Source organism: Gopherus flavomarginatus, chromosome 1 (assembly GCF_025201925.1).
Source record: "Gopherus flavomarginatus isolate rGopFla2 chromosome 1, rGopFla2.mat.asm, whole genome shotgun sequence".
Taxonomy (NCBI): Eukaryota; Metazoa; Chordata; order Testudines; family Testudinidae; genus Gopherus; species Gopherus flavomarginatus.
In genome coordinates this window covers 230,290,780-230,569,038 of record NC_066617.1, presented here as the reverse complement: position 1 = coordinate 230,569,038, position 278,259 = coordinate 230,290,780, and the positions used below count along the sequence as shown (strand labels likewise).

The following is a 278,259-nucleotide window of genomic DNA, read 5'->3' as shown; positions in this document are numbered from 1 at the left end:
AGATAAGTTTTCAGAGAACACTTCTACCTAATGCTGCAGCCAAGAATATGTAGTTTTAGATTGAGTTCATTTTTTATTCTTCACTCTTCACTGAAACAGTAACCTTTGAAAATCATTAAGCTTTAAGTAACTTGAACAGTTCAGCATTTCTGTTAATCTGTGACAACCTTTGCTCTTTTAAAACTTAAGAAATGCAAAAGAGGTTATGGAGACTTTCACCTTTAAATCAGTTATATGAATTGAGTAGATAGTGACTGAAAGTTCTCGCATCATTCAGTCACTATCTATTCACCTTTTGGACCCAAGTTAAGGTTTGTCTAGTGCCAAGTTGACTAGTCCTAGTCTATTGTTACATAACCCATCATCCAATGGCCATCTTATCAGAAGTTTGTGACTGTATATTACCATTCAGGTATAATTTGCAAATGCAAATTTGCATTTATACTGCATGTGCTCAGACCTACTCTCATAAATGGCATTTCAGTTTCCAGTATTGTCAGTCAGGATCTTTGCAAGCACACTAATTTTTAAAGGAAAGTAGCCTACAAAAAGAGAGTCGAATGGGAGGTAAAAGAATAGCTTTTCCTGCTGGAGATATGATTTCCAGTGAAATATTTATGGTAGTTTTCTCATCCTAGTTCAAATTTGTGCACTTCAGAGTACTATGAAGTGTGGCATGACAGGTAGATGGCCTTTGCACACAAGGCCTATGACTGACTGTGGAAAATGATAGTATCTGTTCTCATTATGCCTGCCTCAACCTTCCTCACTAGCACTAATCCTTCACATGTGTTGTTACCAAGACATTTTTTTTTCATATAGTAATTATGCTGGTCCTTACCACTGGCATTAACAAAAAGTAGAGTGCCAGAATTGTAAAAATCACTGCAGTTGAAAATATTTTTTAATCTGTTTATTGTCTGAGGAAAATTCTGTTGCTGGAATGGTCTCTTCAGACTCCTACTGCACTGGTAAGTACTAATCTGTTTCTGGCACCCTAACACAATGCAGTTGGTCTTATGGTTAAGCTTTTACTTTAATAAAAATAAAGGCAGGCTAGCCAGCACCAACTGTAGGGGAGAGGGCTTCCTTTTCCAACCCCCCTCCGTAGTTCAGAGTTGAATTGGTTTTTCCCTCCCCTTCAGAAAGAACCTGTTCATTTTTATTATGGTTTGGGGAGAGTGCAAGAAATATTCTTAATTGTTGTGTACTTGTTAACATAGTGCCAGGGCCAATTTAATGGAATCTAGGCCCTTGGCACACCACAAAATGAGGGTTTCCCAGGGCTCTGTCCCACACTTGAAGTGGCAGCAGAAAATGGAGGAAGGACTTCCTGTTCCAGAGAAGGGCCAGCAGCATAAGGCCACTTGGAGCATCGAAATTCAGAACCAGCTGGGGAAGAGGCCTATTTTTCCATCAATATACAACTGCATATGTACAAGTTCTCCATATACTGGTAAAAGAACTAGACCCCTTTGTTTGAAAGAAAGTTGATATTAAGTTGAGTCACGATTATATGATTTTTATGACGATCTAGAACACTTTTTATAAGCCTTTAAATTAGCCATTAAGGCTAGCAAATAACTTTCTTATGGACCCAAGCCTTAACATTACTGAAAGCAATTCAAAGCTTATTGACTTACTCTCAGTGAAGATCATCTTTACAAGTGTAAAGTAGCTGGGGAGGGAAAATCTGGTGGCTAGAGCACCTGACTGGATGTGGGATTTCTCTTCCTAGCTCAGTTAGAAGTTATTTACCCTCTCTGTATTTGAGTCTCCTCATCTGTTAAATAGGGATAATACTTCCCTATTCCATGAGTAAGGAGTGATGTTTAATATATTGCTATAAGCCTGAGATGCTTTATAGAAGGGCACAGTAGTAATATAAACATTGGTAAATATTAACATACAAACTGTGTTCCATTCCTGTGGCAGGGAAACTGTTGCCTGTCCTACACTGAAGAGGAGAGGGTCAGGACCTTTGGATCCTTTCTGCCTCCCATAGGCCTTCTCACCTAGCCACAAGTGAGAACTTGTTTTGTATCTTTACCTCTGCTGCTATCACACGACAGAAACCTGTCCCTTTATTGTCTCACAGATCTGATCATGCTTTTTCCTCTCTCCTCCACAATAGTGTCCCTATAACACGTTCAGATACCGTAGGATTTTATCCCATGCTTCTAAGTAGATGCTACCCTATACGAATAACTTCTACAAAGATAAGCTGCCACCCTGTATTGGATGTTACGTCCTTTAGTAACATAATATGATTTTGTGTAGTATGAATAGGGTAAGTCATATCTCCCTGTGAAACAGCATTGTTTGTATTTTCAAGGCCTGTGCAGGCATTTGTCAGTTAAAAAAAAAAAAAATGTTGTAACCCCCTCCACACTGGCCACCTGAGGTGGGAAATTGATGACTGTTTCAAAGAATGCATGTTTGCCTCTTCGCACAACGTATTATCTATCATCTGTCCATGGTTTCTTCCCATTAATCATTCATCTAGCCCTCTTGAAAGTAGAGTTGAATCATAGGGGCACAAAGCAACAGAGAAGGGGATTGTTTGATCGAGATGAGAGCAGCCTTTTAATCTTGCTATATACACTGAAGTGTCATTCCCAGAAAAATTGCCCTGCATAGCCTCATCCTTGTGATAGATGTCATAGTTTTTTCTCTATGAAAATCAGGTCACCCTAACCACAAACACTGCAGTGGGATGTGGTGACTCTTAGAAGTATTTTTCTTACATGTCGCAAACCAAACAGCAGAGTTGGCTAATTCTTAGTTTTCAAAGTGATGCTCTAGAGCAGGGGTCCCCAACGCAGTGCCCGCGGGCGGGCATCTAAATGTGCCCACGTCCTGGTCGACGGTTGAGCATCCGCCGAAATGCTGCCGAATTTCTGCAGCATTTCAGCGGCAACGCCTCTCGATGACGCTGCTTGCCGCTGACAAGCAACGTCACCAAGAGGCATTGTCGCAGAAATTCAGCAGCATTTTGACGGGTGTTCAACCGGCGCCACAGTCCTTTGTCTGGCGCCCGCCAGATGAAAAGGTTGGGAACCACTGCTCTAGAACAAGAGCAAATAAAATACTTAAATGAGAGTTAATACACACAAATACAGGGCAAAAAAAGAGGGGCATACGAATGGGGCATAATTTCCCACCAATAATTAAATCTTTATATTTGGTCTTGAGCTTCTTGCTGAAGTCTTTTCTACCTTACTTGAAACTCCTGCATCTCTTAGGCCAGAGCACTCTATTGGTACTAGAACTGCCATTCTGCAGAGCAGGAATTGTAGCATCCTCAATTCACCACAGCTCACCTAAACAAGCAGTAATGTCTGCTTGTAGGCAGAAGGTAAGTCAGACGTTCATTCTTAGCTGGGGCCCCTGTTACGTTCCCTCATTTGTCCTACTTGTAAAGTTGTATTACCTTAACTAAAGGTGTGATGTTGCACTGATTTAAAGTGCTGCAACTTTACGTGGGCACTTAAAGTGATGTAAATTGGGTTTATGGCAGAGCAGATACAAAGACAAACTAAACTGCTTTACACCAATTTTAGTGATGTAAGTTTCCATAGCCTTAGGCTATGTCTACACTACAGATTAGGTAGGTATATGTTATGTTGCTCAGAGAAGTAAATAAGCCATGCCCTGAGTGAGATAAATTACACTGACCTAAGCACCAGTGTGGACAGCACGATGTCAGCATAGCTACAGCTTGCAGGGGTTGGTGTAATTAAGCTGATGGGAGAGTTCTCCCATCAGCTTAGAGCAGTGGCTCTCGAGCAGGGCTACATATATCCCTTAGGGTACACAGAGGTCTTCCATGGGGTACATCAATTCAGCCAGATAGTTGCCTAGTTTTACAATGGCTAAGCACTAGCAAAGTCAGTATAAGCTAAAATTTCATACCATGACTGGTTCAAACTGCTCTGTATAGTATAGACTGAAATGCAAGTATATATTCCAATTGATTTACCTTATAATATGAAAAAGTGAGAACAAGAGCAGTTTTTCAGTAAGTGTGCTGTGCCCCTTTTGTATTTTAATGTCTTATTTTGTAAGCAAACAGTCTTTAGGTGAGGTGAAACTTGGGGGTACCTAACACCAGACTCCTGAAAAGGCTACATAGCCTAGAAAGGTTGAGAGCCCCTGCCTAAGAGCATCTAGGCTAGCAGCGCTACCCCGGCATAGCTGCTGTGCTTGTAAGCACTGTAGTGTAGTCAGAGTCAAAGTTGCAGTGGTTCACAAATGCTTCTGTCAACTTCTGTGCCATCACGTGATGCAGGGGTATACCGGTGGTGGTCCTCCGACAAACAGCGTCTGTTGCTGGCGGCTGTGTCTATACGCTGTGTTATAGTGCTATAGCTGTACCCGCATCGTCCACCAATGGCCTAAATCCCGGCGGTGTAGTTTTAATTAAAAGTTTTATCACTTTGGCTATAGGTCGGCCCCGTTTCTCTACTTCAGGAACAAATATCAGGTTTCACCGGTAACCGTGCCTCCTGACCCGCCCGTCAGGGCACCTGCAGTTTCCCCTCGCTTTCCAGCACTCGGTGAGCGCCAAGAAAAGAAGTGTTGCTGCTGCTTGGCCAGGCGGCCATGTGCCCCAGGCGCAGCCGCTTCTCTGGCCTTGGGCGCAAGGGCGGTCGCCGGCTTGGCGCGGCCCGCAGCCCTCACACGCCTTGGGCAAGGATCCCCCTCTCCGGCCGACCCGCGCCTATAAGGGTCCCTGGGGCCCCTGCACAGTCACCTCCAGCGCCGCGGGTTCGCGGGCCGGTTTCACATCGCTGAGCTCCACGGCCTGAGCGCGCGCCGCTCTCCCGCCCCTTCGTGGCGGCGTTGCCATAGCGCTGCGGACCCCACCTCGGGGGGCTGCATCTCTCGCTCCAGGAAGTTCTGCCGCCAGAGTCGCACGCAGACTACACCGCCCACTGTCCCGCGCGGGTGGGAGGGGGAATTGCACGACAGCTCCCAGCATGCTCTGCTCCTGCTGATCCAAAGTGAGAGTCTGATGGGACTGGCGAGCTGCGTCATCCGCACAGCATGCTGGGAATAGCAGTCTGCATCTCCGGGCTGGCGGGAGGCGCGCTGAGGGTCCCCGACCGCCCGGGTCCCTGGTGGAAAAAGTGTACATCACGTGACTGGGAGAGCTGCGCGGTGATTGGCTGCGGGGGGGGGGGCCGGCACAAGCGCTTCCGGTGTGTCTGGTTCGGACGGCGACGACGGGCTGCTTGTTTGGATGCTGCCGTCACATCATGGCGACGCGCGGAGCCGAACCAGCGCGCGGCGGGGGCAGTAGCAACAGCACTGTAGGGTCCGGACGGAGCCGGCGTCATAGCCTGGGGCACCGGGAGGAGGCGGCGGTGGCGGCAGCGCGGGGCAGCCCTGAGGTAACGGCCCGGCGCGCGCGTTGTCGGGCTCTCCCCACTAGCTGGCGCGTCCACCGCCGCACGCGGCGCCGCGCGCCCGGAGAGTGGCTGGTGCGGGCGGCTCTGGCGTGCGAGGCAGCGCCTCAGCCCCAGCCTCGCGATGGGCTCCGCTCCCGGGGGGGGCAACTGCCCCCAGCCCACGGCTCGAGCCCGGCCGGGCCGGGGGCCAGTCCGCGGCCAGAGCCTCCCGGGCACAGCCTCGGAGATCCCGGCTCCCGCGGTGGGTGGGTGGGTGGGAGGGAGGGAGCGCGGGAGCTGCGCGTGTGACGGGGAAGGGGGTTGGCTGCGGCGGGCTCTGCAGTGGCTCCCGGGGGGCTGCGGCACGACCCAGAGCGCGCTCCGCACGCGCTACAGGCCTCCCAGGCCACCTGCCTGGCTGGGGTCCCGCTCGTAGGGCTCCGCGCCTGGCACCCCAGAGAGCCCGTGGGCCTGTCGCTTCAGGCTGGTCAGTTCGTGGCACTTACCCCTGGGGTGATGCGTCCCCGTCCCCCCGCACCCGCGCTGTCCTGGGGAATAGCTGGGCAAGCTTTAATAGGAGCTAATATTGGCATCTAATGGATCACGTGGTCGTTTCAGCAAGGGGTGGATAGGGGCTGTATATGTATTGTAGTTGTAGAATACTTGTTACAGGGTAGGATGACCTTTGCCCATTTCTCATTTTTGTACTATTTGTTTTAATTTTCTCAATATAGTAGTAGAACTGATCCAGTATAGAATGCTCCTAACCCTGCCAGTCTTGCTTGTGTGAGTAGTCCCATTGAAGTGCATGAGTAAAGGTGGTGTTGCCTGATCCTATTTTTGTTTGTACAGGGAAAGTGGACATTTTTTATATAATATGAATCAAAGGTAATGTTAATAGTTTAATTTTCCATATCTTCTAAACCAAAAAAGGCAACATTCTTAATAAAATCTTACTAAGAGTGGTATTATAGCTCAGTGGATTTACAGTAGTCCTTGTTTCTATTTCTTGCAAGAAAGCCATAATATTTCTCTTGTGTGGACTTATAAAAACACACTTGTTTGTGGACAGCACTCTATCCTTACAGTACTCTATCTTAAAATGTGCCCTGATGCCATTTGTATATATGCTATTGAGTGTAATACACCGTTACCTTGTTATAATGCCACCCAATATAACACAAATTTGGATATAATGCGGTAAAGCAGTGCTCTGAGGGGGGGGTTGCGTACTTGGGTGGATCAAAGCAAGTTCAGTATAACACGGTTTCACCTATAACGGGGTAAGATGTTTTTGTGTCTCAAAGACAGCGTTATATCGAGGTAGAGGTGTACAGCTGTTGATATAGGTATATTCTCACTACTTTTCTGCTCCAGTATCTCATGTCATAGTCATATAGGTTTTCTAGTGTCTGTCATGGCATGTTACCTGTAGTAGGAAAGGTAACTTTCCAAGGTGCAAAGTTTTCTGTTTTGGCCAATGGAAAGTCCTCAAGAGGCAGTGAAACTATTCCTTGCAAGAATCACAAGCCATTCTTTCTGTAACATCCTGGTTTCTACTACCCCAGTGAACGCTGTCTCTTATAGTTACCTTTATTTTTAAATAGTGCCCCTTACCAAAGCATTCAGAATGTTAATAACAATTTTTAAAAGCAACTTGCATAATAATATTTCCTTCCTCTTAAAATAAGAGCATACAGCCAAACAAAGGAATCAAATTTGATTAAAGAACTGAAAGGTAGAGCAAGAGATATTGGGCAAATAGTAGTTTTAAACAACAGTTGGAAAGCAAAACAAATGGGGAAAAATTTGATACAATCTTTTTTGTGTAAATAAGGCCTCAAACTTTTTTTTAAAATAGGCTGTCACTTTTTTACATTAGAAACTCAGATCTTGTCTACCCTGTCTTTGAGAGAGATACTGTGGATGACCGGAGAACTAGTAGGATTTTAGTATTAAGGAAGTGAAATCTGATTGAGGGAAAGTGAGTCACAGTTTAAAACTGTTTTTGTTTGTTTGTTTTTTTGAACACCTGTCACAGGCATTTGAGTTAAACAGAAGATTGGTTTGTTAAACATTCAACACTTTGTTTTTAATTCAGTTAAAGTCTGAGAGAGTTCCAGTTGAAGCTCTCCGGGTCCTCCAGAGAAATCTTCTGCAAACATTTGATATTGGTGATATTTGTAATGTAAAAACTGTGAGAACAGTGGAGTGTGGGGAAGAGAGTAGGAAGAACTACCTTTCAGGTCTTTATGCAACATAAAGAAGCAATTTAGCACACCTCCTTTTTGCAAATCATGGTTGAAGGTGTTTTTAAGAGTGAATAAAAATTAGATGGATTTCAGTTTCAGCTGAGTTTCGTACCGCAAGGCACATCAAAGGAAAAAAAAAACAAACCTACTATTTAGTAGGCTTTCAAGGAATAGTATGATCCTTAAACCCAAGAGGTGTGTGAGTGTACGTACTTGTCTGAACAAGGCTCAAGAAGCAGGCCTTGAATGTGGCCAAGATCATCAGCACTGGTTTTTAAAGGAGTACTGTAAACTTAAATTTGTCTCAAAACAAACTTCTGCAAAGATCAAAAGAAATGTCTAGTTAAAAGAAAATCAGTTGAAAACTGTTCTTAACTTTCTCCTGCGGTGTTGGAAACCCAAACCTTGCAAAGAACCTGAAAGGGAAACTATCATTGATATTCATTGTCAAACCTGACACATGCACAAAGTAAATACTATAGAGAGCATAGAATGGAATTTTAAAATTTCACATTTAATAATTGAAGAAAGTAGTAAAAGGACCAATGTATTTATGTTGTATCTTTTTTTTTTTAAGTTCAGTGTTGCATGCTATCACAATCAGTCACGTCATAGTCTGTGTTGGTTTTCTTAAAAAATTGTGCATAATAATGTGATCATACCATTGAGCCTTGAGCTGCTGCAAGCAATAGAGCAGCCCTAATGAGAGCATTCTGAAAAGAGCTACAATAAACTAATGTCACAAGGACATTAGTTGATGTTGTAATATCACATGATGAAGAAACACCTGTCATAAATGCCCAACTTAATTTTTATGATATCTGACCCATGACTTTTTATGGAAAAGTTACAGTCAATATTGCCAAAATGATTGTGGAACTAGGTGACTCCTGCAGGAATATGTACTATGCAACTAAGTCTTTCTGGGTGTGTCCACAATAGGAAAAATTGTTTTTTATCATATATTTAAAATCCTAGTGTGGGCAAGGCATAGTTTTCACATGTTATCAGGGTGAGGTAAACATGAGAGAGGAAGGGATGGCAAGGGTTTACTGCAACCATCTAACGAGTGAAAACTATGAACTGTCTTGTCCACACTAGGATTTTAATGCATTAGCTGACACGTGATAAAAACACCTTTTTTTCCTAGTGAGGACAAGGCTCTTGTATAGTCATAAAGTAATGCAAGTGTGGCAGGATTAAAGACAGGATTGTCAAATGAGCAAAATAAGTCAAACATTCCTTCAAAGGAGCGGCTGAACTAATATGGTACGCTTGTCTTTTGACTGGTGTATCAGCATAAAGGTATCCAGAAGTGATTCTGTATACCTTGAACAGTACCAGAGGTTCAGTCTTTGGCACATACTTCAAACTCTTCTGTGATGATAAATAGTAACCATCACAGCTCACTGACTCCTATTTTCCAGATGTGATACTACCTCACTTTTGGACATGGACATCTTGAGTAAGTTCCAGTTTGGGTCCTGGCCTTTCCTCTGGGGTTGAGACTGCATTTGTCAGGTTTTGATAAGTTAGTCTCCTAGGTTTTGAGAGCAGTTGCAGAGGAACTATCAATCTCTTTTGGTTATCAAAGCACCAGGTTGTCTGTGTTTTGTGCAACCCCTCAGGCTCCTTCCCCAAAAAGACTTGGTTTGAGAGGGTATGGTAATTGCAAGCGCTTGACTGTGAAGAGAGATTTTTTGAGATGTGTGATGGTAGCTAGTGTCTCAGTATTTTGGGGCAATCTGTGATGTTAAACTAAATGCAAAGATACAGGTAGGTCCTGACTAAACTATAACTTTTAAGTATGTTGTTATAATCTGGTCAGATAAGCAGTATTACAGCCATGTCCTGTGACTTTTGTGTTACAGTTTAGAGTAGATCAGATTTTAGTTTGACTATAAACAATGTAGTTGCTGCAAACTGTATTCTATTCAGCAATCAGTCCTAAGCTTTCAGACATCCTTCTGTTTTATATGGTTTCTGTATAATTTCTTACATGCAGAGTCGTGTGGACTCGGGCACTTAAGCAGCCATTTGTTCAGTGCCAGTGTTTTAGATTGCAATACAGTTGTGTTTGAGAATCTAAGTTAAAATGTGAATGAGTAGCAGTGATGCCATCTTAAGCCTGTAGATAGCCTGAAATGATAACTCTGAGGAAAGTGGGGAAGTGCACTGTGAAGGCTAATTTTCATCATCTGATACATACCCTTTCCTTGATTAATTCAGAAGTTTAGAGAGCAGTGACTGGAAGCTTTGGGGTGACCAGACGGGAAGTTGCTTTCTGACTTCAGTCAGTGATTATCATATGTCCTTAAGCACAACTCTTTATCCTGGCCAATTAACCTGGAGATAAGTCTTATTTTAAAAAAGTCAGTTTTTCTTTAAACACTAAGCTGTTTGTCTTGCCAGTAATGAGTTTCACAGCTCAATGTGTAAAGAGAGAGATTTCCTCTTATTCTTTCTTAAACTTTTGCCTTTTAACTTCATCAATTCCCTTTTGCTTGTATGGGGCAGAGTATGCCTTCTCCATACTATTCATTTTATGTATCTCCTCTTATTGAAAACTTTCTTAATCCATGCAAGCATGCCACCTTGGATTGATCCTGTCAGATCTTAAACCTAGAAGCATCAAATCTAGCTTGCTTGCTAGCACACATATATATATACCTGCCCCTGGATATTTCCATTACATGCATCTGAGGAAGTGGGTATTCACCCACGAAAGCTCATGCTCCAAAACGTCTGTTAGTCTATAAGGTGCCACAGGATTCTTTGCTGCTTTTACAGATCCAGACTAACACGGCTACCCTCTGATACAAATCTAGTTGGAAGCTGGTGATGAGACCTGGGATTTGATAATGGTAATTTCAGTAGATGGTACTTCTGCCTTTGTACTGACTTAGCATTTATTAGACAACATGCTGTTGGAAGTGTTGCATATCAGGTATCTGAAATGATTGTGTCTAGAGAGCTTGCAAAGCACTTTAAGGTGAAGGGATCTTTTACCATTTGTTTGTTGCTCATCAGCTTGGCACTCAAAGCAAACTAGCCAATTTCACTCTTGTTTTCATTTTTACTTATTTTTATTTTTAAATAGGTGGCTATTCATTGCTCTAGACAAACATACAACAAAAACTTTTGCAGATCTTGCAGGTTAATTGTGAGCTTCTCTTGAGATTTTTCTAACAAATATCTTCTGCATCTCTTTCTTAATCTGTCACCCTCACAGACTGAGATAATAAAACTTGAAAGAAGTATGTCCTAAATGTTTTTGGGTTCTGGCTCTGTTGGACCAACAGTGGGGAAGATCTGTGGGGCCATTCTCAGAAAGCCAGTGCAAATAACTGGGTAATGTGTTTTCTGTGAGAAGCATTGCTAAACATCTGGTATGCCATATTCTGCACTTAGTGAAATTTCCAAATCACCTTTGGAGAATACCCATGTAGAAGACAGTTCAGTAATCCAGTCTCCAGTTGAGACAGGCATGGATTACTGAAAGAAAAGGTCATCACCTTTTAGTCACATGCAGACTTCTGAAAAAAGAGATTTCCTTTTTCACAAAAACTGCAGCACTTTGAGGGGTGAATAAAAGTGTAAATACTTGGTTTATGTAGATTGAACAAACATAGAAAGTTGAAGTTGTTTACTGTATCTTTTGTGATAAGTCTATATGAACGAATGCCAGTTCTTAGAATAGGGGTCTCCGGATGCATTTCCTGATGCCCTTTGATTATGCTGGCATTCATGAGAGTTGTAACTACTTATTTTCTTTGATCACACTCAGTCCCACTGTTTAGGAAATGGGTTAGAAGCATGTCATTACATTACTGTCTAGTAAGCAGCCACTAGTCTTTCATTTTCCCTCTTTAATGAACACTTTTTTTCCTATAAATAAAATAAAATAAATTCCTTTTTAAAGTAAAATCTGACTGTGCATTAGATTGAGAAATTTGAAATATTAGCTCTTAAAACAGAAATTTTGCTGCCAAGGCAAAACTTCAAGAAGGATTCCCTCTAGAGTATGCAGGCAGAGGACAATTAATGTGCATAACATATATTCGGAAAGAGTTGCTGAGGCCAGGACTTAGATTTGTAGTGTATAGGTGCTGCTCAGGTCAACGGTCACAGCATTTCACCTTGAATGACCCTCTTACTCAGACATCAGGCTGCATGCAAATACTCTGGCTTGCAACAGAATTCCAGTCCCGCTGCATGTGTGCATATGATTTAGTGGGAATCCAGGGCCATCCCTGCAGGATAAGAGCTGCCGCTGTGGTGTAAACCACGGACAAAAGGGAAATCACATTATCCATGACTTTCCCCCCGCCACAACAAATTTGTAGCCTTACTTACAGTTGCCCAAGTTGTGTGTGTGCCCTGTAGTTTGATATGTGCACACTGTGATCTTCATTACTTAGATCATGTTGAAGAACACACTCAGTGAATGTCTACAATTATGGGGGAGCAGAAGCATCACTATAATTAAGGCTGAGACTACATTACCATTTACAAGTTAATTTTTCTAAGTGCTCTGAAATCCACGGGTTTACTCCGATTGTCTTGATTTGTTATGCCTCCTGGGGGCCTGAGATAGGGTTAGTGGTCCAAAAATTTGAGGCCATTTGAACAAGGGGTTCCCCAAGATGCAGTAGTCTCTTTATTATTTATTTTTTTATTTTTATTTTTAAAAAGGTCATCAAAATGTTATTTTAATGTTTTTGCATGAACCTGAGGCTCAAACTATGGCTTGGATATTCCCCAAAATACATCACCTGTTCAGGCTTGATTTCAACTAGCGTCTGTCACTCACCATCTCTTTGGGCAAGAAATATTTTAAAAGCTATTCAAGATAAAAGTTGGGTTTACAGCCTGGCTCTAAGATGACAACACAGATGTGACCAGGTGTGCTGGATTGCAGCAGTACTCCGGTTTGGTCCAGCCACCCCTCTGTCATGGTCAGCAGTGTGGAGGGCCAAACTGGAGTGGCGCTGCGACCCTGGATCCCAGGTCACAACGCCCAGCCCCGGAACACAACGCAAGAGCTGCCACTGGCCCAGCCCTGGAGAACACAGGAGCAGTATAGTGGTCCAGAAATGTATTAGACGTTACAAAGTCTAAGGTTCCACTGACAAGGTATTTTGTAGATCTGAAATTGTCAAAATCTGTTTGCTCTGAGATGAGAAATGGATTAAATTGATTTGGTTTATGTGCATAGATGAGATAACTGTTCTTAATTGTTAAAGGGTTTATTAAGGTATGTTGCATCCTATTAATAAACATGCCTATATGCGGCCTATGAGAAGTGTGGTTGAGGTTTAACTAGTTTTATAGCTGATGGCTGGATCTGTGAGTTTTTTATTACAGGCATTTTCAGGGCTCTTTACCATAATATTACAGTGACAGATATTATATCATTAAAACCAAAGATTGTATTTTTTCTTAAGACAGAGAAGGAAGCAGAGGTTGAATTATGTGTGGATGCATACTGTTAATGATAACTTATGTTTCTTTGAACAAGTCTACTCATTTTTGTGAAAAAAGGAAATGGCCTTTTCTACAGAGAAATTTGCACCAGATTATTTAAACAAGTGCAAACCTATGTGTAGACAATTAGCTTAAAACTTGTTCCTTATCAAATTAATCTGGAATAAGTCTGATTTAAAACCAAAATGAGTAGCTCACAACCCATTTTGCAACTTGTAAACCTTTTAAAATCAGTTTAAAGTCACATCATAAGTTAATACCAGTGCAGCACTGCATGTAGACATGTCCTTATAATAACTTGGAGAGACATTTACCCTTGCAAATGTCATGCTGATTAGTCTGTATCGTGTTGTACCCCATGGTTTCTCACCCCTAAAATTGGTAGTCAAGTTATATTTGAGACACAGTTTGGGGAAACTTGTATTGCTACTGCCCATGATATACCTGCGCTGTGAAGAATAGACTTCATTACTGTCAAACTCTTGCTTTCTATCTCTAAAATTCACTTAAATATTTTAAAGAGTTTTGGAAGAACATTTACTTTTACAATCATGATTCCTTTGAATAGCCAGTATGTTATACATGTTGTAATGGCATGATCATAAAAAGCAGGAATTTTTTGTCCCAACTATTCATTTGCCAAGATACTGGCCTGGCTCTTGATTAGAGCATACAGGTTAGACTATTCAGGCTCTGATATTGTCTATCCTTAAATGATTACACTGACTATGTCTGGTTTTTTTCATGGATGAGAGAATTCACTGGTAAGAGTAGTTGCATTTAGACTTACAATTGTTAAGGACGTGGCCACCTTCTGTTCAATTCCAGAGGTCCATAGTAGGTTTCAGTATGGCACCAAGAGAACTACATCTTTCAAGTTAGCATAGACCAGTCACCAGAGAGAACTACAGCTTACCTTCCAGTTAGGTGCTGACATTCTTCTGAACTTCATATCAGTTTGAGGCAGATTTTTATGAATTTTACAGAGATGGCATTGTTTACCCACAGAATTACAGACAATGTGTCTTGATACTCTAAACCCAGAGCCAATTTGTATGTGATATTTTTTGCTGCTGTAATATTTTCAGAAAGGTGAAATATGACTTTAAAAATGAAATTGCACATACTCTTGCTCCTTCTCCATATTTTTAATTATGTTCTGTGTAGCATGAGTTTAATATCAGTTTCTTTTTAATTTAAATCAGCTTAGTAGTGTGTCTTGCTAACTCTATTACTTTTATTTTACAAAAAACATAACATTCATGTTCCACTGTGTATTCTCCAGGAGCATTTTCAAACACTTGAAATTATAAAAATGTCCTTTTTCTTCCTCCTCTTTCCTCTCTCCCTCCTGTATGTTTCCTCGTTCCATTTTTGAACTATTATTTGAAATGTTAATATCTTTAATCTTTGAAATTAAGTCATAAAGTAGCTGTCAGACTTCATTAACTGCTGCTGGCATTTACTGGTCCTGCAGCATATACAGGATGGCATCTTATCTGTTTTGTACTTTAGTCTCACCAGTAATTAAGGACCGTCTAAGTGTGGGTTCAGTATTCTTGCATTTGAGAATATATATTGTGATTTGTTTTACTCAATTGGGAAAAACAGCTTCTCAAACTGACTCTGGGGATGCAAAGGTCAGAAAGTTTGTGTTTTTAATGCATGTGTACATATTTTTGAAATTATTAAATGTGGCTTTCTGATTTTCAGTAATTTTTAGATTGTATCACATTTTGAATATAGGGTGTAGGCTGGTTCATGATTTATTAAATTTTTTTGAGGGTCCTATTTGAGTGGTGTTACTTGAAAATTAACTTAATACTCCTGTTTCCTGTGTCTGACAGTATTTTTCATTTGATTCCATATACTTTGACCAATGGAGCAGTTGTGTCCTTATTTTAATACTCTAGTCAAAGCTACTGGAACACTTTAGCTTGGAAATATAATTTAGCATGTAACTCTTCTAATACTATACTTCTTGGAATGACAAGCCATTGAAGATAATTCTTAGCTTGATTCATCCTTAACAGGATGATGTTTCAGTGACATACTGTGTGTGTGTGTGTGTGTGTGTTGAGGAGTGTCTCCAGGGAGTAACTACTTCACCTGCTCCATGAGTTAAAAAAAAAACACACAAAAAACAGGCTGGAGTCCTGTGTACCTAAATTTTTCAAGTTACTTTGTTATGAGAGAATTATTGTCAAGTGTAGTGCCTGCATTACTCCTTAAATATTTGGGGGTAAGTTGGTCATTTTTACATATTGCTATCAGTGGAAAAGCAAAACTGCTTTTTATATACAGACAGTATTAATTTTTCCAAAAGTATTGACTACAGTTTGCAGTTTAACTTAATGATACAGTAGCTTTTTGGATTCTTGTTTATGTATACTGAAAATACAGTAGAGGTTTTTTACTTCAAGTAAATTTTTCTTGGTAACTTAACTGATTACTACTTCCCCTTTTGTAGTTTATGGTTGGTACAACAGGTGAAACTGGAATTTGCGAAATTGGAATGAATACCCAGGCTCAGTTGGTGAACAGCAAATGCATTGAATCTGACACAACTTTGCAACATCTGCAGTCTAATTGTGATGGAATAGAAAGTACAGGTGCATTGGACGACAAAGATTATATCACAAAAAATAGAAAGCCAGTGGGTTCAACGTACTGTACTCAAGAATCACGGGAGGAGACTCCTGGGAGAGAAGAAACCCGTACTGAGCCACCTGATGGCCAACAAGATCCAGAGACTGAAAAAAACAAAGAGAAAACCTTAGGTATGTGCTGTTTTAGGGTTTGGCTTCTAAATTACAGCAAGTTCTGTGTTCTGAAAAAGATGATGGTTTTAATGTTTCACTAAAAAATGGCTTCACATTTTACCCTGGCAATCTCTGAGTCATTCTCAGGAGCGTTAGTTTTGTTGCCAAATGGCATTTTGTCATCCTTATCATGATGTGTGTTGGGGGGAAATGGGAGAATGTGTTTTAAAAGGTCACTGGTTGAAATTAATATTAAAAAGTCATGCACCTGTTAATATGTTAATGTTTTAAAAATCTAATCCACTAGTCACAAATTGTTTTACTTCTTGCATTTTACTCAGTTTAATAATTGTAAATAGACTAATCAGTTTAACTTCTGGTTGTTAAAGACTATGATGCTGCATTGTTTGGGTTACGTACACTGAAGATGATTGTATATCAGACCACTTTTTATGTTTAGCTGATGTATATCTCTGTATTTCATAACAAAATCTGAATTTTAGCTCTCGGGTTTCCAAAGTGTATCAGATATTTCTTGGTTTTTATCTTCTGAAAGAGAAATTCTGAAAGTCAAAGAATTCTTGTGGTCTAAGGCTCTGTGCATACTGCAGTTGGATTAAATATACTACCACCCTATGTTATACAACTCTACAGACAGCAAGCTACTTATATGTATTCCTTGTTTCTTAGGGACTTGTGTTGCCATTATCTAGTAAAACAATATGCAGCTATTAAACTAACATGCCATTAAAAACATTCTAGATCATCATTAATACAGAACTCTTTTCAGAGAAAAAGCTTTTATAGGATTTTTTCAGTATTTAATTTTTTTCATCCATAGGAAAAGAAGTACTGTTATTGATGCAAGCCTTGAACACACTTTCTACTCCAGAAGAAAAGTTGGCAGCTCTCTGCAAGAAATACGCTGATCTTGTAAGTAATCTGTATAGCTAACAGATACTAAGAGTACATCTAAATTTCTATTTCTTGTAAAATGGTTTTGGAGAAATAGTTATTCATCTACTTAAGAGTGTGAAAATACATATTAACTATGGAAGAATAGCAGGGTTTTTTTCTTTAATTCAAAGATATTTTAACTGATTCAGCTATTTCATTGCATTAGCAGAATATATTGGTTGAAACATTCAGGTTTCTAATGGAAATTGTTGCAGTCAACATAAAAATTCAGCACTTGTAGTTGATTTCACTTTTCTGTATGTCTCCATAACTGCTCTGTAAATCTAAAGAGGAATTTCATTATAATAGTATTCTGATAATGAAGTACTGCAATATACGATAATAAAACAGATTTCAATGCTACTAGCAACAAAATCAACATCGGTAGTCCAGCGGTAATTAATTTTTTTTTCTTGTGGAGTAAGATACGGCTGTGCCCCTATTCTGCAATATTTCTACTTTTTGATAAGCTTGTCAATATCTACTTGACTCATGCTGGAAGTTTATAACTTTCCATTGCTGAACATATCCGCTGGTTCTTACGAGTATGATTAATTTCTTTTTCACAAAAATAATCCCAGAAAAATAGTGTCTGCATTGGATGTGAGGCAGCGCAGCAGGCTCTAATGTGCTCAACATACTATATGTTTCCAAGACAATACAATGTAGATCAGCCATTAGTGATAGAAAATGATGACCTAGTAATATTTTTGGAAATTGGGAAAAATTTATGTTGACCTTCTGTTCTGCTCCAGTATATCTTCTGAAGATTTAGTTTCTTCCGTAGTTTTAGAACATTGCCTCAAGTGAATGTTTGTTTTTCTAATGACTGTAAATAGCAATGGAAGCATATGATCTTTTTTTCAGAACCAGCCCTAAAAAAGAAAAACTGCCAGTTCACTCTTAGTTTATTTAGGGAGGATACTACACTAGTGAATGGGAACAGGTGTTTATTATTGAACAATGTATTCTGACATAATTTGGTACTTAGAGAAGGAATAAAATTAGCTAGCAAGGTTTCTATCTGGATGAGTTTCTACTAGGGCCGTCAAGTGATTAAAAAAATTCATCGTGATTAATCATGCGATTAATTGCACTGGTAAACAATAGAGTACCATTTATTTAAATAACTTTGGATGTTTTCTACATTTTCAAATATATTGATTTCAGTTACAACACAGGAGACAAAGGGTACACTGCTCACTTTATATTTTTTCTGATTACAAGTATTTGAAGTTCCTTCCAAAATCTGAGAGGGATAAGGTGGGGAGTAGGCTTTCAGAAGTCTTAAAAGAGCAATACTCCAATGCAGAAACTACAGAACCTGAACCACCAAAACAAGAAAATCAACCTTCTGCTGGTGGCATCTGACTCAAATGATGAAAATGAAAATGTGTTGGTCTGCACTGCTTTGGACTGTTATCGAGCAGAAACAGTCATCAGCATGGATGCATGTCCTCTGGAATGGTGATTGAAGCGTGAATGCCTTGTAAATATCTTGCTACACCGGCTACAACAGTGCCATGCGAACACCTGTTCTCATTTTCTGGTGACATTGTAAACAAGAAGCGGGCAGCATTATCTCCTGCTCACACTTGTTCCTCTCAGTGATTGACTGAACAAGAAATAGAACTAAGTGGACTTGTAGGCTCTAAAGTTTTACATTATTTTGTTTTTGACTGCTGTTATTTTTTTGTACCTATTTCTACATTTGTAAGTTCAACTTCCATGATAAAGAGATTGCACTACTGTATTTGTATTAGGTGAATTGAAAAATACTATTTCTTTTTTTTGGTGTAAATATTTGTAATCAGAAATGAATATAAAGTGAGCGGTGTACACTTTGTCTCCTGTGTTGTAATTGAAATCAATATATTTGAAATGTAGAAAATATCCAAAATATTTTAATAAATGGTATTCTATTTAATGTTTAACAGTGCTATTAATAACTCTTAATGTTTTTAATTGCATGATTAATTGCAATTTTTTATTTTGCTTGACAGCCCTAGTATATAGATGTAATATATCCTTGTGGTTAGCAAATAGTAGTACAGTATTTGGTTTTAAGGACATATTTAGCTGCAGATCAACATGCTTTAATATTTACCAACCAATGAGAGTCTGCCTTTCTTCGAGAAACTAAAAAGTACAAATGTAGATCAAGATGAAAATTTATTTAAATCAATCCACCCAGCCTTGTAGATCATTCCCTTTCCTGTAACCAGCATAAAGGGCGGTAGCAACCTCCTGGGCAGAGCAATTTTATACACCATATGAAACGATCTTTAGAATAGCTACCTGGTCACATGTATTTATACCTTAAAATTCTACAAACTGGATATTCAAGCTGATGTTGCCTTCAGTAGGAGCGTGCACCACATGCTAGTCTCTTTGGGCATGTCTACATTACCACTTACTTCGGTATGATTTACTTAGCTCAGTGAATAATCTCTATTCCTGAGCAATGTAAATTACACTGACCTAAGCGCTGGTGTAGACAGCACTGTGTTGGTCAGAGAGCTTCTCCCGCCAACATAGCTGCTGCCTCTTATGGAGGTGGAGTAATTAAATAGACAGAAGAGCTATCTCTTGTCTGCTTATAGATTCTTCACTAGATCCGCTACTAGTTCTTCTAGTGTAGACTAGTCTTCAGTAGTAGAGAAAGTTTAGAACACTGAGTGTATATAGTTTTCTTTGGGTATGTCTACACTACCCATTGGATTGGTGGGCAGTGATCAATCCAGCAGGGGTTGATTTATCGCGTCTATTCTAGATAAATTGATCCCCGAGTGCTCTCTCGTCAACTCTGTACTCCACCACCACGAGAACTTATTCCCGTAGCTGAAGTTGTGTAACTTAGATCGTTCTCTCTCTTCCCCTTCCCCCCTCTGTCCCCCCAGGTAGACCAGGCCTTTGAACATGACTTGAAGGCAGGAAACCATTTTAGGGTTGGATATTTGACTACAGTAATAGTCAAATGACAGCCAAACTTTAGTCAAATACTGTCAAATATCAAAAAAGTCATATTTTAAGCACTATTTTTTTAGAACAGTGTAAGAAAGATAGGATGTAGAACAAACCTTAGTTAAGCAACTGATTACCTGTATGCCACCTCTCTTATAGTACTTTTGTATAGTTAAGCAACTGAAACTAAAAGGGGCGTGAAAGCTAAGTTTAGTTTTATAGAGTTTTATTAACTATCCTTTACTGCAAATAATAGAGGGTATGAGAAGACAAAAATAGTATTGGACTTTGATTAGTTATAAAAAATTTTTCTAATTTTAGCCATTCAGGTTTTCAGAATTAAATTACATAACCTCAGTGGAAAATAACATTTATACTCTATTACTATCTTGAGACGCTGACTCTCTTTTTAGATTTTTTAATAAGGCCACATCTACAGTACAAGTTGTGGTCAACGCAAGCTATGTTGGCATACAGCCACATAAATCACTCAGGCGCATGCACACTTGGCTGCTTGTGTTGATGTAACACATACCCACCATAAGTGCCTTTGTTGTTGTAAAGTGCAGTACACTCAGGGTAAGTATACCAGTGTGTCACACACCACCATGTTGTGCAGTGTCTTTCGGGAAATTTTCATGTTTTGTTAGCTAGAAAGACTAGCCCAGGTGTCTCTGGAAGCTAGTGGTCAAGGTCCCAGCATGCAACTTTCTTCATCCATAACCAATATTTTTTTTGTGCCTTTTAGAAAATATCTTACCAACCTGCTTGGCACTTTTTGGTTCCTGCTATCTTTGACAGAAGCATGGAGTCCACAGAGCTCTGCATTATCTCATGAATGAACGTTGCAAATACAGGACGCACAATTGTCCTGTATTTGCAGACCCAGAGGAGTATTTCAGCAAAGGGGGACATGATGATCTCTTCAACAACAGATTGCTGAGGGACATTCAAGGTTGTTGGGTGGCATTCATAGAGCAGCTTCAGATGGAGCTCCAGTTCTGGGCACAAGAAATGAGCACTGACTGGCAAGCTGGCATTGTAATGTAGGATTTGAACAGCCAGCTTTAGCTGCAGAACTTTGGGATATGAGAAGCCGCATTCCTGGATCTGTGTGCTGAGCTCACTGTAGCCCTCTAGTGCAGGGGCACCAGAATGAGTTGCATTGACAGTGAAGAAATGAATGAGATTGCACTCTAGCCTTGTATTGCCAAATTGTCATTAGATAGTGTAAAATAATTTTGGAGTTAGAAAATCCACAGTGGGGACCATTGTCATGCAAGCATTTAGGGCCATTAATCATCTGCTGTGCAGGACTGTGCCTCTCGGCAGCGTGCAGAAGGACATGATGATTTGCAGCCATGGGTTTCCCAAACCACAATGGTACAATAAATGGCATGCATATCCCTGTTTTGCCTTGCTACAGAGTACATCAACAGAAAGGGCTACTTTTCTATGGTTATGCAAGTCTTGATGAATAACCAGTGTTGCTTCACCTGTCGATGTGGTTTGGTCAGGGAAGCTGGATGACCCTCGCATCTTTAAGAACACAGGACTCTTCAGAAAGCTACAAGCAGGAACATTCTTTCCCAACTGGAGGATTACCATTGAGAATATTGGAGTGCCAGAAGTGATTCTGGGGGACCCAGCTTACCCTTTGTTCCCCTAGCTCATGAAGCCATACACTGGCCACCTTGACAGCACCTAGGGAAGATTCAGTTATCAGCTCAGCAGGTGCACAATGACCACTGAATGTGCTTTTGCTAGATTGAAGGAATGCTGGTGGAGTTTACTCGCTAGATTGGATCACAGTAAGAAAAATATTGCAGTGGTTATAGCTATCTGTTGCATCCTGCATAATATATGTGAGGCAAAGGTGGAAGTGGAACACGTCTCCTGACGTTGAACAGCTAGATGCCAGAGCTATTATGAGCCCAACGTGGAGCTATGCATTTGAGGGAGGCTTTGAAAGAGCACTTCAGCAGTCAGTCACAGTAGTGTTCTGTGCTGGAGTGTTCACTGGGCCTGGAGCTTTGGGTGCTGCTAAGAATTGTCATGTGTGATGTGCATTTATAAGTGTGCAGGTTTTTCCTGAATCTATTAATTTTATGTAGTGCTTGGTGTGTATCTTTCATGTACTGTTTGCTTTGTCTGCTGCTATGCACTGTGAAATATTTGTTGTAAACCAATAGAAAATGTAATTCTCCAAAAATAGAACTTCATTGAGTGCAGAAAATCAATATCGGGGGGTGGGGGGGAATGTTATACAAACTGTTAACCTAAATTAAAAGGTGAAAATTTAAAGTTAGAAAGGGTGTAAACATTTGTCTGTTTGAGTGCACAAATGTAGTTGGTTGTGGCTAGACATAACCTGACCTGGGAGAACCACACGGTTGGTGTATGTGAAGCTGTGGTTTTCCTTGCTGTCCCCTGGCATAGCGTGGTGTACAGGTGAGGATTTTGCCTGTGACGGCATGTGGTATGTTGGGGGGCGGGGAGGTGTAGGGAGTGGTGACCGTGGAGTTTTCCAAGGACAGCAAAGGGAGGGGAGTCTTGGATTTTTGGACTTGTAGGTCAACCAGGATCTGCAGCATTTGGTTTGCTGCTGGAGAAGACCCATTATGTGTTTCCATATGCTTGTCTTGCTGGGACTCCTGAGCCTTTTTCCTGTCGTCTTTCTCCATGCTGTCAGTCATGTTGGCTTTCCAAGCCCTTTTGTTCACAGTCCAGTGCAGCAGTAGCTCACCTAATTTTGCTGAGCATGTCCTCCCTAGTCCTCTTCTTTCTCCCCATGACTGTGGGGCGTTCTGCGAGCATGAATGGGGCACCCCTCAAATTTGCCATGCCAGAAGCTGCTGATTAAAAACAGACGTATGTATATATTTAACAATCAATAAGAAATGCTTATTAACACTTCAGCTTTGGACTGCCTCAGCACTGCAATGCTCTCCAGCCCCAGCAAGTATGGCAGAGCAAGGGTGAGGGGTAGGAAGGATTTTCTTTTGCATGAAGCTGTAAAACTTCAGATTCTGTTCCATGAGTATAGGGCAGTGACATTGATTATTGGCACTGTGTTCCACAAGCAGCGGTGATTTTAGTTGATATCTCACTCCTAAGGTTCACAAAGGCACAGAGAACACAGCTGCTACTGGTGCCCTGAAGCTGCCTGTGCCTGTAGCCTATATGCTGCAGTGGTGCCAGCCAAACTCATTGCCGAGTGGCATGGGAAAGTGTCCTACAGCAGAAGAAATAATAATGTCACAATCCCCAGAAACCTTTGGGAGAGGATTGTGGAGTATTCCATGAAAGTTTCATTGAGATCGCTCAGGAAGATAAGTGACATCCCTACTAACATAAACAAAGTGCACTGCCTGGCCCTCGGCTGCATAATCCAACAGCAGAATGAAAAGCAGATGCCAACTCTGCATCTGTTTGTATCTTTTTACCTCTTCTTGTGCAAATAAACAGTGATAAGTCTATACCTTTGTCTTAACTTGGGGGTGGTCCATGGGCCATTTTTAAATTTAAACATTCTAAGGAAAAGTGTATGCACATACTTAGCTGAGCTTCTTCCCCCTACATTAGGCTCATCTATGTTCACCAGACAGGACTGGCTAGACTGTAGCAGAATCTCAAACAGCTCCTGGCTTGTGGAATGGTTGGAGTCCCTTGCCATGTAACAAGCCCCAACACCTGCTCCGCCTCTTCCCATTCATTGTTCACATCAGGAGTTTTTGTCATAAGCTCCTCTGAGGTACCCAAGTGGTCTGCAGGGTGCTCTCTGCCAAGTACGGCATGCAATTCATTGTAAAAGTGGCAGGTCTTTGGGGCAGCACCATATCTATTACACTCACTGGCCGAATTCTTCCTCTTTCACATGGCACCGCTGCTGATCCCTGTCGTACCCCTCTGCATGCATCTCCCTTGTAATCTTCTCATAGGTGTTCATATTTCTACGTCTAGACCATAGCTTTGCTTGCACACTCTCTCCCCGTAAGCCCAGAAGATCCAATAATTCCTGTCTGCTCCTGGTAGGAGTGCATCTAGTGTGTGGTTGGTTGGGCAGTTTCACATAACGAGAGTGGTCTGATAGGTGTGTTTGCCGAGGTGGACAGTCAGTGAAAAGGCATTTCAGAAACACGCAGGAGGCACTGGGAGGGAGGGAGAGGAGTTGATCAGCGGGGCCGACGGACTCGGACATAATTCCACCCCGTCCCCTGAGAGTGCCATGTCCCCGCCCTCCCAGCACCTCCAACAAGCTGCTGAACAGCTGTTCAGCCAGTGTGCAGGAGGCACTGGGAGGGAGGGGGAGAAGTTGATCAGTGGGGCTAGCGGACCCCTGTTTGAGAAACACAAATCTACAGTATTCAGTCCACATTACCTGTTTTTCCAATTAATGAAATTAGCCCTAGGATCACTGCTAACTATCTTAACTTAAACTCCTACATTTATGACAGACTCAGCACAGTTTGAAAAGCTAGCACATTTGATCTCATTTTATGTCTATATACAACTAGAACTTGAAAGGCAGTATGAAATATTAACTGTGATAGACATATGCAGTGCTCTGTCATGTTAGTTAATAACAGTAACTTCTTCAGTTTTAAAACTACTTTACAGCAATCTTTGATTTAAACGTTACAAAACAAGGACAGACACTGTAACTCTCTGACAGTCTTTAAAACACACACACACAAGTATGTGCACTTCCTTTACTAATTACTCAGTTTCAGGAACTGGTCAATTGATTGACTTGGGTCATCATCAAGGAGAAAGTCTATATATTACTTATCACCAGATCTTTGCTCAGCTTTCAGCTCAGTCATCATTCGCAGCAGGAGTTGACACTGTTTTACTACTGTATATGGCACGTATAAAATCAATGTTTGATATTAATTTAATATTTTAATTCATTTACTTATTCACAGACAGGGAAAAAGGGAAGTCTCTTCACAGTCTTCTGAAAGGCTGCAGTAACTCCAATTCCTTAGACTATTAAAAAAATCTAGCTGTTAGACCTTGGGCTTTTATTCTGTTAGCTGTCTGTTCTGTCTTTCTAAAAGGCTTTGATACCTGGGCAATTCTTAAATAGTAACGCCTCCTAATTTTGGGACCTTAGTTAATACAGCAGTACCAAACAAGAGTAAGACTTTATAGTCTGCAGTAGGTTTAGTCTTAGACAGTTATGCCTATGTCCAAAAAACAGTTATTTTAATTCAGATAAATGTGAAATGATGAATTTCACACTCAAAAAAAAAAGTTTACCTTTTTTAGCAATATTAGGTTAATGTTTAAATATGAACCTTATTCAAGCTTGAACAATTGCAAAAGAAAAATGAAATAAAACAAACCTGGCAACTAAAAAAAAGAGTCAGATTTTAAATGCAATTATGCTAGGTTGGCAAAAGGTCTGTTCTTCAAGCATCGTGCTGTTCATTATCTTTTCATCATTAAACATTGACTGTTTCATCTTTATCATCAAATTCATCAGTAACTCATTCTCCCTCTTAATATTCTTCAGATCAACTTTTCATCTGTCCTTTCTTTAATCGTATTTTGTGATACGTGATCACCAGCTTCCCAGGAGTGAAGATCTTCAATCTATTTCTGTTTCTTGAATGATGATTCCCCAAACCAACCAGTTTTGTTCTGCACATGCAGTAGCACACACAAGTGTTTAAAAGAATATCTGCCACCGTAGCAAGAACATGAGGACACAACCCTTTCCATCATGATGAAGCATGTTGTTTTTATATTCAGCTGCTGGGACTGCACTTTGCATTGTTTTACAACTGACTGGGCTTCTTTTTGCTTTATATTTTGCTGTCGCCATCATTGCTTGTTTGTTTGTATTTCCATTAAAATTTGCAATAGTCGCTCTGAGATCACAAGCTGAATCAGATTCATGGTCAGATTTTGGCCCTGGAAGCATGGATCAAGAAGGGTAGGCTGTATTATGAGCGAGAGCGATCACTTGATTTTTTTTTTGTGATATTATCTTGTCTCTCTCTTCCGCTTTTGTAAATGAACTGTGTTCGGTATTCTTGCATGTTTCTTAACATTGAAAAACTCGTTCTTGGCATCAGACAGTGCAGAACTATTATTTTTCATATTCTGAATGACTTATCTACAATATCAAACAGTTAAATGAATTTGTCTTTTCACATCCAAAAGACATCATCATCAAGAATGTTAGTGCAGACTACTCAGGGAGAACACTCTGCCACCCCTTCTTCAACAGCAGCTGAATGAAGAGTCTTTTTTTGCATATTTGAAGTTCGAGGCATTAAATAGAAGATGCCTATTAAATAAGAATAGGCTTACTCAGTGTGAATGAAACTGTTATACTAACTGACGCTGAAAAATGTTTGCTGGTACTTGTTTGCTGGTACTTGATCGCACTTTTCACTTGTAGCATGTGATGCAAAGTTGTAAGATCTTCAACATCGCGAGTGAAAAACTGCATAATATGGGCAGCATATCCATAACACAAGTTGTGGATACGTATCAGTAAAACTCAAGAAGTGTTCATGTTAGCCATGTTGTTCACAACCAAAATAACCTTCTGTGAACCCAATTCACTAATTATATTTTTTAACTGGTCAGAATATATTGGGCTGTGTGGTGATGCTCAGTTACACATTGGAATAAATAAAACACTGGCTGTAGGGTTATCACCATGAAGTTGATGGCATCTTCACTGCAAATATTGTTCCATCCCTCCAGACCCTAGAAGTACATGAGGAGCTTGTGTGGTCAGAACACCAAACTCTTTTTCACATCCTCTCTGGCATACAGAAGACTTCTGCATGCCATTTCTTGGTCCTTTGGATGCAACTTATGAAAATGAATTTAGTGTATTATGTGATACAGCATGGCCAGAGGGCAGCAGGAGAGTGTTAGCAGGGAGCCTTATTCCCTGCAAGGGGAGGCAGGTTTGTTAGATTAACTAGAGCACCTGAAGCCAATTAGAGCACCAGCAGTCAGTCATGTGATAAAAACCCCTGCTTCAGTCAGACAGTGTGGGAGTTGGAGCAGGAAGGTTTGGTTGGAGCAGAGAGCAGTTTGAAGGAGTTGGAGAAGAGAACAGTATTGAAGAGAGACAAAAGGAAAGTTTGGAGGAGTGCTGTGGTGGGCTGAGAAATCCAAAAGAAACCCTAGGTAAGGGGCACCTGGCTTGTGTAAAAGGAGGGCAAGAAGCCCCTTCCCAAGCTGAAGGACAGGAGAGGGAAGTAGCCCAGGGGAAGGAACCGCTAGTTCAAGTGGTTCACCACAAACCTCAGGGCCCCTGGGTTGGGACCTGGAGAAGAGGGCGGGCCCAGGTCCCTCCTTCTCCACTCCCCTCCTCAAGGACACTAGTGGGGTAATTAAAATACCAGTTCAGAGGCAAGCAATGGCACCCTGAACCTTCCCCAAAGAAGAGAGAGCACGAGACCCAGCATGACAGTACCGGCAATTTGCCACAATAAGGATTTTTGATTATATGAAATGGAGTTTTGCTCGCATAATTACTCCTAGCAAATGTAGGGGTAAGTTCATTTTTCTTGTAGTAGGACAATCTATCTAAAAGCCTCTTGATACTGATTTGATGAACATCTGAAAACTTTCCAGGACTAGGAGTTTTTGATGCCGAAGCTGATAAAGTAACAAAATTCTTATTTGAATGTGAAGAAATGGAATTAGCATCATTTTCATTGCCACTTATATCACTGTATTCATCAAAAGACACCAGACTTCATGATGCTGCTGTCAAAGACAAAGTAGAAAAAGAGTACACAGAAGAAAACAAACTTTGATGTAGACTGGTTTACTCTTCCTTGCTGTTTGCCTATAATCTTTTGACAGTAGCTGGACACATCACAAGAATTCCTCAACTGAGGGTTCTCTGTTCTATCTACATTTGTCTGATACTCAAGAGAACATAACTTGCACTTAGCTTTAACAGTGTTTCCATGTTCATGTCTAGTAATTAAAAAAAAATACAAATTATTTTGGCTTTCCCCAACTCTGCATAATTTATGATGTTACTGTTGTTAATGTCTCACTACTTCTGGATTGCTGTCTCAGTTATGAAATATCTCTTGAATTTTAATCAACTAGTAGCTAGTCAATATTTCTAAGCACTACTGATTGTAAGATTCCATCCAATCAAAATGTTTGTGGGCATGTTGTCCCCTCCCTCCCAGGACCTTTAAAGACTCCCAGATCACATGAAGGCAGAGGTGGGCAGGCGGCTCCTTCCTACAGCAAACACCCAGGCTCATAAGCAGGAGTAGGAAAAGGAACAGAGCAGGAAGCGGGTGGGGGGGCCCTCTACAGAGATGTGATATCACAAACCTCCAGTAACAGAACTTTCTGTATTTATCAGCAAGGTTTGGTTGGGGATAAATGGGGGTTGGGGCAAGTTGATGGAGGGGGTATTTGAGGGAAAGAAGTGGGGGTTTATTTACATATGCCTATAACATGGATTGTTTGTGCTGAGGGCAGTGGGGTTAATAGCTGTGATATTTTTGTTTAGAGAGGAGGTTTGATGGCCATGCATCTTTTGTCTTTGTGTTTGGGAAGAGGTTTAATGACTGAACAATCCTTTCCCTTCTCCAGTCCCTTCTGAATTTATTTCTGTAGGTTTGTCTTGGTAGTTTAGATTGACCAGGGCCAGGGACCATGTCTTTTAACTCGTTTAATGCGCTTTGTAGACCACGATGAACAATGATGACCTTGTATATAAATAGATATATGTATAATGTTTGTTCTAGATGATTCCAGCCAATTAAGATGATCAACTTTCAGTTTGTTCACCTTTTTCCCCAGCAGATGGCATTATCATGTAGTAAAGTGAGTAATCAAGACATTTCAATAAGTTTGCTAACATGTCACCATGTTGCAATAAAAAGGCTAGGCCATCACCTACATCTGCGCATTGTTGCTGGAATATCAGATATTTGACCATGGTTAAATAGTAGGCTATTAATTCACCGGTCAGTATATCAGCTTGATAAACCTAACACTGCTATTACAATCCCATTGGTTAATGCATCTGAGGACCTTGTACATGAAAGAATAGGAAAACTTATTACCAAAAACTTCCTTTTTCTGATCCAATCTTCCTATTTTTGGAGAATTTCTTTGGTGTGTAGGATTAAAAAGCCCCCTTGGTCCATTAAGCTTGGTTCCTAAGAGAGAGGCTCTGCAGAAGAAATTCACAGCTTATTACTATAGCATATATAAACATACTAACAAGTTTCAGTCCATGGGGTGTTATCCTTGGCTGTGAAAGCTGTTTAAATTGGCAGGATTTTCAGAGTGCCTCACATATCAGTGATTGATAGGTCTGGTTCTGCTTGCGTAGCTGCATGCAAGCTGAGAGCCTGTTGATTAACAGTTCTATAGACCTTGTAACTCGGAGGAAATTTTTGGTAAATTACAGTAGGTTTTCATAGTCTCATATTCCAAGACTGTCCATACACACGTTTGGGATTAACTTGTCCCCAAGACAAAAAAAATACCCCAAACAGTTGTAGTAGTCTACACTGGTCTTGGTGAAGGTCTGTAGATTTCACTGTTCTCTTCTGAAGCTTTAAGTTGTTTTGACTAGGTTGAAAAAGATGGCATTCTTATCTACATTTTCTTAAATATACTCTCTAACTTTAGTTGGAGGAGAGCCGGAATGTTCAAAAGCAGATGAAGATACTGCAGAAGAAACAAGCGCAGGTTGTGAAAGAGAAAGTCCACTTGCAGAGTGAGCATAGCAAGGCCATTCTAGCACGCAGCAAACTGGAATCTCTGTGCCGGGAGCTTCAGCGTCATAACAAGACTTTAAAGGTTAGTTTACTTGTGTAAATTGTTTTAAGGTAAACCCTATTTCTGATTGTTGTTTATATTCATACTTGCTGCTAGCTATCTGGTATTTGCGCTGTTTCATGTCCAATACCCAAATCAATAGAGAATAACAACCCTTTTGAGTATCAGGATTGTGGGAATTGGTGTGTTTACTTTAGTTAGTTTCCTTACTTAAACTGGTCCATGGATCACACTAGTTTCGACTGCAGTAATGTCTAGTCTTGCTGTAATAGTTACTGAGAGCTGTGTTGTTAGCTGCTAGTAAAATAACATGAATGAAATCAAAACAGTGTAAAATGAGAGCAAGATGGAAAGGAGGTTGAGATTCCATTCATTTCCCTGTGTGGTTATTGTAGGGAATTGCTTCACCAAATAACTGTTTTATTAACTTTAGGGTAGCTTTTAATTAAGTACGAAAACATTGGTGAGGACATGAACACAAACCATTCAGCTTTCTATTTCAAATGTATCAATGCAAGATTTTTTTGCCTCCTGGATAATCATTGCTGGCCTCACCGAACCATACTTACATCCGTTAAACACTTTCTCAAGCCATAAAGATGAATGCTCTTCAAGCATACAATAGACCATATCAGTTTTAGATCAATTGAAAAGTAAAAACAAAACAAAAAAATTGCTAGAACTTCACTTGCCAATACCAAAGTATATAGAGCATGGTAATAGACTGCTGAATGTATATTTAAAATATCTACATTCAAACACCCAGCTAAATCCAGAGTGGTTGCAAGACCAGGAACCAGCTTCCCTAAAGAAGCATCCTGATAGTACATTTGATCTCTTATCTGCACAAAGCGCACTGAATTGGTAAGGATTTAATTTTGTCAGTTTGGGCAAAACTTTGGTTTTGGTTTTTGAACATACCAATGTTATAGAAGTATTCAGACCCGAAGTATTTATTTTGACCCATCTCTATCTTAAAGATTGATTATATGGGCATATTATGTCACTTTTGACTTGCACACCATTAACAAATCTTTTTGGATAAAAGGAAGAAAACATGCAGCAAGCACGTGAAGAAGAGGAGAGACGTAAAGAAGCAACTGCACATTTTCAGATCACACTGAATGAAATTCAGGCCCAGCTGGAACAGCATGATATACACAATGCCAAGCTCCGCCAAGAAAATATTGAATTGGGGGAGAAGCTGAAGAAACTAATTGAACAGTATGCTTTGCGGGAAGAGGTAATTTAAAGTTATGCTTCCATAGGCACTCAAATTAGTTTCCTTACTGCATTTAAGCAGTGGCTTTCTAAAAACATTCTTCAGTAATTTAAGTGGTAAAATTGCATGGTATACTCTACATCAGGGCTCGGCTCGGGCCAGTTTGTTTACCTGCCGCATCGGCAAGTTCGGCGGACCGCAGCTTCCATTGGCCGCAGTTCGTCATTCCAGGCCAGTGTGGGAGGCGGAAAGTCGTGGCCAGCACATCCTTTGACCTGCGGTGCTTCCCGCCGCCCCCATTGGCCTGGGACAGCGAACCGCGGCCAGTGGGAGCCGCAGTCGGCCGAACCTGCCGATGCAGCAGGTAACAAACTGGCCCGGCCTGCAGGGTGCTTACCCTGGTGAGCTGCATGCCAGAGGTTGATGACCCCTTCTCTTCGTGACTAAAGGTAAATGCCTTTTTTTAATTTCAGGCCTTTTCAACAAAAATTAGGTGGCTATTTGGCCAAAAATCTCTTCTTACAATCCCCATCCCTTTTCCATGGGGTTCTCTGGATTCCTAACAGAGCTCAAAGGATCCATTTTTCCAGACATTTCCACTGACATTAATGGCCTTATTATAATAGTGCTAAAATGTGTGGTGCATTAAGTCATTAGCAATTGCACATTTTTCATTATATTATAAGGTAATGGTTCAATTTAAGTGGACAAAACAAGAGTAAAGGTGGTGAAACATGTTTAGGAAGGTCTTTTGTAGATGTATTTTGTGTTGTTGACTTAGTCATCTTATGCAAACATATGTTTAAATTAGTTCTTCTAAATTAGTTTATGAAAAAGAGTATTTCATTGTTTGAAACAATTCTGCTGTTCTCAGGAACTTTTAAGGAGCCTGCTTTGTTTCCTAAGTGTGCGCTGGCCTACTTTCCATTACTTTTGTTTTGTCCACCTAACTCCTGTTTTCTTGCGTAAAGTCTGCTGAAATAGCACATTATTTCTAAGATCTTTACAACTGAGACTTTAAAAAACTTAGGTTTTTTCAATTTTTATATATAATCAGTACTATTTAATTTAGAAATTATATTTATTATAAACATTTCCTCACTGCTTAGTCGTGCTACAATTTAAAGTTCAGCTTTCCTCCAATTTCAGTGGTTATACATTAATTCCTCAAATGTAACTGGGTGTAGATATGTATTCAAGATAAATATTTTAATTGAGCTGTATATTAGATTTGATACTGAGGAAATCATATATTTACTGATGAAGTACACAGTTGTCTGTTCAGAGTATAGGAAAGTAAAATTAAGGTTATTTATTAAACTACTTTTGCATTTCTGTTGTAAATAAAAGTTAGAAGTGATAATGATTAAAATCAGTTCACTTTCATAGTGAGTACTACAGCTTTCTTTGGTTCCCAGCCAGCAGCTAAGGCACACAGTTGTAGAATAAGTGTTCTCTCATTTTTTTCATGGAGTGGATTGTTTTCTAGTACGGAGGTTGTTATGAACCACTTCTCTCCCCTCTCATTCATGATCACATCCTGTGACAACCAGAGCAATTGTTTGTGGAAAAGTAATACTAGAAGCTAATGTAATTTAGTGCTATTTAACAGCTGGAAATGAGATGTGACCAATCAGCTTTTTGTAGACCACAGTTTGCAAATCTTTGCATTTACTTTCTGTTTTTTAAGAAGAACTTGAGTCATGTTTTCATGCTTCTCTCATCAACTGTGAGAGGCAGAAACTTTTTTTAAATTAAACTTCAAATTCTCCTGTATTCACTTGACTCTGTTAAAGAAAAACACCTCATATATTGTGATCCAGTGGTCAGGCAAGCTTGGCCATTGGATCATCAGGCCTGAATACTGAAATTGTTTAAAACGTTCTTTTTTCCTCATTTAAAACAATCTCTTTTACGTTGATTTAACTGTGTACTCTTCATATCACACTGTCGGGTTTTACTTTTCCCTTAGCATATTGACAAAGTGTTCAAGCATAAAGAATTACAGCAACAACTGGTGGATGCCAAACTTCAGCAAACAACACAACTTATAAAAGAAGCTGAGGAAAAACATCAGAGAGAGAGGGAGTTTGTAAGTGGCTTCTAAGCTTACTTTAAAAAACAAAAAACACAGCAACTGAAGGGGCAGCATATTTAGGGCTAAGATAAGGCTAAGGGCCTTTCTAGAAGATACTAAGATCCAAATGGTTTAAATAAATGAAAAGGAACCTGAATTGTACTTGCAATATACATCTATACAGGTGCAAACAAATAATGTGCATGTAGCTGCAGCTTTTATGTGTCATGCTTCCTTGTTGTTCTGATGCCTGAATTTGGTCAGCTATGCTATAAGAAATGTGAGGCAGAAAGAGGGTGAAAGCAGAAATCATGTAAGCACCTTTAAAAGTACTTGCTGTTACCAGGAGGTGTGTGCCCAGTGTTTTCTGAGCACATGAGACTGTAAAACTAAGAATTTTTACTTGCATTCTTCCGAGCAGTAGCAGCTTGGTTGGAAACTACATAACACTGAAGTCTTCAATTGAAAACATGCCCTCCTGGTGATGAAAATGGCTTTAGACATTATAGGCCTGATACAAAGCCTTTTTAAAGTCAGTTAGTCTTTGGATCAGGCCCTAAATATTCACTCTCCTCCACCCAAAGTAGGGACTTTGTTTCCAGAATTTGAACAAAATCTTACAAGGTGTTGGGGAGAGGGCTATGTCTTCTATTTGTTTTTATTTATTTATAGATAGGATATAGAAAAAAACTTGAAGTTTCAAAATTGGCATGAATATAGTCTTCATTGAGAATGAGTACTTACGTGTGATTTGGGATGGAGGGGTCAAAAAAATCAAGTAACTTCTGGCCACATTCACTAATCCTTGAAGACTGAGATATAGAAATAGAGGATACCACACTGTTTTGGTGAAAAATTCTTGCTTAGAATTACAGGTGTGTAAGTATTTGAATCTCTCTTTTTTAAAAGCTAAGACATATTGATAATCTCCTGATTTTAAATTAGACAAAGTAGATTTTTAGAAAGTTTAAATTTTAGCCAAGTTTGACAAAAACTCTCCTACTTAGACATCACTACACTTTTTCTCTTCAGCATTACTGCTTTACGTACAGCAGTTGATAATGTTACTGGCATAGTTTTGTTTCATATAAGACAATCATTGAAGCAGTCCAGTCCAGTCTATGCAAATAACTTCTTTAACATAGGTGACAGGAGAACATCACACATGTGAAGCTAATTGTACTACATAATTTTTTTCCACGCTTGGGCATTCATATATTTTTGTAGTAAAATAGCTTTTTATTGTACTTCTGCATATCATTTAATACTTAAGGTGTTCTACCAGAATGCAGACAAACTGAATTTTCCCAGCTGTTCAAGAGATTTTCCTATGTAATAAAATCAATTCCAGTATACCAGTAAATGGTTTTAAAATATCAGCTAAGAACTATTTGTTTGTGACAGACAGGAGAACACAATGAGCTGTTTAGATTTCCTAAGTAACGTGGCACAATTTTTACCTATTTTGTTCTTTAACAAATTAACTTTTAAACTATTTAATACAAGAGAAGGCAAGAACATGTTCAACTGTATGAAGTTTCATGGTAAATCAAACTTTCTCATATATATTACTTTATATCGAGCCATTGTTCTTCAAATGAGTACATATGTCTGTTACACTAGGTGCATGCACACCTTGTGCATAAACGCTGGAGAGTTTTCCCTGCCTACCCGTACCCACCCATAGGGACAGCCATGCCAGTGCCATAGTGTCCCTCGTGCTCTGAGCCGAGGGTATAAAGGGCAGAGCTGCCCTGCCTATTCTTTGGTTCCTACTTACTGTCCATGGTTGAAGCATGCTGGCAGCTCATTCCTCCTGGTGACATACCTTTATAGCTAATAGTTGCCTAGCTGTAGTTAACAGTGATACTTATTTTGGTCCTTTGGAACCCCTCTTCTTCTTTTTTAATCTTCCTTATTGTCAGGATTCAGCTCCAGGCTCAACTTGGTACCAGGGGAGACTATACCAAGTTGCCCTGGCTTCAAGCCTTGCTCTGGGTGTCACAAACCAATTCCTGTGAGTGATCCTTGCTCTCACTGTTTGAAGTGTTTAGGTGACAAGTGAACAGTCTTACAAGGCTTCAAGACCTGAACAATGGAGCAAAGAGAAGATTCTCTATCATACCTCCTCACAGGATCTGCTCTCTGCCCGCCCAGCATCTGACCAAGGGAGTTTCTTGACCACTCTTTCCACATGTGCTTCCCCCACCATACCTGTGTACTGAGACAAGAGAAAATCTTCCTCACCACAGCAGTCCTCAAAGAAACATAAATGCTCAGAGCATTGTAAGAGGACTATTTTGTCTTCATCAAAGTCCTCCATATAGAATTCCTTAGTTGCAGAGCTTAAGCCACTCTGGTACCATAGGTAGAGCATGCCCTTCAGCCCACCACTCCCCAGTACCACAGGTTAGTGACTCCTCTAAAGTAGAGCTGTGGATTTATGTCCAGGACCGTCAATACTAGCTACTTTATTGGCGCATATGGCGGAACCATTGCCTTTGCTTGCAGCGGGGCAAAAACCCCTTTCAGTACAGACCACTTCAGGGGCATACGAAGCTTGCAAAAGGTGTGCTGAACCTCTCAGTACCACCGTCATTAATCATCCATATTGACAGTGTCCTTGCAGAGCCAGTACACATGGTGCACGCTTTAGAGTATGTTATGATGCCTGTGACCTCAGGTCCTGTATTGCTTTTCTCAGTGTCTGTTCCAAGACCACTGGTAATGGCTTCCTAGCAATGGGTAATGGCTTCCTAGCAATGGGTACCACATCAGATCATGGTACCCATTGCTAGGAAGCCCTTTCAGGTCTGTTCCCTAACTCTTTGTGTTCTATCAAGAACAAATGAGAGGGCATCCTGTAACAATGCAATGGCTTTCTAAGTGGATCACCAGCTGTGTTGCCCAGGACACCCCCAGAGAAGCTGTTTGTGCATTCAGTCAGAGCTCACTAAGCCTCCACTGTGTTTCTGGGAAATAGCTGCTTTGCAGATGTCTACAGTAGGGACAGAATTGTCTTTAGTCAACACATTTGCTGAACATTATTATACAGTTACTGTTGCATCAAGGAGATATGTGAATGGGAGGACAAGAGTCCTGTAGTCCATCTTCTGATCAGACTCCTAGCCACACCTCCATTGAAAACAGCTTGGGAGTCATCTAGTGTGATGGACATATGTGATACTCAAAGAAGAAATGGTTACTCATCTTCTTGTAACTGTCCTTCGAGATGTGCTGCATATGTCCTTTATGCAACCCACCCTCCTTCCCCAACGCATTAGAGTCTATCATCCAAGATTCTGGTACAAAGAAACTGAAGGGTGGGTGGTGCAGTTCTTCCCTTTATATACTTTGTGCTTGCAGCTCAAGGAATGCCTGGCTGCAGACTTGGCCATCCTTGTGGGTGCCACTAGGGAAAACTTTCCAGCACTGGTGTACGAGGCACACACCCCTAATTTAATAGACATATGCAGCACATCTTGAAGAACAATAGCTACAAGAAGGTGAGTAACTGTTTATTCCCATTTACATTATCCTTAAAATTTTGCCCTTTGATATAACATGCAATACAGTACCATTTTTTCTCCACTTTCTAGCTATTAAAAGAAGCCACTGAGTCCAGACACAAATGTGAGCAGATGAAGCAGCAGGAAGCCCAACTAAAACAGCAGGTAACTTAACAAAATTGTCAATGTACTGTTCAGTACAGATACTCCACAATGAAAATATCAAGAGATGCTTATGGTTTTGACTCAAACCTGACATTTGAGGAAATACAAAAAATTGCAAATTAAACTTTCATTAATGGAAATATGGATTTTTTTGGAAACTTTAATTGGTAGCAGTTGTCTGTTCAATGAACACTTCTCGCTATATGTACATTGGAGATATTAGTTAAAAATAAAATTTTCTTGAAATTGCTATTTGAGGCTCCTAGTTCCCTCCACATTACTGGAAAGTGATAGATGCTGAACTGCTAAGATTGTTTCATTAATTTAAAAGAGTGCTGCATCCATTGCGCTAAGACTAAAATATCTGAACGTCGAAGGACCTGTCCTGTCTGTGGCCTCCAACCTGCTGGCTATTTCACAACACCTCTCTTTTTCCCTGTGGGTGATTCTCTTCCCCAGGATGTCGCACCCTTTTTTCCTGGTCATTCTGGATCCACACCGTGCCCTCTGACTGGAAAATGAGCTAGATCCCTTCTCTGTCCATAATGACTTGTGGCCCAATGCTTGTTAGCATCATGTCATTCTGAAAGAGATGGAGGGTAGTCAGTAATGAATCAGCAAAGTTTACTATAGAACTTATTGATCCTTGCAGTCACTAAGGCCCTGTAACTCTGGGGTTCAGGTTGACTTTACCTTCTTTTGCCTCAGATGCACTTAGGCTGGGTCCAAATCCTGGTGCTTCTTCCTCCATAATACATCTAAAATTAAATCTTCTCTCTATCCATAATGCTAATCCTCCTGTCCAATCATTCTTTCAGCATGATTACTACAGCCACCACTTTTACCTCCTCTGGTCTCTCCAGAACCACATTGCTCCCTGCTTCTCCTGTTAATACAAAATAAGCTCCTAAGACAGTCTTCCTGTGGTCTTTTGTTTATGCCCCTTTCCACATCTACCTTATCCTGATTCTCCTTTCTCAGATTTTCATACACACCCCTACACTTATCCGTACCTTTAATTCACAGAGATCTAAATCAGGTTTTCCCTACAGAATCCAATTCTTTCAAACTGGATTTGTTTAGCTCTAGGGCAGGCCAGTGTTTCTCAACATTTCTCAGATTGGCCACCCCTTACGCAAAGTCAAAAAATTTTGCAACATCCTTATACTCACTATAAAAGTGAAAGCAAAAAAAGTATCCTTGATAACGCCATATAATTTATTTCTGTGTGTTTTCAAAGGGTTAATAGAGAACACTTGACCTCTAAAGAGGAGGAATAGCTCAGTGGTTTGAGCATTGGCCTGCTAAACCCAGGGTTGTGAGTTCAATCCTTGAGGGGGCCGTTTAGGGATTTGGGGATTGGTCCTGCTTTGAGCAGGGGGTTGGACTAGATGATCTCCTGAGGTCCCTAATAATCTGTGATTCTATAATGAGGGTTTGTGGAGATTGGGGAAGGATCACCTTATGGCCACCCTTGCAGGGGGAGTACCTTTTGTGAGTCTCTCTCCCTCCTCCTCCTCCTCCTTCTTCTCCTCCTCCCCCCGTGACCACCAACCAATTAAGAAATGCTGATCTGGACAAATTCCTGATGGACCGTTCTGCAAAATTGGAGAGGGAATGTGTTTTGAGTATTCAGTCCCTGTGCTTGAAATTATATGATCATGCCTCTACTAACCTAAAATTTGCAAATTATGCGCCAGATGTGATAAGATTTGACTGGAAGAGAATTGAGAGGGAGTTTATTTGCTGCTTTGAAGTTTTTTTGCTGCTTTAAAGTTTTTTTCAGGTTAAGCGGGAAGCTGCTAATAATGTCTGTGGTACTCCTAATTTGCCTATTCCTATAACAGCAGATTCAAAAATCTGTCTAGAATGTTGTTGACTAGAGATTCCATGGATGAGGCTACTTCACTGTCCTTACCAAATAATCGTTAGTTCCCATGCCCAGTTTGTCTCTTATAAGATGTGTAAACAAGGATATTAAAAGGCTTGTTTATTCCCTATCAGATCTCCACTTCCTTGGAGTTCCTGCTCACGGTGAAAATTTGTTAGGATAACTTAGGCCCCAAACAAGTCCCCACTTCGATTCATGTTTGTAGGATCAGGGCCTTAGTTGTTTCTTAGCCATGTCTTTGAAGTAGTAGCAAGACCATGTGGTTGAGAGTCTCAGAGGCGGATGTCACTTCAAATCCAATCTCACTATTACACCTGATGAATTTGCACTTTGTTACTAATTCCCACACCTATGACTACTTCAACTTTTATTATTTATCTGATCCTAATTTGCTTTGGTATTTTAATCCTTGCCTTGTTTAATATTTTGTATCTCAATTAGTTTTTAAATTACATATTTACACCTAAATTTGTGCTTAATTTTTCAAATGTTATGTGTTACTTTTATTTGTGCATAATTAGAAATGCACCTCTTTCAAACTTCTATTTAACTGAAATGATAACCCATGTCTTAATGCCTAACTTTTGTTAGAATATATTCTGTTGCTTTATAAAGATAACCCTAGCGCAGCATTCAGGCACAATTTGAGTAACCATCTATTTTTATACCGTTATCTACATATGCTTTAGGTGAAAATTTACCTGATAGATTAGAGGGAGAATGTAAACATTGTTCTCTTATCTTCGTTGCATTACTATTAGCTGAAATTTCTGATGTACCTTAATAAACATTGCTTGTGTGGTAACATTGCTATACAGTTTAAATATTCCAAGTTTTTTTCCTCCAAAGCTTTCTCTTTACATGGATAAGTTTGAAGAATTCCAGACCACCATGGCAAAGAGCAATGAACTTTTTACAACCTTCAGACAAGAAATGGAAAAGGTACTTTATATAATTATGATTTAGAATTTAATTAAAAATATTAGAAAAAAATCTGGCTCCTTATTGGGCTTTAAAATCCCTGAAGAGGCTGTATAGGTGAACACAATTTTAAAAGTAGTTATAGCTGGAAAAACTGTAAAATGGCACATTAAAACTAGTTATCTACCTCTGATTTCAGTCTGATTACTGAGAGAGAAAAAATCGGCATAGTTGTGGAAGAACATGATGCAATCCATTCTTCCGAAACATTTGGTGTAACTGTATGCCAAGTTCTGATTCCAAAAGCTAATATTAGAAGTAGAAAACAGCTTTAAAAAATAAAATTGTCATTGCAATATTTTTAGTTAGAAACTACTTTTGTTTGTAAATGAAGATGATGATGATTGTAGAAGCTTTTGAGGGAGGATGGAAATCATTTTTGTAACCACCATAATCTTAAAAGTGATATGTGTAAATGTTAGTTTAATATTTTAATAATTTTTCATAGGTCTGACATGAAATCCTTTCCTGTAAATTCATTTTATAAGGTTACTTTGAAAACTACTGTTTAAGCAACTTATTAAAACATGTTAATACGTGGTTACCTCTATTTTGCTCCTAGTTATAAAACTAGCTTTACTATATTTTTAGATGACCAAGAAGATAAAAAAGCTAGAAAAAGAGACAATAGTGTGGCGTACAAAATGGGAAAACAACAACAAAGCTCTTCTGCAAATGGCTGAAGAGGTGGGTAACACTCGTCACAGTTTAAGGGACTGTGTAGTCACATTCAAGCAAGGCCTGACTCTACGTGGCCCTTCATTTCTAGAGAGCTGGAGATTGTCAAGAAATGCTACGTAGCGACTCAAACTGTACAACTAAGTATTTTTTTTAATTACTAACAGTTTGTGCATCTCCCTTAAATAACTTTTCCCAGGTAAATTAACCATCCTTCTCAAGGACAAAATGAATTCTGTGTTTTGTAATTGCTGTCAATGATATTTGATCTTCATATGTCTAGTCAGTCAAACGCATACCATAGGAATTGCCATCCTTAACCTATTGCTTATTAGGTAGGATCTTGTGGCAAAATGATTTGAGTCTATTAAATACTGGGACAAGTACTAGATTGAAAACCCTGAAGAATCCTTGGAGTTGTAAAACTCAGTTAGCTACAACTAGGGGTCAGTATAGTTCTGCCATGTCTGTTAGTATTCTTTCTCTTGTTACATTTCTGCCATGAAATTTGGTATATATGCTTGTGTACAAACTGCTTTGAAATCAGAAATATTTGGTACCCATTCACTAAAGTTGGCTGAGTTCCATAAGTAATATCCCTGTAACTAGTCTTGAATAGTAACAAGTTGTGTGATTTAGTCTGTGAGCTCCTAGTGGACTGTTGTTCACATTAGAAAACACTTGGTCACAGCTGGCAGTATGTAGTACCCTATGTTGCATCTCAGCAGACTGACTTGTCACCGCCCTACATTTGGTCCCCCTTTGGTTTAGAACATTGGAGGCAGCCTGAGAATTTGCATCAATGCCGTCTATGCTCTGCCTTTTACAGGGATTAAAGAGATTTTAATCTCTAAGCCTCTCAAAGTAGTGCCTTTTTAAAAGAAAGAAATTCCCCCCGAAAAATCACTTCATTGGGTTAATCGCTATTTATTTTTATTCCTTACAGAAAACAGTTAGAGACAAAGAATACAAAGGCTTTCAGATAAAACTGGAGCGTTTAGAGAAGCTGTGCAGGGCTCTTCAGACTGAGCGGAATGAGCTGAACGAGAAGGTGGAAGTTCTTAAGGAACAGGTTTCTGTAAAAGAAGCAGATGTGGATCTAGCAGTTCAGGTGTTGCAGTCATGCACACTCAATTCCCATGAGGAGCTGGGAACTTCCACTGATACAGAACCAGGAATTCAATCAGATGCTGAATCAAGTGCAGCAAATGAAGGAAATGGCTCTGAAAAGACTGTCTCCACGAGTCCTGTTCCTCTTGACTAAAATGAAGCGTAAACACTGTATTGAAAGATATATTTTGTGTATAACTTTCTCTGTTGGTGGTAACTATTGGTTTTGTGGTGAAAATTTTCTTACTTTTTCTACCATATATGTATTTTCTTAGAACTACTGGACTTATGTGGTACAGGAAGCTGCATAGCAGCTTTGAATAGCGTGATCTATACGTTTTCCACAACTGTGTTGCACATCTGCCTCATTTTAAAAAAAAAAAATTTCCATAAAGAATGCACGTGCATTTTCCTCTCCCCTAAACACAAATCTCACCATGTCAGTTAAGACTTGTGTACAGATTTAACATTTCATGGGGAAAAGTGACGGGAGTGTCACTTCATTGGTTTGAAAATAACATTTTGCTTCTGTTAACTGAACTAAGGTTTGGTATACTAATGTAATTACCAAACTCTTCAGTAAATTATCTACATTCATCTAATGGCCAGTAGGAACTTCAACTATCTCACCTGATTATCTATGAAAATAAGGGTCCAGAATATGATCAAGAATATTTTACAGGGTTTTAGTGTAGTTGTGATATGACAAAAACAGCTTTCAAATATACATACTTTAATTTGCAGCTGGTAAAACAGGGTGTACAACTTTCTTGCAGACTTCTCAGGATCGTGCTCTAAGGTTAATTCACAGACAGACAGACTATATTTGCCCTCCCTATGAATGTGTTCAATTTAACTTGCAAAGAAAGCATACAGGAATGAGTGTGTATGGAGTGAAGTTGTCTGTAATGGAATATACATAACTGCAGAAGTTAGTCATGTTATGTCCCTTAACATAAAGCCTCAGCATTGCAGAGAATTCATAAAATGATTATTTCTGATTAGAGAAGTTGCATTAAATCTGGATATTTTAAAACAAGGAGTTCTGTAGATTTGTTGATACTGTAGTGCTTAAGACACCAACCTTTGGTCTGGATGTTCTTTACTTAGCACTGTATGCAATATATTTAAGGATCTGTAAAGAACACAGTTAATATTTGATCATGTGGATTCAAATATATTCCCCGAGTAAAACATTTTAACTTGTCACACACCTAACCTGAAAAGTCACTGATCAGCAGACAGAGTGCCTTCCTGGTACCTACTGCTTGCCTGGTAAATTGGTAATTCAGAGGTTTCATGTTAAACTAATATGCCATAAGTTTAAAAAAAAAAATTTACATTTAAAAAAATGTAATAGACTGCAGTTGTGAGCCTTACAGAGTTTCACTTTGAAAACTTGGGTATCATTTTTAAGGGAACTGTTCTCTGGGACAGGCTGGGACCAACATTTATTTTTAGCAAGGCAGGAAATGTAGGCAGGTCATGTGTTAAGTAACAAGCTACTGTTAAGTTTAGCCCATATATGTTTGCTTTCTAGTTTCAGTTGCTGTCACTTTTATTTTAAGAGATACAAACGTAGCTTTTTCTGGTACTTAATGTTCTTTGCACTTAAGTTCAGTGGGGGATTTCTGAACCAAGCACATAACTTTCAATGAGCTTCCCCCCCGCCCCTTTTGTTCTTTTTGGCAGTTTAGTGGCTAAATTACTTGAATGTTCAGGCTGCACTGAGCTCTTGATCCCTTCCCCTGATGTAATGATGTACATTAAAATAATGTAGATGTCTTATAAAGAGAATAAGGTTGTATAAAGCCTGATAAATGTGTTTTAGCTCATACCACTGAACAAAACTGTATCAAACTGACATTTCTTAAATTGTGTAGCAAATGAGTGACATGAATTGGGAACTGGCCAGTTTTTCTCTTCAATTTGCACAGTCTGTTTTGTATTCGTGGTCCACACGTGGTGAAGTAATGAGAAGGTAGAGGTGAGCAGTCAGAGAGGTTGGACTCAGTTTGAAACACTAATCACGTTAACCACATGGCAACAAAAATACTGGAAAGAAGAAACATCCTTCCAAAGTTGCTTCATCAAATGATTTGTCTGATGTTGTGTGTTGTCATGGAATCAAAAAACTGTAACAGAAGTACGTTTTTAAATTTCTGCCTAAACTGGTCTTCAGTTAATAAATTAAGTGAACGTGAAATCATTTTCCTGAAGGCATGTGAAAATCTTAATGTATCAATTACAGCACAACATACCCTTGGCAAAAAGTACAGATTTCACAAGTGAAGTGGAAAGTGCTGTTTTCTCTTTTTAAAATGTATTTGGTCTCCTGTATCTATAACCAACTTTCTTTTTGTAATGCATGTTCCATGTGTAGTCAAGAGTGAACTTTGGACTCTGCTGCAAGGGCTGTAAAGATATGTGAGACAAATGGAAGAGCAGTACAGATGATAAGTAGTTACTGTCCTGCATGTGTAAATGAAGCAGAATGCCACTAGTAAAAGGTTTTAAGGAATCTGGGATTTTCTTCCTATCTCTGTGTGACCCCGAAAAGGTCCCACATCACACCAACTTCTTCCCTCTAGCAAAGATGGGCTGGACCTGGCTTCCTGGATGCAGTTAATGTCATTCCATGCACTGGCCAAATGTGCATTGCTACAAAGAATACAGGTGATAAGCCCAGCACTCTCACTGATCTGCCATACAGCAGGCTGTTGCACTGCCACTGTACAGCCACATTGGTTCCAGTAGGGTTTTTATGGAAACTTGTGTCTCTTCCACTACCACAACTGTTTAATCTGGGCTGTAAATTTATATAGCCTCTGATGTGTACACCTAATTGTCAGTTGGACCCATGATTTTTACCATGATTAGGGCTGCCAAAAAAAAAAAAAAAAAAAACCTAAATTGTATGTGATGCAAGAGCCAAATACATACAGGAGTGTACCCATCTATGTTAGGGCTGTATCTCTCCAATCTGTTTTGTCCTTCCTTTATTACACTTACACCTGGTTATATTACAGTTTAATTCTCAGGTGTTGCAGAAAATCTACCTCTTCAGACTGTAGATGGAAATAACTGTGAAAAAAGTGATGCAGAAATCTAGTTTGTGCTAAACACACTGCTTTATTTTTACAACCATGTCTGCTTTCATGAGAAAAAAAAGTTGATAAATGAACAGGCAGTCTTGTTTTGCTTTTCAAAAACATTTTGTAGGGATTTTTCACTAATGTGAATCTGAAATTTTATCTACTCGATTCTGTATAGATTAAGTAAATATGTATGCTTAATATATCAGACTCTGTGTTTTTCTTTTATTCTTGGAACATATTCTTTCCTAACTTGGGCTGTCTGGCATTCTTGCTACGCTTGTTAGGAGCTTCAGGAGAGAATTTAGAGGTGTGAAGTTTGAAATTACTAATAGCATGTCTATGCTACTGTGGCACAGGTACAGCACTGTAGCTGTGCCACTGTAACATAAATGCTTCATACATTGACAGAACAGGTGTTTCCACTGATGCAGCTACTGCCTCTCAGAGAAGTGGATTACCTGTATCTGCTGTTGGAGGTTAAGTTGACATAACTCTGTCAAACAGGGAGCTAAATTTTTCACATCTCTGAGTGATGTACCTAGGTCGACCTATGTTTTAGGTGTAGATCAGTCCTAAATATATTCAGGTTAAATGGCAGCTGCTAATTCAAAACAGCAGTCTTGAAGTTTGAGCGTTTTAAAGCACAGAATTGCTGTATCTTTGATGGAAATCTTAGTTATGTTCAACACTGAACACAAATGGGCTGAGTTGCGAATAAATTAGAGGCTTGGAATGTGAAGACAGTTTTTTGGGTTTTCAGTCTCTTACTACAAACATCAGTTACCTTTTTTTCACTACTTTGCTAAATTCCAATATTTTTAATGGTAGTAGTTATATGCTACTCTATTGTTTGTGGGTATGGATTGGCCTGATTGGGTCTCTCGTCACCTTGTGTCAGCTAGTATGAAAGAAGAGAACAGAATTTTAGCCCCCCCCCAGATTGGGTGGTGGTTTTAAGTTTAACAAGCTATGCAAACTTAACCACTAGACAGAGGAATGTTCCTGCACAAAAAGACAATTACAATGTAATTGTGCCCAAAATGTCCATGATGCTTTCCAGACACAGTAATATGCAGTGTCCGGCTGAATGTGTAAAATGTGTAAGTCTCGCTTAGTGATTTTCCTGGAGCAGGAAGCTGTTTGGACACTGTTCTAATGTTAATAAGACTGCTGGCTCTTGAGGATCCAAGGAAGTGTACCTTCAAAATTCCCAACCTCTCAACACTCAGGAAGTCTCATCCTAGGCTACTGGGGTCTCTATGGAAAGGCTTGCAAAGGAACCAGGCAAAACTTTTCAGATATGTCTACATTTGGGTGAAACTGTTGTAAAATGTACACTAAAACAATTCAGAAGTGCTGGTAAAGACCTGAAACAATGATTCCATCCTGTCACATATCAAAAATGCTCTTTTGATCAGACAAGCAATATTCTTAGGCGCACTCACACAAGAACAGAATAGTGTGAATCAAATCAATACCTGTTTCCCTAGCATGCAAAATGTATTAAGGAATAAATATAGCTTTAAAATTCAACTTTGCTATTTTATAAATTAACTTCTATCTTAAAATTCTGTTTTATTGGTCTCTGCATCTTCAGAAATATTTCAGTGTAAATCCAGACCTGTATGGCTCAGGTATATTAATAGGATAGAATCTCGTTCATGTTTAAGATGCTGGTTCAAATCTAGTCCCTGTTGGTGATCAAAGTTGCTACTCATTTCTTGGAAAGGAGTTAAAAGCCAGACATTGATTGGATATGGAAAGAACCCAGCTTAGTCGTCACCTTCAGATTTTTGTTTTGCAGAATGATAAAATTTACTTGCACCGCTCTAGAGTTTCATCAGTTATCAGTGTTTCAACTAACTACAGTGCACAATTTCCTATTCAGGGGGCTTGATAGCCTAGATTCTTGGCTAGTGACTTAATTCTGGGTTTAAGCATTAGGTAAATTTTTAAGCTTTGATCCTAACAATCCACAAAAAGGAGACTAAACTCCCAAGGCAAGGTTGAGACACCAGTGGGGAGGCATGTACAATCACTGCCTTCTCTCCTTGTAAATTACTGACCAGTGTTCCTGAAGCATCCCATTAATATGATTAGGCAGTGGGGCTGGTCTTGACCTGTATGTTGGTCCCAGGATATTTGAGACACAAGGTGGGGAAGGTAATATATTGGACCAAATTCTGAGACAAGCTTTGGAGCTTACACAGAGCTCTTTCAATTTTCTTGAAAAGCTGGTCTGCAGGTTTTAAATATAGTTTTCAGATAGCTGCATGGTTTTTTTTTTTTTTTCCAATTTATCCATAATTACCTGCTGGTGTCCCTTTCAGTTTACAGGTGTGCATTTCTACAGTGCAGCTCCAGGGATTGTACAGGCTTCCTATAAAACTTCAGTGAATGTAATTCAGCCTTTAATCTAATTATAAATTTGAACATGCAACATTATGTGGTATCAATACAGATATCAGGCCAATGGGGAAATCACCCCAACTCTGAAATTTGCCCTTTCAAAGGCCTGCTTATTACTAGGATGGTCTCCCCCCAGCGCTGTCTGAAGTTAAAATAAATACATAGGTACATCTCCCTAAATTATCTCATAGAGCTAGAAGGGAGAGGTCAGTGAGTCCAGTCCCCTGCCTTCAGGAGCAGGATCAAGTACTGATTTTGCCCCAGATGGCCCCCTCAAGGGCTGAGCTCACAACCTTGTGTTTAGCAGGCCAATGCTCAAACCACTGAGCTATCTGTCCCCCTTCTAGAACTAGTTGAATGTAGCAGAGAGGTAGGTCCAAAAACTCTACACCCAGCTCCCTTGAAAACCAGAGGGACTGAATGGTAGTAGCTGTATCACTTTTTCCATCTTCACCTTTGGTAGAAACCGGCAGGAGTAGCAGAATTGATCTAACTAGGTCCACTTACTAACCAATGTGTAAATGCATTTGAAATTATACTGCACTAAAACACTGTTGCAATGCAGATACAAACCTCTTAATTTAAAGATACCTTGTTGCATGTGGTGTTTTGGACCCAATGCTATTTGTTAGTCATTCAGGATTTAAGACTAATTTTGAATCTATTAATTTTTGAAATTTTTTTTAAATAGGGTGGGGGGATTTTAAAAGTTAGTGTGTGGAATTCCTATTTAGGAGCCTAAATACTAAGTGGTTGGATCTTTAAAAGTGATGAACATCAGCAGGTCTAATAGTTTGTGTGTTGCCTTCAGTTATAACATCAACTGCATTTAAAACTAAATGCAGTATACATACAATGGGAGTTACTGAGACCTCAGGCCTTTTAAAGATCAAAGCACTTAGACATCTGAATACGGATTCAGATCTCAGAAAACCTTGGCCTCTTTTATAGGATTTCACATACAAATTACATTCACACTGTAAAAACACCAGGGGCAGCTGAGCGACCAAAGGGGAGCACTGTGAACTGATAAGGGTAGCCAGCCCCCGTGAATCTTAGAAACTTTCTTAAGCCCTACTGAACTGCCGCATCCTTTTGGATAAGCACAGCATACCAGTCCCCCGGCTCCACAGAAGGAATAATGGAAGCTAAAGTGACAATCTGGAATTTTCATTTTCTTAGGAACTTGTTTTACTGCCTTAGATCTAAAATAGGCCGAAGGACGCCCCACCCCCGCTTTGCCTTCAGTATTGGAGTAAAACCACTTTCCCCTGAACAATGGAGGAACTTCCTCAACAACTCCTACAGGACACTGACCACCATTACCAGAGCCCGTACACCAAACTGGGTGCCAGAACCTACACAAACAAACCCCCCCCCCTTTTTTTTTCAAACTAACTGATTACACTAACTCTATATGGGTACTGTATAGAGATGAGAGATTAGCAGCGCAAGGACAGGGAGCTCCACCAACTATCATTGGCAGTAGGAAGGACTGCATGATGTGTGAGACAGCAGAGGGCACTCAAGCAGCCCTGCTTACACCTGTTATACAAGTACTTTGTTATGAAGGGTCCCTGAAGAGGGATGGCGGATGGGAAGGTGTGGCATAAACAAAATAGAACAAATACCTTACTTCCACTGTGTTTAGAACCCACTAATCTGTTGTGGTCCTTCTCATTGGCAGGTCTTGGGCATGAGGAATAAATCCATGAAAATGCTGAGGCTGATGAGGGCAGAACGCCTTCTGCTTCACTGCTGGGGTGTAAATGCCCAGGGATTTCAGGGTCACTCTAGAATCTTTGAGATTCTATGCAGCGTCTCATCCACTTTTTCTGAAAAGAGCGACAGCTGCTCAAAGGGTAGGTCCTGAACTATCTGTTGCACCTCTGGAAGTAGGCCAGATGAGTGTAATCAGGATGAGCACCTCATTGTGATGGCTGAGGCTATGCTGCACGCTGCAAAATCTGCTTCATCGAGACCTGCATGTAGAGGTGCTCTGGCGACTAATTGCCCTCTATCAAAGTGAGGACCTAGTCTCACCTCCTCTGTGAGTTTGTCTTTAAATTTCAAAACTGTATTCCACAGAGTGAAATTGCAACATCCCAGCAAAGTTTGCTTGTTTGCAATGCAAAGCTGTAATCCACCTGTAGAACTTCCTCCCGACCAGTTCCACTTTCTAGTCCTCTTTATTCTTGGGAGTTGAGGCCTGGTGCCCCTGTTGTTCCTTTTCACTGGCTGATATAACTACAAGGGAGCTTGGAGAAGGATGGTTACCCAGATGTTCAAACCACCAGGATGGGACATAGTAAGTTCTCTCTACTCTTTTAGTTGTTGGTGGAAGAGAAGCTGGGGTCTGCCAGAGGATCTTGATAGATTCGAAAATAGCCTCATTTACTGGCAGTGCTATTCTAGCTGGGGCCGCAGATGTTAGAATGTTCACCAGCTTGTGGGATTTCTCCTAGACTGCCTCCAGGAAGATAGCAAAAGTCATAGGCATCCTCCTCAGCAGCTCCTGATGGGTCTTAAAAAAGAAACTCTCCCATAACTGCCTCATCAGGAGCTGAGGAAGAAAATGCTAGTAGTACCAAGGGCTGATGCAACCTCTGGCCCTCTTGCAGTTGCTCGTGAGACCCTGACTCTGCTTGGTACGATGCCTATGGCTGCAATGCTCCTGATGCCCAGCAGGTGGAGTGAGATGGCTGCAGGAACAGGAATACCAAGGGTTCCATAAGGGTCATTCGTGTGGCTCTGGAGCCCAGCTAGGCATAGCACAAGGGTCCCTCCTGGTATTTGGGTGGGCAGGTGGCATAATCCTCCTGATGGACTGGCTATGCTGGGATATGTAGGAACCCACCTCCAAGTCTGAGGAGGAGGAGGATGCTCCTTAAGACCAAGGTGGCGCCGTATCTCTTGGTACCAGAGAAGGCTCATACTCTGAAGAAAGGGGAGCTGGGGATATAATCTAGGGCTTTCCCCTAGATGGTACTGGCCTCACTGATACCCTGATGCCCACCACTGGAGATGCGTGCTTGGTGCAGAGGTGAAGGTGCCAGAGGCGGTACCCTAGATACTGGTGGCAGATGAGACTCGAACCACTGCTGGTTCAACAACTCTCTTGCACACACAACACACGAGTATAAGGTACTAGAAAGATACTGCGTTACTGTGGTGCGAGATGTCGAAGTACATGCTTCAGAAGCTGGTCTCGACAGGCCAGCACTGGCCTCCAGGGTCACCAAACTCCTCTGTTTAGATGTGTGCTCTGGGGAGTGCTTCCCCGTAGAATGCTCTCCTGTGTCCTTAGCAAAGCTCATCCTCTTTGAATTCCTCTACAGCCCCCGTACTGGATCCACTTTCCAATGCCTCTTCTTTGGGACCGGGGCCCACTGGAGGTGTGCTACTGACCAATGCTAAGGGGCTCAGATGGAGACTGCAGGACAGACTCCAAGAGCAGATATTTTAACCTGTCCACCCTGTCTTTTTTTGAACAAGTCTTAAAGCCCTTACAAATGCCTCACTTCTCACCCTCAAGCCTTCCCCAAACACATAAGGCAGGTGAGGTGAGAGCTGCTATTTGGCATCACCTTGCCATGAGAGCAACAGGGCTTGAAACCTGGATGGTGTGGCATACCTCCATTACCAGAGCCAGTACTCCAAACTGGGTGGCAGAACCTATACAAACAAAAAAAAAAACAAAAAAACTTTTTTTTTTTAAACTTAACTGTACATGGGTACTGTATACTGATGAGACTTGCAGAAGCAAGGACAGGGAGCTTCATCAATTGTCACAGGCAGTAGGAATAAACTGAGGGGAGAGGATCTGAGGTAGCTCAGCCCTTTATGCCTGCATGATGTGGAAGAAAGCAGAAGACATGCAAGCCACCTCGACAGGTACTGGAAATTGTAAAAAGTCTCAGACAACTGTGCACTGAAGTGCACAAACACTTGCCATGGAATGGACATGTGGAATCACTCAAAGAAGGAAGATGTTCCTGTTGTCCTGCAATAGTAAGTCCAGTAAAGGAGATAATGGTTTTGGTAGACATCCTATTAGAAGCATCACCATACTTTCTCAGCCAAACAGGATCTTGCAGCATCTTCTCTGATGTTCCTGAGCACCCTGGAAATCAGAGGGTAAGCACAGATCACTTGCGAGGATCACTGCATAAGGAATGTGTATGCTGGGGTTCTGACTTTAGACCTCCCTTGGAGTAGAAACCGAGACATTTTTTTATTCTTGTGTATTGCAAACAGGTCTATTGATGGATGACCCCACTCCTGGAAAATGCAATGGATGACAGAATCCTTGACGACCTAAACATGGGCTGATTAAAATTATCTGCTCAGATGTATTCTGTAGACATGCATGATGATAAACTCGGGGGTTGTGCCGTATGACTGGAGGATTGCTAATGTAGTTCCTATTTTTAAGAAAGGGAATAAAAGTGATCCGGGTAATTATAGGCCTGTTAGCTTGACGTCTGTAGTATGTAAGGTCTTGGAAAAAATTTTAAGGGAGAAAGTAGTTAAGGACATAGAGGTCAATGGTAATTGGGACGAATTGCAACACAGATTTACTAAAGGTAGATCGTGTCAAACCAATCTGATCTCCTTCTTTGAGAAGGTGACGGATTACTTAGATAAAGGAAATGCAGTAGATATAATTTACCTAGATTTCAGTAAGGCGTTTGACACAGTTCCGCATGGGGAACTGTTAGTTAAATTGGAAAAGATGGGGATGAATATGAAAGTTGTAAGGTGGATAAGGAACTGGTTAAGGGGAGACTCCAGCGGGTCGTATTGAAGGGTGAACTGTCAGGCTGGAAGGAGGTCACTAGTGCAGTCCCTCAAGGATCGGTTTTGGGACCGATCTTATTTAACCTTTTTATTACTGACCTTGGCACAAAGAGCGGGAATGTGCTAATAAAGTTTGCGGATGACACAAAGCTGGGGGGTATTGCTAACACGGAGAAGGACAGGGATACTATTCAGGAAGATCTCAACCACCTTGTAAACTGGAGTAATAGAAATAGGATGAAATACAATAGTGAAAAGTGCAAGGTCATGCACTTAGGAATTAATAATAAGAATTTTAGATATACGTTGGGGGCGCATCAGTTGGAAGCGACAGAGGAGGAGAAGGACCTTGGGGTATTGGTTGATAGCAGGATGACTATGAGTCGCCAGTGTGATACAGCTGTTAAAAAAGCAAATGCGATTTTGGGATGCATCAGGCGAGGTATTTCCAGCAAGGATAAGGAGGTGTTAGTACCGTTATATAAGGCGTTGGTGAGACCCCATCTGGAATACTGTGTGCAGTTCTGGTGTCCCATGTTCAAGAAGGATGAATTCAAACTGGAACAGGTTCAGAGACGGGCTACTAGGATGATCCGAGGAATGGAAAAACTGCCTTATGAAAGGAGACTCAAAGAGCTTGGCTTGTTTAGCCTGGCCAAAAGAAGGCTGCGGGGGGATATGCTTGCTCTATATAAATATATCAGGGGGGTTAACGTTAGGGAGGGAGAGGAATTATTTAAGTTTAGTACTAATGTAGGCACGAGGACGAATGGGTATAAACTGGATATTAGGAAGTTTAGACTTGAAATTAGACGAAGGTTTCTAACCATTAGGGGAGTGAAGTTCTAGAACAGCCTTCCGAGGGAAGTAGTGGGGGCAAAAGACTTTTCTGGCTTTAAGACAAAGCTTGATAAGTATATGGAGGGGATGTTATGATAGGATCGTTAATTTGGGCAATTGATCTTGGATTACCACCAGATAGGTCTGCTCAATGGTCTGCAGGGAGATGTTGCATGGGATGGGAACTGAGTTACTGCAGAGAATTCCTTCTTGGGTGCTGGCTGGTGAGTCTTGCCCACATGCTCAGGGTTTCCTGATCGCCATATTTGGGGTCGGGAAGGAATTTTCCTCCAGGGCGGATTGGCAGGGGCCCTGGAGGTTTTTCGCCTTCCCCTGCAGCGTGGGGCACGGGTCGCTTGCTGGTGGATTCTCTGCAGCTTGAGGTCTTCAAACCAATTTTGAGGATTTCAATAACTCGGTCCTGGGTTAGGGGTTGTTATAAAATTGGATGGGTGGGGTTCTGTGGCCTGACTTGTGCAGGAGGTCAGACTAGATGATCATATTGGTCCCTTCTGACCTATGAGTCTATGTATTGCCTTGAGGTACTTAGTGCTGAATATAACAGTTCCATAGTCAAACTGCTTCCTTACATAACAGAGATGATCATCCCCCGTCGGCTGTTTATATATAAAATGGCCATTGTGTTGTTAGTCAGAATTGTCAGACTGCAGATCCCTGGCAGAAATGCAATACAGGCTCTGAACTGCTCTGAGCTCTTAAATCTTTGTGTAACCATCTTTCACAGGGATGCATCCATCATTAAAGTCTTGATTAGACAGACTGGAATAGCTGGGTTCTTTCCATCCATTTAGTGATATACAAATGGCACAAAGGATTATTAAAATGTCTTCAAATGGAAAAGTTAGGTTTTATATCACATAGTTTTAGATTTTTCCTTGATGAATGTAAGACCTGCAGCTTTCCACCATTAGTGGGGGAAAAAATCTTTATTGTAAGAAAACATTATGGTGCACGAACACTAAGCTCACATACATCAACTTCTCAGAGGGTCAATTCCACAGCTACTGCTGCCTCTCCTTACCCCCAAGAGGCAATGTGTAACAACTATGTTTATTAATAAACAGTAAAGAAAAATATTTCATAGTATTTAGGATTAGCATTGGGCTACAAGAGGAAGATGTGTGAGTTATGGTGCATCAACTGGGTTTAACATTTGTGAGATGTTAAATACTTGTTGATTCGAGAGGCTATAAAAACAGAAAACTCATACTAGATTTCAACTATCCCCATAGTGACTGGATACATGTCACCTCATGACATGATGAAAAGATAAAATTTCTAGACACCATTAATGACTGCTTCTTGGAGCAGATAGATCTAGAACCCACAAGAGGTAATTCTTGATTTAGTCTTAAGTGGCACACAAGCTCTAGTTCAAGAAGTGAATGTGGCTGTACGACTTGTTAACAGTGACCATGATATAGTTAATAGCAAAGAAACCCACCAGAGGAGCATTTAACTTCAAAAAGGGGAACTACACAACAAATGAGGAAACTAGTTAAACAGAAATTAAAAGGAACAGCTAAGAGTGTTCCTTTTTAAAAAGGTAACTTTTTAAAAACACCATAATAGAGGTTCAAATAAAAGGTATACCCCATGTTAAAAAAAAACAGTAAAGGGGTCAAAAAATGCCTCCTTGGGTGACTGGTCAAGAAAATGGCAGATGAAATTCAGTATTGATAAATGCAAAGTAATGCACACTGGAAAACAATCTGAAATAAATATATACACACACACACACACACACACAATCACAATGATAGGGTCTAAATTAGCTGTTATCACTGAAGAAAGATCTTGGAGTAACGGACAGTTCTTTGAAACCATCCACACCATATACAGCAGCAGCCAAAAAAGCTAGTAATAGTAGGTAACACTAAGTATTAAAATGCCACTATATAAATCCACAGCACACTCACATCTTGAATACTGCATGTGGTTCTGGTCACCCTCTCAAAAATACTTAGAATTGGAGAAGGTACAGAGAAGGGCAACAAAAGTGATTAGGGGAATTGAATAAGTTCCACAGGAGTAGTGATTAAAAAGAGTAGAACTGTTCAGCTTGGAAGAGATGACTGACGGGCTATATATAGAGATCTATAAAATCATGAATAGTGTGGAGGAAGTGTTATTTACCCCTTCACAAACAAAAAACAGTCAACCTATGGAATTCATTGCCCAGGGATGTTGTCAAGGCCAAAAGCATAACTGGTTTCAAAAAAGAATTAAGTAAGTTCATGGAAGATAGGGCCATCAAGGCTATTGGCCAAGATGGTCAGAGATGCAACGGACTGCCAGATACTGGGACTGGATGACAGGGGATGGATCACTCAATTGCCCTATTCTGCTCATTCCCTCTGAAGCATCTGGCATCGGCCAATATCAGAAGACAGGATGCTGGTCTAGATGCACCATTAGTCTGACCCACTATGGTCATTCTTGTGTGTGATATGAGCCCACCCCAAAGCAGAGATCCTTTCTCTTCACAGGAACTCATATGTATTGAGGATAGGTATATTTTCCCTATTAAAACAGTGAAATTAAAGAGCTAGCAGATAACTCTATTTCAGAGACAGGACTAGAATATGTAACTCCTCTACAGCTAAGGGGACACTTGCCTCAAAGGCTGATGCATCCAAATTCAATAGAAGTGTCTAGATGTATCCAATTTAGTTAGCTAAAATACATTGTTTACTCCAACAGTTAGATGCCATTTCAGATACATACTGAGTGAAACATCCGCTCTCCTTTCCTAGGTCTATTTTTGTATTTCACTCCACACAGTGAGGATGCTACAAAAACATATTTGACTAGCCAGATAATACAGCACGCACTATGGCCACAAGTATATGAATGACTATTATAATAATGAGGTCTTCCTACATAGCAGTTTATAATATTTGTATGAGGCCTCTCCCATGATACCTAAACACCAACTGATTTTAATATGAAGATTTTGGGTTTAAAGTGATCTCATGGACAGCACTGCTGAAGACTTACACAAGGATCTGAAAGTTGACAATCTAGCCACAGAGCAAGATGTCCTTTATAAAGTTCAAGTACAAGGAAAATTTTTTTTTCCAAAGAGATATCTACAGGTAACTTGTTTTGACTTTCATTAAAGTGCCTCTGAGATCAGAATCTGTCTCTCCATCCAGACCTCATTTATACATTAGCCGTACAGTTAAACATTAGAAATACTGAGAGAGAAAACCATGGGAACAGCTGTTTAAGTATTAAGCTTTAGCATCAGGCAGTAGGTAACTCTCATGCCCCTCCACACAACTTTCTACATCTATGCAGACAAACATGGAAAGATAGCCACCCTATTCTTTGGAGAGCACTGCCACTAGGCAGTAGTTAGATCTTCTTCTTCAATTAATACACCAAACATTTTCTTCAAAAAAGTTTATTTATGCAAAGCCAATCAGGAAGTGTTCTGTAAAAGTGAAAAGCTCATTTTACATATGATAAAAACATTTTGCATTTAGTCTAGGAAAAGTGAGGATTTTGAGTTGTCTAATCATTTACAGGAATCTGCAAGCTTGTTTTAAAAATAGACAATGGTATTCAATCACTTATTTTCCCCAATACCTAAATGCTGTACAGTTTGCTATAGCTCACTTCAAGGTGCCAAAAACAAAAAACAAAAAACCAGGGATATCCCATTAAATTCAACTATACAAGCTCTGTGCTTGATAAAAATCAAGCATTGGTATAAGCATTACATTCAACTGAGAATATTTTGAATGTATATAGTAGTCAAAAAAAAAAAAAACAATAACATAATTTATATGAATGTCAGCCACTTCACAAACACCCAACATTCTTTTCTTCCTTTTCCTAAGGAGAAAGTTATGTTCCTTGACCCTCCAGTTCTGATGCTGCTATATCTGGTTCTTCATCATTGTAAATGTTTTCAGCCTAGAGACACAAGTTATTGCATTACAAGTATCAAAAAGTGATAGGTACATTTGATTAACAGTACTTTTTCTAATCTTAGAAGTCATAAGATTGCAGAAGTGAGGAGTAGGTACTTTGAGAACAGGACTGTTTTCTCAGAAGTATCCCTTTCCCTGACTTCAAAGAGGGAAAGTCAGTTTTAAGATTATGTAAAATGGCTAGACTAATCAACACTAATATTAGAAGTATGTAAACGATATTTTAAATTGATGCATTTTAGGCTAATCCTAATCCATTTAGCTCTTTACCCAAAAGATTTTGTCCCTGTCTCATATCCAATTTCAGACTGACTTTAAAACTACTATCCCAGTAGTAATTGCTTCCAAAACACACATCCTTCAACTTGCAAGGAAAAAAACTCAAGTGGACAGAAGGGGAGGCACATCTGTATATACATTTAGTTGATGTTATTTAATTAGCTGTGGTTTTCTGGCAAAAAAACTCATGTGGTGTCAATTTATATCAAATGACTGCTGTCAGGCAATGGTCCTGCCTTTACAGGAACTCTGATAATGTAGGGCTTCCTCTGTTACTACTAAGATCTTATAACTAACTAGGATTAATGACTGCCAACATGACTCCCAGAAGTCTTAAAAATGCAGTTAAATTTGCAATTCGGAGTTCTAGAAGCCATTTGTAAAACAAAAGCTTAGATTCTGGATAGCATAGCACATGTAAACCTGCAATATCTGCAAACTCACTCTGAAGATCTATTTTTCTTTCTTTTGAAGATACTAAAATATCAACTTAGCTCCAGTTAACTCATCTGTTGAAACTGCTGTTGTTAGTATATATTAGAAATTAGCCATTTCTAGTTCAATTTATCCTCAATAAAATTCAAAATGATATACAAGTCATAATAGATACTTTTTTTGGTATGAATATTAGTCTTAATGTTCAGGTCATAAGTTAAATCCATTTACTTAGAGGAAAAAGATTGCCTCCATGAGACATGGTCTGTCTTTTTTAAAGACTTTTTAAAGAGAAGAATAACCTTTTTCATTTATATAAATGAAGCTGAAAGCAATGCAGAAATTAAGTTCTGACACTCACCATTTGCCATATTTGCATTATGTTGTCCTCAGATACAGAGCAGATTACCCAGGGTTCATTAGGGTTCCAACTAAAATCTGAAATCTTTGCAGTGTGTCCTCCATGAATAAACTATTAAAAAGATCAAATTTAATGACCCAAGACATCTCTAGACAATTATCAAAGTAGTGAAATATTTTAATTTACTATTCTCATTAGCAAACTAAGTAAAACTAAGGTATAACTAGGTACAGTAGAACCTCAGAGTGACAAATACCTAGGGAACAGAGGTTGTTCGTTCGTAACTCAGAAATGTTTGAAACTCTGAATAAAGCATTATGGTTGTTCTTTCAGAAGTTTACAGCTGAACACTGACTTACTACAACTTTGAAACTTTACTATACAGTGGAAAAATAATGCTTTCCTTTTTTTACTAGTTTACGCTTAAACACAATACTGTCCTGTATTTGCCTTTTGCCCCTCCATGTCTCTGCTGCTGCCTAATTCCAAATGAGGTGTGTGGAGCTGACTAGTCACTTCCTAACTCTAGCATTCTGCTGGAAGTGGAGATCTGAGGTGCAGTTTTAAAAGTAGCTGCCTTAACACATACGCCACAAACAACATGTAAATGCCGCCCACACACAAACATTTCAGATTAGGACTGTTGAGGAGAAGGCAGGAAACATCATTTAAAAAGCATTCTTGCTACCTGTGTTACTTGGCACAGCAGCCTCCTGCCTTTTCAAAAAGCTCGGTATTAGGTTATTTTACCCAGAAGCAAGATGAAGAGTTATTACTGGGTGTGGAAGTCAACCAATAACAACTGTTTTCCCGCATAGTTGTGCAGAAAATATAGTGGTTGCTTGTAAATCATTTGATGGAAAGCCTAACATGACCTAAAGAAGCTATTTCAGATTATTTCCTTTCCCCCTGTAAAGTTGCTATTAGCAGCGTGGCCATTTATAGCAGCATTAAGTTGCTAAGAACCTTAAATGACTACGTAATCTAGGAAACATTAAACACTATACTTTGTTGCAATGATAACTTGAGGTAGTAGGTTAGTTTTGGTTTATACATAGTTAAAAGTATAACCTACAGCTGTGTTTTTCTACACTTTACCTGACCTTGGATATAGGCAACATTGCAGACCTACTGCAGCAATGGCACTCTGTGCAGCATTCACACAAAGGAGCACTAAGAACCACTGCCTTAAAACTCACTTAGCAGTTGAGAGCCACAGTCAAGTACAGAGATAGTGAGACGTTGAAGAATTTGCCTGAAGTAAATTTCTGGATTAGATAGATTATTGGTCTGGTCTGCTATTACAGTTCTTTAGTCTAAGAAATAAGATAAATTCTTATGAGGCATCAGCAGGTCTCCAAGCTAAAGACAGCAAATATGTACCAAAAGTTCAGGAGGCCCATCTTCTGCATCCTCTGCAGATTGTTCTTCTCCAATTTTACTATAAAGAAAATAATGCTGTTTAAAGGAAGTATGTTCAAACCCTTAAAATCTTGAAGTAGTCACAACATCAATATAGTTATCTCATTTAAGTGGGCAAGAAGTCAATTTGGGAATTAAGGTTAAAAAAAAAAAGTAATAGCTAATGGAGGACAATGCCCTTCTCCTATCAGGGACACTTGCACTGACAAAATATCTTTGTTTTCAATTCCTACTCTTGCGGCTTATTCTTCACCCAAAGTTTTAATCTTCAAACATGGGTCATCACCACTGGTTGCTGAAAAAATCAGATTCTGCAGATTAGATCAATAAAGGGGCACAGATCACTTATTACTAAAAAGACCAGGGGTTCCGGGGAGAGAGACATGCAGAGTTGTTCAGAAGGCTTGTGTGTTGGTCTTTTTTTAAACTTAACTGACAAAGATCAGTAAAAAGACAGCATAGTATTCCGACACTGAAATTTGCTAGTTTTTAAACAGAAAATAGCTTATGCCTAAATTGTAGGCTTAATTATTTAAGTACAAATGCAAAGCCTACTGCATATATTGGATATGTGTCTGCCATCTCCAGATAGGTTTTAAATAAAGGAACAGAATCCCTCTTTACCTTAGATCCCATACATTTAGCCGACGATCAGTCCCACTTGAAGCAAGAATTGTTTCATTATGAGGAGACCAGTGAACCTGTAAGAAGAGAACATCTCTCAAAAATAAGAGTATAATGTTACTGACTTTGTATGTATTCTGAACTAGTAACTTTAGATATGACCAACATTGCCAGTTTTAACTATCAATGCTTGAACGGCTACAGCCATAACCGAGCAACATTTTTAATAAAAAAAGACAAGTTTAGAGTAGACCGACCCAAAAAATATATAGACTACTTTTCACTTCATGTACTCCAACATCAAGGCTTTCCTACAATTCAGAAGATCTTAAGTTTCCTCATGGAAGAAATCCAACCACAAGAAATATACCATTAAAACTGCTATACTACCATAAAGTGTCGGTATTATTTAGTTCAATTTTCTACAATGGTCAAGTGTGTCTGCAAATCACTTTTAAACTTGCCTAATCATACATAAAATGAAAGTCATTGAATAAAGTTACACAGTTTTAAGGGAATATTTGTAATTAGAGTTGCCTTCTGTTTGTGAATTTTTTTTTTTTTTTTTTGGAAATACATATTTCAGGAACACGAATCTGGGTCAAACTAAGTCTTATACTCATGACTTCAATCATACATATTTTAGTAGATTTTTTTGACTCAAAACAAAAAGATGGCTTCCCTGTGCATATCTTCTCAGGTGCACATGAAAGCAATCTTCTGGATCTACACTGGCTGATTAGTTACCAGTTGGTTTTGGAGAGCTGATTGTCATCTATAAAGCCATAAAATGGCTTGTTATCTGCTAATGTTAAGGACCATCTCTCCCCACATGCCATGGTGCAGCTGGTGCAGAGTGCTCAAAGCTGGAGAATCCTCTGAGACGAAGCTCGTGCCCAGGAGTTCTTTGAGAGGGGTCCTCAACTTCAGAATCTATTCTTTACCCATCGGAAATAGCCCAAATCTGTTATCTTTCAGAGCACACTGAAGGATTTTGGGAAAGCACAGATACACACATAAGAATTGTTTTAAATTATTCCAAGAAAAGCTGCTGGACTTTTATACTTGCCCTATTAATTTTATTTTAACTACAGTGAGAGCATCTAAGCATTTCCCATAAAATGCCAGTTTGTTTGCTGCTGTTAAAGCAGCAAGTTAGAAAGCTGGCAGACTCGTGATTATACTTTGGGGGAGAAGAGAAAAAAGTCTACTCACATTACTTATGTTGCTTAAACTCAGGCTTAATAGTGGCATTAGTTCAGCTATTAGTTCTTGCAAGAGATCTCAGTGATCAGATATATTTCAATTGATCACAGTATCAGAATTCCAAACCAAACCATATTCCCACCTGATCCGGAGCTCTCAGCAATATGTACAACCTTATTCTAAAACCTTCAAGTTATTCATTTGTCTTCTGCCCACCTGAAAGATTTCATCCTTATGAGACTCAAAAGAATGAAGTTTTAATTTAAGGTTTCGTAGATCCCACAAAGCCACAGTCTGTGAGGGAAAGGGGAAAAAAAAATAAGGTACTTTTACTCCAAAAGCCTCTGAAGTTACTCAATTTTAAATTAATACGTTTTAGCTACCCTTTGCACTTGTTTTATTGACATTTGTGACTAGCGTGTCTAAGCACACTTTTAGGAGCATATACATTCAATTTGTATAGTATGTTAAAAATATACATAAGTAAAACACCTTGTCAGCAGAACCAGTTGCTAGAATGAACTCGCTGTAGGGATTGAAGGACAGGCAGTTGACCTCAGCTGTATGGGCATCTACAGAATGACTTGGCTTGGATGTAGTATTGGACCTCGTGTCCCAACTTTTTTGGATGAAGGGGTGGGAAAAAGGAAGAACACAAAAAAAAAATGCCAGTCAAAGGTGCTAGAAGGGAGAACCAGTTCTCACACACTAAACCCTATTCAGCACTTGAAACAGCCCAGTCTGAAGACTTATCTAAATGAAAAGTTGGCATCCAGCAAGCTAGGGTGTGTGGATGTACAGTACACTAGTATGCTGCACACTAACTTTTCATCTAAACAGGCTACAAGTAGAATGAACACTGCTCACAAAGTTAGCACTCATTTCATACTACATATAAACTGTATATATTAAGTATCTGTATAAAGTTAACATGCTTTACTTTGGGACTAAGATATTCCTTCCAGGCTGAAAAGCCTGGTATACAAGTTTCAACATTTAAAAAAAAAGGGGGGCGGGGGAGAATTGAGAGTCATTTGTCATACAATACTAGTACAATCCCATCTGTCTTAGAACATACTAATCAGTTAGAAGATTTATAGCACCAAGGTATTTCACATTTTGGCAAAAGCAAAGCATTCACTGTACAACCTCAAGACTTTTCCCTTTTATCAAGGGGAATGATTAGTCTGTTAAGTAATTTGTTACAGCAAACAGATGTGATTGGATTTCTCATATCTCTGAAAAAGGTCATAGCACTAGATTAATATTTAGTCAGTCCACCTGACAGTATTTACAGCTTGTTTTGAAATAGAATTATCAGGTCAATCAAGGGGAAGAATGGTCCAGGGGTTAGGGCACCAGCATAAAACTTGGTGAGGCCTAGGATCAATTTTCTGCTCCACTGCAGACTCCATTTGTGACCTTAGTCAAGTCACTTAGTCGTTCTGGGCCCCTTCTACTGTAATTCCTGGGTGCTGTGAGAATAAATATATAAGATTGAGGAACACAGCCTCAGCTAAACAAAAGGACTTGAGGAGGGAGCAGCAGTGACAGCCCTCCTTATAACTTTTAGCTCCATTGGTTAGGGTACTCACCTGGAATATGGAAGACCCAGGTTAAATTCCTCCTTCTGCATGATTTTCAAGAATGGATCTGAGCAAGGTTTCCCAATTCTCAGGCAAGTGCCCTACCACTGAAGTACAGAGTCATCCTCACGGTCTCTATATTACAAACATTCACTGGGCTAAAGTGGAACAGCTTCAGCAGGCAAGACTGAGAAACACTCTCTCCTCTACCCCTCAGTATATGCCATAACCAAGTTGCTGTTTTGTGCTCAGATCAAACACCTGCCAGATCCGGCCCACAGGAGAGATAGGGAGGACAACACGCATCTTCACCTGGTTTGAGAATTGCAGTGGAGCTTAGGTGTCTGGATGCCTACCTAAGGCAGCAATGCACATGTTTGGAGGTAGAAACTTAGGTGCTCAGGAACATTTTATAGCAGAAATTTAGGCATCCAGTGATTTTAGACACCCACAAGATTAGGTGGCAGCTGAGCAGGGGTTCTGTGGATCAAAGCAACATGGCTTTGGGCCTACAATGATCGGACCATAAAAGTACCCAAAATATGTAGGTCACTAGAGAAACTGTAGAATCAGGATTCCCATTCACCATTCGTTTAACCATAGATCTAGATTTACAATATAGTCTTAGTAAGAAAGGCAACACTTAACAGTAAAGCAAACAGAAGGAAATGCACATTTAGGATTATTCCTATCCAGATTCCTAGAAATACAAGCAATGCTGATAAATCACCTAGATTTTACTTCATGTTAATGCAACAGAAGGCTGGAGTATTTTAAGGACTGCAGGCCACCCCATAGCCTGAATACATTTTTTTTTTAAATTAGGCAGTGTGCAGTGCTTGTCTAGACTGTTGCATTAACAAGCAGGGAATTATAAGTTCCCAAGAACTGTTCAACTTCTCCCCACCTCCAACTCTCCGCCCAAACTTACATCATAAGCTTCTGATCATCAGCAACTGATCCAAATAAAGATTCATGAAGCAGATGCCATGCCACATCTTCTACTACTGCAGAATGTCCAGTAAAGATTGCTTTAGCATCAACAACTTTGCCTTCTTTTGGTCCTGCACTTATATCCCACAGACAAACAGTCTGCAGACAAAAGTCACATTTTAATACAATGTAATTTATTGTTTAGACTTGCTTTCCTTGGTGTAAATCTTTCAGTATATGGATAGTAATCTAGTTGTAGTCCAATTATGTTGGTTTTAGCACTGTTAACATAGTTATGACACACTGCTGGCATTCATGTGTTTTCTGTAACTTGAGACCATCATTCTTAACTTTTTTAAATGAGACTTTTTAAAAGACATGCCCTTACACATCACCATCATAACTGCCTACAAAAAGAAAGCTTACTAAAGCCAAAAGGAGTCTACAATATTCCTGCTGGGGTCTCTGCCCAAACTTTATTCGAATGTAGTTTTTGTAGTCCACCAAATACCAAAGCTGGGTTTCCTGGGGAAGGAAGGACAGGGAAAGAAAGGGAGACTAAAAGAAAAGATTTCCACAGATGCTGCTGCAACCCAAGACATTAACCTCATCTCACAGGTTTGTGTCTTTAGTGCAAATATAACATCCACTCAGCAATTTCTTTAGGAGACTGTATAGCGCCATTCAATAACAAACCCTTTGGCTATTTACTCCTGACAAAATTCAGCACCTCCGTATGGTCTGCATATTTGTGTCCTCTATGCAGAAAAATGCATAAAATCTGTGAGGAGACACGTGCCTCTTCCCCAGTAGCTCAAGCTGGGCATCTATTCTAGCATGCCTGGACCAGCCTCTGAGACACAAATCACTGCATGTGAAGGGGGGCTGTGCATGCATGCCTTTGTGGGAGATGCTGATCACCGTCAGGTGGTAGGGTTAGGCATGCATGCATGCCAAGAAGCGAGAGGGACTGGGGTGGAGTGGTAGGGCATTTTATTATACACAAGGCAGGCTCTGTCCCCAAGACAGAAATGCAGCAGCCTGCCTGCCTAGAAAAAGGCCAAGATTCTGTATGGGGGAGATCCTAAAGTTTTAGAGCACCCAGTAGTCATACAGAGGGCTGTATTTTCAGATTCATGGTGTTCCAATTAAATAAAAAACAGACTTGGCCTCTAGTGATGGTGTTAAAAACCTTGACTGGATTGATTCTGATCAGTATATATATGACTACATCCAGTATCTTTCAATAATCAGGAAGAGAGTTGTCAAGTTCCCTCCTGGAATATATGACTATCGACCAGACACATTCAAGAAGTTTCTGCCACTGTATTTGCATGGAGCTGTGTAAGATTCTACTCAAACAAAAATCCTTTAAAGTTCACTTTCTACTACTGTTCTTTCATCAGACGATCATACAGCTAAGCTAATGGGATCGTATACTGCTCTTAAATAGAGTAATTTAAGGATTTAAAACATAATTTTTTAAAATAAAGACAAATTAAAAAAAAAAGCAACCACTGTTAATGTTGCTGCTGATGGTTAAACTGATCTCATTCTCTGAGGCAGAAATGTAGCAGCAGCCTGCCTGTCTAGTAACAGCCTGGTTGTTTCCCTCCCCCTGCGGCCCCCCCCTTGCCCTGATTAGCCCCTCCCCTTGTGTGCCCATGCCCCCTCCCATGCGCTTGTGCCCCTCCCCTGTTTGAGTCTGCCCCTGTTTCACTGCACCCCCCACCCCCAAGCTGTTATATTCCCCCATTCCCCTTGTGCAGCTAGAGGAGCTGGATTCCCATCCCGAGTCGGTGACCAAACCCCCACAAGTTCTTGATAGCTGCCCCCATCTAGCCATCCCCTTCTAGCGCCCTCCTCCCCTGCCTGCAGCGTAGCGGGGAGGAATGGTTGACCTGTTCCCCTTTCCCCTCCTGCCTCCGGTGTTTGTTTCCCCCCCCACACATGCTCTCATAGGGGCGGGGGACAAGGCAGGCTAGACCCCTCAGGCAGATCCCACCACGCCCTGCCCCCATGTAAAAAAAAAAAAAATCAAAAAAACATTATCAATGTTTCTATTGTTAGTTAATTGTTCCCATTCTCACTCAATTCCCCCAGGAACTTAAAACCTGTAAAAGTTTTAAGGCCTCTACATTACCAGAATGATGTAAAGTCTTACAAATGACAGTAAGGGAATTAGCTAGAAAGATCTATGTGCTTTCTGTTTTTTTTCCTGTGCCAAAGTGGCACAATGGGGTTAAGATTACAGCTCAAGATTTATTTTACTTATCTATTAAAAAAAAAAAAAAAAAAGACTTTCAGGGCAAATAAAACATTTACCAAGCAGTCAATAAATATCAGGACAATCAGAACCAAGCACTTCCCAAAGTACCCAGCCAGGTCCAGGACAATGATTAGCAAAACTGTACAACTTCCATGTGTGAAAGTCTAAGCAATTTAAAATTACATTCTACCTTTTTTTTGGGGGCTGTTTGGTATTCTGTAACGTAATTTAACTGGAATGCAAGGTATTAGTTACAGTGTTTGCAACTTTTATATGTTTAGGAACTGCTGAATAGTTAGTGACTTCTTTCTGTATTGTAGTTTAAATAAATTACAGAAACAACTGAAACTGATGTGATTATATTGCATTATTTTGACATATAAAATATGAAGAACTTTTAATTTTTTTTTTGCGCAGAATACCCCGAGGAGTAGCTATTATGGGATAGGCATTAACTAGCTATAGAGGTATCCCAACCACCTCCTGTTAAGGATGTGTCATGGTAAGTGGGCTTTCAGGGTATAAAGGATAGAAACATGAACATCTAGAATTAAAATTATGAAGGCATTTTGATGCACCTTGGACGGAGAAGACCAGTGGAAGAGATTTTATGGGGAAAAATACTATTAGGCCATGTGAATCAGCAACTCTTCCTTTTGTTTTGTATTAACAAAGAGGGAAGTTAGTTTCTTACATGATCATCAGATGCACTGAGAAGATGTCCACTCAAATTGGAATTCCATGATAAACCATAGCCTTCTTTTTGATGTCCTCTTAGCCTAAGGTCAGGATTACATTCTCCACTTGGGTCTAAAAAAGAAACAAGCCATTGTTTAGGTCTTAGAGCTCCTTTAAACAAGAAGAATACGATGGATTGTAATTGATGGAATTTTTATTTTTGCATTACAAAATAAAATTTCAAAATTGTCTGCATATGCGCTTACTACAGGGAGAAGCAGGATTTGCTTTTCAATTTCATGTTCAGAGTAGGTTACAAGACACTTGATAGCTAAAGATAGCCACAGAGGGTCCTACTCTATCACCTCAAGTCTGAAATAATCAAGCAAACTTCCTGAGCTTAATTACACCACGCATATTCTAACTAATCCAAATTGTTTTTAACTAGCACAGGAGTTAAGGCACCTTCAGACTTAGTGCTTTAGCATCAAAATACAATAAACTGGATTACTGTCAGACTCATGTCTGCATCTAGACTACATTTATAATACTAGAGAAGATATTGTATACAAATTCAAGCAGATTGACCCACCTGGTTTAGATGGATGTTTAGTGTAATCAAAAACCAGCACATCAGAGGAAGGAGTTTTTGTAGCGATGATGCAGGGGTTCTGGGGCATGTAGCGAGCACGATTTACTTCACCTTCATGGTTAATTTTAATTTCAGTTTCAATTTTACCAGTCACAGATCCAAAGCCGCCAAATTCTAGATTTTTTTTTAATACATATAAAAACGTTTTTGATTAAAATCGTATCAACTATTCCAAGTGTGTTAAGCCAGTGTTCTCAGGCTTTTCATAATTGCAAGTTATTTAGTGTAATAATACAAGTCACATGGAAGATTAATTACATTACAGCCCTTTAATATAAAATCTTAAAAGTTATCTTATCTTGAAAGCAGTGAAGTACAGTAACTTCTCACTTAAAGTCGTCCCACTTAATATTGTTTCGTTGTTATGTTGCTGATCAGTTAGGGAACATACTCATTTAAAGCTGTGCAATGCTCCACTCTTACGCTGTTTGGCTGCCTGCTTTCTCCACAGCTGGCAGCCTCCCTATGTGTGGCCCTCCCCACCATTCCGGTGCCTCCCGCCTGCCGGCAGATCCATGGATCAGCACCTTCTCCCGCCTCCCCCCACCTCCTGTCCATGGCAATCAGGTGGCTTGCGGCGTTTTGGAGGCAGGAGCGAGGACTCGGCACGCAGGCTCCCCCTCCCTCCCGAACAAGGCAAGCCAGCTGACTGCCCCAGGCAGGAGTGAGGGGGGAGGAGTGAGGACTTAGCACGCCTCTCCCCTTCCTTCCCTGCCTCCCAAACGGCCAGGCCAGCGTTTAGAAGGGAGGGTAGCGAGGGGGAAGGAGCCAGGATGCAACGTGCAAAGTAAAAGGGGAGGAAAGGGGGGGGGGAGAAGAGGCAGGTCAAGGGTGGGGGCTTGGGGGAAGGGGTAGAGTGGGCAGGTGAGGTTGAGTCCCCACCCCCGGTGCTTGCAGAGCAGGGGAAGCTGCCCTGGAACCTAACCCCCCTATTTACATTAATTCTTATGGGGAAACTGGATTCGCTTAACATCCTCTCACTTAAAGTTGCATTTTTCAGGAACATAACTACAATGTTAAGTGAGGAGTTACTGTATTCTTAATCTGAACAGGTCATCACAATAAGTAGTGACCAGCCGTAACACCTTCCGAGGGGTAAATCTCTTGCTTTTGAGAGTCTACCAGTTAGCTTGAGCATCACAAATGAAAGACCTAATAAAGTTAATATGTATGTGAAATAGGAGACTTTTGCAGGAGGGTCTCTAAGACTGACTTAACATGAATTGTTACTAGCTTTCAGATTTTTTTTTTTTTTAAAAGGGTCAGAGTAAAATAAGGCTCTAGAACTACACTATATACCATCGCACACATACCGCTGGGGGTACGCAGAGGTCTTCGATGGGGTACATCAACTCATCTAGATATTTGCCTAGTTTTATAACATGTTACATAAAAAGGACAGACATCAAAAGTCAGTACAAACTAAAATTTCATACAGACATTGACTTGTGTATACCGCTCTATATACGACAGACTGAAATGTAAGTAAAATAATTATATTCCAACTGATTTACTTTATAAATGATATAGTAAAAAATGAGAAAATAAGCAATTTTTCAGTAAGTGTGCTCTGACATTTTTGTATTTTTAAGTCTGAATGTGTAAGCAAGTAGTCTTTAAGTGTGGTGAAATACTCCTGAACAGAGTACAGTAGTCTGAAAAGGCTGAGAGCCACTGTTGTATACTAAACTTGTTTACAGTACATAAACAGACCCTTAAAAATATTTTTAAAGTTAAAACCCAAGTTAGAACACAACTAAACAAGGTACGCACTGTTTAACACTGCTGCTAGAAGAACACAATCTAAAAACTCCTGCAATACTCACCTCCTTTCTCACTATCATAGTGAGAAGCATCAAACTGAGCATCATCATTAGGAATCTGGACCCTTGCAACAACCAAATGGTTCTGCTCATCAGAGGTATGTGTTCCCAACACTAGCCAATGAAGGGCATAATCCTTTCCTTCAGGTCTGTTCAATAAAACAGACAGGTCTTACCAAAAGCTAAAAATAGTTATATGGTACTTTTAAATATTTTTAGAGGCAAAATTCTTCTGTATCATCCCAATTTCTATGCAAGACTACAGATTAGTTGGGGAAAATATTTTCCTTGCCACATTAGGCATATCAGAATAAATGTTTACAAGCTGAACTCCAAGTGTTCTTGACATCAATAGATTTGACAAGTACATCTTTAATAAAACTGAAATCCCAGTCTTTTAGAGTGTTTGTCACTATCACTTGAATAGTATAAATAAGACATCTATGTGCACATACATTAAATAGAGGCATTTTGACATCAGCACCTGCTATGGTAAAACCATGCCAATGCAGTCAAAGGCATTAGACATTAAACAGCTTTTCCAGTGTTGACACTCCTAGCAGTCAGCTCTTTATTCTACAGTGAAGCAAGAGGAGTAGTTCGGATACTGAAGACAGGACTAACTGCTTAAATAGAGATGATTTCCCTCTTGCAAGCAGTTACTTTTACTAGAAAGTCTATTCCAAACGGGGCGCCTGGGGGTTTGCGCGGGTAACCGGAGCGCAGGTAGGCGAGTCTCACTCACCTCGTTACATCAGGCAGCCACTGCACAGTGAGGCTGGGCCACTCGAGGGCGTGGGTCATCACCAGGTCATACAGGAACGGGGTGTTCTTCTTCCAGATTTTGTACTCTTCGTTGATGACACGCTCCTCCACGGTGTCCTCGAACACTGCACGGGCGGGACCGGACAGACAGACACAGGCGCGCTAGGCGGGCGGCTCCCGGGAGCCGGGGCGGGTGGAGGAGGGCGAAACACCCGCGGCCTCACGTTTCTTTTTTCCCTAAGCCGAAAACCGCTCGCGGCGAGACCCAGCGGCGGCTCCGCCTGGCCACGCGCTCCCCTCCCCGCACTGCGGGCCGCTCAGCCCCGCGGCACCGGGATCGCCCCTCCCCCAGCGGCGGCCCGTCCTGAGAGACCCGGAGCCGCCAGGCGCGGCCCCGCCGCCGCCGCCGCCTTGCCCGGGGAGAAGAACCCGCCGACCCCCGACCCTCCAGCCCGAACAGGGACCGGCCGGGCCCCGCCGCCTCTTACTCTCTTTATTCGCCATTTTGTGCGTGGGGCTCCCTCCCGCGCTGCGCTCCCCTCCCCCCGGCGGAGCTGGCGCCGCCGTCTCCGCCGCGGACGAAGCGGCCGCTCGCGCGCCGGCTTTAGGGTTCGAGGCGGCCTCGTTCTCCCTTCAAACCGTTGGCTTCGATTCTGAGAGACTCTCCAACCCGCGCCGTCGCCAGTGCGCATGCGCAGCGACCCGGCGACGCTCCCGGGTCAGACCGCCACGACCCCGAGGCAGCGGCCAATGAACGGAGGCGGCGAGGCTGTGACGAGAAGCAGCACGCGTGAGAGACGGCCCACACCTCAACGAGCCCGCCCACCGGCCATCACCATTTCCGGGTCTCGCTCAGGCAACAGGGCAGATAAGCGCATGCGCAGCAGGAGAGCGCCCAACAGCAGGGGCGTGGCAAAGGATGGGAGGGGCGACAGGGCCAGCAAGCCCCTCCCCCCGTGTGATGCTGTAAAACAACCCGCGCAGAGAGCTCGTGTTCCGCCCAGTGACGTCCTAGGGCCCCGTGCAGCTGTGAGGGCAAGCGCCCGCTGCTCCGCCCAACAGCACGACCGCCCCACGTGGCCACGGGCCAGCGCCCCGCCCCCACCAGAGCGGGAGGTTGGCGTGAAAACCATCGGTTTCCTTAAACTGGGGGGGGGGGCGTATTTTGGTTGACTCCCGCGTTTTTCAAGCTTCGGGCCTGGCCTATGAAGGTTTTTACCCCTCCCTGAAAGATAAACGTCTCTAAAAACACTCAAGGGCTCCTGTGCCCGGAGCCGGGGCTCCTGGTGAAACATAGGCAGGGAGGGTTGGCAACAGTGTGTGTTGGCATTACAGGTCAGCCTGCTAATACCCAAACTCAGGGTTGTTCAGATGAGGCCTGCAACAAGCAAAACTTGTTTGATTTGTATTACGGAGACACAAACTGAACATGCTCTCAAATGTATAGATGTGAGCTTCCTCGTACGTTTATCAGGAATTTTAAGTTTGGCAAAAAAAACCCTCTTGTCTGCTACAAAGAAGCCACTATATAGATGTATATAAAGTACTGCTTACTCTGTTCAATAGTATAGTTCAAATAATTCTGCAATATAAGCAAAATCTAGGGTCCTGTTTTAATAATCTGCTGCTCCAATTAGACAAAACACAAACAGGAATGTATACGTCTACTAGGGTGACCAGACAGCAAGTGAGAGAAAAGAAAAATAAAATATTTCCACTGGCTTCTGGATTCTGTCTATCCCGTAACCGCTGCCACCATATCATAACCTTAGTCCCAGATTTGGACCTTAGCGTCCAAAATATGGGGGTTAGCATTAAAACCTCCAAGCTTAGTTACCAGCTTGGACCTGGTACCTGCTGCCACCACCCAAAAAATTAGAGTGTTTTGGGGCACTCTGGTCCCCCTGAAAAACCTTCCCTGGGGACCCCAAGACCCAAATCCCTTGAGTCTCACAACAAAGGGAAATAATCCTTTTTCCCTTCCCCCCTCCAGGTGCTCCTGGAGAGATACACAGACACAAGCTCTGTGAAACTAGACAGAGACTCCCCCCTCTCTGTTCCCAATCCTGGAAACAAAAAGTACTTTCCTATTCCCCCAGAGGGAATGCAAAATTAGGCTAGCAATCCAACACACAGATCTCCCCGATTTCTTCCTCCCACCAATTCCCTGGTGAGTACAGACTCAATTTCCCTGAAGTAAAGAAAACTTCAACAGGTCTTAAAAGAAAGCTTTATATAAAAAGAAAGAAAAATACATACAAATGTGCTCTCTGTATTAAGATGATACAACACAGGGTTAATTGCTTAAAAGAATATTGAATAAACAGCCTTATTCAAAAAGAATACAAATCAAAGCACTCCAGCACTTATATTCATGCAAATACCAAAGAAAAGAAACCATAGAACTTACTATCTGATCTCTTTGTCCTTACACTTAGAAACAGAAAATTAGAAAGTAGAACTACTTCTCCAAAGCTCAGAGAAAGCAGGAAGACAGACAAAAGACTTAGACACAAACTTCCCTCCACCCAGAGTTGAAAAAATCCGGTTTCCTGATTGGTCCTCTGGTCAGGTGCTTCAGGTGAAAGAGACATTAACCCTTAGCTATCTGTTTATGACAGGAGACACAAACTGAACATGCTCTCAAATGTATAGATGTGAGCTTCCTCGTACGTTTATCAGGAATTTTAAGTTTGGCAAAAAAAACCCTTTTTTCTGCTACAAAGAAGCCACTATATAGATGTATATAAAGTACTGCTTACTCTGTTCAATAGTATAGTTCAAATAATTCTGCAATATAAGCAAAATCTAGGGTCCTGTTTTAATAATCTGCTGCTCCAATTAGACAAAACACAAACAGGAATGTATACGTCTACTAGGGTGACCAGACAGCAAGTGTGAAAAATCAGAACAGAGGGTAGGGGGTAATAGGAGCCTATAAAAGACCCCAAAATCGGGACTATCTCTATAAAATTGGGACATCTGGTCAGCTTAAGGTCTACAGTTCGCAAACACTACAATGTCTACAACTTCCAGGTTCAGTTACAAAACAAATCCACTCACATATAACATTTTCCCTAGATATTAATTATACTAATTTTCTGTGATGGAATATACACCTACATACACACCATTGTAATAATCTTTGCACAAAGTTTGTTTCATAAGGTATCATTTGAAAACTCATAATTTGCTGGTTAATATTTTCCTGGTAAAATATGTGTGGTAACATTGCATGTGAAATTACAAGGTTCCTCTACATGATGTTATTAACACATGTTCCAAACCCCACTGTTCTGCCCAGGCACAAATCAGATCTGTTCCAAACAAAAGAAGGAATTTGTGCTTGCCTTAATTTGCATTTAAGCAGTAAACAGAGTTATCAAGTAGGAGAGAAAACAAAAGGAAGTTCAAACAGGTGAGAAAAAACCCAGCAGGTACTATCCTTCTACACAGACTCTTTGTCTCCTGGGTTTCAGTTGGTAATGTTTTTCAAGAGGGGGACTGAAACTATAAATAGGAAGGACAAACATCCCAAGAGAGGCAAAGACTGAAGTGGGCAAGAAAATCCTCCCTTCTCCTTGCCCAGCTCAGTCTCTGCATCTGAGAAGATAAAAGGACCAGCCAATAGACCCCTAGGGGAAGGGTCATGATCTGAGAGTTTGATCAGTAATCTGCTGGAGCATGTGGTGAGAAAGTTTGCTTTGCAACTAAGATAGGGTTTTAAATGTTAGTGTTTTATTTTTATTGTAACCATTTGTGACTTTTATGCTTTATTAGTTGTACACCCTTTAAATTATCTGTTTGTAGTTAACAAATTTGTTTACTGTTTTATCCAGTATGTTTAAATTGAAGTGTTTGGTCAACTATTTAAGGATATTATTTAAGAATAATGGATTTAATATATTTGCTCTGCCTAGAAGAGGTCTGGGTAGTACAAGACATTTCTGGGGGAAGATCTGGGATGGGTATATGTGTTGGGGTCACCCTGCAGTATTACAGAGGTTGGTGAGAGCCAAGTTACAGCTGTTAGGCTGCAGACACAGACACTCAGGGTGTGGCTTGTATGCTGGAAGGCTGTTTGAGTGGCCCAGGTTGGGACCTAATACAGCAAGGCATTGTAAAACCACCAAGGTTGCATGGCAGGGGTGACGCAGCCCCCCATTAGTCTGGATTGTGCCTCTGATATGTCAAATGTGCATACCAGTGGAATAAACTACCACCTCAAAAACTGTTCAAGTCACTTAGAAGAACAGATGGAAAAACAACAAATTACAGTGTTATAGATCCCTGTGCAGAATTATCACATTAGTAAAATGCACAGATCTAAGGAGGACTTACCAAATACAGAATCAGCAACCATAAAGTCAAATGGGGGGGGAGTAATATAATAATATCTAACTCTTACAAAGCACTTTTCAGCTGTAGATCTCAGTGTAAACACAGAGGAGGAACTATATAATCAATAAAAAGAACAGGAGTACTTGTGGCACCTTAGAGACTAACAAATTTATTTGAGCATAAGCTTATGCTCAAATAAATTTGTTAGTCTCTAAGGTGCCACAAGTACTCCTGTTCTTTTTGGGGATACAGACTAACACAGCTGCTATTCTGAAACCTATATAATCAATGACAGGATAAAGTAAAACAAAAGGATACTACAGCAATGTCCAAAACACTAGGAAATGCAAGAATGATATTCTCTCCAATGATCAGAAACACTACTAGATTTCCCATATTAAAAAGTCATGAGGAAAATCTTAGAGAGAGGAAAAAGATAGAGCAACATGCTGTCTAATAATCTCCCACTGAATGAGAAATGGATAGTAATATTTATAGCATGCTAATAAACTGAGTTAATTAAATTGAGAAAATGTAGCAGAACTGGCAAAAAGAAGGAGAAGACGTAAAGAGGGATGGGAGATGCAAAGGGAAGGACTGCAATCATGTGCAATTTAGGACTCTAGCCTGTAGGTGGTAACACTCTGGCACTGACGATACAGCCCGAGCAGCACATAAGAGGCTCAAAGAAGAAAGGAAAATTCTCCTCTCAATTGCATTGTGAAAGATGCACAGTATGAAGGAGAATAACTTCTCTCTTTTTCATCCCACTTCCCACTATATCCAGTGCTCATGTGGGCTGTGCTCCAATATAATGTTCGTAGAAAATGAAACATTTTGGCTTTGGGACTCAAACAGACTCCTGAGAGATCCAAATTCAGTTGGACAGTTCCTCTGCAGTTGAAACCACTTTTTCATGTATGCAGCAATCAGTACGTTCAAAATTACTTTACAAAAATAAATATTAGACCCACTTTTCAAGTATAGAAACTGGTAAAAGATTAGAGTGGTCACTTTTAAAAAGTTAATGTTTTCCAACAGAAGTTTTGAAAATATCAGTTTTCCTGTAGTGAAATAACTGTTGGAACTGTGTGTTACAGTAATAAAGCTGTCACACAGGAATGTTAGTAAGAGTCTGAACTTTATTTCTTGGCCCCAGTTACATGATATGGGTCAGGTTTACAAAAGTATAATATGCCCCTGTCAGCACGGTCAGTAATATTCATTGACTCCTGTGGTTATTGTTGTATCTTACTTTGAAAAAATCAATGGAAATGAAACATAACACTACCCAAATAAGTTATAACCACCACAAGCTAATGTAGCCAGTAAATAAAATATACTATTGTCCCCTTTTTGGCCCAAGCAGTTAGCTAATATTTGGGTTGTTTCCATTAGGAGGAGAAATTGGTTAAAAGAGTCAGGATTTCTTTGGTGCTATCTTGTTTACTTACAAACCGTGTTCAGGGAAATAGGACTTTGTACATTCATCAGCTTTAAACAGGCCAGTAATTGATGGTATTCATTAACATAATAATACAAACAAAGACATTTAGGATGGAGATGATGATAGACTAATGCAGTGTTTCCCAAACTTGGGACGCCGCTTGTGTAAGTAAAGCCCCTGGCAGACTGGGCTGGTTTGTTTACCTGCTACGTCCGCAGGTCTGGCTGATTGCGGCTCCCACTGGCCACGGTTCTCTGCTCCAGGCCAATGGGAGCTGCTGGAAGTGACGGCCAGTACTTCACTCAGCCCACGCCGCTTCCAGCAGCTCCCATTGGCCTGGAGCAGCGAACCGCGGCCAGTGGGAGCCGCGATTGGCTGGACCTGCGGACATGGCAGGTAAACAAATTGGCCTGCCCGGGCTTTCTCTACACAAGCAGTGTCTCAAGTTTCGGAAACACTGGACTAATGGAATCCTCCTGACAGATCAGAGGATTATTCTTCCTCTTATTGGACATTTCTCTATAACAGTCTCTGAATTTCATTGGTTTTCTGATCACATGACACTTATTTTCTCAGAACAGGTATCAGAGGGGTAGAACAGCGCTTGCTTCAGTGCCTCACTGAAACTTGCTAAGTTTCAGCAATAAGAGTCACCAGCTTGCTAATATTCGTCATACTGGAGCCTCACAGGATGCTTTTGTGATAGCTAAATTAAGGCCAGGTCTGCACTATAAACTGTCTCTCAGGGGGTGTGAAAAATCCAGCGTAGATAGTACTATGTTGATGGGAAGGCTTCTCCTGTTGACATAGTTACTGCCTCTGACAGAGGTGGAGTAGTACCTATATCAGTGGGAGGAGCCCTCCTGTCGGCACAGGTAGCGTCTTCGTTGAAGCACTACAGCAACACTGCTGCAGCGTTTTAAGTGTAGACCTGCCCTAAGCCTGTAGTGATGTTGCTTAATCCTTACTAGAATAGGGACTAGGACAAGGTTGGAGGGGAGAGGGGGATGTACTGCCAAATTGTCTGAGAACCAGAACTTGTGTTATACCAATATAATAAAAACATGCAGGATCTTATTAAGAAGGATAAGGCAAAGATGCCACATTTATTGCAAATATAATAATAAGGCAACAGATAAAAATAAACAACGTTGTTTAACCACTTATTCCTATTACTACTTATTACACACACACACACACACACACACACATATATATTCAGGTTCTGTATAGGTGTTATAGTTACCAGCCTAGAAGTTGCTCATGCCAACTTACTCGCCAGGTATGAGGATGGAGCCAAGTCTGTGTCAGATGCATCTGATGCTCCTGGAGGCTGGCAGCAGAACCAGAGACTCAAAGTCCTCAGTTTTTAGAGTCCATTTTTATAGGAATTAATTCCTATGTTAGTCTATGGGAACCATTTCATCCTGCTGTTGTTGGCTCAATCAGCAGATGGCACATTTCTGGTGGCTCCCCACTGTCTAAAGTGGCACATTCCTTCCAGGTGTTTGGGGTGGATCCCAGTTTACCCTCCAGGGGTTGTCTGGTGGTCCACTTGACACATTCTTCGGCCAATGGATCCTTTCTAGGCTGGCACCTCCCTAACCATTCACGTACATCAAACATCCATCAACATATATTCCATATCTTAACCATATTTTAATTTACTGTCTCCACCACTTTTGGAGTGTGTGTTAATTGCTATGAGATTCCCGGCCCTGTAATCACAGAGGGTGAGGGTCTGTTTGTTTACATTGTATCAATTACAGCTTAAGACTAGCATAGTGTTTACTTCAAGAACAAAGTCAATTAACTTGTTTGTAAGTTTTACACAGTAATAGAGTATCTTTCACAGGACAGATACAATCAGTGTTTTCTGCAGACAGGAGCCCACAAGCCCCAACAGAAGAAGTAAAAGATTTTTGTACTTGGTGAAACTGGGGGGGTCAATGTCACTTGGGGGAATCACTGTTAGTACCTTCTTTAATATCCCTACACTTGTACCTTTGCTCTGGGACTAGATTCTCCATCTAGTGGACCTTCTGTGGTTCAACAGACTGGAGCCCAAACCAGGAGAGGCAGGGGGTGAGGAGTGGGAAGAAGGAAGGCACAGAGGCAACTAGAAGCTACCAAAAGCAGTACTGGATTTTACAATGGCGCCAGTGGTGTCATCGCACCAGGCCCATTATGGTTGCCAGGCAGGAGCACTGGAAGCTCCCTAGATGTGGGAGGGCCACAGGCACCTGGACCATGCCCCCCCTCCTCCACCTTGAGGAGTCTCTGCTCGGCCTCTTTCCCCCAAGACCTTGCCCTTGCTCCACCCTTTCCTGCCCCCGCTGTGCCTCTTCCTGCGAGGTTCCACCTGCTGCTTGCTCCTCTCTGCCCTCTTCTCTCCCCTCCCCGTCAGTCATTCTTAAGGCGGGAAAAAAATGATGGGGGCAATGTCCCCTTGTTTCCCCCCCATTCCGGTTCCGCTGGTGCCAGGTGTCCGTTTTTTGACCGGATACTCCAGGTGCCAGAAAGACTGGTTGAAAAGTGGACCGATGCTGACTGGACACTAAAAGTCCGGTTACAGGAGTAACTCTCCACCTAGAGGGTGGGAACAACAGCTGCTGCTGCTGCCTGGAGAAGCTGCAGAGTGCAGCTCAGCTGCAGAGAGAAAGAACTGGCTCCCAAGGACCTATCTCCAGCAGAGAGAAGTAGGTACTGGCTCTGTGCTACCCCAGGGGGAATCCTGTCCATCACCCTATGCTGTGCGTGCCCTTGGCGCCTGCCTCACTCCGGGGCACTGGACTCACAAAAGGTTAATTTGGCCCTGCCAAGGAGATAGGCCAGGAGGGGTAGGCAGCCAGCTTCTGAGAAAGAAACTCCTCTGTAGTGAACAGTTCAATATTGGCTGTGGTGTTGACAAATAAAATTGTTATGGTGAAGAAGCCAATAAGTATTTTTATCCTCCCCTGCCCTTCAGAAATTAGAAACTAAAATTATGTATTTCATACTTTATTCAATAAAGCCTTGTGTTTTTAATTTTTTAGAAGCTGTATAATATTTAGTGTGACACACTGAAGTGCACTAAATGCAGGGGCCTTATCACAGAATTTAAGTATGACATACATGGTGCCTATGACATACATGGTGCCTTGATCGTATGTGATAAATTTTCCACCTCTATTTTGCAACTATGACATTTATTTATTAGTTGTGTAGATGCCTGCAGCTGCCAAATATAGGCCTGATCATAAAAAGTGCTCATCATTTGCCAGAAGAGTGAGCTCCCTCAACTCCCATTGAGGTTAAGGGTATGTCTACACTACGGGATTATTCCGATTTTACATAAACCAGTTTTGTGAAACAGATTGCGTAAAGTCAAGTGCATGCGGCCACACTAAGCATATTAATTCGGTGGTGTGCGTCCATGTGCCGAGACCAGCGTCGATTTCCGGAGCATTGCACTGTGGGTAGCTATCCCGTAGCTATCCCATAGTTCCCGCAGTCTCCCCCGCCCATTGGAATTCTGGGTTGAGACCCCCATGCATGATGGTGCAAAAACAGTGTCGCGGGTGATTCTAGGTAAATGTCATCACTCATTCCTTCCTCCATGAAAGCAACGGCAGACAATCATTTTGCGCCCTTTTTCCCTGGATTGCCCTGGCAGATGCCATAGCATGGCAACCATGGAGCCCGTTTTGCCTTTTTTCACTGTCACCATATGTGTACTGGATGCCGCTGACAGAGGCGGTACTGCAGTGCTACACAGCAGCATTCATTCGCCTTTGCAAGATAGCAGAGACGGTTATCAGTCGTTCTGTACCGTCTGCTGCTGTCATGGGTGCTCCTGGCTGATCTTCGCTGAGGTCGGCTGGGGGCGCAAAGACAAAAATGGGAATGACTTCCCGGGTCATTCCCTCCTTTATGTTGTATCTAAAAATAGTCAGTCCTGCCTAGAATATGGGGCAAGTGTACAAAAGAACCAGTGTACCAGAGAGCACAGCCGTTCCATGACAGATCCCACAGAAATGATGAGCTGCATGCCATTCTAAGGGGTGCCCCTGCAACAACCCAACCCATTGCTTCCCTCCTCCTGCAGCCGTAGCCCAGGAGGGTTGCAGGGTCCCCCCATTTGTGTGATGAAGTAATAAAGAATGCAGGAATAAGAAACATTGACTTTTTAGTGAGATAAAATGACGGGGAAGCAGCCTTCAACTGCTATGATAGTCCAGGCAGTACAGAATCTTTTCTTTAGACATGAAAGGTAGGGGGACTGATGGAGCTCAGCCCCCAGTTGCTATGATGAGGACGGTTACCAGCCGTTCTGTACCATCTGCCGGGAATAACCGGGAGCCATTCCTATTTTTACCCAGGCGCCCCTGGCCGACCTCACCTGAGGCCAGCGAGGAGCACTCATGGGATGATGACAAGAACGGCTACCAGTCCTTCTGCACTGTACTGTCTGCCACCGGGGAGGGGAGGGGAGAGGATGTTGCTGTTCAGTGCCACAGCACCGTGTCTACCAGCAGCATGCAGTAGACATAGAGTGACATTGAAAAAAGTCAAGAAACGATTTTTTTCCCTTTTCTTTCACAGAGGGGGGTAAGTTGACAAGATATACCCTGAACCACCCCGGACAATGTGTTTGACCTTATAGGCATTGGGAGCTCAGCCAAGAATGTAAATACTGTTCGGAGACTGCGGGGACTGTGGGATAGCTGGAGTCCTCAGTCCCCGCTCCCTTCCTCCATGAGCATCCATTTGATTCTTTGGCTTTCCGTTACGCTTGTCACACAGCACTGTGTTGAGGACTCTGTATCATAGCCTGGAGATTTTTTTCAAATGCTTTGGCATTTCATCATCTGTAACGGAGCTCTGATAGAACAGATTTGTCTCCCCATACAGCGATTAGATCCAGTATCTTCCGTACGGTCCATGCTGGAGCTCTTTTTGGATTTGAGACTGCATCGCCACCCGTGCTGATCAGAGCTCCACACTGGGCAAACAGGAAATGAAATTCAAAAGTTCGCGAGGCTTTTCCTGTCTACCTGGCCAGTGCATCCAAGTTCAGATTGCTTTCCAGAGCGGTCACAATGGTGCACTGTGGGATACCACCCAGAGGCCAATACCATCAATTTGCGGCCACACTAACCCTAATCCGACATGGCAATACCGATTTCAGCGCTACTCCCCTCATCGGGGAGGAGTACAGAAACCGGTTTAAAGAGCCCTTTATATCAATATTAAGGGCCTCGTTGTGTGGACGGGTGCAGGGTTAAATCGGTTTAACGCTGCTAAATTTGGTTTAAACGCATAGTGTAGACCAGGCCTTAAGTTAAGGGATCCTTGCAGCATTAAGTCATATGTGAACAGTTGTGTATGGGGGCAGGGTGTGGGGGTGAGGAGAGCTGGATGCAGCATTTTACTGTATGTAGGAGTAGATTTTTTCCAGATTGCTTATCTGGTATGTGATTATTAAAGTGCAGTTTATTTCTGAAATGGCTAAAGTTGGCATTGTGAGATTCTTTGTTTATTGTCTCTCAGTGATGTCCTGTAAAGCTTGCTTAATTTACAAATTAAAAGTTAGATTGTTCACCCTAACTGCTAGTCTTGCAAATTCAACTTCAGAGTCAAGCTGGATTCTTAATGGCTCAAGCATCATTACTAGTAAGAACACTTTTGCAGGCCAAATTCTTCCATTCCTTAAAATTCTGGATCAAATTACACCCCAAGTGATACATGTACAATTCCATTCTCTTCCCTTCTGCCCAGTTATACTTGTATTCACTTGCAAGCTAAATTCTGCTGTCAGATACATTTAAGTACACCTGTGTAAATCCGTATTCCCTCTAATTTTTCCTGTGCATGTGTGGAATGAATTCTGTTATGTGCATCAATACAGAGGTGATGTGTGACATATGACCTCCATATTGGTGCACATAACAAAATTCATGTGGCAGGGGTGGGGACGAGGGGTTCAGGGTTGGGGTGCGGGGGGGGTGAAGGCTCTGGCTGGGGGTGTGGGTTGGGGCAGAGGGTTGGGGGGTGAGGGCTCTGGCTCGGGTTGTGGCTCTGGGGTGGGGGTTGGGGAGGACGGTTTTGGGGTGCAGGCTGCCCTGGGGCTATAGTGGGGAGAGAGGATTCCCCTCAGCTGTCTCCCCCTGCAGCAGCATCTGGACTGGGGAAGGCGGGCAGAGGCACCTCTCCCCACCACAGCAGCTCTGGGACTCGGGCCACAGGAGAGGCACCTCTTCCCTAGCTGCGGCAGGTCTGGGCCAGAGCTGGGTTAGAGGCCACGGGAGAGGCACCTCTCCCTGTCGTGGCAGGTATGGGGCTGGGGGAGAGGCATCTTGCCCCTGCCCCCCCCGGGCCAGATTAACACAGATGCTTTAGGGGCTGCAACCTTGGGTTAAGGGGGACCCTGCAAAAATGAATCCATAATTATAGACAATTCAGTGGTCACCAACTCGTCGATAGCGATCGACTGGTCCATCCTGGAGCCTCTGCCAGTCAATTGTGATCTCCTGGACACTAAAAGTCCAGTGTCTCAGCGGGGCTCAGGCAGGCTGCCTGCATGCCATGGCCCCATGCCACTGCCAGAAGCAGCCAGCTGCTGGCATATCTCTGCGGCCCTGGGTTGGTGGAGGAGGGGGCGCTGTGTGCTGCCCTTGCCCCCAGCACCGTCCCCACAGCTCCCATTGGCTGGGAACTGGCCAATGGGAACTGTGAGGGCCGCACTTGCGGGTAGCGCTACCCTGAGCCCTGCTGTGTTGCCGGCCAGGAGCCGCCTGTGGCAAGCGTCTCCCAGGCTGAAGCCTGCACCTCACACTCCCTCCTGCACCCCAAACCCCTGTCCCAGCCCAGAGCCTCCTCCTGCACCCAAACTTCCTCCAAGAGCCCACACCCCTCACCCTCTCCTGCACCCCAAGCCCCAGCCCAGAGCCACCTCCTGTACCCAAAGCACTCCCAGAAATAAACTGATATAACAGCTGTTCTAAGGTAAGAAGTAGGCTATTTTGAATTAACTTACCAACTATATTCTACGTGTTTAAGACTGAAATGCAACCACACAATGGCTTTATGTTAATTAAAAGGCAAGTTTAGTATAGCGTTAATAGGCTCGTTGCCATAATTATGATAGTTTTGTTTTAAATTAGGAAAAAGACTTGTATACAGGGGCCCCGCAAAATCTAATAGTCCCAGGCCCACAGGAGAGTTAATCTGGCCCTGGCCCTGCCCTGCCTGCATGGCTTCTGCATGGCCGCACAGTTTAGAAGGAACTTAGGTGTAAATCCAAAGTAACTCTACTGTCAAATATTTTCATTATATCAGGATTGCCAGGGCGAGGACATCTTATTTTTGAACAATACAGTTATTTAAGAATGCTCAGCATACTACAGTATGGCAGGCTATTTGCAATTTATCAGTGTGGTTATATCTATGGCCACAAGTTAAACATATCCTTTGATTCCCAGATTTACGTAACAAAAATAATTATACAAGGCCGTTGTTTATCATGTAGTATGTGAATTTGGCATCCGATTTCACTGTAGCAGATGAATTTAGAACGATTGATAAATTATTTGTGAAGCACAATCACTTGAATCATAGGTAATCTTTAGTAGACTGTACTTCCTTCAAACACAGCCAAGAAAAACTCTATTACCAATATGTGTTTCAGTGGGAAATAAAATCTATCTTGTACATGTGCATGCGGCACATCTTGCATCACCGTGCCAGATATACTTGTAAAATATTATTTGCAGTTATTAATTTTCAGCTCGAGTAGAGGTGTACTGATTTGTTTCATTACTATAAAAGAATAAGTTGGCTTAGCAGAAGCTGTTGTATACAGTGCAAATGAATGTTCATAACATAACTCAGCAGCTTGACTTGGATGTTACTGCGAATCACCATCACAAACAGAAAGCTATGCCTAAAGGGGGTTAAGATTGCAAAAGTACTCAAGAGTCTGCAGATATGAAATCTAAGATCACAAACATAGCCTTAACTATCACCTTCTATGTATGCATTTATTACAGAGTCATATATGTTTTTCAAGTGTAATATCATCCTTAGATACCTGAAACTCACTTTCATTAAATATGCATACAAACAAAACTTGGCTCAAATGTATGAATGTAAAAGTGTATTTAGAACATGATGAAAGGTACCTGAATATTTTTTCTCACTATCTGCCCTGCTCTTCTTTGCACTTATGTAGCTATTTTTATCTTTCAGGTGCAAACAATAGCTAGTCAATCATCACAACAGGTAAGTGCTAATACAGATGAAGAGACAGAGAGAAAGAGAGTGAAGATGCCATGCATGCTTCTCTTTGCTGCCTTGTTATGAAATCTTTTAGATTACAATTGCTGCACTGGTGTGGTTGGGATATAACTAGGGTCCTGGTCCTGCAAGCTGCTCCATGTGGGTGTACCTCTGAGCCCCATTGAAATCAATGGGACTCCTGGTGAGCACAGGAGTTTGCCTGCATGGAGCGGGTTACATGGTTGGGGTCTTAGTTAAAACTATATTTATAGGCTGCCTGGTTGTGAGGAGTTTGTTAAATCTGTTTAACAAATGCCTGCTTATCCATAGTGGCAGCACAACTGATTTTCAAAAGCAATTAGTGATGAGATACCTCAATTTTAGATTGTCCAACTCAAGAGGGTGGTTTCTTAGCACTTTCAGAAAGTCACACCCCTTTAAGATGTCTGAGGTTGAGGCACTCAAAATCACTCATCTCTAGATACTGTTGGCTTATGTATTTAAACTATTTCTTGGTATAGCTGAAAATGTAGCGTAAACAGAGTCTAAGGGGCCAAGATAACTGAGGGAATGAGAAACTGCTGAGTTCTAATTTCACCTAGTTTTGTGCTCAGAACACTAAAAAATTTGTTTTTTCTTTATTGTTGTGAGGTACATTGTGGGGGCAGCTGAGCAGTAAAGGCTGAACAGATGTGCTTCACCCCTTCTACTAAACAGGGCCTGCCCCTGGTTTAAGCTTAGAGAGGCAGGGGCACAATGGATGCTGGGTATTTCTGTATGTTGCATCTTTTAAAAAATTGTATATGTAAGGTTGTTTTGGCCTCCAAAAGATCAGACTACATGTTCCCCCTACTGGGGATCAGACACAGTAGATCAGATGGCTATGTAAACAGGATCCCTGAAGTTCTGTATCATTCTTTGTTGGCATTGTTCAAATAGTCCTGAAATGTAAACTTGCTCATCCTGTGTAGCAGGGAGGCATGCATATTTTGGAACAATGTTCTAGGAAAGTTGAACTGCATACTAAATACAGCCTATCTGCTCCCAGAGACATCAGGCAAGGTTCTGCAATCCAGTGGCCTAAAGGGGTCATAAACCTGTGTGGAGCAAGCCTCCAGGAAATACCCCTGGTGTAAGGGAATTGCTCAGGGAGCATATTGCTGCTGGAAAGGGTCTATGATGCTGTCCTGCAGCCCCTGGTGCACGGTCTGTTTCAGGGAAGAATGATGCAAAGCCAGAGCATTCTATGCTAGCCTCTTCTTGTACATCACCTCCTGAGGCTGCTCTAATATATCAGGGATGAGTTAGGTCCCTAGATGTGACCAGAGTATATGAGGAAGTACAAAGGTGTCAAAGCCATTCTTAGTACCTTTTCCATGCTCGGTACAGTTCAGGAGGGACAAAAACTGCCACTCTCTCTCTTATTGCTTAAATAAGAAAATGAAACATGTTAACGATTCTGTTTATTATGTTTCATGGCATACAACAGAGAAGTTAGATAAAAACATAAATATTCTTGCAGGAAGGCTGCAATGTAACACTATATTTCTTAGCTAAAACATAAGAAGCCCAAAACAGAGAGAGAAGAAACAGGCTGTTCCCTAAAAACAGAGGCACAACTCACCTCATCTTACTCTAGACTGTCTCTCTGCAAACAGACTGCTACGAGTCCCAGATCTCTCACTTCCCTACAGAGCCCTTTGACTTGCAAGCCCAATCAGGAAAAACCCTTGAGCATTTAGAGTGGTGGCTTACAATGTAAATATAGCTTTCAGTACACCACATTTATCATTAATTAAAAAGCATAGTAACAAAAATAGTATTTGGTAAGAACTGGAGAGCCCATTCTCTAGCCATGCATAAAGAATTGTTCACTGCCATATTGGATGCAGCTGCATCTCACAAAAAAAGAAGATAATAGTGTGGGTGAAATTTGCGAACATGTACTGTGATGGGCTCCCCGGGGTGCAACCTGGAACTGAGGTACTGCTAAGCTCTCTGGCATACCAATCTGGGTACTCTCTCACACTGTGAGGCTGTGACAAGCTGCAGTCCTCTCCAGGTCTTGCACTTACACAGCCATATACAAGCTAGCACACCCCCAGCTGCAGTTACATGAATGCTTTCGCTAGCCACTTATGAACCACCAATAGAGAAGTTTCAGCCAGTTCCTCCCAGCTCCAGAGCCTAGGACCCCAGAGCTGTACCGTTTTGCCCTGGTCAAAAGCCTGACCAGTGTAAGTTTATTACTCAGGCCATGGCTACAATTACAGTTCTGCAGCGCTGGTAGTTACAGCTGTGTTCGTACAGCTGTGTAGGGCCAGCGCTGCAGTGTGGCCACACTGACAGCTACCAGCGCTGCAGTGTGGCCACATTTGCAGCACTTGCAGCGCTGTTGGGAGTAGTGCATTGTGGGCAGCTATCCCACAGAGCATCTCGTCCCATTTTGGCGCTGTGGCTTGTGGGAAGGGGAAGGAAGTGTGCGGGTCTTTCCGCTTCCTGTTCCAACGCCCCGTGGTGCTTTGCTACACATTCCGAGCAGTTTGGCAGCATTGTGAGTCTGCAGCGCGATTTCTGAGATTTCTGTTACAAATGGAGCCTGAGCTGCTGAGGACCTTGCTGATGAATGTTGCCAGCACATCACGCATGGCAGTGGAGCTATTCCTTCAGCTGCAAAGTGACAGTGAGGAATCAGACAATGATATTGAAACGCCTGACGCTCAAGACACTCAATTGCTTGTGGCAGTAACAGACGTGCTCAGCACCGTGGAACGGCGCCTTTGGGCTCGGGAAACCAGCACTGAGTGGTGGGATCACATCGTCCTGCAAGCCTGGGATGACGAGCAGTGGCTGCAGAATTTTCGGATGAGAAAAGCCACTTTCATGGGACTGTGTGCTGAGCTCGCCCCTACCCTGCGGCACAGGGACACGAGATTGAGAGCTGCTCTGCCACTGGAGAAGCGGGTGGCTATTGCAATGTGGAAGCTGGCAACTCCAGACAGCTACCGATCGGTGGCGAACCAGTTTGGAGTGGGAAAGTCCACCGTTGGAATGGTGCTGATGCAAGTTTGCACAGCCATTAATCGCACCCTGCTAAGAAGAACTGTGACTCTGGGGAACGTGCAGGACATTGTGGATGGCTTTGCAGAAATGGGTTTCCCTAACTGTGGAGGGGCAATAGATGGGACGCATATTCCTATTCTGTCACCACCCCATCTGGCATCAGAGTACGTTAATCACAAGGGGTATTTCTCCGTGGTTCTGCAAGCGCTTGTGGATCACCGTGGGCATTTCACTGACATTTACTCAGGATGGCCTGGAAAGGTGCATGATGCACGCATCTTTCGGAACAGTGCCCTGTTCAGGAAGCTGAGGGCCGGGACTTTTTTCCCAGACCACAAGATCACAGTAGGGGACGTCGAAATGCCCACTGTGATCCTTGGAGACCCCGCTTACCCCTTAATGCCTTGGCTCATGAAACCGTATACAGGGAAGCTTGACAGGAGCAAGGACCGGTTCAACTACAGGCTGAGCCGGTGCAGAATGACTGTGGAGTGTGCTTTTGGCCGTTTGAAAGCCCGCTGGAGGTGTCTTTATGGGAAGCTAGATTTGGGGGAAAGCAGAATCTCTGCTGTTATATCCGTGTGCTGTACCCTCCATAATATTTGTGAAGGGAAGGGTGAAAGATTCAGTGAGGAATGGACCTCCGAGGTTCGACACCTGGAGGATGAATTTGCACAGCCAGAGAGCAGGGCTACTAGAGAGGCCCAAGAAAGGGCCTTAAGGATTAGGGATGCCTTAAGGGAGCAATTTGATGCTGAGAGCCAACAGTAATGTTTGGTGCCTTTGCTGTGCTCCTTTCTACCTTGGGGTACAGTATTTACAACTTCCTGCAATAATAAAAAGTATTGTAAAAGCCATAAAATCCTTTATTCAAAGTACAGTACATAAAAGGCCAGGGGGGTTAGGGTGGTGGACTGTACATTCAGAGGTTTGAATATGTCCTGTTTGGATTACTGTTCAATGTCTGCTGCACTTCAGGATTACTATGCTGCAGAGTAATGGGGGTGGAGTGCACAGGGTAAGAATTGTAGTTATCAGGGCTGGTAGGTGATCGTACAGGTGTTGGGGGCAGCTGGGGTAATAAGAAACTGGCTGCTGGAGAAAGGTGTTTTGTGCAAATACTGGGGAACAAGAAAGAGAGCTTTGGGAGGGGTGTGGCTTACCACGGTACAGATCTGCCTGCATGGCTACGAGAGACTCGAAGGAGTCAGTTTGGTGAGCCAGGAGGCTTATCATGTGCTTTGAGGTTTTTTTGGTAGCCAATTCCTTTCTCCTGCTTTGTGTTTGCCTCCACTCATACATTTTCTCTCTCCATTCCTGCATCCTCCTACTTTCTCTGTTGTAGTGATTCATAACTGCTTTGATCAACTCCTCTTTTGATTTTCGTGGATTTTTTCTCAAGTTCTGCAACCGACGTGAGGCCGGTGATCCAGCTACATTAGTCAAGGTCACTAAAAAAAAACATAGATAGAAACATGTAATACACAGAGGCTACATTGTTTATTATCACACAGTGAAGGAGTTTGTAGACTTTTTGTAGCATCATTCGCACATACCTAACATAACACAGAGAGGCCAGGGAAGCGAAGGCATGGCGAGCAATGGGGTGAGTGTTTCTGCCCCGACTTCACCTGGGAGGGGGAACTGACTGATGGCTCACTGGGGTTTATCTGCACTGGGTACAGGAGGTAGCTGGTGGCCTGCACAGGGGACAGTAGGGAACATGAAGCTGGCGAGCTGCTGGCGGGGGGGGCGGTCCACGGAACTGCCGGCCTGCTGGTGAGGGGGGGGGAATGCACCGCGGTGCTGGCGACCTGCTGGAAGGGCGTGGGGAGACCGGAACGCACCGCGGGGCTGGCTGCCTGCTGGAAGGGGGTGGGGAGACCGGAGCGCACCGCAGGGCTGGCTGCCTGCTGGAAGGGGGTGGGGAGACCGGAGCGCACCCCGGGGCTGGCTACCTGCTGGAAGGGGGGGGGACCACGAACCTGGCGCCCTGCACTCAAGTATCCCTAAATTCTCAACAGGGTTTCCTACTGCCAGATATATCACTGCTGCGTGTTACCTGGGAAGAGAGGGAGGGTCTTCTACAGCAATGTGGATTCCGCCCTGGCCCCTATGCAGCTTGCCTGTGTGCAGCCATGGTACCCCCACCCCTCACTGCACAGTGGATCGGACGAGTTAGCCTGACCGGGACAAGGACCATGGTGGCTCTCCCTATAAACTTGCGAAAGCACATTGCCCACGCTCTGGCTGCAACTTTTCAAGAGATTACCGAGGCAGATTACAGAGACGTGATAGAGCAAATCAGTGGGCTATTCCACATTTAGGCATACATGCAGGCAGCCATAACCCAAACCGTCCTCTCCCAAAACATAAAAATCTGCTTACCCCAAGCACGATCCTCTGCTTCTTCCTCACCAGCAACTTCCAGCTGCTGCGACTGGCTAGCCTCCTCCTGGCTTGAGAAGAGCTCCTGGCTGCATGCCTCCTGGGTCTCCGGAGTGTCTTCCTCCACCACAGTAGCCTGACTCTCGGCTTCCTCTACACCCTCCCCCACTTCTCCCTGCTCTGAACTCTCCATCGTGCTCCTAGGATTGGCAGTGGGGTCACACCCAAGTATGGCATCCAGCTCCTTGTAAAGACGGCAGGTCGTGGGGGCAGCTCCTGAGCTGCCATTTCCCTCACGGGCTTTGCAGTAAGCACTGCATAGCTCCTTAATTTTTACCCTGCACTGCAACGCGTCCCATTAATGGCCCCTTCTTAGCAAGGACTGTGATATCTGCCCATAGATATCATAATTTCTCCGGCTGGAGCGCAGCTGTGCTTGCACAGCTTCCTCACCCCAAACACTGATGAGGTCCTGCAGCTCGGAACTGTTCCATGCTGGGGCTCGTCTGGGGCGTGGAGGCATGGTCGCTGATTGATTGATTGATTGATTACACTCCACACCTGGCTGAGCAAACAGGAAGGGGATTTTTAAAATTCCTGGGGCATTTAAAGGTGGGGTCAGCTGAGCCCAGGGCAGTGGAGTGTGCAGGATTACCAGAGAGGCTTAAAAGGTATGCTGGGATACCTCCTTATTCCCCGGAGGTCAATAAAAGCGCTAGTGGGCATCCACACTTGCTGACCAGTGCTGGATCACCAGCGCTGGAATCGCTACACCCGAGGCTCGATCGGGTGTACAGCCAGCGCTGCAACCAGGGAGTTGCAGCGCTGGCCATGCTTTGCAAGTGTGGCCACATCCTAAGTTGCAGCGCTGTAACCGCCTCACCAGCGCTGCAACTCCCTAGTGTAGCCATGGCCTCAGTCTGCCCTGCCCTCAATGTGGAGAGGACAATGCACTAGCCCCTGTTCCTGAGCAGATTTCCCTTTGCACTTCAGACAACACACTGTTTTAGGTAAAAAAAAATATATATATAAAACAGCTTTATTAACTACAGAAAGATAGACTTTAAGTAATATGTGTCCAGATAAAAGTTGGTTACCTAAGAAATAAAACAAAATCACAATCCAAATTCTATACTCTAGACAGGATTTGAATCCAGCAGTGTCTCACCCTGATGGTACAAACAGTCCACCAATCTTTGGGCTTGTCTACACTATCACACAGGGTCAATCTAAGATGTGCAACTTCAGCTACATGAATAGTGTAGCTGAAGTCGATGTACTTAGATCTACTTACTGCAGTGTCTTCACTGCGGTAAGTCAACAGCTGGTGCTCTCCCATTAACTCCACTTGCACTCTTCATTCTAGTGCAGTACCGGAGTTCACAGAAGAGCACTCAGCAGTCAATTTATTGTGTCTATACTAGACATGATAAACGTACCCCCGCTGGATCGATACACTACCTGCCGATCCAATGGGTAGTGTAGACAAGCCCTTCCACACACGGGCTAGAAATCCCTTCAGTCTGGGACTACATCCAACGTTCAGTCTTTGTTCCTAAAGTTTTTGCAGGTGTTGAGTTGTTGGGGGAGTGAGGCCAAGTGATGTCACTTTCCCCTTTTATAGTTTCTGTCCCGTGGAGAAAACTTTATTCTAAGCAAAGTCCCCAGCACAGTTTGTTGGAAAAGTACAGGCACAAGATAGAGTCCAGTGTCACATGAGCTGGTCATATGCTCTTGCATGCTTCAATGAATCGTAGAAGGGGCCATTTACCCATATCCTGGCTGGAACGTTCACAGGAAAGTCCATCAGGTAGGGATAGGCCATAGAAGAAGCTTATTGTGTTTCTTAATGAGTCATTATCTTGAATGGCTCATCCCAAATGTGCTGGCTAGACTGGATATAAACTACCTTATGGATGTCACTCAGGAGCAAATACATTTGAAATACTGGTACATAGTCAATATTCATAACTTCAGATACAATGACAGCATGTACAATCCAACAGGATATTAATGTTCAACAGATCAAGACTCTTAGAATACCTTACAAGGCATACTTTGCACAAAACATATCATAATTATATCAAGTTAAATATGGGGGTGTCAGGGTATTACTTTGGGGTACAGAATCTCACATATACCAAAAAAAAAGGTTTTCCTAGGCACAAAACTGAAAGTATAAAGTAATAGTCCCCTTCAGAGTTAAATTTGTAGATGTGTAAAATATACTCGGAAGTGCAGTAACGATGCACAGTTCTAAGTCATAAAATATGCATTTCAAGAAGAATCCATGCACATTGGCTTGAACTATACACAGAAGGTTAGTTTCTTACTTAATCTGGCCACAAATAATCCTATGGACAAAGAAGAAAAACTCCCCTGTGAATGATGAGTCTGAATGGATTGCAAAATACTGGGTTATTCTGACAGTTATTTACTCTCTTCACTACATAAGGATTATATGTCAACATTCAGAGCCAGATTGTGATACGCTCAATGCACCTTAGTATCTTATTAGTACGTTACTCTTGACTTTTTGGTGTATCGCAATCTGGCCCCAATTCAACAACTTTGATCAGGTGTGTAGTCCCAAAAAAGCAGAGCTGATTTTCTCTGTATACAATCTCTATATCATGGTACTTGTGTAATGAACATGGAGTTGGGATTCTTTCCTTTATCTGCTACAGAGTCAGCTGCAGAGCATGGATTTATTGTAATGACAGTATTTATTTTAATAGAGAGAGACTCTTCCATAGAATCTCAATTTAATCTCCTTTTTGCTTAGGTTACCTGGCAACTTTTGTGGCTTTTATTTCATAATTTTTATGGGTTTTGGTCCTTTTTATTTTTTAAGAAACACTTTTTTTTTTTTTAGTGTTTTAAGTGTTTTTGTTCTGTAGGTATGCTGATCTTCTACCATCTGTGACTGCTTAATGACATTGACTGATGGTAGGTCTTATGATATGTGCTCTTAGGTTCTTTGTAATTGAAGCTTGCCTATTGCAGTAAAAAGTTTATGGGCTCGCTGGAGGTTTCACACCAGTGGGTTACACCAGAGTAAATAAGTGTTCTGTAACTGAAAATGGCCAGTGTTCTGAAGATACTTCATATGTATTTCCTGAGGAACTAGTTGGTGCCATGCATTTTGGCCGTGCCATGCATTTTGGCCGTGCCATACAGGATTTTTCATACACAATAAGTTTAACAAGAGTAAAGATTTGAAGTGTGTAACACTGGAATCTAATTATCATTCAAAATATTAATATTTTTACAAATATTTTACATCTTAAAAATTATTGGAAATTATTACTTAAGAGTCCAAGTATTCCCCCCTGCATCTAGTTCTCCATCAGTCAATACTAGAGTAATGTGATTTTTTTTTAAATCACTGGCAATTTAAGAAATAAAAAAAAATTCATTTTGGATCAACCTGAAACCAATTTTAATTTTAATTTTCAAAGAATCAAGGAGCTGAAAAAAATTTGTTCAACCCACTATATTTGGTTTTGATTTTGGGCATCTTGAACCATTATTTCCTTTGCATCTATTCAAAAAAAGGGCTACATTCATATGAGGATTTAGGCACCATTCACAAAACTGAGGAAGTGGAGGTGCTCCCCTTTATATCCAAAAGCCCAGTAATTAGAGCACTCATGTGGCAGCCCCAGGTTTGAATCCCCCTCTGGAGCTTTTACTTATAATCACTGAATTATATGTTGGTTTTGATCTTTGCTTACATCTTTGCAAATTTTAAGAGGCAATGTTAACACTGAGTGGGGGTAATGATAGTGAGAGATGCAGGATGACATGGCAGTGGGGAACTGGCTGCATCTCTTAGTTTCTCATTTGTAGACATTCTGGTTTGGGGGCTTTAAAGGGTGTAAAAAGTATTTGGATTTAAGGGTTGATGGATTTTTGTTTTGGTTTATTTTTCTGTTTGTGTTAGTATGTTTCTATTAAAACAGGCAGAAGAGGATGAAGATGGAAAAGGAAAAGGAGGAAGTAAGTACAGAATTCTCTTTCCAGTCAGTAATAAATTAATCTTTTGCAATAGTGCACTACTATAGAGCAAAAGGGGTAACATTTCTCCTCCATGATCTCTGCAAGCAATCGGTTTATTTGATTACCTTTATTGAAGTAGCTTGCAAATAGCTAGTGGTCAGTAAAATGACATAGCCCTATTAAAAAAAAATCTAGACACAGTATTTGATTTGATGAGAATCAGCAATATTTAATTCCACGTTTACTCCCCTTGGTTTTGAAGAATTGTAGCTTAGACTCTAGTCTACAAAAATAAAATATTCTCTCCTTTTTAGATGGCAACTCAGGTCTGGTGTGGAGCTAGTCCTCTCCTTCTTCCCTTCTAGGGGCTGGTAACTGTTTTCTTGCCTAACTGGCTGTGTGGTGTATGTGCCCCATTGCATCTTACAATAAATGGTTTGCTGTCTTGTGTGATGTACAGTAATGCAGATGCTTGCTCATGAATTGGGATGTGTCTCAAGGTCAAAGCTGGAATGTGTCTCAAACCAGCAACCCTGGATTCTCTCTTCAGATTCTTTTAGGGTGCTCTATCTATAAAGAAAAGACACAGCACTCACCATTCTTACTCTGTACCAGATGGAAAAAGAGCTGGAGACCTGTCCCTATTAATTCTGGTAAAACCTGTTTGCAGTGTCATGTCAATAAATACATTAATACTGAAATTAAGTTTTCCCAATTTGTGCTCCCAGGAAAAGGAAATCCAGGAATCCAAGTAGATCCTAACATACTGGCCCCAACCCAGCTGGTCATAGCTGATTATAAAATGGACTCCACCATTCTCCACATACTGTACACAGGAATTACTTTTTCAGAAATAATTAAAGCACCATGACTAAATTTATGGCTCATCAGCCTCACTCTTGCCATTGCACCAAAATGAAGGACGCAGGTTAAAGGCAAATGATCTCCCAGTATACTTATAGGCCCTTTGCAGTGTATTGGAAGGGGCATCAAGATGCATTAGTACCACCTAGTGGCAAAAATCACATTGATAAAGTTCTGGAAAATACACAGTGTGAGAATATGCAGATTTTTAAAATCTATATAGGAAAACACACAATCGGTTCATTTTAGCTGTCAAAACTGTCTTATAATCTGCACAGAGCACATCTGAGTTAGTATTTCTCCCCACTGTATTGAACTCAAATGCTCTTCATATTTTAAAATAACCAAAGAGTAATAATAAAAAGTTGCAAGATGACATTGTGTGTCATTAATTTTTTTCATGCCACTAACTGTCAGCTTCTAGAGCTGTGAGCAGAAGTGATATTGTTTTTCTCCTTGAGGGTTTTCTCAGCCCCTGGCAGGAGGCAGTTGTATTTAATGAAGATACCAGCACTTCAGTATGAAGTGCATAATTCATGAACCCCTTTCTTTCTAAAGTGGTACCAGCTGCTTTTATCTAATTGAAAATGGTAAAAAGAAAATGTAACTCTTTTGTTAAAATGCAGCTGTTGCTTTGAAAAGCACCTGTTTGCCAAGTAATATTACAAGAGAGTAACATCCTCAACTACTGCCGGCAGTCACTAGCTGTAGCAACTGCAAAACAACAACGCAGTGTAGTGATTAGATACTTCTCATTGGTGAGAAACAAGTAAGGCTGCTCTTCATATTACAAAGTCTGATCTACAATATTGTGAGAAAATCAGTATGCCAATATTCCTAAGTGCCTACATTTGCTCTTGGTGTCTTGAATAATATGAAAAAAACAGGAAGTTTGAGCATGTTATTCTTCTCTCAATTTCTTCTTTCATCCATGTATGACTCTTATTTCTAGTGACATGTCTGAATTTATGCTCCAGTCCTGCAGTTGCATAGATAAGCATGGGAGGACCTTTGCCCATGTGGATCCCCATTAAAGTTAATATACCTCTGCATGGACACAAGGGTCCACGTACATGAATCCAATTAGAGGACTGGACCGTTGTGATCAAATGCGTCACACCATATGCACTATTGAAATAATCTTTGTACAAAATATGCCTTGTGAGATATCATTTGAAAATTCATAACTCACTAGTCGTCAATATCATGGTGAAATATATGGAGTAATACAAGCTGAAATTATGACCAAAACATGTTTACCAGCCAAGTCTGGGGAGTGGATAAACCTGTCCCTCAAAATCGAAGGACAAGCTGATGCCTCTAACCAGGTGTCATCAAAATTAATTGGCAATCACTGGTCAAGTAGCCATTCTTTGGCAGTGAAGGGGGGCAGGAACAGGAATGATTTGCATTTTAATCTCTATTGCTCCAAGAAGTGAGAAGGAACTTTATCTAGGGATAACCCTCAGGAAAATGCATTTTCAAAGGGTGGATTGGACTAGAAAACTGAGGGGCAAAAACATCTCAAGTCTCTTTCTGTTTTTCTCTCAATCACTTGCTCTTTCATCTAAGATGCCAAAGAAACCAGCACTTTGGACTTTGAGGTCAGATCCTGACTTGAAAATTTGGTTAGCCATGTTGCTTTAACTTGTGGTTGGGGATTTTACTTTGAATCAAGTCTAGTTTGTTAAGACTTAGCTACTAGGAAGTGTTTTATCTTTATTTCTCTTGTAACCATTTCTGACTTTAATGCATTGTACTTGTTGTGATGGTGCCCCCCATAAGGCTTTATGGAAATATGCTTATGAATATATATGACATAACTGGAATATGTTCTGTGCTACATATGCCATGTTATGTATCTATGTAAAGGTTATGATCTACTGAATCTATTAATCCTATTTGTATGCATGTATCATTTTTGTATTCAAAGTTATGAATATTGGCCATGTGCTGGCTTGATTCCTAAATAATCTTAGGGTATGGCTACACTTGCAGCTGTATAGCGCTGGGAGTTAAATCTGTCTTTGTACAGCTGAGTAGGGAAAGCGCTGACACTGACAGCTACCAGCGCACTGTTGTGGCCACATTTGCAGCATCTGCAGCGGCATTGGGAGTGGTGCACTATGGGCAGCTATCCCAGCATTCAAGTGGCTGCAACGTGCTTTTCAAAAGAGGGTGGGGTGGGGTGGAGTGTGACAGGGAGCGTGGGGGAGAGAGAGAGTGGGTTTTTGGAGCTGACACTGTGTCATCACGCTGCCTTGCAAGTTCCAACGCCCTTCCCCACCCCTCTCTCACTCACTGAAAGCAAATAGAAGCTGTTTGTTTTTTTCCTCACAGACCAGATAAGCAGCCGCTCCGAAACGGACCCCCCCCCCTGCCGCTTGCCTTGCTGCTTCTCTCCTCAAGCCCCCTCCCTCCTCTTCTCTTCAAGCAAACACTAGCTGTGGGCATTCCAAAGGGAGCCCCCCTGCCTCCGCTCATTCACAGCAAACAGTAGCTGTGTTTGTTTTTTTGATAAGCAGCTCCAGGAGCCCGGAGTTCACAACAAAACAAAGAGCTGGACCTTCACTTAAAGGATTATGGGAAGCTTCCAGAGGTCAGTTACAGCGTACTAAGATTATTCCCTGTTTACACTGGCACCCCAGCGCTGCAGCACCAGCGCTATACTCTTTATTCCTCTTGGGGAGGCGGAGTACAAGCAGCACTGTAGCCACGGAGATACAGTACTGTATGTGCCTTGCCAGTGTGGACGGGGAGTGAGTTACAGCGCTATAAAGCCACCAACAGTGCTGTAACTCTCTATAAAGCCACCAACAGTGTTGTAACTCTCAAGTGTAGCCAAGGCCTTAGTAGAGCATTTGGTCAGTTCCTGGAGAAAGGAATTCGCAAACTTAAGTGCTCAATCAAGAAGCACTTAAGGAACAATGCATCTTGAAATGCTCCAATCCACACAAGAAGTCTTCCTGGAGACATTCAAGATACCATGTGGGCAATGGCTTCTGCCTGTAAAAACTGTGAGTCATACATAGACATGTGACTTGCCCAGGTGACTCCAGAATTCCATCCTGGAGCTGGACTTTGCATACGAGAGAGGAGGGGGTCTCCACCCACAAGAGGAATTCCATTTAAGCCCATGGGAAACCCCTCCATTTGGTCTTCAGCTGGCTAAAGAGAGCATCTCTCCACCCCCAAGGATACCTGAAAGAAACTGGAGCAAAGGACAGTCACTACAGGGGGTGTGAGTGATTGCTGGACCCAGACTAGCAGGACACTAGTCTGTAAAAGGAAGCTTACTGGAACTGGTGAGGTGTTATTTATATTCAGTTTTCTTAGACATAGACTGACATGTTTTATTTTATTTTACTTGGTAATTCACTTTGTTCTCTGTTACTACTTGAAACCACTTAAATCCTACTTTCTGTATTTAATAAAATCACTTTTTACTTATTAACTAACTCAGAGAATGTGTTAATACGGGAGGGGGAGGGGGCAAACAGCTGGGCATATCTCTCTATCAGTATCAGAGGGGTAGCCATGTTAGTCTGGATCTGTAAAAACAGGAAATACACTAACACGTATTGGAGCATGAGTTTTCGTGGGTGAAGACTAACAGACGTATTGGAGCATGAGCTTTCGTGGGTGAATACCCACTTCATCGGATGCATCCAACAAAGTAGGTATTCACCCACAGAAGCTCATGCTCCAATACATCTGTTAGTCTATAAGGCGCGACAGGACTCTTTGCTGCTCTCTATCAGTGTTATAGAGGGCGAACAATTTATGAGCTTACCCTATATAAACTTTAGACAGGGTAAAACAGATTTATTTGGGTTTAGACCCCATTGGGAGTTGGGCATCTGAGTGTTAAAGACAAGAACACTGGGAGACTGGAGTGTCTAAGGGAATTGCATCGTCACAGTGTTCTGGTGGGACCCAGCTGAGGGTGCCAATTCAAGACCAATTGCTTAAACAGGGCAGTTACAGCCCAAGGCTGGGGTTTTTCCACCTCTAAGGCAAACTAAACCAGCCAGACAAAGAGGACTTTGATTTCACCCCACTGGCTAACCACAAGTCACACAAGCAATTCCCTTAGACACTCCAGTCTCCTAGTATCACCACCAGTCCCACTCGTCCTGGGGATGAATGGTTATGAAAACCAACACCCCTGTCATGGTATCACCCCCACTCTGAACCTTAGCGTCCAAAAGATGGCGTACCAGCATGAATCCCCCTAAGCTTAATTACCAGCTTAGATCTTGTAGTGCTGCCACCAACCAGGACTTGCAGTGCCTGGTACACTCTGGTCCCCCCAAAACCTTCTCAGAGGACCCCAAGACCCAGACCCCCTGGATCTTACACAAGGAAAGTAAACCCTTTCCCCCACCGTTGCCTCTCCAAGGCTTCCCCTCCATGGGTTACCCTGGAAGATCACTGTGATTCAAACTCCTTGAATCTTAAAACGGAGAGGAATGCACCTTCCCCCCTCCTCTTTTCCCCTCCCCAAGAGGTAATACAGATTCAAGCTCCGTAAATCTAAAACAGAGGAATTCCACCTTCCCCTTTCCCTTCTCTCACTGTCTCCCACCAATTCCCTGGTGAGTACAGACTCAATTCGCTTGAGCCTCAACAAGGGGAAAAAAATCAATCAGGTCTTAAAAAAGAAAAGCTTTTAATAAAAGAAAGGAAAAAGTAAAAGTTGTCTCTGTAATTAAGATGGTAAAGGTTACAGGGTCTTTCAGCTTATAGACACTAGAGAGAAGCCTTCCCCCCCAGCACAAATACAAATTAAAATCCTTCCAGCAAAATACACATTTGCAAATAAAGAAAACAATCAAAAAGACTAAACCGCCTTTCTACTTGTACTTACTATTTGAACAGAAAATTAGAGAGCCGGTAGGTACGTCTGGTCACTCTCAGAACCCAGAGAGAACAACAGACAAACAACACAAAACAAAGACTTCCCTTCACCGAGATTTGAAAGTATCTTGTCTTCTGATTGATCCTCTGGTCAGGTGGTCCAGGTTCACTGCTTGTAACCCTTTACAGGTAAAAGAGACATTAACCCTTAAATATCTGTTTATGACACACTCCAGTATCCTAGTAACACCACCAGTCCCACTTGTCCTGGGGATGAATGGTTATGAAAACCAACACTCCAGTAAAAGAAAAAGGTTCTTTTGATCCCAAAGAATCAACCCCAGACCCAGGTCAATATACAAATCAGATCTTACCCACAAATCACGCTGTTGCCAATCCTTTAGAAACTAAAATCTAAAGGTTTATTTATAAAAGGAAAAAGATATAGATGAGAGACAGAATTGGTTAAATGGAATCAATTACATACAGAAATGGCAAAGTTCTTAGTTCAGGCTTGTAGCAGTGATGGAATAAACTGCAGGTTCAAATCAAGTCTCTGGAGTACATCCCCAGCTGGGATGGGTCAACAGCCCTTTGTTCAGAGCTTCAGTTTGTAGCAAAGTCCCTCCAGAGGTAAGAAGCAGGACTGAAGACAAGATGGAGATGAGGCATTAGCCTTATATAGGCTCTTCCAGGTGTAAGAACACTTCTTTGTTCTTACTGTGGAAAATTACAGCAAAATGGAGTCTGCAGTCACATTGGCAAGTTCCTGCACACCCTGCTGAGTTACAAGGTGTATCTGTCTCCTCTCAATGGGTCAATTGTGTAGCTGATGGTCCTTAATGGGCCATCAAGCAGTCTAGGCAGAGCTAACACCAACTTGTCTTGGATGTTTCCCAGAAACACAGCACAAATTTGAAATACAGACAGTATAGATCCAATACTCAGAACTTCAACTACAAAATGATACATACATAATAGACACCATAATCATAACCAGCAACCCATAACCTGCTTTCTTTGTAGCTTTCTCTTGTCCTTGTATTTGAACTCCTTTCCATAGCATGCCTTATACCTGGAAAAGCAGCCTTTTCCTAGGCCTGGTCTACACTACGCATTTATACCGAATTTAGCAGCATTGAACTGATTTAACCCTGCACTCGTCCACACAATGAAGCCCTTTATATCGATATAAAGGGCTCTTAAACCCGATTTCTGAACTCCTCCCCTACGAGGGGAGTAGCACTGAAATCGGTATTGCCATGTCGGATTAGTGTGGCTGCAATTCGACGGTATTAGCCTCCGGGCAGTATCCCACAGTGCACCATTGTGATCGCTCTGGAAAGCAATCTGAACTCAGATGCATTGGCCAGGTAGGCAGGAAAAGCCCCGCGAACTTTTGAATTTCATTTCCTGTTTGCCCAGCGTGGAGCACTGATCAGCATGGGTGGCCATGCAGTCCCAAATCCAAAAAGAGCTCCAGCATGGACCGTACGGGAGATACTGGATCTGATCGCTGTATGGGGAGACAAATCTGTTCTATCAGAGCTCCGTTCCAGAAGACGAAATGCCAAAGCATTTGAAAAAATCTCCAGGCTATGATAGACAGAGGCCACAGCAAGGACTCAACAGAGTGCTGTGTGACAAGCCTAACGGAAAGCCAAAGAATCAAATGGATGCTCATGGAGGGAGGGAGGGGGGATTGAGGACTCCAGCTATCCCACAGTTCCTGCAGTCTCCGAAAAGCATGTGCATTCTTGGCTGAGCTCCCAATGCCTGAAGGGAATATGTCGTCAATTTACCTGCCCCCCCCCCACCCAAAGAAAAGAGAATGAAATCGTTTCTCGCCTCTTCTCAATGTCACTGTATATCTACTGGATGCTGCTGGTAGACGGGGTGCTGCAGCGCTAAACAGCAGCATCCTCTCCCCTCCCTTCCCCGGTGGCAGACGGTATGGTACAATATGACTGATAGCCGTCCTTGTCATCAACCTGTGAGTGCTCCTGGCTGGCCTCGGTGAGGTAGGCCGGGGGCGCCTGGGCAAAAATGGGAATGACTCCTGGTCATTCCCTTCTTTAAGCTTTGTGTCCTGGAGATTCAATCCTGGCAGATGGTGCAATAGGGCTGGTAACCGTCCTCATAGCAGCTGGAGGCTGAGCTCCTCTCCCTGCCCCGTTTCATGTCTAATGGAGATTCTGGACTATCATAGTAGTGGGAGGCTGTGCTCCTCTCCCCCCCGCACCCTTTAATGAGTAATGGAGATGTCCTGCCTGGAATATCATAGCAGCTGGAGGCTGCCTCCCCCTCAATTTATCTCACTAAAAAGTCAGTGTTTCTTATTCCTGCATTCTTTATTACTTCATCACACAAATGGGGGGATAACTGCCACAGTAGCCCAGGAGGGATGTGGGAGGAGGGAAGCAACGGTTGTTGCAGGGGCACCCCCTAGAATGGCATGCTGCTCATCATTTCTGTGGGATATCTGGGGCTTTGACTCGGAGCAGCTGTGCTCTCTGGTTCTCTAGCAGACTTGCCCCATATTCTAGGCAGGACTGACTCTATTTTTAGAAGAAACATAAAGAAAGTCATTTTCATTTTTGTCCATGCGCCCCCGGCCGACCTCAGCGAGGCCAGCCAGGAGCACCCATGACAGCAGCAGATGGTACAATATGACTGGTAACCGTCATCGACAATTTCCAAAGCAGCAGACAGTGCAGTAGGGCTGGTAACCGTCTCTGCTACCTTGCAAAGGCAAATGACTGCTACTGTGTAGCACTGCAGTACTGCCTCTGTCAGCGGCATCCAGTACACATACAGTGACAGTGACAAAAGGCAAAATGGGCTCCATGGTTGCCATGCTATGGCATCTGCCAGGGCAATCCAGGGAAAAAGGGCGTGAAACGATTGTCTGCCGTTCCTTTCACAGAGAAAGGATTGGGTGACGACATTTACCCAGAATCACCCCCGACACTGTTTTTGCTCCATCATGCATTGGGATCTCAACCCAGAATTCCAATGGGTGGGGGAGAGTGCAGGAACTATGGGATAGCTACCCACAGTGCAACGCTCTGGAAATCGACACTAGCCTCGGTACATGGATGCACACCGCCGAATTAATGTGCTTAGTGTGGCTGCATGCACTTGACTTTATACAATCTGTTTTAAAAAACCGGTTTCTGTAAAATCGGAATAATCCCGTAGTGTAGACATACCCCTAGGGCACCAATTCACAGCTCTTTGTTCATTCCCATCCCTACTCAACATGCACTTCTTCTACCAAGCTTTCTACGATTATCCATTAAATAAGGAAATTCTGTTTTTAAAAAGGGAAACTGCACAATTCTGGGAGAGGTCCTTATCTGGTGCAATGGAGAATTATAAATCTGAACTGTTATCTATTTTACATTGATTGTAAATTCTTAAACCCTAATCCTGCAAAATAGATGCACAAACTTAACGGTGAGTAGTCTCAATGAAATTAATGGCACTACTCATAGTAGTAAAATTAAGCATGTGCATACGTGTTTGTTTGCAGGATTGGGGCCTTAGCGTGCAGGGATTATGTTTTTGTGTATCAGGGCTGAGCTAAATAATCATAAAAATATAATAAAAATTAAAACATACACAATAGAACTCTGGTCAGTTTTCAGCTACACCCTGTAGAACTTCATGATTAACGAACTTTTACATATTGTTTTATCTCATTATTATTATTTACCAGTAAAATGTCATATTGACCTAAACTTCAGTATAGTTTTATATGAGAAATACATTGACACTTTTGCAACAGCATTATTGAAGAGTCTTTGGAAAGGATTTTCTTGCATACCTTGGATGCTCTAGAGTAAAAACAAACCTCAAAAACAAAAACTCAGCCAAACCAAAACAAGCTAATATATTCTTTCAAATTGATTTACTTGTATTAAAGATACATTAAACTATAACTGGTACACTAAGTATCCTTGTTTGTAATCCATCTACAACCTTCAGGAAAGGAAACCTTGCCAAATATACAGAGTTTGTCTGTACTATTTAAACTATAGTGAAAGCACAACAATGTTTTTTGTTCAAAAATACTTGTCAGCAAACTAAAAATACTACTATAACTATGAACCATGGAATGCCAATAATGACAGCCTCATTTTTGATTTAATTCCACAAGATTTTCTTTTCTTTTCCACAAGATTATAAGGTATGGAAGTTGAAGGTTCTTAAAATAATCAATAGATATATGGAAGTAAAACTCCACAACTTTCTAGGATTCTTAATTTGGTATGGCAATATTATGTTATCATAACCTTAGTCCCAGATTTGGACCTTAGCATCCAAAATATGGGGGTTAGCATGAAAACCTCCAAGCTTAGTTACCAGCTTGGACCTGGTACTTGCTGCCACCACCCAAAAAATTAGAGTGTTTTGGGGCACTCTGGTCCCCCTGAAAAACCTTCCCTGGGGACCCCAAGACCCAAATCCCTTGAGTCTCACAACAAAGGGAAATAATCCTTTTTCCCTTCCCCCCTCCAGGTGCTCCTGGAGAGATACATAGACACAAGCTCTGTGAAACTACACAGAGTGACTCCCCCTCTCTGTTTCCAGTCCTGGAAACAAAAAGTACTTTCCTATTCCCCCAGAGGGAATACAAAATTAGGCTAGCAATCCAACACACAGATCTCCCCTTGATTTCTTCCTCCCACCAATTCCCTGGTGAGTACAGACTCAATTTCCCTGAAGTAAAGAAAAACTCCAACAGGTCTTAAAAGAAAGCTTTATATAAAAAGAAAGAAAAATACATACAAATGGTCTCTCTGTATTAAGATGATACAATACAGGGTCGATTGCTTAAAAGAATATTGAATAAACAGCCTTATTCAAAAGAATACAAATCAAAGCACTCCAGCACTTATATTCATGCAAATACCAAAGAAAAGAAACCATATAACTTACTATCTGATCTCTTTGTCCTTACACTTAGAAACAGAAGACTAGAAAGTAGAAACTACTTCTCCAAAGCTCAGAGAAAGCAGGCAGACAGACAAAAGACTCAGACACTCAATTCCCTCCACCCAAAGTTGAAAAAATCCGGTTTCCTGATTGGTCCTCTGGTCAGGTGCTTCAGGTGAAAGAGACATTAACCCTTAGCTATCTGTTTATGACATATGTAAACCTGTCCATGCCCAGACTCTGTGCAGAATGACAGAGTTTTATTATACTGCACTTGCACAGGGAAGTTTTGAGGTACAAAATTAGTGATGACTAGACCTGGGGCTCTGTTGTAGGAAATGTTTGTAAAGAAGTCTGCTGCATATCGAGTGGACTAATCGTTGTTGTTTTCCTAATATCTGGGGTGGGATGGTTGACTCAGCACACCTTGAAAGGCAAACAGAGAGTGTGGCATCTACTGCTCTTGTTCTGTAGTAATGAGTGAGAGAGACAACTGCAGACTGAGTCAGGTCCCCAGCTAACCTCCACTGTTGGGAATCTAGTCACCTGCTGATGGTGAATGCAAAATATAGCTAAACTGAGCAAAAGTGCACTAAAAGAAGGTGATATCTCATTCTAAAAAGTATAATGTAGTTCCTCCTAGAGCTCCTCTGCAGGGTGGAGTGGCTCCACATTGCTCCTATACGAGCAACAAAGAGCAACCAAATTACATAAAATTGGTATAATTTCGTAGAAAAAGATTTCACCAATACATTTACTCTTAGTCATTATTAATCCTGTATTCAAGTTCACACAGGAAATCAATGTCAGGAATAAAACCTACATCGCTTAACTCCACAGCCTGTACTGAATGTATTTATTTGAACCCATCACCATAGGATCTGAGCACTGACAAATATTTGCTAAGTGTCACAAGACCCCAGTGAGGCAGGGCAATATTATCTTCATTTTACCAACAGAGAACTGAAGCACAGATTAAGTGATTTATGTAAGGTCAAACAGGGAGCATAGCAAAACTGGGAATTCAACCTACATTTCCTAGTCAAGTGCCTTAGCCACAAGAATATCTTTCTTCTTTCCCTACCACAATGAGCTTTAATACAAAACTCTACTGGATATAATAATGCTGCTTTTCTGTCAGCTTCCGCAAATTCTCACCTCAGACAGAAAAACTAGCAATATAAATAGTGACAAATAAATGAGAGTCTGTAAACCTTTTTCATGTTTATTAATCTATGGTGATATTAGGAATATGATTAAATAATTATTAATTGATCTCTTAACCTAAAATTTATATACAAATACAAGCACTTATCCAAAATTTTGGCCAGATCATATTCCTGCTTTATATGCTGATGTTATGTATGCTGAATGGAAATAAAAATATAAAGGAGGTTCAACATGTAAAGGAACAGAGGAAAGAAAAGCATTGGAAAGTTATATGAAATATAGGTGCTGATTCAGAGGCTAAAATAGGGAAAAAAACAAGTTAAAAATTACTTAGACAAGTTAGAGGTCTTCAAGTTCACAGGGCCTGATGAAATACATCCTAGAATACTCAAGGAGCTTACTGAGGAGATATCAGAGCCACTAGTCATTATCTTTGAAAAGTCATGGAAGATGGGAGAGATTCCAGAAGACTGGAAAAGAGCAAATATAGTGCCAATCTATAAAAAGGGAAATCACCACCACCCAGGGAATTACAGTGCAGTCAGCTTAATATCTGCACCCAGAAAGATTATAGAGTAAATAATTAAGCAATCAATTTGCAAACATCTAGAAGATAATAAGGTGATAAGTAACAGTCAGCATGGATTTGTCAAGCACGAATCATGTCAAACCAACCTGATAGCTTTCTTTGAAAGCGTAACAAGCCTTGTGGATAGGGGAAAGTGGTAGATGTGGTGTATCTTGACTTTAGTAAGGCTTTATACTGTCTCACATGACCTTCTCAAAAACAAACTAGGGAAATACAACCTAGATGGAGCTATTATAAGATGGATGCATAATTGGTTGGAAAACCATTCCCAGAGAGTAATAATCAGTGGTTCACAGTCATGCTGGAATGGCATAACGAGTAGGGTCCCACATGAATCTGTTCTGGTTCTGGTTCTGTTCAATATTTTCATCAATGGTTTAGATAATGGCATAGAGACTATACTTATAAAGTTTATATACGATACCAAACTGGGGGTGGGGGGGGTTGCAAGTGCTTTGGAGGATAGGATTAAAATTCAAAATGATCTGGACAAACTGGAGAAATGGTCTGAAGTAAATAGGATGAAATTCAATAAGGACAAATGCTAAGTACTCCACCTAGGAAGGAACAATCAGTTGCACATATACAAAATGGGAAATGACTGCCTAGAAAGGAGTACCGCGGAAAGGGATCTGGGGGTCACAGTGGACTACAAGCTAAATATGAGTCAACAGTATAACATTGTTGCAAAAAAAGCAAACATCATTCTGGGACGTATCAAGCAGTGTTGTAAGTAAGACATGAGAAGTTATTCTTCCACTCTGCTCCGTGCTGATTAGGCCTCAACTGGAGTATTGTCCAGGTCTGGGTGCCACATTTCAGGAAATATGTGGACAAATTGGAGAAAGTCCAGAAAAGAGCAAGAAAAATAATTAAAGCTCTAGAAAACATGACCTATGAGGGAAGATTGAAAAAATTGGGTTTGTTTAGTCTGGAGAAGAGAAGACTGAGAGGGGACATTGTCATAAACAGATAGCTAAGGGTTAATGTCTCTTTCACCTGAAGCACCTGACCAGAGGACCAATCAGGAAACCGGATTTTTTCAACTCTGGGTGGAGGGAAGTTTGTGTCTAAGTCTTTGTTTTCTGTCTGCCTGCTTTCTCTGAGCTTTGGAGAAGTAGTTCTGTTTTCTAATCTTCTGTTTCTAAGTGTAAGGACAAAGAGATCAGATAGTAAGTTATATGGTTTCTTTTCTTTGGTATTTGCATGAATATAAGTGCTGGAGTGCTTTGATTTGTATTCTTTTGAATAAGGCTGTTTATTCAATATTTCTTTTAAGCAATTGACCCTGTATTGTGTCACCTTAATACAGAGAGACCATTTGTATGTATTTTTCTTTCTTTTTATATAAAGCTTTCTTTTAAGACCTGTTGAAGTTTTCTTTACTGGGAAATTTCAGGGAAATTGAGTCTGTACTCACCAGGGAATTGGTGGGAGGAAGAAATCGGGGAGATCTGTGTGTTGGATTTGCTAGCCTGATTTTGCATTCCCTCTGGGGGAATAGGAAAGTGCTTTTGGTTTCCAGGACTGGGAACGGAGAGGGGGAGTCACTCTGTTTGGATTCACAGAGCTTGTGTCTGTGTATCTCTCCAGGAGCACCTGGAGGGGGGAAGGGAAAAAGGATTATTTCCCTTGGTTGTGAGACTCAAGGGATTTGGGTCTTGGGGTCCCCAGGGAAGGTTTTTCAGGGGGACCAGAGTGCCCCAAAACACTCTAATTTTTTGGGTGGTGGCAGCAGGTACCAGGTCCAAGCTAGTAACTAAGCTTGGAGGTTTTCATGCTAACCCCCATATTTTGGACGCTAAGGTCCAAATCTGGGACTAAGGTTATGACATGGTGTAGCAGCAGTTGGGATATAGACAGAATCCAGAAGCCAGTAGGAATATTATATTTTTCTTTTCTCTGCTAAGGGCTTTTTAGCAGAGAGAAACAGTTTGGTTTTAAAAGGGAACCAGAGAGAATTTCTTTTTCTGCTCTCTCTGGCAGTTTGTGGCTTGCATAATAAGCAAGAAGCCATAAAGAGACTGTTAAGGGTCTTTTGTCACACAATAGCACTCCCATTGAGAGTCATTACCAGCACTATATATATGCAAATAAAGTGGTTTTTCAGGTTTACTTAACATTGAAGATTAGCTAAAGGCACTGTTGCTAGGCAGACTCCAGGAGGCAACAGAGCCTGCAGTTCAGAAGATAAACACCGGAGGGCACCCCAACACAAGAAAACCGGAACCATGACTACCAAGACAAAAATGGAGGCCGAAGAACAAATCAAAGAAGCTGAACACAGGCGACAACTGGAAATAAAACAAACAGAGATGGAAATAAGAGAGAGAGAAAGAGAGGCAGCCTACCAAAGAGAACAGGCAGCCAAAGAGGCGGACCACCGCCGAGACATGGAAAAACAACAAAAAGAAATGGAAAAACAACAAAAAGAAAATGAAGAGAAGGAAAAACAGAGAAAACATGAACTGGACTTGGCAAAAGCTGGGCTGCATGTGCCAACCAACCCTAACAACCCGGCGCCAATTATTGCTCCACAGCACAGGAAATTTCCCACCTACAAGGCAGGTGATGACACCGAGGCCTTCTTGGAAAATTTTGAAAGAGCCTGTCTTGGGTACAACATCCCCGAAGACCAGTACATGGTAGAATTGAGGTCACAGCTCAGTGGACCTTTAGCAGAGGTGGCAGCTGAAATGCCTAAGCAGCAAATGAATGACTATAAACTTTTTCAAACCAAGGCCAGATACAGAATGGGGATAACCCCAGATCATGCCCGTCGGCACTTCAGAACCCAAAAGTGGAAACCAGAGGTGTAATTTCCCAAACACGCCTACTACATTGCAAAAGACTATGAGGCCTGGATAACAGGAAACAACGTTCAAACCTTGGAAGAACTGCACCTCCTCATACAAATGGAGCAGTTCTTGGATGGTGTTCCTGAAGACATCACACGGTACATACAAGATGGAAAACCCAAAGATCTCGCTGAGGCGGGGGAGATTGGAGCCAAATGGATGGAACTGGCAGAAAGCAAGAAAGCTACTGTCAAGGGGAACGATTACCCCAGGGGGCACACAGACCATAAACCCTACAACCGAGGACAGCCAAAGACCCCACATACCACCCAAGTAAAGCCACAGACACCCTACTCTTCCACCTCACCAGTCTCCAGTAACTCACCTCGGCCCAGTGACCCATCGGATGGAAGATGCTTTAAGTGTAATGAACTGGGACATATCAAGGCCAACTGTCCAAAGAACACCATGCGAGTGCAATTCATTACACCACCATCACACCAAAGATCCCCAGGCCCGGATGCCTCTCAAATACCCTTGGAGCGAAGGGAAAATTTGAGAGTGGGCGGAAAGAAGGTTACTCTGTGGAGAGACATGGGGGCACAAGTGTCAGCTATCCACCAATCCTTCGTGGACCCCAAATTCATCAACCCAAAGGCCAAAGTTACAATTTACCCCTTCATGTCACAAGCTGTAGACTTGCCTACAGCTCAACTGCCTGTCCAGTACAAAGGCTGGTCAGGAATGTGGACTTTTGCAGTCTATGACAATTATCCTATCCCCATGCTACTGGGGGAAGACTTGGCCAACCAGGTGAGGCGGGCCAAGAGAGTGGGAATGGTTACACGTAGCCAAACCAGGCAAGCTTCCAGACCCATTCCTGTTCCTGAACCGTCCACAGACGCCCCGTCTGGGTTACCAGAGACCCAGACAGAGGTAGTGGACCCAGATTCCATGCCAACCACTGAAACAGCCACAGCACCTCCAGTCCCAGGCCCGGAACTGGAACAGCAACCAGCACCAGCGATTGCAACCCCATCTTCAAACTCAACGCCAGTGGGCGCCAGCGAGCCACAACTGGCAGAAGCACAAGACAGCCATACCCAAAAGGCTCAGCCAGAGCCTGAAATACCCTCAGGTGCACCAGCGGAGAGCGGTTCACCAGCAACGGAAACAACCCCATCACCTACATCGCTTCCAGAGGGACCAAGCCCAAGTCCACAGTCTGAGGAAGAACTGGTGACCCCAGCCTCAAGGGAACAGTTCCAGACTGAGCAGGAAGCGGATGACAGCCTTCAGAAAGCTTGGGCGGCGGCACGGAGCACCCCACCGCCTCTCAGCTCTTCTAATCGATCCCGGTTTGTTATAGACCAAGGACTTTTATACAAGGAAATTCTTTCTGGTGGACACCGGGAAGAATGGCAGCCGCAAAAACGGTTGGTGGTTCCAACTAAGTACCGGGGGAAGCTCTTAAGCTTAGCCCATGATCATCCCAGTGGCCATGCTGGGGTGAACAGAACCAAGGACCGGTTGGGGAAGTCCTTCCACTGGGAGGGGATGGGCAAGGACGTTGCCAAGTATGTCCGGTCTTGTGAGGTATGCCAAAGAGTGGGAAAGCCTCAAGACCAGGTCAAGGCCCCTCTCCAGCCACTCCCCATAATTGAGGTCCCATTTCAGCGAGTAGCTGTGGATATTCTGGGCCCTTTCCCAAAAAAGACGCCCAGAGGAAAGCAGTACGTACTGACTTTAGTGGACTTTGCTACCCGATGGCCAGAAGCAGTCGCTCTAGGCAACACCAGGGCTAACACTGTGTGCCTGGCCCTAACAGACATCTTTGCCAGGGTAGGTTGGCCCTCCGACATCCTTACAGATTCAGGGTCTAATTTCCTGGCAGGGACCATGGAAAAACTGTGGGAAACTCATGGGGTGAATCACTTGGTTGCCACCCCATACCACCATCAAACCAATGGCCTGGTGGAAAGGTTCAATGGAACTTTGGGGGCCATGATACGAAAATTCATCAACGAATTCTCCAATAATTGGGACCTAGTGTTGCAGCAGTTGCTGTTTGCCTACAGGGCTGTACCACATCCCAGTTTAGGGTTTTCACCATTTGAACTTGTGTATGGTCACGAGGTTAAGGGGCCATTACAGTTGGTGAAGCAGCAATGGGAGGGGTTTACGCCTTCTCCAGGAACTAACATTCTGGACTTTGTAAGCAACCTACAAAGCACCCTCCGACACTCTTTAGCCCTTGCTAGAGAGAACCTAAAGGATGCTCAAGAAGAGCAAAAGGCCTGGTATGACAGACATGCCAGAGAACGTTCCTTCAAGGTAGGAGATCAGGTTATGGTCTTGAAGGCGCAACAGGCCCATAAGATGGAAGCATCATGGGAAGGGCCATTCACGGTCCAAGAGCGCCTGGGAGCTGTAAACTACCTCATAGCATTTCCCAATTCCTCACTAAAGCCTAAAGTGTACCATGTTAATTCTCTCAAGCCTTTCTATTCCAGAGACTTACAGGTTTGTCAGTTTACAGTCCAGGGAGATGACGCTGAGTGGCCTGACGGTGTCTACTACGACGGGAAAAAAGACGGTGGCGTGGAAGAGGTGAACCTCTCAACCACCCTGGAACGTCTGCAGCGGCGACAAATCAAGGAGCTGTGCACTAGCTTCGCCCCATTGTTCTCAGCCACCCCAAGACGGACTGAACGGGCATACCACTCCATTGATACAGGTAATGCTCACCCAATCAGAACCCCACCCTACCGGGTGTCTCCTCATGCCCAAGCTGCTATAGAACGGGAGATCCAGAACATGCTACAGATGGGTATAATCCACCCATCTACCAGTGCATGGGCATCTCCAGTGGTTCTGGTACCCAAACCAGATGGGGAAATACGCTTTTGCGTGGACTACCGTAAGCTAAATGCTGTAACTCATCCAGACAACTATCCAATGCCACGCACCGATGAGCTATTGGAGAAGTTGGGACGTGCCCAGTTCATCTCTACAATAGACTTAACCAAGGGGTACTGGCAAGTACCGCTAGATGAACCTGCCAAGGAGAGGTCAGCATTCGTCACCCATGCGGGGGTGTATGAATTCAATGTCCTTCCTTTCGGCCTTCGAAATGCACCCGCCACCTTCCAGAGGCTGGTAGATGGTCTACTAGCTGGACTGGGAGAATTTGCAGTTGCCTACCTTGATGATGTGGCCATTTTTTCAGACTCCTGGCCCGAACACCTACTACACCTGGAAAAGGTCTTTGAGTGCATCAGGCAGGCCGGACTAACTGTTAAGGCCAAAAAGTGTCAAATAGGCCAAAACAGAGTGACTTACCTGGGGCACCAGGTGGGTCGAGGAACCATAAACCCCCTACAGGCCAAAGTGGATGCTATCCAAAAGTGGCCTGTCCCAAGGTCAAAGAAACAGGTCCAATCCTTCTTAGGCTTGGCCGGATACTACAGGCGATTTGTACCACACTACAGCCAAATCGCTGCCCCATTGACCGACCTGACCAAAAAGACCCAGCCAAATGCAGTTAAGTGTACTGATGAGTGTCAAAAGGCCTTTACCCAACTTAAGGCAACGCTCATGTCTGACCCTGTGCTCAGGGCCCCGGATTTTGACAAACCATTCCTAGTAACCACGGATGCATCTGAGCGTGGTATAGGAGCAGTGCTCATGCAGGAAGCAACAGATCACAACTTCCATCCTGTCGTGTTTCTCAGCAAGAAACTGTCTGAGAGGGAAAGTCACTGGTCAGTCAGTGAAAAGGAATGCTATGCCATTGTGTACGCCCTGGAAAAGCTACGCCCATATGTTTGGGGATGGCGGTTCCAACTACAAACTGACCATGCTGCACTAAAGTGGCTTCATATTGCCAAGGGGAACAACAAGAAACTTCTTCGTTGGAGTTTAGCTCTCCAAGATTTTGATTTTGAAATTCAGCACATCACAGGAGCTTCTAACAAAGTAGCTGATGCACTCTCCCGTGAGAGTTTCCCAGAATTCAGTAGTTAAAAAGTGTTCTTAAAATGTAGAAGTCTGTTCGTTATATACTTAGGGGTATATGTAACGGTGCATGTGTTGTATTAATCTGTTTATTTTCAAGTTCTAGAAGGAAATCGCCACCAGTGAGCTTCCCTACTGTCTGCAATTTGGGGGGCGTGTCATAAACAGATAGCTAAGGGTTAATGTCTCTTTCACCTGAAGCACCTGACCAGAGGACCAATCAGGAAACCGGATTTTTTCAACTCTGGGTGGAGGGAAGTTTGTGTCTAAGTCTTTGTTTTCTGTCTGCCTGCTTTCTCTGAGCTTTGGAGAAGTAGTTCTGTTTTCTAATCTTCTGTTTCTAAGTGTAAGGACAAAGAGATCAGATAGTAAGTTATATGGTTTCTTTTCTTTGGTATTTGCATGAATATAAGTGCTGGAGTGCTTTGATTTGTATTCTTTTGAATAAGGCTGTTTATTCAATATTTCTTTTAAGCAATTGACCCTGTATTGTGTCACCTTAATACAGAGAGACCATTTGTATGTATTTTTCTTTCTTTTTATATAAAGCTTTCTTTTAAGACCTGTTGAAGTTTTCTTTACTGGGAAATTTCAGGGAAATTGAGTCTGTACTCACCAGGGAATTGGTGGGAGGAAGAAATCGGGGAGATCTGTGTGTTGGATTTGCTAGCCTGATTTTGCATTCCCTCTGGGGGAATAGGAAAGTGCTTTTGGTTTCCAGGACTGGGAACGGAGAGGGGGAGTCACTCTGTTTGGATTCACAGAGCTTGTGTCTGTGTATCTCTCCAGGAGCACCTGGAGGGGGGAAGGGAAAAAGGATTATTTCCCTTGGTTGTGAGACTCAAGGGATTTGGGTCTTGGGGTCCCCAGGGAAGGTTTTTCAGGGGGACCAGAGTGCCCCAGAACACTCTAATTTTTTGGGTGGTGGCAGCAGGTACCAGGTCCAAGCTGGTAACTACGCTTGGAGGTTTTCATGCTAACCCCCATATTTTGGACGCTAAGGTCCAAATCTGGGACTAAGGTTATGACAGACATGATAACAGTTTTCAAGCACATAAAAGGTTGTTACAAGGAGGAGGGAGAAAAATTGTTTTTCTTAACCTCTGAAGATAAGGACAAGAAGCAATGGGCTTGAAATGCAACAAGGGAGGTTTAGGTTGGACATTAGGAAAAATTTCTTAACTGTCAGAGATGGGTAACCACTGGAATAAATTGTCTAGGGAGGTTGTGGAACCTCCATCATTGGAGATTTTTAAAAGCAAGTTAGACAAATACCTGTCAGGGATGGTCTAGATAATACTTAGCCCTGCCTTGAGTGCAGAAGACTGGACTAGATGACCTCTCAAGGTCCCATTCAGTCCTATGATTCTCTTCCAACTTACACTAGTGTAAATCAGGAGTAATTCCAGCAACTTAATGTTGTTACACTGATGTATAAAGCTGGTCTATTAGAGGTGAATCAGGCCCACACTACTTTTTAATGTGCTAATTATATTCCTCTCTATATTCTATTATCAGGAGACAAGTGTCTTCTTAAGGCTTGAAGAGGGCCATTGGAAAGTCATCTTGATCACAAATAATAAGAGTAGCCTCCCTGGAATAACAGCTTGTATGGACACATATACATCAGTATTTTGTGCCCTGGCGCTGCTCTGGCCCTGATCATGCTTTGTAGATACTTGCAGGAACCCTCTGTGTGTAGATCTCTCCAATTCTGTGTGGAATACTGTCCTCAGCAACCTCTATGGCATCATCTCCTCCCCATCGCTGAACTCTGGAGAGGCCTCCCTGAGGGCCCAAGCGTCAGTACAGGGGTCAGGAGATAAAGGACTGGGTCGAGGGGACGGGGAATGGGTGGGCTGAAGGTGGTGGTAGATGAGATGCAACCTCTCCAGCCTTATAGAGACTAAAATTCAATCTCAGGCTGTAATATTTTTTCTGCGGCACCTCCTCCCTGTGACGTAAAGTGCAGCCATGCTCAGGGCAGGGGTATTCCTAGTAGTGTAGCTCCATTACAGAGAGAGGAAAAAAGAAGCCCTTTGCCTACACTGCTCAGGGAAACAATGCTAGAGCCTTACTAACAATAATCATGTCTGAACATAATCGTTGCTAGTGTGGTTTCAAACACAGTATGCACAGGATAGTCATAGCAGCTCTTGCATCATTATACTACAAATTGACAGTTTTCTCTAATACATCATTTAGTTCAACTTCTTAAGTTCTTTAACTTTGTTCTTTAACTTAGCAGAGTCCACTATCACAATGCACTCACTCTTAAGCTTGGACTGTATTAGAGGATCTTGTTGTTGCAAGCACCATGAGAAGGGTCTATCATACTCGTAATACACTTCATGTTCACACACAAAACTGCAGCTACACACAAGTGTTGCCAGCACTAATTCAATTGCTGATAAAATTCAGGCCTGTGATTCACCACTGGTAGTAGCAACAGTAGAAGTTACAGTATAGTGCATTTTGCTAAATTAGATGGTCTGTAAATGAATCCAGAAATCAATGTAAGCAAGAGTGAGGATTTTACTCAGGTTAAAGAATACAAATCTAGAAATGGCACAGATGCACAGTATTTTCCTTAAAGGAACTCACTTGTTCCAAAACTGTGTGAAATGTGAGAACTATCCATGTTATTTTCTACTGTAAAATAAAATTGAATGGTAAGTATTGCCAATGTCCTACGAAAAGTATGTATGGAATCAGCAAATTTAATATTGACAAAATTAAGTAAACCTACCAGAATTCATTGTCTTTCTAGATGACCCCCTTCTGATTTTTATATATCTCAGTGCTGAATAATACTACAGAATATTTTAAAGTCTGAAAGAAAAAATTTGAGGGGCAAACGAGCTGCACAACATATAGCGGAATGAACATGCAGTGATTTGTGTTTGAGTTGTTATTGCTTTTAATTGAAAATATCTGCCCTATTTGACTTAATGTCTTCATTGTAATGATTAATGCATCTGGATTTTTTTGTGATTATTTTGTAATTAAATGTTTTGTTGTTACTAATTGCCCATTACGAGGAACAAGTTATAGAACATTAGTCTGTTCATCTCACTGAGAGATTTAACTCCATTATAATCAAATCATAAATGAGAAGGAGTTGCTGGCAGGGAGTTCTCTATAGAGGCCCCTTTGGTCGGGAATTATTTCCCCCTTGGTCCACCAGAATGCAATTTATTAACTTTCCACATATGTTGCAAGGTCCATTTTTTCTCCCAGCCTGTAGGCTGGGTGGGTTAGGAGAAGGGAATAGGGTATCACACAGTTTCATGTGCTATAAGTAGTGGCACCACAGAAGCATCTGTTTGAGTTGCTTAGGCTATTAAGCGATTGGTATTTTGTCTACATGGAAAAAGTAAATAAATATTTCAGAATTTAAAACGAAACAGTAAACATGTTCTTTGAATCTCCTATAAAACTATTGTAAAGGCCATGGGGAAAATAATGACAGTACACAGATGAGGACATACTTTCCTGGAAGTCAAGCTCACAGAAGGTTATCAAAATCATGACATTATCTCAGGCCTGATCCTGCAAAGAAGTATGCATGTGCTTAACTGTTTGCACTGTGAATAGTACTATTCACTGCCCACACAGTATGTCTGCATACAGGTGTGATTGTAGCTTGTGTAGACATACCCAAGCAAACTTTCATGTAGACATACACTAAATGTGTAAAATTAAGCATATTAATAAGTCTTTTCAGGATCAGGACCTTAGTTTGTATAGAGCTAGAAAAAATGTAACAAATAAATCAAAATTTGTCAAATATGAGAACATACAATATTCATTATTTTATGTTGCTACATAATGGAGAGCGACAAATGAAAATGTTTACTCACAGGGAAACTGACATTAACCACATTTTCCACGGTTCTTTCAAAAGAGAGATTTTTCATAATTTGTTACCTAATTTTTCAAGACAAGGAAAACGTCAACGTTGGAAAATAGCTTGTTTTTAGACATTTTCATGTTTTAGTTGTATTTAACAAGCAAGCTGGGAACCTAATTCAGCAGTTTGTTAAACATTTTCCATGTTTTTGTTTAAAACTGAAACATCTCAAAATAAGAAACAATGAAAAGAATAATAAAGGATCTCTTACACCCTGTATGAAGTGTTGACTCACTGAATTAAAATGTAAAGCAACAAGCTTGTCAATTACATTCCAAGCATGCCTGATAGAATGGATATAAAGCCTGTTTATTTGCTTAATTCTCTCAACTGTGTTCTTTTCTTCAGCATAAGAAGGCAGATAGAAGAGCTATCATTATGAATAATGGGCCAGATTCACTCAAATTGGTGCAAGATGTAAATTACATTTCCCCACTTAATTCCCTTGCCCCTCAGAGGATACACCCAGGATTTTCTGCCATGAGGAAACAGTTTTCAGTACTCCTGCTCTAGCCTGCACTGCTTTAAATCTGTGTTGGATTTATACATTTTTAGTGCTAGGACTACGAGGCCCATATAAAAACACAAGTAGATTGTTTAAAAAAGGGAAACGTTTTATTGATTAGACTGTAATATTCTTTAGAATCATAGAATCATTAACTAAAAAATAAAAAATATATAGATATATTCAATCATGTTGTCATTGTTCCTGTTAACAAACCTTTGGAAACAGAATCTTTTTTTTACTGACACTTTCCCCTTTAATCATGCATGGATTTGTAGGGCAGCTGTTAGCACTTTTTGTTTTTAGAAGAAGGCGTTGAATTCTTTATTTTTGGGAAGGAGGAGGTAGACACACATAAAATGATAGGTTACATTTTAGGCCTACTTACCTAATTAATATTATTTTGATCAGAAAGGGGACAATAGATAGAATAGTATCAGAGGGGTAGCCGTGTTAGTCTGGATCTGTAAAAGCAGCAAAGAGTCCTGTGGCACCTTACAGACTAACAGACGTTTTGGAGCATGAGCTTTCGTGGGTGAATACCCACTTCGTCAGATGCATGCATGCTCATGCTCCAAAACGTCTGTTAGTCTATAAGGTGCCACAGGACTCTTTGCTGCTTTAATAGATAGAATACTAAACACCATTTTGACATACAGGTATATAGTTGTCTACACACAACTTCTATTTTGGGAATGCTCACAACAGAGGCCGAACTCAAAAGGGAGTAGCTTAGCTCAGTTTACATGAACTGAGCAGGCGAGCAATTATGCGGTGCAGGCTTCTGCCACCAGGCCCCACTGCCAAGCTGCTGCAGGCCCTTCAACTGCAGAGGACAGCAACGATGAACCCCAGCTGAGAAGACTCTCTGAGAGGATTCCAGGGGAACTCACAGGGAAACCAGAGGCATCAGCAGCGGAACTGAAGCCAGAGTAAGAAGCAGGGCCGCCCAGAGGATTCCGGGGGCTGGGGCCGTCGGCGGCAGGTGGCTCCTGTGGACCTCCTGCAGGCGTGCCTGTGGAGGGTCCGCTGGTCCTGCGGCTCCGGTGGAGCATCCGCAGGTGTGCCTGCGGGAGGTCCACCAGAGCCACGGGACCGGCAAGCGGCAGGGCGCCCCCTGCGCGGCGAAATGTCTAGAGCTGGCCCTGTTTGGCGGCGGGGGGCCCCCGCTGTGGGTCTTCGGGGCACTTCGGCAGTGGGTCCTGGAACAGAAGGGCCCCCCGCCGCCGAATTACCGCCGAAGACCGGGTTGCACTTCAGCAGCAGGTCCTGCTTCGGCGGTAATTCACTGGTGGGGGGGTCCTTCTACCCTGGAGCGGAAGGACCCCCCCGCCAGCAAAGACCGGGAGCGGAAGAAGCTCCAGGGCCCGACCCCGCAAGAGTTTTCCAGGCCCCCTGGAGCGAGTGAAGGACCCCACTCCAGGGGCCCCGAAAAACTCGTGGGGGCCCCTGCGGAGCCCGGGGCCTGGGGCAAATTGCCCCTCTTGCCCCCCCCGGGCGGCCCTGGTAAGAAGTGGCCCAGGGAGCAGGCTTGGGGTGCCCACCCGCAGGCTCTATATTTTGAATTATTGTTTTATTGGGCCTTGGGTTGGAACCTATCCCCAGGCAATGCAGCCGCAGACTCCTGCCACCAGTGACACAGCCAGAGTATTGCTACTAGGTGGTACTGCCAGGCATGGACACCAACCCTCCCGCTGCCCCACAACACAGTTCCTCTCCTTAGAAGTATGACTTATGTTCTTTGTTCCTACATTTATGACCTGGTATTTGGCTGTGTTAAAACACATGTTGTTTACATGACCCCACATTACCAAACAATCCACGTTGTTCTGTATAACTATGGCCCTTTGTTGTCAGATTTTATTTTATTTAATTTTTCATAGGACAAGAACAAAAAGAGGTGAAAATTGGTGGAAAAAACTATTATTTTTTCTGGGTAAATATTGGGGTTTATTTTGGTGGACGGAAGGATGAGGGGAAAAGTATTCAGTAGATTAACACTTCGATGAATGGAATTGCAGAACTAAAACAGAACTCAAAACATAATGCCATCTCTGAGTTTAAGAAAACAATATATCTCTAATCCCCAAATAAAACTTTTCATTTTAATAAAGTTTACTGCTGCAGACTTAGAACTATTAACCTATAAATATTTACCTTTAATAATTGCGCCACACCATCTGAGTGCACAGACTCAACGTCATCCTTTTCTCCTGTTTTTTTTTAAAACCTTTGAATATTTCCTTGTGTTGTGAAACATATTCTGATACAGATTTTCATTTTCTTCCCATTTTAGTGTGTCCAATGCTTAAACTGTTATCTGCGAACAGCTTGAAATGTATACGCAGTGGGTGTGAGATTCATCAGTATGTTTAGATGCACATGCACTTCAGAGCTTGTGTGAGTGCCTGTTTGTTTATCGTGTGTATCTTCTAAACTAATACATAGCCTTCATCAGGGAGCTTTACATATACACACAGGCTAACGTATTATCATAATACATATATCTCATGCAATCTATTGTATTTTCCTAATAAAACAATTTTTTATATATATTTGAATGATACAAAAGTAGGGTGAAAATTGGGGGAAAAAATAATACTTTTTGTAAAACCTGGGATTTTATCTGTAAAAATTGGTTTAAACTGAAAATGAAAGGGCTTATGTATAATAACCTGTCTCCATCATTATTTACCATTTGACAAAGTATCACCTCTCTCTCTATACCCACACATATATTGACTCAGCCTCACCCAACAGCTCTATTTACATCATGCTTCCCCATCTTTCCCTCCACACCCCTAGTTCCACCCCACACTCAGCTTTTAAATGTTAACCAGTGTTTAAAAGTTGAATTTGGTAGGGGAATATTGGGACATGGTGGATATCAAACATGTGAGTGGAAGAAACATAAAGGGAAACTGGACTGGGGGTGAGGGCAGAAGGAACATGGGAGCAATGTAAGAGGAATGTCGAAGTAGAAGTCTACAATAGGCCTTTGAGATGATATTATATATCAGCTTTGATAGCTATCCAAGTCACAATCAGTATCAATGTTGATACAGACATCTTAAACAAATGGGAAATTCCACTAAACAAAACAAATCTTTAATAAAAACCAGTTAAGTTTGCTCAGGTGCATATTCCACCAACACAACCATATAAGAGCCAGGAAATTACTAGTTAACTCCTCCTTGCAACCTATGATTTCATCTTTTACAACATATTACCTCCACACCCACATCCCCCATTCATACCATAGAAGTCTTCTCCCTCCACCTCTGCGCAAAACATGCAATCTTCTATTCTACACAGGTTTATACTATGCTAATTGGCACTGTATCTGATCACCTTCCAGTCGTGCATTAAGTGATATGACTAATATATGGCATGTGTTTCTTCTCTTATCATCTCCCTCGGGCAGAGGTGTGGGCAGTGAAGTGTTTTGTTTTGAAAGTTTTTAAATGTTATGCACATGTGCACACACACACACACACACACACATTTCTAGATATTTGTGTGAGAGAAGGCAAGGTCAAAGAAATATGCCTTGCACTTGGAGCAGAAAGTGGCGAAGTTTGTGATAATCTGTGGTCCACAGTCTTGGACTAGTCTGTGAGAAAACTCTGTATCCTGCCCACGCAAGCTTTACTTACTGTAGAAAGTTCCAGAAGCAAAAATGTTGGCCACAGACTTCATTCCATAGCTTTAGTTGCGCTTTTAGATTCCCTCAGCCCAAGGCCACTGAATGCCTTGAAGATAAGGGCCAAGACCTTGAACTTGGATTTGATATTCTCTGGGTATGGAAAGCCAGTATAGAGTGTGGAGGACAAGTATGGTGTGCTCATGGTGGTAGCTAGTATTGCTGAGTAGATGCACTGCAGAGTTCTGTACTAGAATCATAGCGCTGAGAGGGACTTTGAGAAGTCATTAAGTCTAGCCTCCTGTGCTGAGGCAGGACTAAGTAAACTAGTTAGGGATTCCTAAACACTGAAGGCTTCTTTCCCAGGAATATTGCATTACTGTAGTAATGCAGCCAAGAGATGCTGAGGCATGAATAACAAAGGCCAAATAATCATTCATCAGATGGGATGGTGTTTCCTAGCTCACTGGTTCTCAACCAGGGGGCTATGAGCCAGTTTAAGGGGGTTCACAAACCCAGCATCCCCTATGGGCAGAGTTGGGAGGAGACGCAGGGGAGGTGTTGCTGTCCCCCCCAAACTGCAGTGCCTTGCCCTTGGGAATGCCCCACTCTGGTTAGCACTTAGGTCCTCCTCCCTGGCCATGTCGGAGTCAGGAAGCCAGTGCAAGGCAGCTGCTGCTCTGGCTGGTGCCAGGGAGAGGGCAGCTGCTGTGGCATTCCCCTACTCCCATCCCGTCTCCTCCTCCTGCTGCTGGTCCTCAGGGCTGCGGCTGCTCAACTCCCAGCCCCCTTTAACTGCTCATGCAACTGCTAAGAACTGCCTAGGTAGGGGGACCTGGCTTCAGGGCTGGCACTCAGGGAGCAGCAACCCTCCCAGCACACAACTCCTAGCTACCCTTCTCCCGGCACCCTGACCTACATCCCTGCCTGCACTCTGAGCTACTCCCTGCCTGCACACAACCCCTAGCTACCCCTCCCTGCACCCTGAGCTACATCCTACCTGCACACAGCCCCTAGCTATCCCCTACCTGCATGATGACCTACGCTCCTGCCTGCACACAGACTCCAGCTCCCTCCCTCCCTGAACTACACTCCTCACAGTGCACAGCTCCTAACTGCCCCTCCCTGCACCCTGAGCAGTTTTCAGACTTTTTGAACTGATCCCCCACCTTGAATTATAATTTTTGGTTGCACCCCCTCCATCCAGACAGGCTGGGTGTCCTGTGGAGGTGAGTTTGGAGTGGAGATGGCACTCCCTCCCCAGGTCCCACCATGTGTGTGGAGCAGATATGAGCCCTGCCCCTCCAAAAGAGAAGTCAAATGACACCTAAATCTGAGGGGCTACCTCCCACCCAGTGGCAAAAGCCTGGAGCCCTGGCAACCCACAGGGCTAAAGTCCTAGCCCTCCACCCCCGCCCAGTGGCTGAAGCCTGGAGCCCGGAGGCCTGCCTCCACTGGGCCCTGGAGTTTTTATAGCACGTTGGGGGAGGGCATTTCAGGAAGAAAAAGGTTGAGAACCCCTGTCCTAGCCAACTTGAGATGGTAGAAAGTGTTATTCATGGGTATGGCTATGTGAGAGCTTAGCATCAGCATGGAATCTGGGAGCACTCCTGAACTACACGCTGAATTGACCAGCTGTACAGAGCGGATAATGGCACTTCCCTACCTAACAGGAGTGCTGTCAGGATAACCACATGGAAGCCTGGCAGGCCCTCAGACGCTCCATCAAAGGGGGGCATGTAAGCACCCCACAGCTAGACAGCCAGGCCCTCAGTCACTAAAGAGATCCTGAACCTTCCTGACAATGCAAAGGGGGGGAGCTAAGAATATAGGGACTAGGATCAGGTGGTTCCAGCCTGTATCAGACACAAAAGGCTGCCCCCTTAGCTCTGACCCCCGTCTTTCCCGAGGGACCGGACTAGCTCGTGCAAAGCTCCCCAAACCTCTCCAGGCCGGCAGAGCCTTTTCCCTCCGGGGGTCGCCTTCCCCGCACTGCCCCGCTCAGGGCTGCTCCATCCGGCGCCCTCTCCCCTCCCCGCGCCTGAGGGGTTCCCGCTGGCCAGCCCCAGCCGTGGCACTGCGGGCTCTGCGGCGGGCCGGCTGGGCACGTCCCGCTCTACGCCTGCGGGGGCCGCTGGCGGGCGCGGGCTAAGCCGCTGGCTGGCTGCTGCCTGCGACAGGCGCGGGGGGAGGGAAGGTGCTGACTGAGCGGCTCGCCGGCCGGCCGGAGCACTGCAGAGCCGCGCAGCGGAGGCGGGGGAACGGGGACGGCACCTTCCCCCTTTGCAGCTCCGCACTCCGGCCGCCCGTCTCCCCCGCCCCATGGAGCAGGGACCCGCGGGGCTCCTCCTGCCCCTCAGCGACACGGAGCAGCAGCGCTACTCCGAGCTCTTCTCGCTCTGCTGCTCGCCCGCGCCCGAGGGGGGCTCGGCGCCAGCCCCAGCCGCCGGGGGGAGCAAAGTGGGCGACTTGTTCAGGGCATCGCAGCTCCCTGCGGACACGCTGCACCAGGTGGGTGAAGCGGAGGGCGGGGGCGCTCGGCTGGTTTGCTTGCACCGCTTCCTCCCTACGGGGGGGGGGCACTTGGGTTCCCCAGCCCTTGTGCCCCACTAAAGGGGAAGGGTTGGCGGGAGGGGGGAGGACATATTTCCATCTCGGCTGAATCTCCTGCCCTGGCTTAGCCTGCTTGGGAATTGGGGGGTGTATCAGCTGCACCCTGGGGAGAAAGTTTCCTCTGCCTTTTGTTCTGGTTTATTTGTGTCACTCACGCGCTCTTCTCTCCCTCCACCCCCCGCGACTCACTTGTTATACTGTGTTCTAATACGGAGTAGATAAGCCCCGTGGGTTTAAACAGACAAGTGACACCTCTCGAGAAAGTTGGAAAAATGTGTAGAACTTCCCTGGGCTGTGCATTAAAATCCTATCACAGGGTGAAACTGTCTGGAGTGTTAGATTTGGGATTTTAGTTGTGTGACAAAAAAAAACGAAACTTTTTTTGTCGTGATCTTTGTCCTTTAAAAAAAAAAGAAAGAAAAGAGGATTTACATTTTTGATGAGTATTGTTGGTAAGGCCGTATGCTGTCTGTTGTTGCTTTTAAAAAAATGTTTAGGTTGTTCTGAATTTAGCTATCTAGAAAAGTTGTATGCCATTGAATCCATATGTGCTGTTTAACCAGCTAATGTATAATGCATTGTAAGTGCTAAGTATTCTGAATATTTATTATTTATCAGAGATTTTTAACTGGAATGGAGTATTTGGTAACTTTAGCTACTTTCACCCCTCTACTGAAAGAGTAGAGAGTCTGAAACAAATGAGTATCCCATTAACTGTTGAAGGTATATAGTCAGCTGAAGACTGTTTATTCTTTGCTATGTAATTCTCTACTACTCCCAGCTCTAAAAATATTGTAGCAAAAAACTGCACTGTCACAATTGTACATAGCATTTTTTGAGACAGCTTTGTATTTGAAATGTTTTTTTTTTGCAAACACAAATATACTAGCTTTTTTTAAAATCTGCCCTAAACTGTCTTGTAATATTGCGATAGTTGTTCAGTAGCTGCTGTTTCATGCTGTAGGTGTTTACATGTTAGTAGTGGGTGATATGAGCCCTGTGTATTGTTTGCGCATGAGTGTACATGAACAGTTATTCGGGATCCCTTGGGATGAATGCAAGATTATTTGTTATCCTTTGGAGGTATATATGCAATATTATTTATTTTTACATAGACTATGACTTTAAGTATTATCATAATTTTCGTTAGACATACTCCTAGAACAACTTTGATTACCAAAATAAATATAATAAAAATGTGTATTTCCAGGTTTATGACTCATACTGAGTATATTTTATTCTGGGACTGTCACAAAAAATCTTAACAATACAACATTTAAAATGTAGGTAAATACAAAGAGTGGACAATTATGTATGCTTACAAATGATGAAATTACCTTTTGTATAGTAAGCAGGTCTTAATTCTTCTTTTCCACCTGCGGAATAGTAATTTTGATTAACTCAGTCTAGTAGCAGACTCTGGTTAGTAATAAATTAAACCTAGGAAGAAAAACACCAAACTTCTATTTTGTTGTCAGGAATTTAAGAAATGCTGTTATTCAGGAATCCTTGTTATATATCAAACAGAAACAAATAATGTCAAGACTAAGTTGACAAACAGGTATATCTGGTTATGGCCTGCAGGGACTAAACTGTGTTGTTTTCCTGGAAACAGTCAGGCCTTTTCTTAATGAGCATTTAATTTGGATTTACATGATATCCAGGAGATTCTGAAGTACAATAGGGGAAGTTGCTTCCATGACCAGATGCCCTCCACTGTTCCAGATGCTGCTTACTTAATAATATCCAGAGAAAAAATGTTGCCAGTCACTTGCAGTGCCACTGTTGGGAGTCAAAGGGTCTGTCTGCTTTACTCACTCATGGTGGATGTAGAGAACATACACTGCATGCCCCCACCTCCCTGGCATGGGTATAAACAGCAGTGGAGAGGGTGAGACACTGCTTAGGTGAGGAGGGTACAGACACACCAGAACCTTAGGGTGCATACCCTACATGGCTCTCTATGCCATCTAAGCAGTGCTTTCCCCATCTACACTGATGGTTTTTAGCAGTGTTGTCTCCTGCTGCCTTCCCACTGCCGGAACTTTCTCCACTGCCAGAGCCTTTTACTGCCATGTGTAGCTACTCATCACAGCGTGGACGCAGCCTGCGTTTTGCTGCAGTGTGTAGCTACAAGTATCCTACGCACTGCTACAAGTGTAGACAAGGACAAAGTGTGTTTGGACTGCCATGATTCAGTGGGGCTCCTTATGAATGCTTGCAGGAATTCACCCACCTGGATCTAATTGCAGGGTTTGGGCCTTAAATTTACTAACATTTGGGAAAGAGGAAAAAGAATTTCAAACAAGAAAGAATGTTTAAGGAACTTATTTTTAAAAGGAAAACTGGATTGATAATCTTGAAGTTACTTGTATGAATCAAATCTATTAGTGTTTTTTCTTAATACACTTTTATTCCATAGTTCTTATTTTAGCATAGTATATTAGCACTGTATCTTTTGAGTGTGATTTATTATAGGATTGCATGCTTTTTCTTGCTATGGGTTATGACTTTAGCTGGCAATGTTTTGTGATTTTTACTTGTTTATTTTAGAATTCCTTCCAGGTCCTTATGATGTACAGAGAGGTTTATTCATAAACTGGTTTATAGTTGACTTCACTAGTACTACTTGTTTGAGTAAACTTGCATCCTGCAATTGGATCCACACAAGCGAACCCCTGCACACTTGCCCTGCCCCAGTGACTTCAGTGAGGCATCCGTACAATTGAACCCTTGTGCCTGAATGGGTCCAGTAGCAGGATCTCGCCCTTTGTGCTTGCAGGACGAGACCCTAAATTAGCAGACTGTTATAACTACAGGCTTTGTAAAAGTTGTTCATGTGACCATATTTATAATAATTGAGGCAGGCTTTATCATCAGTGTCTCAAAGTTTTCCATAGAGATGGACTTTCTGGGGAGTTTATGAAGATGGCTCAAAAATAACAGTAACCAAGAACTTTATAAAAAAGAGAACTGAAAAAGTAAAATTGCTTTCTGTGTCACATTCAGATAAAAATAATTAGTTAAGTCAAATATTCTGTCTTTCTAGATCATCTGTAGTAACAAGACCATCTTCATTAATTCACAAAATCAAAATATGATCAACCCCAAACTACAGTTTTGTAAGTTTTTTCACAACACTGAATTTCTTAATTGGCTATGGATCAAAGCTTAACTATAGTATATCATGTTTTAAAATCTAGTTTCTCAGAGATTTTGACCTCAGGTTTTATTTACAGTTAATGAAAACAAAGAAATTCTGAAGTCCAGAGTCTTACACAAAACATTACTTCAGTCCTCTAATTTTACTCTGAATTCCATCTGTTGGCCATGCTAGCCACCACCCCCATCAAAGGTGTTAGCTAACATGTTGAAACTCCAGGGGAAAAAAAAATCTAACAAAGAAAAACTTTGGAAAGTTGTTGCAAGAAAAATATTATAGTTGGTTTTCTGTATTATTTTTTACTTTGCATGCTTTAAGAATGATAAAAACAATTTGATCAGTTTTTATCCACAGAGAATACAATGCTGGAAACATAATATAAAGCAGTGGTGTATAATATGTGGTTGCCAGTGATAAAGGTTGCACCCATTTGAGGAAGAGATGGCTTGCTTGTGTTAATAGATAACTCGTTTGTTTTGAAATAGTTGTTTGACAACAGGGCTTTTACTATTTTTATTTAAAGGAAGTTTTCGTGTTTAGTATGCAAGCTTTTATGCTGCCTAGTAGTACTGGTTGTCATTGCCATATAGGAGACATAGACTGAAATCCTATGCTCCAGTTCTGGATTGCAGTTAAACTGAACTCTGCATAGGCCAGAAGGAGAAGGCGCTTTATGTAATGTTTGCGTGCCTTAGATTCTGTAGACAGATAGGTAGACCCTCCTCCTGCTCCCTGGGCCTCCTACAATAAAACAAAATTAACAGTAAATTATAAAAAATAATATAACTTCTCACAGGGCTCTACAGATAGGGAATGGAGAAGTCTCCATCTTGAGCTAGAGTAGCTGTAGGGATTGCTCTAATTTATATTGTACTGCTATGGCAACCTCAGGAAGCATCGGGTAGTTCATAATAGCTAGAAAGCAGTATGTCCCGGCCTGCTTCCTTCTCTCTCCTCTCAGGAGGCCACTATGCGGTGTGGACTGTGGAGACACTCAGCATTAGGGCCATTTTGATAATTCTATGCCATTTAGAAATCTTCCTTATGCTGGAGGTATAGTCCATGGGTTTGGTTTAAAATGGTTTTGTGGCTTCTTTTGCCCGTAGAGCTGGCATACAGTGGCCACAGCAGAGGCTAGAACATGTGCCCTAATCTCTTGTCTCTAAATTGTTGGCCTTCTGGGGTTTGTAGTTGTGGAAAAAGTGTGATAATTCTTTGAGGGGGCAGGGAGCCATTACTTTTCTGGTTGATCACAGCATAACATTTTGAGCTTGAAGGGAAGTTTCTTCCTTTCTTTCTTGCATGTAGTGTTATGCCTTGTGTAACAGGAGAAAAAAAGAGGTAGGGATGTTGTCCACAGAAATCCATCAGTTAATGTAGATGAAGTAAATTGATATTGTCAGAGAGTGAAATGTTAAAAGAGGAAATGCTGGGAAAAAATGAATTGCTAACAAAACAAACATGCAGTCTCATTATAATCAGCTACAATACTGGGGAAATTGTTAGAGTCAGTTTTGGGAATTATACCAGTAAGTCTCACTTCAGTAGTAGAAAAGTAGTTGAAATTAGGATAAAAATAGAACTATAAATCACCTAGATGAACAAGATATAAAAGGGAGAAACCAGCATGGTAAACTATGTACTCATTCCTCTATCGTTTACTAGAAATCCTTGAATGTGCTCACAACATTTGCATAAAGGAGACTACTGATATTATTTATTTAGAGTTTCAAAAAGTTAGATAAAATTCCTTGCAGGAGGCTTTTAAGATAACATTGTAAAATGTCTGGTGCCCCTAAGGTTTGTACTAGGACCAGTGTTCGTTTGTTTGTTTTGTGTTGTTTGTTATCTGGAAAAGGAGGAGGACAGTGAAGTGACAGAATTTATTTAGGTTAATCAGGACTAGAAGAAACTGAACAGCATCAGACAGATCTAACAAAGCGAAGTGAATGGGCAGCACAATGGCAAGAAATTCAGTGTTTACAATTACAAAGTAATGTACACTGGAAGGAATAGTTAGTGCTACACATGCACATTACTGAGCTCTAATTTAATTGGGGAAATATTGTGTGCAACTCCCTGAAAATATTTGCTCCGTGTGTAGGTCCAAAAAAGCAAATAGATTGTTAGGATTAAATGGTATGTTCATTTCTAGTCCTCCTGTCTCAAAAAAATAGAAAGTCTCCAGCAACTGGTGACAAATGATAAGAGGCAGAGAGACACTCCTGTATGAGGAGAGGTTAAAAAAACTAGAACTGCTTAACACAGAGAAGAGAGAGGGTTATACAAAATAATGAATGGTAACTTATCTAGGCTCTCCTACTTGTCCTTTCTCATAATACAAAACCAAGGGGATATAAATGAAACTAAAAGGCAGTAAATTTAAACCTGATAAAAGTAAATTATTAATTGTGGAACTCATTCTCACGAGATATCAATGAGGCCAAGTGCTTAGTATAATTAAAGAAGGCTTGCCATTTATATGGATATTGAGAACATCTAGGATCAGCATTTTTTTTTTTTTTTGAAAATGTGGAGGGGTTGAGAGAGAAATCCTCATACTTCATAGATGTGCAGGAGTGGAAGGGACCTCGAGGTCTTTTGTCCAGTCTCCTGCACTCAAGGCAGGACTAAGTATTATCTAGTCCAGTGGTTCTCAAACTAGGGCCTCCTCTTGTTCAGGGAAAGCCCCTGGCAGGCTTGGCGGGTTTGTTTACCTGCTGCATCCGCAAGTTTGGCTGATCGCGGCTCCCACTGGTTGCATTTCGTTGCTCCAGGCCAATGGGGGCTGCAGGAAGGGCGGCCAGCATGTCCCTCGGCCCACGCCGCTTCCTGCAGCCCCTATTGGCTTGGAGCGGCGAACCGCGGCCAGTGGGAGCGGCAATTGGCCGAACCTGCAGATGCGGCAGGTAAACAAATCGGCCCAGCCCGCCAGGGGCATACCTTGAACATGCGGTGGCCCTAGTTGAGAACCACTGATCTAGACCATCCCTGACAGGTGTTTGTCTAACCTAGTCTTACAAATATCTAATGATGGAGATTTTACTATCTTCCTAGGCAATTTATTCCAGTGGTTAACTGTCCTGACAGGAAGTTTTTCCTAATGTCCAACCTGAACCGCTCTTGCTGCAATTTAAGTCCATTGCTTCTTGCCCTATCCTCAGAGATTAAGAAGAACAATTTTTCTCCCTCCTCCTTATAACAATCTTTTCTGTAGTTGAGAACTGTTATCGTGTTCCCCCTCAGTTTTATCTTCTCCAGACTAAACAAACCCATTTTTTTCAATCTTTATTCATAAGTCATGTTTTCTAGATTTCTAATAATTTTTGTTGTTCTTCTCTGGACTTTCACCAGTTTGTCCACATCTTCCTGGAATGTGGCGCCCAGAACTAGACACAATACTCCAGCTGAGACCTAATCAGCATGGAGTAGAGTGGAAGAACTACTTTGTGTGTCTTGCATGCAAACTTACGCAGCTAATACATCCCAGAATGATGTTTTCTTTTTTTTGCAACAGTGTTATACTGTTGACTCATATTTTGCATGTGTTCCCCTATGACCCCCAGATCTCTGTCCTCAGTACTCTTTCCTAGGTAGTCTAGAGTGACCGGACGAGAGGGAGAAAATATCGGGATACATGGAGGGGAAGGCAAGTCCGCTGGTGGATCAAAAACAAAACAAAACAAAACCCAAGTGCTGCCGGCGGAACGAAATATCGAGACAAATTGTGTCCTGACTTTATCGTTACGTCTTGTCACCCTAAGGTAGTCATTTCCCATTTTGTATGTGAACAACTGATTGTTACTTCCTAAGTGGAGTACTTTGCATTTTTCCGTATTGCATTTCATCTTATTTACTTCAGACCAGTTCTTCAGTTTGAGGGCAAAAGCCAACCACTAATTGATAAAGAAACTACTTTCCAAACCGTTATCTGTGGAATATTCCATCATTGTCCACTATGGGGTTTCTTGCATCTTCCTCTGAAGTACCTGGTTCTGGGCACTATTGGAAACAGGAGACTAGACTAGTTAGACTGCTGTTCTGATTTGGAAGGACAGTTTCCTTTTTGAGAAAAGTTGAATAGTGTATTTTTCTGAAGGTATAGACATAAGCAGTAAGTCTTCCAAAGTGTCAATAATAATATTTCATCAGGTTTATGCTCCCTGAGTGAATTGACTGTTTTGCAGCTTTTCTTTCTTTCCAGTCAGTCAAGTGTGACCTGATTTTAAAAGTACTGCAAGCAAGCAGTGAGTACAGCATCTGCTGTACCATTGCATGATGAGAAATTCATTTAGTTAGACAAATAAAGAGTTTGTATTTGCATGGTGTATTTTATGTAGTATTACTCGGTGTTTCACAATGAGAAGATGCGTTTTGGCTAGCTTTCAAAATCACTATTAATTTGTTTTATTGAAGACATTGAGCAGAGAATCTGGGGGATAGGAAGATGGGAATCAAGTGTTTGTAAGATTTGTAATTTCTGTAATGTGTGACTCAGAATAGCTAGAAAGATGGGACTGACATGGGTATAGCTAGTCAGAAAAGCTAGTAAGATTCACAGTACAGACATACTGGCTACATGATATGCTTTAGTCTTACACTGTACTGTAATTTTCACTTTATATTTTATTTCTACTAAGTCATTATGATATACGGGAAACCTTATTTGTAAACTAAACCTTTGTAAACATATGAGAGATTGTAGAGTTAAAGACTTAAAATAGTTTACAAGCACATAGCTAACATTTTATAAAGAAAAGTGCATTCTTTCAACTTTTGAATCAACAACCTGTATTAATTTGAGCTCCACAGATTACAAATACTAGTTGTGTGATGGTACTGTAGTTGCACAAATACTGCATTTTTGAGCTGGAACTGTCCTTGTATTTCTGTGTAACAAAGTATTCAGACAAATTATATTGCTTTTCTTCTACATGCCTAGTAGGTTAATTTATCTTTATGGTGACATGTTACTATGGTAACCATGAGTTGTTTGACCACAGTGTTGTGTTAAAAACAGAAGTGTGAATAGATTAAAAAAAATCTCTAAATCTGATATTCTGGGTGAAAAATGACAGTAATTTAGTTGGTTCTTAATTTTAAACTGCAGAACTGTTAGGTAGAGAGACAAGGTGGGTGAAGTAATATCATTTATTGGACCAACTTCTGTTTGTGAAAGAGACAAGTGTTGGAGCTCCTCCGAACAGCTGTTAGGTGAGAAGAGTGGAATGAATGTCAGTCTTAACATAACTTCCCAAGATAGAGAAGAATGAGAGTTGTGGCAGCAATAATGTAAGGATTATGAGATTCCTGACTGGGGAAAGTCAAAGTGGGCTTACCATTTCTTTTAAACAGATAAATGTGTCTCTCCCTTAGAGCTAAGTTTTTTCCCATTTACTTAAGCATGAGCTGAGTTTGTGCATCCATGAACAGAATTTGGCTCTAAAGTTTTCTTGGTCCTGAAAATACAACTTAGTTAACTGGCTTGGAGTAGGTGTTGAAATCTAACAATATGCATGTTGTGAGGTGGGGACCTGCCTGGCTCTGTCTGCAGGAAGCGGATGCCTATAATTTGGAGAAGGGATATTTGTCGTGAGAAATCTGTTAGTTTTGTGTATCTGTGTAAAGTAAGCATCCTGTTTGACATAAAACAAATGATTGCTTGCAGTGTTGTTGTAGCTATGTTGGTCCAGGATATAAGAGAGACAAGATAGATGAGGTAATATCTTTTATTTAATCACCTTCTATTGGTGAAAGAGACAACCTCTGTGTAAGCTTGGAGACTTATCTCTTTCACCAACAGAAGTTGGTCCAATAAAAGATATTACCTCACCCACCCTGTCTCTCTCATAAAACAAGTGAGATATTTTGTGCACAGGAAGTAGAGGTGTAATACCCATTTAATGTATGGGTATACCTAACTGTTATCATTCTGGCCTTTGGACCCTGTGCCCTTCTGATATTTAAAAGAGCAGTTAAGGAAGGCAGACAATAGTATACTGAGAACTTTGAGGAAAAAATACATTATTATTGCTATTCAGTCATCACCAGTGTGTTTTGCTTTGTACAAACAGAGGGAGATGCAAATCTAGATTCAAGGAAGTTAGTCTAAATTAAATCTTTAGAGTTCAGATATATAAGAGCAAGTTTCATGATGTATTCTATATAAATGGTCATTGAAAGGCCTTGATGTATCTTAAACTAACATAGACATAGGGCCTATGCTTTCAGAAGGGACTAATGGTTTTGGGTACTTCAGTTTTTGGGTATCCAATATGAGAGAACTTGGGGAACTGATTTGCAGAAATTGGTAAGCATCCACTCTCTAAAAACTCTGGCTCCTTAATGGTGTCTCAAGTTGGGTACCCCAAAATTGAAGCATCCAAAACCACTAGTCACTTTTTAAAATTAGGCCAATGTATTTCCATAAATGGCACTGAGATTAGGCATAACCAGGCCAATCACTTCCCACTGACTTTCCTTTCCTGGCTGGGGGGATGTCGGGGATTTAAATAGCTACTTGAGCAAGAGGGAGGCACAGATCCATTGGGATGAGCATAAGGGAACAACTCATGTTCTTTGAGAGAGGTGGCTCTAGCATGATTTAGAAGAGCTACGTATTTCTGTAGCCTTTTTCATTATGTCCTAATTATATTTAGATAAACCTAGTGTATTCAGTATGTAATTGTGTAAACAACTCTGTGTTTGTGTACAGTGCCATGCAAACACTCTTGTGTATAATTATTCTAAAACTATTCTCTGATTTGATCAGTAGTGTTCATATTAAAGCTATTCATAGTCTGTTTCCCTGGGGAGATGTGTGTAAAAGTGCATTTAGTCCATAAACACCCATAAGAGGGAATGTATAAAATTTGATGTGAGCTGAGCACAAAGGATTAACTACATGCAAAGAATTTATTTGCAAGAGACTGGGCAAACTGGATTTGTGATAAAGAACAAAAATAAAGACCTGTGCTTTATCCATGAATTTGTTTTATGCTTTACTAAATGAAATATTTGGCAAATAACATAGGAAATATTTTACTGTGGTAGTATGGCAAAATGCTGTGGATGAATTATCTCATTTAAGTCTATGATTCCTTAGCGTGCTTGCTCCAATTATTTTAACATTAACTTCTTATTGTGAAGCATCTGCCATGCTCTTGGCTGTAGTATGAGTGTTGTGTTCTAGAATGAAATTGGAAAATTGTTTTCGTAAGATTTGCCTTGGCCTACATGCGCTATTAGTCAGCTACTGGGTCATTAGAAAAAGACAATGGTGGTGTTTAGGTTAGTTTGACCAGAGACTAAATGGCTCAGAGACAGGCAAAGGAAGATTAAACCTTTCAGTTTGGTGATGCTGGTCCAGCCTGAGTCCAGTTTAGTACTAATTAACAGTTATTTCATGGCTGGTAAGTGGAAAATGTGTAACTGGTTGATGAACTCATTACTGCTCCTATTTCATAGAAGCTAGCAAACACAACTGCAACAAATTCAATTCCAATTTAAAATAATACCCTAACTGCTGTCTTCAGAAAAATATCCATCTTGAGAGCTTTGCCATTGTAAATTATGTGGCTGTCATAGCACATTATTCAATCACCTACTTAAATCTCTTTTTCTATATCTCCACAGCTTCCTCACTTCCATGAGCAATCTCCTCTTTTTTAATAGGCCACAGAAACAAACTTATTCACTTAAAATTTCCTTTCCTTACTATTTCTGTTTCCAGTAACTCTTGAGTTTTCATTTTATATCATCCTATGATCTGTGTGACTTAGGTGGTCCTCTTCTCCTTCAGGTAATAGTAAGGACCTAGTCTTGCAAACATTACCAGATGTAGGGCATACTACTATGACTAGTCATGATTCTAAGCTCTGTACTAGGTCAAAAATGTTTATAGGGGTAGTCTGTAAATGATGAGTCTCAAATCACTTGTGTTATCAATAACCTCTTCAGATTCAGTTCTATGAAAATCTTTCTCTTTTCTCATTCCGCCACAGAAAACATTTACTGGAAAAAAACGTTTTCTTACCTAATGAGCCCCAGCTATTGGTTTCATTTAACTTTTAATGCATTATTTATTTATTTATAAACCTATTACTTGACTTCTTTGAAAGGTGCTAAATTGACAATCTTTTAGACTGAAATAATGTATCTATCCTCTGGAAATGTTCCATATAGAAAATGGCAATACAAACTCTCCATACTACCCCTGTAATTTACCGCAAAGCTGATGTAGAGTGAACACTTTTAGAGACATTAGTTTAGTTTTAATTGAATCCTTGACTTTTCTGCTGAAGAAGATTGTATTCATGATGTAGGTTTCATAAAATCAAGTCTATACACAACCTAGGGCAGGAATCACCAATTCACTCCCACCTAGGAGCTTCAAGGATGTGGAGCCAGGTAGGGAGCCCCTGCCAGCCACGCCAACCCTCCCCTACCCCAGCAGCAACGTCCGTGCTCCCCCCCAGCACCTATGGTGCCCCGACCGCCCCCACCAGAGCACCTGCAGCCCCCTCGTCCAAGTTTTAGTTAGTGGTATATCGTAAAAGTCATGGACAGGTCAAAAGCGGTGAATTTTTGTTTACTTTCCATGACCTGTCCATGACCTTTACTGAAAATACCCGTGACTAAAATGCAGTTGTAGTCATAGTCCATGTGATTCCCATGATACAGCTTGGTCAGAGGGAGACCGTGGTGAATCATGGTAGAAATAATCTGGCTGAGGAGTCCAGCGCACAGGAGAGAATGGGGGCATGAAGTACTCACTCCCATGAGGTTCAGCAGCACTTTAATTTAATCTCAAACTAACCTGAAATGAAAAATTTCAGTTTAGTTTTCCTGAAGGGAAATTAAAAAAAAAAATTGAGCAAAAAATAAATTTTCCCATGAAAAATTTAGATTTTGCTGAAATTGTATTTTCTCTTGGAATATCATTTCAGTGGAAAGTTCCAGACCAGCTCTAGTGGCTGTCATCTAGCTGAAGAGGGTCTGACAGGATTCAGAGGAGCTGTAGACTTTGCCTGCAAGTATGGTCTAGAAGTGAGATTGTGTATGAGCCAATGACAGTGCTGTAACATCTCTTTGCCTTGGCAAGCTTACTTCTCTCAATTGTGTTTAGTTGAGAACTTTTTGTATATACTTATTAAATTTTTTTATAGTTATAGTTCCCTTACTATTAGAGTTAATAATAGTTGTGAACGGGACTTAGCCTAGGGACGAGGCATGCCCTGACTGTTGCAAGAAATCCATGCCAGTCAGTGATCCCTATAGAAGCTGCCTGAAGCGTTTAGGGGAAACCCACGTGGGCAACAAGTGTCGCATTTGCAAGAGCTTCAGATAGCAGACCAAAAAGGAGCAGGACATTCGTCTCCGAGCTCTCCTTATGGAGTTGACCCTTGCACCAGCATTGCAGCCAACAAGATCAGACTGCGGCTTTGGTGCAGAGTGCGCTACCAGCACCAATCCCCATCCCCGCTAGCAGCTAAAAACAAAAAAGGCCGGGAGGGGATGTTCCCCTATGTCCGATAAAGGAAAAGAGAGAGCCAGAGGAGAGCAAAGAACTGCATGGGGCAGCTCTTCCCCTCTGGACTCCAACTCCCACGGAGCGATTGAACAAACTTCAAGGTTTGCCTGCCACCCCAGGAAGCGGCAGAAGCACTTGGCACCTGGCGGTGCCATCCATGCCAGAGGCCTTTCAAGCTGCTTAAAGACAAACTTTCCCTTCCAGTGTCACTCACGCCAGCCGCTGGTGTGCCCCATTCGAGGCTTGGGATTCTTCCAGAGGTCCCATCAGTGTGGCACTGCTCCTCACCGCAGGGAGTGTCACATCAGTGCTCACCTGAACAGCACCACCAGCCCCAGACGTGGATCGGCTTGCCTGCCAGATTTCCCAGCATGGTCCCCAGACTCTAAGCAGCGTTCCTCGGGCTCTAGGTGTCGATTGCCAGCATTCTGGCGCAGACCCACAGAGGTGTGGCACCAGTCCCCAGAGCCCTGGTGCCAGGAGCTCCCAAGCCGCTCTCTCAGCTCACGGCATGGTTCTGGAGGGTTGAGATGCTGGTCCTGGGAGCCCTTTCGCTGGTCGCCAGATCATCTGTATGGTTCACTGTGGGCGCATCAACAGTCTCTGACATGTCAATCTTCCTGTTCCCATTCCCGATCTATGGAGCGGTACCGCTTTCTAAACGTAAGGTATTGATTTCTGGGGTACCATTGCCAATCCATCAAACGCTGTCGCCGGTTAGCAGGGGCGCGGCACTGAGAGCCATTGCCCCCATACAGGTCCTCAGTGGAGGTCTGCGGCCGCAGCTGACAGGATCGGGGTAGGCAAGCGGCCTCGGTGCTGTCCTGGTCCCCCAGACAAGTTTACCCCTCCTTGGGCTCGAACACTAAGGAGGAGATCCTGCCCGCAGGTGGTCAGCGACAGTCTCCCGCCTGCCACCTGACTCGGACATTGAGTCAGAGCAGGCTCCCCAGGGCCAGCCAGCCACGGCTGAGACTCCCATAGCAGAAGCAGCAGAGTTGGCAGACCTGCCTGTACCTGCCGCCTCATCATCTTTGCCCGATGAGGTGGTAGCAGGGCCCTCTCACTCTGTTCCCCAGATGTTGCCAGGCACTTTTGAAAAGGGTCGCCTCACACCTGGAGCTGGAAACCGAGGAGCTCGTGGAGCCCTCAGACTCCCTGTTCGATGTGCTGAGTATAGCAGCCCCCTCCAAGGTGGCATTGCTGGTGCATGAGGGAGTGGTGAAAATTATTAAGGCCCTGTGGCAGACACTTTCCTCACTGCCCCCCATCTCCAAGTGTTCAGAAAGAAAATACTACATCCCTGCTAAGGGGTATGACTATCTTTATACCCATGCTGCCCCAAGCTCACTGGTTGTGTTGGCAGCCAATGAATGTGATAGACAGTGCCAACCGGGATCGATGCCTAAGAACAATGCGGCAAAGAGGCTCGATCTCTTTGGTAGAAAAATTTATTCTACATCCAGCCTTCAGCTGAGAGTGGCCAATCATCAGGCCTTACTTGGCCCTTATGATTTTAACATTTGGTTGTCCATGGCCAAGTTCACAGATTCACTGCCAGAGGAATCCAGGAAGGAATTCCTGGCTATCCTCAATGAGGGCAGAGTGGTGGCCAGGGCAGCCCTCCAAGTTGCCTCCGATGCGGCAGACTCTGTGGCCTGGACTCTGGCCTCGGCCATTTCGATGAGGCAGGCATTCTGGTTACAGTCATCAGGCCTATTAACGGAGGTTGAACAATCCATCCAGGATCTCCCATTCGATGACCTGGTACTGTTTTCCGAACAAACGGACAGTAAATTACATGGCCTGAAAGACTCTAGTCTCTAGGGCTATCTTGTGCTCTCTGGGCCTTTATATACCAGGGCTGGTGAGGAAGCAGTTTAAGCTGCAACAGCCCCACAGGTTCAGGAGCCAACCTCAGTCGGAGCCCTTCCGCAAAAAGGACAAGGGTTGTAAGTGCTGGCAAGGCCATCAGCTGGCACCCTCTGCTCACTCAAGCTCCACCTGTAACCAACTGGGTAACAAGCAGGTATTTTGAAGGTGTGCTCGAGGTCAACCTTCCAGCATGTGTCCTGGATCCTGCTCCCCTGTTATTTTCCAACCATCTGTCCCCCTTCCTCCCTGTCTGGGCTGCTATAACATCGGACCGGTGGGACCTCAGCACAGTAGCAGCCCCTCAGCCCCCTTCCTGTCCTTCTTCAGGGACCCTTCTCACAAGTATCTGCTCGTTCAGGAGGCGCAGGGCCTTCTGTGTGTGGGAGCCTTGGAGTAAGTCCCACTGCATTCGAGGGGGAAGACTTTTACTCCCTCTATTTTTTGATCCCAAAAGTCAAAAGGAGTGGGGGGTCTGTGTCCCATACTTGACCCACGGAGCCTCAACAAATATCTCAAGAAGTTGAAGTTTCGCATGGTCTCCTTGGCCTGGGTCAGAGAGACTAGTACGCCGCTCTCAGTCTGAAAGATGCATACTTTCACATATTGATATTCCAGTCTCAGACGGTTCCTACTTTTCGTAGTTGGGACTGCCTACTTCCAATTCGCAGTGCTCCCTTTTGGCCTGGTAATGGCGCCAAGGGTGTTTATGAAATGCATGTCACTGGTGGTGGCCTACCTCAGATGTCTGGGTATACACACTTACCCGTAGCTCGACAACTGGCTCATCAAGGGCTGGTCCAGGTACAGTGCAGCATTGAGATGCTGCAAGCCACTTGTCACACTTTGGGCCTGCTGATAAACGAACAAAAATAAACGTAAATCATGGTCCAACAGATAGATTTTATCGGAGCAGTACTTGACACTACCCAAGCCAGAGCATTTCTGCCAGAGGCCAGGTTCAGGGTAATGTCAGATCTGATTGCCAGCATCACCGCACATCTGCTCACCATGGGTGACATGGCAGCATACACATATGTTGTCCGCCATGAGAGATTCAGGCTGCGCCCCCTCCAGATGTGGCTGGCGTCGGTCTACTCCCTGGCCAGACATCACTTAGACAAGGTCATCACAAGGGTTGCCTCTCTGCAGTGGTGGTCCGACCCAATGTTGGTGTTGGAAGGAGTGCTGTTCGTGAGGCTGTGACTCATGGTCTCCCTGATTTCAGATGTGTCTACCCCGGTTGGGGAGGACATCTCGGTATGCTGCAGACTCAAGGGTTATGGTCTTGAGAGATCTTGTGTTGCATATAAACGTCAGGGAGCTCAGGGTCATTCGTCTGACTTGTGACGTCTTCCTTCCCCAACTGTACGGTTGGGTGGTGCAGGTGTTGATGGACAACATGGCCTCCATATTCTACGTCAATAGGAAGAGGGAGCATGTTTGTTGACTCTGTGCCAGGAGGCCCTCTATCTGTGGTACTTCTGCATTCAGCATGCAATTCACCTGGAAGCTTCGTGCTTTCCCTGTGTCTGGAACATGCTGGCAGATCGCCTCAGCAGATCCTTCTTCTCTCACAATGTCAATCAGATATCTTCCTCCCAGGGTTCTGTCCAAATGCTCACATGACCAATGAGGAGAGGTGGTTGCAAACTCCCCAGATGTCAGGGGCACCCTGGCATTCTACTTGGAGCGTACCAAGCCCTTCTGTAAATCAACCCAGCTCTTTATCATGATAGCTGACAGGATGAAGGGCCTTTCAGTGTCCTTTCAAAGGATTTTGAATTGGATCATCACTTGCATCCATACTTGTTATGAGTCAGCACAGGCAGTGCCTCCACCAATAGTGAAGGCCCACTCGCCTAGCACTCAGGCATCTTCTGCTGCCTTTCTGGTGCATGTCCCTATCCAGGACATCTGCAGGGCTGTGATGTGGTCTTCAGTACACACGTTCATGACACATTACATCATCATTCAGCAGGCCAAAAATGACGCTGGCTTCAGCAGACCTGTGTTGCAGTCGACATGTTCATGAACTCCTACCCGCCTCTGGTGATACTGCTTAGGAGTCACCTACAATGGAATGGATATGAGCAAGCACTCGAAGAAGAAAAGACTGTTACCTTTTGTAACTGTTGTTCTTCAAGATGTGTTGCTCATGTCCACTACATGACCCGCCCTCCTTCCTTACAGTCGGAGTTCTGGCAAGAAGGAACTCAGGGAGGGGGAGCCGGCGGCACCCCTTATATAGGTGCATATGGGCGCCATGCCACAGCCGGTCCCCTACGGATACCACTGATACAAAACTTCCAGCACTAGTGCATGTGGCGAGTACACACACCTATAATGGAATGGACATGAGCAACACATCTTGAAGAACAACAGTTATGAAAGGTAATGGTCTTTTATGTAATGATTTAAGAATATTAATCCGTACTGTAATAGATTTTGTTACTTTAATGTCTCAGGGAAATTTACTAAATATTTACACTCTTCAGAGGAATTGCTTTTTAACCTTTATAAAAATGAAATACAGTAGATTTGTCCAAGACATCTTAACACACATGTTGCCAACCTTTGAAAGCCCTGTTTGTAATGCATCAGTGAGATCCTACATGTTCCTATGTAATGAGAGCAAATGTGTAACAGGGCACTATTGGTTCCCGTTTACAAGGGCCCAGTGGAGAAGAAAGGCAGCTAGTTAATACTGTCATGTATCTGTGCTTTCCCAAGGCTGCTGCAATGGAACTGTGCTTTGTGTGGCTAAGAGGCGAGACCAAGGGAAGAATAAAGAAAGCAGTTGGCCTTCATAGCTTATTGACCTTGCATTGTCAGTCCCTTCACTGCAGCATTAACTCCCTCTCTCCCACTTTTCCAGCCCAAAGGGATCTTCATGCATGGAAAACCCATGTGAAGAAAACATCAATGCCATGGTTAGTAGTGAGGATTGGGAAAAGGCCAGTGAACCGTAAGTTTGTCCCCTCTCCTGGCCTTCGTCAGTTGGTCTGGCCATCCTGTGATGAGTCACCTATGAGCATGTCTAAACCTAAGTTGCCCGACCCTGCTTTAGCCTTACGAGTCATCCCTGAGCCAGAGAGTTTGATCAGTCATCAGAGGCGCAGGTCCTGTGATAGGCTCCATGCCCTTCAACCAGGGTTCAGCCAGTCCATAGGTGAGGACTCAACTGGGTGACCCCAAAGCAGGTATATAGGCTCCTAAGGGAAGCAGTCTCTCAAGACTGCTCAGTGTCACTACCTGGCCAGGAACACCCCCATTGTCAGTAATTTCAACAGATTGTTCTTGCTCTGGCTCTTGCTAGTGCTCCAGCTGGCTCTAGTCCATGCCTGTCTTTGTGCTAGCCATACCCTGTTCCAGGCTGCATCTGCTTCCGCCTCAGCTGGCTGCCTGGCAGTTCTGACAGCTACTTCACTCAGATCTGCTCCATTGCTGGCCCCACCTTTAGCAGAGGAATTTGCTGGGCAGCTGGATCAATCCATTGCCATACCTATAGCATGGGTTACTCTATCTTGGGAAGAAATGACTCTGAAAAAGATTTGGATGTCATGGTGGATAATCAGCCAAACGTGAACTCCCAGTGTGATGCTGTGGCCCAAAGGGCTAGTGCAATCCTGGGATGCATAAACAGAGGAGTCTCAAGTAGGAGTAGAGAGGTTATTTTACCTCTGTATTTGGCACTGGTGCAACCTCTGCTGGAATACTATTTCCAGTTCTGGTGTCCACAATTCAAGGATGTTGATAAATTGGAGAGGTTTGGAGAACAGCCACCAGAATGATTAAAGGATTAGAAAACATGCCTTATAGTGATAAAATCAAAGAGCTCAATCTGTTTATCTGAACAGAGAAAATTAGGGGGCAGCTTCATCACAGTTTATAAGCACCTACATGAGGAACAAAACATTGATAATGGGCTCTTCTGTATAGCAGGTATAATAAGGTCCAAGGGCTAGAAACTGAAGCTAGACAAATTTAGAGTGGAAATAAAGCACAATTTTTTAACAGCAAGGATAATTAACCAGGGGAACAATTTATCTGGGGTTGTGGCAATCTCTGGCAATTTTTAAAATCAAGATTGGATGTTTTCCTAGAAGAAATACTTTAATTTAAACAGGAAAATTCAGGGAAGTTCTGTGGCCTGTGTTATGTGGGAGGTCAGACTAGATGATCACACTGGTCACTTCTGACCCTATCTATGAATATGCAAGGTGACTAATATCTATCATGTATAGTTCATTCTCTCATCTCCCCAGGGGGAGAAGGGTGCCTGGAGTGGACTGTTTTGCATTATAATGTATATGCTGCTCTGTGCCTATGTTAAGTCAGGTCGAAGAAGAAGACCGTGTACTTGGAACAGAAGGTGGAGAAGTTTGTGGTGGGCCTTAGTTCCTGTGGGAGATCATTCCACATTCTGGGACCAGTTCCCAAGAAAGCTCTGTCTTCTGCACAGACTAGCTTTATCTGCAGAGACTACTGTTATGATAAAAAGTTCCCTTGTTCCAGAGTTGTTAACCATGGTCTTTATCCCAGAGTTTTAGGTGTTCTTTTGATCTAGGCCATTAAGCACCTGGAAGATAAGGACTGAAACCATGAACTTCACTTAGTATTTTATAGGAAGCCAATGTACAGAGCAGAGGACAGGTTTGATGTGCTCGTGGTAGCCAGTGTTCGTGAGGAGATATGCTACAGTATTCTGTACTAGTTGGAGTTTCCTAAGGGTTAATGGCTTCATGACAAGGTATGTTGCGTTACTGTAGACAAGACAGGAGGAGGAGAAGGCGTGTGTAAGTGAGGCCATCTCATCAGTTACCAGGATGGAATGGAGGCTGCCAGTCAGCCAGGGGCAGTAGAATGCATTACTCACACATGCAGTTATATAACAGTTTAGCATCAGCATCCGGGAACACTCCTGAACTATAGACTGTATTGACCAATTGTAGCTGTGTACCTTTAATCAAAAGAGGATGCATCATGGCTACAAACTCTCTGAAATGCTTTTCTCTGCCCACCAGCATACTTCTGTCTTGCTTGGACTCAGCTTCAACAAGCTGTTTTTTATCCATGACAGCCTAACGTTTCCAGTGGTATATGGTTACTGGAGCTGGTCAACAAACTTTTTTTGGGTGCAAAAAAAATCCTGAATGAAAAATTCTCATTCCAAATGTTTAGTTGTGTTTTTTGGAGGGCCATGGGGGAGGGGTAGGAAATTTTAAAGTAAACTGAAATTTTTGTTTTGGATTTTAAATACAAATTTTTGTTTGTTTCAGATTTTGAAAATTGAAATATTAGCTCTTGGATTTTTGTTTTGCTTCCCATTTTTTTCTTCCTCGCTACTAAATGAATAAATAATAAAATAATGTCCAGTTCCTGCACCATCACTGCTATTATCTATCTTTAACTTTGCCACTCTGCAGTAAAAAGAGTGTGCCATTTTCCCATTTGCCACCTTGTAAGTTTTCCAAAGTCGGAAAAGTTTTTTGAAAAGTTATAGATGAAAAAAGGAAAACAGAAAAAGTAAAAAAGATACTTAGACATCCTTCATTCTCTAGCATTCAGTGAGAAAAGGGAGGAAAAAACAAAATTTCAAAATATTTTGTCTGTTGACATCTGAAATGAAAATTTCATATAGAACAAAATAAATATTTTTGTTTTGAAATTTCCAATTAAAAAAAAATACAGTTTTTCCTGCAGAGTTAACTCAGTTATTTATGCTCAGGTTAGCCTACCTGGGGTGAGAACAGCCATACTGAGAATTGACACTCAAACTGCATGGAGTGGTTGTGCTAGCTAATTCAAGCTATGGTCTATACCTCCTGACAGACAAGCCAACTTGAGTTCAAAGCAGCAGCACACTGCAGTTAAGGGATTTTTTGTGTGGATGGGACTTAAGTTAGAGGCAACGCTCAAGTTAACTCTGCAATGAAGATATGCCCTCAGTAACAAATGAAATTGACTAGCTCTTTTTTGTAATCCTCTTCCTCCTCTGACCAATACTCCATCAGTGTTTGATATGTTAGTGCCTTGAATATTCATAGTGTTTAATAACTGATACATTTTAATAGTTTATTTGGTGTGGACAGATCTGCTTTGTGAACAGTGGAAGTTAAACTATTGCTTGTGTCTACAATAAGTAAGGATGTGGAAGATGTTCAAATAGCATTGGAATCTTGAATGGCTTTTTTGCCTTATTTTCTGAATTGTGCAGAAATTAGATCAGAAAATTGAACAGAGATGACTAAGCCCCTTCCATCTCAGTATTAAATAGTGAATACATTTGTGCATATGTGCCATCACATTATTTGTTTACATCAAAGCTAGTAAGGTAGACAAGGATTTTGTGATGTGTGCATGTGTGTTTTTCAGTGGTACAGCTAAAGTTGTTTTGAAGAAAAATGCTTTCCTGTTCAATGCAACATGGAGTGTCTTTCAAGATAGGCATTAAAATTAGTCTCTCATTTATGGAGCATTTGAAGCACATTGTCTGCTTTTCACTGATGATAATGTTGGGACCTGTCAGCTCATGTCCTACATTTTTGGTTATTTTGGCAATGAATCTTACTAAAGTAATTTAAAAGGGAATCTTGCTTACGAGAAACATGAAATTGCATTTGTAGGTAAGAAATTTTCCTGGTTTCAGTTTATGAAACACCACACTCGAATCTTACAAACTATGACCAGGATCCTGCAAAAGCTTATGCACATGCATAGCTTTAAACATTGAGAGTGAAATTCTGGCACCATTGAAGTCAATGGGAGTTTTGCTGTTGACATCAACTAAACCAGGATTTCACCCACAGTGTATAAAGATAAGCATATGTATAAATCTTTGCAGAATTGAGCCTGTGTCTTTGATCAAAAAAGGCTGATCTTGTGTTCATGAAAGCGTTTTAATTTCCACATATGCAGATTTTAACTTGTAGGTCACACAAATCTAGTAAAACAATGAAACATCTGGTAAGTTTTGCAGATTTTTTTTTTTTTATAAAACAGGAATAAAAAAAATACAAAGGATTACGTCAGTTTCTGACAGTTTCTCTCATGTAGTCACATATGCTGTTTGCTCCAAAAACCAGCCTTGGTTACAGTCCAGGGCAAATATATTTGACTTTGTTTTCACAGGCCAAATTTCAAAGGATTATGGCTGAAAATGTTGACACTGTTTTGCAAAGCGCTCTCTTCTTTCATGGAGTGAAGTAATAATAAATGTTCATCCATTGTTGAAGTGAACCACTTCTTGGGCACTCTTTGAAAAATGAGTCATATGCTAAAACTTATTGGACAAAAAATAATTTAGACAATTGCTGTTTTTCTTGCCTGTCAAGATTTATACTATGGAAGACAGACAATTTACTGTGAAAATGGATTTGTTATATAATGTTTAATAGACTTTTTTTTTTTAACAGAAACTTGTTAGTCTTAAATGTTTTGCTTTATTATCTTCCAGTCTGTTCCTTTGAAAACTTGATTTTACTCTGTACTCCAGTTTGTTGAATAAGCTTTTGTATACTCTGTGCTCCCATCTGTGTGTCATATTATAGATTTGGATCCATATGGAATGTAAATCTCGTTCTGGCCTAAAATCTGAGTCTAATCCTTTTCATAGCTTTTGTAGAAAATGAACTTCCTCTGCACGGTGTCAAGATTTCTGAGGTCAGTACTATCTGGTTATTGTCCCAATTTTTTTAACCAGTTAAAAAGTCTTGTATTGTTATGCAATACAAATTAATTGTTCTTGTACTACTGACCTATAATCCTCATGAGTGTGGTACCTCATTACTCTTTTTTTTTTCTGTAAAAATGTGAAGGGGAAAAAATGTATGGATTCCTTTATTTTAATTACTTTATATTGGCATTGTAACACTATCTGATGGAGCCAAGAATTGAGTGTTGCAAGATGCATTGTTATGAAAGCAATCGTAAACTATTTAAAAATAATTAGGAGCTAAGGTACAATGCCCAAATATTGGAGAGATTGTTATGTCAGAGATTGTAAAGGGGGTGGAAAATACAAGTATCTTCCATTAAAAATTGTATTTATTTATTTTGGATATCCTTCACTTGTTCGTTTTAGACCTAAGGTTACATCAGTTACTTAATTGAGCAATAATGAGTCTAAAAATTCACAGTCATTGGTTTATTTATTGTAAGTTATTTTGGGATTCATTAAGCATTTTCTAACAAGTCATTTTTGGTATCAAGCTCTTCTGCATTATTCTGTGGCATTTTGCATGCTTTGCTCCTCAGGTGAATGTTTATAATTGTCACAACTTTTCCATGCCTATTTCCCTAGGAAGCTACAAGCAAATAATAATTTCCATATTCCTCAGAGGGCCTTGAACAGAAAATGGAAACAAACTTTACCTTGATTTGGTAGAACTAAAACAGAACTAAAATTTTGTATACACATCAGTGGAAAATCACTGTACTGTAGCTTTTCCTTTTTTATAATTATACCTTAATCAAGGATGACACGTAACTCTCTTCATGTTAATAAAATAATTACAGTGCAGAAACTCAAAATATGATAGACTATAATCAGGTAATGATATGGAAAAGCATCCTAACTACATGTGTAGATTTTAAAAGTTTGTAGTAAGTCTGTTCAATTAGTATATCTGCATGTGTGTATCAAGGAGAGACTGTACTCCAAACATTTGGTGATGATGGGTGATCACTCATTACTGAGTATGATCATCTTCCACGGGAGTTATGGGTCCTCAGGTGGCTAATAAGGCCAACCCTTTAATCACAAGTTTTATTACAATGAGGGCAGATATTTTCAGGCTCAGCAGGAGGCTGTTGACCATGACTGGAAGCCAGTCTCTCCTTCCTCCTGCACTTCTTGTCCTCTTCAGCTTATTGGCGAGCAAGTTCAAAATGCAGGGGACCATCACGTAGGACTTCACTCCATTTTAAGCTATCCTGGGCAAGTGTCTCCCAAGTGTCAATGTCAATATTACACTTTTTTAGGTTGACCCGTCCAGCAGAATTGCTGACGGATGATCATTACCTCGATACTGGTTGCACCTGTCTTCCCGCTTGATCTTCAGAATCTTACAAAGGCAGCATTGATGGTGCCTCTCAAGGACTTTCAAGTGGTGTCTATTGGTTGTCCAAGTTTTGGACCCATACAACAGTGCTGGGAGAATAATGGCTTAATAAACAAAAAGCTTGGTGTCTGTTTGAATGTCGTGATCTTCAAAAATGCTGTGCCATAAACAAGAAAAAGCTATACTGGCACAGCTCAGGCGATGTTGAATTTCTGCATCAATATCTGTCTTGGATGAAAGATGACTTCCAAGGTAGAGGAAATGATTGACATTCTCCAGTGCCACTTCATTGATTTTGATAGATGGGGCATGTAATACAACATTTGGAGAGGGCTGATAGAGCACTTAGTCTTCTTGATATTAAGAGTGAAGCCATGACATGGATAAGCATCGGCAAACACTTTCAAGATAGTTTGAAGATCTTCCTCAGAGTGGGCAAAGATTGTGTTGTCATCAGCGTAATTAAGTTCCACAATATATGTTGTGGAGATCTTACCCTTGGCTTTCAGCCTGCTAAGCCTGAACAGTTTTCTGTCCATTCTGTAAATGATTTCAACGCCAGCTGTAAACTTCCCAGCAATTAGGTAAATAATGATGGCAATAAAAACCGCAAACATGGTTGGAGCAATGATACAGCCCAGTTTGACTCCTGTTTGTACTTTGAAAAGTTCACTCTGGGAGCCAGTGCTGCTCAGAACAGTTGCTCTCATGTTATGAAGCAATTTTAGGACATTGGATGTCCTGATAAATACATCAATCTTAGAAAGTACAGTCCAGAGGGCACGGTGATTGACTGAATCAAAGGCTTTAGTTAGAGCAATAAAAACCATGTACGGTGTTCGGTTTTGCTCCTAACACTTTTCTTGCAGCTGCCATGCTGTGAAGATCATATCCACAGTTCCACAACATGGTCGGAAACCACTCTGTGACTCCGGTAAAAGTTATTCTGACAGGGGCAAAAGACGAGTTGCAAGGATTCACGCCAGAACTTTGCCTGCAGTGGCTATGAGGGAGATAACATGATAATTTCCACAATCCACTTTGTCACCCTCTTCAAGAAAGGGGATAATCAGGGCATCCCTCATTTCACTAGGTATCTCCTGCTTTATCCAGATTTTAAGGATAAGCAGGTAAAGCTACCATATTAGCTCTGGTTCACTATCTTTAAAGATTTCAGCAGGGATCTCATCTAGACCTGCTGCCTGGTTGTTCTTCATCTGTGTGGTGGCATTGAGTACCTCATACAAATTGGGAGAGTTTCTGAGCTCATCCCTAAATGGTCATTGAGGGATTTGCTCAAGGACTTCATCTGCCACTATAGAATTACAGTTAAGGAGCTCTTCAAAATGTTCTTTCCAGCAAGAATTGATGGCTTTGTTGTCCTTCAGTAGTGTGGTTCCGTCCTTAGAGCGAAGAGGGTTCATACCATGGCAAAATGGCCCATAAATAGCCTTGATGGCACTAAAGGACCCATATATATTGTGGATATCCACGAGATGTTGGGATTCTTGCACTTTCTCAGTCCATCATTTGTTCTTGAGTTCTCTGGTTTTATGTTGGACTTCTGCCCTTGCCTTGGCATGGGTTTCTCTCTTTATATTACAGTTTATGTCATTCTGCCAAGCACGAAATGCTATTCTCTTCTCATTGATGAGTTGCTCAATTTCAGCATCATTCTCGTCAAACGTGTCCTGATGTTTTCTGGTTTGGTAGCCTATGGTTTCCTCACAGGCATTGATGATTACTGCTTTCAACTGACTCCAATGTTCCTCAGTTTCTTCCGGAAACTCTGATGGGAGCTTTTTTTCTAAGACTGCTTGAAAGTGGTCACGCTTAACAGGGTCCTTCAAATCTTGAACCTTCAATTTGCACCTGACTGTCTTCTTTTGCAGCCTCCATTTGGGAGTGATCTTAATTTTCAATGTGGAGCGAAGAAGGCGATGATCAGTGCAACAGTCATCAGCACTTGTCATTGCTCTTGTGAGAAGTAGGTCACTACAATCTTGGGCACAAACTATGACATAGTCAAGGAGATGCCAGTGCTTTGACCATGAATGTCTCGAAAATGTTTTGAACTTTTCCTTTTGTTGGAAAAGAGTGTTTGTAATAATAAGTTCATGGTTCAGCACACTTGGTCAAGAGCAGAATTCCATTTGAATTGCTTTTGCCAACTCCTTCTTTCCCGATTGTTCCTTTCCACAGGTCTGAGTCTCGTCCAACACGTGCATTGAAATCCCCCATAAGGATGATATTGTCTTCTGTAGGGGTCTCCGATTAAATGGTTTCCAACTGAGAATAAAAATCTTCCTTTACGTTCTGATCTGTATCCAGTGTTGGTGCATAGGAGCTCACAATAGTTGCCTGTTGATTTTTGGTGAACCTCAATCGGCGTGTCATAAACCACTCATTGATGCCAACTGGTACCTCAGAGGGGCACCTTACGAGCTTATTCTTTATAGCAAAGCCCGCTCCATGCAATTGGGGTTCATCTGTAGATTTTCCCTTCCAGAAGTAGGTGTATCTTCCTTTTTCCTCCCTCACTTGTCCTTCATCAGCTCTTCTAGTTTCAGACAAAATAGCAATATCAATGTTAAACCAACTCAATTCACAAGCAATAATGGCTGTATGTCGCTCTGGTCGGTCGCTGTTTGAGTTGTCCATCAGGATACATATGTTCCAAGTTCCAAAGTTGAAAAGTTTCTTACATTTTCGAGGTGGTGATCCTGCTGGATGTGGCTGTCCAGCCAGGAAAAACAGAGGCAAGACTATTTTTAGGGTACCTTTTCTAAACCCCCACCATGTGGGGTGAGCAGAATGGATCCTAAAAAGGACTGCTCAGTTGTGGGTACAGCTGCCGAGATGCTCGACCCGCCTCAATCCTTGAGCAGGACGGCTGAATCACACACCCACTGCCTGTGTGTCGGTCTGTAACTAGGAACTTCTGGATTTTGCTGTCTTATTCCCGTCGCCACTCGCTGATTGCCACTGGACTTGTGCAAATGTTATTTTCCCAAAAACTGGAAGGTGCCTGTGCGGGACTTCTTTTAAAGTGGGGAGACTGGTGCACAACAGTGCACAACCCGTCACCACACTATCTTTGACAGATAGAGGACTTGAAACCAATGGTATAGACACGGTGATGATTGGAGATCCTCTATCTGTTGCAGCCTTCATCCACCTTCACAGCCATTGTAACATTACACAATAGTTTCACCTCCATTGTGCAGTTATCCTCCGTCTGCTCTGCTGTTAGGGACTTCTTGGATCACACTTTGTCTGGAACTTCACCCTTGACCGTTCTGCCATGGGTAGCGCTAAGGGAGCATAACTCTAGGCAGCATCACTCTTGGGGTCATTGAGACACGCATGCCTCTCCTCCACTACAAGGTGGTGATCCATGGAGAGGACCAGACATGTAAGAACTGAAGTGTACTCTTCATGCTTCTGTTAAACATCAGTAACAATAACAATGACCCACCATTTCCTCCCCCAAATGTTAGAACAATTCTTGTGCTGTCCACCAACTCTTCAGGAAATTAGGATTTTTGCATTTGCTTTTGTAAAACACCCAACTTGCTTTAATTGAGAGAGAAAACATGTAAATAAATAATTTAACAAGTGTATAGTATTCAATAATGTGACACATATTTGTGCTACAAGACCTCTTCCTCATTCAGTGCACAGGTAGGATTGAAGAGAAGTGCAAGAAGAAAAAGGATGTTCTGCTGTTTAAGGCTCTGGACTAGGACCCAAGAGAACTGGGTCCTATTCCTAACTCTGCTGCAGACTTCCCTACATGAAGATGGAAAAATCATCATCATACGTACTCAAAATGGGGCTGAATTAAGGTTATACAAGCAACCTTAATTCTGACATTTGCCAATTTCAGTGGGTTTTGGATCAGAGCTGTATGGCACTCCAAACATTCTGCATATATAGGGTCTGGCCACAGATTTTGAAGAATACAACAAAATCTCAATTTTTTTTTTAAGGAACAAAATCTAGCTCTTTTGGTTGCAATACTAGCCTTCATATGGTAAGTCAATATAAATGGTAAATACACTGCTGTTACCATTATAGCTTTTTGTCTGCTTAATAAAGAATCTGCTGCAGCACCAAGGTGGAAGAAGTATGAATTCTCTTCTTACCACTCCAGTGACCGTTATGGAACGTTCACTTCCAAATATAATTTTGACTGTTCTAAACTATTACAATTCTTGACTGGTATTTTTACTGAATATTTTTGAGAATATAGAGCAATTTATGTAGTCAGGATAGAAGGTCTTTAAACATTCAGAGGTTGAACAGGGTTTTCATACTAAAGCAAAGTTAGGAAAAAATATTTTTATATAAAATATCTATCTATATTATAGGATTACTGATCTTAGTTTTAATCAGAAAATGTACCTTTTAATTATGTTTCCGTGCTGACTATCCAGCATCCATTGTCTCTAGATTCTTAGTGACCTGTCACCCAAGTGTCCTAATGATTTCTATTTAAAAGTCAAGGTTCACTAAAGTTAGAGAATAAGAAAAAAAATAGAGGGAAATGAAAAATGGTTAATGAACTACTTAGCAATCATTCATCTGTTCAAGTGTGTGAGTGTAATGTTGTTAAAAATCAAATTCATTTTTTTGTTTCAATTCAAAATTCATTAGAGAATTGGAAAAGCTGCTAGTCTCTGTATACCTTGTTTATTTATATCAACATATACAAATGTCTCTTGTTGGGTTTTTAGCCCATCTGTTTTATTCCTGAAAGTTGTCACTATTAAAAGGACTAACAAACTTCATGTACAGTTTTAAAATACCCTAACTGCTTTTACATTTTGTCCCGATTAAGGCGATACAGTAAAATACTCATAAGCATTAGTTCCCTAAAGACCAACAGAACAATCAACTCTGCATAACTTAGGACTTGTCTACACTATAAAATTAAGTCAACTTTATCTAATTCAACCTTGAGCCTCCAAATTAGTTAAGTCAATTGTGCGTGGCCAGATGATGCTCATTGTCTTGATAAAGTGAATCCTCACTAGCAGTGCCTGCATCAATGCACAAAGCAGTACATCTGGGGTAGCTATCCCAAAATGCAATTTGCCGCAGTGTGTTTTGGGAAGTTTGTGCAATGCCTCATGGGACCAAAACATTGTGGCAGGGGAGAATGGGAACATTGTGTCAGCATCCCACAATGCATTGTGCTCAATGACAAACAACCCAGTGGTTTTCGCACCTTAAAACCGCTGCGTGTATGCCATAACCTGAGAATCATGGAGCCTGCTCAGTTGTGCACTCTTGCTGTGAGCATCTCAAACGCCATGCACCTTCTCCTGCAGTATTTCCAGATCCAAAGTAGGGGCCGTTTCACGGAACATAGCGATGTCCTGCAAGCAGCCCTGCTGCATGCCATTGAAAAAAGCAATTAGCAGTTGCTGCTGGCAGTCACAAAGCAGCTGCACTCTGTTGAGCGCTGTTCCTGGTCCCTTTGAAACAAGCACTGACAGGTGAGACTGCATTGTTTTACAGGTATGGGATGACGAGTGAATGTGGAAGGCCACCTTCCAAGAACTTTGTGCAGAGTTCTCTCTTGCCTTGCAGTTCAGCAACACAGAAACGAAAGTTGCTGTGACAATGGAGCACGAGTGGCAATCGCTATTTGGAAGCTTGCAATACCAGATAGTTACCGGTCAGTGGAGAATCAATTTGGAGTAGGTAAATCAACTGTGGGAGTTGCTGTGCTCCAAGTGTGCAGGGCCATTAATCAATTTCTGCTACGAAGAGTAGTGAGTCTGGGAAATGTGCAGGACGTAGTGGATGGTTTTGCTGCGATGGAGTTTCCTAATTGCAGTGGGGCAATAGATTGCACGCATATCCGCATTTTAGCACCAGACCACCTTGCCAAAGAGTATATAAACCAAAAGAGAGAATTGTCAATGATGTTGCAAGCACTGGTGGATCACAGGGTGCATTTACCAACATCAATGTAGGATGGTCAGGAAAGGTTCATGATATGCACATCTTAAGGAACTCAGGTCTGTTCAAAAAGCTGCAATCCAGGACTTTCTTTCCAGACCACTAAATGAACATTGACAACATTGAGATGCCTGTAGTTATCCTGGGCAACCCAACTTACCCCTTGGTCCCATGGCTCATGATGCTATACACCGGCCGTGTGGACAGCAGTAAGGAACTATTCAACTTTAGGCTCAACAAGTGCAGAATGGTGGTTGAATGTGCCTTTGGTCATTTGAAAGGGCACTGGAGAAGTTTACTAACAAGGTTGGACGTTAGCGAAGAGAACATCCCCATCATGATAGCTGCCTGCTGTGTGTTCCATAACGTCTGTGGGGAAAAAAAGGGGGTAAATTTTCCACAGGGGTGGGCAGTTGAGACAGATTGCATTTTAGCCATTTTTGAGCAGCCAGGCACTAGGGCAATAAGAAGAGCACAGCAAGGGGCAGTGTGTATCTGTGAGGCTTTGAAAAGTCATTTCAATAATGAGCTGCTTGTCTGCATTGTGCTTTCCCAAATCTTCACCTGCCTTGTATCACTGTCCCTATAAAGCCGCCCTCCCCCACCCAAGCCCACTGCTTCTACTGAATAAAGAACATTTATTTCTCGAATCCATTTACTTTATTTAACAAACATAAGTAAAGAGAACGGAAAAAAAAGTTAACCTTGAGGAAAAGGGGTTGTAAAGTTGGAACGAGAGAAACATTTTCAGCTGTGTAACATAATACCACATTCCAGACCATCAAAGGTCCGTGCATGGGCACCTTCTGTTCGTTGTACCCTCCGCCTGAATTATATGAAAGGGATAATGGCCCACGCCTCAGGGAACGCTTGGGGGAGGGTGATTCTGCACCAGCCAATGCTGGCTGGCTGTCCACCAGCATCTGCAGAGGGACTCTGCCCACCTGCTTCTGTTCCTGCAGTTCAGCTAGACGCCTCAACATATTTGCTTGGTCCCTCATAATCCGAAGCATCTCATCCTCTGCTGTACGCTCTTGCTCATTGAAAACTTTCCTACTCTGTGTCAGCTGTCCCGGAGGCATTCATTATCTTGATGAGCATGTGCTCCCGCGTTCTCTTTCTCCTCCTTCTAATGAGTGGAAGACTGCTTTCAGGTGTTGATGACATGCTGAAGGACACATTTCCAGTTGTCAGTCATGGGAAGAAATAAAGGGGCCATTGTACGAAATCAATAAATATAGAATCACTTTGCTTTTTTATCTTGGTCGAACGATTGCCATTCTGTTTCCGCCTTAGACTTCCATAAGCAAAATAATTTAAGAATATTACAGTAATCTTCTGTGATATACATTCAATTTCACAGCAAAATACCTAAGCAAATGCTTAATTTTAAGCCCGTAGGTAGTCCCATTGAAATAAATGGAACTCCCATGGGTTTAAAGTCACACAAGCTTAGATACTTTACTGACTGAGGGCCATAAAGTTGTATTTGTCTTAGGAGGATTATTGTCTCGTACTCTTTATGAAACTTGCCACAACATGGATAATATTTACTATCAGTTTCAATAGCCACATAAAAACAAATGTTCCACAGTGTTCCATCACCAAGGAAAAGAACTCAGCAAGGCTACGAGGAAAGAGAGAGGATACACAAAGTTTCCAGTCGCTGCTCCTTCTTACAGAGAGGCTCCTGTAGAACAGGTCAAAATAAGCCATCATATAAAAATGTGTCAGTGCTGAAACTTGTATGTGCAAGTGGAGCTCAGGAAACATTTTCCAAGGTCTGATCTACACTAAAAAGTTAGGTCAAAGGAAATCGCCTTAAGTCGACCTGTTAAAGTATGTGTCTACACTACCAGGTCCTTTATGCCAACCTAAGTCGCCTCTAATGTTGACTGTGACAGGTTAGATCACAGAACCCCCCTTGGAAGCTGCCACCCGATGTGCCAAGACTACTTCTGCTCCTGCTTTCCCTGCCAGCTCGGGACCCCAGGATCCTGTCTTGCTGAGCCAGACACTCCCGTCTGCTCCAACAAAGACCCAGGGTCTGAATTATTTGCCCCAAAGCTGCAGCCTTCATTGAAAACAGCTCACAGAGGTGTTCCTGTTTTTAACATTCAGATGCCCAATTTCCAATGGGGTCTAAACCCAAATAAATCCTTTTTACCCTGTATAAAGCTTATGCAGGGTAAACTCAATAAATTGTTCGCCCTCTATAACACTGATAGAGAGAGATGCACGGCTGTTTGCTCCCCCAGGTATTAATACATACTTTTGGTTAATTAATAAGTAAAAAATGATTTTATTAGATACAGAAAGTAGGATTTAAGTGGGTCCAAGTAGTAACAGACAGAACAAAGTAAGTCACCGAGCAAAATAAAATAAAACACGGAGATCTATTCTAATCAAACTGAATACAGATATTCTCACCCTCAGAGATGCTTCAGTAAGTTTTTTCCTCAGACTGGACACCTTCCAGGCTTGGGCACAGTTCTTTCTCCTGGTACAATTCTTGTTTCAGCTCAGGTGGTAGCTAGGGGATTCTTCATGATGGCTCTCCTCCTTGTTCCACCCCTTTATATATCTTTTGCATAAGGCAGGAATTCTTTGTCCCTCTCTGGGTTCCCACCCCTTCCTTCTCAATGGAAAGACACCAGGTTAAAGATGGATTCCAGTTCAGGTGACATGATCACATGCCACTGCAAGACTTCATTGTCCACTTGCCAGCACACACTTATATAGGAAGATTTACAGGTAAAACAGAGCCATCTGCAGACAATTGTCCTGGTTAATGGGAGTCATCAAGATTCCAAACCACCATTAATGGCCCACACTTTGCATAATTACAGTAGGCCCTCAGAATTATATTTCATATTTCTAGTTTCAGATACAAGAGTGGTACATTTATACAAATAGGATGATCACACACAGTAGATTATAAGCTTTGTAATGATACCTTACAAGAAACCTTTTGCATGAAGCATATTCCAGTTACATTATATTCACTCATTAGCATATTTTTATAAAACCATATAGACTGCACAACGTCACAGTTAACTTCTGTAATCCACCACTACATAAAGCATAGTGCTTAGTTTGATTTTCATGGATCAACTGCAAAGTAGTACAGATGCAGCGTTGTGTAATTTGACTTAATTGGCCTCCAGGTGGTGTTCCACAATGCGCATCTGTGACCACTCTGGAGATCATTCTTTACTCTGGTGGAAATGGTGGGGAGAGGAATGGTGGTGTGAGAGTGAGAGAGTGATGTTATTAAGGCTTTAGCTAGTTATTCAGCTGCTTCCAGGGAAGCCAGTGGAAGGACGGAGGTAAATCATCTTGAAAATCTGGTTTTTCTGGTTCCATTTTTGACTGAGATTAACTGTATGGTATACAGTAGGACAACATTATGTGCATTCCTGTCAATGCACTGGGTGCACAAAAGTATTCATTGCCTAAGTCATCTAAAAATGACTAAAATTCAGGAATAACTGAATTTTATCAAGCATACTGGTAGGTATTTCATTACAAAAGAGAGAGTGTGAAAGATTCTTCCAGTTCAAACAATTACTCCTGAATTTAAGGATCATTTTAGACAGTTTCTGCCATCTCCAGTATCATAGTTTATATCAGTAGTTCTCAACCTTGCCAGACTACTGTACTCCTTTCAGGGGTATGATTTGTCTTGTGTATCTCAAGTTTCACCTCACTTAAAAACTACTTGCTTACAAAATCAGACACCTCCCTTGTGATTACAGCTGGGTTTTAAAAAAAAAATGCTTGAAAATTTTTGAAAATTTTCCTTAAAAAAAATAAAATGACATTGTTCAAAAATAGAAAAATGTTGGCAAGGTCTTCTTGTGACCTTCCCCCCCTTGCTCTCAAACAGCATAACTCACCTACATTTCCCTCAGTCCTCCCCCCATAGTGCATGTGCAGGTCTAAAAGACATCCATCTCATATCAGCGATGGGACTCTCCTTTCTTTCACCAAGCCATTCACAGTGAAATGCAGAAGCATCTTTTCCCAAATCCCTGTACAGTATCTTTCTCTATCTGCTGTTCCATGCTTGAATCAGAGAATATTAGTCAAGATTTTCAAAGCTGAGTGAGAACAGATACCTCTCTAATTTGAATGGAAGTTGTGAGACTACCTGCCTTACTCTGCTTTGAAAATCTTAGCCATCAGTTTTACTCACCCTCTGTGTAATGACTAGAAATCAAATAGTTTCTTTTCCCTTTATCCTCCTCATAAGGCTTAAAGACTCCACAATCTAGATAGAGATGTGTTATAATAAACTTCTGTGATGGTTTCAATCCAAGAATCTCAAAGCACTTTCCCAATATAAATTTAGTCCCTGAGGTGGGCAGCTATAATCACCCCTCATTTTAAAGACAGGGAAGCCGAAGCTGAGAAAGGCCAAATGTCATGTCCCAGGTGGAGGACATGGTCTGTGGAAGAGCTGAGAAATCTAGAGAGTTTTTCCTTTCCAAACATGGACCTTAACCCATCCACTCAACTCAAAACTGTCTGTAGAGCCATCGTAGCACAGTATGGACAAAGCGAGGGGATACTGGGTCAAGTGAAACTTGCTTGTAGAACCTCAATTTAGAATTACAGGCTTGCAAAGATCTGTAGCCATTTTAAATGAGCACAAAATTCTAATAAAATTAATCAGTACCAGGGATCTTCAAGTCTTTCCCTCATGGGAATTAGAATAAATTTATTTTATCATACTGCTTGTTTCTTTTAATTTCCAGAATTGAGTTTGTCATGTAAGCAGCTGAGATTAATTTTGATAAATATTTTACTGTCTTTTAAACTCAGGACACTAAAAGTTCATGCTTGGGTGATTGTGCATTTACATAGAGTTAAGGGAGACTTTTCCACAAGAGCCATGGTTCATATAAATTTATTGTTTTTTATTCATCAAACCCATTTTATTGTAGCCAGGATCCACATAATTTTACTACCTACTATATATTTTATTACGGTGTAAAAAGTTAGGAGGAAGGTTTAATGGAAGTAAGTGCAAATCCGTTGCTGAACTGTATTAAAATACTTATCTATATCGGCATAGCTAACATTTAAAAACATTTTATATAATAAAAGATTAATAACTTCTTTAATAACATAATAAATTATAGTTGATATACTCCACCTTCAGTTTTCATTTTCAGAGAGTGTGTTGGCTTTGACAGAAAAAGATTCAGATACACTTGCAATTTCTGTTACAGAAAAACCTTGCCACTGTTGTGTACCATCGAGAGAGGCTATAGGTGAATTGGGGGCATTTAATGTCACATGTCTTGCCTGGTTCACTGAGATTTAATGAGCATTAATACATTTTTGTTCACACTTTTTGACCAGTTCTGCTGCCTATCAGTCTGCAGTTTTTTGTCTCCTTGGTACTAATATTTTAACCTACTGAACTAATGTAACAGTGCATGGCTGCATACAATAGAGATAGAGAACACTCCTACTTCTGCGCTGCTGCAAAAGACATGGCTTTTGCACTTGAGCTAAAGCAGAAATCTCAATTAACTGTCAGCCATAGAAAGATTTATATCCTCTTTTCAGTTCAACCTCTATAAAATTAGATTTTTAAAAATAGATGAATACTTGAGTTGGTCTGACCTCAGAGTCCTTGTCAAATTCCAACGTGGATAATTACGTTCTGCCTACATAAAACTCCTCTTTTAATTTCAATTGGAACTGAAGGATAGTGTAGTGGCTCAGATACAAAACTGAGAGTCAGGGCATCTGGGTTCTATTGACAGCTATACCACAGACATTTTCTACAATTTTTCATTGCTATGTTGAAAGTAGAAGATAATGGACAAATGAGCAGAGATATTTAGATTGATATTTAATGAATTGAAAGAGACATAACTTTTTAAAAAAGAAATATATTTAAAAAAAAGATTCCTAGTGTTCATGAAATGGATGATATTACTGAGATACTGATTTGCACCAAATAGAAGACAGACTCTGTGGAAGCTTTCCCACACTTGTGTGGGAAGACTGACATGCACTGACAAACACACATAAGTGCCTTTGAGTGCTGGATGAACCTCATTTTACTTGAGAAGTTGATATGTTTTCTCATTTCTTGACTGTAGGGCCAGGTCTGCCCTACCACTTTGGTATAACTTATGTTGCTCAGGGGTGTGAATAAACCACTCTCTGGAGCGAAGTAAGTTGCAGAACCTAAGTGTCTGTGTAGACAGAGCTATGTCGGTGGGAAGATCTACTCCCGCCATCATAGCTATCTCTTCTTGTGGAGGTAGATTTATTATGCCAACGGGAGAGCTCTTTCCTGTTGGCATAGAGTGTTTTCACCAGACGTGCTACAGCAGCGCAGCTGCACCAATGTAGTGCTTCTAGTGTAGACTAGTCCTAAGAGGGAAAAGTGGAAAAAAATAAATGACATTGTGGACTAAATCCTGTTTGTCTCAATCAGGTACATAGTTCTATTGATTTCAATCAGACTAGGCACCTGAATAATGAAATTAGGATGGCCCATGTACAGCTGTGTTCAGAGGGTCACAAGTCTCCAAATGTGGGTGAACTGATACTCTGGGAAAATATATGAACCGGTTAAGCAGATAAGAAAATAATGGATTGATAAAGGATGTTAATTTTCAAATATAGCTTTTTAGGAAGTCTTTTAAATTAAGGGTAAAAATGTTGACATGCTTTTTATTGCTACTTTCCCAGTCTAATGAGCTATACCTGTGTATTAAAATCTTCACTACCTAATGCTGTGTTTGCTCACACAAGTTGAATTGAAAATTTTTGTATAAATTTAATAGAACTAGTTCAGGTGAGAAAGAAATACATAGAATAATTCCAAACTGATGAAATTTTTTTGCCAGATGCATCAGCCATTGGCCAAATAGGTTTTGAAATATATTACAGCTTTCTCTCTTTTATCTGCAAGGACTTGTTACACTATCTTAAAAACATGCGTTAAAAAATTTAGTTTAGTGAAGACACTTGGGTTTCCTTTTTAAAGGAAAGGTAGAATCAAACATCAGCAAATTGAATTGTTAGGAGCCATCAGAAATGTGGAACCCTGTTTTCCTGAAAACAATTTCCTGCTGTCTGTGTTTAGAGACTTTTGAATATCTTTCAGGATGGAGGCCTTCTAAATTTTCAGACATGGTTCGCGTTGGATGATCCAGTCACATCTTCAGCAAAATATGCAGATAGGGAAAATAGGGATTTGTTTGTACAGTTCTCCTATCTGAAACAAGAAGAGCTAAGCACAGAGGAACTGGATTCCTTTCACCACTATAGCTCTGTGAAAACCGTTTTAAATATAACAAGTGTATCAGCAATCTTGCAAGTTCTTCTGTCACTCAGTCATTAGTATAAATCAACGTAACATTCATAACCAGCCCTGGCTCAAAATATTTGAAATCCTTTGTCCAACCATGCTGGTCACACATCCTAACTTACCATTCTTCATAACTTCTTATAATATTTGTGCACAGTCTCTTTTCTATTTCTTTTCCAGCTGTAAGAATCTTTCCGTTGTCTGTTTATTGCTAACAGTTTTCTGCCTATGCTCAGAGATTGTATCTATAAAACTACAGTATACACATTATTTCCTTTTCCTTTTAAATCTGTCTTTGAAATAGTTTTTAAAAAAAATCCTCAAAAACCTTGATAAATATGTGTGATCCTCTCCGGGGTACGTTAAATTGCAGATCTTGTAATGATATTCAGTATTGGCATCTTTTTACACTGCTCAGAGCTCCTTGAACATTTTTAAATAAAGCAGCTATACTCATTTGGCCATAAAAGGATAAAATAGGATTGTGGAGGAGCACTTTTCTTCCTGAGACATAGAGGTGATGTGAAGCAGCCTCATTTATACATGTCCCTCATTCTCGGGTCATGTCTATGCTAGAGAATATTGTGAAAAAATTCTTACCAATGCTATGATCACTTTTAGCAGGAGATTGGTTTTGACTTAATGAAGGGACTGGTTTCTAGTGCTTTTTTACTGGTGGATGTGCTACAGCTCAGTTCAGAAGGAATTATATAAACAAGTGATTCTCAACCAGGGATACACAGAGATCTTCTGGGGGTACATCAACTCATCTAGATGTTTGCCTAGTTTTACACAAGCTATGTAAAAGTGCTAGTGAAGGCTGTACAAACTAAAATTTCATGTAGACAATGACTTGTGTATACTGCTGTGTATATTATACACTGAAATGTAAGTATAATATTTATATTCCAATCAATTATTTTATGATGATATGGTAAAAATAAGAAAGTGTGCAATTTTTCAGTAATAGTGTGCTGTGACACTTTTTATTTTTATGTCTGATTTTGCAAGCAAGTCGTTTTTAAGTGAGGTGAAACTTGGGATATACAAGACAAATCAGACTCCTGAAAGAAGCGGGGCTGTCCAGAGGATTCAGGGGGCCTGGGGCAAAGTATTTTAAGGGGCCCCTTCCATAAAATAAAGTTGCAATACTATAGAATACTATATTCTCGTGGGGGCCCTTGTGGGGCCTGGGGCAAATTGCCCCACTTGTTGTTCTCCCCCCCACCCGCCCCGGCAGCCCTGGAAAGGAGTACAGTAGTCTGGCAAGGTTGAGAACTACTGATATAAACTCTGATACTGGCGATGGCAGGAATTGTCTAACATGATCCTTAAACTCGGGGGTAATTGTTTGAACTGGAAGAATCTTTCACACTCCCTCTTTTGTAATGAAATACCTACCAGTATGCTTGATAAAATTCAGTTATTCCTGAAATTTAGTCATTTTTAGATGACTTAGGCAACGAATACTTTTGTGCACCCAGTGCTTTGGCAGGAATGCACTTAGTGTTTTCCTGCTGTATACCATACAGTTAATCTCCGTCAAAAATGGAACCCGAAAAACCAGATTTTCAAGATGGTTTACCTCCGTCCTTCCACTAGCTTCCCTGGAAGCAGCTGAATAACTAGCTAAAGCCTTAATAACATCACTCTCTCTCTCTCTCACTCACACATCACCATTCCTCTCCCCTCTCCATTTCCATCCTTACAAATAACATCCCAGAGCTTTTTAGAAACCCATTTAAATATTATGCAAAAGGTTTATTAAAATAATAGTGTAGGCTGATTTGAAGATTTCCAAAGCAAACCATTTGTTTTTCTTTCATCTGATGGCCTGCTGGGCAAGGGCAAACCTGTACTAAAGTTAATCGTCCCCACCAAGGTGTGTTCCAATAGATGGGGAAGATAGAAAATGTTAATTTGCTCTGAGAACGAATGGATGTTTGCTGTCTCTTAGCTTTGCTAAATGGGTTAGTCCACCTTCTAATGTGAAGACCTCTCCAGCGCATCATCAAAGATCTACAACCTATCCTGAAAGATGATCCCTCACTCTCACAGAACTTGGGAGACAGGCCAGTCCTCGCTTACAGACAGCCTCCCAACCTGAAGCAAATACTCACCAGCAACCGCACGCCATACAACAGAAACACTAACCCAGGAACCTATCCTTGCAACAAAGCCCGATGCCAACTCTGTCCACATATCTATTCAAGTGACACCATCATAGGACCTAATATCATCATCCACGCCATTAGGGGCTCATTCACCTGCACGTCTACCAACGTGATATATGCCATCATGTGCCAGCAATGCCCCTCTGCCATATACATTGGCCAAACCGGACAATCTCTATGCAAAAGAATGAATGGACACACATCTGACATCAGGAATCATAACATTAAAAAACCAGTGGAAGAACACTTTAACCTCTCTAACTACTCAGTAACAGACTTGAAGGTGGCAATTTTGCTCCAAAAAAACTTCAAAAACAGACTCCAAAGAGAGACTGCTGAACTTGAATTAATATGTAAATTAGATACAATTAACTTAGGTTTAAACAGAGACTGGGAATGGATGGGTCATTACACTAATTGAATCTATTTCCCTACCTTAAGTTCTTCTCACACCTTCTATGAGTCATCTCGATTATCACTTCAAAGGTTTTTTTTTCCTCCTGCTGATGATAGCTCATCTCAGTTGATTGGCCTCTTACAGTTGGCATGGCTACTTCCACCTTTTCATGTTCTCTGTATGTATAAATATCTCCTGTCTGTGTGTTCCATTCTATGCATCCGAAGAAGTGAGCTGTAGCCCACGAAAGCTTATGCTCAAATAAATTTGTTAGTCTCTAAGGTGCCACAAGGACTCCTGTTCTTTTTGCGGATACAGGCTAACGCAGCTGCTACTCTGAAACCTAACGAAATAGCTGTTGCCACTTATTAATTATGTGTATTAGAGTAGCACCCAGGAATGTCAGTCTGGGCTCCATTGAGGTAGGCAAAGTAAAGAAGGGAAATCCTGTTTCAGTGAGTTTGAGGTAGGTGGCAGACAGGACACAACAGGTGGGCAAAACAGACAAGCTGTATGTGGGAGTATAAGATGATAAAATGAACAGATTAGAGCAAAGCAGGAGAAACCACAGCTACCTACTTGCTTAACCAGTGAAAGTCCAAATGGTCATTCTCTCATCAGTTCTCTGCCCAGCCAGTCAACCCCGGTGCCATTCAATAAATATCTCTGATTCCACCTGCTGCTGTACTTTCAACTGCTGCTCTCCTTCTAGAAAACAAGCCTCGGAGTATATCTACACTGAGAGCGCTGAACGGGAACTGCTGTTGTGTGTGTTCACACTCTCAGCTGCCTGCGCAATGGCATGTTCACACTTGTGGCACCTGCAGCAGTATTCAGAGTGGTGCACTCTGGGCAGCTATCCCACAGAGCATCTCTTCCTCTTCTGCTGCTAAGAGTTGTGGGAAGGCGGAGGGGGTCGTGGGGCATCCTGGGTCCTGTGCCAATGCCCAATGATGTATTGCTTCGCATCCCAGAAATCCCTGTGCTTCCATATGCATTTAGTGCCATCTTTCAGCTGTTTGTGTACTGCATGCTCTGCCTCTTCGGTCTGCAGGAATGGATCCTGCACTGTTGGCCAGTATGCTGCTCACTCTGACTAACGCAGCATGAGTGGCAGTGGAGTTTTTCCTTAAACTGTAAAGACAAGAGGTGTGCAACATCGATCTTGCCACACACAGTAGCTACAACATGAGATTGCTTGGGGCATTCACAGAGATGCTGACCACAGAGGAACACTGCTTTGGGGGTTGGGAAACAAACACTGAGGGCTTGTCTACATCAGAAAGTTGCAGCGCTGGTGAGGGAGTTACAGCGCTGCAACTTAGGAGGTGTACACATCTGCAGGGCACCACCAGCGCTGCAACTCCCTGTTTGCAGCGCTGGCCGTACTCCCGTTTTGTCTCGGGTGTAGAGGATCCAGCGCTGGTGATCCAGCGCTGGTAATCAAGTATAGACACTTACCAGCGCTTTTCTTGACCTCCGTGGAATAAGCAGGTATCCCAGCATACCTGAGGAAGCCTCTGGTAATCAAGCTGGTCTCCTTCCCCGGCTTGCTCTCGCGTTCCCCGAACCCCGAGCAAGCAGGTCTCCTTCCCTGAGGTTTGCTGAGTGGTTCGGGGAACGCGAGAGCAAACCGGGAAAGGAGACCAGCTTCGCCGCGGTTTGCTCTCTCGTTCCCCGAACCCCCGAACAAGCAGGTCTCCTTCCCTGCGGTTTGCAGGGTGGTTCGGGGAACGCGAGAGCAAACCGCGGCGAAGCTGGTCTCCTTTCCCGGTTTGCTCTCTCGTTCCCCGAACCCCCGAGCAAGCAGGTCTCCTTCCCTGCGGTTTGCAGGGTGGTTCGGGGAACGCGAGAGCAAACCGCGGCGAAGCTGGTCTCCTTTCCCGGTTTGCTCTCTCGTTCCCCGAACCCCCGAGCAAGCAGGTCTCCTTCCCTGCGGTTTGCAGGGTGGTTCGGGGAACGCGAGAGCAAACCACGGCGAAGCTGGTCTCCTTTCCCGGTTTGCTCTCTCGTTCCCCGAACCCCGAGCAAGCAGGTCTCCTTCCCTGAGGTTTGCTGAGTGGTTCCGGGAACGCGAGAGCAAACCGGGAAAGGAGACCAGCTTCGCCGCGGTTTGCTCTCGCGTTCCCCGAACAAGCAGGTCTCCTTCCCTGCGGTTTGCAGGGTGGTTCGGTGAACGCGAGAGCAAACCGCGGCGAAGCTGGTCTCCTTTCCCGGTTTGCTCTCGCGTTCCCCGAACCCCCCCTTGAAGCCGCCCAACAGCGCTGCAGTGTGGCCACATCTAACACCACTTGCAGCGCTGGTTGCTGTAAGTGTGGCCACTCTGCAGCGCTGGCCCTATACAGCTGTACTAATACAGCTGTAACAACCAGCGCTGCAAAATTTTAGATGTAGACATGGCCTCAGTCGTGAGATCACATCGTCATGCACATCTGGGATGATGAGCAGTGGCTGCAGAACTTTCGAATGAGGAAAGCCACATTCATGGGACTGTGTGATGTACTCACCCCAGCTCTGTGGCGCAAGGACGTGAGCATGAGAGCTGCCTTGCCGTTGGAGCAGTGCATGGCGATTGCACTGTAGAAGCTGGTTACTCCAGACTGCTACCGCTCAGTCGCTAACCAGTTCAGAGTGGAAAAGTCGACCGTTGGACTCGTGTTGATGGAAGTCTGCAGGGCCATTAATTGCATCCTTCTCCAAAACACCATGACTCTGGGCAACATGTGTGACATTGTGGATGGCTTTGCGCAAATGGGCTTTCCTAACTGTGGAAGGGTGATAGATTGCATGCATATTCCAATTCTGGCACCAGACCACCTAGCCACCACATACATTAATCAGAAGGGGTATTTCTCTATGGTTCTCCAGGTGCTTGTGGATCACGGTGGGTGTTTCATGGACATTAACGCAGGCTAGTCTGGAAAGGTGCGTGACGCACGCATCTTTCGGAACACTGGCTTGTACAGGAAGCTGCATGCAGGGATTTTCTTCCCAGATCAGAAGATCACTGTAGGGGAAGTCGAAATGCCCACTGTGTTCGTGGGAGACCTTGCCTACCCCTTAATGCCATGGCTTATGAAGCTATACACGGGGCACCTTGACAGCAGCAAGAAGCAGTTCAACAAGAGGCTGAGCAAGTGCAGAACGAGGATTGAGTTTGCTTTTGGCCGTTTAAAAGCCCACTGACTCTGCCTATATGGGAGGCTGGACCTGGCAGATGACAATATTCCTATGCCTATAGCTGTGTGCTGTACGCTCCATAATATTTGTGAAGGGAAAGGTGAAAGCTTCACTCAGAGCTGGACCGTTGAGGCGCAGCACCTGAAGGCTGAATTTGAATAGCCAAAGAGCAGGGCTATTAGAGGGACGCAGTGCGGGGCCATAAGGATCAGGGATGCCTTGAGACAGCAGTTTGAAGCTGAAAGACACCAATATTTGTTGCTATGCTCGGGAGTGAAGTGTTTGTAATGCTAGGACGTGATTGGGATTGGTGCAGACGATGCACTATGAAGGTTTAAAAAAATTGCCTGTTGCTTTGCAGGGCCCTGTTTGCTTTCAATTAATAGAATAAAGATTGCTTTAAACCAGCACAATTCTTTTATTAAAAAACAACCACCAGAGGAGAGAGACAAACAAAAAACCACATCAGCAATGTGGGGGATGGGGGAACGGAGAGTCCCAGGAGCAGGTGGGATGCTGGGACTGTTAACGATTTGTGTATGTCCAGGGATCATATCCAACCTTGTCCTTTGGAGTACAGTGCAGTGGGTACTGTACTTTAGCAGGGCTAAACTGCAGAGGGATGGGTGTTGAGTGTAATGGGTACTGGGAATCTGCAGTGCTGGACTGTGACGGGGCAGGAGTGGAATGTCGCGGGTATAGACTGGAGCCAGGAGGTTGATAAGAGTGTATTGGTGGTGTCGGGGCGGGGGAAAAGGAGGAGCTCATGAGAGAGAGTTTTGCGACAGCAGCTGCAGGGCAGGGTGGGCGCGGAGCTGCTCTGTTTGCAGTGCTAGTAGAGCCTGGAGCCTGTCCACTTCGAGCTCCATATCATTTAAGAGCCGCTCTATGGCTTTGTTCTGGTGCACCACGTTCTCCTTTCAATCCCTATCCGCCACTTCTTCAATTTTTGTTTTTCGGACGTGGAGTGCATCATGGCATCACATGGAAAGTCCTCCTAGTTCTTTGTGGCTGCTTTCTAATTGGGCTCCCAAGGTCATATCTGTGAAGCCAAAATGCAACATTTTACAGAAGATTTGTGTGCTTGCAACGTGCAGACCACTGATTCAGTGATTTTAAAACACAGCCACTATTCACACACCTGTCACTAACTGGCCGACCCCAGGAAAGCACCCATGAGCCACAAGACCCCCAAAATGGTGAGTAGCCTCAGAGTCAGGGGAAAATCAGTGTTCCAGGACTGTACTGTACACTGGGCATGTGGCTCTTGGGGAGAGCCAGCACTGCAGGGAGGGCCTTATAATCATTCCTATCCCCCCATTTTCCACAGGCTGTGTGTTCATTGTGGATGATACCTCGCTGCTATGTATGAGCAGGGAATCCAGGGAGGGTCTTCTCCAGACTGTGGCTTCTGCCCTGACCCTTATGCAGATCGCCTGTGTGCAGCAATGGTTCCCCTCACCTCACCCCCAGTGATGGTAGAGGGGTGTGGGAAAGTTACCCTTAATGGGGCATGAAACAAAGCAGCTCTGCCAAAGAACCTGTGGCAGCGGATTTCCCAGTATCTCCATGAGAGTTTCTTGGAGATCTCCGAGGCAGATTCCTGTGAAGTGAGGGAGTCAATCAACATCCATTTGTTTTATTTTTGTATATATATAGTTTTAATTTGTAGATGCCTTAACTGTCCCTCTACGCAGGTCATTTCTTAAACCAATATAGCCTTCTTCCTCGATTGTGACTTTTTGGGCATCTAGTAAAGTATTAAACAATTCCCAATTGTCATTCACATTTTTCTGATTAAATTCTTCCTGCCACCTGATTGGGCTCATAATTGTTTTCAGCTTTTTGGAAGTTGTTATATTTATATTAATTTCACAAATATCTATCTATCTATCTGTCTATCTATATATGGATAGATAGAGAGAGACCAAGCTTTGTAAAATTAATATGTATATATATAAACTTTATATTTGGACTTTTGTCATAAACAGATAGCTAAGGGTTAATGTCTCTTTCACCTGGAAAGGAGTAACCTGAAACACCTGACCAGAGGACCAATCAGGAAACAAGACTTTTTCAAATCTGAGTGGAGGGAAGTTTTGGGGTGTGAGTTCTTTGTTCTTTGTCTTGTCTCTGTGCCCTCTCGGCTCTGAGAGTGATTTTTCTATCTCCTGGCTTTCTAATCTTCTGTTTCCAAGTTGTAAGTACAAAAATAGTAAGACAATAGGTTTATATTGTTTTTTTTTTGTATTTACATGTGTGTAGTTGCTGGAGTGTTTTGAATTGTATTCTTTTTGGATAAGGCTGTTTATTCACTTTTTTTTCTTAAGCAATTGACCCTGTATATTTTCACCTTATACAGAGACTATGTTTAATGTATTTTTCTTTCTTTTTATAAAGCTTTCTTTTTAAGACCTGTTGGAGTTTTTCTTTAGTGGGGACTCCAGGGAATTGAGTCTGCAGCTCACCAGGGAATTGGTGGGAGGAAGAAGTCAGGGCGAAAATTTCTTTGTGTTAGAGTTACTAAGCCTGACTTTGCATACCCTCTGGGTGAGGGGGGAGGAGAGATTAGCTCTCTCGGTACTTGTGTTTCCAGGACTGGAAACAGGGAGGGTGGAGTCCCTCTTTAGATTCATGGAGCTTGCTTCTGTATATCTCTTCAGGAACCTAGGGAGGGAACACCTGGAGGGGAGGAGGGGGAAGGGAAATGGTTTATTCCCCTTTGTTGTGAGACTCAAGGAATCTGAGTCTTGGGGTCCCCCAGGGAAGGTTTTGGGGAGACCACAGTGAGCTAGGCATTGTATAAATCCCTGGCTGGTGGCAGCGTTATCAGGTCCAAGCTGGTAACTAAGCTTGGAGGTTTTCATGCTAACACCCATATTTTGGACGCTAAGATCCAGATCTGGGAAAAAATGTTATGACAACTTTATTCTGTTTTCACATTTGCAGGGCTACCCTCCCCTGGGGAGCAGAAGAGTGAGCTGGGATGTGGGGGAGGATTGTGCAGGACCTGGGGATGTGTGCAGCAGGACCTGAAGTGGGGAAATCAGGGATATATATAGGAAAACGAGGGCGGGGTGATCCAAGTGTCTCTGCTGAGGCATCAGCATTTGAAGGGCTGCTGTTTCTTCTTTGCACTGTTGGGAGTCAGCACTTGAAGCAGAGACTGCCCTGGCTCTGCAGCACTAGGCAGCAGCACGGGGTTGGGGGTCAGACTCACTCTGTGATGACAGTGTGGCTCATCAAGGACTCCCTACCATTTGCTGCCTCGGTACCCTGGGGACTCAAAGCAGCAGCAAATGGAAGGTCATCAGGTGCTGGTGCCTTGATGAAGAGGTGCTGAATCTCCCCATAACTACTGATCACCTCTACAGCCCCAGTCCGCTTAACTAGGTTCCCCTAAGCCCCCAACCAACACCTTCATCCTTCCTCTTAGTACCTTGGCACACTGTGCAGAGTGCAGCTACTCTCTGTAGAAATAGACAGAGGTGGGGAGAGGGCCATCATTAGAGCAAAGTTGCTCTCCCATCCATTTCTCCCCATACAGGATGCTCCCAACTCCAGTCCGTGTGCAGGCCAGAGTCCCCTGATTCCTGCTGGAAAAAAATGTGAAAATAAGATGTGGTCAGTTATAAAAAGTAAACCAGAAAAGTAAATACATTCAAGTAAGGTAATGGCAAACTTTCCTTGATTAATTGCAAAAATACAGCTTCAGAGTATCCACCTCCCTCTTCATCAGGTAGCCAAAGGAAGGAAGCTGCTTAATTTCTTGATCACAAGATGGACTTCAGCCAGGCATCTCAAAAGCTAAGAGGAGGAGGAGAAGAAAGTCAAGGCTTGTTCAGCCAGAGTAGTAGCCATGTAGGGTTAGTCTATATGGGTGATTAATTTCAGACTAATGGACTTTTTTCTTTAATTGAAAGGGGCTGCATCCACATGATGCAATTCTTCTTTTGAACTGACTGGCTAGTTATTGTGAATTGGATAAATCCACTTTGGAAAAAGTTTATGTGAGTGTAGTTCTATTTTGAGTTAACTTTTCAGTCCTCTCACAGGTATAGCACACTGCATTGCTTCACACCAGGACTGACCTGTCAGTTTGCCTGTGTGCCCTGTCCTGATGACTGAGTGTTGCTATGACTCAGGGCATCCCTCAGTTCGGGTCACTCCATCTCAAAACAGATATATTAGAATTGGAAAAAGGCACAGAGAAGGGCAACAGAAATGATAAGGGATATGGAACAGCTCCTGTATGAGAAATTTTTAAAAAGACTGGGACTGTTCAGCTTGGAAAAGAGATGACTAAGGGGGGACATGATAGAGGTCTATGAAATCTTGAATGGTGTGGAGAAAGTAAATGAGGAAGTGTTATTTTCTCCTTCACATGACACAAGAACCAGGGGTCACCTAATGAAATTAATAGGCAGCAGGTTTAAAACAAACAAAAGGAAGTATTTCTTTACACAACTCAGTCAACCTGTGGAACCTGTTGCCAGAGGAGGTTGTGAAGGCCAAAACTATAACAGGGTTAAAGAAGGATTAGATAAGTTCATAGGTGATCAGTCCATCAACAGCTATTAATCAAGATGGTCAGAGATCCAACCCCAGGCTCTAGATATCCCTACCTTTTGATTGCCAGAAGCTGAGAATGAATCATTTGATGATTGGCCTTTTCTGTTCACTCACTCTGAAGCACCTGGCATTGGCCACTGTAAGGAGACAGGCTACTGGGCTAGATGAACCATTGTTCTGACCCAGTATGGCCATTCTGTGTTCTCAGTGCTAGCTGGCAGGGGGCACACCATTTCATAACTCACATCAGGCCTGACCTACTCATTTCCCCAACACATTGTTGTCATATTCTGTATATAAAGGTGTCATTTAAAATAGCATATGCAGACTAATAAGACACTGGTCATTACTCCATGTTGTACGTATGGCAGTGTGTAAAGAGTTATACATGTGTGCTGGAAATATGTTCTTAAAAGGTGTTTTTCAGGCAGTGCATCTGCCCAGCCTGTCCTAGACAAAGGAATATTGTTTTGCCTGTTTTCCTGTGTCTCCAATGTAAATTGAGCCAGGTAACAATCCAGAGGACAAAGAAAAATACATCTACATATAAAGTAAACAAAGCCATAAAGCTAAATGAGCAGGCGGGAAGACCACTTCATGATCACGACAGGGGATGGAGCCTGCACCCCCAGCAAGCATTCTTGGCTCTTGAAATAGGGACAGTAGACTTTGGGGAATTATAAGCAGAAGCAGAGAGCCATTTTAGCATCTATCATCTAGGAAATGAAGGGGTAGCAACACCCTTTGAACCCATGAAAAGTGTGTCCTCTTGGCCTGAAAACTAAGAGTAGCTGAAACTGACTATCAGTGAGAAACCTGCATAGGCAAAGATTGTAACTTGCTGAAGTTAAGTTTTAGTAACTAGAAAGCATGTTTTGTTTTGTTTTCCTTATAACCATATCAGTATCTTCTGGTCTTACTTATTATCACTTAAATATCTTTATTTATCTCTATATCACTGTTCTTTGTTAATACATTTATACTTGTTTTATTTATAGGGGAATAAACTCTGGCTAGTCAAGTGTAAAAGTATATAGACAGGCCAAAAAGAATTTGAAGAACACCTAGGAAAAGACATAAACTAACAGCAAATATTTTTTTAAAGTACATGAAAAGCAAGAAGTCTGCCAAAAAACCAGTGGGGCCACTTGACAGTTGAAATGCTAAAGGAGCACTCAAAGAAGATGAAGCCATTGCAGAGAAGCTAAATGAATTTTCTGCATCAATCTTTGGTGCAGAGGATGTGAGGGAGAGTCCCATACCTGAGCCATTCTTTTTAAGTGACAAATCTGAGGATCTGTCCTAGATTGAAGTGTCAGTAGAGGAGGTTTGGGAACAAATTGGCAAATTAAACAGTAATAAGTCACCAGGACCAGATGGTATTCACCCAAGAGTTCTGAAGGAACTCAAATATGAAATTGAAGAACTAACAACTGTGTTATGTAACCTGCCAGTTAGTCTCTCTACTAGATGACTGGAGGATAACTAGGGTAACGGGTTTTTTTCAAAAAGGCTTCAGAAGCCAATCCTAGCAATTTCAGGCCAGTAAGCCTAACTTCAGTACCTGGCAAATTGGTTGAGACTGTAGTAAAGATCAGAATTATCAGACACAACGAGGAACACAATATGTTGGGGAAGTCAGCATGGCTTTTGTAAAGGGAAATCATGCCTCATCAATGGATAGAGGGTTCTTGGACTTTCAGAAAGCCTGTGACAAATCCCTCACCAAAGGCTCTTGAGCAAAGTAAGCAATCATGGGATAAGAGGGAAGGTTCTCTGATGGATCAGTAACTGGTTAAAAGACAGGAAACAAAGAGTAGGAATAAATAGTCAGTTTTCACAATGGAGAGAGTTAAATAGCTGGGTCCCGCAAAGATGTGTCCTGGGACCAATGCTGTTCAACTTATTCATAAATGATCTGGAAAAAGGGGTAAACGGTGAGATGTGAAAGTTTGCAGATGATACAAAATTGCTCGAGGTTGTTAAGAATGCTGAGTGCTTACTCTGAAGAAAGTCAGTGCCTTGTGTTTGCACTGATTCAGAGGTAAAAAGCCAGCCTTATGGATGAAATTAGTTTGGATTAGTTTTCCACAACAGTTAGTGTACACAAACCTGGAAAAAACCCACCATGTAGAGAAGCCTTTAGGAAGGAAAATGTTAATGTACTGATAATTTTCCTTGATTATTCAAGTCTACTGTTTTGATCCATCTTTAGAGGACCAGGGATTCATTCTTTAATTATTCTTTCCCCTTACATTCTCTAATAATTAAAATAAATTCAGAAAACTAATTACTCATTTATTTCATTTGTTAGTACTAGTGAAATCTAACAACGAAATCTCCCTTGTTGCTATTGCTTTAGGAACACCCCACTCTGGTGGTTTTCCCAGGTGGTCAAACTTACCAATGGGAGTGATGGGTCAGGTTCCATTTTCCTTTTTGCACCCAGATGGTGAAATCTCAGCAGGACTGGGAGATGTGAATCATCATTCAGTTTATCAAATAAGTTGAGGATTCCCTGTTCACCCCTGGGGAATGTGTCTTTGTTCTAACCGGAAGATCTGACTGAAGTCTGTTTTGGGAGCTTTTTGAATTTCAGGTTACATCTACACAGCAAAAAAAAAAAACCCATGGCAGCAAGTCTCAGAGCCTAGGTCAACTGACTTGGGCTTGTGCTGCTGGGCTAACATGGCAGTGTAGATGCTCAGGCTGGAACCCGGGCTCTAAAACGCTGCGAGAATGGAGGGTCTCAGAGCCCAGGCTCCAGCCTAAACATCTACATTGCTATGTTTAATCCCACAGCATGAGCCTGAGTCAGTTGACCTAGGCTCTGAGTCTCACTGCCTTGGAGTTTTTTTGTTGTTTTGTTTTGCTGGGTAGACATACGCTCAGTTTTGGTCTGCATTTCAAACTTGCCCATAGAGAATGTTTATTTACCTGAAGGCCAGGTGAACCGAATGAGGAAAAATTAAATTTGTCTTCTCCATAGACAAGGATGTTGAGGTCTAATAAACAGAGTAGGTGAATTTGCACTAGCAGTTGCTAACTTGTGTGTGTGTTTGAGAGAGGAGTTTAATTTCAAGCCTGGCTAACTTTTTTTCACAAAAATAATTTGCTGTGATAGTTTTAGGGTATTTTTTGTTTTTTAATTTTGTTGTTAGAATGATTATCTGAATTATTGTTGGACAGAGATAGTGAAAATTAATACCTCCTATTTATAGTGCAGCTTTCAGCCCAAAGAGCTTTCATAGACCGTATACTCAAAGGGATCTTTTCCCCTACTAATGAACTGCAGTCACCTCTTGGGTAGAAACATGTTAACTATTATATAGCAGCAATGGTACACTGCAGTGTTTTTTGAAGGAGTAATAAATAACTACTTATCTATTTTAAATTCAGGGGTATTCAAGTGTACAGAGTAACCTGAACTGGATTGCTCACTTTTAATAAAGCACTGTGAACAGATTTGTGTTTTTAGTTCTAGAAGACTTCTCTGCTTCAATATTCAATGCAAGTTTCCTAAGAGGAAAGAGTGAGAAGTATTTTACAAAGTGTGTATTTTTTTCTCTTTCAGATCACAGAACTTTGTGGGGCAAAACGTGTGGGTTATTTTGGTCCGGCTCAGTTTTATGTTGCTTTGAAACTAATTGCTGCAGCGCAGTCTGGCCTTCCAGTACGGATAGAGAGCATTAAGAGTGGTAAGTAGCTCACATTACTTAGTGTGCTACGAGCTTGTTCTTTAATTTCTTTAACATTCATTGTACATTATTTGCTTCAGTTCATTTTTCTTCCAACCTATTTGTAAAGCAAAATCCTATTATTTATTTTCTTATTTCTATTTTAGGGGGAGGAGGGGAACAGGTTAAATTAATTTTATAATCCATAAATTATGGGTAGAAATTTACAATGAAATTCTTGGGTTCTATGTGCAAAGTTGTTACATGGATAGAAAAGTACAAATTGCTTGTGCATCCATAAAAGCATTATAGAAATAACAGGACAGTTGACAATCATTGTTGTGGGTCCATTTTTTCCACCCTCACTCATGCTGTGTGGTACTTTAGGATTAAAAGTTCTGCTCAGGCTGATTGGTGCAACTACATGGAGCCCTATGGAAGCTGGGGCTCCTTGGGAAGTCAGGGGTCTATCTGTGTAGAACACTTTGCCAGAGTGGGGCCTTTCTTTGCAAGTAGACCTGTTGAAATGAATGGGTGCAGGTAGCAAAATCACTCACTGTGTCAGTAAATGTTACACCAGGGGTTCTCGTACTTCATTGCACCACAACCCCCTTCTGACAACAAAAATTATGTTTTGGTCCCCAGGATGGGGGACCAAAACCTGAGCCCACCTGTGCCCCACTGCCCTGGGCGGGGGAGATGGGGGAAGGAGAGCCAAGAGCTTCAGTCCCAGGCAGGGGACCCTGCCACCCAGGACTGAAGCGCTTGGGCTCTGTCTTTGGCCCTGGGTTGTGGAGCGTGGGCTTTGGCTTCAGCCCTGGGCCCCAGCAAGTCTAATACCAGTCCTGGCGACCCTATTAAAATAGGGTTGTGACCCACTTTGGGGTCCCGACCTACAGTTTTGAGAACTGCTGTGTTAGAGTGTCCATTAGAGATTATTTCAAACATATTTGCTGTTTGGATTCCATTGTAACTTGATGTTAAGTACACCCTCTCTGCAGAAAATTTTTTTTTTAAAAGAAACTTCTTAAAAATCCCAAGTGGATGGGATGGAAGAACATGTTTACTGGTGAGATCCTAATAGCTAATAAGTGGAAGTAATTAGATCCATTGTGCCACCTGCACTGCCAGCCCAGAAGCAAAGGATTTAAACTTTAGAGTAGGCATCTCAAATTCTAATCCTCTGCTGGGCCTATTATGTCAGTTTGACAAAGAAACTGTGTAGTGTCAATCCAGTTTAGCACAGCTGAACTCCCACTAACCAGGGATCCATCCAAAGGCATCTGTTGTAATCGAGTGATTTTAGTGCTAAAATGTAAACTGCTTCAGGTAGAATAGGAATTCCAAGCTCTCATTTCCATAGCTATCTTGTGCCATTTTGTCATTCTTGATCCTTCTGTTTGAATGAAATGTTCTTGAAATCCTTGAAAAGAACTCACCTGGCTGTCAATCAGAATCAAGGCATTATTAATTAGGATAGGTTTTCAGATGAATTAGAGGTATCAAGGTATTTATATTGATCTTGCAGAAATGAGCCTGAGAAACATATAACATGGTAGTGCCATGTTTCAAAACCTTACTGTATATGTGTTTTGTAGCAGGATCACAGATCGATGCCATTTTTATTTACAAATTAAACTTTAATTTTTTAAAACTCTCCCCATGACTCTGTGTGCGCGCGCGCGCACGCGCAGCTACGTTTTAATTTGCCATTATACCTTCAAAACTGTGTTCGAAAAAGATCCCAGTGTTTAGCCTTTGTGATCTTCCACCAGTAAATCCAGAGCACTGCAGTTTGTTGAGACTGGTGATGTGTGTATGCATGTTGGACTCAGTTCTTCCTGCTATCTTTGCTATTGCATCATTGTGAGCCAGCAGGGGAGTGAAAATTAAATTGTCAAGAATCTTATCTAAAGCACTTTTAAGACTAAATATGATGTTTAATCATCAAGCCTGAGAACTGGGATTTTCACATTGCTTCTGCATTTGTTTTGAAGGATTACATTTAAAAAAAGAACAAACAAACAAAAACCCAAACCAACAAGTAAACCATAAATCTGCCAAGGGGACATTATTACATAGCAATTTTTGGGGAACTTTCGGTCAGATTCCTGCTCTGTCTACCCTAAGCATCTTTTTAGCACAATCAGGTTGATTTTAGAAGAAACTAGCTACTTCAGCAATCTGAATCAAGTGAGATTCAGTGTGTATGTTTCATAAATATACAACTGGAAATACTGCATAGATGTGAATGAACACATCTTTGGATTGATATCCCACTTAAATCCCACTTAATTGCTGAAATGTTTCCTGGTTTCAAAAGCTCTAATTACATTGTCCTCAGAAACACAATAGAACTGTTGAAATGGATGAGTGATGTACAGCAAAAGTAGATTGATTTAGTAGAAACAACTATATGTATAAATGATTATAAAGATGCTATTGTGTTTTACTTGATTCCAGGAGCCTTTATTGTGTTTGTTTTGTTGTATTGATCATATAACTTACTATATGGAGAAGTGGAAGTCTGCAACAACAAGATGATAAATTTCCTTAGAACAGTATTGGATTTTTGGATGATGCATGAGGTTATAAGTGTCACTCTTCAGTTCTTCTGAGCTATGGCAAACGGTAGCATTTCTGACACCACAGTCTTACTAGGCTTTGAACAGGGCTGTTTAACTCGGTGCTTTTTTTTCTGTTCTGGTGACAGCATAGAGGATACAATGATCTTGCCCTAATAAATTGATTGCTCCCATAGTTTCTTCTGGAAACTACTTGTAGACAACAATGAACAACATATGTAATAGTGCCTGCTAGGGTTAAAACCAGAAATGAGTTTGAGACTTGACTTCGTACTGTGAATGAGGCACCTCTCTCTCTTTACAGTAATAAAGTATGTGAAAATCTCATAATATTTGCTGTTAAGGCAAAAATAATTCTAGACATTCCATAGGTTATTTTTTTGCAATTCTTAGTGCTATTTCTTATTTTATAGTTTAACTTTTCATTGGTTTTGCACTGCGATACTGCTTCAAAGAATTTTAATATACTGTAGTCTCATTTGAACTTCTCTTTTTTTCTGTTAATGAAGAATTGCCTCTTCCTCGGTTTATGGCACTCAAAAATGACATTGAAATGAGATATGGAAATGCAGCAGAAATACTTGGAGTTAAATTTCAGATTCCACGTCCAATCTTGGAAAAAAATTCCTTCAGAAGATCAGATGAAGGAGATAAAAAGGTAACAAGGCTCTATTTAAGGCAAATATGTTAGTGTATAGTGCAGCTTTAGGGTCCAAACCTGCAAACAGTTACACTCATGCATGCTTAGTCCATTAGTTCAATAGGACTCCATGCAAGGTTAACTCTATATATGTGAATAATTGTTGGCAGGATTTTGCTCTTATTTTGATATTCTCTTGTACCAACTGTATCCCAGGAGGATTTTATTTACAAGAACTTTTATAGAATTATGTATTTTGCCTATTATCTGTCTATAAGATTCCATGATTGTTTCTGTCTTGACAATCCTGTCAAGTCTGGAATGTCTGTTAAATCAGCGTAACGCGATGGAAATTGATACAAGCATGTTTGAGAGCTCTTTTTGTTTAGAATATCACCAGGTTCCATCATCACTGGGATTCATGATCTGTTACCATCCAATTTTTAAATTCTCATCCGTTTTAACAAAGTACATTAATTGTGACACAGGTAATAATAAGGCATGTGTCTGTGCCATGCCAAGAGTCCTAGACCATTGTGATATCAGAGGTAACTCAATCAATCACCACCTTTACTCTAGAGCAAATTTGCATGCAACAGTTACCTTGGTTGTGTGAAGGAGACTGCACAGATGGTGGGTAGATCATTTGGTTCAAGTGCTGCAGTTCAGCCCACACACAAATCAACATAACTTGCCCAGTATCACGGACTCAGAGGACTCACACTCTCTCTTGGCTCCATATGGTCCCTGGGAGGAACCCCCTTCAATGTGCCAGTCCTTCTCAGGGGTCCACTCTCGAGGGTTAAGCCGTAGGCCCCTCCACCTCCTGGAACCTCACTTCTCTGAGCCTTCAGCATGCCTGTCTCTCAGCATGGGCCCCCTCAGGGAGTCCACTCGCTCTGGACCCCCGGGACCTCCACTCCCAGAGGGAATAATGCAACCCTGATCTCTAGACTGGGGTGACTCTCAGCCAGCGTAAAGCAGAAGGGTTTATTGAGCATCTGAACCCAGCACAGGAAACTCTCCGGGCTCTCGGGCCTAGCAGCCCTCAGCACAGTACATCTAGGTCTCTCCTGCATCCAGATGGACTCTGGCTGCTCCCTCTCCCCAGCCCAGAAGCCCCTTCCTTCCAGCCGATCATCCTATATCATCTCCCCCAACAGCTCTTCCCCCGTCGTTTGTCTTTGGTCCCAGATAAACAGGTTGCCTGGGCCCTCTCTCTTCCATCCTTTGTTTCCCACTGGCTGGAACTAGCTGGTCAGGTCACCGGGGTCCTCTCTCAGTCCTTTGTCCTCCCACTGGCCAGAACTTGCTGACAGCCAAGCTGAGGTGGGCTCCTGGTCACCACGTCACTGGTTGCTAGGGTTCCCATTTCCAGGCAGTTGTTTGGGGTCCTGGCTGCTAGGCGAGGTTAAACTTGGTCCTCTGTAACAACAAACTCTCTCCCACCACCTCATTAAACACACAGCACACAGGGTAACAGACCCACACAGTATCCATGAAAAACACTAAGAACATCACCCACCTATTCACACCCAGCAAAATGCACACATTCTTTCTCCCCCCACCCATATTTACCATAAAGTAATCACTGTGGGTCATCACTCATTACTTGTAATATTCTTTGCAAATGTTTCAGAAACTTTGCTTACGTAGTTCAAGGTTGCTGTTTTTTAGGGAGAGAAGGATGCAGAGGGGAAAAGTAGAAAACTGCCTTGGTTTGAAAAACAGCAACCAAACTAATGAGTCTCTATCATTAGTACAGTCTCTAGTGACAACATAATTAATGAAAAGAGTGATGCTGGAAGGCTAAGAGAACAGACAGCCCTTCATGACTCCTGTCAAGCTGTCTGGAGTGGCTCAAGAGTGTGAGTAACAACATCAGGGCAGACTGTTAAGAAGCAGGATACAAACCCCAGATTGGTTGTGTTCTTAGTGTCTGTGCAACGTGCTCCAGGTGGCATGTGACCAGGATTCAACCCCAAAATTGATCCACTGGTTGGATCATTAGCTTCCCTGCCCCGGGATGCTTGCTGATGGGGAGTGCAATGTGAATGCTGATCCATGGCCCCCAGATTGGTTGTGAGTTCTATACTTAAATTTCACCAGCTAATTATCAAGTGAGAACTCTGCAGGCATGGAATTACAGACAGTCCCCTTGGGTTCTCCGATCGATCTGGCTACCCAGATAGTGATAGATGGTCCCTAACATCAAGGATCGCAGCAGTATTCAAGTTAGTCCCCTTTCCAAAGGACCAGTCACTTACCCTAGGTCAATTGCACGTTAGATCTCACATCAGTGACCATGCTTGTAGCCAGTCCTATGATAAACTATCGAAAGAATCATTAACTAGGAAAAGGAAATAAGAAAGTTATTTACAAGGTTAAAAGGAGATAAACATACAGTCGTAGGTTCCAAAAGGTGATGGAAGCTGTTGTAATGTGCAAACTCTGTATGTCCTTTAGGTAGAGCTAACCCAGGCTAAGCAGGTGGGATCCCTCACTTATGCTTAGAAATCTTGCCCTCCTAAAGTCCTAGCAACATAGAGATACAATTTCTCCTTGTTAGGGCCTTTTATTCCTTGCCCTTCCAAGTTGCAAGTTCAGCTGCTGGGAGGAATTCAGTTGCATATCTCCTATTCGTGAGGGGAGGAGAGCAATCAACAAAATCTTTTGTCTTCTGATGTTCCAAATGGTTTGTTTGGTATTTATGGGCCTTCTTTTGTAGGGCAGGAGATAACACCTCCTGTAGTATTTCACACTTGGTAATGCTTCTCTCCTGACTGGTGATTTACAGTTACAAAGCAAACTCTTAAATATTACCTTATGACATTGGATACAGATATAACAAGTGAGATTAATGCATGCAGTAATTTACAAGCGTTCTGTAAATTCTAAACACTAACCACATGTTTATAACTCTAATACCTATTTTAACAACACTAACACACACCAGACCGGTTCCAGTTATATATTTGTCAGTCTCCAGTTGATGCCTAGGACCTTGGCATGACCTGGCAACTGGTCTGCCATCGTCACAACTCCTTGGTTTTGGGTTGAGGAAACCTAGAATCATAGAATATTAGAGTTGGAAGAGACCTCAGGAGGTCATCTAGTCCAATCCCCTGCTCAAAGCGGGACCAACACCAACTAAATCATCCCAGCCAAGGCTTTGTCAAGCCAGGCCTTAAAAAACCTACCATATTCTTTCTCCTTTAATTTCCTTTGAGGTGTTATACCAGGCTAGTTCTGGAAATCCACCCTCAGGGAAATATTCTGAATTCCCAGTTAAAAATAGCTGAATCATAAAGAGATTCATATTGTCTGAATCTATAAAAACTGAGAATGAGTGTGATGCTTACATGCTTATAAAAAAAAAAAAAGCAATCTCACAGCCCCTGTTATTTGCATGACCCTTTCCCTTGCCTGACATCATCTCATCATGCATCATGTTTTGGGGTGAAAGCTCCTTGGAGCAGGCAGTGTATATATCTGTAGAGCACATGCACACTTATGGCACTGCCAGTATTAGTAATAACAAACTTGACCTGAGGCTAACCATTATTAATGAATTAATGGGGCATGCACATATAGAATAATGAAATTGGAAATAAGATCGCAAATATTTGTTTTCTGTGAATAATTCCATTCAAGTAGAGCATTCCACCAAAACTATAGCTCTTCCTAGGTGACTTTTATTGCCTTGGTGTTGCACTGTGAAGTAATATTTTTTCTGTTTATATAGTAAATTATTGTGTCCTCTACAAAAGCTCAATCATCAGGGAAAAAGGAAACAAACTCCAGGTTAGATCTGACAACATCTACAAATCTACTTCTCACAAAGACAGTTCACAGAATATTTAAAATAAATCTTTGAATTGGTGCTTTTAATTATTTTTCATTTTTTGCCTTCTTCTGAATTGAAAAGTATTTTCTTAAATGGGGGATGCATTCAAACACCTAAATACAATATGCAAATCCAAAAATACCCAGTAATAATAAGATTTAACAAAAATATTTCTCCAGACATGTATGCAAGTAAAATGTCTTAGAGTTCATTCTAACCCCTTCCGATGAATATGGCTGTATTTTACCCCGAGAACAAGGCTCAACATCAAAGCATCACTTTGCCATCTTCCATTTATAATCACGTTTCTTTTGGAAATGTTCCTTTGGGGCATAAGAATTTCAGTTATTACTATGCCTTGCACATCATGCTGTATGTGATTGAACTGGTATGCAGTATTACTCCACCTATTTCTGTAGTCACCTCAGAATTCCACTTCGTTGTTTCTGAAGCAGGAAACCAAGTCTCCTCCCATGTCACCGATGTGTTCACCTCCTGCTTCTCCATCTAATTACCAGAGAATATCCTTGAGTTATGGCTATGGCAAGTCAAGGAGTAAGCTTGAACAGCCACATGGAGGTAGGATAAAATCTGGGATGCACAAGTCATACACTGTTGTTTTTTTTCCCTCCAGTGCCTTCAAATCTCAAATGCAATTAAGGAATCAGCCTAATAATGTCTGGACTTAATTACATCTGTCTTTTAGTAAATGAGCTGACCATCTTTTTTTTATTTTATGCAGAAGCTTTGCTTTCTGATTATTTAGTCCTCTCTTCCTGTTTGCTTTCCAGTAAATTAATTATCATGTGTAGATTTGTGTGCAACTGTTCACAAATTAATGCTAATTGCCACATTTTTGGCAAACCTATGTGCAGTATATGTTAATGATTGAATACTGTGAATGTTTCAGTGCATAAGCATGCTTTTTTTAATATTAAAATAAAAACCCCACTCCAGATTTCAATAACTGCTGTACTAGTTTTCAGATTTACGGTGAGACTTTGTTTGCAAGGGAGAACGATGGTTTTCCTGGTTACATAACAAAAATAACAGTAGTAAGGTATGAATGTAAAATGTAGTGGGAACCCAGAAGAAAACAAATGACCACAATTTAGACACTGTGGGCTTGATCATGCTGCTATAAAAGTCAGTAGCATAACTCTCATCTGAGTACTTGCAGAATATAGATTTTTACAGGTTACTTTGTAATCTGTGTAACGGAGTCTAGCTTTTGGAGCAGGAGCTGTCTTTACTATATCTTTGTATAGCACCCAACAGAATAGGGCACCAGTCCTGACCGGGGCTTCTAACAACTGTTGTAATATAAAATGATAATTAAAAATGATAGTGAGTGACCAGTAGGTGCTCTGTCACAGATAAAGCGCAAAATCTAACATCATTTCTTCAAAGGGACTAGACAGTTGATGTGGGTAGAGCTGGTTGGGAATCTTCTGCCAAAACTATTTTTTGTTGGAAAATTCCGATTTGTTGAAACTGAAACATTGAATGGGTATCCAGCTAGACTAAAAGGATTCATGAGATCCTGGATAGAATTTCTGGACAAAAGCAAAGAGAATGTTGCCCACCCCAGAAGAGTCAGTTGGCTGGGGCACCCACCTGCAATGTGGATGATCCAGGTTCAAGTTGCTGCTCTGCTGGTTTCAGGCTAGGGACTTGAACCAAGGTCTGCCACATGAGTGCCCTAATCACCAGGCTATAGAGTCAGTCTCTGTCACTGGCCCAATGGTTATTTAATAAGTTAATAATAATCTCTCCAACAAGAGAGATTGAGAGAGACCCACCCCAAAATAGCCAATAAACTAGTGGTCAGGCCATTCTCCTGTGATGTGGCAGACCCACATTCAGGTGTCTGCTCCAAATCAGGCAGGGTCTCTTGCATCCCAGGATAGTCCTCTAACCATTTTTCATTTCTCGGGTGGGTGGGTGGCTGGCTGGCTCCCTTTCTCATTCTCTCATTTTCATTAAAAAGAAATAATTAAAAATCTTGGTTTTGTCCTGATATGGAATGGGAGAATTTTCTAAATCTTGGAAATGTTTGTGGGATAGGAAAACCATTTTGCATCCAACTCCAAGTGTGGGTACCATGAGTTTACATGATCTCTGTGAATGAAGAGTGGGATGTATTGGTTCTTTAGCTGTTGTCCTCAGTTACAAGTGACTAAACTGAACTGAGCTCTTATAAAAATTTTTAATTAAGTAAAATTTGTGTTGATGATAAACATCAGCGGTCTGATGCAATCAAATGGACTTCTAGTCAAAGGTTCATGTTAGTACTGAGTGATAGTCACTTGTTAGCAAGTGGACTGTCATCCACGTTGATACGTTAGTTATCCACATGTAAGGCATAACAAAGCAGTGATTTTTGATGTTCGAAATAAGCACTGCAGGTGGAATTCCCTTCCACTGTACCAACATGTGCCCTGTCCAAATCAATGAGCCACAGAACAGTAAGGACATATCCTGGATTACAATTCTCATGCAGTGCACTAGGTATTAATGTTAACAGGAACTGTAAGATTACTAGAAATAGTGATTCTGTTTTGTATGGCACAATCCATTATATTCATGTACTTCCCCCACCATTGCAGGTTCTTGTAATGAGTGCTGAATGTCCCATGTTCTATTGGCTTACCTTGCTTTGAACAGTAGTTTATACTCCAGTTTATACTTCCAGCAAGGTGCTATTCAAAGTGAGCAAGAGTTGTAGAATCAAGTCTAACATGAGTGTCAGATTCTTCTAAAAATTAATACAAGTAGATAAACATTAAAATGATAAAATCCTGCGAGGCCATGAGCCCCTTGAGCACTAAAACATGTCCTCCAGAAAGGCATCCAGTCTGAATGTGAAGACTCTTCATGTTTTCAGATCGAGACTGGTTGGCTTTCTGGAAGGTATGCTTTAGTCAAACACAAGTTACTGGTCTCAATACAGGGCTGACTGGGTAAAATTCTATGGCCTGTGTGAGGCAGGATGTCAGACTAGATGGTCTAATTGGTTCATTCTGGCCTTAAAAAAATACAGGAATCTGTTAACATTCCGGTTTCATTGAAACAATTGCATTGAAGACACTGAAAACCGTTCTGGAGGGGCCTATCGAGCATTGAGTTTGTGTATGCGTGTGGGGTGTTAACCTTTTTTGTACTGATTATACTCCGATGTGGTGTTCAGAAAGTAGAGATCCTGGCTCATTGAACATTCAATTTTTCCCCATCCCTCTAAAGTAGAACTTTATCAGAGCATTCTGTTTTCTTGCTAGTTTTTGAAAGTTCTGCTGCTGGTAACCACATAGCAACGGAGCCCCATACTCAGCCTCCGAGTACTGCAGTGTATTTCACAACTTCCTTCCTGTCTTCTTTCTGACATTGAAACACATTTGTAAGGGAAAAAACTAGATACCAGCACAGGATAAGAATAGATAAAAATACTAGGGGGTAGAAAGATAACTTTTAAAAGCAAGCTGCTTTGTAACCTTAGTAAGATTTTGAGTTTCCTTGATTTTCATTTTTCAGGAGACTCTAAAATTTTGTATAAATGATGCTGAATAGCATTAGGACAGTGCTACAGTTTGAACACTTCAGCAGTTTGATTTCAAAATAACAGATTTGAAGGAGAGCACCAACGTGCCCTGCTTCAATGTCTAGTTATTTATCTTCATTTAAAAACAGGATTGTTCCTAAATTACGCGGATGGAATGGAATTCTTCTCGCCTTAGGAAAACTGAAATTATTGTTGCTTTTCTTCGCTAACTCTAGTCCAGATTCGGAGAGGTGCTGAGCACCTGCAATACCATCAGGATCAGGCCTTCTCTGTTTTGAAATATTAATTTGGGTTTTAAAACTAAAAGATATATTCAAGACTAGTGGCCTATTGATGACCAGCAAAAAAAAAAATCAGGTTTGGAATTTGCTTGTCAATCAAATATGTCTCAAATCAAGAAGTGATTATTGGGTGTGTATTTCTGAGGAAATTAACAGTTCTAATATCAGCCTTTTTGGTTATTTGTCATACTATTCTGCTGCTGTATTTGGCATTCTAGTTACTCTTCTGCTTCTTAATGTGCACTAGACAAAGCCAAAGGGTGGAACATGTAGGCATTGCCAAGTGCATAATTTTTATAGCTCAGTTTAACTATTATTTTCTTATCTGTATTTGTAGTACATACTTAGGACCCTGGAAATATCTCCTGTTAGAGCCCTTTTCTATTTCCACTCAGCAAATATTGAATTTACCTGAAATTTGTGGGACTATTTTGTTTAAAAGTAACTTTGGTCTATAGTAACTTTTCCCTGCAAAGCATCTGTTTTTGAATAAGAAAATCATTATTGATGTCAACACATCTCCTAGAAAAAGATGTCATTGCTGCATACACAGTAGGAAGCAAAAAACTTTGGGTTTTAGGAGTTTCTAAAAGTAGGAAGCTTATTGTTTTTTTTTCAATGTTCTGGCAATGGAATGATCAACAACCAAAAAGCCTAGGTATTTAGGATCCAGAGAATTTTCCGCAGTCAAATTTCAACAGTTTTGTTACAGATCAAATCAATGTCTAATGCTCTTCCTTGACAATGTCCTCTTTAAACAAATTAGATTTAAATAATAAAAAAGTGAAAAACCTAAATCTCTTGAAAATGACAGTTGAAAATTCACTACATTTATTAGTTAGCTGATTTACTGTAATAGTTTATTTTTGGGCTGCTGCTGGTTTTCATGTAAATGTGCATTTTAACAACTGGTAAAGCAATTAATGCCAATCTGATAGGATGAAATGACAACTTTTATTGTTAATGCCTAAATATTAAAGAAGAGAAACTATGATATAGGAGGCGAGCATGTCATTAGGGCTTTGGGTAAGGGGACAGAAGTAATGGTAGTACAGTAATATTAAGCTTAATAAACCTCTGTATTGTAATGCTTAATTTTCACTTTGAGCTTGTGGAACGTTATTGAGTCCTCTGATTTTTTTTTCTTTAACTTCCATAGTTTCTTATGAAGCTAGACATTCTACACACCAACAGGATGGACCAGCAACAGGAAATTATGGATCCAAATCTGCACTTGTACATTCCTCTCTTAGTCGGGTAATAAATTGCCTGGGGATTAAAGAAATAAATAAAACAAAAAAGAAATGCATGAAGTTCCAGTTCTTGTCAAAGTGACTTCTCATTTGGGACACTGCTTGTCACTGACACATAAAACTTAGGCTCTGACCCTCTAGTGGTGCTTTTTGAAAAAAGTGGGGATGTTAGTCCCAATAATGTAGACAAATTCCATTTTGAATAAATTAAGACCAAAATTTCCCCACAGTTTTAGCTAAGTAAAGTATTCTTCATTATTTTCACTTTATATAATGTTCATTTTGTTTCTCTTCTGCAAAGGTTTCCTTCTCGTCTCTACTGCCAGGCAAATACAGTCTTTATTTTGCAAGTAAGCACAGAAAGGAAGACTGTGGGGTTCAGTTAAGCCCAAATTTTGGTTTGTAAAAACATTTTACAAAGCTTAACATGAATACAAATGTTTTCAGAAATTTAAATATAAAAGTTCTTCAAATGATTTTTTTGTTTGTTTGTTTAAATAACAACACTCCCCTCTCCTATTTGCAGCTCATTGATTGATGCATCCTTCTAGTGTAGAAGTACAAAGCACAACTGACTAGAAAGCCAATTGAAAATGAGTACCGGTAGTTCATTTTCATTGTTTAAGCTGAGTGAAATTAAAATGTAAGCAAACAACATAAATATTGAAAAATTAGATTGAGATTCTTAGATGATCAGAAGTGAAAGAATTTTAAGGTATTAATAACACAAGAAAAACATCTTTAAAATATATTAATTTAATTGAGATTTGTTTTTATTCATCTAGTGCAGGGGTAGGCAATCTATGGAACGGGTGCTGAAGGCGGCACACGAGCTGATTTTCAGTGGCACTCACACTGCCCGGGTCCTGGCCACCGTCCGGGGGGGCTCTGCATTTTAATTTAATTTTAAATGAAGCTTCTTAAACATTTAAAAACTCTTATTTACTTTACATACAACAATAGCTTAGTTATATATTATAGACTTTTATAGAAAAAAACCTTCTAAAAACTTTAAAATGTATTACTTGCACACACAACCTTAAGTTAGAGTGAATACATGAAGTCTCAGCACACCATTTCTCAAAGGTTGCTGACCCCTGATCTAGTGAGTTATCCCTGAGACACTCACACTGTTATGACCTGATATCCAACTCCCGAGCAGGAAATCATTCAAATTTGTAGACCCAGTTTATTCTCTCAATCATCCCAATCCTGATAAAGAAGATTAGGTGGGATGTTTTGTTTGATTTACTTGAACTGGTCTAGAGTTTTCCTGCTGGCTTCAAAACCATAACTCTACAAACTTTCCAATCTGCAAAATTTCCTATTACAGCAACAGATTTTTGGTCTAAGGTAAAATCTTACCATGTTTACCAGCAGAACTGCTTTTATTTAAATGAAAGTGGCTGTTTTTTGACTGTGCTCTCACTGTGTCTACCCCATAACATAAGAACAACATGAGGCATGGATAGATGGTTAGGGATGGAATGGATTTTTCAAGCAAAGTCAGTTTCCCCCTCCCTCTGGCCCATGTCGACTTAGAACGCAAGGGACTGCAGCTCCTACAAGAATTATTAATCTTTTATATATTGCCATATTGATTAGCTTGTGTTCATATTTTTTACTGTACAAGCAAATATGGTGCACCATAAAACATATTTGTCAGTGTTCCATTTATGCATTTCAATAATTCTGCACCAAAGGAATTCTACAAGGCTATCCAGAGCTTCATCACATAGTAGCCAGGGGATAATTTTGAATGCTTCCTTTTGTTTAAAGCTTGCCAACTATATCTATAGTTTGCAGACAGAAGTTATGAAAACAATGCACTCTAAACTGGAGCAGAGTATGTTGACCTGTAATGTTCTATTTCTGATTTGTTCTGCTACTTACATTCTATTTTAAACTGCTTTGAAGAATTAGGACTATATTTGCTTGATCAGCTGGTTTGAATAAGGTCAATAGTTTTCATTGTTTCAGTACTGCCACGATTTTTTGTAGGATTATGCAGAAATTACACAAAATAACATAGCTGTTCAACTAAAGTGGTATGCATGAGAGAATTGTAGAATGTAGCATTGTGGGGATCAAAGACACTAATGAAGACAGACAGGATTGGCTTTTGACCTATCAGCTTCTGTTCCTCTTCTGCCTCCTTCATTTGATGTTTGCTCTGCTTCAGTTTAAAGCAATTACCCTTTTTCCACAGCTGCTGCAGAAAATAAAAAAGGAAGCAGCACTCCATAAGGAAATCCTGCCTGGTGTGTATGGAGAATTCAGACCAAACATGTAGGAGCAAAGTAAAATAACTTTGTGGCCTGTCATTGGCCTTGATGATGATGATGATGATATTTTTCTAAAGCCTTTCCATGTTGGATCTTAAAGAGCTTTAGGAAGATTAATTACTAGATGTAGTCAAATGTTTTTAATCAAAACTCTTCTTCAGTGCAAAATGGCTTTTTGATAAAATGGTCATTTTTGAGAGAGGATTAGATGGTCAGTGTACTTGTTATTACTGGGGTGGTGATCAGAAGTATTGAACTAGCTAGAGTGGGGAGCAAGCAGGTATTTAAAATGAGTGGTTGGCTCTGTAGTTCATCTTTCAAGTAGTGGAAGTTGTGGCATCCCATTGATTGGACAAGTCCTGGGTGTTGACAAAGTATGTGTGAGAGATTGAGATATATGCAGGACCATTTATGGCTGAATGTTTGGTACATGGCTAGGGCCAGCTGTGGAATTATACTAACGAGTATAATTTGATGGAGCATTAAGTTCTTCAGTGATTTTTCAGATGACTCTGTCATCTTTCTTTTAGGGTTTTGTAAAGAGGAACTTCCAAAAAGATGGGCCAGATGGAAGTTCCATTTTCCCAAATGCGCCTTTGTTTCAGGGAGTATTAATACTCAACAGACCACTGTAAATGGCTAAAATATACATAGTTTATCAAAGTACACAAATATGTCCGAACCAGTAAGTCAGGCAAGAAAGAAACACACGCTGCATTAACAATAGAGAGAGACTGACAACTGAGTCTGTTCCACTGACTCCACAACCAAAGTCTAAAATAAATAGCAATAACACATTTATACTCCTTGCCTGGTGCCCACCCAGGAGTCTACTGGTCTTGGCTAGTTAACATAAGTGTCTTTGCTCAACCTCAGAACCCAGCACATCTTGCTGCAAGAAATTATCTTCTTATTTCACAAAGAAGATCCCCAGATCTGGTCCATCAAGAGTATCAACCTGACACAGGACCAGAAACACAGTGCCCCCCTTCTGAGAATTCATCCCAGTGACACAAGAACTAATGGAAGTACCGATGCCAGTAAAGGCCAGCACTGGTGACTAGTTGTAAAAAAGCAGGCCAAATCCTTCTTGAGCTGCCAATACTGTAGTGGTTCTATGTTGGCACTGGCAAACAGTGTTGCTGTGAGGCTGTGGCATCGTCTGTATGGCGCTAGGCTATGCAGATTCCTTGAGCTCTGGGGTATCAGACAGAAGTCTCAAGAATCTAAATAGTGTACCAAATTTTGAGTCCAACTTCGATGAAAATTTCATGACCACAGAAATGTTTCTGATAAGATACTGCATACTTGAGTTAGATGCCCAGAGTCCTGGTTCTTCTGAGTATTTTTTTAATTGGATTTTGCACGCTCTGTTTATCTTGTTGGCTTCGTAAGATGTACATTAGATATATTTCTTCAGATTTCTCACTGTGGCAACCAATTGTGCAGCTTCACCAGTAGAACCAACTGTGCAGGAATTTGTATATACCAGATTGACCACTAGCATTTTTAGCCACCGAGTTGTCTAATCCTGCTCAGAGCAAATCTAGATGCCATGGTGGTTAAAATGTCAAATGTTACCAGTGGCCTGTCCATACTAGCACCTCACCAATGGCAGCAATGGTGGATAATAACTTTAATAAAAAAATAAAAAATAACTTTAATTAAAAAAATGAGAATCAGGCTCATAGTCTTATTCATGAAACCAGCGGCAAACTTACTGCCTTGTTAAGTCACAATGGCATTGTGAATTAACAAAGCAGTAAGTTTGCCGCTGGTTTCATGAATAAGACTATGAGCCTGATTCTCATTTACACTAAGGGTGTGGCTACACTTGCAGCTGTACAGCGCTGGGAGTTAAATCTGTCTTCGTACAGCTGTGTAGGGAAAGCGCTGCAGTGTGGCCACACTGAGAGCTACCAGCGCTGCAGTGTGGCCACATTTGCAGCATTTGCAGCGGTGTTGGGAGTGGTGCATTATGGGCAGCTATCCCAGCATTCAAGTGGCTGCAACGTGCTTTTGAAAAGAGGGGGGTGGGGTGGAGTGTGACAGGGAGCGTGGGGGAGACAGAGAGTGGATTTTTGGAGCTGACACAGTCAGCTCCCTGCCTTGCAAGTTCTAAGGACTTGAAGATACACAGCACCAACCTTCAATCATTTTAAAAGTTTCGACCCCTTCCCCCACCCCTCTCTCATTCACTAAATGCAAATAGCCTTCAGACCAGATAAGCAGCTGCTCCAAAACAGACACCCTTCCCTCTCTCCGGGCTGCTTCTCTCCTCAAGCAAACACTAGCTGTGGACATTCCCTGCCTGCCTCTGCTCGAGCAAACAGTAGCTGTGTTTGTTTTTTAGATAAGCAGCTCCGGGAGCCCCGAGTTCACAGCAAAACAAAGGGAGGGATCACAACAAAACAAAGGCCATGGCTACAGTAGAGAGTTGCAGTGCTGGTGAGGGGTACAGTGCTGCAACTTAGGATGTGGCCACACTTGCAAAGCACGGCCCGCGCTGCAACTCCCTGGTTGCAGCGCTGGCTGTACACCCGGTCGAGCCTCGGGTGTAGCGATTCCAGCGCTGGTGATCCAGCGCTGGTCAGCAAGTGTGGACCCCACCAGCACTTTTATTGACCTCCAGGGTATAAGGATGTATCCCAGAATTCCTGTCCACAACAAACCGGAAGAAAGGGGGAGCTCGGAGTTCAGCCAAACTGCTTATTTAAAAAACAAACACAGCTCCTGTTTGCTGAGGGAGCGGAGGCAGGCAGGGGAATTACTTTGGAATGTTCACAGCTGTTTGCTTGAAGAGAGAAACAGCATGCTCACACGGCAGAGGGTGGGGGAAGTCCATGTTGAGCAGATGCTTATCTGGTCTGACGGCTATTTAGGAGTGCATAATTTGCATTTAGTGAATGAGAGAGGGGAGAGGGAAGCGGTCAGAACTTTTAAAATGATTGAAAGTAAGCACTGTGTGTCTTCCAGTCCTTAGAACTTGTAAGGCAGGGAGCTGAGAACAGTGTCAGCTCCAAAAATCCAATCTCTCTGTCTCTCCCACGCTCCCTGTCACATTCCACCCCACCTCTCTCTTTTGAAAAGCACGTTGCAGCCACTTGAAAGCTGGGATAGCTGCCCACAATGCACCACTCCCAACAGCGCTGCAAATGCTGCAGATGTGGCCACACTGCAGCGCTGGTAGCTGTCAGTGTGGCCACACTGCAGCGCTGGCCCTACACAGCTGTACGAACACAGCTGTAACTACCAGCACTGCAGAACTGTAAGTGTAGCCATGGCCAAAGAGTGTTATCTTTACTTAAAAAGCATTATGGGAATGTTCCGGAGGTCAGTTACAGCGTACTAAGATTAATCACTGTTTACACTGGCACCCCAGCGCTGCAAGAGCAGCGCTATAGTCGTTATTCCTCAGGCCAAGGTGGAGTACAGCCAGCGCTGTAGCCAGGGAGATACAGCGCTGTATGTGCCTTGCCAGTGTGGACGGGGAGTAAGTTACAGTGCTGTAAAGCCACCACCAGCGCTGTAACTCTCCAGTGTAGCCAAGCCCTAAGGCCTTGTTACACTGCTCTGGAGTGTAAAGGTGCCTCAAAGTGGGTATGAATTACACATTTACACATCAGCACTTTCTAAAAGAGTCTTAGTATAAATGAGAATAAAGCCCCATGACTGTTAGGGTTGTTGTTTTTTAATCACCAGTCATGTTTTTTGTTCCCTTTGTCTGTCTACCACAGAGCAAAACTTCTCCATGAATTTTTACAAACTTTCCTCTATGGAAGAGTGACCTAGGTTTTTAAGCTGTTCTAAACTATGGTCTCATTAATATTAAACAGTTTTAAAATAATGTTTGTTGGACTGTAGACTGTGGCTTGAAATAATATAACCTTAGGAATTTGATTTTTTTTTTAATCGATGATTACTTTTTTTTTGTACACTTGGGAAAAACTTAGCTGATTCATGGGAAACAGTGTATCTAAAACATCACGTAGTTTAAACCAATAAATCTCACATAATTTCAAACTAGCACAAAGTACTATTTTGTGATGTTTCCTGTTTTGGGGATCTTTTAACACATTTTAAAAAACAAAGTCACATATTTGAGTATGAGCATGTTGACAACCTAGCTAGAGGAGTGGTCTTAAACTTTGCTGGAGCATGTAACTTATTCTTTCCTACATTCTGTCACTGAAATATTTGTCATGCAGGTCAAAGCATTTTAAATGTTTGCTTCTTTCCACCATAAGAGTGAAGCTCACAACATTGACATCCGCTTCTATGCAAACGAACAAACAAACAAACATAACCTTATACAAATCAACTTTTAAAAAAGTAAAAAAAAAAGACGTAGGGAGGCTGCCAGGTGTGGAGAAAGCAGGCAGCCAAACAGCGTGAGAGTGGCACATTGCACAGCTTTAAATGAGTATGTTCCCTCATTGATCAGCAATGTAACAATGTTAAGAGGGACGACTTTAAGTGAGGAGTTACTGTATTTCTCTGAGCAAATGGACATTTATAATAAGCCCTAACTGTAACAGATATTAATTGGCTTGGGCCTTTCTTCTCTCATTTCTTTAAAAAAGGGCCTGCTAGATGTGCAGACTGACCCTGACTTCTTAAAATGTCTGTGCTGCTTTCCCCGCACTTTTGTAAGTGACTCTTTGCCCTTTTTTTGAAGTTTCTTTCAGTAGAAAGTGAGCCACAGGACAGCAGTAATTACCCAGATGACCCCTGGAGGATAACTGAGGAACAGCGAGAATATTACATCAACCAGTTCAAATCCCTACAGCCTGATCTGAACTCTCTCATTTCAGGTAACATTTACTAAATAATATGTATGTGCAACAAAACAGCCAGGATGAAAGGCCTGAAAATTAAAGCAAAGTACAGTAGATAAGGGAAAGCTTCTTGAATTATCTTTAGATCAGGTTTGTGCCCCAGACAAGGTTGATTTTTAAAAAAAATTTTTTTAAAGTAACAACTTCTAAAAAAAAGTTACCAACCTACCCACTGCATTTTGTCTCTTTTTTGCTACCCACACAGGATTCAAATTCATGGGGACACCCAAAAATGTAGACCAGTGTCGTCCTTCTCCTCTGCTGCCTCCTCGTTACCCCACTGAGGGGGCAGCAACTACTTGCATCCAGCACCCAACACCGCAACTCTAAACCCAGCGCACCAGGTCACAACGCCACATACTCAAACACCTCACCCTCCAAATCCTCTTTCTCTTCCCCAGGGCCTACAACCCTAGGCCTGCAACCCATCTACCACCTTCCTGTGACCCACTGAATTAAAGCATTAAAATAATACTGTGGGTAACAAATAGTTTCTTTGAGGAATTTTTAAAAATTATGTAAAGCGTGGTTCTACTTTTAAAGATGACTCCAAAATGGGGTACAGGTTAAATGTGTATTTTAATACCACATGCTCTCTGTTAACAGGTAAAATATTTTCTCTTAACTGCCATCCCTGCAAACTCGATCTGGGATCTGAGAGCCAAGCTGGGTTAATTCTTTCTTGTGTGTCATCATCAGAAATAAATGTTCTGCAGGCCAAATGCTGTCCTCACTTACAACTTTGCAACCCCATTGTCTTCAGACAGTTTATACAAGTGTCATTGATTGGAATTTATCAACAAAAAGAAAACCTTTTGATGTTGCACAAGGAGGACTAGAGTCCAGCTGTTTCTCTCAGCTGTGGTGGCTGCAGGGCTAAAAGGAATAAAAAAATAAAAGAAATGAATATTTGTCACTAAAATGAATAGATATGATTCTGAACACACACTGGGAGTAGATCTTTTGAGGAAGAATGTATGAGTTTCGCATACTAATTTTTCAGAATAGAAACACACTTTAAAAATTCAAAGGGAAGTTAAAATAAATGGTTTGAATCTGAAGACAGATTTCTGGGATGATTTAGTTGGGGATTGGTCCTGCTTTGAGCAGGGTTGGACTTAGATAACCTCCTGAGATCCTTTCCAACCCTGATATTCTATGATTCTATGACAGCATTTAGGTCTCAGTCCTGCAAAGTGCCAAGCTCTGGCCTGATCCATAAAAACACAAGCATGTACTTAACTACTTTCCTTTTAAAGTCAATGGGACTGTTTAGGTGCTTAAAGTTAATTATCTGTTTAACTGTTCTACATGATCATTTCAGGATGCTCAGCACTCTGTAGGATTGAGTTGTTGGCCCTTAAGCAGTTAAATGTAAACCCTGCCTAGCACACACATGGTAACAGTATTGTAACTGATCTTAAAAATCAGATTTTCACTCAGACCAGACTTCTTATGAGAGGAATTATTCTAGGTACTGAGAGTTAGTCTGGCAAGGAAAAGCCACAGATTTTAACTACAGGCATTTTGACTATGTCCTCTGAGGTTATATTATTGCAATCCAACACTTTGGGATTCAGGAATTCTGACCTCAGACAAAAGTTTTAAAATAATTGCTTGATCTTGGCAGAAATTAGCACTTCATCAGTTTTTTCCCCTTGGTTAAAACTTCTCCAACTGATCTTCCTAGTAGGAGGAAAAAGAAAATGGAAGTTCAACACATAGTGGATTTCCAATGAAGCTGCATATAGTAAACTTTGTGTATAACAGAGTGCACTCTTTAGAATATGCAAGATGTTTGTCTATCTATTCCGAGAGCCTCATAGGGCCAGACATTGCATTTCATGCACATCCAGAGTTACTATTAACTGCAGTGGGAGGCAGGATTATAGATCTGTATATAATGGCTCTGACGGGGTTGGCCTTACCTTTTGCAGGCTTAGGTGAAGTAAAATGTGCAAAGGTGCAGTCATTTGCCACCCCTGTAGCCTATTTGCGTGAGACAGTGTTTGGCAGCTGGATGTGTAGTGAGCTTCTTATCACTGCAGAGGGCTAAGCAGGGGTTGGTTGGCTGGGAAGGAAATCAGATTGCTTATTATGGGAGGGCTACAGAGGATGTTCACAACTGGTAGTGAAGACTGTAGCAGGATGCTTAGTTAGTTCCTCTAAGTTCAGGGGTGGCCACCCTGAGCCAGAGAAGGAGCCAGAATGTACCAATGTACATTGCTAAAGAGCCACAGTAATACGTCAGCAGCCCTCCAGCACCTCCTGCCTGCTGCAATCAGCTGTTTTGCATGTGCAGGAGGCTCGGTGGGGGAAGGAGAGGAATGAGAGCATGGCAGGGTTGGGGGCAGGGGCCTTGGGGGAGGGGTGGAATGGGGGCAGGGCCGGGGGCAGAGCAGGGGGTTGAGCAATGAGCACCCCCCAGCATATTAGAAAGTTGGCATCTGTAACTCCATCCCCAGAGTCAGCGCCTGTGCAAGGAGCTGCATATTAACCTCTGAAGATCCACATGCGGCTCCGGAGCCACAGGTTGGCCATCCTTGCTTTAGTTTTTCTTTCATGATGGTAGGGCCACAGCAGGCCTGAAAGCAGAGGAAGTCACTGTGGGAGTAGCATAGACAGTGCAGTGCCATTTGCTGCCACATACTTGGCATGTGATTAGAAGCATCCTTTTCTCTGGAAAAGAAGCCATTTATCTCCGTTTTCCTTTCTTTGTAGTCATAATGGCATACTGATGATGATAATAGTAATATTGAGGCATGTTTTCATCCATTAATATTTTTCCCACGTGGAGAGAAGTAGTAGAGAAATGAGGTCAACCGCTCTGCTTGGCCTGTCCCATGTCAGTGACTCACCAAGAGACAAGTGGCCAAGCAATCAGAGTGTCTGTTGAATGTGAAATAACAAGCTGCTGATGCTGTTGCAGCTTTATAGAAAAACAAGCAAAATCAGATTGGAAGATGAATATCAAATGCCTAGCAATCCTTGTGGCACCTTAGAGACTAACAAATTTATCTGGGCTTATGCCCAAATAAATTTGTTAGTCTCTAAGGTGCCACAAGGATTCCTCATTGTTTTTGCTGATACAGACCAACATGGCTACCCCTCTGAAACCTATCAAATGCCTGTTTCACTGTTCTTGACAGGTTCTGTGGCTAAGAATTTCTTCACAAAATCCAAGCTTCCCATCCCAGAACTTTCTCACGTATGGTGAGTACTGTAGTGTAACCCAGAATATGGATGCTTGTTTTAAAAGACATTTTAGCTCAAGAGTTCTTGTTAGATTAAAAAAGTGTCTTTAGAGTAATTATAATTATTGCTCTTATCATCAAAATCACTTTCAGGTCCAAGCAGCGGGGTGCGTGTTGATCTTCCTGGCATGCTTGTTATCTTTTTAGAGCTACTCTTTCACTCAATAGAACTGCAGATATTTGAATAGCAATATAGATGATAGCCGTTCTTAAGAATATTATAAGAAACATCATTAGCTCAATGAAAAGACATAGTTCATGAAATGGTTTAGAAGAAAAACACATTTGGAATATTTTAGATGTGTTCAGGTAGCTTTATGTTTCTGGCTGTGATTTGTCAGATGAGGCCTAATTAATACCTAATTTTTAATAAGTACATCTGCATAATTCACCAGTGCTTTTATTAATGAGCCAGCACTCTTGTTTTTAATGAGTTTGTTCACGGACCATTGCAGATGGCACTTGTATACAATACAATTTATAAGGATCTTATTATATTTCCATAAACATAATGGTTCTTGTATCATCATCCTATCTTGATATGAGGAACAATCTGTTCTAAACATTCACCAAAAATGCTGATAAAGGGAACTTTTATTTCACTATAGCTATATATTTTTATGGAGATAGATTTTAAGAAAAGCTTGCAAGAGCCCAAACATCTGTTGGGTTCAGAGAATTTGCCTGGAATATTTTCAAAGCTAGCTGTGAATCATGGGGGGGAAAAAGGCTAAAGAAACATTCTCTGGGGAAAAATGAGCACTGGAATTTAATTTAAAGATTATTTAAGAAAAACTGCTTAACCCACTATGATAACCAAAAACATTTTATTTGTTACATATGTTAATTGTGCTCTGTGTAGCATTACAAAAGAAAATGTGCCTTTCTAGGAGCAATTTGAAATCTTGCATGATATAACTTATCAGGCAGAAACTCCTTTGCTAAAATTGAGGAGCATTTCAATCTTCACTGTAACCTTGACTGCTTGAAACATTGCCCCTTCACTTTCAGTCAGTGATGAAGTAACTATTGCTCTATTTTAGCCATTAATACTAAATGAATTCTAATATTTTCCAGAGGTGTAGTCTTGGAATCTGTGTTCGTGTGCTTCTGAAATCCTCTGCTATTGTTTCATGCTTAAAGTAAAACTAAACAGGCAGCAGTGCTAACGGGCAGTTTAAAACAGACAGTCCAAACTGTCACCAGCATTAGTTAATCCAGCTGTGCAGCTCATAAGGCCGGTCTACACTTGGTAATTAAACACTTTCTGAAAACTGTTTGCATTTATGGGTCTGCCTGAAACAGTACTGAATAGGGTTTAAGTGCTAGCATAGACCAACCAAACAGTTGTCAACACCATTTCGGAAAGAGAGATTGAATTTGGGTACTCAAATGTATTTTCTAGACAAATTTCAGTTTTTGAAATACCAGATAGAAAATATTGCATGATGTGGCATAAAGAGAAAGCACTTTTTCCCCCATATAAAATCATCTTAGTATTGGAAAGTCAGATTGTTCCACTTCTCAAAGGGAAATGTTTAAAAAAATAAACAGTATTTAAAAAAAAAAAAAAAAAGCCCACTTGGGAATTGTTATCTTTTTACATAAAGAATATACTCTGTGTGTGTGTGTATGTATATGTTTCTTTCCTGCAATGGTTCAGGACATGTGTGAATACCATGTTCACAGGGAGCTGAGCGATGTAGACTGTGATGGAGCACTGACGCTGCCAGAATTCTGTGCTGCATTTCACCTCATTGTTGCTAGGAAGAATGGTTATCCATTGCCAGATATGCTGCCGGAGACCTTACTGCCTGATTACCTTCAACCAGGTGAGGCTGTGATAGTCCTGTACCATTTCAGAAACTCCTCATTCATCCAGAACAGCCTTTTTTAGTGAGAGACAAAGATTTAGCTAGAAGCTGAGTAGTACCTCTCAATGTAGCTTGATAAAACATTGATTTTTAGTTATGCTTAAAGGGAAAAGGCTAAAGAAGAACCAAAAAAAATTACTAAAAAAAAAAAAAAAAAAATCAGCAGCGGCAGCATGTCTCTGTGAAGGAGCACACCTGCACACTGACAAAGAGGGGACCAATAAGCTACTCTGGGCCTTGTCAGCACCAACAAGGATCCCCTGCAAGGCCTGGAGCGGGGCGAGGATGTTCAAAAGGGAAAACCTGCCACAGGAAAGAGGGCAGGGGACATGAACAGGGAGAAAATTGCCCCATCCCAGACAGCTGGGACAGGCCTGCCCAGCGGGAGACAGCAATAAGCCTCCTCTCTCCTGAAGCTGCACAGCCCAGCCTCAGAGCAGCACACCCCATGAGGAGGGGCTGAAGGTGGGCCTTCTGTAGATTGAGTTCTAAGGGCTGACCCAGGAAGGCTGCCTAAGTTCCAGGTCACCCTTGCTGCTTTTCAATTTTCTATGCTCTCCTCTCCCCCATTAAGGGAAGAGAGAGGGGAGAGGACTTTTCATTTTTTGTTTGTTTGCTCCAAGAACCCCTTAGACATATGCTGTAGGGAGAGAAAGACAGTACGAGGATCCGAAGTGGGGTCTGGAGGGAACTTGAGGGGACCCCTGTCCCTCCAAAGTCTCTGTTCCCTACAGGCTGTCTCCATGCTCGATTGAAATACTAGTGTCTACTAGAATTCTACTGTCTAGATTCTACTAACATGAGGCATAGCCAGGAGTGGCAGATGGTTATCTGTGGCAAATCTGGATGTCACAAGCCTTTACATATGAAGTAGGTGACTTTTAGCTTGTGTTGTCTTGCTCTAATGACTCTTGGAGGCACATTTGAAACAATGGAATATTACTGACCTGCTTTACAGCTTATCTTGAATGCTGTATAGGATTACTGATTTTAGCAGAGCTCACTTTTTTCTGTAACTCATTTTCCTGATCTGCCATTCCTACTGTTAATATTTTACTATTAACAGTGAGATTTCACCAGTTTGTGTGTTATTGGGATAAATGAGTCTACAATGTGTGATGTACCTCATAACTGAGGTGCATTTGAGAGAGATTAACATGTGTTGTCAATTTTCATATTAACACTGAAGTGCATACCCTTCAATTAAAAAATGTGCACAGCTTTCTAGGATGAAGAGGATTAATTGCTGATAATAGTTACAGTGCTAAGAGATAATATATGAGAGCTAATAAAATTTCCATTAAATTTGCTGGTACTTTAAAGGGAGAGGAAAAGAACAAATCAAGTTGTAGTTAAAATATTAAATGTTCCCCATGTATTAATTCATTGAAGTAATTTCTGTCAGATTCCTGTTCTCTGCAATCCACCATCTTCATATCCGAGGGTATAAACTATTTATGAAACATCAACCTTCAAGGTGTTCATACTATTAGTTTGCATAATTGTGTGTCCTTATCACTATCACTTCCATCTTCCCTCCCTCAAGATCTCCTTCCTGTTTGTTATGCTCATTTCTAGTCTCATTTTAAATTAGACTGTAAGATGGTTGAGACAGGGATCTTGTCTTTCTATGCAGTGCCTTTCACTGTAGAACCTTGAGCATGTCATGATTATGGCCTCTGGGTGCTATTGTAATAGAGAGAATTAGTAGTAGTAATAGGGCATTTCTCTGACCACGCTATGAACCTCTCACTTGGCGTGAATCAGGTTGTGTGTTGTCTAAGCTAGCCTTCCTCATCTCCATGTCTTCAGTTTTTCTCTTGGCCTCCTCCTAATGTCTTGAATTAAAACCAAATACTTGAATTGCATCCAGCTGTTCATAAATATCCACCACGCTTTTATTAACTAAAGGCATTTCCCCTGCAAATTTGAGAACAAAAGGCTAAATTGCAAACAGATTTGTTTCTAGCTATTGCAGAACGTTTGTCATCCTACTAACTAATATTTAAAAAAAAACTTACCAACAAGTACTGTAGTTTTTAATAGATAATAAGAACCTTTCTCTAGGCTTTTAAAGCCATCTCATAGAATTTAATAGGTAATTGCATACCCTTACAAGAGATAGGATAGTTTAAAAAAACCAAAATCCTCTAGAGTTAGTACAATTTTCTGTACAAGTGTAGAGTTTTAGAATCATTTCAGTAGAAAATTTCAGTGGAGACTAATGGTTTTGTCCATATTACATTGTTTGGGACTTCTCTAGAAAGGACAACTGGGAATGGATAGCTCAGGAAAACGATACTGGAATGCAACATCTGACATGTCTAGGTAACTAGCTAGAATCTAGTTTGTGCTTCTAGTGACCGAGGGTTTGTCTTCAGCTGCACCTTTCCACTGTAGCACTTTAGTGAAGACACTCCTATGCTGACAGGAGAGCGTCTCCTGTCGGCGTAGTTAATCCACCTCCCTGCATAGTGGTAGCTATGTCAGCAGTTAGGTCGGTATAACTATGTTGCTCAGGGGGGTGATTATACCGCGGTAGGTCTGTGGTGTAGACCTGGCCTGAGAGTAGTCCGGTGACCTACATGAGGCGAGTTTGGTTGTCTCTGTCTCATTCCTGGCTAGAAGACAGGTACCAATATTAAAAAGCAGCAAAGAATCCTGTGGCACCTTATAGACTAAGAGACGTTTTGGAGCATGAGCTTTCGTGGGTGAATACCCACTTCTTCAGATGCAACAGGCAGCAGTGCTAACGGGCAGTTTAAAGTTTAGTTATGCTTAAAGGGAAAAGGCTAAAGAAGAACCATCTGAAGAAGTGGGTATTCACCCACGAAAGTTCATGCTCCAAAACGTCTGTTAGTCTATAAGGTGCCACAGGATTCTTTGCTGCTTTTACAGATCCAGACTAACACGGCTACCCCTCTGAATATTAAAAAGAAAATTCATCACCGCAGTTTGCACTAGTTAGCAGCTTTTACTGGCAGTTTGGGCACAGAGCAAGGACTGAATGAGCACGGATAGTGAGTGTCTGTGTTCCTCCATCCTTTGAAGTGTTTCCTCCAGGTCAGAGTTGAGGCACGTTGGCAGGATGGTACGGGGAAGCTTGCATTATTGCTGTCCATTTAATATCTGATCTGTTGATAGAGGACATCAGTTTTCATTATGTCAGTTTGGTACTTCTAATACCTTAATTTTAATTAAAAAAAAATACATGAGGAGAAACAAAGGCAGATGATAATGGCTGCCTACTGTCCTGGCCGATGGTGTCTCACTGTGTCCTTGTGCTTCCTTATCTGCTTGTTGTAGCCACCTGATGTCTATAGTCTTATATTTAGATTGTAAACTCTTTGAGGCAGGGACTGCCCCATTATTACATATTTGTACAGTGCCTAGAACAATGTGGTGCTAGCTTCCAGGCAGTACTATAATACATACAATTAATAATAACTGAAATCAGCATGCCTCTGTAGCCATCTGCCATGTAGGCCCACTCATATAACTCCAAACGTTACGTTTTAAAAAGTAGGGCAGAAAGTTGTCTGGGAGATTTTTTTTTCCCATATATTTTTTCCTCTTATTTGCACCTAGCTTTTGTTCTGAGCTCTCCTGTTTGCACTGTAGCCTTCTGTCTTCCTAAATGAGCTCTGTTTTTGTTTCTTTTAAGCAGCAAAGCTTTTCAACGGCTAACCATTAATTCTAGCAGCGATTTTGGCAGAGTGGTTGAGGGATTTAACATTTAGCTAATACTTACAGCTCTGCTTAGACAAGATTCACAAATAAAGATGGAGTATTCGAAAGGAGAAGTGTGTATTTGAAAAAAACCCTTGCACAGTGAATCACATACAGTACAGGCTTCTGAACCAACAATTTTTGGAAGGTGCATATAAAATAAAGTAGTATGGTGTGCTTCCCCATATATGTAATGGACTCTTTTTATACTCACTTCCAAGTACAACACTAGAATTTATGACAACTTGGTATGAAACATTTTTTATGGGAGAAGTCCTATACCATAGTTTAATGTCTATGAAATCAAGGTTTTGCTTGGCCATTTAGAAACGTAAGTCTGTTTGGTAGCACTTCTCATTAGCCTGTTGTATTAAGTCCAGTATGAGGTAGACTGAGTCCTTTATTCATAAGGCTCAAGCAAAATTTTTTGCATTTAATCAAAATGTTAACATTTAAAATAAAAAAGTGACTTTCAAAAGAAGCATTTAAGGATGAATTGATTTTGCTACTTATATGGCTTGTTTTATGAACTACAAGTTCAGGTCTAAATTCTGTGCTGGGGTAACTCTTAAGAATTTGGCCCACAGTGTTTTGCTTTGAAAGCTTTTCTTGAATTAAAATAAAAAACCCTAAAGCTGATTGCCCTGTCTAGTAACCTAACTGTGTTTTAAATTAATACAGATTTGTAAAAGCTTAATTTGTTTGGAGGGACCAGATGCTAATCAGAAACTAGAAACTGGATTGTGAATTGGTTATTCTGCTGCTCAACATTTTAATCTTAAGAAAAATAGGTTTTCTAGCTACCAAGATGTTTAATGATTTAGAGGGACTAATCCCTGAGAAATGTTAGCAAAAGGGTCCATGTATATAGAACAAAAACATGGGTGTTGCAAATGTTACCTTAACAAATTACAGGGTTGTTTCTCCTGCTCCCAGTATTTACCTGACTGAAAACTATTAAAGATGGTACAGACTGAAGCAAGTGCTGTGATTAGTCTTTGTGCTTTTCACTGACATTTAGTTATATTGCATAGTGTTGGTTCTAATACATTTTCCATTTCTAGATAACACAGACAGGAAGTTGCAGGCCTGTCAAAAGGTTTTATAGTTCTAGCACTCCAGTCTGTAATCTGTTACGCCTACTATATTGACTCTAGATCCCTTGTTATCCAGATCAAGTATGAAGAGGTGAGGAGGAGAAATAATAATCTAATACATGTAAAATATACGTATTATCAAAAAAAGACATGTATCTTTGCTTTCCCTCCAGCTTCCCTTAAGCCTAAACGTGACTGTGCATTATTGGATTCTTATTCTGAGTCATTGCCAGTCAGTCAACAGACCAGGGACTTTAATCGAACTGAGGTAAGAAAATTACCCTAGGACTATAGTTAAGTTAAGGAATTTACATTAGTAGACCACCTAGCAATTAATACATCATACATATCTGTGGAATTTTCAAGTGGGCTATCTGTTTTTAAGCTTGCCTTTTTTCCATCTTACTGTTCCTCTCTCAGCAATTCATTCAGTGACTGTAGAGGGTAGACTGGCCTCCTTTCAACATGTGTGCATGAGTGGCAGAGTCTACATCCTCCTCCTAAGAACTCTATGCTATGACAGACAAGTTGGGAGTCTGTGGGTCAAATGCTGGGAGAAAGTTGAATATTCTTTTCCTGTCAAGCTCCTGCCTTGCTCAGGTTGGAGCAAACAATGGGAAAGAAGGTCTGTGTTACTGTGGAAGGTAATTGATCGGAGGAATCCGGATAGACTGAGGCATATTAATGCTGTTGGGGATTGGATTGGCCGAAATGTTGGGCTTTGTCAGGGAGAAACTTCATTCTTGTCAGGATCTCCTTCCAGACTCTTGTCACCTTATCAGCACACTCCTCAAAGATGCGTTTTTCCTTTTTCAGAGCTCCAAGTCCCATCTTGTCCCCAGAAATCCCATTGAAAGGGAATACAATGTACCTTTCTCAGCTGTTCTGGCCTTGCCCTCCCTCCCCCCCATCTCTGGTGACTGCTTGTTACCCCAGAAGAGTTTGGGTCTACAGGTCTAAGTAAGAATGTGCTGCATCTTCATTCCTCCTTCCCCTGGTTAAGTTTTTGGCCTCTGGTGTGACCTGGAACAGCGGCTAATTGATGCTCTCCCCTTTTCCACTCCAGTGGACAGATTTTTAAAAACTCTCAACCCCTATTCAGGTATCTAAATGACGCAAGCAGCGATTCAAAATTTCTCAGCACCCAGCAGCTCTCATGGAGAACAAGAGAGCAATGGGAGCTGCTGGGTACTGAGTGCTTCCAAAAATCGCAGTCCCTAGTTCCTTCTGGCTTCCCTTTGAAATAGATTTCATACATAGTCCTGCTAGTGCTAGCAGTGGAGATATCACCACCCAGTTGGCTGAGAGGTGGTAGGCCGCTGCACCCCAGCCCATGCTATCTGCCTCTGCCGCCGGTCATGATGCCACAGTTTACCTAGGTACCAGTAGTGGATAAGCACATCTAACTTGTGAATGACCATGGCACCTCCCTAGGTTCAGGACCCAGCCTTGGACTAATCCTGGCCTGATGGACCGCCTAAAAAGAGAATGGTGTTTTATATCAATATAAGTACAGGCCAAATAACTGAGTTAAGTTAGTTCAGTCAGAGGGACTTTAGAAAAGTAAGTGGTCTCATGACATTTGTAAACTTGAGAGGGTTAAAGGCCTAAAACCTGGAATAATCTTACCTGCCTCATGGTCATTGCCAACCCATTGCACCTGGATATGTCAATTCAGAGTTTGTAACTGTGCCTTTTGAAGGTCTTAGCTTGTTAGGGTAGTGAATCAAGTGAAAATTTGTGGACAGGGCTATAGCTCAGAATTGTTAGGCCTCTGAAGATTGGCATGCATTGCTGTTGTGGAAGCCTCTTCAAACTCTGCATCCAAATTAAAGAATAATGGTACATTCTACCAGCTTAGCCCCAGCGCTGGTGTAAGGCTATTCTCCAATCACTTCATCCTCCCACTTGTTATAGGGAAAACTCCATGGTCAAAATACAGCTCTTCTCTCATCAAATATGACTGTGCAGTGTCACCACCAGGCAATAGGCAATGTTTCATAATATTGCTGAGTTTTATTCTCACTTTCATGGTGTGACCATTGTGTTTATTTCGTGGGACTATTTATGTATGATCTTACCAGTGCCCTTTCTTCTCACAGGGCAATGTTCTGGGTACATCAGCTTGATTCAGATTAGCACTACTATTGGCTTTTGAAAATGGTGCTTTTATTTTAGAAGTGCAGGCAGGTCTTTTACTGAAGCACAGATTTCTGGTCCTATTAATATGTTCACATGCTTTGAGGTTGATTAACAGTGGGGTGCCAGATTCTGCCACAGGCCAACACTTCATTAGAACTTTTTCACTGTGTTCTAGTGATGGAAAACTAATCAGTCCCTTGAGAGTTTGACTTATTAGCATATATGTTTATTAATTTGCAGCTTAAGCAGAAGTCATGCTGAAAACACATACTTGATCATATACATCCAGCTCCACTACCAGAGTTTAATAAAATATTAACTGCATATCAATATTGTATCAGCTCAATACATTAATATCTTATTGCCCTTATATAAATCCATGGTATGCCCACATCTTGAATACTGCGTACAGATGTGGTCTCCTCATCTCAAAAAATATATACTGGCATTAGAAAAGGTTCAGAGAAGGGCAACTAAAATGATTAGGTGTTTGGAACAGGTCCCATATGAAGAGAGATTAAACAGGCTAGGACTTTTCAGCTTGCAAAAGAGGAGACTGAGGGGGGATATGATAGATGTATATAAAATCATGAGTGGTGTGGAGAAAGTGAATAAGGAAAAGTTATTTACTTGTTCCCATAATGTAAGAACTAAGGCCACCAAATGAAATTAATGGGCAGCAGGTTTAAAACAAATAAAAGGAAGTTCTTCTTCACACAGCGCACAGTCAACCTGTGGAACTCCTTGCCTAAGGAGGTTGTGAAGGCTAGGACTATAATAGGATTTATAAGAGAACTGGATAAATTCATGGTGGTTAAGTCCATCAATGGCCATTAGCCAGGATGGATAAGGAATGGTGTCTCTGGCCTCTGTTTGTCAGAGGGTGGAGATGGATGGTAGGAGAGAGATCACTTGATCATTGCCTGTTAGGTTACTCCCTCTGGGGCACCTGGCATTGGCCACTGTAGGTAGACAGGATACTGGGCTCGATGGACCTTTGGTCTGACCCAGTACGGCCATTCTTATCTTCTTATTTACAGTTTTCTTTGCCATAGAGTATTTTTGTCTTTGCTTTTATTTACTAAAGTATTATATATGATTTTTCCTGATTGATCTTTATAGATTTATCTAGACAATTATAATTTTTGTGACCAATTGTGTGTGTGTGTGACTGTTCTTTGCTCCCATCATCTCTGGTTTTGCTCAGATGAGAAATGAAACAGTATGGCCTAAAGAAATAAGCACAGCAGCTGGAGTTAGGAACTTCTGAGCTCTTTTTTTGGTCCTGCCGCTTAATTCCTATGTGCCCTCAGGCAGTTCAACTTCTTGTACCTCATGCCTTGTCTACAGGCAAGTTTCTGCACAGTAAAGCAGCTTTCTGTGCTGTAACTCCCAAGGTGTTCACACTGTCAAGTCCCTTAGTGCGCAGAAACTGCACAGTTGCAGCACTGTATTTAAAAAAAAAAACAAAAAACACCCTGGTGAGAGACGTACAGCTTTCTGCGTCGGGGGTACAGTGCTGTGGTGCCAGTGTAGGCACTCTGGTTGATTACAGCGCTGTGACTGGCTCTGGGACATGTCCCACAATGCCTGTTCTTGCCTCTCTGGTCATTGGTTTGAACTCTACTGCCCTGCCCTCAGGTGACGAACTGTGAACCACACCCCTTAAATTCCATGGGAATTTTGGAAGTCCCTTTCCTGTTTGCTCAGTAACACGTGCAGTGGTCTCAGCACATCTTTCCAGTGACCCACCCGCTTCATACATCGGGCGATCCCCTGCTTGGAGCAGTGCTGAGCTGCTGGACCTCATCAGCATTTGGGGAGAGGAGGCTATTCGGTCCCAGCTACGCTCCAGCCATAGGAATTAAGATACTTACAGACAGATTTCATGATGCATGACAGAAAAGGGGCCATGACCGAGACACACTGCAGGGTTATAGTGAAGGAGCTGCGGAACGCCTACCACAAGGCACGGGATGCAAATGGTCATTCCGGTGTTGTGCCCAAGAGCTGCCAGTTCTACAAAGAGCTGGACGCAATACTCAGCGGTGACCCCACCACAGGCCCCTGTGGATACTTTGGTGGCTTGTGACCCAGTTGAGAGTGGACTGAGCCAGGAGGAGGAAATCTTGGACGAGGATGTGGAGGGGGAGGAGGACCCAGAGGCAGATGATGACTCAGACGTCAAAGATGCATGCAGCCAGGAGCTCTTCTCCACTCTGGAGGAGGTAGCCAGTCACAGCTGTCAGAGCTTGGCGAAGCACAAACAGGAGAGGAGGCCCCTGGTTAGTGGCTTTGATTTTGGGAATCACTGAAGCAAGTTGTTGGGTGCAGGAGGGTTGCAGAAAGAAGGCTTGTGTCTGTGTGATGCGTGTACCACCACATGCCTAATTTGAGCAGCAGAACAGGGTGTTTATTGATTCCCTCACTTCACGGGAATCTGCCTCAGAGATCTCCAGGAAACTCTCATGGAGATATACTAGGCAATCCGCTGCTATAGGTTCTTTGGCAGAGCTGCTTTGTTTCTTGCCTCATTAAAGGTAACTTTCCCACACCACTCTGCCGTCACTGGCGAGCCACATAAGGGCCAAGGCAGAAGCCGCAGTCTTGGAGAAGATCCTCCTTTGATTCCCTGCTCACCTGCAGCAGCGAGATATCGTCCATAATGAACACAGCCTGTGGAAAATGTGGGGATGGGAATGATTATCAGCCCCCCCTGCAGTGCTGGCTCTCCCCAAGAGCCACATGCCCTGTGTACAGTACAGTCCTGGGACACTGATTTCCCCAGCCCCTGCGATTACTCACTATTTTGGGGGTCTTGTGGCTCATGTGTGCTTGCCTGGGGTCAGCCAGGTAGTGACAGATGTGTGAATAGTGGCTGTGTTTTAAATCACTGAATCAGTGGTCAGTGTGTTGCAAACAATACCGCTTCTGTAAAATGTTGCATTTTAGCTTCACGGATATCACCTTGGGAGCCCAGCCTCCCTCTTTGTTATTGCCAGCTGACCAGCCACACAGAATTAGAAAGTGGCCAAGAAGAACTAAAGAGGACTTTCTGCGTGATGCCATGATGCACTCAGGGGCCGAAAAATAAGAATTGAAGGAGTGGCAAGATAGCAAGAATAGGGACCGAAAGGAGAACGTAGTGTGCCAGAAGGAAGCCATGGAGCGGTTCTTAAATGTTATGGAGCTCCAAGTGGACAGCTCCAAGTGCTGCTAGCACTGCAAACAGAGCAGCTCTGTGCCCAACCTGGCCTGCAGCTGCTGTCGCAAAACTCTTTCCCATGCACCCCCCCAGACACCACCAACACACTCTTATCAGCCTCCTGTCTCCAGTCAGTACCCACTGCATTCCACTCCTACCCCGTCACAGTCCAGCACTGCAGACTCCCTGTACCACTGCACTCAACACCCGTCCCTCTGCAGTTTAGCCCTGCTAAAGTACAGTACCACTGCACTGTACTCCAAAGGACAAGGTTGCATATGATACTTGGACATAAATCTTTAACCGTCTCAAGACCCCACTTCCTCCTGGGACCCTCCCTTCTCCCATCCCCCACAGTGCTGATGTGTGTTTTTTGTTTGTCTCTCTCCTCTGGTGGTTGTTTTTTAATAAAAGAATTGTGTTGGTTTGAAAGCAATGTTTATTCCATTAACTGAAAGCAAACAGGGCCCTGCAAAGCAACAGGCAGTTTTTTTAAACCTTCATAGTGCATCACCTGCACCAATCTCAATCACCTCCTAGCATTACAAGCACTGCACTCCCGAGCATAGCAACAAATATTAGTGGCTTTCAGCTTCAAATTGCTGCCTCAAGGCATCCCTGATCCTTATGGCCCCGCACTGCGTCCCTCTAACAGCCCTGGTCTCTGGCTGTTCAAATTCAGCCTCCAGGCACTAAGCCTCAGTGGTCCAGCCGTGAGTGAAGCTTTCACCCTTCCCTTCACAAATATTATGGAGCATATAGCACACGGTTATAAGCATAGGAATATTGTCATTGGCCAGGTCCAACCTTCCACGTAGGCAGCTCCAGCAGGCTTTTAAACGGCCAAAAGCACACTTAACACTCATTCTGCACTTACTCAGCCTGTTGTTGAACCGCTCCTTCCTGCTGTCAATGTGCCCAATATATGGATTCATAAGTCACGGCATTAAAGGGTAGGCAGGGTCTCCCACAAACACAATGGGCATTTTGACTTCCCCTACAGTGGTCTTCTGGTCCAGGAAGAAAGTCCCTGCTTTCAGCTTCCTGAACAGGTCAATGTTCCGAAAGATGCGTGCGTCATGCACCTTTCCGGACCAGCCTGCGTTAATGTCTGTGAAATGCCCATGGTGATCCAATAGCGCCTTGGGAACCATAGAGAAATCCCTCTTCCGATTAATGTACTCAGTGGCTAGGTAGTCTGGTGCCAGAATTGGAATATGCATGCTATCTATCACCCCTTCACAGTTATAGAAGCCCATTTGTGCAAAGCCATCCACAATGTCACACATGTTGCCCAGAGTCATGGTCTTTTGGAGCAGGATGCAATTAATGGCCCTGCACACTTCTGTCAACATGAGTCCAACAGTCGACTTTCCCACTCCAAACTGGTTAGTGACCGATCGGTAGCAGTCTGGAGTAGCCAGCTTCCACAGTGCAATCACCACACACTGCTCCAACAGCAGGGCAGCTCTCATTCTTGTGCCCTTGTGCCGCAGGGCTGGGGCGAGCACATCACACAGTCCCATGAATGTGGCTTTCCTCCTTCGAAAATTCTGCAGCCACCGCTCATCATCCCAGATGTGCATGACGATGTGATCCCACCACTAAGTGCTTGTTTCCCAACCCCCAAAGCAGCGTTCCACTGTGATCAGCACCTCCGTGAATGCCACAAGCAGTCTTGTGTCGTAGCTACTACACATGGCGAGATCAATGTTGCACTCCTCTTGCCTTTATAGTTTAAGGAATAACTCCACTGCCACTCAGGACATGTTAGTGAGAGCGAGCAGCATATTGGTCAACAGTGCGGAATCCATTCCTGCAGAACAAAGAGGCAGAGCATGCAGATGGTGCCAAATGCAGACGGAAGCACAGGGATTGCTGGGATGCCAAACAGTGCATCATGGGGCATTGGGACAGGACCCAGGATGCCCTGCGACCCCCTCCACCTTTCCACAACTCTTAGCAACAGAAGAGGAAGATACGCTCTGTGGGATAGCTGCCCCCAGAGTGCAGTGCTCCAAATAGTGCTGCAAGTGCCGCTATTGTGCAGTCAGCTGACAGCGTGAACACATAACAGCCGTTTCCCTTCAGTGCTCTCTGAGTGGCACTGTAACTCTGCCAGTGTAGACATGCCCTTAGTCTCCGTGTTTATAATCTGAGGATACTACTACTTCCCTGCCACACAGGGATGTTGAGGATTAATGTTTTTATAGTGCTTTTTGAAGATGCAAATGATCTTGCAATATTTTTTTCAAAATGTATATAATATCTGTGAGCAACAGGGTGTCACTTTCTGAGGCATTGCACAGGAATGCTGAATTATGCTAAACTCCCCCTAAACTCAGGTGCTAGAACCCTATATGAAGATGTAACTACTGCTGGCTTCTGCTAGCAGATGGATGTCTTTAATTCCAGACAGGATATAAGAGGGATTTGAGTGTCTCCCTCTGAAGTAGAGGGAAGTAGAGGCTGGGACGGGGGAGGTCATGCAAGGAAAAACTGTAGCAACAGCCAAACTTGAGGAAACAGTTTGTGCCTTTATGTTTAACTTACCCCCTTTCTGCAGTTTGTTTTATTGTAAGTTTGGACTGTGTTTAATATGCACACACTTTATTCAGATCATACTGGGTGCTTATAGTTACAGTAGGTGTAGTGACCAGATAGCAACTGTGAAAAAACAGGACAGGTGGTGGGGGATAATTGGCGCCTATATAAGAAAAAGTCCCAAAAAACAGGACTGTCCTGTTAAAACCTGGGCATCTGGTCACCCTAAGTAGGCCTGTTATATTTCTAGGAGGGCGTAATGCTTCATCCAATCCCACTGAAGTCAATGGGAGTCTTTGCACTGACTTCAGTGAGCTTTGGATGAGGCCTTACTCTACAGTACTTTTATCATCCAGGATCATTTGGAACTTGCTGCTGCAAATAGCTTACTAAGTGTCCACATAAAAAGAAAAGATTAGATTTCTATGAAGGCCAATACTGCAATTAAACTAGCTAGAATAACAAGAGGAAAGTTATCAGCCCTTATGCTTCAGGGTATAAAGCTAGTCAGCAGCTGGGGTTAGGAGAAGCTTCCTTTCACAACAGAGCATTGCACAATTAGGCATATTATGTATTACTGTGATGCTGGTTGCAGTAGGAGGCAGGCTACCAGACTAGACTGATGATTTGGCTGTTCTGATGCACCAGTTTTGTCAGTGGGCAGGTCCCCTGTTTGTCCCTATATCTTCCAGCTGCCACATTTTAACACACACACACACACACACAGCTCTAGCTCATATAATTCTTTGATTACAGGATCCACCTTCATTTCTGTGAGATGATTATTTTTTAAGTTATTAGCTTCACAGATTATTACCCAGATGTCCAAAGCAACTTCTCCTATTTCCATGGAGTGGTGATGAAATTTGCTCCCTGCTAATGTAAATGCTGGGACATAAACAGAAATTCATTTTATACTTCAGAAAGTTCAGGATTTCTCCTTTCACATTCTTCTTAAATTTCCTAATATTAAAAATATTATCCTAGTAACCTGACCCAATAAAATTCCATAAGCCAATTAAGATGATGCACAGGAAGTGACATTTATGTTTGTGGATTTGAATGTTTACACAAAAGAGTAAACCTATAAGAAGTAGATTTGCTGTACAATGAAATCGCATGTTTTTAGTAATTCCTACTATAGTAGAAGCAGTAGTCGTCTTGCTGTCTGCAGTGACTCACAACCCTGAGTGCCTATCTCAGGGCAGACTGTCAGAAAACAGGGCAGATGAGATACCCTAACCTGGTGGTATGTTCTATAACTAGATTTCACCAAGTCAATACAAATGTGAACTCCTGAATCACTCTACCATGTAGTCGCCATCTGGACTTTGTGATAAAATGGTCACTTAAACCAAAAAATCACACCACATCAAGTTGCTGTCAATCCCAAGTGATCAGTCAGTTACCCCAGATCAGTTGGTACTCAAGAGCTTACACCAAAGGCAATGCTGGCAGTCAATTCTATAGTAAACTAACTGTAGGTTTATTAGCTAAGAAAAGGAAATGAGTTATTGAGAGGTAAAAGCAGGTAAAATATAACAGGTGAGTCACTGTTTGTAATTCCAAATGGTGGCAGTGATGTAATAAACTGCCAGTCTCCCAAAAGTCTTTTCAGGTTACCCAGATTGTCTCTGGGGATCTCTGCTTTGCATCTGGTACATGTCCCTGTAAAAGTCCAAACAGTCCAGAGAGGAAGGATCTTTCCATGAGTCCATATTTGTAGTTTCTTAGCTCCAAAAGCAAGCTGACAGTGTCTTGTTGGGATTTGGTGGTTCCCAGTGAGTCTGATGCTGGGTAGAAATCATGGGACTTCGATCCAATGCGATTCAATTCAATAAAGCTTTATTCAACATGTGCACCAAGAGACCCCTGGTACAAAGAATCAGGCAGAGTCCCTCCAGCAAGGAGCCCCTCCCCTCGCTACTTTATAGCACATGGTGCTTATATAACAAGTTTTATAGCAACTTACATAACATGAACCTTAACCAATCAGAGTTAAACCCATATATGGGTTTGTTTATCACATGCTCATAGTGCTCCAGTCCACATGCCGAGCTCACACCCCTCCCCGTGGCCTTCTCCAGAAAGTTGCTAGGCCGGTGAGCCACAGCATGCTTCCCTATGCATAAGCACCCTGTAAACCACATTTTATTTAAAATAAACACAACCATACCCTTCAGTCTCTACCCACATGAAGAACAGGAGTACTTGTGGCACCTTAGAGACTAACACATTTATTTTAGTATAAGCTTTCGTGGGCTACAGCCCGCTTCATCAGATACATAGAATGGAACATATAGTAAGGAGATATATATACACATGCAGAGAACATGAAAAGGTGGGAATTGCCATACCAACTCTAAGAGGTTAATTAATTAAGAGAAAAAACTTTTGTAGTGTTAATCAAGATGGCCCATTTCAGACAGTTTGACAAGAAGGTGTGAGGATACTTAACATGGGGAAAGAGATTCAATGTGTGTAATGGCTCAGCCATTCCCAGTCTCTATTCAAGCCTAAATTGATGGTATCTAGTTTGCATATTAATTCAAGTTCAGCAGTTTCTCGTTGGAGTCTGTTTTTGAAGCTTTTCTGTTGCAAAATTGCCACCTTTAAGTCTGTTACTGAGTGACCAGAGAGGTTGAAGTGTTCTCCTACTGGTTTTTGAGTGTTGTGATTTGTGTCCATTTATTTGTGTAGAGACTGTCCAGTTTGGCCAATGTACATGGCAGAGAGGAACGATCATACATAATGGTCACTTGCTTTGAAATTAAGATTTTCTGTTTAAATCCTTCATTGGCATTTCACAAGATTTCTTTGTTGGGCTATTTAGTTATGGGGTATACACAATGTAAATGTTTGCTATTACAATATAACAGGAACAAATGAATGAAAACAATACAAGTAACATGCCGCTAATTTTCATGAAGTTCAAACACCTGAATACACTCTTACATTTACACTCATTTTGAGCAATACTAATACATAAGTCTATTGGCCTGGGCTGTGATCTGACTGGGTCTGCCAGCATCACAGCAGTAATACTAGGAGTAGAATAGTAGTAATAAAATATCTGTTATCTGGTGGTGAGATGAAATCCTCCACTGGACAATTGTTAGCTGTGGGGGACACAGCAGAAGACTTTCAAAATGCCATATTGTAAATTAATTTTTAATTTAATTTTCAGGTTAAGCTTTTGATCACCCGCCTGTAACTCACTAGGCTCTGTCTTGCCCTGTAAAACTTCCTGCTCCCCGCAACCACCAAAAAGCGCCACTTTCCCAACATATGAACTGTTTGTTTGGTAGCAAGAACCTACATTCATGAGGAGCTGAGTATTCTGCTTCTCTCTTCCTCAGTCCTCTGATGTCTGGGTGAGGGTGTCCAGTGCTCCCTGAAAACATGCCAAGAAACACTTTTTCTCTATTAACTAGTTAATTAAAAAAAAATTGAATGTTTGGAGGTATAGCCATTGGGTGAGATAGGATAATGTCACCTGACCATAGTGCAGCTGATTAGACTGTTTGACAGTCAGCAGACTCAACTTTTTTCTTCTAGTCTATATCTACTCCTCCCAATCTGGGATTTACAGTATTTGTGCTGAGCTGGTGTGTAGGCAGTGCTCTCTGAGGTTAGATGTGCCCAATTATGCATGATTAATGACTTGTAAAACCTTGCCTCAAAACAGACCCGAAATGATTTTGACTGAAGTGTTCAGATTTTTTCCTAACTGATTTTTTATTTTGAAAAATAATATACTGTGTAAATACGATTCAGAAAGGGAGTAATTCAGCTTTGTCTCCTGGGAGTGCAGTGATTCACTTTCATAATTTAATTTGTGGCTCAGCTATTCATACATGTGATCACAAGCGACTGAACATGTTTTTTACCAATGCAATCAATTATATGTTTTCTTGCCTTTCCATCCGTTATAAATTCAGGTAATTTAAAGAGCATCCTTATTTGTAATTGCTGAAATAGAGTACAACAGAAATGATTTCTTGGATTTATGTATGAAGAGGGTTATGATAAGAGATGGGTCATGTGGATAATAGGCTTTTTCAAAAGCAGAGATTCTTAATAATCTTGAAATATCAATTAATCATTCTGGTATGTTTTGTAAAGTATCAATTCATTTTCCTTTTTAACATTAAGTACTATCTGCCCATATTTTCTCTCCCTTTAGTATTCTGAGACCCTTGGTGCTTTCATTCTGGTCTCCTATGTTTTCCTCTTACATACTTTCTACCCCCCCCTCCTCCACACACACACCAGTCAGGACCGGTGCAACCATTTAGTGACCTAGGCGGTCGCCTAGGGCACTAGGATTTGGGGGGCAGCATTTTCTTCAGCAGTGTCTGCGGCGGCGGGATTTTCGGCCGTCCCCGTCACCGCTGGCATTTAGTCTGAGGGAGGTGGGGCAGGGGAGTGTGGGGAGGGTCGCCTGCAGCAAGTAAGGGTGGCGCTGATTGGTGCCGCAAGCCTGGGAGGCAGGAGAAGTGAAGCAGCGATGGCATGCTCGGGGAGGAGGCAACGCAGGGGTAAGCTGCTTCACTTCTCCTGCCTCCCAGGATTGTGGTGCCAATCAGCTTAGGCGCCGCAAGCCTGGAAGGCGGGAGAAGTGAAGCAGCGATGGTGTGCTCAGGGTGGAGGCGGAGCAGGGGTGAGCTGGGGCCGGGGGGCACCTCAGCATGGAGGGTGGGGAGCTGACGCCTCAGGGCAGAGGGGGCGAGCTGCTGCAGGGGGCGCGCCTCAGGGCGGGGACTTGGGGACAGGGAAGGGCGCAAGGTGGAAGTTTCGCCTAGGGTGCGAAACATCTGTGCACCAGCCCTGACACCAGTGCATACTTCCTTGCAACAAATAGCTTGGGAGACAAGACAGAAGATTTCTCATGAGGTCGATGAAACTACCAGCAGTCGCTTTAAGCCCCTCCTTGAAACAGCACCTGACCCAAAGTCCATTTAAATCAACAGAAGTGTTTCCATTCACTTCAGTGGGCTTTGTTTCAGGCCCTTAGCCTCTTCCTCTGATCTTTGTTTCCTTAACTCAGAAGGTGGGGAAAAGCCAGTCTGGAATCTGGGCCACTAGTACATTGCAGCTAGGCCACTATGGTTGGATATTTAGGTTCTTGAAACATTTGTCTCATGCATCCCAACATAAATCTGAAATTCATGGTAGATTTTGATGATGATGAAAACTGAAGCTATTGAACTGTTAATAAAAATAGATGTTTTTCTTTTCCTCCCCAATGTTTTCACCTTTGTAAAAAAAAAAAAAAAAAAAAAAAAAAAAAAAAAAAAAAACAGCTTGAAACTGTCTGTGAAGATCCAACCAACTCAGAACCGTTGATTCTCTTTGATGTGGCGACCTCCATTGTTGAGCCAGTCAGTGACCATTTTTTTAATTCTAGCATATTATTGTGACTATATTACTTTCTAGTGCACATAGACCAGGGGTAGGCAACCTATGGCATGGGTGCCGAAGGCGGCATGCAAGCTGATTTTCAGTGGCACTCACACTGCCCAGGTCCTGGCCACTGGTCCAGGGAGCTCTGCATTTTAGTTTAGTTTTAAATGAAGCTTCTTAAACAGTTTAAAAACCTTATTTACTTTACATACAACAATAGTTTAGTTATATATTATAGACTTATAGAAAGAGACCTTCTAAAAATGTTAAAATGTATTACTGGCACGCGAAACCTTAGATTAGAGTGAATAAATGAAGACTCGGCACACCACTTCCAGAAAGTTGCCGACCCCTGACATAGACAATCATGGTTAATATAGAGATTGACATTTGTCCATATTTTTTCAAAGCACATCCACAATGGGTTTGAACGTTACTCCCCCTGAAATCTACAGGAACTGTGCTGCAAAAAACCCACATACTACTTCATATAATAGATCTCTAATTCCTAACCATGAATTCAGTCTACACTTCTGTACCCACCATTATGGGCTTAATGGATTGAAGCCTGGTCTCATGGGGCAGGCTGTTAATAACAGCATCAGTAAGCATGTAAAGAATTTTGGCTGTACTAACCTGAACCCAGTTCTGGCATTGCTTTGCCCACTGAATCCCAGGTACTGCTCTTACTGAGACAAGTAACAGAAAAGCTCCCTTTTTGATGAGGGAACTTACAGAGATTATAGGAGTAGCAAATGCCCACATTATGGATTATTACTGTAATCAAAGAAGTTAGCCTCATTTGTCAGATCTGGGTTGAAGTTCCTGGTCTTTGCCACGGAGACCTGAAGTTGTGCCCTATGGACCCCAACTTTCCCCACTTCAAAAGTATTCAGGGAGAGGAAAGAGTAGGCCAGAGGTCAGTTAACGCATCAGGAAGACTTCCTCAAGCACAAGAGGCATAGAACACAGAGAAGTCTGGCCCCAACTTTGACTAAAGGGGCTATTCTGATGGTTGTACTGTTTCTGGTGGAGAGAAATTTTCAACTAGTGTAAAGCTGACAGAGCTGGCTCCCCGCTCCTAGCACAGGGGGCACATCATCAGAAAGAAGGGGACAGAGCAGAACTCTGCTCCACTATGAGAATTCTCAGCTGGCTTACAGCCCCTTTGGCACTATAGCCAGCTGTTGCAAGTTATAACTGCCCCAGGCTGCTCTTTCTAATGTCAAGACTGCAAAATGAGGAAGCTTGAAAAGCAGGAGGCTATAATTGTCTTCATAATGGCCCTCCCCACTTCAAGTGTATCTGGTGCAGGAGAGAATATGGGGCTGTATTTCTGTTAGTCCATGTGCTTAAGCATTTGACTATGGAAGTGTTTGTGCATATTTGATATAGCAATCTGTATAATAAATTAGTCTTTTTTTCTTCTGTGAGAAGACATCGGTTGAGGAGATGCCTGATAAATCTGCCCTGACACAAGATGCAAATAGTGATGACAATCAAGGTATGAGAGCAAAGTGTCTTGTCTTTTTCTTCATTCATTAGGTTTTAGATGTAAATAGGCGCTTTATAAAATTCCCTTTGCTAACAGAATCTGTGCAAATCTAGCTTCTGAGTCAGTTATGCATTAATGCAAATCTGAAAGAAAGGCTTGTAACAGTAACCAAAGAGAGGACTTACTGACAGCAACAGAGCTGAAGAAAAACAAATTGATGGACTGTTATTTTAAAATGAACCCCTCATATTTGCATAAACTTTAAAACCAAAATACACCTTCTAAATGTATGCTGTTCCAAATGGGCCTAATAATATACTTTTTGCCTAAGACGTCAACAAGAATTTTGCTTAAGTAAAGAATGCAGGATCTGAACGTTAAAGGTAATAAAATGTCCAGTGATGATTTCTTTTTGGCCTGCCTCAGATCTGCCTCACTCTCTGTAGCTGACATACTTAGATAACATAGAAAGCCTTTAGGTATGTAATTGTCCCATAAGGCCGAAGTTTTGCTTTATACATATTTGCAAATTGTTTTATATATGACTATGGAAAGCTACCTCTTTTTCTTAGCCAAAGCACAGTTGCAGGCATGGAAGGCACACTTGGTCTTATTCTTCAAGTTATTACTATAAATGGGATGTCAAAAGAAAAGGGAATATTCCATCAGGGTGCTGCCTGGAAGGAGAACTCCCAGATAGAATTGGATGATTTTTTTTGTCGAATAGTAAATTTGCCAAAAGTCATTTTTGAGGCACTGAACCTTTTTGCGAATTTGCCTAATGGTTTCAGGGGGAAAAATTAAAATGTTTTGTTTCTGCTTTTTGTTTTTGAAATGTTTCGATTTAAGAATAATTTACCTAACGTGTACCTTTCTTTTCAGCATATAAGAAGTATTATTAATAGGGCTTTAATCAAAGTTGAGAGCTATGGACTGTTTTGTTTTCAAGTACATAATTAATTTAAAATAACTTTCTGTTTATTTTCAATTAAGCTCTGAATATAAGCACTACTGCCAAAACAATACCAAAGGATTTTAAACCATCTCAACACTTGTCTGTCAAAACAGGTAAGAGGAGAAAATTTTAGCAGCTGACATTAATTTTCATGTCTTTTAACAAAAAATGCTTTTTTTAAAGAACTTGTCAGCCAAACAATTTTCTTACCAAAATAAGCCTAAATTTGTTGTTTTGTTTTGTTTCATTTTATTGGTAACGTTCCTTTTACTCTAGTAATAATTTTTAATAATAAATTATCCATCCCATGAGTTAATGACCATTATTTGCAAATTTAATCCGAATTAGGATTTGAACTTGTCAAAAAGGTTCACCTACTGTACTTTTCTTCTGATTAATTTCTTAAGCACAAAGGACATTTTGTAATATAGCATATTGTAAAGTTCCATTTTTTTCTGCACACAAGATTGGTAAAAGTTGGTAATAATATAATTGTTGATGGAAACCTTTCCCAAACACAGAGTAAACATTATATCTTGCCAGTAATGATTTTGAACAGTCTTCATTTTCACAGGAGCTGAGTACCCATAATTCTCACAGAAGTCAATGGGTGCTTAGCAATTTTAAAAATTAAAATTTGTGATAGGAATTATGGTGCTATAGCACTGGTGCCACAGTTCAGGCTGTAAGTAGCTTTCTTTTCATGTAGCTATTGATTCCCTTCCCCACCCCTATCATTTTAGAAAGTTTTATTTCTGGAATGGCATATGTCAAAAATCGCTTGCTTGGTCCAGAAACTTCATACTTGTTCTGTTTGTTTATTTTCACTCAGTGAGAAGTAATGCCTTTAAAATTAACCACCCAATCTTCCTAAAAATATTCCTTGCAAAGCTATGAATATTTGAAAACTTTATCAGGTCTCAGTAGAGCATATAAATCTCAGTGGTTAACCACTTAGGTATTAGTGCAAATCTGGGTTTGCTTTTTAAAAAAAAAATTTGAAGTTTCTCATCCTTTTAATCATGAAGATATCCTTGATTAATCAAACTGACCCCAAGGGCCTGTCTTAGTAGTTGTGCCTTAAAACTCAAGTTTATTAATGGCTCCTCAACAGCTGCGTGCCTCATTTTCAACTCTTTTTTTCCTGGCTCCTTCCCAAACACTTGGGAACTGCAAGATTTCCTATCTTCAGCTCATGTTCTTGACTGATTGTGTGGTCTTCTACATACATACTTCCCTCTAGGCAGGAAAGTTAGTGGCAGAATCTTTATCTTTCTTTCTTTGTACTCCCCCTGGGATTTCTGAGTTTCAGTTTAGCAGGACTCCTAGCAGTACACCTTGGAAAAGCTGTCATTGCTCCCACTTGTTCCCAAGCCACTGCAAGTTCTAGCCCCTCCTTCACCTTTTCTCCATGAAGATGGAATGGATGCTGCTGTTCTGTTCTTTTGTGGCACAATTTTGTACCCCTGAAAAGGTTAGAGTCAGAGTCTTAATTCCCTAGATGATGCAACCCTTTTCCTTCTCTGCCTCCTTCGTTACCGGCTGCCCTTCAATCCCTTTCCCCTTACTTGCTGACTCCCTTTGAGTCCAAAGGGAAATAAATGGGATGAAATTTAGGAGGAAGAATTAGGTTTCATAAATCAGGAAAAAAGATGTTATGAAATCAATTAGACCGGGGCCGGCAACCTTTCAGAAGTGCTGTGCCGAGTCTTCATTTATTCACTCTGATTTAAGGTTTCATGTGCCCGTAATACATTTGAACGTTTTTAGAAGGTCTCTTTCTATAAGTCTATAATATATAACTAAACTATTGTTGTATGTAAAGTAAATAAGGTTTTTAAACTGTTTAAGAAGCTTCATTTAAAATTAAATTAAAATACAGAGCCCCCTGTACCAGTGGCCAGGACCCAGGCAGTGTGAATGTCACCGAAAATCAGGCGGCACGCGTGCCATAGGTTGCCTGCCCCAGAATTAGATTGTTGAATAGTCCACCAAGGTAGTAGTGGTAATTCATTTGTGACAAAGTTCCTCCTCTGCCTTGGTGGGTCCTGCGCTTATTGGCGGATTTGCTCACCTCAGTGATCTTCCCCTCTTGTGGAACCCACAGTTTGGGTCAGCTCCTCCTGTGTCTGATCAGGAGTTGGGAGGTTTGGGGGGGAACCTAGGCCCGCCCTCTACTCCGGGTTCCAGCCCAGGGCCCTGTGGATCGCAGCTGTCTATAGTGCCTCCTGTAACAGCTGCATGACAGCTACAACTCCCTGGGCTACTTCCACATGGCCTCCTCCAAACACTTTCTTTATCCTCACCACAGGACCTTCCTCCTGGTGTCTGATAATGCTTGTCCTCCTCAATCCTCCAGCAGTACACTCTCTCACTCTCAGCTCCTTGGCCTCTTGCTCCCAGCTCCTCTCACACGCTCCTTCTCCTCTGGCTTCTCCCCGCCCGACCGGAGCGAGCTCCCCCTCAAACCCCGGTGCCCTAACCAGCCTGCCCTGACTGGCTGCAGGTACTCTAATTAAAGTAGCTATCTCCACTGCCTTCTAGAAAGATCTTAATTGGCCGCAGGTGCCTTGATTAACCTGGAGCAACTGCCATTTGGTTACCAGAGTACTAGGGATTTGTTTAGCCTGGGGCTAACACACCTGTTTCTCAGTACTTTACTGTAGCCATCTGGCCTTGCCCCATCACACGTTACATTGAGTTATTTAAAACTGGACTGGACAGAGTACTAGAGAATATTCTATAGGTGTCCTTGTACTGGCAAAGGGATTGGGTTAGATGATGTGACAGAAGATAAGAGGTGCAAAAGACCTGTTTTGTCAAGCCACAATAATAGACAGGTTTCCTATAGTGATCATCAGTGTTTAAATATCATCGTTATCTTTAGGCTTCAGGACTAAAACTCAACTAAGATTAGAGTCCTGCAAATCTGAAGATATCTGCAGACCATGTTCGTGGATTATAGGTCAGATGGAGATACACATTTTGAATTGTGCAGGGCTCCAATTGAAATGAATAGGGAAAGTTCAGATCTCTCTTGGAGCTATTGATTCAGGCTATCTGCCTGTGTTATAAATTCAGGAAAGACAGCATTTCATTGGTTCACATTTGGAAGGTTTTCTTCACAATCATAAAGATTAGTAATTTGAAGTCAATGCAAACTGTTTGATTCAGCACTTTTGAAAATCAGGCCACTTATTTAGGTGCCCGTATGAAATTACATTATTGAATTTGGGCACCCACGTTTAAAAATGTTGGTCCTTAATTATTTCCAAATAACAGCTTAAATTCTGCTCTTGCTGCTTAAGCCAAGCACAAAGCAGCTCAGTGTGCTGCAGACTGTGAACGAGTGTTTTAGGATAGTCAAGAAATCCTTTGTTTCTTCCTTTTGCTTTTCTACCACTTTAGCATATTACACCATTTAATGTATGGCTTTCAGTCTTCAGCCTCTAAAGAGACTCACCACACACTTTAATTTTCCAAACCTGAACAGACTCCAAGACCTTAGATTACAGCCCAAAGGCCCAGAATCTCCATTCTGAGTTTCCAAAAATAAATGAATTGGGAATTGCTAGTGTCCGTGACATTTCTTTTGTATTTTTCATGTGAGATGCAGGCTTATGTGCATTGAAACAATGGACTGAAGTATTGTTACATTTGCTGGCACTATCTCTGCAACTTAATGGTTGCACATACAAATAAACTATCTTTCTTATTTAGGAGAAAAAAACCAAATAGTTTTCCCCCTACCCCACCCCCGGTTGAGTTGTGGGTGTCATTGAATCTTAATCTTGAATTTTCTGACTTTCACTTGCTTAAAAAAAGGCCTTGACCACAACGCTGCATTGATATAGTTCTTTATTTAATACAATAATCAGTTCAGAATAGGATTCAGTCTTCCCCATGTTCACCTCAACAAAACATCATTTGAGGACTCTGATGTCAACCTTCCCTATAGTTTTGTGGAGATGCTCTGAAGAAAACATAAATATTCTAAAAATATGGTTCACCTTGAATGATATAAAATGAGAAGGCAAATCTTTCAAAAATTATACATATAATTTAAGTTATCATTATCAGTACTGTCAAAATTGGGTCATAAGATTGTAGAAATCTGTTACTAAAATTGTATTCTGTGAGTGTTTCAAACCTAAAAAAATATTCATTATTGCTCGTTGTTAATGGTAATTCCCTCTCCTTTCTTCTTTTAGTTGCTAGTTAAGAGTTGGTTACACTGGAATCTGGAATGACGCTGAGTCAGTTTGTTGATGACATTAATCTACTGAGAGATTCATTCATAAGTGGTTTTCTTATTGAACATTTATCACTACCAGTTGCATCTGTATATCCTCCATGCAGAGCTTCAGTCAATAATGTAAAACCCATGCAAACAACTTCTCTTATGAGGAAAAAGTGCATGTCTGTGGATCTACATTATGATGCCTGCTATCTCATTTGTTCTGCATGGCTGTAAACCCCCTAACTGGTATGTGCATACAAGAGAATAATACAAGCCATTAAAAAGTCAGCATTTGCAAACTGCTATCACAGATAGATTCTGCATAAGAAAATCTATGGTAAGATCAGATAGATACTGGAGTGTGGTAACCTTTGGCAAAATGCTGATTTTCTGAAAGTAACAAATAACACCAAAAGTCTCTCTCTAGTACCATCCCTCTGGGTTCTCTTTAGAATACTATCTAGTATAACAATTTAATAAAAAAGGAACTAACCTATCTTAGACTTTTAAAATTGATTACACAGGTGTAATACCCCAAGAATCTCTCTTTCAGGGAAGTAGATTTGAAAGCAATCACAAAGTTATGTTTTTCAGGATTACTTTTTGTTTAAAGAGGAGACTCATAGAAAGGGATGTACATATATAAGGAATAGTTCTGAGAAGGTAAATCATTCACTGCTATTTTTCTTGTCTCATAAAACAAGAACAGTTAAACTGACTAAAGTTAACAAATTTAAAATCAATAAAGAAAATACTTTTTAAACAACTCTGAAACTGTGGAACTTATTGCTGCAAGGTGTAACTGAAGCCAAGAGTTGGAATAGTCGGTCTCAGTGGAATTAAAAAAAAGAACTAGAGATCTATGTGGATGATGAGAACATTCACAGTGACAGATGGGGAGTGAGGAGTGAAAACAATCAAATCCTCATTATTATGCAGGGATAAGCATCACTCTGACATCCTCCATTTGTTTGTAATTAATTCTAACTACCTATCATTCTGCAGATAAAGAAACATCCTCTTCTTTTTTTTTTTTTAAAGTTTTTAACAAGTAATCTTTTGGTTTCAGTTGTTCAGGAATCGAACACACTCAAGGCAAGACCAAGATCCAGGTACTTATTTCTGTTTCTGTCAAAGAAATATTCCCATCTGAAGAGATCTTCAACAGTGTATTATTTAAACATCAAACTGTGTAGGAGTGAAGGTGTTGATATTGCATTTTATTAACTGCGGTGGAAATAGAAGCCAGCCTAATGTTATTTTGGGAGACCTGTCATCATCCCATTTCAGGAACAGTCTCGAGACTTCATCTAATTGAAAGTTGCATGCTACATACGGATAGCCACATTGGACAATCTAGAGAGCACCAATAATGGCAGCATCTGATGCGGCTGAGTGTGTCCTATCTTTTGAATTGTGTAGTATCATATCTAACAGTAACCAGTTGGTGTGTGGCAGAACACAGTATATGGTTCATATAAGAATGTGGATTAAAAATTAAAGCTGCTAAGATTGGTTACTTGCAGGGAATAAAAAAGGCAACTGGTGTCTGAAAATATTGTGTAATGAAAAATACACTAAGTATGTTAAGCAGTGTTTTTGGCTGATCAGCATTCTGGTATGCCCACATCTTGTATTAAACTTTAGGCTGTCTATTTCAACCAGTCAGATTAACTACTTTAGTGCTTCATTTCTTTCTCTGATGTAATGAATGTTTAATCATGAGTCTCTTCTTTATAAAGCTTATAATTAATTGAACAAAAACAGAAGAAGGAGGAGAAAAAAAGAGCCTGGCAGAGAAGGAGGATAAACCAAAGAATGGGAGAAACTAAAAGAAATAAACACTTTGAAATTAAACTAAAGGCTATAGAGAACAAAATTATATGCTTGCCTGTTTAGAGTTTGTTTCAAGGATTGTAGATATAGCCTCTAAAGCCAGGAGTTGTAAAAGTATTAAGCAGATTTCTCTGCAGCAGATGTATTTTTGCTCCCAAAGTGGCAATAAATTGAAGGGTGGGAGGAAAAGGAATTTGACTGGCCTACTACAGCAAGGAGTACACTGGTGCTGCAGACAGACAGTATTTGCAGGACAGAAGTTTGATATACTTCACGGTTGGAAAAAAGTATTGAGAGAGGAAGAATATGAATATCTAATAGGATAGTAAAGTGAGTAGTAGAAAATGAAATAAGAAAAAACGCACTTGGGACAGGTATGCAAAAACTAGAAATGAATTAGTCGGAGAAGAGGAATGCAAGGTTGATGTGATGTGATAAGGAAGTTTTTACTTCTGGAGAGCTGAGTTTACTTTGCACAAGAAAATATGATTTGTTGGAGTTCTCAGTCTCTACAGGTTGTTTAGCCACATGACAGAATCACCATATAACTAGACACAGATAGATTTTTGGTCATGAGTTGTATGTTGGCCTGGAATGGCAGGATAGGGCTGAGAGACATGGCTGACAGAGTCTGTGTCCAGGAAGATTGCACAGCACCTGCACACTTTGTGCCCAACTCAAGTTGGAGCGTTTACTGTCTTAAAATTCACTTAATTGTGGTTTAAAATCATAAAATGGGGGGGTAGGGACCTTAAATTACTTTGAAAAGAAAATCATGTGACTGAGGGACTTCGATATAATACTTCAAAAGTATGAATTAAGTTCATTTTTAACCTCAGAACCCCTGTCTAGCATGTATTGCATAACGCACAGGTCTGTGTGTGTTTTCGTGTTCCCCTCTGTGCCTGATCCCCAGAGGATATGATGGAGATGTGTAGAGGATAGAAGTTGCATTTTGCAAAGGATTTCGAAGTTTCAGAATTTGGCTTTGTTTTAATTAGGAACAAAACCTGAACATTTTGAAATTCTCTGCAGAGGAAAAATCAAAAATCCTCCCCCCCCACTTTTTTTATTTAAATTTTGATTTCATTCAAATAATGTTGCAACAGGATATTGACTATTTTAAAACTCAAATTCCTGCAAAATAGACAGCATTTCAAGTTTGATAGACCTGCATATTGTGACAAATATGGTTCCCTTGAAGTTTATCTGAGCAACTCTAGAGAGGTATCTGTTACTCCTCTTAGCTTAGTTCAATCTATAGAGATTCATGCTTTTAGTTCTGGAGGTCCCCAGTTCAATCCCTGGTCTCAGTCAATATGGTGGCCTTCAAGTAGCATTGTATTAGCTCTGCAAGGCCAGATGCATTTTTGCCTCCTAGGCACTGCTTTACAGTTCCTTACAATGAATGATAAAGTATAAAGCTGCCTATTTTTTCTCCAGTATATCTCCCCTTCCATTGTTTATTGTATATATTTGAAGTGCAGTATCTTAGGGCCTAATCCAAAGCCCTCTGACTTCAATGTGTTTTGGATCAGGTTTTAAATGAGTTGGGTGGAGGATTCTAAACCCTGGGGTGAAAATGCAGTGGAAGCAAAGGCAAAATGTTGCATGTGAACCCTGAAACAAGTTTGGTTTTACCTCATGTGTATTGGTTTAATCAAAAATATAAGATTGAAGTTGCCAGTGTCCAACCTGTTAACAAAGAATTGCCTACTAACTACTGCCAGTTTGGCAAAAGCTGCTGATCCGTTTTCCCATTAGCTGGAGTTTTTGCCTGTTGTTGCTTAATGTTTTTTCGTCTTGCTTGTCATGCGTAATGTGTTATAGTAAGTATAACACTTCATGTTGTCAGTTCTGATTTGAGTAAAGTCTGCAGCCTTGCAGAAAAAACTTGTGACTCCAACGGCAGAAATTATTGGACTCCACTCAAGATAATGAAACTTGTTACAAGTGTTTAGAACATACACTTCATAATGCACAGCCTGTATCATGAAAATGGATCATTGTGAACGGTGAATTCAAGTGATACATATATTGCACCTATGAATAGACAGTCACATTCCAGTTTAAGGCATGGTAATGTGAGTTCAAATAGTTTTGCCTTGTTGTCCTACCACTTAATTATTAGTTTAGGCCCCCAAATTACCAACTAGCTAGCTCATTGGCTGAAGGAGAATCATGTGATCTGAATCGGACAGCTCAGATTGTCTCTGCTACAACAGATTTAGAGCAAAAAAAACCTGGGTTTGTCTGGCCTGCTTGCTCAAGGAGGTACAGATTTCTCCTCCCTGAAATGGTGAGGGCAGGCAGTGTTTCTAATGCTGCCCTCCCCCAGGAATTCCATTAGAGAAAGGCAACTTTTTAATTTCCCCAGTGGTCTGTGGGAGCCCCATAAGCAGGTCCTGTGAGGGTGAACTGAGTAAGACTGGGCACTTCTTTGGCCAGTCCCACTCAGCTGCAGACCCTGCAAAGGAGATGGGGTTGCAGGCATGTTGCACTGTTACAGAGCCTCTCAGGGAGATTTTGCTTTGCCAGCAGCCCTGTGCCCGGGGTGATGCTGACAGAATACATCAAAACTGCAGGCTGAAAGTAGTCTCCTGCCAGGACACCTTGTTATTTTAAGTACTACAACTTATGTTACAGTTAATGCAACATTTTGGCTGCATTTATTTATTTTTGTGCTTTTCAGAATTCAGCCATATTGTAGGAAATAAATATCATAGTGAAAATGCTTCAGAAGCAAATTAGCACTTTTAATATACTCCTAGCGGCAGCAAGAGCCCAGCATGTTGAGAGTTCAAATTAAAGTTTATGGAGAAGGCGAGGAAGAAAGTTGGCAGAGAGGAAAGAAATTTTCATTCAGGTGTATTCAAGATAGTTACTACAATTATTCTGCTGTTGGCTGAGGTCACATGACCCTCTGAGTTAAAGTGGAGCCTGAAGTTATAAAACTAAAACAATGAGGCTAAAAGGCATTTTTAACACTTGTACTTGTTCTGTGTGTTTAAAAGTAACCCTCCCACTCTCTAGAGCAAGAGTGCCCGCCGTCTGTACCATCTAATATTATATCCCACCGCCATCAGCTGCCCTTTCAGTCCATGAGTCAATGATGTTCCACTGTAAAGCTCAGCTCCACTCAATATTTACTACATTTGTACACATGAATGGTCTGAAAATATCAGTTGATTTTATTTTCCTTTTGAGATTCTTTTATTTTCCTTTAGGTCCTATTCCAGCACATCTATTGAAGAGGCAATGAAAAAGGGGGAAGAGCCCCCTATGCCCCCACCAAGGCCGCAGAAATCACATTCCAGAGCCTCCTCCTTGGACCTAAATAAAATCTTCCAGCAAAACACACAAGGTAAACATTCCTATTGCTTATCACTCAGGTTCTACTGTGATAAGTGCTTCAGAAATACATCTATTCTAAATAGCTAGCTATCCTTAATAAATATTTACATATACAACTGTTAATATTACCAATATATTTCTGCATCAGATGTTGAGAAGATAATCTTATATATATTTTCTTTGTTGTTCACTGAGGCTATGATTCAGGAAAGGATTCCTTTTCGGGAAAGCAGGATGTTCCATGAAAGCCAATGGGATTTAAGCACATCCTTAAGTGTTTTCCCTAAATAGGGAGGCACTTAAGCATATAGTTTCATAGCTAAAATATTGTTGTTAGAAAACATGTATGGTAGCACAACATTAAATAATGTTATTAAACAAAAAATAAAAAGTTCAGTATTGGTGTCAACAAGTAGTAAAATTATACAACACTGTGCATATGTTCTAATCTTTTCTTCTTATAAAACTGTTCACTGATGACTAAGCTTTCAAGATAACACAGTTTTCAAACATAATGCAAGCAGTTTTTGCAGTGAAAGAAAGCAGCTGGAACAGCTTTAGTGTCTTGAAGCAGAAGTTTTCCAAAACTGATTGAGCAAGATATCCTTAGGTACAGTTTTCTGCCCAACATCAGTTATATAGGCCATTAGTGTATTTACTCAGGGGAAAATTGGTGCATTTCTGCATAGGTTTGTACATAACAGGATCTTGCTTTGGTTCAATAATACCAATATAAGACGTTGGGTTTTTTTAAATGAGATTACTAGCTCCTTGCTTACCACATTGTCTTTGGTTTAGCAGCTGACAACATTAATCCTCACTGTAGGTTCACCATGTATTATTTTTGCTGAATATATAGCCCTTGGCACACAGCATGTTGGTGTACGTGTGCACATTTATATGTATTGTTGAACTTTATTCACTCCTGGAAACATAATAGCATGTTTCAAGTACAAGCAGAAATGTCACTTAAATACATACATGAATTGGCAACATCGTTAGCTCCTCTTTATGCCCTCACTTAGATAAGAAACTTGCCCATTTTTTCTCCAAGGCTATACATAATATGGACTTGGAGAAAGGGTGTTCCCGGGGCAACCTGGTGTTCTGTCACGTGGAGTCTTTTGCTTCTTGGATCCGCAGGAGAGGGGAGAACATCATGAAAGGGATATTCTTGCCTTTTGGCTATTTTTGGACTCTTTTGTAGTGGTCTTCATTTCCCAACCGGCCAGTTTGGGTAAGAGGCTGTAATGAGAGATTTTCCTGCTTTCTGGTCACTGGTAAAAAGTTTTGCAGGCTAGGTGATGGTGCAGTGAGGAATGTTGGTGGTCCTGTTAATGGTTGCATCCTGAAGCAGGAACAATCCCTGTTTTGGGAAAGGAGTGGGTTTGAAAAATGGGAGAATGTGTCATTCACCGAGATTGACCTCACACATTCAAAAGTCTCTGACGCTCTGCTGTTTGGGCTCCTGAAACAAGCTACAGGAGGCAGACAGGTGATGGTGTTGGTGAATGTTCTCAGTGGATACAATGTGCTCTCTCTCTTGTGGTTTTTTCATACGTTGTGAGTCTGCCTTCAGATTCTTCCTGTGGACGTGAATTTGGAAATAAAATATTGAGAATAGCATGGGCCAACAATGGGTGAAGTATTCTTCTGAATTTTGGCAGGCGTCATGGCTTTAAAAACAGTCTGCATTGGCTACCTGCTGTCTGGCTGCTTACAACATTTTCTGTCTATCAAAGTCATTAAAGAGTTTTCTTCTGGACTGCAGTCTGGGCTAACTTCTGGTTTTTTGGTGATGATCAGAGGCCATGTTATAGCAGTGCAGTTATCTTTGAAATGTAATGCTTTTGTATAATATAGTCTGAAATGCATTTTATTCGCTGTTTAATTTCAGTTCTTCATTACAGTTCTTTAATTAATGCCTGTGTGACACAGGTTATTTGTTTTGGAAAGAAAAGCAGCTTTGGCCAAGTACAACTGTAGCTGCAATAATCAATAAGATTCCTGAGTAGATGGAAGCAGTAGAAAATGTAATTACAGATTAAATGTGTGTTGTATCATCCATCAAAATAGCCCAATAAGTATTTACAAATGAATTTGTGAGTGGCAGCTTTAGTTGCTGAGTTACTTTTGGAACTCAAGTCCCACTGAGAATATTCTTGCAGTCAAGGTATTGTATGTGGAATGCAGGCACCAGTTCTTGAATGGGTGTGTAAGCAAACAGTCAGTGGACTTGCTTCTTCCAAAACGACTATAGGATGTTGGTTTCAGCCATAGTAGTCAGTAATTCAGGGCCAGCTTTTTTGTTGCTCTACCTCACTCTGTGTAAATTAAATACCATGTTTTTACCAAGAATTTGTCAAGGTTTTTTAACTTTCTTTTTATTTTATTATTTTATCTTAGCTTATGTAGGTGTGAGGGCCAGATCACAACCTACTATTTATTTTATTATTGCTGGGCAAAAAATGGGAAATGTTTTCATGAGAGTGTTTGACAAAAAATTTCCCCTTATTCCATGAAAATGTTCAAAGTTCAAAAATTCTTGACCAATTCTAATTACTCATAGACTTTAAGGCCAGAAGGGACCATCATGACCGTTTAGCTGACCACCTGCACATCACAAGCCACAGAACCTCTCCCTCTCACTTCTATAATAACCTCTGTATGCGTTATTGACATCCTCCATTACTATTTATTTCTATTGCAGTAGTATCTCGGGGCTCCATCTTGCTAGGCTCTAGGCACACGTGTTGGTGTCTCCTCCAAACAGTGTACAATCTAAGTAAAATAATTCTTATGTGGAGGAGACCCTTTAAGCATGGATCTTCCCTTCCCCACATGGAAAAGAGAATCAGTTGCTTTCTGCAGAGACTTCTGAGAAGATGATGGCAAATCCCAAATGCACATGTGGCAAATACATTTTCTGGTTGTATTAGTTTTCTATGAGAAACACTTAAGGGCATGCTGGCGCAAGAGAACAATGAGCAACCCCATGTATATCCCTGCTCCTGCCCCAATCACACTTCCCCAGCCCTAGCCCTATCCCTAGCTACTACCCATCCCTTCCTTTTCCTGGCAATCCAGGAAAAGGAAGGGATGGGTAGTAGCTAGGGATAGGGCTAGGGCTGGGGAAGTGTGATTGGGGCAGGAGCAGGGATATACATGGGGTTGCTCATTGTTCTCTTGCGCCAGCATGCCCTTAAGTGTTTCTCATAGAAAACTAATACAACCAGAAAATGTATTTGCCACATGTGCATTTGGGATTTGCCATCATCCTTACTGCGAAACTCTGGGTGCCACCACCAGCTGGGGAAGTTCTTATAGCATGGATCTGTTAGATCCATGCTGCAAGGTGGGGGGAGTGTGCCTCCATGTGAGTGGATAAAGGATGAAACTAAATATAAAACAGGCCAAGGCAATAATCACAGAATCATGGGACTGGAAGGGACCTTTAGAGGACATTTAGTCCAGTCCTCTGCACTCATGACAGGACTAAGTATTATCTAGACCAGTGTTTCCCAAACTTGGGATGCCGCTTGTTTAGGGAAAGCCCCTGGCAGGCCAGACCGGTTTATTTACCTGCCATGTACACAGGTCCAGCCGATCACGGCTCCCATTGGCCGTGGTTCGCTGCTCCAGGCCAGTGGGAGCCACGATCGGCTGGACCTGCGTACGCGGCAGATAAACCAGTCTAGCCCACCAGAGGCTTTCCCTAAACAAGCGGCGTCCCAGATTTGGGAAACACTGGTCTAGACCATCCCTGACAGGTGTTTGTCTAACCTGCTCTTAAAAATATCCAATGATGGAGATTCCACAATTTGCCCGAGCAGTTTATTCCAGTGCTTAACTACCATGACTGTTAGAAAGGTTTTCCAACCTAACACGCCCTTGCTGCAGATCCCTTTCTGCAGTACTTCATCCTAGGCAGTCATTTCCTGTTTTGTACATGTGCAACTGAATGTTCCTTCCTAAGTGGAGTACTTCGCATTTGTCTGTATTGAATTTCATCCAATTTATTTGAGACCATTTCTCCAGTTTGTCCAGATCATTTTGAATTCTAATCCTATTCTCCAAAGCACTTGCAACCCCTCCCAATTTGGCATCATCCACAAACTTTATAAGTCTATTCTCTATGCTGTTCTGTATCACTGATGAAGATATTGAACAGAAGTGGACCCAGAACTGACCCCTGTGGGACCCCACTAAATATGTCCTTCCAGCTGGACTGTGAACCACTGATAACTACTCTCTGGGAATGGCTTTCCAACTTGTTTTGCATCCACCTGATTTGCTCCATCTAGACTTGCATGAGAAGGTCATGCAAGATGGTATCAAAAGCCTTACTACTGTCAAGATATACCACATCTACCGCTTCCCCCAACCCACAAGGCTAGTTACCATGTCAAAGAAAGCTATCAGATTGGTTTTACACAATTTGTTCTTGACAAATCCATGCTGACTGTTTCTTACCACCTTATTAACTTCTAGATGTCTGCAAATTGATTTCTTAATTATTTGCTCCATTATCTTTCCGGGTGCAGAAGTAAAGCTGATTGTTCTGTAATTCCCCAGGTTGTCCTTATTCTCCTTTTTATAGATTGGCACTGTATTGGCCCTTTTCCAATCCTCTGGAATCTCTCCTGTCTTCCATGACTTTTCAAAGATAGTCACTAATGTCTCAGATATCTCCTCTGTCAGCTCTTTGAGTATTCTAGGATGTATTTCATCACGCCCTGGTGACTTGAAGACATCAAACTTGTCTACTGTATATACTCGTTCATAAGACAAATTTTTTTTTAGTGAAAAAGGGAAGCACCAGAGAAGGGGGTCGGCCTATGAACAGGTATAGAGAGGGAGAGGTGAGACACAGTATCTCCCCCCAACAGAGGGGGCAAGGAGAGGCAGCAGAGCCAGAAGGGAAGAGGCAGGGCCAGAATTTCTCTGCTTCTGGCCATGCTGCTCTCCCCCCAGCCTTCGAAGCAGCTGCAGCTCCAGGGCTGGCAGGCTGCAGCCGTGCTGCTTGGCCCTGCCCACCCAGAGCAAGCTGTGGCCGCGACGCCTGGCCCACCGGAGCATGCTGCTGCCATGCCGCCCGGCCCAGCCCGCTGGAACATGCTGTGGCTGCGCCACCAGGTCTGGTCCACCAGAGCAGCTCCAGCCAGGCCAGAGACATCTTCCCCTGGCCCTTCCCAGATAAGGTGGGAAGGGATGGGATGGGAGAGTGTGGGGGTACCGGGGTAGGGGAGGGGTCATAAGGGGGGTGGTCCCAGGGGTTAGTTCCCTGACTCCCAGCTTCTCCTCCCCCCGTCCCCGCCCCCCTCCCCAAAATTTCCCCACCAGTTGCTGTCCCGGCCCATCACGGTAAGCAGCTGGCATGCCAGGACACTTTGTTTACTTAGGTTTACCTCCATGCCTGCGGACGCTCAAGGTAAACAAACCATCTTGGCTCATCAGTGGCTTATCTTGATGGCCCAGGAGCCAGAGTTTGCTGAGCCCTGAATTATAGGGTCGGTTTATGAACAGGTTATAAAAATTTTCCATTTTTACTCATCCATCTTGGGGGGGTCGGCTTATAAATGAATCAACTTATGATCGAGTATATGTGGTAAGTCATTTTTAACCTGTTCTTTCCCTATTTTAGCCTCTGATTCTACCTCATTTTCACTGGAGTTCACTATGTTAGACGTCCAATCGCTACTAAACTTTTTGTGAAAACCGAAACAAATAAGTCATTAAGCACTTCTGCCATTTCCACATTTTCTGTTGTTATTTCTCCCCTCTCCCTCTGCCCTCATTGAGTAACGGCCCTACCCTGTCCTTGGTTTTCCTCTTGCTTCTAACGTATTTGCAGAATGTTTTCTTGTTACCCTTTATGTCTCTAGCTACTTTAATCTTGTTTTGTGCCTTGGCCTTTCTAATTTTGTCCCTACATACTTGTGTTGTTTGTTATATTAATCCTTTGTAATTTGACCTAGTTTCCACGTTTTGTAGGACTCTATTTTGATTTTTAGATCATTGAAGATCTCCTAGATAAGCCAGGATGATCTCTTGCCATATTTCTTATCTTTCCTTCACAGTGGGATAGTGAGCTCTTGTGCCATTAATAATGTCTCTTGGAAAAACTGCCAGTTCACTTGAACTGTTTTTCCCCTTGAACTGTTTTTCCCCTTAAACTCACTTCCCAAGGAATCTTACCTTCGAACTCTCTGAGTTTGCTAAAGTCTGCCTTCTTGAAATCCATTTTCTTTATTTTGCTGTTTTCCCTCCTACAATTCCTTAGAATCATTAACTCTATCATTTCGTGATCACTTTCACCTAAGCTGCCTTCCACTTTCAAATTCTCAACCATTTCTTCCTGATTTGTCAAAATCAAATCTGGAACAGCCTCTACCCTAGTAGCGTTCTCCACCTTCTGAAATAAAAATTGTCTCCAATACATTCCAAGAACTTGTTGGCTAATCTGTGCCCTGCTATGTTATTTTCCCAGCAGATGTTCCCCATTACCACCAAGTCCTGTGCTTCGGATGATTGTGTTAGTTTATAAAAAGCCCGATCCACCTCTTCTTCCTGGTTAGGTGGTCTGTAGTAGACCCCTACCATGACATCACCCTTGTTTTTTACCCCTTTTATCCTAGCCAGAGACTTTCAGCACGTCTGTCTCCTATTTCCATCTCAGCCTCAGTCCAAGTATATACATTTTTAATAAATAAGGCAACACTTCCTCCCTTTTTTATCCTTCCTGTTCTTCCTGAGCAAGGTGTACCCTTCTATACCAGTATTCCAGTCATGTGTATTATCCCACCATGTGATGCCAACAGTCATAGTTGCGTTTATTAACTAGAATTCCTAGTTCTTCCTTCTTATTCCCCATACTTCTCGCATTAGTATACAGACATCTAAGATACTGATTTGATTCCCTCCTATGTTCCCTTTTGTTTCTCCCTTATCCCTGCTATAACAGCCCATGCTCCCCCCTAGAGACTGACCCTTCTCCCAGGTCTCCATATTTTTGACTACCTGTGAGCTTTTGTCTCCTGCCCCCATCCACCCTAGTTTAAATCTCATCTCACTAGATTAGCTAGTCTTTATCCAAACATACTATTCCCCTTCCTTGAAAGGTGGACCCCATCTCTACTTAGCAGTCCTTCTTCCCAGAAGAACATCCCATGGTCAAGGAAGCTGAAGTCCTCCTGGTGACACCATCCTTTCAGCGAGGCATTCACCTCCAGGATGCATCTGTCTCTGTTAAGGCCCCTACCCTTTACTGGAAGCGTCGAAGAGAACACTACCTGCGCTCCCAGCTTCCTCACACCGCGGTACACCCAGAGCCCTGTAGTCACTTCGGATCTGCAGAGGGTCATACCTCGCAGTATCATTTGTGCCCACTTGGATGAGTAGCATGGGGTAGTAGTCAGAGGGCTGGAAGATCCTCGACAATCCCTCCATAACGTCTCGGATACGGGGCTCTGGCAGGCTGCATAACTCCGGGATGCCATGTCAGGCTGACAGATGGGTGCCTCCATCTCCCTCAGATGAAAGTCACCAACCACCACTACCTTATGTTTCCTCCTGGGAGCGGTGGCTGTGATTCTTCCAGCCTTGGGGGTACATGGCTTCTCCTTCTCCAGCTTTGGGGCCGATTCCTCATCGCTCGTTGCCAGGGCAGCATATCGGTTTTCCATCACCATGGTGGGTGGGATGGGAGTAGGGGTGGCACACTGCCTGCTTTCAGAAGTAACCAGCAGCCTCCCTGTAACAGGACACTGGACACATTTTAAAACAGTTTTACAAAATCTGAAACTAGATAATGATTAAAAAACAGGAAAATAGATAATGTTTAGAAAATAGAAAAGAACAATAATTAGAAAATGAGATGGCTTAAAAACTGAAAAAGAAATGACATGCATAAAATGATAAATGCACTTGAAAAAATATACTAAAATAGTATAAAATGTATTCAAATAAGTTTATGGGCAAGGCATTTAAAAATAAAGCAAATCTAGCAGGCAGTGTGCTTTACATCACTTGAGACATTTTCCTTGCTTGCTTGTTTTGCCTTTCCATTTTAGGGCCTGACCCAGCACATATGTAGGTGAGTAACTTTACTCTCGTGAGTGTTTGTAAATTGAGCCCTGTACAGTGTGAACACTTCATGGCTGGCAATATTTTTTCTGCATGCTTGGAAAGTGCTTAATTCATTTTTGGATGCTACTGCAATATATATTAATATGACATAACATTATGTATGATTAACATATGAAATGTGCATGTCTATATTAAGAGCCTGAGTGTCTATAAAGGGGTGTGTGTGCATATCACACACTTGGATGCAATTTGAGGGGTAAGGCCTCATTTTCAGAATCATGCATTATATTTTAGTTTAGGAGAGCCAGGACAATTATTTTTTCTTACCCTGACAGCATTACGCACTTGCTAATATGAAAATCTGTTGTCATAAAAGACGCATAAAAGTGAGAAGGAAGACAGCTGCCAAGGAATACAATAAACATCATTCTAAAGTTTCCAGTAATTTTAGTTTGAGGTGCTACTCCTCTTTCATGTTAAAAACCATACTAAATGCTTTATTAATAAAACTGTTTGTGGCACCTCACAACTGAATGCATTATGGCAATTTTATTCAATAAAAATATGTCACTGTCATTTCGTTAGAAGTGCACAGCTTGCTGTTCTTATATTTTGAGCTAAAGAATACTAAGTGCCCAGTATAGACTGTAGATAAATAAAATCAGCAGCCACACTTCTGCATGTTAATCAGAGAATGCTGGAAAGTAGAAATGGAGGAGGTCCATTAGACTATGTTGGGCTTGATCCTGCCAGGTATTGAGCACTTTCTGAGAGTGGTGGAGTGCCCCCTCAGCTCCTTCGGGATCATTGAGAGTTCAGGGCAAGATTGAATCCCTGCTGTATGAATGTATATACTTGTGTTACAGTAGCATCTAATTGGCCCCAATCAGAGGTCAGGACCCTATTGTGATAGGCACTCTACATACACACACATGCACAACCAAAAAAGTCCCCTTGGTAATACAAGTGTAACATGAACAGCCATACTGGGTCAGACCAGTGGTCCATCTAGCCCAGTAGCCTGTCTTCCGACAGTGGTCAGTGCCAGATGCTTCAGAGAGAATGAACAGATCAGGCAGTCATCAAGTGATCAATCCCCTGTCGTCAACACCCAGCTTCTGGCAATCGGAGGCTAGGGACACCCAGAGCATTGATGGATCTATCCTCTGTGAACTTATCTGGTTCTTTTTTGAACTTGTTATAGTTTTGGCCTTCACAACATCCCCTGGGCAAGGAGTTCCACAGTTTGACTGTGTATTGTTTGAAGAACTACTTCCTATTATTTGTTTTAAAACTGCTGCCTATTAATTTAATTGGGTGACTCCTGGTTGTTGTGTTACATGAAGGAGTAAATAACACTTCTTTATTCACTTTCTCCGCACCAGTCCCAGTCTTTTTTAATCTCTCATATGGAAGCTGTTCCATATTCCTAATAATTTTTGTCACCCTTCTCTGTGCCTTTTCCAATTCCAATATATCTGTTTTGAGAAAGGGTGATGAACTGCACGCAGTATTAAAGGTGTGGGCATGCCATGAATTTATATAATGGCATTATGACATTTTCTGTCTTATTATCTATTCCTTTCTTAATAGTTCTTAACATTCTGTTAGCTTTTATGAGCAGATGTTTTTCAGAGAACTATCCACAATGACTCCAAGATCTCTTTCTTGAGCGGTAACAGCTAATTTAATACCAATCATTTTGTATGGCTGGGATTATGTTTTCCGGTGAGCATTACTTTGCATTTATCAACATTTGTTGTCTACAGTAGTGCAACCTCTATTCTGATTTTAAATATCACAATGATTTAAAAAAGAAGACACCTCCCCACACACACACTTAGGCATTTCAATATAAATGATATCTAGGATATCTTCTTGCCCAGTTCCATCCTTGTGAATGTAAAAGTTTATGCTGCCTTGATTCCTTGGCACAGTACAAATAAAATTAAAGCAGATTTTATTGTAGAAATAATTTGGGATAATGATTATATTCACCTTTTTCCCTTACTCCCATTTTTCTTAAGATTTTTGTCTTAAGTAATTTTATTTAAATTTGAAAAAGGGAACTGTTATTAATGAAAGCTTTTAAATGATTTATTTTAAATTAGTTATTTCCTCATGTCTTGCTATATCCCCATGTATCTGGAAATGAAGGAGTACTCTGTGACTGACCTTGTGCAGTACTACAAAATGCTTTGAGCCGTGGGGTCCATCAAGAGAAGTGATATTTTTTTCATAGTTATAGTTGTTTAGAATGATGTGCCAAAGTGACATAGGCCTTTACCTCAACATTTTAAAAATAATTAAGTTGGGTTTTAGCAAGCATCTCCTGCTTAGTTTACTGAAAGCTTCACAGTTAGTTTTTTTGCGAGTTTGAAAATACAATGGTTAGTGCCATGCTGCTTTGTCTATATCTGTTAGCTTTGCCATGTGAAGCTTTGGGATATCATTCTTACATGAGATATTGGTAGAGACAAGAATCTTTATAATGCCTAAAATTAAACATGGGGCATGATCTCTATTTTCCTCTAGTCTCCCAGAATCTGATAAAACCAGCCTCATCTACACTACAGCTTTTGCTGTTGCTATGATTGGTGGAGAACTAACGGCTCCAATTTTCCTGGGTTAGATGAGGCTACAGTGGTAGCCACCTCCTCCTCTGGACTCCTTGCCAATTCTCTTACACCAGATAAGTCAAGTAAGAGAGCCGGGATCCAGTGGCCATTTCTACCTCACCACCACCTGTGGAATGGGGAGAGGAGAGTGCAGCAGTCTTGGGGGCTGCTGCACTCTTAAGGAGTGATTGAGCAGCCCGAGGGAAGGATTACTGCTTCTTCGAGTGATGATCCCTATTGCATTCCACTGTGGGTTATGCATGCGCACCATGTGCCTGGAGTTGGAAAATTTGAAAGTAGTGTCCATTGGTCCACGTATGCGCCCTTACTTGCCGCATGCTTCTGTCCGAGGTGAAAAAAGGATGGGGCAGACCAACCGTGTCTCCAGTTACTTCTCCCCGCTACATGGTCTGGGTCGGAACCTTCAGTGTAATTGTCTCTGACGCAGTTTTAATTATTACAATTACAAATAGTTTTATCGGATTTAGCTGTAGTTTTACTAGGTTTATTTCTTTCCTAGTTTTAGTAGTTACTAGTTTTAAAAGTTAGACTAGAGCAGATTTGGAGGATTTTCCCTGTCCCTGCCCCCTGCAGAACTCCAAGCTTCAAACTTTGTGCTTCTTGCCTGCAATCCTTCTCCGTCACTATCAAACACCAACTCTGCCTCTACTTCCTGGGAGAAGTTCAGACCATGGCTAGGTGCAGTATTTGCCAGTCCTTCCCTAGCTGTACCCAAGAAGTCTAAGCACTTTGTCTCTGCAGGCATCTCATGGAGGTGGCCATGAGACAACATTCAGACCCAGGCTGGGGAACCCCCCAGGTATATTAGCTTGATTCAGCAAAGAGTGTGCCTCCTGCTGCTATGTCTGACTCTGGTGCTGGTGGAACCACCCCCAAAGGCCCAATGGCAGAGCCTAGTCAGGAGATTAGGAAGGAGTTCCAAGCTTATTCCTCCAAGTCCAAGAAACTGGACATTCCCTCCACCGGCTTAGTACAAGGGGACATAGCATGTTCTAAGTGTCACAGGCATGAGACAAAGACCCACAAACAATGGGATACAGTGGTTCCGGGCAGCAAACTGTCGTATTGCCATCTCTAGCACCTCACACAATGTGAAACCCTCCTGCACCAGGAAAGACTTCAGCACTGCTACTGGCAATCGGAAAAGAGAGAGTGACCCTTACACTAGGGAGATGTCTTCACCTTACTGGGTCCAGAGTCTCTTCCTCCATTCAGTCCTTCCATTTCCAGAGAACTCATGTCCCTGCCACAGGATATGCCTAGGGTACAGCCTCCTCATATGTGTTATGCACCACCCTATCAGCACCAATGGTACCACCATTGGAACCAGAGTCCACCTTTTCCTCTTCTGATGAATTGGAACTAGGGGAAGAACTGTCTATACCGTACCACTCCTATGCACCATCACATAGACTGACATCATGGGAGCAACTATCTCCTCACCTTCTCCAGAGCCACTGGTGCCCCATGCTATGGGGACTCTTGCAACCCCCTGTTGATTCTGCTTATTGGCCATATTGGGATCCCTGAGCACAGTATTCTCCTTTGCAGCCCACCCAGTCTGCAAGAATTGCCACCTGTCCCCCCCCCCACCTCCCCTGAGGGATCCATCAGGCATGCCCATGGGTCCGATAGCAGAGGAAGAATTTTATACTCCAATTCTGTCAGTTCTGCTGGAGCCAAGTAGATTTCTATCCTCATCGCCGGATGAAGCTGTGACTACATCACCCCTTTCCCCACTGGATAACTTCAGACAATTTCAAGATCTTTTACAGGGCGTTGTGGGGGGAACTCCACATTCCTCTGGAAGAGATCCAAGACTATCAGCATAAGCTTCTGGACGTTCTCCGTACTTCAAGACTGACCAGAATAGCACTACAATCAACGAAGTCATATTGGAGCCAGCCAGGACACATATGGCACACTCCTGCCACATGTACCGCCACCCTTAAAGGAGCAGAGAGACGCTACTGTGTCCTGGCCAAAGGATCAGAATTCCTCTTCTCTCACCCAGCTCCCAAACTCACTGGTATTTCAGGCTGCTGCAGAAATGGCTAAACAACAAACGCCCTCCAGCCACACCTGCATACAAGGAAAGGAAGCATCTGGATCTACTGGGGAGAAAAGTAGTCTTTTCTTCCAGTTTACAATTCAGGACAGCCAATTATTAAGCATTGTTGGCTCAGTATGACTGCTTGAATTATGCTAAATTAGAGGAATTTGCTAAGACTGTGCCCGCTTTCAGACAGTTGGCAAGGAAGGGCAGCTCATAGCCAGAGCTGCCCTGCAATCCACAGTGGATGTGGCTGCTCCTTCCTCCAGGACCATGGCTACAGTCATTGTGATGTGTAGAGTCTTGGCTTCATGCTTCTGGTTTTTCTAGGGAGGTCCAGAACACAATATAGGACCTCCCTTTTAGTGAATCCCATCTCTTCAACCAGAAGATAGATGAGTCTTTGCATACACTAAAAGACTCTAGGGCTACTCTTCACTCATTGGACATCTACACTTCTCCCTTGAAATGAAAGTCCCACTGCCCGTCATCCACAGAGAGGTACAGGTCTTCACAGTTTTACCAACATAGGCCCTATGAACCTCCATGCAAGCAACAAAAGATCCAAAGGTCTCATTTCCCTGCTCCCTCCCTCCCCGCAGGCTTCAGTCTCCAACCCAACCCAAACCAAGAGGTATTTCTGATGCGAGCTCTTGATGTGAGCTCGAGAGCTTCCAACCACTGAGCCTAACACTTCATGACCCTTCGACTCCTTTCAGGGGTTATCTAGCACTTTTTTTCACACTCAGAGTGCAATCACAAGGGACAAATGAGTGCTGAATATCATCCACCCTGGAGATATGATCAAGTTTGTAATGCTTCAAGACCCTTTGCCCCATCTCCCTTCGTGGATCACTCTCATGACAGTTTTCTCACCCAAGAGCTGAATGCCTTATTAACAACCTCCCTTTTGAACCAATGGTGTCTTGATCCATGTCCCTCCTCTCCATGAAGGTTGCCTTTTTTGTTGCTATCACTTCAGTGAGAAGGGTTGGGGAACTCAGAGCTATGATGGTGGACCCGCCATTTACAGTATTCCACAAGGAGAATGTCTTGTTACATCTACACCCAAAATGTTTACCAAAGTTGATCTCCCAGTTTTATATTAATCAATCCATTCACTTACCTGTTTTCTTCCAGAAACTGCATGCGTCTGCAGAAGAATGTAGACTCTAGTCCCTCAGTGTCCGATGAGGTTGGGCCTTTTACCTGCAGAGAACAAAAACAATCAGGAAGTCTCCTAGACTGTTGTGGTAGCAGAGAGAATCAGGACAGGCCATATCCACCCAGAGAATCTCCAAATGGATTTCTGGCTGCATTAAACTCTGCTACCAGCTGTTGAATCTGTTCCACCACAAGGGTATGGCTTCACTCCACTAGAGCTGAAGCAATGACCATGGCATGTGCCTCTCATAGACATAAAATAGAGCAGCCACATGGAGTTCTCTCTATACATCTGCAACACACTATGCCTTGGTACGGGACTCAGCAGTGCATGCCTCCTTTGGCACAGCGGTTCTCCACATGACCCTTCCATCCCCATTCTTGCACCCTCCTCCAACTTAGGTCCTGCTTGTCTGTCATGCACAATGGAATATAATAGGGACTGTCACTCAAAGAAGAAGAGGAGGTTACTTACCTGTAACTGGAGGGTCTTTGAGATGTGTGGTCCCTATCTGTATTCCACTTCTTGCCCTCCTTCCCCTCTGCTTTGGATCTCTCAGATTCACCATGGCAAAGAAACTGGGGACATGATCAATTCGCCTCACCCTTTGTCGCCTCAGAGGGAAGCACAAGGTGCATGCATGGACCAATGGATGCTACTTTCAAATTCTTCTCTGGGGATACGATGCGCATAGGTAACCCCAGTGGAATACAGCTCGGGATCACATATCTCAAAGAACATCCAGTTACGGTAAGTAACCTCTTTTCCAGTTACTTGACACCGTTTTCTATGAAAGAAGCCTGATATTTGTGTTCACCATGGAAAGAACTGTTTGCTCTGCTAGTTTATACTTCTAAAGTACACACAACAATACCATCTTTAACAGACAGACCACAACACCGACAAACCCTATGTAGACCGATTTCCAAGAAAGACTGTCCTTCCGGAGTCATCTACAATTACGGGACAGCTGCTGAAATGTGCAAAAATGTATTTGTTTTATAGAATGCTCCCTTTTTTAGGGGAATGATACTTGAAAAGGTCCAAGTCAATATCACCTGTCGTTAATACTCTTTTCATTCCCCTTTGGGAAAAAACAGGGCATAATTATTATAAAAAGTTATTACTTCTTAATAGTCAGCTGACTCCAAATCTTCTCTGGCAACTGTGCTAACATAAGCATGATTTCCTTCTAACAACAGGCCATAGATGTTCTGAAATAGCAGGGATTTTATGAATATTTCATTAATAGCTTAAGTTAGAATTTGTAGGATTTAAAAGAAGAGGAAACTGGGTCAAATTTGCGTGGTTAAGTATCTCACTAGCTTAAAATACTAAACTTTCAAATATGTCATATTTTAGAAGCTGAAATAAGAAGCTCTGTGCTGTACCTGACCACTTCAGCGTAAAGTAATTTTAATAAGGAAGGTTGTGTGGACCATTCTGGCAGTGTTGTGTGGGTGCCAAGTACAAGTTCTGAGCTTGGGAGCAACTTCAGAACATGCTTTCACTGTTGGGCAAACTCATTTCCTCTGTATAGAATCTCATCATTTCTCTGGGGATCAAGTGTATCACTGGGATAAAGTGATGAGTGTTGGAGATACAGAATGTACACTAGATGCTGTATTCTTTGGAGCAATGTTGAGGTTAAAGACAGCACAGATGCTGCCGTCCTCCATTTCCCTGGGGATGCTCAACCTCTGCTCAGGCCCTACCCCTACTCCACCTTTTCCCCTAAGGTCCCACCTCTGCCCCGCCTTTTCCTGCTCAGCTGTGTCCTCTCCCCCAAGCGCACTCCATCCCCACTCCTCCCTCTCCTCCCAGCGTCTCCTGCATGCTGCAGAACAGCAGATTGCGGTGGGTGGGAGGTGCTGGGAGGGAGGAGCAGGAGTTGATTGTCAGGGCTGCCGGCAGGTGGGAGACGCTTGGGGGAGTTGGGGTAGCTGACGGCTGGCGGGTGCTAAGCCCTGGAGCTATTTTTTTTTCTATGGGTGCTCCGGCCCCAAAGCACTCACGAGTCGGTGCCTATGAAAGCCAGCTCTGGCATGAAGAGGAGGTGAGGAGCCTTTTTTGTACAAATGGCTATGAGGGCATGTCAGAGTTAAACAGAAAATTAGTAGGCACAAGAAGTGGGCCAAATTAGTCAGAAAGTTAAAGGAACAACCGAACACAGTATGCAGTACCAACAACCGTTGACTATGAGTACTGTACTCCATCGCTGTCTAGTCCCATGATTTTGAATTACCTCGCCAGTCCTGCCCCTCATACTGTAATGTCCTCCATAGCTTTAATTTCTGGCTCCCACAGCATAATTGTAAGAAATAATCGCAACTGAAAGGACTGACCTATGGTGATTTTACTACCTTGTTATTGAATGGTGCATATCATGATGTTAGTCGAACTAAGAGTTTCCCTAGGCTTCAGAAATTGCTCCTTTCTTTCTTTTGTGGTGTGAGCGATCTGATCTCTCATCATTCAGTGCACAGTATGATCCAGTGGATAGGGCACGGCACTGGGAATCAGATAGCCTGTGTACTTTAGCTGGCTCTGCCACTGATCTGCTGGGTGACCTTGGGCAAGTCACCTCAGCTCAGTCTGTGTTTTCCATCTGTAAAATGGAGATAATAACACTTCCTTTCCTTTGCAAAATATCTGTGGAAAGCCATAGATGATGATATTCTTATCATTCTCCTACATCAGGCAATGTAAAATATATTCAGATTTTTCAGTTTAATTCCTAAGCATGACTCCTGCAAGATTTTCCCAAGTAAGTTCATCACTTTGAGCATATACAGTCATCTTGTACATAGAAAGTATGTGACTGGCCTGGGGAGCTTTTGTGTCTGAACTAGATTCCACTTGGAGTAGGGACTATTAGTCTGTACTTGCCAGGCACACTATCAGCACTCAATAAACAGTAATAATCAGGAATCTGGGGTCAGGAAGGGAAGGTTTCTCACCCCTCTGCTACAGCCCAGAGACTAGGTGCGTGGATGAGGTGAATGATGACAGATGAAAACATCACAGCTGTGTAGCAGCTTTTAAAAAATCTAACTGAACATGGGGTGAAAGGTTCTGGTAACTTAATCTTTGCCCGTTTGGATACTTTGTGAATATGGTTAGTCTTTTATACCTTCGGTATATAAGCAACTTCCCTAGGTAGCCTAAATTAGGATTCAGTAGTTCCACATCCCTGTTTGGCACTTCTTTGTTTTTTCCATCTTGTGTGTCACACCCCTCTTTGGAGCTGTAGTTAGCCAGTACAACTGTATTCGATGTTTTACCCATGCATTTTTACACTAACGTCTCTGTGTACTTGGGTCCAGATTTTAAAGTGATTTAGGCATTGCTGCACTCAGCGTTGCAATACCTAACTGATTTAGGAACTTGCATCTCATTTTCAGAAGGGATTTAGGCACTTAGGAGTGTAGATCCCATTGTTGCGACACTGAGTGCAACAACGCCTAAATAACTTTAAAAATCTGGGCCTTAGTGCTTTAGATCTTTTTCTTTTTTTTTAAGGAAATGAACAGGTTTGCATTAGGGAAAATGTATGGACAATTTTAGATAGAGTGCATTTTAATAAGTTAAATGGTTATGCTGAAACAAAACTTGTAATGGTCTATGTGGTCTTTCAGAATATGGGTAAAACTACACATAAATGTGTATATATAACCACTTGTTTAGCATTATTATAGTAAAAGGGCTGTTTTATTGTTGTTTTAGCACTACATTTTAGGCTTTACAAATAAACACAAATCTGAGATAAGCTGACTTGTATTTTTTCAAAGGCAAGTATTGGGAAGGCTACGCAGCATAGGGGCCTCTAGAAGGAAAAATTAGTCAAGACTCCCATCAAATTCACTTGATATCTATGAGTTAATCTAGTCCTCCTCATCACAGCTGCCTTTACAAAGCCTCATCTTCCCTGCAATTCTGCCCTTGGATGGGTTTTATGGATTTAACGAGAGCCAGATTGAGAATTATAATATATGGCCCACATGGTAGTTACCAACTCAGTTCACTGGCTCAGAATGAAAGATCACATGATATTGCTTTGTTACGTTACCCAAGGGGCCCAAAATTGACTGTTAAAATATTTTTTCCCTCATAAAAAACCCTAAACAAATCAAAGCTAAAACTGATCTCTGTATGCTTCGTTTAAGCATCCATTCTAATTCCATGGGAGATATTTTCTTCTCTGACTGGGCTTTGTGACTTGTCAGTGTATTTTATCTTGAGCAAACCCTAATGTGTACATTAGTACACTGCATTAGTTTTTTTTAAAAAAGGCAATAATGTTAATGACAAAGAACAGTGTCTTAAAAATAAGTAGAGTTTCACCCATGCTCTGTACTTTAACTATAGTCAAGTTGTTTTAGCTGCAGACAGCTGACTGTATATATCTTTGTAGCTGACTGAATATATCTTTATCTTTTATTTGAACAGTAAGCTTTTTATAGCATTTAAATCTCTGGTCTTTTTCAAAGGGTATGCTGTAGCAGGAAGAGGTTTCAAACAGTGTTTGCTCAGATTTGTTTTCAGTAAAGACCTAGTCTGATTTTCATCATTAAAAATGTTGAAAACCACCTGTTCACTGACAGTCAGCAGAGAAAATAGTCTAGTTCCAAGGTTTTCAAACTGTGGGGCACGCCTCCCTGAGGGGATGGAGAAATGTTCAGGGTGGGGGGTGAGTGGCGATGCCAAGTGTCTCATACCAGCACCGTGTGGCGAGGCCCAGGCCAGCTCTCCCAGGGCTCCCTCCTGACTTACCTCAGCGGGCACCCAGCCTATGGGTCAGTGTAAACATCTGCTGCTGCCATACCAATTTCTGTGCCTATCAGTCTCTGCACCCAGCCCTTGTTCCGCCTCCAGACACAGTAACACATGCCTTCCCCCACCCTGAAAACCTGTGGGGGGAGGGGTAGAGGGACAGATATTGGCCCTGCCCTAGTGGTGCAGCCTGGCTGCAAGGTAGAAGTGGCCCGCTGCTGAGGAAGCCTTGGCTGTTCAATTGGTAAGTGTCTGTGTATTTGAAACTTACAGATGTAGGTAATTTAATTAGAAGTTGGCATCAAGGTCTCTGTTAGGTTTATAAGTAGACTATCAAGCATACTTTTGCATGTATCTATTTTTGCCTGGGTTGGGGGGGTGCATCCAAAAATTGTAACTCAAAGAGGGAGTTCAGCTCAAAAAGTTTGCAAACCACTGGTCTAGTTTTTAGTTGTATTAGTTAATTTTATTTGTTTGTCTCATTTCAGCTGTGAAGTCAGGTTGGTTACCACCACCACCTGCCCTGCCCCCTAGGCCTTTTGTATCACAGGTATGTACAGAATTTCAGTATGTGGATAATTGGTGTACAGTGGTGGTGGTTGTTTTTATACTGTGGTAATAAATACATGCAGGCTTGGATATCTAACCATTCTCATTATAAAGCTAATACTCATCTATAGATTGCTTTACAATGTCAGGCTTTTTGTGTATGGATAACGTTATATTTGTTTGGTCTGTCTATCCTGTATGGCATGATGTCATAATTTTGACTCCTTCCAGCTCATTGTTGTGGAGCTGGGTATGTCCAGTAGAAAATCTTGTAATTTACAAGCCTGATGGTAGTGTTTGCTATCTGGAAGGCACAGGTTTGATTCCCAGCCTATTTCTTGCTTCTCAAGCTGTAAATGCTGTCAAGGCAGCAATGCAGGAAGCAAATGCATATCGCATTATGATATGTTACATATCAGTGTGAAAAGTCATGCTAAAAGGAAATAAATCCCACGTTAGCTACATTATTGAGTGGCGTGCTGGCTTTTGGTTCATCAGTGTCACGCAACCATTGTGTAAAGCAAATGGATCTAATCATGAGTAGTGGTCCTGAGGAATGTACGATGTATTCATAAGGAATGATGGATACACAAAGGCCATTTAGCTCAGCAAGACTATCATAGTGATTGCATCTTCACCTCCTTGTTTGCTACCTCTCTTAGTCCTCTTCTATAAAAATGTCGGTCTAGCTGTTTTACTCAATTCTACCGTTGGCTCCAGTTGGCCTTACATGGCAATTTATTTTTTATGTTAATCTTTCAGATGAGATGTAGAACTGAGTCCCTGACCACTTTGGAGCTAACATTCCAACTCTCCGTAAAAAGTGCATTGGCACCTTTGAGTCAACCATCAGCAGTCAGGACTTCAGTTTTAAGTCTCAAATAAAAGTCAGAATCTCCAGCAGAATAGTGCCCCCTAATGGTAGGCTGGGGCATGTGTTCTCTAAAGGGAAGGTTGCCATTTGCTGGGTCACAAACAACAATTCTCTCTCCATCCCCTTCTCCCCTAAATTATCTTTGTAGTTTGCTAAATTCTTCATTTGGAGGATTATATAGATTGCTGCCTTAAGCCTTCTTTGATCCAACTACTACCTTAGCTGCGCACCTTAGTGCATCCATCAAAGCTTTGCTTTGCCTAACCTCCTGTAAGAAGTGTCTATTCCTTGCACCCCCTTCTACTCTGAATTATTGCTTCCTGCCTCCCTTCTATCACTGCCATCATCAGCTGTACCCTTTCACTGCATCTCCATCTCCAATGTACGCTTACACATTCAAAAGTCTTACAGTCACTGCTGTCTGGAAAATAAACAAATGAGCAAAACAAAACCCTTTTCTTGAGGATCAAACCAGTGCTACAGGCAATACTTGTGCTAATGGCTTATTTTCTTGGCATGTGATAGGTTTTATTCTCTCTGACCATGCAATAGGAGAGACTCATATGTATTTCCATATCCAGCAGGGTCCTCACCATGTCACAAATACAGAGTCTGTTGCCCAGGCCAAATCCAGCTATGTAGAGTTCAGACTAAAGGAACAGGTATGCTCTGAAATTGTAAACTATAATTCCCTTGTAAAGTTCCTAATGCTTTCTTCTCTCCCATTACAATATGCTGTTCCTTGCAAAATATGTAGTGTTGGAGAAACATATGACACTTTACTTTTAAAAATTATCGGGAATTGGATGTCGTTACAGCAGGGTTTTTAAAAAAAGATATTTCTGCCTTCTCAGAATACTGTTATTTTGACTTCAATCTGAAAAATAATTGTAATAATATTTTAGACCATGTCAGCTGCATCCTTGCTCACATCTTCTGTGCCTAGTCATCAAAATGTGCCTTTAAATGCTCAAGATTGTATATAGAGGATGGGGTTCCTAATTCAACTTATCTGATCCTTAATTATAGCAAGCACAGCTATAATAAACATATGGATTACATTAGCCAAAGGGGGCCCTTGACTTAAAGAGCATGAATAAATTCAAGCGAAGCCAATCTGTTTTCAAAATAAAGGGAGGATCAGGAAAAACTGAAGTAAAACATTGAAACTGGCGTGGCATACTCAGCTTTTACCTGTTTTAGGACTTATCTTGCTCTTCTTAAATTTCTGTTTCAACTAATTTTCTACAGTGTTATTGGAAATTCTTTTCATTGCCTTAACATTTCAATCTCCATATATAGCTAAGCACCCTGAATGTAGTTGTAATGTACAGTTGTAGCTTGGGAATTAAATGTGTCCCAAGTATTTTAAGGCTGCCCTGCACCACTTGTGCATGCTTATGGTGTAATTATTTTGGTGGTGTTTTGTAAATCAATTGATGGAGTGTAGGAAGAAGGAAACAATTTATTCTGAACACTGGAGTTTTCCATGGATGACTGGGAGGCAGCTAGGATTGGTTAGGTGTTTAGAGTGTGTGTTCCCTGTAAAGTTAATTGGGTGATTGGCACCCACTTTAGCCTAGTCCAGGATGAGAGTCCCCACAGGAAAGCCCCACCCGTGTTACTGCATCTTCGCTCTTTCTGCATTCTCCTGTGTGTGTCTGGGGGCATAGCCCACATAGTCCTTTGTGTTGAGACTTTCTAGGATTCTTTCCCAGTCAGTTGTGGGAGAACTTTGACCTTTAGGGGGAATTGTGGGAAGGGTTTGAGGACTATCAGTACTTGAGTGAATTTGCTGGCATTCTCACTGCAAAGTTTGGGAGGGTTCCAACCCAAGCAAAAGTGGAGCTCAGGTTCTAATCCACCCCACAACTGTGTAAACTAGTCTGGGCTTAAAGACTCTCCAGACCTCTCCAGAAGTTTTCCTGTGTAGATGGTAGGGGAGTGTGGGCTAAAGCCTAGTAAGAGCCCAGTTTAACTGTGCAGTTGAGACATACTCATAGAGTGAAATTAAGGGATTCACTGGACTCCAGGTACTGTTGTCTATCAGCAAGTTATGGTAGGATAGAAGTTCAGTCATTATATTTTAATTGGGCAGAAGCTCCTGTGTGAGAGTAATCAATAACAATGTAGAAATGGAGCTTTAACTTTGGTCCTGTACTTTCGTAGTTTTCAGAAATTGTTTCAGCTTTTTTGTTAGACTTCCATCTTCCTGCCAGTACTTCCTAGGCAGCCAACCTCACTATATTACTGAAACAACACAGTAATTCATAGCACTAAACACTTCTAGTTGTGTCAGAAATCCAACCCACCACATTATTTATTGATTTATAGTTCATCTTAGCTAAATGGTGGATAAGCAGGATTGGGCCATTGGGCAGTTTTAGCATACTTAATAGCTTTGGCCGGATATAGCACAGGTATCCTCAACCCTGGTCCTGCTTTCCAGGCAAAGTACCCTGTTTCCTATTAAATAAAACCCATCATGGCTGGATTAAGGCATAGGGTTGCCAGCTGCCTGGTTTTCGACCAGAAAGTCTGGTCGAGAAGGGAACCCGGCAGTGTCCAGTCAGCAGTGCTGTCCGGACACTAAAAGTCCAGTTACTTGTAGTAACCGCCTCTGCCACTGGGAGGCGGGAAGAGCAGCTGCTGCTGCTGGAGCTTGGAGGAGCACTCAGCAACAGTTCCCACAGAGAGAGGTGCTGGCGGCTCCCTGGTCTTGCCCCGAGTATTGCTCTCCCTGCCCTGTCCTGCCCCACTCACTCCTCCATCCCCAGAGCATGCCTCTCCCTCCTCCAGCCTGCCCCAGTCACCTCCCACACCTCCGGAGCCTGGCTCTCTCTCCTCCATCTTGTCCCAGTTACTCACCCTCAGCGTCCATCTCTCTCTCTCTCCAGCGTCTTGCCCAGGCACACTTCCACCCCTAGAACCCTGCTCAGCTGGCAGGGGGAGGGTGATGGAGAAAGCAGCAAGTGACAGTGGGGTGGAAAGAGGAGTGGCGGGGAGGGCCTCGAGGGAAGAGGCGGAGCAGGAGGCAGGGGAAGTTCTGGCACTCAATGTCCCGTTTTCACAGATTAGAAAGTTGACCACCCTACATAGGCACCAGAGGTGTATGCAAAGGACCTCTGCTCCTAGAGTTTTGTGATTACATCTGAATCTCAGTTCTTTTTTTCTTTTTTTTAAAGGAAAGTTGCTAGATTTCATAGTTGTGAAGAAAATTTTGAAGCTGTATGGGCTATGCCCCCCAACTGTAACTGATGCAGAGATGTTTTTCTGAATCTGCAGACAGCTTGAAACGACAGCTTTGAGTGATGTGCACTGTCCCATGCATCAAAATGGCTTGCGGCTCTGGGTGCCCCCAACAAGGCCGACCCAGCAGAGGACTCTGCATGTAGCAGAAGAATAATGCAGTAGGCCTTGCCCACCAACCAAAACAGACCCTGGTTATTGGGGTAAACATTAGTGGTGGTGGGGTGTGGGGGATTGCTGCCACTCCTGCCTCTTAGGAGGCAGAGGGACCCATCTTGCTGCTTCTTTGGTGTAGAAAGGATCATCATACCACTGTCGCTGCCTGGGAGGGGAAGGAGGGTTCTGTTATCATCACTTCAACTAGGGAAGGGTGTGGCTGGGCACAGAGCCATGGGGGCAGAGCTCTGGAAGTGTTTGCCAGAGCTGTCGTTAGAGCACTGCATTGCTTTAAACTGACCTTGTTCCTCAGCCCCTCTCTTGGGCCTAAAGGAGTTGGGAATGTTGTCTTCGGGTGAGCTAATAATGAGGGAAATGGCAGCTGGGTTTGTTCCCCAGAACTATATCACTCGTAGCCCTGTAGATAAATTTGTGGGTGTGCGTGCATCCTTGTCATCTATCTATAGAACTTGAGGTTGTGGTTGATTAACCAGGCATTTACTACTCCTTGACTTTCCCTGAGGAACTACTGTAACCCATGTCCTCTGTGATCTTATCTGTTGTCAGTCTGCACTGAGTCCAATCCTCATCTGTACCAGTTCACACAATGGACCGCTGTTTCCATATAATTTTCACCAACATTTTTCCTAATGCTCTGAAATCAGTCTCAGTGTTCCTGTGGTAACTGCAATAAATAAATTTGCCTTTCATCAGTGCTTAGATACTGTAGTGTAGAGAGGTATCTAAACTATTGTTTATGGTCTCTTAATCCAGTTTACAATCCACATCTCTGTTTTCCTCTGTAAGACAATTTGACTTAATTTTTCCTGTAAGATTTTGAGAGACACAGTATCAAATGCTTTACTAAAATCCAGATATATTACATCAGCTGCATTACCTTCATTCACTGATATTGTGTTTCTGTAATTTTTAAAGACAATCCAAGTCACTGTGAAAGTTTGCTGGAAAGACTTTTTAATAGAATTAGATTTACATAAAGGCTAGTCTTCTTTTTTGGCTAATAAATTATTTTGAAGTATTTTCCATCTACAGATCTAGTGTGTTCCCTTCTAATATTGGATGTATGTAGTTCCACTGCTATCTTGTATAATATCCAGTGGTGGTTAAAATAAAAAATAAAAATAAAATTACTGGAGATATACCAATCTCCTAGAACTGAAAGGGACCCCAAAGGGTCATCAAGTCCAGCCCCCTGCCTTCACTAGCAGGGCCAAGTACTGATTTTGCCCCAGATCCCTAAGTGGCCCTCTCAAGGATTGAGCTCACAACCCTGGGTTTAGCAGGCTGATGCTCAAACCACTGAGCCTGCCCTCCCTCACAGAAAGAGAGGCATGCTCTGGGGGTGGAGGAGTGAGTGGGGCAGGATGGGGCAGGGAGAGCAATGCTTGGGGAAGGACCAGGGAGCTGCCAGTACCTCTCTCTGTGGGCGTATGTTTTTGCACGTACTCCTCCTGCAGTATTTTCTTAGATATAGGAATAAACGTATTTTTCAAATTTTCCTCCTTGTGTCTACAGCTGATAACTCGAAGGATCAGTAATTAAGGAGGGATGGAATCAGTCTAACTAGATTGTCCAGTATGTAATGCTCTAAGCTCTTTGGGCCTGGGCCTTGTCTCTTTGCTCTGTGTTTGTACAGTTCCAAGTACAGTGATGTCCAGGTCCAGAACTGGGGCTCTTAGGCACTACAGTAATACAAACAGTTATTAACAACAGAAGGTTAGGGAGACAAGCTGGCCAGTTTATACAAACAAAATACATGTTATTTAGTGGCAGCAGGGATCCATGCTAATAATGCTGGACAGTAGAGGTGAAATTAATAATCAACTAAGCAAAATAACAATTTGTAACAATATATAGTTACAACTGGAATTGACTTTGAACACACATGAATGAGGTTCCGTTTGAACTGAACTGAGCACATGCACCCAAAGATTAGATAGGGCCCTTATTCTTTTACGTAAAACAAAATAATACCTTATTACAGTTGGCTTTTGGGTCTACAGGAACCGGCTTCAACAGCTGGATAGTGTGGGGGATTTATTAGCACATTAATGTTAGTAGGAATTATTGAGGTACACTGAACAGAAAATAGGTGTTCAGGGTTTTATCCAGAGTCAGCGAAATAAATACAGCATATATCACACTTTAATTAGCACTCCTAACTTGAATTGCACTGTACTGGTATTTTCCACTGCATAAATCACTATACATCTCAAGTCCTGCATGTACTACATGAGGGGAGATGTGGAAAATGAAGGACTGTATATTTTGGCTGAAAAACCAATTATTCCTAGCCTCCTCTCCCATAGTCTGGTTTACAAAATGGTTGGTTTTGTAAATTGATGCTGATTCTTCTGTAATTTATTTTTGGAAACTTGATTACTATTTTCACGTTTGTACTGGTGATTTCGGCACACATTGATTAAAAAATATACACTCACACAAGTAAATAAGAAGATAAGAACAGCCATATTGAATCAGACCAAAGGTCCATCTAACCCACTATCCTGTCTTCTGACAGTGACCAATGCCAGGTGCCCCAGAGGGAATGAATGGAACAGGTAATCATCAAGTGATCCATCCCATCGCCCATTCCCAGCTTCTGGCAAATTCTTTAAAATAAATGGAATAGTGAAGAAGTCATTAACACCAGAGTACTGGTGAGCTGCAGAGCCTTAAAAGATTAAAATCTTGAGTTTCTAATACGGCAATCTGTAGACTGAAGGTTAGATTGTGCAACCCTTATAAATGTTTGGTAGCCTTTCTTCATCTTGCTAAGCACTTACTCAATGAGGTCAATTTGATTATTATATCATTACGTTCTCGCCAGTGTAAGTAAGGTTTATGCAGTCTGGCTGTGAAAGTATAAATTATTGTTGTTTTCCAGTAGCATCTAAGGGCCTGATCCAAGTTGCTGGAAGTCAGTGAGAGTCTTTCTATTACTTTCAGTAGGTATTGAATCAGAACCTGAAGGTTGCAATCAGATTGGGGCCCCATTTCAGCAGGGAGGGACTGTACAACATAGACCAGGGATGGGCAAACTTTTTGGCCTGAGGGCCACATCTGGGTATGAAAATTGCATAGCGGGCCATGAATGCTCACAAAATTGGGGTTTGGGGTACAGGTTTGGTGAGGGCTCTGGCTGGGGGTGCAGGCTCTGGGGCGGGGCTGGGGATAAGGGGTTGAGGATGCAGGAGGGTGCTCCGGGCTGGGACCAAGGGGTTCAGAGGGTGGGAGGGGGCGGGTGTTGGGGCATGGGAAGGGGTTGGGGTGCAGGCTCTGGGTGGCACTTACCCCTATGCATAAGAGCCAGAAGTAGGGGACATGCTGCTGCTTCTGGCAGCCACGCAGAGCGGTGCAAGCCCCCAGCCCCACTTCGCGGCTGCAGCTCAAGGGCCAGGTTAAAATGTCTGGAAGGCTGGATGTGGCCCCTGGGCTGTAGTTTGCCCACCCCTGGCATAGACAAAGAGAGTTCACAATCTTGTATCTGTAATTTTTAAAAGCAAAATAGTTGAAAAAATATTTTTCTAATTTTACTGCTGAGATCAGGATACCATGCATCTGTTGGAACTGCTCATGACATCACAAACCCTAAATCAGTGCAGATCTTTTCGCAGTAGCTGTGATAACATCAGCTGTTGTAGTGCAAAAATGGATCCTGAACACAAGGCTTGTCAGGAGGAGTCAGTAAAGAAAATAACGATTTTCAATTATTTCATTTGAAATGAGTTACATTTGAAAACTGAGACATTATTATTTTTACAACTGTTAGAACGTTTAGATCTAAAAATGTAATCTGGTACTGGATAATTCCTTAAAGTTTTCACACTGTTCCTTTTTAAAATGTTATCTGTGATATCTGCTATCTAACCCTATTCACAGACTTCATTGCTTCCTTTAATTAGGATCTGTAATTATTAATCAACTATCCAATTACCATTGAAATCGACAAGAGTCATTCTGCTGAATTTAATGATCTTTGGAACCAGGCCCCTTCATGTGTGATAAATAAGAAAATCAAGAAAGTGCATTCTATTTTACTACTACCAGAATTAAAAGCAGAGCTGTCAACAGGATAATCTCTGTGAGGGTCCGTTGAATGTGGAATTCTCTTCTCCCACCCGTTTGGTTCCAAATAGTCCAAGTCTGCTGACCTTTAGGGGATCTAGTATTACCCATCTGTATGCACAGGCATTCATAGAAAGTAAAGGCATTGAGTGAATGAGACAGAATATGTTGATTTGTTTCTGTTATTCTATTGTGGCTGTGTTTTTGTTTAAACATTAGGATAATCGGTGTGCTTGTTTATATTTAATCTTGATGACATTTGTGCATGTGATTGTAAGTGCTGGCAGGACATCTAGAGCTCTAGATAAGTAAATTTTTTGTTTTAGAAATCAAAAGGAAATAATGTATTGAGGTTATGGCAACCTAGTACTTGCATACGGAGTGGTACAAGTAGAGCGAATCTTTTCTTACATTATTAAGTCATGGTAAACTCTTCTTTAGCCTGCATATACAAACACTGTATTAGAAAAAAGGAATTGTTTTATAAAGGATTGATACAGTCCACCCTATGTGCTGTGGATTAACATATGGTGTATAATCAATGTGTTAGATGCTAAAGGAGACTGTGACTATAATAAAACTATAAATCGTCTGTAGTATGAAATATTCTGCCATGTGTCACTTTGAATACAAGACAAGCGGATTATCCTCCTCTGTCAGGGGAAAATTATATCTTAAATCTAGAATAGCCAGAGCAGAAAAATAAAAAGGGTTTCAAATGATAGCGACCAGCACCTTTAATAAGTTATTTTGGGGTTCAGGGACAGATGCAATGAAACCTTTTCTGAAGTGGTTTCCATAAGGAGACAAATCTCTTAAATCATAAAAAAAATTAATTTTGTATTTTGCTGCAAAAATTGTTTAAATAAGAATCATATGCCTGTGTCTCTAACAGAGCGCACATGCCCCCTTTCAGCTTATATTAATATGGTTCTGTGAAAGTGGAGTATTAAAGCAGGTTATTAATGTTTCCATCTGGGTCCCATGCATTACTTGCAGTTGGGTTGAACATTGTGGCAACTTTGTGCATATTTACTCCCTTTTCTCCAAACCTTATCACCAGCTCTCAGATAGCTTTTTTAAAAAAGTGCTTATCAAAATTTCAGGATTGCACAGTGCTGAGAAAGCAGTCAGCACTCTAAGATCTTGGCAGGTTGTTGCATTTGCATCCCTATAGGTTTTCTTTCTGCCTTATCACTTACAGTTTTTGTAACAAGCTGTAAAAAGAATTGACAGTTCAATGTGGTATATACCAGGCTCACTGAAACTGAAGAGAGAAGGCTGGGTTTTTTTGGAAATAGCCTTTAAACAGAAAAATTAGGTTGAAACACAAATATGTGAACATTTAGAAAGGAGAAAAAGCTGCCCCTCAAAATTAATCTATTTATAGGTGACAGAAGAGTATAATTAGTATCCTATAGAGTGTAAAGCATGAATAGTCCACCTCACCTTACAGATAAGCTCTTCTGCACTCCCCTCTTCATAAATTGAAGAAGTGGCACTATAGGAGATCAGCATCGGGTGATCCTGTGAACGCTTTTGCATATATGAGTAACTTTTTTTTCATTTGAATAGTCTCATTGACTTCAGTTGGGCTACTAATGTGCAAATTTACTCTTGTGCATAAGTGTTCATATGTGCTGGAATGAGGAGTGCTGCCATACCCCCTAGCTTGAAGTGGTTTCCATCATATACAGGGTTTATAGTTTGGCTCAATAGCTCTCAGCACCCCCACTATAAAAATTGTTTCAGCACTCCTGTAAGTGTTGGCAAGATCAGGCCCTCCATATGTATTTCTCTCCCGCAGAAATGTTTCAATATAACTGAAATATAAAGTGTGTTATCTATTTTGCTTTGGAAAGTCAATCATGCACTTCCTTCTAGCAAAGTGAGAGTGGAATCTGTGTATAATCCTGCTTTGCTTGAGGACTGAGGAGCAGAACCTAAAAAATGAAATGTAAAATAATGTAATTTTTTCATTTATCTAAACCTGTCATCTGAGGACTTCAAAGTACTAAACTATTAAGCAAGCCTTGCAACAACCCATCAGATAGATGTTGTTACAGATAACAGTAGAGAGGTTATTATGGCTGACTGGCCCAGGGTCACAGAATGAAATAGTGAGTGTCTGAATAAAAACCAGGGGCCCTGACACTGTCCTCTTCTCTGTCCATTAGGAAAAATTTAATATTGGCTGTTGAGCTACAAGTTTGATTGCTCAGTAGGAGATTGAGATCTGAGCCTTGCTAGTACATTCCTCTAGAATGGAAGCTTCTTAGGGTATGGCTACACTTGCAAATGTAGAGTGCTTTGAGTTAAACTAGTCTTCAGAGAGTGCAGTAGGGAAAGCGCTGCAGTCTATCCACCTTGACAGCTGCAAGCATACTGGCATGGCCACATTTGTGGCATGTGCAATGGCATTGGGAGCAATGCATTGTGGGCATCTATCCCACAGAGCACCTCTTCCCATTCCGGTGCTGTGTCTTGTGGGAAGGGGACAGGGGGTGCGGGGCATTCTGGGTCCTGTCCCAATGCCCCGTGATGCATCAGCTCGCATACCAGCAATCCCTCTGCTTCCATCCACAATTGGTGCCATCCATCAGTGTTTTTTGTGCTGTGTGCTCTGTCTTCCCTTTTGGTCTGCGGGAATGGAGCCCGAACTGCTGAGGAATATGCTGATAAGTCTGGCCAGCACATCACATTTGGCAGATGAGTTATTCCTTAAGATCCAAAGTGACAGTGAGGACTCCAATGATGATATCGACTCAAGTAATGCATACGACACGAGATTGCTTGTTGCATTCACAGACATGCTCACCACCGTGGAACTCCGCTTTTGAGCTCGGGAAAAAAGCACTGAGTGATGTGATCACATCGTCATGCAAGTCTGGGATGACAAGCAGTGGCTGCAGAACTTTCACATGAAAAAGCCACTTCCATGGGACTATGTGAGGAGCTCGCCTCCACCCTGCAGTGCAAGGACACGAGATTGAGAGCTGCCCTGACGGTGGAGAAGCGGGTGGCTATTGCAATCTGGAAGCTGGCAACTCCAGACAGCTACCGATCAGTCGCTAACCAGTTTGGAGTGGGGAAGTTGACAGTTGGAATTGTGTTGATGCAAGTTTGCAGGGCCATTAATCGCATCCTGCTAAGAAGAACCGTAACTCTGGGTAACGTGCCTGACATTATGGCTGGCTTTGCACAAATGAGTTTCCCTAACTGTGGAGAGGCGATAGATGGGACGCATATTCCAGTTCTGTCACCAGCCCACCTAGCTTCCTCCTCCTCCTGCCTTGTTGAACTAGGCTCTGAAGTGTCCATAGTGGTACTCAGAGTTGAGATGGGGTCACTCTCAAATATCGCGTCCAACTCTTTGTAAAAATGGCAGGTCATGGGGGCAGCACTGAAGCACCTGTTTGCCTCATGGGCTTTGCAATAGGCATTCCGCAGCTCCTTCACTTTAACCCTGCACTGCAGAGCATCCCTGTCATGGCCCCTTTCCATCATGTCCCTTGATATCTGCCCGAAGGTATTGTAATTCCTACAGCTGGAGCGCAGCTGGGACTAGAAAGCTTCCTCCCCCCAAACACTGATTAGGTCCAGCACCTTGCCATTGCTCCATACTGGGGATCGTCTGGCACGTGGAGACATGGTCACCTGGAAAGATTCACTGAGAGGACTCCACACCTGGCTGAACAAACAGGAAGGGGATTTTCAAAATTCCCAGAGAATTTAAAGGGCGGGTCTGACAGTTGGTCACCTGAGGGCAGGGCAGTAGAGTTCAGACTGATGACCAGAGTGGCTAGAACAGGCATTGTGGGACACTTCTGGAGGCTGATCAGAGCACATTAACAGACCAGGGCATCCACACTGGTGCCACAGCACTCCAGCGGGGGTGCATCAAACGTTATTCCATTCGCTGAGGTGGAGTACAAGGAACGCTCTGGCCATGGAGTCAGAGCATTCGATGTGCCTTGCCAGTGTGGATGGGTCATGAGTTGGAGTGCACTGGGCTGTTTTAATGTGCTCTGACTCGCAAGTGTAGCCATGCCCTCAGTCAGATTTAAACCCCTACTCGGAGGGTAAGAGTATCCTCAGAAAATATGAATATGATATGCAGCTGAGGAACATAGGAGGAATATCTCTTTGGAATATGAACTGCTGTACATTGGTCTGGATGAGCAGTGAGGCTTGTGAAGAATTTTGAAATAGAAGAGTATGTTAGTTAGTCTTTTGTTTAGTCCTTTATTGCTCTTTCCAAGAATAGTATAGTCTTAGGCCTGGTATACACACAGGTTTTGTACCACTATAACTGTGTCAGTTAGGGATGTGACTTTTTTTTTTTAAACCAAAATAGTTATACTGGTATAACCCCTCGTGTGGACGCAGTTATAACAGTATAAAGGTGCCTTATACAAGTATAGCTTATATATCCGTCTAACTGCATCCGCACTCAGTAGGTTGCAGTGCTTTAATTATACCAATGGTGCTACTTTCATGTGTAGACAAGGCCTTGCATTCAAGTTGTAAAGTGGTGCTTACATGCTGAAGACTTTCAGACTCTACAGTAGAAGACTGAAGTCTTTAGCACCAAGGAAGAATTCCTCATACCGTAGAGTTGTAAAATCACATGGGAAGCAAGGAACATGTTGCTCAGCTCCCAAATGAAGAAGGGGTGCCCAGGCATTCACTGATGAGCATGGCAAAAGAGCTAGAATGGAACAGAATAGAGGAAGCACACCACACATTGCTTGTCAGTGATCACCTTCTCCTTGTGCATCATAGCAGCTGCTCAGAGTGGCATTGTGACATATTCTGGAGCAACTTGCACTCAGCCCACAGCAAGAGAGACAGATGCTGGTATGTAGCGCCCAAAGGTGAAGGCAGTTAAATGAATGGGGGGGAAGGGGTGGGAAATCCCCTGCCAAAAGAAAAAAGCTGTCATTGTAAATGCCACACTGTTTCTGGAATAACTTTAGAACAGATCATTCCCATGTAAGAATACTTGTAGCTGCTTCTTGTGGAGTATCATCTGCATTCTTTTACTGGGGGGAGAGAGATTGCTACCTCCATGAGGAAGGTCTGGCTCCTAAATCTCATGAATCCCCTCAGGTCCAGTGTCTCTGGTGTTGCCCAGGCCCTCCTGACTGTTATCTCTTCTCTGGATCTTCCTCAAAGGGGAAATCCCCAGCAGAGGCAGCGTATGAAAAAGTACTGTATGACTATTCCTTTAAAATCTGAGTGGGACTAGTGAGGGGGAATGCTTTTGCTGCTATAGCTTATACCAGTTCCCCGAACAAAAGAAGTGATACTGGTAAAAGGACTTTATTACTGGTATAACTGCTTCTACCCTAGGGCTTTTGCTGGCATAGCTATATTGGTTAGGAGGCCGATTTTTTCAATACGCCTAACGTAGCTATGTTAGGAAAACTTTTAGGTATAGACCAGGCTTCCTTTTTATAAGAGGAAATGGAAAGTTCAGAAGCGTTCATACACACTGTCTCCTGTTGTCCACCTGCCTTGTGAACAGGGGTGAAAGTAAAATTTCTCTCTTATAGGGGGTGGGGGGGGGAGAGGAGGGACAACTCTCCCCCCCCAAAGGGGCGGGGCCTTGGGCAGAAGGGGCAAGCCTCGGGGGGCGATCAGTGTCCCCCAGCCAGCCCACCTGCACCGCCTGGGGCTCCAGCAACAATTTAAAGGGCCCAGGGCTCCAGCCACTGTGGGTAGCAGCGGCACTTTAAAGTCAGCGGTATGGGCCGGTACAGGCAGCCACTTTTTATGCTGTACTGGCCTGTACCACCTTACTTTCACCCCTGCTTGTGAATGAATTCAAAACCACCAGATCAGTCCCAAGCTGATGAATATGCATGCATCTCTTGTGTTGTACTGTGTTCTGAGAAACACAGTAATGACCTGTTCTAAATGCCACTAGGTGGCACTTTAAGGACACGACAACCGGTGGTTGTATTCATTTTACATCAGCTCCTGTACCAGAACTGATTCTTTTCTTTTATAAAATCTGTGTATGTATTTAACCATCTGACCTCTCTAGTTAGCCATGCCCAATTGTATTGTGAGATCTGCATTCCACACTGGGGTATGATCCTCATGATCACAAATGAATAGTCAGGGCGGTACCAACACCGATGGCTTTTGACAGCAGCGAATAGTACAATAGAAATGTAGCCCTGCAATCACTGAAGCTGTTATTCTAATGAGTGGCCCATGCCCACAGCACTCAAATAGCCAATAAATATAAAAAAATGCTGTGTCATCAGATTGGCAGGAAATTCTGAAATCTTATCCTTTAGCATTGGCATCAACACTTGGTTCAATATTTGCATCTGATAGTGTCCAAAACTTGTACTTTTTTCTTTCCTTTTACAAATATTATTTTAAGTAACATTGTTCTACTTTGAGGCCTTTCTGTTTGGATCAGTTTAGTTGCAGGTTGGGAAGGTCAAAGGCAGCCTAACTCTGCTCCCCTTAGCTTCAGTGAGAGTTTTACCATTGAAGGCAGTCGGTGGCAGGGGGATAAGGGGTGTAAAGCACTGTAGCTTTGCAGCTGGAGTATGATTCTTTTTGCACCTGCCAAAATCTAATCAGTAGACAGAACCAAATGGTGCTTCTCTGGTTCTCTCTTCCTTCCATCTCAAACTAGCCTCCTAGAATCTTTTACTCTATTTTTCCCTGCTTCCTTTCTCACTCAGTTACATGTGGTCCCCTTCCGTACATTTCTTCTGAGCAGGACGACATACCACATGGCTCCCTCTGGGGCCATCATCATTGGTTTTTCTCTGTGAATCAACACTTTATCAAAGGAATGTGGGTGAGGGCAGAGATTTTCATTCCCCCAATGTCCAAATTCATTGCCTCTGTGATGCATTTGAGCTCTGCTGTCCCAAGATCATTCATTAGAATTTATACGCCTGGAGTGCCTGCCCGATATGCTGTTGCTAAGCCACTGAAGCCTGTGTTTTGGTCCTGAATTTCTTTCAGTTACATAAGAAATGGTTCTGGAAAGTAGGGAATCTATTGTTTGTTTCACTGGATAGCAGAGAGACATGTTTTATTAAGAAAAAATTAAATCCTTGACCTCAGTGATTCAGCAAAGAGTGCCCTTTCCCGCCTTTCATTCCTCTGTATGTCAGGAGCCTTCAGTTATTATCTCAGCCTAGCAATACCTGGAAGGTTTTTGGAATCAAAATGTTAGTACGCATATTAGCATTGGTGTGCAGTTCAAATGTACCATACTTGAAGGAGGGAAAGGGAAATCTTGTCAGCCATGGCATTTTATTTTCTCTTCTGTCTCGAGGAATTACATACGCATTTAAAGGAAGATCCCAAATCCCTCTCCTAGCATTAGTTCTACCCCTTTCAGTTGTAGAGCACTAGCAAACCTGACAGAGCTTCCTCTCCCCACCAGCTTCCGTCGTGGTACTGTTGAGAAGGGAGTGGAAGTGGTGTGATAAAGCCCCACTTTAAATATGTTATAATCTTATATATAATTCTGACATGGATTTTTTTATGGGTTGCACTGAATCGGAGGCATTGAAGTAACTTCGACTGCTCTAGATCGTGATAATGTAGGGACTGTCCTTGCTTCCCGCCTCTCAGCAAGAGTCGGTCAGCAATAACAGAATAAGTTATTCCGTGCTTGATAAATTATTGGTAAGAGTCTTTAGGTGAAATCCAGGCCCCATTGAAGTTAATGGGAGTTTTGCTATTGACACCTGTGGAGCCGGGTCTTAACCCTTTAAATGTAACCGCACAGAAATAAACCATTTTGGAGAAGTGAGCATGCTGTAGTGCAGTAACCCCATTTTAATTTTCAGCCTAGCCTGATGCATTTAAGGACTTTTCCTTGGAAGTGCTTTGACTGTTGCAATTATTTTCTATTTGGAGCTGGATTAGGGCAGGAAGGCGGTAGATTTGTCTCCTTCTATACCTTATATATAAAGTGACATCATCACAGTTTTTGCTGTAGTTCCCATTTTCTTGTTCTAGGCCTTAGCACCCACAGTCAGAGGCTCCCCTGTAAACGCCTCCCTCCCACTGAATATCATTTGATCTCAATATATGTTCATATTACTATTTGTTCAGTTTTTCAACTGGAGTCTTCAGGATCCAGTGACAGTCTACACCTCTGACCTTTGTAGTTGTTGCTGTGGCTTTTCTTTTCTCATAATGGAAGAGCTCTATGTGCTATAATGTAGGAACCAAACCCTAGAAAAGACTCCTGGGTAGCAGGCCATTTATTTTCAGAGACGTTGCCGTTTTCAGCTTTTCACAAAAAGTTTTCTCTTCTTTTCTTATCGCAATAGAGGGAGGAAATGGTTTAATTAAAAATATACAAAAGACATGTCATTCACTTAGCTGTCACCATAACTTTCCCCCTCAGAGTTAAATTGCTAAAGTAACTTTCCTTTTGTGTCTGGTGTTTGCTTTCATTGTCTTTATTGTACATGACTGCTAGTCATTTTCTGGGTGTAGCGGTGACTGATTTGTTGTTACAGACAGAACAAGTATCTGAGATTGAATTACATCCTCAGATGAATAGAGCTCCATCACAGACAGAAGAAAGCAGCCCAATGAGAAAGGTAAGGCCAATATGTCTAATGCTGTTGTTGAATGATCTGCCTTTATCTTTTTGGCTTCATCAACTGACCTTAGTTGTTTTAAGTTTTAAAGCAATTAAACTGAGGTTTAGGGTTACATTTTTACATGTTTATTTTTTCTGGAGGTCAGGACACCAGGGGGAATTGGACTCATGTGACATCCACCATCAGCTCAGATAAATCATTAAGAAAGCTTTCAATCCACATGTCAGTACATGTGCATTAAGAAAAACAACTTGCCATGTGTTTACAGTATAAACACACAGGCCCTTAAAGAACTGGGGAGAAGAGATCAATGGTGTCTGATCCTCATTTCCTTCCAGCCCTTCCAACATGAAACATTTTAAAAATCTGATATTAGGATCCAGCATAAGTACACCAGTTTATTAGAGCTCAGAATCTCTTATATAATATGCATAGAATTGCAGGACTTTGTTTAAAACATGAATTACAGGTTTTATATGTGTGCAGGCATATAAAATAGACATGCTGTAACTACAGCCTTGCATTTTCCAGGGGTGAAACCTGGCCCCATTGACATCTTTAGGAGTTTTGCCATTGACTTAAGGGGGGCATGATTTCACCCATGCTCTTTAAGGTTTTCCTGTGCCCACATTGGCTTATTCTTTAGATTTATGAAGCAACAAGAGGCACCTCTCTGAATGCTCTAGGTGCTTCTGACAAATGCTGGGACTAGGAAACACCCCCTAATATGCACTAAATAATCAGGTACCACAAAAACAAATGAGCCCCCAACTTTCTCTTCTCCTGTATGTCTTCCTCTAACAACAGTTGCTTCTTTGGTAGCCCTCCTGAAAAGATGGGATTTGTAGTGTGCCGGGAAGGTCAACACATTCCGGCTATTACGAACCAAGGAGGGACTCCAAAGGGATGGCTTATGTCATTTTCCTCCTAGTGCCTTTTAGGGTCGCACCCCTTTGTGCCTTTGCTTTCGAGCCATCACTCTGGCTGCCACCTCAATCCTTTCCATCTAAGATCAGCAGCAGGGGAAGTTGTTAATTAGGAGTTAGAGGCCTAAGATTTCCAATAATACTCCACCAGTACTAATGCAGAACAGACATTACATAGTGTCTATTTAGTACTGATGTACAGCACAGTGTGGTACCAGGTGCTGCCACAGAGGGATATTCTTGAAAGGGACGGAGCTGCATGATGCATGGGTGGAGGTGAGAGTCTAGGTGGCCTGTAGGAAAGTCGGGAGAGTTTGGGTGATGTCTGGTGGGAGAGGGAGCTGTTAGCCCACTTTACCACCTGTGGTGGTGGTTTTTCTTCTGCTTTCCTTCTGTACTCTCTGCCTCTCCCTGCCCAGTGATGTTTCTTCCACAAATGAGCACCATGACCTGTTTATTTGGCTGGTAGTTCCTGTGCCAGATGCTGCAGCTGCTCCTGCTGTTCAGTCGCCCATATGACCTTAAGCCACCAGAGGCAGCTTTGCAGAGAAGAAGCCAGAGAGAGCATAGCTACAGCCAACCCAGCCCACTACAGAGCTGACCACATGTAGCTGGGCTCCTGAAACTGGCAGCTTTAAATAGCCACTAGCCCCACTCACTCCAACTTCCTGGAGTGTATCCCCAGGGCACAGGCCTGCAGGAGATCTGCAGCAGTGGCCTGAAGATCCTCCTTCTCAGTACAATGAAAGAGGAGGCAGGAGTATCTATCAGAGTTGTTCTGCAGAACTTCAACCCTCCTCCCCGCCCCTGCAAGGCACAGCTTAGTGATATGGGGGCAGCGGGGCACAGATGGGGAGAGTTTCAGATGGGAGTAGGGGGGCAGCAGGGCCTCTGGGAACTGTAAGTTTCAGGAGGGCCTAGTGGTTATGGCACATTTACTTGTCCATTTCAGGAACTATTTTATCAATAGAACTTAACTTGTCATTGGGAAGTTTTTTATAGCAGAGCGTTCATATAAAAAAGCTGACTTCTAGAGCATAAAACACCATCATCTCCTAAAATGCAGGAGCTTACAACTACTCTTCCAGAATTTACCAGGGAATCAATCTCTTTAATTTTCTTCCTCATTCTCCAATTTTTTTATGGGGTTGGACCCTGTCCCAAGTGCATCTTCCTGGTGCTTCACTCAGGTTCCTACACACCCACACACACACACACACTCTCTCTCTCTCTCTCTCTTTCTCTCTCTTCCTTTGAACTCCCTTTGGGTGTTGCTTTTTTATTGAGGAAGGGACGAATGTACTGAGTAGGGACTCTGGCACCAACAAATGTACCACTTGCACTAGGCATGAGAAGATGGCTTCCTTCCTCCTAGAACAACCAGCAGTGCTCATCTCTCCAAACGAGCACAACAGTTTCCCCAAACTACATGCAGGTAGTTTTTAAGTGAAAGCAAATTTATTAGAAAAACACAATAGAAAGAATCAGTAGTTAGAGAGACCCCTGAGAATCTTCCCCCTAGTCACTAGGAGGGTGAGAAGCTTAATTACAATTATAGCATTGTAACAAGTCCTCTTCCTGCCCCTCTTCCTTGGGCCCACTGGCTGCCCCAATAAAACTCAGAGAGGCCTCTAGTTTTTCAGCATCCATGGCTTTATTTACACCAGGTTCTCCCACCACCAGTGATATGCTATATACAGCTTGCAGACCTTACAATCACCTCTTCCACACAGAGTCTGCCCTCAGCCTGGAGACTGACCTTCTCCCTGACCATTCCCCCGTTCTTCTGGCTGCCAGCCAGCCTTTATAGCCCTCCAACCCTCAGGCCCGCAGGTGCAGCCAGTTCTAAAATCCAGGCACCAGACTTCTCCCCAGCTCCAATCTATTTCTCATGAATGGGGATGGCTGAGCAGGGGCTAATTAGGTGCCTTTGCACCAGCACCCTGCTACAGGCATGTTGTCTAGGACATAGCTGAAAAGTCCATCTAACTTGCAGCTTAAAAAGCTAGCTTTGTCGTCAGTGTCTTATCCAGGTATGTTTTTAACTAGATGCTCACAACTTATTTGCCTGGCATCTTCTGGCAGGCTCAATGTGTCTATCTTTAACCAACAAACCTCTTATAGGCTAGTTTCCAAGTTCAGTTAGCACTGGTGATATTGTCTCAGCATAAAACAAACTACAGGATAGTAGAACTGCTTTCAGATCACTTTGTGCAACTCAAATTTCTTTTGTTCTCAAAAGGACTGACTTCCCTATCGTCCTGCCAAGTAAGGTTCTCTGTGTTTTCTGTTTGTCTGGCTTTAGGAATGTGCCAGCCCCTCAAATAGCACTCATGAAAATGGGGCTTTTTGACATCCAGGTTTGGCTGTTTTTTGCCAAACTAACAGAGATTGTGTGTTTTGCATTTCCCCAGCTCCCACTCATTCCAGCATGTAGAAATCACACACAGGTTCCCTAGTAGGCTCATGTGACATTTTCGGAGAGAGCTATTCAGCCCTGCCAAGTGTGAGGCCACAAAGCACAATCTTACTCCAGATCTATAACCATATAATAGTTACATTCTTCTGCTACCCTGTTCAATTACATGGCAAACATAGATACTATTCAATTATTTAAAAAAAACAACAAAGGGGAACCAGAGGACTGAGTTTTGGAAATGAGATTCTGAGCCTTTCTCCTGAAGGTTAGTGGTGGAAATCCAACTCATGCCAGCAATAGTGATTGACAGGTATTACCATTTGATGGCTGTTCAGTGAGGTCCTGGAAATGAGCTCTTGGTCTCATTTCAGATTCTAGCAGCCTGGTATCCACATTCATAAAACCAGCACCACTACTGGCAGCCACATAGGAGGCCCAAGACTGAATACGCATAGAGGCTGAACTATACTCTGCCCCAAGTGGTGGTCCTACCCTTTCTAGATTTAGGCATGCTAATGTGACAGGATGGGGAAGCTTACATTGCAGTGATTCACACTGCAGCCATTCTCTGTGGAAGTGGGGGACTCAGCCACTAACACTGTTAAACCAGCAACTTACATGAGGACCACATTCAATCACTTCAATTAACAAACACTAAGGGACCCATCTCCATTGTGAAAACAAGCAAAACAGTGTATAGTCTGAAAATGTCTACTGTTTTTAGCAACAAATATCTTGTGAAAATCTGGTATGTAGATGTAATCGCTCTCAGCCTGGGATACATTTTTTTTTAAAAGCAGTAAGCAAATACATTAATTATACAATGCCATGTAATTATTTGGAGTGTGGTATTCCACATATTTAAGGCAAGTGGCTTTCCATGTTGGGTTGTGTGCAACAGATCCTGGTGTGGTTTTTTTCGTTGGTTCTTTTAAATATTTTTAAAGTAGTCATGGAACCCTGTTGGGATTTTGGAATGTTAGAGACTCTACCCTCTCATAACGCTAACTCTATTCATGGCCTTAAATTACTTTTTATTGCAAAACACCCACAATAGCCCCCTGGTGACATATTGCAGCCTTTTGGGCACTTCTCTGGGTCATTTAAAGGTGTATTACTTTGTTTAATATATTTGTACTGTATTAATTGGTTCCTAAGACACAGAAAGTAAGGTAGCCTGGTCCAGTGAATACACCACTAGACCATGTAATGAAAGCTCGGTTCTAGTCCTGGCTCTGCCATTCATTTACTATGTAACCTTTGGCAAGTCACTTTACCATTTTGAGCCTCAGCTTCTTACTTTGTGAAATGAGGATGATGATACCCCGGCCTCTCTTTGTTAAAGCCCTTTGAGATCTACAGATGCAATGTGCTATGAAAGCTAAGCTTTATAATAATAATATATTAACTGCCTGAAACTGCAGTGGTGTTGAAGATTTGGGCAAAATAAAGGATATTTTAATTAAAATAATGAAATCACTTCTGGCATTGTTTATTAAAAAATTAATGTATTTTGTCTTTTCTACCTGAGCCTGACCGCATCTTTTCATGTACTTCTCCATGACAAATCACTAGCCTCACGTGCACTCATTCTGCAATGATGGTTTACATGTACGTCTTTGTAAGCCAGTTTCTGAGCTGTCTCTAAAAGGGAAAGTATTTCTGGGACCAACCTCATAGGGTAGAGGAAGCCTGTCTTGTGTTTGAGGCATTTGCCTGGGACACAGGAGATCTGTGCTGTGCCACAGCTTTTCTGTGTGACCTTGGGCAAGTCAGTCTCTCTCAGACACTGTATGCCAGCTGTACTGTGAGGTTGGTAGTAGTTCTGTACCTCTCAGAGGTGTCATGAGGATAAATTTATATGTTTGTGAGGCACTCAGATTCTATGGGGATGAGATGAGGCCTGCAAGTCACCAGGGCCCGATGAAATGCATCCTAGAATACTCAAGGAGTTAATAGAGGAGGTATCTGAGCCTCTAGCTATTATCTTTGGAAAGTCATGGGAGACGGGAGAGATTCCAGAAGACTGGAAAAGAGCAAATATAGTGCCCATCTATAAAAAGGGAAATAAAAACAACCCAGGAAACTACAGACCAGTTAGTTTAACTTCTGTGCCAGGGAAGATAATGGAGCAAGTAATTAAAGAAATCATCTGCAAACACTTGGAAGGTGGTAAGGTGATAGGGAATAGCCAGCATGGATTTGTAAAGAACAAATCGTGTCAAACCAATCCGATAGCTTTCTTTGATAGGATAACGAGCCTTGTGGATAAGGGAGAAGCGGTGGATGTGGTATACCTAGACTTTAGTAAGGCATTTGATACGGTCTCGCATGATATCCTTTTCGATAAACTAGGCAAATACAATTTAGATGGGGCTACTATAAGGTGAGTGCATAACTGGCTGGATAACCGTACTCAGAGAGTAGTTATTAATGGCTCCCAATCCTCCTGGAAAGGTATAACAAGTGGGGTTCCGCAGGGGTCTGTTTTGGGACCGGCTCTGTTCAATATCTTCATCAACGACTTAGATGTTGGCATAGAAAGTATGCTTATTAAGTTTGCAGACAATACCAAACTGAGAGGGATTGCAACTGCTTTGGAGGACAGGGTCAAAATTCAAAATGAACTGGACAAATTGGAGAAGTGGTCTGAGGTAAACCGGATGAAGTTCAATAAAGACAAATGCAAAGTGCTCCACTTAGGAAGGAACAATCAGTTTCACACTTACAGAATGGGAAGAGATTGTCTAGGAAGGAGTATGGCAGAAAGAGATCTAGGGGTCATAGTGGACCACAAGCTAAATATGAGTCAACAGTGTGATACTGTTGCAAAAAAAGCAAACGTCATACTGGGATGCATTAACAAGTGTGTTGTAAACAGGACACGAGAAGTCATTCTTCCGCTCTACTCTGCGCTGGTTAGGCCTCAACTGGAGTATTGTGTCCAGTTCTGGGCACCGCATTTCAAGAAAGATGTGGAGAAACTGGAGAGGGTCCAGAGAAGAGCAACAAGAATGATTAAAGGTCTTGAGGACATGACCTATGAAGGAAGGCTGAAAGAATTGGATTTATTTAGTTTGGAAAAGAGAAGACTGAGAGGGGACATGATAGCAGTTTTTAGATATCTAAAAGGGTGTCATCAGGAGGAGGGAGAAAACTTGTTCACCTTAGCCTCTAATGATAGAACAAGAAGCAATGGACTTAAATTGCAGCAAGGGAGATTTAGGTTGGACATTAGGAAAAAGTACCTAACTGTCAGGGTAGTTAAACACTGGAATAAATTGCCTAGGGACGTTGTGGAATCTCCATCTCTGGAGATATTTAAGAGTAGGTTAGATAAATGTCTATCAGGGATAGTCTAGACAGTATTTGGTCCTGCCATGAGGGCAGGGGACTGGACTCGATGACCTCTCGAGATCCCTTCCAGTCTTAGAGTCTATGAATCTATGAATGGGTAGATGCTTTATAATCCTTAGCTGGCGATCAATATTGGTCATTCCTGGGAAATTTAAGATGTCCTGTGTTGATCACGATGGAAGCATATGCAGACAAAATCCTCAGATTACACAGAGCATAATTTTTTAATTATTATATTCTGGTAATGTCCAGAAGCCCCAGTTGGGGTTTTGGCCCCAGTATGCTACATGTACACATATGCACGAACACACATTTGTATGGACAGTCCCTGCCCCGAACAGCATACAGTCCAAATTAAGATAAAACAGAAGTAATGCGCATGCAAGACAATTGAAGGGAGGGAAGGGCAAGACACACCAACAAAAATAGCCAACCTGCAAATATAGAAAATTAATATTAAAATGACAGAATGCAGTTTTTTAAAAGCAGGTTATTATTGAATTTAGTCAAAACTGAAACAGCACAAAGCTTAGGCCATACTTCAACAGTTTCTGTGTCAAAAGCATTCACTCATCATAGCCTTTTCTTTCACCATGTCAACATTTTAGCATGTCTTTGGACACTGACTTATTTAAGGACTAACTGAATCTTTGTTTGTTTTTTCTCCAAAGGAGATTCTGCTTACTCAGCCACCATCTAAACCAATCCGGAGGAAATTCCGTTCCGAAAATCAGATGTTGGAAAACCAGGAGCTTACTCCCACTAGCAGTGTGACCTCTTCCGTGCCTGCAGTCAAACCCCATCTTCCAGCCCAAAAGTAAATCACACACCTAAAAACTACATCAAGCTGCATCATGAGCTATGACTTGACTGTTTGTTTTTTGCCTCCTTCTCATATTTAATGATTGAATGACTCAGGGCATTGGTAATGAGATACAGACCTCAGCTCTTGATTGCCAATTCAAATGCAGCCCAGGTCAGTAGTGACCAAAAATTGTTAACATCTGATAGCTGAACAATGCCCTCTTTGAAATGCACGTGATGGTTTCAATCAACAAATATGTGTCCACATCACAAAAGCTACCACTCAGCTACCCCTTGTAACAAGGTGGCAGGGATCTTGTGTTGACCTTGTTAGCAGGTGTTTGAAGCCTGCATAATGCTGCTGAAGTTGTGTTCACTCCTATTGGCAGTTCTGACTTGTTAACCAACCAGGAGATGAGCATCCAGGGAGTGGCTCCAAATCCCTTCAGTCTTGTCATCATAATAAGATGGCAGTTCTCCACAGCCAGGAACTAAACTTCAACACAGTCTCAGTTACACAGGCATTCACAACGCTGAACAACCCCACTGGTCAGGTGTTTGCAAATGCAGTGGCTGAGGAGTACAACACTGCTTTCAGCACCACTTCAGCCATAGTGTAGGTGTGCCAAAATTCTCTGACACAACTGGTCAGACTAAGCACTTCTCTTCAGTCCCAAGCATGCTAAGACGCCGCCATTGGTACGACTAAGTTGAGGGTAGGTAGTGTCAAAGGGTCTTCACTGATACTGAGCAATAGATAGTTATAATGTTCTACTCCATCAAAGAGAGGCCCAAACACTGAAAAGCAATATTTCCCCCATCTATTCTGCAACCTCATTGGCTCCAACAGTTTACAACAACGAAATATAGAAAGGGGTCTGTCAAGCTGTCAGGAGTCAAGAAAGGCTTTCACCTTCCGCCTAGGGGAGATGTCGATCAGAAAATGATTACAATAGATGTTTAATGCTCACTTCTAGATCCATCCCAAAGAAAAGAGTGTAACATCAGTATGAGTTGAGCCATAAATCTCCTGGGATAATCTTATCATTGCTATGATGACTATGAGATCTAGAGTCAGCATGCTACAGTTATTGCCAGTGTGCAGATTGAAAGCATAGATACTGAAATCACCAGGACCAAAGAGTCTTAGTGACTCCAGTAACTGTAATGCAGGCACAAGTGATGGAGTGGGAAAAGGGCTGTATTCAGGCAAATTTATTTTATCCCAGGATTCATATGCGAGGTGAGTGCAGTTGAATCTTTCTTAGGGTTTGCACATCTCCTGCAGCTGAAGTTGTACACAAAAAACAAGGCTGTGCTTAGCCCAAATCCTCTGTGTCTCATCAACAGATTGTCTAGGGATGTTGTGGAAGCTCCTTCGCTGGAGGTTTTCCAAAGGAGGCTGGCTAGCCATCTGTCTTGATGGTTAAACGCAACAAATCCTGCATCTTGGCTGGGGAGAAGATTAAATGACCCTTGGTCCCTTCTAACCCTATGATTCTATGATTTTGCACCACGTAATCTAAGCCAAAACCAGGCCAGCTAAGTCATCCAGTCAATTCTTCACAATACGTATACAATCAAGCTGTTGAGGGCCTGAATCTGTGCTACATAGGGATGTGAAAGGTTAACTGGTAAGCATTAGGTTTACTGTTAACCGACCTTAACCATTAACCCGCTACTTGCCAGCCAGAGCAACCCCAGCCTGGTGGCCATGCACCCGCCAGAGGGACTCCAGCCCCGGCTGCCTCAGTTAAACAATATAATTTTAATTGTTTAACCGATTAACTTTTTTAAAACAATATTTACATCCCTAGTGCTACATAACTTGGAAGATTAAAATAGAAAATAGAGCTCCTGAGATGACCAGAGAATGCTTGTACATGTTTTTTGGGGTCCAAGGAAAATTGCATCACCTGCTAACATCCCTAGTCAGCCCTTTCTGATGCAGATGTTTGTATTTTCTCCAAAACATTTACGTGACCACATAGAGATATCTGTATGCTTTGATTTATTTTATTTTATTTTTTAATTTTATTATAAAGATTGATTGGGGCAGAATGTAGATAAACAGGTAGGCGAAAAGGTGAAAAATAATAGCAAAAGGGCCAACCTATTAAAAGAAACAGGCACAGGTTCTATTGCAAAGATCACAGCTGTCCGCTCTGTTCAGAGAAAGAGCTAACTTCGGCTTTTCCCAACTGGTTGCCACTATGCACTCTCTTTAAATATGCATCTGTCTTAGATCACGTTGTCATTAAAGAGCTGCTGACACCTCAAGTACAACTTTAAAATGTCTATTTAGAAACAGTTCTTCATATCTAACCTATATTTATCATATTTCCCTTTCCTTGTTTTTTTTTATTACTAGCAACATTTGCATTTAAACAAATGTTTTGTTTCTTTAAGAGTCATGGACAGATGAATAATGTTCATAATTGATCGATCTGAAGTCCCATTTCTGTGTGTGACATCACAATTAGCTGTGTTGGAAATAACTGGTATGAACATGGAAGATTAGTACTTCAAGCATAGAAAAAAGCATCAGAAGCAACTAAACTCTTGAAAAAACAAAGATTTTATTTTCATGCAGATGTTCTTAATAATAAATGATTAAAAGATACTAAAAATAAGTAAAATTGTTTCTAAATAGAATGTTCTGTACATTTTCCATTCGGCATCAGTGAGTTTTAACCCCAATTAAGTGTCTGAAAACAATAGTAGCAAGGATATTGCAGTAAATACAAGTACTGTACATTGAAAATAAAATAGTTGAAATGGGCCTAAAATAGGTTGATGGTTCAGATTAAAAAATGAGACCATTTTGCTTTTGAATCACCCATCTGATTCAGTCAACACTTATTCATTACATTTTCTTGTAAATTTTTATCTTTTTCTTTTGATTTAGGTTCAGTACACATGTCCATAAAGTGGATGTCTGTTCTCCTGGGCACAATCACTGTTGAGGCTCTGTTCATTGCAATGTTTTGTATTTATCTCCAGCAGACAGTCTTCCAAGCAGAAGAGGGCTATTCAGACGGCTATTCGTAAAAACAAAGAAGCCAATGCGGTGCTTGCCAGGTTGAACAGCGAACTCCAGCAGCAACTGAAGGTAAAGAACGCATTGAATATCACAATTACAAGGCTTGATGCAATCGGTTGTTTTTCACCACTGGCTGAGGATCTTGTTCCTCTTTATAGATGAAACCTACTGCTTTGTTTCCAGACTCTCTTTTGAAAGAGTGGCTACGCTGTACCTTTAGGGATGAGTGGCCTGTATAAGAAAATGTGTTAACTTAAGTGCAAAGGGCTGTGTTGTCGATTGGATTGAGTTTAAATGATAATTCTTGTATTTTGAATGCTTCAGGAGCATTTAATGCTGTCTCCTCATGCCTGAGAGGAACTCAGACATAGTTTTCTTTGTCCTGATCAGTTGTTATTTAGCTTCTTACATTCAGTCATTCAGTATACAAAGTATTGGCTGTACTGTTGCCTTAGATAAGCTTCTCAGAATGATTTTAAAACACTATCCATTGGCTTTTATTTGAGAACTTCTTGGAGTATTTAAATTGGTAAGTTCCTGATAAAAATAAATTCTACTCTTTTTAATTGTCCAATCATGAAGTCAATAAATTCCTTTAATTTTTCTTCTGCTGAAGCTTCATGTCACTTACATAGACTATTATATTCTATGTAAGAAGATCTGAATGTACTGGGAATCCTTTCAGAGATCATCAACGCTGCTTGCCAATCAGTCAGAGAAGACTGCTGTTGCTTTTCCCTACTGGGTTGAAAGTGCCACCTTCTGCAGCACTTCCAGCTCTATAATCGTCTGGAAATGTGAGACCAGGACCAGAAACTGAACCCTGATAGCGCAGTGGGCGCCACTGAGTTGGTCTGCCTTGACCATCTTTCCTTCATTTAGCATTCCTCTGCATCTCTGTCACACTCCTGAGAAATTCCCATGCTATATTTTTCCTAGCTTCACATCCCACCCCACTCACTCAACATCCCATGTTACAACCACCTTCCTTGGATCAGGACTGAAGTATGATTCCACATAGGAGTTTATCATTACCACTATTCCTGAATTGTCTACAAGGATCTCAGGAGCAGTGCAAGGCAGACTCTCCCTACCAGAGCTGAGTATGCGACCCTCAATAGCAAGGTAAAAAGAGGAAATGTGGCCCAGTGGACTGACCTTGGGGAAGGATGTCACACTCGTAAGTTTTAATAGTAAACACTTTGCCACCATTACATTTTTGACGCTATGGTAATTATATACCCCCCATTTGCACATCTGAGCACCTTACAGTCTTTACTGTACTGATCCTCACAAGACTCCAATTAGGTCAGGTCGTGCTGCTAACCCCAGTTTACAGGCAGGGAACTGAGAGATACAGTTGCATGCCAGGGTCACACAGGAAGTCTGTTTTGGAGCAGGGAATTGAACCCAGGTGTCTCAAGTCTATGCACTCACCACTGAGCCCTTCCTCTCATCAGCCAGGTTGGGAAAGTCCCTGGCCTCTCTGCTCATTTCCCCATCTGTAAAAAGGGAATAATTCTACTTATCTCAGTAGGTTGTTGTGAGGGTTAATTGTCTAACATTTATATGGTGCCTTGAAACTATAAAGCGTGATGTAAGTGGTATGAACTTGAGATCTGTAGTAAATGCCAGCTGTTACTAGACTACTCTTTAATAATGCAGCTTTGTATGCGTGGAAGTCACAAAAGTTACAGCATTTCTTTTTTCTCTGTGCTCTAGGAAGTTCACAAAGAACGAATTGCATTGGAGACTCAGTTGGAACAGCTTCGTCCTGTAACTGTCTTGTGACCTTCAGTACACTATTTAATGGCAATAAATGGACATTTGTGCCAAGAATTTTTGACTCTATTAGCACAACAATGTAAAGTCTATGTAAAGTTTTCACTAAGGCAAAGTGGAATGTGAGTTGGGTTTGTTGGCTTTTTTTTGCACACCACCTTGCACATTTTCCCTTTCAGATGAAGAGGGTAGATGAGATAAATGTCAAACCATAGGATATGTCTAAGAAATGAAAGTTGTTTCCGACTTGTCCTTCAGGATATTACAAAATGCAGTTAATCACCAAAATTAGTCGTCTAACTCTGAAATTATTAGTGGTTTATTTAAAGAATTCCTGATTTATGTACTTTCTTGAGAACCTATTATTAAAAGTTTCATGCATTCTTCTTTATATTTAAAGTTCCTATTCTAAGGTGGTTTCTTGGACGTTTCTGATTTCATATAGGTTTATACCAGGAAGTAGTGTCTGTGGTTTTAAAACACAAAAGAGAATAAAAATAATTGTACAGATAGTCTATATTCACAATCAGCTGTCACTTAATTGTCTTTTTCGTGCCATTTATGATTATTGGTCATTTACGTCGTATAAATATTGCAGGGTTTGTGTTTTATAAGTTAAAAATCATGTGAAAATGCAGTTTTGAGAACTAAAAGGTGTTGAAACCTGCTGATTTTAGAAACTTTTTTTTAAGCTATACCCACAGGGAAAGTTAGAAATGGGCATGTTTCTCTGTATGTAATTAATGTGTGCTTGTTAAAATAACAGCATTGTAATTTTGCGACTGGAAGTTAAAATGAAGCATACTGTATATTGTGCTTGTCTTTGGAGACATGGGTTTTATTTCACATTTGTTTGCATTGGTCTGCATTCCTGTTTTACCAGCTATTGCGTTTTTAAAGGACCTGAACTAGATGTTTGATTCCAAATGAAATAAACATATGTATATGCTCTAGGTAGGATTTTTAATGACTATGATATGAAGAAATGAATCCTACAAGGGTTTGTCCATTGAGTGGCCTTAATACCGCACAGGAGAGGCTCCTTACAGGATGAGGCTCCCAGGACCTTTCCCTTCTCCAAAGGGAGAGTCAAAGACTATAGTACGCTATCTGGGTCTGATCCAGGGCCAGTTGAAGTCAATGGATATCTTTCCATTGACTTCAGTGGACATTGGATTAAGTCCTCTATGAGACTTTCTTACAATGGAAACTTTCTAGTGAAATTTTTAGTTATTGGGCCAATCCTCTTATAACAGGTAGTTTTAGAAGTAATGAAATCAGCCTGTCCCCTTTGACATATGCCTCATTGATAAATACATAGCATGCACACCGTCCTATTTCTTTCCTTCCCTCCTTGCAGCCCCACATGAGATGCATTGTGTAGTTCATTGCTCAGGATGTAAACTAAGCGTCTGCATTAAGTTTGCAAAAGTTCTGCATACATTTTCTTCTATTATTTTTGATGTTTTATCCATTTTGTTTTGGAATGCTCCCCAAGGGTGGGTTAGAAATAACTAGCC

The 278,259-nt window shown here is 42.0% G+C and overlaps 4 protein-coding genes across 20 annotated transcripts; 2 read left to right on the top strand and 2 right to left on the bottom strand.

Annotated features, from left to right (window-relative positions):
- Positions 1-4,912: 4,912 nt before the first annotated feature.
- Positions 4,913-44,547, top strand: TXLNG (taxilin gamma). Its single transcript, XM_050964014.1, has 10 exons — positions 4,913-5,396; positions 15,603-15,912; positions 16,736-16,827; positions 29,467-29,637; positions 30,665-30,859; positions 32,811-32,930; positions 36,515-36,589; positions 39,330-39,422; positions 40,053-40,148; positions 41,086-44,547. Exons 1-10 carry the CDS (start codon positions 5,262-5,264, stop codon positions 41,401-41,403), a joined length of 1,605 nt encoding a protein of 534 aa, XP_050819971.1. The 5' UTR covers positions 4,913-5,261; the 3' UTR covers positions 41,404-44,547.
- An 11,263-nt stretch (positions 44,548-55,810) lies between these two features.
- On the bottom strand, positions 55,811-70,077 carry RBBP7 (RB binding protein 7, chromatin remodeling factor). The gene is made up of 12 exons (XM_050964273.1): positions 69,880-70,077; positions 69,372-69,516; positions 68,630-68,775; positions 66,744-66,917; positions 66,168-66,283; positions 63,203-63,363; positions 61,178-61,304; positions 60,902-60,979; positions 59,480-59,556; positions 58,817-58,874; positions 57,434-57,544; positions 55,811-56,341 (listed from the first exon to the last, which is right to left on the bottom strand). The coding sequence occupies exons 1-12, from the start codon at positions 69,893-69,895 to the stop codon at positions 56,273-56,275; spliced, it is 1,278 nt and encodes a 425-aa protein (XP_050820230.1). The 5' UTR covers positions 69,896-70,077; the 3' UTR covers positions 55,811-56,272.
- Positions 70,078-122,527: 52,450 nt separating this feature from the next.
- REPS2 (RALBP1 associated Eps domain containing 2) lies at positions 122,528-277,692 on the top strand. Of its 16 annotated transcripts, none has more exons than XM_050963797.1 (20): positions 122,528-122,702; positions 173,649-173,772; positions 176,846-176,994; positions 181,279-181,402; positions 185,823-185,920; positions 192,880-193,015; positions 196,189-196,252; positions 197,983-198,125; positions 203,167-203,261; positions 216,191-216,268; positions 217,728-217,794; positions 218,779-218,853; positions 224,050-224,092; positions 228,044-228,180; positions 247,377-247,438; positions 248,893-248,973; positions 264,322-264,405; positions 271,782-271,927; positions 274,918-275,026; positions 276,680-277,692. In XM_050963797.1, exons 3-20 carry the CDS (start codon positions 176,866-176,868, stop codon positions 276,746-276,748), a joined length of 1,740 nt encoding a protein of 579 aa, XP_050819754.1. In that variant the 5' UTR covers positions 122,528-122,702; positions 173,649-173,772; positions 176,846-176,865; the 3' UTR covers positions 276,749-277,692. The 16 variants fall into 16 exon arrangements, with proteins under 16 accessions (XP_050819754.1, XP_050819744.1, XP_050819764.1 ...); XM_050963787.1 differs by having other exon boundaries at positions 181,276-181,402; XM_050963751.1 differs by lacking the exons at positions 122,528-122,702; positions 181,279-181,402 and adding exons at positions 123,027-123,256; positions 186,218-186,266.
- On the bottom strand, positions 201,101-252,066 carry LOC127056671 (uncharacterized). 2 transcript variants are annotated; one of them, XR_007775868.1, is made up of 4 exons: positions 251,180-252,066; positions 242,077-242,159; positions 235,730-235,936; positions 228,139-230,494 (listed from the first exon to the last, which is right to left on the bottom strand). XR_007775868.1 is itself a non-coding variant. In XM_050964820.1 (3 exons), the coding sequence occupies exons 1-3, from the start codon at positions 251,636-251,638 to the stop codon at positions 201,232-201,234; spliced, it is 612 nt and encodes a 203-aa protein (XP_050820777.1). In that variant the 5' UTR covers positions 251,639-252,066; the 3' UTR covers positions 201,101-201,231. The 2 variants fall into 2 exon arrangements, 1 of the variants encoding a protein (XP_050820777.1); XM_050964820.1 differs by lacking the exons at positions 228,139-230,494; positions 235,730-235,936 and adding an exon at positions 201,101-201,301.
- Positions 277,693-278,259: the final 567 nt, after the last annotated feature.

What these genes read in the sequence shown, in the direction of transcription:
- RBBP7 (XM_050964273.1), bottom strand. An exon ending in GATGATCAGAAGCTTATGAT is followed by an intron (nt 61,305 to 63,202) that starts GTAAGTTTGGGC and finishes CATCCAAAAAAG; the next exon opens with TTGGGACACGAGGTCCAATA. An exon ending in TAATGCAAATATGGCAAATG is followed by an intron (nt 56,342 to 57,433) that starts GTGAGTGTCAGA and finishes TTGTGTCTCTAG; the next exon opens with GCTGAAAACATTTACAATGA.
- TXLNG (XM_050964014.1), top strand. Translation starts at nt 5,262, where the DNA reads ATGGCGACGCGCGGAGCCGAACCAGCGCGCGGCGGGGGCAGTAGCAAC. An exon ending in GTCATAACAAGACTTTAAAG is followed by an intron (nt 29,638 to 30,664) that starts GTTAGTTTACTT and finishes TTTGGATAAAAG; the next exon opens with GAAGAAAACATGCAGCAAGC. An exon ending in TTCTGCAAATGGCTGAAGAG is followed by an intron (nt 40,149 to 41,085) that starts GTGGGTAACACT and finishes TATTCCTTACAG; the next exon opens with AAAACAGTTAGAGACAAAGA.
- REPS2 (XM_050963702.1), top strand. Translation starts at nt 176,866, where the DNA reads ATGGCACTCAAAAATGACATTGAAATGAGATATGGAAATGCAGCAGAA. An exon ending in AAGGCAAGACCAAGATCCAG is followed by an intron (nt 224,093 to 228,043) that starts GTACTTATTTCT and finishes ATTTTCCTTTAG; the next exon opens with GTCCTATTCCAGCACATCTA. An exon ending in CTTCCAGCAAAACACACAAG is followed by an intron (nt 228,181 to 247,376) that starts GTAAACATTCCT and finishes GTCTCATTTCAG; the next exon opens with CTGTGAAGTCAGGTTGGTTA.
- LOC127056671 (XM_050964820.1), bottom strand. Translation starts at nt 251,638, where the DNA reads ATGGGACAGTGCACATCACTCAAAGCTGTCGTTTCAAGCTGTCTGCAG. An exon ending in GAGAGAGATGGACGCTGAGG is followed by an intron (nt 242,160 to 251,179) that starts GTGAGTAACTGG and finishes TGTTCTCTGCAG; the next exon opens with GTAAAAGGCCCAACCTCATC. An exon ending in CAGTTTCTGGAAGAAAACAG is followed by an intron (nt 201,302 to 242,076) that starts GTAAGTGAATGG and finishes CTCTATCAACAG; the next exon opens with ATCAGATATTAAATGGACAG.